This window comes from Phascolarctos cinereus, unplaced genomic scaffold (assembly GCF_003287225.1).
Source record: "Phascolarctos cinereus isolate Bilbo 61053 unplaced genomic scaffold, phaCin_HiC Scaffold_726;HRSCAF=1367, whole genome shotgun sequence".
Taxonomy (NCBI): Eukaryota; Metazoa; Chordata; class Mammalia; order Diprotodontia; family Phascolarctidae; genus Phascolarctos; species Phascolarctos cinereus.
The window spans coordinates 94,919,204-95,207,561 of record NW_027556098.1 but is presented as its reverse complement, the minus strand read 5'-3'; the positions used below and the strand labels follow the sequence as shown (position 1 = coordinate 95,207,561).

General features: G+C 37.7%; 1 pseudogene; it reads right to left on the bottom strand.

Annotated features, from left to right (window-relative positions):
* Positions 1–61,830: 61,830 nt before the first annotated feature.
* Positions 61,831–247,619, bottom strand: LOC110217520 (dihydrolipoyllysine-residue acetyltransferase component of pyruvate dehydrogenase complex, mitochondrial pseudogene; annotated as a pseudogene).
* Between the last annotated feature and the right edge of the window lie 40,739 nt (positions 247,620–288,358).

Sequence of the window (288,358 nt, the reverse complement as noted above, 5' to 3'; positions counted from 1 at the left end):
TCTTTAAACCTAGCAATAACATTACTAGTAATTTATCCCAAAAAAGTATTAAACAAAGGGAATGATTCGTATATGCAAAATATATTTATAGTATCACTTTTGTACTTCAAAGAATTGGAAACAAAATGAGCGCCCATCAATTAGGGAATGGCTGAACAAATTATAATGTGTAGATATAGTGAAATATTATTATGCCATATGAAATGATGAAAAAGACAGGTTTACAGAAACCTGAGAAGGAACTAATGCAGGCTGAAGTGAATAGAAGCAGAATGATTTATATAATGACCACAATAACGTAAAGGGAAACAACTTTGAAAAACTTAAGAATTCTGATCAAAGTAATGGCAATCATGAATCCAGAAGACTGATGACAAAGCATGCTTCCTGCCTCTTGGCAGAGAACTGATGATCTAGAGATGCAAAATAAGACACATTTTCAGACAGAGCTAATTTGTGAATTTGTTTTGCTTGACTACACTTATTTGTTACATGGTAGGGTTTTTGTTGCCAGAAAGGGGAGAGTTGGGGAGTAGTGATAATGCTGCCAAAAAAGAGAGAAAGAAATAAAAAGAAAAGAAAGATAGAATACTAATGAAACATCTTAAAAATATGGAAAAGAGCAGAGGGAAATTCGGAAGGGATCACACACAAGCAGGACAGTTTTGGACTATTGTATTCAATTTATATTTCAAATTCTGTATAATACATTACAAATCCATATGCATCCTTTGTTTTTATATATTTAAGTGATAATATTTGTTCATGTATATTGAGGAAATAAGTAAATTATTTTAAATGATATTAAAAGGTTAAAAATAAAACAATAAAAATTATGAATAACAGGTTAACATATGGCCTCTCCCTCTGTTTGTCCTCATTCTCACTAAGTAGACCACTTCCTTCTCTCTCTCTCTCTCTCTCTCTCTCTCTCTCTCTCTCTCTCTCTCTCTTTCTCTCTCTCTCTCTCTCTCTCTCTTTCCTTATTCTCTCCCTCTCCTTCTATCTCCTTTTTTTCTCTCTCCCTCCCTTCTTCTCTGTAAGCTGGTTGTACAGTAGCCACTTATGAACCCTGGCACAATCCTACTGAAGCTTTTACCTGCTCTTTTTCCTACCCATCCTTAGGTAACCTGGTGGCTCCCTACTCCTAGGAGCTCACCATGTTGGTGCCAGGCAGTGAGGACACCAGATTGGCTTTAGTCCTGCTGTAACTCAGACCTCAGAAAGTGAAGTGACCAGCCATCCCCCTCCCCAGGAGCACAGCCTGCTGGTATGCTGGACCAGACTTTGCTTCCTCTTCTATTCATACTTTTCCTGGATGACATTTCTTACAATACCTCCTTTATTCAAACAAGTGTCTCATTGGTAGTATTCTATAGTCCACCATGCATCTCTGCATTGTAACCAGATCATGAATAATTTGGATTCTTCTAAGATTACATACTCCATGATTCACAGACAAAGAGCATTATGAGGAACATATTGATGTTAAACAGATGGATTTTTATGCCAGGGAGAAGGTTGGGATCGTTAACAGTGAAAAAAGCTTTTCCAAATGAAAACCAATTATGTGTCCCGGTTATTGTCTTCAGGTAGTACCTGTAAAGGTATATGTACTAAAGATTGACTCTAGGGACTACCCATCCAACTATATGCTTTCAGTTTGGACAATAGTCAGTTTGCATCTGTTTGGCTTTAACCCTGTTGTTTATTATGCTGATCTCTTATTGGTGGCCAGGGATTTGGTTTGACGAGATCCTGTAGTATTCTAGGCTTTAGAGCAATCAGCATAATTTCATTTGAAAACCCAATGATCACAATATCATCAAATAATTATTGCTGCATTCATATCACATAAAGAATATTATATGATCAAGATGGCAGAAAAAGCCTGATAGTAGTCTGTCCTCTCCCCAGTTTCCCTCAGAAACAACATTAAATCAAGGCCCTAAACAGATTCTGGAGTGACAGGACCTACAAAAAGATGGAGTGGAACAATTTTCCAGCTTAAGATAACTTAGGATTTCAGAAAGTTCTGTCTCATTTGGATAAAAGGGGAGTGTAGTCCAACACAGACAGTGTGCAGGCAAGCCATCAGGAGGCTCTTAGCCAGCACAGATCAGGAACTGTGGCCTTTAGGTCCTGTCTCAGCAGGCCAGTGACACAGCAGGCCCACAGTGAGGACTCCAGCATTAGCACAGAAGGCACAATAGGCTGACTAGGCTGGGCCACCCTGGCACAGTGGACAAGCTGCAGGTACCCAAGGCTCTGGTATAGAAAGCCAGTGACCAGGTCCTTAGCCCCCAGCACGAGAAGCCTGGGACAATGGCCCCTGTGCCTAGGAGCAGAGTTCAACTTGGAAAGTCACAAAATACATCAAAAAATGGCAAAAATAAAAACCCCATACAAACAAAACAAAAACAATGGAAAAGAACTCTGACCATAGAAATCTACTATAGCAATAGAGAAGATTAAAACACAAACTCAAAAGAGAACAACAACCCACATGTGCAAAAATATTTATAGCAGCTCTTTTTGTGGTGGCAAAGAATTAGAAATTGGGGGGATGCCCATCAATTGGGGAATGGCTGAACAAGTTGTGGTATATGAATGTAATGGAATACCATTGTGCTATAAGAAATGATGAGCAGGCAAACTTCAGAAAAACCTGGAAAGACTTGTATGGACTGATGCTGATTGAAGTGAGCAGAACCAAGAAAACGTTGTACACAGTAACAGCCATGTTGTATGTGGACTAACTTTGATAGACTTAGCCCTTCTCAGCAAGGATCTAAGACATCTCCAAAAGTCTCCTGATAGAAAATGCTATCCACATCCAAAGAAAGAACTACAGAGTTTGAATGCAGATCAAAGCATATTGTTTGTTCTTTTTTTCTTCTGTTTTGTTTTGTTTCCTCTTTCTTGTGGTTCCTCCTATTGGTTCTAATTCTTCCTTACAACATGACTAATGTGAAAATATGTTTAATAAGAATGTATATGTAAAGCCTATAGCACTCTGACTTGGGGAGGGATGAGGGGAAGGAGGGAGAGAAAAAATTTTTTAATTCAAAAGCTTATAGAAGTGATTGTTGACAAATCAAAATATATTAATAAAAAAAAGAAGAGGACAACAATGTCAAAATACCTACATGTGAAGCCTGAAAAAGGAATATGAATTGGTCTCAAGCCCAAAAACCTTCTTGGAAGAGCTCAAAAAGGCTTATAAAAATCAAATAAGAGAGGTAGAAGAAAAATTGCAAGAAACAGTCAGTAGCTTGAAAGAGGAAGAAAAAAATTAACTGAAGAAAACAGTTCCTTAAAAAAAAACCAATTGGCCAAGTGAGTAAAAAAATCCATTGAAGAAAACAACTCCTTAAAAAGTAGAATTGGCAGTGCAGCTAGGTGGCACAGTGGGTAGAGCACTAGCCTTGAAGTCGGGAGGACCTCAGTTCAAATCTGGCTTCAGCCAAACACCTGACACTTACTAGATGTATGACCCTGGGCAAGTCACTTAACCCCAATTACCTTAAAAAAAGGTAGAATTGGCAAAATGTAAAAGGAGGTACAAAAGCCAACTGAATAAAACAATTCCTTAAAAATTAGAATTGGGCAAATAGAAGATAATGACTCTATGAGACATCAAGAATCAGTCAAACAAAATCAAAAGAACAAAAAGAAAAAGAAGGAAATGTAAAATACCTCACTGGAAAAAAAAAAACAACTGACCTGGAAAACAGATACAGGAGAGAAATTTAAGAATTATTGGACTGCCTGAAAGCCATGATCAAAAAAAGAGCCTGGACAGCATCTTTCAAGAAATTATCAAGGAAAACTGGCTTGATATACTGGAACCATGGAATAAAACAGTGATTGAAAGAATATACCAATCACCTCCTGAAAGAGATCCCAAAATGAAAACTCTGAGGAGTATTGTAGCTAAATTCCAGACTTCACAGGTCAAGAAGAAAACACTACGAGCAGCCACAAAAAAAAATTCAAATATCAATGAGCCACAGTCAGAATTACACAGGACTTAGCAGGTTCCACAGCAAAGGAGCAGAGGGCTTGGAATAGTATACTCTAGAAGGCAAAGGAGCTTAGATTACAACTGAGAATCAACAATCCAGCAAAACTGAGCATAATCTTTCAGGGTAAAAGATGGATATTCATTGAAATCAAGGACTTCCAAACTTTCCTGAGGTGAGAGCTGAACAGAAAATTTTATGTTCAAATACAAGACTCAAGAGAAGTATAAAAAGGTAAATGGGAAAAAAAGTTATTAAATAAGGCTAAACTGTTTACATCCCTACATGGGAAGATGATACTTGTAACTGTTGAGAACTGCATCTCTAGTACGGCAGTTAGAAGGAGTATACATAGACAGAGGGTGTGGGTATAAGTTGACTTTGATGTGAAGATACACAAAAAAATTAAGGTATGAAAAAGGTGTTGTACTGTGTGGAAAGGAAATGGGGATGCAGAATAAGGTAAATTACATGACACGAAAAGGCACAAAAGACCTATTATAGTAGAAGGAAAGAAGGGAGAGGATGAGCATTGTTTGAACCTTACTCTTATCAGATTTGGCTCAAAGAGGGAAGAACATACAGACTCATCTGGGTATAGAAATTAATCTTACCCTATAGGGAAGTAGGAGGGAAAAGGGGCACGAAAAGAGGGGGAGCAGATAGAAGGGAAGACAGAAGTAGGAAGCAAAAGAGGAAAATAAAGGGAGTAGGGCTGATAGAAGGGAGGGCAAACTGAGAGAGGCAGTAATCAGAAGCAAAACACTGGTGAGAAGGGACAGGGTAAAAGGAAAGAAAAAAACATAAGGGGGGTGGGGATAGGATGGAGTGGAATACGCAGTTAGCAATCATAACTGTGAATGTGAATGGGATAAAAATTCTCCCATGAAACAGAAGTGTATAAGAGTGGATTAAAAACCAGAATCCTACAATGAAACACATTTGAAGCTGATAGATATACACAAAGGTAAAAGACTGAGACAGAATATATTATTCTCCAGCTGAAGTTAAAAACAACAACAACAACAACAACCACCAAAAAAACAGCGGTGGCAATACTGATGTCAGACAAAGCAAAAGCAAAAATAGGTGTAATTAAAAGCGATAAAGAAGGAAACTACATCTTGCTAAAAGGTACCATAGATAATAAAGTTATAATGATACTAAAACAAAGCATATATGTACCAAGTGGTAGAGCATCCAAATTCTTAGAGGAGAAGTTGAGTGAGTTATAGGAAGAAATAGACAGCAAAACTCTACTTGTGGGGGACCTTGACCTGCCCCTCTCAGAACTAGATAAATCTAATCACAAAATAAACAAGACAGAAGTTAAGGAGATGAATAGAATTTTAGAAAAGTTAGATATCATAGACCTCTGGAGAAAATTGAATGGGGATAGAAAAGAATATACCTTTGTCTCTAAGATAATGCTTAAAAACCTCACAATCTAATGCAGGAAAGCAGAAGCATTAAAAACATCATTTTCAGATCATGATGCAATAAAAATTGCATGTAATAAAGGGCCATAGAAAGATAGGTGAAAAATTAATTGGAAACTAAGTAATCTAATCCTAAAGAATGAGTGGGTCAAACAGAAATCATAGAATCAATAATCTCATTAAAGAGAATGACAATAATGAGACAACATACCAAAACTTATGGGTTGTAGCCAAAGCAGTTCTTAGGGGAATTTTTATATCACTAAATGCTTACATAAATACAATAGAGAAAGAGGAGATCGATCGATTGGATATGCAACTAAAAAAATTCTGAAAATCAAAGGAGAGATTAATAAAAATGAAAGTAAGAAAACTATTGAACTAATAAATAAAACTAAAAGCTGGTTTAGTGGAAAAAAGACAATAAAATAGATAAAACTTTGGTAATTTCATTTAAAAAAGAAAGAAGAAAGCCAAATTACCACTATCAAAAATTAAAAAGGTGAATTCACCACCAATGAAGAGGTAACTAAAACAATAATTAGGAGCTATTTTGCCCACCTGTATGCCAATAAATCTAAGTGAAATGGATGAATATTTACAAAAAATATAAATTACCCAGATTAACAGAAGAGAAAATAATATACTTAAATTACCAGTCTTAGAAAAAGAAATTGAACAAGCCATCAAAGAACTCCCTATGAAAAAACCTCCAGGGCCAGATAGATTTACAAGTGAATACTACCAAACATTTAAAGAACAATTAATTCCAATGCTATGTAAACTAGTTGGGAAAATAGGCAAAGAAGAAGTCCTATCAAATTTCTTTTATGACACAAATATCAGGCTAAATAAGGAAGAGCCAAAACAGAGAAAGAAAATTATAGACCAATTTCCTTAATGAATATTGATGCAAAAATTTTAAATGAAATATTAGCAAAGAGTTTACAGCAATTTATCACCAGGATAATACACTATGACCAGCTGCAATTTATACCAAGAATTGAAGGCTGGTTTAATAATAGGAATATCAGCATAATTGACTATATCAATAACAAAACTAATAGAAATCATATGATTATCTCAACTGATGCAGAAAAAGCTTTTGATAAAACACAGCACCCATTCTTATTAAAAATACCAAAGAGCATAAAAATAAATGGAGTTTTCCTCAAAATGGTATGTAGTATCTATCTAAAACCATCAGCAAACTTTAATATGTAGTGGGGATATGCTAGAAGCTTTCTTAATAAGATTGGGGTCAAATGAGGACGTCTACTATCACCACTACTATTTAATATTATACTAGAAATGTTAGTTTTAGCAACAAGAGAAGAAAAAGAAATTGAAGGAATTAGAATATACAGTAAGGAAACAAAACTCTTTGCAGATGGTATGATGGTATACTTCAAGAATACTAGGACCTAAAGAAGCAACTTTTGAAAAAAACCTACTTGAAATAATTAACAAATTTAGCAAAGTTGCAAGACATAAAATAAACCTACATAAATCACCTGCCTTTCTGAGAAATTCCACTTAAAGTAACTGTAGACAATACAAAATATTTGGGAATCTACCTGCCAAGATAAACTTAGGAACTATGTGAACACAAATACAAAATGCTTTTCACACAAATAAAGTCAGGTCTAAACAATTGGAAAAATATAAATTGCTCATGAGTAGGCTAAGCTAATATAATAACAATGGCAATTCTACCTAAATTAATTTACTTCTTCAGTGCCGTACCAAACTACCAAAATATTTTACAGAGCTAGAAAAAAATAATAACAAAATTCATCTGGAAGAACAAAAGGTCAATATCAAGGGAATTTATGGAAAAAAAATGCAAAGGAAGGTGGCCTAGACATACTAGATATAGAACTATATTTTAAAGCAGTAATCAACAAAAGTATTTGGTACTGGATAAGAATGAGTTATTGCCTCAGTCAAACTGAGACTTGCTACAGACCTTAGCTTTAAAGGACCAAGGTCTTCTACCATCTCTGGGTCTACCTCCAGTAGGCATGATGTGTTTATGGCCACCAGACCAAGATGCCTCTGGAACAGAAAGAGAGGCTGGTGACTTTGCACAGCCCTCTCTCACTTAAATCCAATTCACTTGCATCTCATGGCATCACCTCCATGATATCATGGTCCTCTTCGAGAATGAAAGAAAAACAACAACAAGAAGAATGGTGAATCAGTGGAATAGGTTAGGTACACAAGATACAGTAGTAAATGACCGTAGTAATCTATAGAAGACTCCAGCTTCTGGGATAAGAACTCACTATTTGACAAAAACTGCTGGGAAAACTGGAAAATAGTATGGCAGAAGCTAGGTATAGACCAACATCTCACACCACATACTGAAGGTAAGGTCAAAATGAGTACATGATTTAGACATTAAGGGTGATGCCATAAGTAAATTAGGAGAACAAGATATAGTTTACCTGTCAGATCTATGGAGAAGGGAAAAATTTATGACCAAACAAGAGATAGATAACATTATTATATGCAAAATGGATAATTTTGATTACATTAAATTAAAAGGGTTTTGCACAAAGAAAACCACTGCAACCAAGATTAGAAGGCAAGCAGAAAACTGGGAAACATTTTTTTCAGCCAGTGTTTCTGATAATGGGCTCATTTCTCAAATATATAAAGAACTAAGTCAAATTTATAAGAATACAAGTCATTCCCCAATCAATAAATGGTCAAAGGAGGCAGTTTTCAGATGAAGAAATCAAAGTTATCTAGTCATATGAAAAAATGCTTTAAATCACTATTGATTAAAGAAATGCAAGTTAAAATAACTCTGAGGTACCACATCACACATATCAGATTAGCTAATATGACTGAAAAGGAAAATGATAAATGTTGGAGATGATATGAGAAAATTGGAATACTAATGCATTGTTGGTAAAGTTGTGAACTGTTCCACATTCTGCTAGCAAATTTGGAACTTTGCCCAAACAGCAATCATACGGTGCATATCCTTTGATCTAGCAATAGCACTACTGGGTCTGTATCCCAAATAGATCATAAAAATGGGAAAAGGACCCACATGTACAAAAATATTTATAGCAGCTCTTTTTGTGGTGGCAAAGAATTGGAAATTGAGGGGATAGCCATCAACTAGGAAATTGCTGAATAAGTTGTGGTGTATGAATGTAATGTAATACCATCGTTCCATGAGAAATGGTGAGCAGACAGATTTCAGAAAAATAATGGAAAGACTTGCACGAACTAATGCTGAGTGAAGTGAGAAGAACCAGGAGAACACCATATATAGTAACAGCAACATTGTACAAGGACTGACCTTGTTAGACTTAGCTCTTCTCAACAATGCAATGGTCTAAGACAATTCCAAAAGACTCATGATGGAAAATGCTATCCACATCCAGAGAAAGAACTATAAAGTCTGAATACTGATCAAACCATACCACTTTCTCTCTCTCTCTCTCTCTCTCTCTCTCTCTCTCTCTCTCTCTCTCTCTTTGTGTTTTTCCCTTTTGTTCTGATTCTTCTTTCACAACATGACCAATGTGGAAATATGTTTAATGTGGCTATAAATGTATAGCCTATATCAGATTGCACACTGTCTTGGAGAGGGGAGACCCAAGAGAGGGAAGGAGAAAAATTTGGAACTCAAAATCTTAAAAAAATGAATGTCGACAACTATCTTTACATGTAATTGGAAAAATTAAGAGAGGGAAAAAAAGAATATTATATCATCTTCTCATACTTCTTTTTGGAAGAAAACCTTTAATACCATACTTTGCTCTCTCTACTCAATCACTCAATCCTTCCTTCTTTCATTTGTTCCTTCCTTTTTTCTTTCTTGCTTTTTTTCCTTCCTTCCTTCTTTTGTTTCCTCCTCCTTTTCTTTTTCCTCCTTTTTTCTCCTTCTTCCTTTTAGACAATAAAAGAAATAGTAGGATCTTATACTCTATGCATTTCAGTCAGTCATTTTACTTTGAAATACACTGTGCAATTTTCTTAATATCAGAAAATAACTTCAAGATTTACTTATGTAGATTAACAGTTGTAGGTGCTACTACATGTCCAGCACTGTATTGACCTTAATGGGGACTTATAAAAGAGAATCAAAACAAAATCCTTGTCTTCAAAGTACAAAATCTAATTGGGCACAAAATTATGAAATAATTGAAGAATAATACAGTTTAATAAAAGTAACTTTAAACAAAATATTCTCAGATAACACTCTCAATGTGCTGGAACATCTTTCAAAATATAATTTTTTTTTTTTGCCTCTGGCTTTGTTGACAAGATGTAGTTTCTTATCTCCTCAAATTGGGATGATATCACACCTAATTAAAACAGCCAAACAGTTGAAAATATTTATGTTTTCTTCCTTAAATCACCATCTTTTCCTTAAAAAGAGTTGTGGGAAACTTAAATATACTTCCTAACTTTTTAAAGGGGGTTTGTGATATTATACTGCCTTTTAATGTTATTATTCCCAAGTTACATTTTTACATTTAGCTGAAACTCTCTGGAAACAATACCTAAATTCTAAAGGAATGGTTGGGAATTTAAGACATGAAGCTAAAATTTAGAAATGAATGACCTTAAACACAGAATTTAAATTTATTAAATTTTATCATATTAGCTTCAACTCATCGTTTCTATCCAGATTTTTTTAATTCTTGGCTCTGCCATCCAAAATAATAGCTCCTAGCTTTAAATCAACCACAAACCTGGCAATACCTTCTTTATTTTTATACAAGTCACTGGTATAAGTAGGTGACTATTTAAATTTACTAGATAAATTTACTACATGAATTTACTAGAATAAGACTTTGGCACATGATTAGAAATTTTGAATCAATCAACCAATAAATTGTTATTAAGCACTACTATGTTCCAGGTCCTATGCTAAGAGCTGGGAATACAACATCAGGCAAAAGGTAGTCCCTGCCCACAAGGAGTTTACAGTATAACAGTAAGAGTTTACAGGAGACAATAAGCAAGCTAACATATACAAATAAAGCCACAGACAGGACAAATAGGAAATAATTAACATAGGGAAGACGCTGCAATGAAAAGGAGTTGGGAATGGCTCAATGTAGAAGGTGGGATTTTAGTTGGAACTTAAAAGAAGTGGGAGGTCAGCAGTTGGAATGGAAGAGGGAGAACGTTCTAAGCATGGGGGAAGCTAGAGAGAATGCTGGGGAAACTGAGGATAGAGTGTCAGGAATAAGGCATGACTAGAAAGATAGGAGTACAGCTGGATTATTAAAGGCTTTGAATACTAAAGAGAGCATTTTGTAATTGCTCCTGAAGACTATAAGAAGCTCCTGGAGTTTATTGAATACGGGGTGACATGAGTGGACCTATGTTTTAGGAAAATCACTTCAGTGACTAAATGGAGAGTAGATTGGAGTGGAGTTAATCACAGAATTTTAGAGCTGAAAAAAAATTGAGAGATCACTTGTTCCCATTTATTTTGAGTTTCAGAAAGCCAAATTCCAGAGAAGATAAATGCTATGCCAAAGGTCAAACAACTAGTTAATAGCAGGGCCAAGGCTACAGTTTTGATTTCCTGATACCAGACCAGATACCTTTCTACTATGTCATGCATCCATACCTAGCTCTCCAGGCTTATATGATTAATCAACATGCTTAGGTATGGTTTTTCCATTCGACTATGAATATATCTAACTGTACTATTACCTACCATACGTTTTCCCTCCATTTTTGTCTAAAAAGATATCAGACAGCCAAGTGTCTTGCTTAAATCCACTTATACAATGTCTATGACACTTTCCTGGTCTACCTGATTAATAGCTTCCCACTCCTCCCTAAATATTTAAATTAGTTTGACATGACTTACAAATTCATGTTAGCTCCTGGTGATCACTGCTTTCTTTTTTAAATACTCATAAATAATCCTTTTAAAAACTAATTCTAGAATTTTACCAGATAGCAGCCTTGGGATTACTGAGATATAGTTTCTAGGAGTTGCGTTTTCCTCTATTTAAAAAAAGAAAAAAACTAAAGCAGCACAATATTTTATTGCATCTCGTTTTAAGGTACCTCCACTATTTTCTGATTTTTCAAAGGTTCCTGATATACCTACAAGGGGATTCAGTGCTTGAACTGTAATTCATCTGGGCCTAAAAAACTTGAATCTATATTAGATTATGTGTTCCCTAACTAGCTTCTTACCTATCTTATACTCTAGTATCCTCTTAAAGATGAATATCTATCTTTCCAAGGTTTTTTTTCTGTTGTTTTTTGTTTTTTTTGTTTTTGTTTCTGGCTAGGCAATGGGGTTAAGTGACTTGCCCAGGGTCACACAGCTAGTAAGTGTTATGTATCTGAGACCAGATTTGAACTCAGGTCCTCCTGAATCCAGAGCTGGTGCTCTATCCACTGCACCACTTAGCTGCCCCTCTATCTTTCCAAGTTTGAAAATCATTCCCTTCTGTGAAATAAATGGAAGCAAAATAGAAATTGTATATTTTTGCTTTCTTTGTGTAATAATAATAATTAACATTTATATAGAACTTATTATGTGCCAAGTACTGAGTTAAATCCTTTACAATTATTATTTCATTTGACCCCCATAGTAACTCTAGGTAGGTGCTATTATTATCATCATTTTCTAGATGAGGAAATTGAGACAAACACAGGTTAAGTGACTTGTCTAGGATCACACAGCTAGGAAATGTCTGAGGCCAGATTTGAACTCAGGTCTTTTTGACTCCAGGTCTCACTGTACCACCCACCTTCTCCATAAGTTAATGATGCAGCATCTTCCCAAAGCAGAGATTTTAACCCTTCTTTGTTCATTTCTGTTCTCTTTAGTTAGCTTTAAAAATTGATATGATGCTACTTTTGCTTATTATCCTTTATTCCTATCTGGATTTTAGTAGTCTATTCCAGATTGTCTACCACTTTTGCCTGAGAGGCAAGATGGTATGTAGTGCAAACCCCGGTGGATTAAGCCCTCTGGGTTTAAGTCCTGGCTTTATCTCATACCAGCTACGTGATTTGGGGCAAATAATTAGGATGCTTTTAAAAATTTTTTGTATTGGAGAAAAGGGAAGGTTCAAAGAGGGGTTGGGACTATTATTTAAGGTAAATGAAATAATGATAATGAACTATGAAGAATAAGTGAAACTGTCCAACTCTCATTTTGCTTCAGTTTTCTCTACCAAAGCAAATAATTACTTATTCTTCCTAGTCTGAACAAAAATGGTGAAAGAGTAGCCAGGTTGCCTGGAATAAATCAAAGTGAGGTTACATGGGAGGAAGCCTTGTTTCCTCAAGGAGATCAGTATTCAATAGCACTTGCCTAATATCAAAGATTTAAGGTTGGAAAGGACCTGGAGGGGGTCTAACTCTTTCTTGTTAAAGATGAGTTCCAGGGAAATTGCAACTATCTATCTATCTATCTGTGTATCTATCTATCTATTTATCTATCTATGTGCATATGTAATATATGTAAATATACACATATATACATGCACACACACATACACACACATATGAGAGGCAGAGAGAAAGACAGAGGCACACAGAGACAGACACACACATACACACACAGAGACAGAGAGAGACAGAGAGACAGGCAGAGACAGAGAAAGAGGGAAACCCAACAATTTGTCATTCAAACCTATGGTTTTCTGACTCCAAGTCCATCATTCTTTTCCACTGCATCACAGAACCAGAGTGAAAGATGAAACTAAGTGCAGAGGAAATTAGAGCATTGAATTACTTCAGGCTGTTCATTGAATTTTCCAGCAAAAGTTTAGATTTCCTCAAATATTTGTTTTTGAACATGTAAGCTATATGATACAGATCAATCAGCAAGCATTTATTAGACATATATTATGTACTAAGAACTATGTACTTATAATATTAAGAAAAAAATGAAAATATATGCCTTCAAAGGGCTTACAAGCCACTGATAAAGATAACATGCATGTACATGTATTTGTGTATATATGTGCAATGCACACATTACATATATGTATATGCATATACATATGCAGTACACATGTGTTGTACACATACATGCGTACATACATACTAGATGAAAGGCAATTTTGATGGGGAAGGTGCCAGCTGCTTAGAGGACTAGGAAAGGCTGAATTGGGTCCTGAAAGAAATTATAAATTCCAAGAGGAGGAGGTGAGAAGTGATCAAGAAGGATGAGAATTGAGAAAAGGCTTTAGAAGAGTCAGTTAAGAGATCATTGATCATTTTGGAGAGAGAAGTTTGAGTTGAATGATGAGGTTAAATATTCTATTAGAGTGGGGGTTTAGAAGAGAATGAGGGGAGAGGATATACTGTCAATGAATGTAGACAGCTTTTTTTCCCCTTACTAGTTTGTCTGAGGGAGACAAGAGAGATATAAGATGATAGCTGGAGGGAATAGGAAGAGTTTAATGAGGTGTGTGTGTGTGTGTGTGTGTGTGTGTGTGTGTGTGTGTGTGTGTGTGCACGCGTGCATTTTAAGATGAAGGCGATGAGGGTGCCACTTTATCAAAGATGGGAGTAAAGGAGGAGATAGTAGGGAGTGCTATCGTGATAGCAAGTAGTTGTGAGATGAGGAAATGGGGTCCGCAGCTGAGAAAGCAGGGGGAGGGGAAGCATTATAAAAAATGCACTGGATTTGGAGTCAAAGGACCTCAATCAAAGTCTCAAGTTTATCACTTACCCACCTGGTAATTTCAGTCAAGTTTAAAAAGAGAAGGATAATTCTTGTGCTTCGTGGAGTTCTTGTGGGAAAATGCCTTGTAAACTAGGGAAGTTTGAATGCCCTGAGCAGAGCACTCTGTATTATTGTGTTTACTTCTGAGCACCCACTTTTAGGAAGAAGATCAATAAGCTGGATAATATCTTCTAGAGCAGGAAGGAAAGCATCCTCTACATTTTTCGTAGGCCACCCTTTCTCTGCCGCCAGCGTGTGGCAGGTTGTGTGGGCCTGTTCTAGAGGATGGTGAAGGGTCTCAAAATCATACTCTTTCAATTAATTGATCAACAAGCATTTATTAAGTGACTATTGTCTGCCAGGCATTGTAACAGTACATAGACAAAAATGAGAGTCTCTGCCCTTGAGGAAGTAATGCTTTATTAAGAGAGGTGAGAAAGGGGCAGAGAGAGACAGAGACAGAGAGAGACAGAGACAGAGAGACAGATACAGAGACCAATAGTGACAGAGATGGACAGACATAGATTGAGACAAAGAGGGTCAGAGAGAAACAAAGAGACATGAAGACAGAGAGGCATATACAAAACAGGTACAAGCTGTTTTTGGTTAATTGATTGTTTTGCAGGTTGACTGGAAGAACTTAGAATGTCTAACTTTAGAAGAAAAGACTCAGGGGAGACATGACAGGTATATTCTAGTATCTGAAGGTCAGCTTTGTGGAAGAATAATGAATCTTGTTATGCCTGAGAAGTGACTGAGAGACAAATTTAGACATTACTTAAGCACAAACTACCTAACAATGAATCAATCATCCAAGAGTGGAGTGGGCTGCTTCAGGATGTAGAGTTCTCTCTCCCTGCAGATCTTTGAGGAAAGGTTGGATGAATAGTCTTGTTCAGGGACAGGGTAGGCTGACAGTACTCTGATGTCCTTTCCAGATTTGAGATTCTCTGAGGAACTGAAATCATGTTTGCAAACCCTTTTTTAGAAATATAAACTTTCATATTTTCTAATGTCATTCATGAGTAGCTAGGTGGCACAGTGGATAGAGCACCAGGCCTGGAGTCAGGAAGACCTGAATTCAAATCCAGCCTCAGACACTTGCTAGCTATGTGACCCTGGGCAAGTTACTTAATCCTGTTTGCCTCAGTTTCCTCATCTGTAAAATAAGTTGAAGAAGGAAATGGCAAACCTTGTTATTGCTGATTGTCTTTCATTTTTGAAGAGGATCAATGACATCATGGAAAATGTCTTAACATGCTCGTAAACAGGATTTAAGTGAGGCAGAATTGCAAGAAGTCATTGGTCTCACTCTCTCTTCCTGAGTCATTAAAGTCCAGTGGCAAGACAAAAGTCAGGACATCTGGTCGTGGCCTGGGATACAGTGGATGACCTTGGCGTCTTCAATGTCTGACCAAACTCTAAGACAGGGGCGGAGGGGAACTGCAGCCTCAAGGCCATATGTGGCCCTCTAGGTCCTCAAGGGTGGCCCTTTGAATCCAAATCAGTCAAAGGGCCGCCCTTGAGGACTGAGAGGATGACATGTGGCCTCAGGAGGCTATCGTTCCCTAACTCTAAACACCCCAGTTCCTTCTTCAGCCAGCAGTTTGTGGCCATTGGAACAAATTGTTCCCCATTCTGCTAGGGAAAGTCTTCACACATTTGGAGTAAACATCCCCCTAACTCATGGATGGATTTGAGACCTATCAGTTACCTCCACCTGGTTTATGCTATCTACCTAGATGGTTTTATGGGATTATGGCCACTGAGCATGCTACAACTTCTTGGAGCTCCAGGTGAGAGGTGAGTGCCAGGTAGACACCAAAAGTGGTTGAACAAACCTAAAAAGGGCTCAGAAGCCCTCATACCAGCAGTGCTAGTCCTCCCTGAACACACCATACACTTGGTAATTACTAGGATTAGAGTCAGGAAGACTAATTTTCCTGAGTTCAAATCTGGCCTCAGATACTTTTTAGCTGTATGACCCTGGGCAAGTCACTTCATCTTGTTTGCCTCAGTTTCCTCACCTGTCAAACAAGCTGGAGAAGGAAATGGCAAACCACTCCAGTAGCTTTGCCAAGAAAACCACAAACAAGGTCACAAAAAGTTGGACATGACTGAAATGACTGAACAACAACAGCAAAAACACTATTAGCAGAATGATTTATCTGGATTCTGCAGAAAAGTAGTAGGGATGATTAATCAACAAGCATTAAGCAGCTACTTTGTACCAGGCATTGTGCAAGATGCTAAGATTACAAACGTAAAAGAGAAACAGACCTTACTTTCAATAAGCTTGTATTCTGTTGGGAGAGACAATTACATATGGGTATATAGAAAATACATACCAGGTAATGTTTGAGGAGAGTTCACTAGTAGCTGTGAGAATTAGGAAAGGCTTCATGTAGAATGTGACATGAGCTGAAATTTGAAGGAAATTATGGATTCTAATGCTTGAGAGTAAAGGAGAAATATATTCTATGTTTGGGGGACAGCCAGTACAAAAGCACATAGATGAAAAATAGTGCCATAGGTGAAGATCAATGGACCAAAGAATGTATTGTTGGGAGTAATACGTAATAAATAATTACAGAAATTTCTTACATCTATTGGGATTTCCAGGTCCTACACTCCTATTTCTTAAAATTCAACTTGATTCCTCCTTTGGTTTGAGTAATAAAGCTGAGTTATTATAATAGCTTATACTTTGTCACTGCACAAAGTTGTTTTCTATACAACTCGACCTACCACCTCTACTCCTGTGCACCTCCACTCCACTTAGTCAAGACTCTTTAAAGCCTAGGCTTCAGACAGAATGAATGAATGACTTTGTCAGTTGTCAATTTTTTTATATGGAAATTGTGTAAAAACAACTTAACTTAAAATTAGGGACATTTCCTAGCAGAATATATGGATTTCTATTTATTCCATTGTTTAACCACACATTGAGGCTAAGTCCTTTCATAGTCTTTTTAATATAAAAAAGGAAAACCAAGTGAATCTGAAACTCTTTTCAATTTTGTGGCTACCAGTAGTAATTATATGTGAAGGACAGAGATGAACCTATTGGTAGGCAAATAAATCAATCCCAAAGTTCAGCAATAGGATCTGTAACCATTAACTCTGACAACTCATTGCCATTAGTGCTAACTCAGCATGATGATTTATGTGATAAATATAGCTACCAGGGAGGCATTCCTGCACCTTATTCATCTCTAAAACTATTTGCCTGCCTTTTTCCCCCTTTTGGGTAGGCAAAGTATAGAGGAAGAAAGTGGGAGAAGAAAGTGGGAGAAGTAAATAGAAGAGAAAGCAAAGACAAGTTTTACATTAAATACCAGATGATTTACCCCAACTCTCATTTTAGGCCAACTTGGGAAGTTTCAATTTATTTAGAATCAATTAAGTACCCACTATGTGAAGGAACTATGCTAGGCATTAGAGATACCAAAAAAAAAAAAAAAAGGGAACATGACACATACATATCAGCTCATAGTCTCTTAGATTTACAGTTGGAATGGGCCTCTGAGGTCATCTAGTCCAACTCTTCTACTTTACAACTGAGAAAAATGAGACCCAGAGAGGTTAAGTGATGGGCCAAAGGTCATATAGGTCATAAGTAGCAGAGCCAGGACTTGAATTCAGGTACTTCAAATTCTACATCCCATGTTCTAATCATTGTGCCAAACTGTCTTTCTTAGCTCACCCCCAGAGCTCTATCAATAGGCTTAGGCATGGAACAAGGGAAGACTGAGGAGGATGGGCTCTTTGCTGGTGGGTGGTCTTCTTAGAGTTCCCTATGTTCCAAGGGGTTTTTGGACATGACTTAGGGCAAACTACCCAAAGTTCAACTGGATCGCCTTGGTGGTATGAGATTCAGAAGCCAAAGAAAGGAGACATAGAGTATAGAGCAGGAAGGAGGAGGAAGTGGATGGCAAAGACAGGATAGTAGATGGAGTGCTGGAATTACATTCAGAAAATCTTCCTTCAAATCCTGCCTCAGACAGTTACTTGGTGTGATCCTGCACAAGTCATTTAACTCTTTTTCAGCCTCAGTTTCCATATTTGTAAAATGAGGAAATTATTCTCATTAGCCTCAAGATTTCTTCCAACTCCAGATTTGTGATCCTGTGATATTGTGGGGATGGATGGGAGGTTAAAAGTCACTTTGAGGAGTATTGAATCAATCTGTTGAGAATACAACTACAGACTATGTCTAGAGCACATCTTCTACTGCTGATCCGGTTTTGTGCAGTAGACCATTTATTCTTTTTAAACATACCTCTGCTGTCCTCTGGATTTGGAAGGCACTTACATTTGTGTTAAAAATTATTCTTTGTTTCTTAAATTGGGAAATGTGATAAAGCTGTTGATCAACAGAAATAATCATCTCTGTGTGTATCCTAGTTAATACTTGGAAATAGGGGGAAGATAAACATTCCTTATTCTATCAGGGCATTTTTGGATCAAAAGGAATATGGGGGCTTGGAATTTATTTTAATTTAGAACAGATGTCAGAATAAGAAAGCGGTGTTGAGCTGTTATAAGCCTAACAATGAATTCAGTATTCATATGACTCTAGAAATAAAATAATATGCTGATAAGACTATGGAAGTAATAAATTAGGGGCATTTTTCTTTTACTCTCTGTTCCCTTGGCTGTGGCCACTTGCTGCTTTTAAAAGCAAGCCACACCTAATATATGGAGGGGGAGTGGGTTGCTAGGGCAAGAAAGCAACATCCCTGAAGAGAGTGAACTTCCAGGGAATTTCTGCCCTCAGGAATGGAGGAAGACAGAAAGGAGGGAGAGAGAATTGTGGGAGAATACTTAATGGGTCTTCTGGCTCAGTAGATGATTGAGAGCTTGGTTTGCCTAGCTTCCCAAAGCCACCTAGTACCTATATATCTAGAAAGATAGAGCTAATTATAAGACTGATAATTTCATTAGTATTTGGAGCTCTCCAAAGAGGAAACTCATCTCTACCAATGTATGTCAACATCTTCTCTGCAACTTACAGTCTTAGAGATTTGCTCAGAGCGCTGAAAAATTAAATGACTAGTCCAAGGTAACGTAGTCAATAGGTGTCAGAGGCAGGAATTGAACCTAGCTTTTGCTGGCCCTCAGGCCAACTCTCTATCCACTATGCTTCTTTTACATATAAACAGCTATGTATAAATGTCATGAAATGGCTAATGCTAAAATAGAGTAGATCAGCTAGTCAACCCTCTTGATGAAATTGTGGTCCAGAAATATGTTCATCTTGTCCAATACAACATAGTGAGTTAATAGAAGAGCCAGGACTAGAACCCAGATTTCTTTATTCCATATCAATTTTCTTTCTGGTCCACATGCCATGATTTGTGAATGGCCTCAGATCTTCCTTCTCTCTATAATTTTTTTTTTTGTTGGGGAAGAGGGAGACAATTGGGGTTAAGTGACTTGCCCAGGATCACACAGCTAGTAAATGTCTGAGGCCGAATTTGAACTCAGGTCCTCCCAACTCCAGGGCCTGTGCTCTATTCACTGTGTCACCTAGCTGCCCCTATCCTCTCCACAGTTTTAACCCCACCTCCTTCTATTATGGTTTACTCTAGAGAGATGTCTACTACAATGATGTGAAGACTTCCCCCAGTTGGAATGGGCATATGAGAGCAATTTGTTCCAACAGTCCTTGAAAGCAGCTGAAGCAGGTGCTGTGCTTAGAGCTTGGTCAGACATCAAAGACTCCAAGGTCATCCACTACGTCCTGGGCCATTGCCAGGTGTCTTGAATTTTGTTCCACCACTGGACATCAATGACTCTGGAAGAGAGAGTGAGGCTGACAACTTTGTGCAGGTCTGTCTCACTTAAATCCAATTCACACATAAGTCAAGACATCACCCCATGAGCTCCTTATGAGCTCTAAGTAATGGACAGGGGGAAAAAAAGATGAAATGGCCTCTAGGGGAATTCTAAATTATACTACTCTGTACTGTACCAATTGCTTTCTGAATAGTCACTCTCTGTGCTTGGTTTTATAGAGCAAACATTCCAGGGCTTAATTTATCATCATCATCATCAAGTTAAAAATACTGGGCAACAAGATTGAGTTCAATTCTTAAACACACTCTCTGGTGACGCAAAACAAGAAGCAAGCAAACAAGCAAAACGGACAATAACAACAACAAACATTCAAAAGAGTTTACGTTCTGTTCTAGTTGGGGTGGGGGGAAATTTTTGTTGTTACTGATGACTTTTTTTTTCAGTTTTGTCCTGTTCTTCATGACCCCACTTGCAGTTTTCTTGGCAAAGATACTAGAGTGGTTTTCCATTTTCTTTTCCAGCTCATTTTTAAGATGAGGAGACTGAGACAAACAGGATTAAGTGACTTTCCCAGGGTCACACAGCTAGTAAGTGTCTGAGGCTGGATTTGAACTCAGGAAGATGAGTCTTCCCGACTCCAGGGCTGGTGTGTTCTATCTATTGCACCACCTACTGTTCCCTGGGGAAAGAGGAGGCGAGTCCTATCCAAAAATTCTTCCTAAGAAGTTTAAATGTTCTTTCTTCCTTTTCATGAAGGAACATTCAACATTCATTATGGGAATAAAATGTATAAGAGATGGAAAAGCTGCAAGCATCTTAGAGAATGAAATTATGTGGCCAGATTCTCTGCATAAGCCAATGAATGAGCAAAATGTGGAGATCTCAGCTCTCTAAAGAAGTTCTCAAACTTTTTCTTGTCAGAATTCTTTTACACTCTTAAAAAGTATTGTGGAACCCCTGAAAGCTTTTGTTATGTGGGCTATATCTTCTAATATTTACCATATTGGGAAGTGTCTTGTTATTATTGTGAAAAGAACTGTGACCTCACAGATTCCCCTAAAAGGATTTTGGAGACCTCCAGGCATCCCCACACTATACTTTGAGAACCACTGCTCTAAAAATTCTCTTCTTACATTCATAGAACTATTATGTTACTTGGAACTGCTAACTTTTTCATGTAGAGCTGAGTCTCTGAAATTCGAGACAATAGAATGACGGAGAAACTTCAGATTATCCCTGCAACTAAATCAATTTTAGTAAAATTATTGTTATTAGTATTATCCTTGTCATTTATCTTGGAAATTGTGAAATAGCAATACTGACTTATAGAACTAGGTTTTGAAAACCCCAAACTAAACTGGGTCGTTGGTCTTCCCTATTAGGCATCTATGCTTCCTCTTTCTCTGTCCCACTCCTTCACCAGTCTACTGTAATTCTACCACAAATATTCAATTTCCTGTACTAATTCCATTGACACTATTTCTCACCTAATCCCATCAAAATTAATTACTAAGATTGGATCTTGTGGTTCCTTCACATTGAAGCGTATGCACACATATTTTAATGTTATTTCAACCAAGGACATTTCCATTTCAAAATCCCTTTCTACTTAGACCAAAGGGATACAGTTCTTCTCTGGAATTTCAAGTTAGTATAACACAGAGTACCTTGACCCTCACTGACTGAAAGCTATGTATGTTAGATTTTACCACACCTCCCCCAGAATTCTCAGGTATTCTTAAGGGGGTTAAAGGTAACTAGGTTCTCTGAAGATGGTGTTCCCCCAATTATAGGGGTTGGTCCACTGGCACAGTGGAAGGAGTGCCGGGCATGGAGTCAGGAAGACTAACCTTGCTTAGTTCAAATCTGACCTCAGATACTTACCAACTGTGTGACCCTGGTTAAGTTATTTAACCCTGTTTGCTTAAGTTTCTTCATCTGTAAAATGAGCTGGAGAAGGAAATGGCAAACCATTCCAGCATCTTCACCAAGAAAACCCCCAAAATAGGGTCACAAAGAATTGGACAACTGAAACAACTGACCAACAACCCTTGTACTCCAATTCCATTTTGCTAGTAACAATCAGATTAGCTTTTACACAGAAATATTTACTTAAGAAGATATAATCACAAATACATAAACTCACTTCCCCAACACAAGAGAGGTACAATTCCTTCTCCACTTTGTACCACCTCAATTTCTGGGGAGAGGAAGGCGATTAAGTTTATAGATAAGTTCAGTTCCCATGAAGCACAGCTCCAGTTTCAAGCCTAAAACCCTTCTTAGGTCAAGTTCTAGGTACCCTGGCTTCTCAGGGTTTCCATGCCAGCCTGTATAGCTATATTCTATGAATCAGCCATCCTAACTCCAAGGTTGCCATGACTTAAACTCCTAGGTCCCTGAAGGATCACCTCTACCATTTGAAACTAAGAACAAACAGCATAGAAAAGAAACAAAATACCTGCAGTCCATTTCTCAGAGCCAGGTGTAAAAGAGAAGGAGCAGGAGAAAGGAAGTCCTTCTCTTCTCACTGGTGCAGTTATGGTGCCCATGCCATGGATGAACTATGATCATATCCTCTGAATGAAGCAGACAAAAGTGAGTGAAAAAGAGAGAATGAACAGCTGTCTTGTCAGTTTTAAAATCACAGGCAGCCAACCAGAAGAGGTTACTCCTGTTGGGGTAGTTTCATATTAGGCAAGCTGGGCTGCTCCAAAGCCTCCCCAAGAGCACTTCCATGTTTGGCAAAGTGGGCGTGCCCCAGATATGCCTGGGTTACATTAGGAAGTTCTATTTGGGGGTGAAGGAACTTTTCCAAATTTCTTGAAACAGGAGATTGCTTACTTGGCAAACATAAAAGTCCTACCCAAGATGTGTTTTCACATCCTATCCATGCCTTTACTTAACCTCTTTTGGCTAGATACTCAAAAGGCAGATGGTAGCAGGAGATAAAAGGAAGAAAGGAAAACAGTGCAGAATTTTATTGTCAACCGCTGGCTGATTGAACTAAAAGGGATGAGCTACAACCAAGGACCAATTTTAGACCTAATCTCTTCTCAGGGGAAAGAATTTAAAAGGATCTAAATGGAGACTAGGGTTTGTTTGTTTTTTTTTTTTAGGTCAATAAGGTTTAAATAAATTCATGGCTCAAGCAGAGGGTGAAAAAGACATCTATATGTGTACTTTCACCACTTCTGAGGGAAGGCAGATGACAGCAGTCTCTATGTATACTAATTCAATCTTTCTCACCCCTATCTCAGTTCACCTCTCTCTTTTGTTCCTATCTAAAAATGAAATTGTTGAAAATTATTAATAACTATATGAAAATCTCTAGATCTTTAATAATCTTTAAATAATAAGAGAAATGCAAATTTAAGACTGCAAGGTTTCAATTCACACTCAGCAAATTTGCAAAGATAATAAAAAATGTAAACTCTAAATGTTGGAGGGTCTTTGGAAAGACATATACACTGTTGTTGTTCATCCTTCTTTTTCAAAGAGAACAAATGACATCATGATGTTAAGGTAAGATAGAGGATGATAGATGACGAATTGTGTTTAAGTAAGGCATTGTTGCACAAAGTCTTCAGTCTCACTCTCTCTTCTAGAGTCATTGAAGTCCAGTGGCAGGACAAAAGTAAGACAGCTGGCTATGGCCCAGGATGCAGTGGATGACCTGGGTGTCTTTGATGTCTGACCAAGCTCTAATTGATCCATTGTGCCTGCTTCAGTCACTTTCATGGCTGTTAGAACAAATCGATCTCATCTGCCCGTTCAGCCAGAAGTCTCCACATGATTGGGAATAGACATTCTCTAACTCACTGATCAGTCGGAGGCCTGTCAATTACCCTCCATCTGGTTTAGCCCACTTACCCACTGAGTTTGGTTTTACAAGGGTGTGGCCAATGCCCAAGCTATAGCTTCTACAGGTGAGAGTTGGATGAAAAGTGGACAGCAAAGGCAGATGAACAGCCCTGAGAAGATCTCAGCAAGCACTCACACCAGAGGTGCTAGTCTTCCCTGAATGCTCCATGTACCCCTGTACACTAATGCTGATGGAGCTGATAATTCCTACAACCATTCTGTAAAACAATTTGGAATTACGTGAGAGAAATAACTAAATTGTTCACTAAACTGTTGCCCCAGTATTCCCATTAATTTGCATGTAACAAAAGAAGGTCAAAGATTGGAGGAAAGGCACCACACATACTGAAATGCTCAGAGTATTACTCTATGTTGAAGAAAAAATATTAAGGCAAATTGTTCTCATCAAATGAAATATGGTTGAATAAATTAAAGTATATGAATGGAATATAATTGTTCCACATTAAAACAATCAATGTGAGGAATTAAAAAAAAACTTGGAATGGTTTGTGTGTGGATAATACATATATTTGTATTTATATATGTGTATATTTATATAATTTATGTATATGTATACACATGCATTCATAAATAAAATAGCAACAAAGTACAGCATGCAATAAAATATAAAAGAAAAGCAATGTTAAAGATACCAGAATCTGGATTAATGTAGTGACAAAGAATTATTCTGAAGGGTTGCTGATGAAACATACCTCCTCTCAAAAACAGATGGTGAAGTTTAGAGGTGGAATGACACGTGCTATCACACATTGGGTGATGTCCTACTTTGTTTGATTTAATTGCTTCTCTTTGTTCCAATGTGAGACTCTGTTGTAGGATGGAGGGAGTCTTGGGAAGTGAGGTGAAGTCAAAGAAAGTCAACAAGCAGTTTTAAGTGTCTACTATGTGCCAAGCACCATGCCTAAGCATTTGGGATCCAAAAAAGGCATAAAGCACACCCTTCCCTTGAGGAGCTCTCTATCTAATGGGGATGGAGGGCAGACAACATGCAGATAACTCCATTCAAACAAGACAACATGCAGATAACTCCATTCAAACAAGATGTATCTGCAATAAATTGGAAATTATCCCTTAGAGAAGGTACTAACATTAATGAGGACTGAGAAAGGCTTCTTGGAGAAACCAGGGAAGCCAAGAAGGAGGGATGAGGAAGGAGAGTATTCCAGGCATGAAACACAGCCAATGAAAATGTAGATTAGGGAGACCATATTATAGGAGGAACAGCTTAGGAGAGCAGTGTCACTGAATCATAGAATATATAAAAAGGAATAAAATGTAAGAATACTGGAAAGGTAAGAAGTGGGTATGTTAGGAGGGGCTTTAAAAGCCCAACAGAGGATTTTATATTTGATCCTAGATGCAATAGAGAGTCATCGGAATTTACTAGAAATGACATGGTCAGACCTCAGCATTTGGAAGATCACTTAGATAGCCAAGAAGAGAATGGATCAAGGCAAAAAAAAGCTATTTCTTAAAAAGCCTCAATAAAATATTTCCTAAAGGAGTTATTAACCACATTCTACTCTTTCGTATGTACTATGGATTAATTTGTGATGCTACTGACCCTAAGCTATGTTCCCAGAAATTTTGAAAATATAATCCTGATTTAAAATTTACAAAGCATTTGCTATCAAAGGCTGGCCAATTCACCATTCAGAAACCATACCTAAATTCTAATACTTTTGAAGTTTGCTCATTTTTCTTTTCTCCTTTATGGAAAAGGAGGCAAAGGTCTGGTGATAAAGCATTGTGCAGCTCAATTTTCATGCTTAGAAACCTGTTCCATGCAGCTCTTTAACTTGCTGTCATAATAGGCTTGATTGGAAACTGAAGTGTTGTAGCCAGAGCAATCGCATAATTGGAAGATAATCATTTTGCCTAAAGTATGTGCTCCAAAGAACAATTACAATGTGTGTGTGTGTGTGTGTGTGTGTGTGTGTTTGACTGGCATGGGTTCCTCCTGATTATCCATTTACACAAACCACTCCTTTTCATAAGGCTTTTCCAGGTAGTAGCTGAGTTACAGCAGATGGAGCAGGGGAAGGTAGGTGGCACCATAGTGCACAGAGGGCCAGACCCGGAGACAGGAAGACTCATCTTCTGAGTTCAAATCTGGCCTCAGACACTTACTAGCTGTGTGACCCTGGGCAAGTCACTTAACCCTGTTTACCTTAGTTTCCTCATTTGTAAAATGAACTGGAGAAGGAAATGCAAACCATTCCATTATCTTTGCCATGAAAACCCCAAACAAGGTCACAAAAAGTCAGGTATGACTGGAACAATTGAACAACAATAAGCAGACAGAGCATCGGATTTGGAGTCAAAAATCCTGGCTCTAGCAAGTCCTAGTCTAGAAAGTGTCATCTTGGACAAGTCACTTCAACTTTCTGAGCCCTCGTCCCCAACTAGTGAAATGTAGATTATATTTTAACTACCTGCTTCACAGTGTTCTGTGGATCCAATCAGTAGTTTGAAACTCAAATTTATTAAGCGTTTACTGTGTACAAGGAACTGTACTAGTGGGGCAAAAAATGGTCCCTGCTCTCAAAGAGCTTATGTTAATATATTCATAAATAAGTACATGTAGTTGTTTAGTGATTTCAGTCATATCCACCTCTTTGTGACCCCATTTGGGGTTTTCTAGGCAAAGATACTGGAGTGGGTTTGCCAATTCCCTCTCCAGCTCATTTCACAGATGAGGAAACTAAGGCAAACAGGGGGAAGTGATTTGTCCGGAATCACACAGCTAATAAGTGTTGGAGGGCAGATTTGAACTAAGAATGATGAGTCTTTCTGGCTCTAGGCCCGGCGCTCTATCCACTGCACTGCCTAGATGCCCAAATAAGGACACACAAGGAAGTTAATCTTAGAAGGAAAAGCACATAAGGTGTTATACATATGTCAATTCTTTTCAGGGAAAATTCCCAAAGAATTTTAATTACCATGTACTTCAAAATTTAGCCTGCTTTTGGAGGGGAGTGAGAAACCAGATCTATGATTTCATTGGTGAAGCTAAGAGAATGCTCTCTATCAACAAAGTCCAGCAGCTGCTCTAACTTAGAGGCCTAGAAAATTACCTTAAATATTGAGAGGTTATTACTTGTCTAGGATCATGCAGTCTTGGTAGAATCAGAGGCAGAATTTGAATGCAGATCTTTTCTACTTCAAGGCCAGATCTCTATTTACCATTCATTGACTTAGCTGAGTATAGAATATGTACGCCTTTGAATCTTTGCTTTACTGGATTTGTTAAAAAAAAAAAGTTTACCAACTTTGACAGACTTCACTCTTCTCAGCAATACAATGATTTAAGACAATTCTAAAAGACAGTATGGAAAATGTTATCCACATCCAGAGAAAGAACTATGGAGTATGAATGCAGGTTGAAGCATACTATTTTATCTCCTTTTTTTTTCTTTCTCATGGTTTTTCCCTTTTGTTCTGATTCTTCTTTCACAATACGACTAATGTGGAAATATGTTTAATATGATTGTATATGCATGGCCTATATCAATTTACATGCCATCTTGGGGAGGGGGGAAGTGAGGGAAAGGGGAAATTTTGAAACCCCAAATCTTATAAAAGTGAATATTAAAAACTATGAATAAACAAATAAATAAATAAGAAAAAAAGAAAAAAAACTTTTAAAAATTATATAATCAAGTCATCTGTGATCCTCACTGTCCCTTATTTGGTCATGAACTTTTCTCCTACCCATAGATCTGATAGGCAATTTCCCTCCATGTTTTTCTTTAGTATTTTTTATGATGTGACCTTTAATATCTAAGTCCTATACCCATTTGGAGCTTATCTTTGTAATAAGTGTGACATGTTGGTCTAAATCTAATTTCTTCTACACTGCTGTCCAATTTTCCCAGCAATTTTGTCAAAGAGTGAATCTTTATCTCAGTAACTGGCATCTTTGTGTTTATTGAATCCTAAGGTACTAGATCCATTTTCTTCTGTATGTTGTATAGCTGATCTATTCCACTGATCTCTCTCTCTCTCTCTCTCTCTCTCTCTCTCTCTCTCTCTCTCTCTCTCTCTCTCTCTCTCTCTCTCTCTCTCTTTCTGTCTGTCTGTCTGTCTCTCTCAACAGGTACCAAATCAAATAATGTTGAGATTACTGTCTTGTAGTATAGTTTGAGATGTAGTACTGCTTGGTTCATTTGCTCCCATTTCTTTTCATTATTTCTCTTGAGATTATCAACATTTTTTTCTTTCAGATTATTTTTATCATTTGTTTAAGTTCTATAAAGTAATAATTTATTAATTTTTTTAGTATATCACAGATTAAGTAAATTAATTTAGGTAGTATTGTTATTTTTATCATGTTGAGTTGGCCTTCCCATAAATAATTAGGTTTTTCCCTGTTGATTTAGGTCTTTATTTCTATAAAAAGTGGTTTTTAGTTATATTAACATAGTTCTTATATGTATCATGGAAGGTAGACTCACAAGTATTTTATATACTCTACAATAATTTACATGAAATTTCATTTTCTATTTCTTCCTGTTTTGTTTCATTGATAATACATAGAAATGCTGATTTGTGTGGATTTATTTTATATTCTGAAAGTTTACCAAAGTTACTAATTGTTTTGATTTTACTTGACTCTAGGTTCTTTAGGTACACCATCAAATAATCTACAAAGCCCAATAATTTTGTTTCTTCTTTGTTTATCCTTACTCCCTCAAGTTCTTTGCAGCAAGTTTCTCTGATAAAGATCTTAATTCCAAAATATATAAGGAACTGATTCGGATTGGTAAGAATAAGAGCCATTATCCCAAAGATAAGTAGTTCAAATATTTGAACAAGCAATTCTCAAGGGAAGAAACCCAAGCTATCTATAGTCATATCTAAAGAAAAAATGTTCCAAAACACCACTGTTTAGAGAAATACAAATTAAAGCAATTTTGAAACTCTACCTCATACCCATCAGACTGGCAAAGATGACAAAAAAGGAAAAATGATAAATGCTCAACAGGTTATGGGAAAATAGGCACACCAAAGACCTGTGATACAACCACTCCGGAATGCAATTTGGAATTGTACAAAAAAAAAATCGACAGTGCATCCCCTATCACCCAGCTATTCAGCTTCTAGGCCCATGTTAGAAAGAGATCAAGGAAATAAGAAAAGGTCTTATATGTACAAAAAACATTTATAGCCATCCTTTTTGTGGTGGCAGACAAACAAACAAACCTAGAATCGGAAGGAATATTCATCACTTGAGGAAGAATGTTTGAAGGAGTTGTGGTATACAAATATGATGGAATACTACTGTGTTTTAAGAAATGATGAAATAGACGATCTCGAGGAGACAACGAGAGACTTAAACAAACTGATACAGAGTGAAGTAAACAGAACCAGCAGACCAATGTATACTATGACATTGATATTATAAAAATGAACAATGTTAAGGAATTTTATAATCTGATGAAGAATAAAATGAGCAAAACCAGAACAATTTTTACAATAATAGCAACACTGTAAAAGCACACTACTTTGAAAGCTGTAAGAAGAATTATCAGTATAATGCCTATCCATCATTTCAGAGTCCAAGGATACAACCCACTATCCCCTTTCTACTCCAAATGTGATAGCTTTAGGGTATAAAATGAGACATAGATATAGATGTAGATATAGATATGAATATAGATATGCATGCCAAGGTCAACCACTACATTCTGATTCATCAGCCAGTCATCTTGACTCTTGTCTTGACACTGGACTTCGATATCTCTGGAGGAGAGAATGATGCTGATGACTTTGTGTAGCTCTGCCTCACTTAAATCCAATTCACAAACAAGTTAAGACATCATCCTTGTAATGTCATTGGTCCTCTTTAAGAACTAAAGACAAGCAAAGCATATTGTTACATGCTTTGAAGCACCTTGAAAGAAAGTCTATATGGTTCAGTGGGAAAACAAAAACAAAAATATTAGGCTTTGAATAAAAAGAGCTGGTGTAAATTAATGAACCTTTTGGAATTTCAGTTTCCCCATCAGAAAAATGAGAGTCAAAATACCCCCACTACCTATCTCAGAATGTTGTGGCAAAGATAATGCTTTGGAAACTTAAAAATTCTCTATAAATATGAGTTGTTATTATTACTTTATAGAATCAATGGTTCTAAAAATAGAGATTCAATAGAAGACTCAAGCACATAACAGTATATTGTTGTTCAATTCCCAGACTGTATATGTGACCCAGAATTTCTACCTCCCAGTTACCATATAAGAAAAGTGGATTCCCCCAGAGAGTTGTTAGTGCAATAGGAGGCTTGGTCAGTTGTGTTTCCAGAGGTGGGAGATACTTGCAGTAACTGACAGCATCAAAACTTTTGCTTAAGGAGTAACAGTTTAGGAAAGTTACCACTTTGACCAACTTGACCTGTTAATTGGCAGAAGTAAGAACAGTAAATCCTTTTGTGTCAGCCATGCTTGCTAAAAGGGATGTGTGGACTAACAATACATTGCTGGAAGCCTAAAACTTGGGCCCCAGTATTCCAATTCATTGCCTCATTTTCACATCCTATTCTGCTCCACTGAATTCATGGATATGGTAGAGAGGTGGGATTTAGCTGAGTATCCTTTACTAAAATTTGGGGAGACAAAATAGTGAGATATTTAAAGGATGAGGAAATCAGCTAACACAAAAGTGACATTCCTTTGAAAAATCACACAAAGAACCTATAGTAAGGTTTGCAGTTCCTGTATTTCTTATCCTAGTTTCTAAAGATTTAGAGAGAACTTTTCTGAAATTATCCTAAGTAGGCTTATATCTCAGATTTTCAATGGAAGATATGTTTAATAAATACATGAAAGAAGCTGAATTCCCATTTTTCAGACATATGTACCCAGTAAGTGCTCTTCAATGTGTTTTTGAATAGACAAGACTTGTAATTCTGTAGATTACATGTTAAAATTGTGAATGTTCATGATGATAAGAGTTTTTACACATCAATACAAATGGTCCTTGCCTCTAAGTAAATCAGGGCAGTAAGGGTGAGTTTGGAGAACACAAATAGAGTCACTTTTCAGAAAGAAGAAGCTTTGCCTAGAACATTAATATGTTAACAAGAAATCTGAGGAGGATGGAGATGAGATTTATTGGTAGCTGGAATGAGAAAATATGCAGGATTTAGAGAGCAGATGTAAATCTTTGAGCTCTCATTTAGAGAGTAACAAGGAAACCAGGGATGAAACAAAATGGAAAGTTGAGCCATGTTGTAAAGGGAAATCAAAGGAGTAGAAGCTGCTTTGGTTTCCCAACTATATTTCTCCTTCAAGGAGGAAAACTGTGGAGATAGAAATAAACAGTGCAGCGCTAGAACTTGGTAAAGTTCAAAGTCAGAAGGGGCAAAAGCAGAGTTGTTGGAATGTAGAAGGGAAAGTCCTTTTAGACTTTCAGGAAGCATGCCACACCTCAGAAAGAATGTTGGCCTTAAAGAGCCTGATATGAAAAGGCCAGCTAAGGATTTAAAAAAAAAGAAAAAGAAAAAAAAAACAACAAAAACCTTGCCCCAGTGCATAGACTACTTCTCTGCTTTAGCACCCTGTTACTCATCTAGTAAAACTGCAGAATAGCACTTCATCTGAAAAGGGGGCAATAGTATACCTCCAGTGCTGAGGCTGGAGGTGGTGTAGACTGAAGCTGCACAAGAGTGAGTCCAAGGGATCAACTCATGATCCACCCAACAGAAACTGGGAGCCTTCTGAAGAGCCCACCAGCAGTAGCTGGCTAGTGACAGAGAGACATACTGGACCCAGCCCAGCACCAGGCACTTGAAGAAAGATTCCATTCTCCCAATACCCCACCCCTGCCAAAAAAAAGACCTTTTTTGATAGTTGTGAGTTTCCTTGTAGATGAAGATGTAGATGTGTTCCCTATATATGTGCCTCAATACCATTCTAATTTAATTTTGTATTCACTATCTCACCCCCCAGAATGTATGTGTAGTCTAACAACTCAAACTATCTCTTGGGAATCTCAAACTTGGGCATATTCATGTTAAACATCATGTCCAAAACACTGAACTCATTATCTTTCTCCCCAAACTCTCCCCTCTTTATAGCTTCCCTATTACTGGCAATGTACTAACATCCTCTCGCTCACATTCTTGGGGTAGACACCAACCCTCCAAACTCTATGTTCTTCTCTTTTTCAAAAACTGCTCAACTTGCCCTACTCCAGTCCTAGAGTACCATTGCTGTGTTTCATGATTTTTCATCTGTCATTGGCCCTAGTTCAGCAATCACATCTGCCACGTCTTTCTATACCTGCAATGTAGTTTATCAGTGTTCAGAAGCTCATCAATGCCAGATAACTTGAATACATACGGTCAGCTAAGTGCTTTTACTATGTATTAACATTTCTTGTATATTAATTCCCTGTTATCCATTTTTGTTTTGTCCTTTTGGGTTCCAAAATCATTATCATTGGTAGAGACAACAGCAGCAAAGAAGAAATTAAACAGCTCTGCATTCTCTCTCTTGTTTGTTATCTTGTACAGAGACTGCAAGCCTTGACATCACAAACAACTGAGTTCACATCTTACCTAAAATACTTGCTAGCTTTGTGACACTGGACAAATCAGTTAACCTCCCTGACCTTCCTTTTTAAAATGAGTATAATTGCACGTATTTTGCAAGATTGGTGTGGGGTATCGAAGGAATGGAAGATAGGGTGTCTCAAAAGTCATATTGCAGTATTAAGCTTTAATAACTTAAAATTGCACTAAGAATTTTGAGACACCCTATACTTAAAGTCCTTTGGGAATCCCAAAACATTCATTATCAGCCCATCTATCCTGAGTCCTAGACTTATCATAACTGATCATCCTCTTTTCCCTTACATACTGCTAAGGCACATGAGTCACAAAATTGAGGAGGAAGCGTCACTACTCCCCTAAAATTCCCTTCATTTTTACCTACAGATCAAATCCCTACCTTTCAGTGTGAAACAGATACAGGCTGACATCCAAGATGTGGTAGGGGACTGAAACAAATATATAATAACACCTAGAGTCATTTTCCCATAGACAAGTAGTCAAATGAAAAAAAAAAAATCAGATCTCCAAAGAAGACAGCAAACCATAAATGGTCTTTTGAAAACATTTTTTTGAATCACAAGTAAGAGAAACGCAAATAAAAAAGCCTCCAAGGTTTCACCTCACAATTTGCAAAATGACAAAGATGACCAAAATATAAGAATAATAAACATCGGAGTTGCTATGGAAAAAGAGGGAAAGGGGTACACTGTTGGGAAAAACTGTGGATTGGTTCAACTATTCTGCATATCAGTTTGTAATTACGCAAGAAATGTTAATAAACTGCTTGACCCAGCAATCTCATTACTTGGAAAGTGCCACCAAGGAAGCTAAAAGAAAAAGAAAAGAAGCAAATGTCCAATATATGACAAAATATTTATAGCACCATTCTCTGATAGCAAAGACCAGAAAACAAGCGAATAACCACTGATTGAGGAATAGCTTAAAACTGTTGTACGTGAATGTAATGGAAGCTAATTGCATGGTGAGAAATGACAAATATGGCAGTGCTTCTAAGGTGCCTTTTTCTAGTATCTTTCCTGCCTATCCATGTGAAACACCAGAAGTAAACAGTAGTGATCTATTTTGACAAGTCTTTGGAGGTTTGGTGTTACGTGTTGGATGCCTGCCTGCAGATAAAGGAAAAAGAAGGGCTTCACCTTCCTGTTCCTGGTTAAGATGATGACACGAAAGGTCCTAGAGGAGGAAAAACACCCCAACAAGGCCTGGCATATAGTAATGATGATGATGATAAGGAGGAGAAGGAAGAGAAAGGGGGAAAAAAGGAAGAGGAAGAAGGAAGGAAAGAATGGAGGAAGGGAGGGAAGGAGATAGGAAGAGCAATGAAATTTTAAAAATATATACAGAAAAGAGCAGAAAGAAGTTTATAAAGAGCTACAGACAAGCAGAACAGTATTAGAGCTATCCTGCTACAGTTAATATACACATAAAAACAAGTTATTTATGATATAAATTCATAGTTTCATATGTGATATTCTTTTTCTTTTATTTATATATTGAAATATTTATATTTGTTGAGGTTTGGTTCATTTAAAATTTAATATTTTTTAAAAGAGGGCACCTAACTGACCTTTATGGCTTTGTCACTAAGATCAAAGTCTTAAAAGAGCTAATAGATGTTATTTCTGATGCACCATTGTTAATCTTTGGAAAACTAAGGAGACAAGAGTCACTACAGAATTAGTTACAGTCAAAAAGATGAATTTTCAAAAAAGATGAAGAGTGTGAATTCTCCAGACTATAAGCATGTGGGTTTAATTTTGATTCCTTCCCAAATTTTAAAGAATATAGGAAAGAGATGTTTTATGAGCACTTAGAAAGGACCACTAAACATCAGTATGGTGTTATTAAGCACAGATTACATCATATGAACTTCATTTCTTCTTTTGATAGACATTAGATGGGAAGATTGTGGGAAAGTCATCAATATAATATAACTAGACTTCTGCAAGACATTTGACAAAGAAGCTTACCACCTGTGTGACTTTGTACAAGTCAACTAAGGCTTTGGTCCTTGGTCTCCTCATCAGCAAAATGAGGAGAATTATACTAGATGTCTTCTGAGGACCCTTCAGCTCGAGATCTATGCTTCCAAAATGTCTTGGATATTCTTGGGGACAAGATGGAGACATGTAGGCTTAGATGATTATGTTGTGTGGGTCTGGAGTTGTTTGAATTCAACTGAACCAGATCTCAAAAGTAGTGAATAAAGTACTGATAGTCACTTGAGTGAGTCTCTAATGGAGTTTCTTAGGAACATGCCCTTGGCCATAATCCGTTTAACTTTTTTTATTAATGATTTAGATAAAGGCATATAGTAGTATAAGAGAAAAATAACATAAAATATCCTCTATCATAGGACAAAGCTCCACCCCTACTCCCTACCTGATTGGCCTCAGTTTTCCAGATAGTCATCTAGGCCCAACCCAAGGCAAAGCTGCCACCCCTGGGCCTGGTAAACCATGGCATCCCTTTTGGAGCATGAAAAATCCCAGCCACATGGAATCTGTGCCTCTCCAACTTAGTGAAAGCCTACAACCCATGATATCTGATGACCAGCTGACCAGATGCTTTCCAAAATCATATTTTCCCTAGCAAAATGATTTAATTTCCATGGTTGCCTGTGACACAGTTATTTTCACCTCCCTCACTCTCATCATGTTTCCACCCCACCTCTGGCCCTTCTGTCTGCCCTAAATATGAGAACAAGCGTTGGATATAGAAATATATCTTACTCTGCCAGAAAGTAGGAGGAGAAGGGGATAAGAGAAAGGGGGAGGGGGATGATAGAAGGGAGAGCAGATTGGGGGAGGGGGTAATCAGAAGCAAAATACTTTTGAGGAGGGATAGGGTAAAAGCAGAGAGAGAATAGAATAAATGGGGGGAGGAATAGGATGGAGGTAAATACAGTTAGCAATAGTAACTGTGAAAAAAAAACTGAAGCAAGTTTCTTTGATAAAAGCCTCATTTCTCAAGCATATAGAGAACAGTGTCAAATTTATAAAAGTAGGATCCATTCCCCAATTGATAAATTATCAAAAGACATGAATAGTCTTCAGATGAAGTAATCAAAGCTATTATTGCCATATAAAAAAAATACTCTAACTCACTATTGATTGGAGAAATGCAAATTAAAACAATTTTGAGATACTACCTCATACCTATTAGATTGGCTAATAGGACAGAAAAGAAAAATGACCAATTTTGGAGGGGATGGGGGAAAAATGAGACATTAATGCATTGTTAGTGGAGTTGTGAACTGATCCAATCATTTTATAGAGCAATTTGGAGCTATGCCCAAAGGGCTATAAAAACATGCATAATTTTTGACCTAGCAATACCACCACTATGTCTGTATCCCAAAAGAGATTTTGAAAAAGGGAAAAGGACCTACCTGTACAAAAATATTTATAGCAGCTCATTTCTGGAGGCAAAGAATTAGAAATTGAGGGGATGTCCATTAACTGGGGAATGGCTGAACAAATTGTCATATGTGATTATGATGGAATACTATTGTGCTATAAGAAATGATGAGCAGGATACTCTCAGAAAAACCTGGAAAGACATATGCGACCGACTAAGCCTACTCCATCTTGTAACATTTCAAATGCTTCCAGATTAAAATTCAATTTGCTTGATTCATCTCAAAATACATAAATGAAAGAATAAATAAATGAAAGAATGAATAAATGGATGAAGAAAGAAAAGAAAGAAAGAAAGAAAGAAAGAAAGAAAGAAAGAAAGAAAGAAAGAAAGAAAGAAAGAAAGAAGAAAAGAAGAAGAAAGAAAGAAGGAAGGAAGGAAGGAAGGAAGGAAGGAAGGAAGGAAGGAAGGAAGGAAGGAAGGAAAGGGGGGGTAGGGAGGTCAAGCAAGGGAAGATACTGGGATAGTGTCCTTGGCATTAGTTTCACATCTAAAAATTAACATATGGAAATTGATGGAAGAACCAAATCCAAACTCTTTGCCATCACCAACATTAGCTTCCGACCAGCTTCCACCAACAGGCAGATAGACCCAGAAACCCCATTAGTGGCAGCTCCATCAAGAACACTAGCCCTGTTTTTAGCCCAGACCCTGTATCCCTCCACCTCGGGAAGCAACCCCCATAGAGATGTGACCTAGTAATTTCTTTTGCAGATGCTGCAGCCTCCATTGTCTCAGTAACTATAGCTGCTGAAGACCTGGAAAAGAAGTTCTCCTCTTCAAAATCCTTTATATTCTCACATGATCCAACATCAAAAATGGATATGGTTTTACCAGTGGAAATGGCATGAAAGAAGTTGTGTTGCCATCTGCTTTGTTCCTGCACCCTCAGTACCATGAGCCTTTCCAACTGACTTGCAGGTGAAACCTCCTATATGTATTGTCTCCCTCCTTAGAATACGAGTTCTCTGAGAGCAGAGATTATCTTCTATTTTGTCCTCAGCACTTAACACAGTGCTTGCCACAGAGTAAGTGCATATTAAACTTTTTCATTCATTGCTTTCACTTCATTATTTCATTTCACATACCTTCACATATTGTGATTCCTTGCTCCAACAGTCTTAGAAATATGGAATGGGGGAAACCAAAATAGTTAGGAAACAAAATCTTTGAATATTTTGTTCAATTCTATATTTTCCCTTTAGTTACATTTGTTTACATATAAGATAGGAACATTAATATTCCCTAGTATTGTGCTAGTATATGTTTTTGTAATTGCTAATTTTTACTTTATTAATTTGGCTGCTATGCCATTTGGAGCAAATTGAACCAAAACTGCTATTGGTTCATTTTCCATGGTTCCTTTAAGCACAATGCAATTTCCTTGTTTATCTCTTTTTATCATGAATATTTACTTTTGCTTGGATCTCATAACTTCAACTGTTTTTTTCAATTCACCTGAATTTGTATTCACTATTTTCCTTATAGTCTATAGTAAATTGTGTTTCAGCATCTCACCATTATTTTAAGTATGCCTTTGATTTTTATGTGTGTTTCTTGTAAATGAGGTTTTATTTTCATATCCAGGCTGGATTTTATAAGATTGCTAAATACTTTCATATTTAAAGTTAGGAAAGTTAAGTATGCCATTTCCTTCATTTGTGTTTTTAATATTGTTGACAATGTTTTAATTAGTATTTTTCTTCTTTTCTTTCCTCAACTAAATCAGTATTTCCCCCCTACAATTATTTTTGCTTAATATACTCTCATGCATCCACATCAACATTCAGATTCTTTCCCCTATTATATCCCCTCCCATTTGTCAATCCTTCCCCTAATTTTAGAATGTTATCTAACTTTTTTAATCTGTTTTATTTAGTTTTCTAATTTCCCCTTCTTTTCTTCCCTTTTTCTGTTAACTAGATAATACAAAATCTCCCTTTCTCTCCTCCAACTTTTTTTTTAATTTCCCCCTTTTGTTCTTTTTTTTGTAAGAAGGATTTTTTTTTACCTTGTTTTCATGTTCATTTATCTTTATATCTATTCTAAATTTTCATTCTTTAACTTGTGGTCTACATACATGTTTTTCGTGGAACTACAGCTTTTAAAGGATCAAGAACTCCCTCTTGTAACAAATTATTGATTGTTAGCTTTGTAGATTTTATCCCCTTGCCCTTTTCTTTCACTTGTCCTTCACTATTAGAAGTAGAAACTCATGATGGAAGTAATGAGGATAAATTATTCTATCTCCCAATTCATGTTGTCCAATTCTACCTTTTGACCTCTATAATCATTCTCTGCCATGTGCCATACCAACTCTTCCCAACGTTTGTGTCCTTTTACCTTTCTGGGTCCAAGTTGCCTCCAGTAGTTCTGATTTCCCTTCTCTTATAGCATTCTCTTTTCCATGGAGTCACAACACTCTTTCAGAGAAAATTGTCTCCCAATGCACTAACTCTCCTGGATTAGACCAATTGTAAAGTCCCCATCTCCCATTATAGAAATAATACATCTTCCTTAATGGGAATATTCATTAATGGAACCTCCACACCATGGATTGAGAGCTCTCCTTTTTATTCCTTCTGTTTCAATCCCTCCCTTTGCCATCTCTCCCATTCCCTTATAGTTCTTCTTAAATCTTTGGGATCAGAGATAATTTTATAGACCATTCTCCTTGAAGTTGCTATGGCAGTCAATGGCACTTGTAACATACTCTACCATTGCTGAGACTTTTGCTAAGGAGATGTGAAGCTGTTTTCTGAACCAATCAATCAGGAAGCACTTATTAAGTCCTTTGTTGTTGTGGTCATTGTTATTTTTGTTGGGTCATGTCTGACTGTTCATGACCCCATTTGGGTACTGGAGTGGTTTGCCACTCATTTTACAGATGAGGAAACTGAGGCAAATACGGTGAAATGACTTGCCCAGAGTCACACAGCTAGCAAGTGTCTGAGGCTATTTGCCAATTATTCTGCTAATACTGGGGATGCAAAGAAAGGTAGGAACTGTCCTTGCCTCTTAAGGAACTCACATTCTTAATGGGGGCAGACCTCATGTAAATAGGTATATGCAAGATTCACAGAGAGTAGATAGAAGGTAAATAGGAGAAGTATGAGCAAAAACTGAACCAAATCTTTCCTCCTTTTAAGAAGTCTCAAGGGATTGTTCGTGTCCCTCCAGAGAAGACAGGGTCTCATTGTTTAATATCTTGTTTCAAAAGACACCCACAAAGAGCTGCAAGCAATTCAATTTATCTCAATGGCAGCATGAAAACTTAGGTCAGCTACACAGATATTACCCTGTGGTTATTGAGAGTTACTATATCTCAAAAACCTAATGTAACAATCAAAGACTACCATTTTTGTTACTGTTTCAATACATGTTCCTTAACATAGAATAATTTAAAATGAAATACATATAAACAAATATACATTTATTTCACCTTAAATTACTCCTTCTTTATATGTGTGTGTATACATACACATACATGGATAGATAGATCAATAGATCAATAGATAAATTTGTAGGGATTGGAGAACTGATATTGGGAGTCATCAATTGTACATGGAAATCCACTATACTTGGAGATGAGTGAAATGAATTCCAAAAAGGTAGGGTCTAGAACAATTGCAAGTTGGATGTGTGAGATATTCCTACATTTTTCTTAATTGTGAAATTTTTCACACTAAAGCTGTGGTGTTGGACTATTGAATAGTAGGTGAACTTTTTTACATGGGGCTAGCCAAGACCCAAAACACTCATGCTCAGCAACTTCGTGTGGCAAAAACAAATTAGTTGAGAATTATTTGACAGCTGAAGGGTGAGAATATCAATACACACACATTTATTTTCCTCACGTTCATATGGGTTCCTGTACCCTCAGAGACATCAGATTTCTCTCACTGGGTGGCCAGCTCTAATTGTTTGCCAGTTAATAAGTTTCTTCTGCCTTGACTGGGAGGGGCCCCTGGCTTAATTCCTTGTTCTTGCTCACTGACTTACTTCCCTAAGGGGCTTGAGCATTGTCATTAACATCTTTAAGGAGATTGATGCACTTTCTGAGATGTTCCAGGAAGCAGCCAAATCATAACGTAATCAGCAAAACAACAAGTCATAAACTTGGGGAGTGTGACATGATCTAAAGGTTCAGAAATGAATTAGGATATTGTCAGGGCAAGTGCTCAGTCACCATGCAGTCTATCGAGAATGTTAGAGTCAAACTCTGCCAATGTTTCGTGAATTGTCCGGAGAATAGGGTGCTGTGTTTGGCCCACATTGGTTTGTTGTAGAGAGCTGGCATTAGTTCTGAAGGGTGACTCACCAAGCCCTTATAGCTTGATAAGTGTCCCTTAAGACCATTAAACTCAATCTTCTCTGGTTCCATATTTTCTAAGCAATTTTCAGCTCTTAATTTGGTTTTCAGGTACTTTTCTGTGGGGAAAAGAGTGTGCTGACTGGCACACATGAACGATCTACTTGACAGTTATACTTTTCATTATAAATTAATAGATTGGCACTCTGCTTTTTAAACCAGCTGTGGTGAGTTAGTTTTAGTTTGAAGCAATTCACCAGAACCTGTGACCTGAGACCCTTGGTGAAATGATGCAATTGAATCTGACTCTGGACTCCTGCGGGTAAACCAGCACCTATAGGTAACCTGTAGAGAAAGGGAAAGCCATTACATTCAAATTTCAAGCACCATTTGCCTCTTTGGAGGAGAAAGCCATATCTCTTTAAGAAATGAGTTGGGAAATAACTATTTTCTGATTGAAAAAAAGCAACAATCCTGAGGATGCATGCTGTTTAGTGTTGAGGTCTAGCTATATGGCATGAATCTCACTTTTTTGTTTTTGTTTTGCTATGTATAGCTAAGCAAACAGGAGGACAGGTGGACCTTGTACTGTAATTTAGTCCAAAAAAAACCAACACAATGATGTGTGTATATTCCTCTTGTTCTTTACAGAGAAGGCAGGATCCTCTGGCACAGATTTAAGGGCCCCCTTCCTGCTATGCTCTGATTACATTTTTTTAAAGTAAAATCAAAGAACACTTTTCCTCTGGGAAATCTGGCATCATAAAATCCTTGATTTAGAACTCAAAAAAGACTTTGATGGCCATTGAGTCCAACCTCTCATTTCACACATGAGGAAACTGAGGTTTAAAGAGTTTAAGGGACTTGCCTGAGGTCATAAAGCTGGTTCCTGGGACCTGTCCTTCTGACTTGCAGTGGAAACCTGTGTGTTGTCCTCCCTGTTAGACTGTCAGCTACCTGAAAACAAGGATTGTCTTACTTTTATATTTGTATCCCCAGTGATTTGTCCATACCTGTTGCTTAATGAATACTTTCCTCCTCCCCAGGGATTCATTCACATATCTGGGCATGGGAGGTGGGGGTTTAATAGAGGTCTTCCTGGCTCCAAGTCTAGCACTCCATCAACTGTGCCACACTCAATTCTACAGTGGTCTCCACAGTGTAAAACAGTCTCATTGGCCCTTTTAGAGTTTAATCTTTTGCCTTGCTTGGTTCTCAAAGAATCTCTTTTTTGGGTCAAAATTTCACTTTTTTCATATATATATAAAATTAAACATAAATATATATAAATTTACATTTAAATTAAATTTATTATTATATTATGTTACATATATTATATTATATTAAATATAATTATAATTATATAGAAAATATATATAATATAAATGTATATAAAATTTAAATGTTCTTGACTTATTTTCTTATTACTTGTTACTTCTTGTTCCCCATATTAAACTGTCAACTATAAGGAGGTGTCAACAGGGAGGCAACCTTGGACCTGTGCCCCAAATAAGAGGAGCCTCTCCAAAGCCTTCTTAAGATTCCCTCTGCCCCAGATTCCCAGAGACCTACTACTGGGCCATCACCACTCATCTTGACTCTTGTCTTGCCACTGGACCCTGGAGGAGAGAGTGAGACTGATGACTTTACAAAGTTCTGCCTCACTTAAACCAATTCATGCACAAGTTAAGACATCACCCTCCTGATGTCATTGGTCCTCTTCGAGAATGAAGGACGCACAACAATCTGTGACCTGCCACTCTAGGTCCAATTGGTCCTTTGAGTCTAAAGTACGTTATTCTGAGGGAGATCGAAAACCCCACTCTTAAAGACAATCCCTGAAGAAAAAGTAGGGATTTCATGTTAAACTTGCTTCTCAAGAAGTAACTCATAATTCATACACAGGACTATGCAGCCCTGTATGACATTTGGGGTGGGGGGAAAGCTAGCATTTATATAGAGCTGTAAGGTTTGCAAACTATTTATAAATATTATCTCATTCAATCCTCAAAACCCTGAGTTGTAGGTACAATTATTATCCTCATTTTACTGATGAGGAAACTGAGACAAAATCTGAGTGACTTGCTCAGGGTTACACAGTTAATCACCATGTCTAATTTATATTATTTCTCTAGTTCATTGCAGCTCTTTCTTATATGAAGACTGGCCACCATAACGACCCCCTTTCTCCATCCTGTCAAGATCCTGATTGATAGAGTTATAAACAGAAAGGGATAAGTGGAGCTATGCTGTGTGAGTGGCTAACCTTACAAGGTGCCTGTAGGTATTACCTTGCAACTATTGGTTGGTGCCTATGGGAGAGGTTGGACTGCTAATGTCAGCAAATGTGGCTTGACAGCTACCACCTTGTTGAATGAGGGTCTGTGGAATTCTGAACCAGGCATCCATCTCCTCTTCCTGAAGGCCACTGGGACTCTAACACCGTGAATACCTGCTATCGAAGTTGGAGAGGAGGCAGGCGTTTGGTATGGAAGTGGGAGCATCAGGGAACACCTGATATTTAAAATCTGCAAGAGAATGATCTAGGTATCAATCAGTCAGTTAAACAGTCAGGCCCTAATGTGGGCAAGCAACTATGCACTAGAGATACAAAGAAAGTCAAAAGACAGTAAGGTTTAAAAAGACTGGAAAATTGTATGTCTGAGAGTTTGGTTTTAATGACTTTAAAAAACAAGCAAGATTTTATATTTGATCCTGGAGGTGATAGGGAGTCACTGGAGTTTACCTATCATGAGATGAGAAGATGGATATCTCAGGGTTTTCATTTGAACCTCACAACAACCTTTCTAGGTAGATTATCTGATTTGTAGCATTGGTAATAAGTGGTAAAGAAAAAAAATTGGTCAAAAATGGTAAAAAAAATTTGGAAAAAAAAATGACGATTGGTTGAGCTAGTTTGAGTTGCGTCTCAGAGAAACAAAGTGACAGAGGTAATGAGTAACATACAGGATCTGAATGCACATCCCTGGGCCCCCAAAGCCATGTGTTTTTCCACTGTACCAACTGCTGCTTCTTAAATTAACTACATTTCAGGCTTGCTGCCTCCTCTGACATTGGAGAGACCCATACTAGCCACTGTCCCAATTATTTTATTTTTCTTCATCTCTCTTCTTCTTCTTCTTCTTGTTTTTGGCAGTTGGGGTTAAGTGACTTGCCCAGGGTCACACAGCTAGTAAGTGTCACATGTTTAGTCTTAGGCCGAATTTGAACTCGGGTCCTCCTGACTTCAGGGCTGGTGCTCTATCCACTGTGCCACCTAGCTGCTCCCATCTCCATTCTTCTTGAATGAGTAGCATATGTTAACATTTTCTCATATGAATTCTTCATTTTAGAATTTTAGTCCAAGATGTGATATGCAGGTTTAGAATTTTAGAAATTCCTTTTATTTTTTCTTTTCCCAGAAGTATCAGATTGGGAGTGGGAAGTGGGTTGTGATTCAAGCTAACCAACTCTGAAGACTGATTTATGCATGAGATTTCTCTTTTATAGGACTTACAACAGGGACACACTTACCAAGACAGTTGGTACCTTTCATTTGCATGAAAGACACTCCTTTTCCGTTAGGTCAGCTCAGAAGGTGAAAATGTTTTTGCAAAATTTTCTTGGGGGTTTTCAGTTCTTTGGGCCTAGTATCCCATTTGTAAGTAGTGTGTATCAAAATCCCCTCACATCTTCTTATCCTTCAAAACCCTTGCCCCAGTTCTTCCAAAAATCTTCTATAGGGATCTAGTACAAAGGAAAGAACATTGGCTACAGTCAGAAAAACCAAGTTCAGATCCTTCATCTGACACTGCTTGTGATACCGAGGGGAAGTCAATTAACTTATCTGTACCTCAGTTTCCTCATCTGTAAAATGAGGGGGTGGGATTAGATGGCCTCTCAGATCCTTTCTAGTTCTATCATCTCCTGACCCAGCCGGTGCATTGGATTCCTTTTGTTAGGTCTTTTGACATCACCTGGGTATCAGTACAACAGACAGTCTACTACTTTCTCTCGCCTACACAGTAGGCCCACTTGGTGAACTTATAATTAGAAAAAAAAGGAATTAGGTGTTACCAAATGATATTCACATCATGCTAACTAATATAGCATGGTATCTTATATATTTTTTTCTGTTGCAGAGAGTTGATACTTCATCTTTTCTCTGCCATGGAGAAATGATCTCTCTAAATATCTTGTCATCATACTTTAAAATGAGAATACCAGCTCTACTTGTCATTCTAGAATTGTCCTGATTCAGACTCTGTTCCTTTCCTTTAGGAATAACTTTTTTAGGTCTTCTGGAGCTAATACTGTTGCAGTATTACCTCCTACCATGGTCTAATTTGTAAAACTTCTACTTATTATGCAGCAGTAGTAATAAATATTGATTATGTACTGCAGAGTTCACCATGCTGAACAGAATATATTGTCCCTCCCTAGTTAAAAAGCAAAACAAGAGAAATAAAATATCAGAAAAAATGTCATAGACAAAGGATAGTTTTCTCTGGTGCAAATTACAAAGCACAAATACTTCCATTTTCTTTTTATACATCAGATGCTTATCATACTCTACCAAGCCACTTTTGTCCTAAGGGAATCTTCCCTGTTAGAAAGAAAGGAAAATATCTATGGAAGAAACGAACATAGAGGGGAAAAAAATGTAAAACTCTTGGCCAAGACCAACTGTTCCAAGTGTGAGAAGAATCAGGGACAATGTGGAGAGATGAGATGGAAATGGAAAACAGAAGATAAAAGGATGATCTCATGGAAAAAAATGGCAGCTTTCCTGTTAGAAGGCCTGTGTTTGAAACTTGGTTCCATATTCCTCATCTCTACCTCCTGGTTTCCTTGGCTTGTTTTAAGTCTTAGCCAAACTCCTACCTTCTACAAGTTTTTCCCTATCCCCTTTAATGCCAGTGCCTTCCTCTTTTGATTATGTCCAATTTATCCTATAGATAGCTTATCTGTTACATAATTGTTTGTACGTGGTCTCTCCCATTAGACCACGGACCATCATGGAGCATCAAGCACAAAGACTATCTGTGAACTTTCTTAGTGGAGTGCCTGGCCCATGACAGATACTTAATAAATGTTTGATGACTCGGCATGACTAAAGGGCCAAGGACACAGTAAGTGGACCTTTTTATTCCATTTAAGTGGCCTGAAAACTATATCCATTTGACAAGAGGCCAAATTTATCAGGGAAAGCTGCTAGAGTTGTGTTTCATTGGCCAGCAAAAGCATTTGGACAGCTTTATTATCTGATAAGGGAAAATTAGCCACACTTGTATTGATGTGGGAAAGGGGTGGGACCATGGTTGATATTGGTCCTATCACACTATCCGACTTTGGGTAAGTCCAAAACTGCATTGCATCTCTGCACCTTAGCTTCCTCACCTATAAAATAAAGGGGCTGGATAAGATGACCTGAGCTCCTTTCTAGCTCTAAATACAAGATCCTATGATAGATATTTTGTGGAATAAGAGAAAAGTTTTTTTTTAAGGTAAAAACAATCTGTATTTAGTTGAGCTTCTGCCAAAGGCTATTTGTCTTCAATATTTATTTCACTCCAGTTTGGAATATTTGACAATGGCCTTCTCTCTGCCCCATCTCCTTGGAGACATGTAATGATCAAGTCATTTTCAGGCCAGGAAGTATTTTCTGATGTTCACCCTACCCCTAATCATTCCCATTTCATCTTGTTACTTAGAACTGTTCTCCCTCACACCCTCCACATATTTGTAGACCATTATAATTCTCTTCCTTATTCCTTGCCTAGCCAAACTAAACAAATTTAATCTTTTAATATATCCTTCATGAGTCAGTCCTTCTCTGGATGTTTAATCATTCCTGGGCACTTAACCATTCCATTTATTTTTCTTGTCTTTGGAACCTCCAGGCTATATGCCCAGTTCTTCCATAATACTCTAGGTAACAGTGTCAAGACAGAACTCCAGGCTGTCTTGGGCCATGTGTGTGGTAATTTCTGGATTTCCTCAGGTCAGAGGAAGAAAATTTCCCCCTCCCCCCCAAAGTAGGCCTAAAATACTTTGGGGAGTCCTTGATGACTCTGCAACTCCATATACATTGTTTTCAAAATTGCAACCCAGTTTTTTTTGTTTGTTTGTTTGTTTAGTAGGCAACCAGATGGCACAGTGGATAGAGTGCTAGGCCTGGAGTCAAGAAGACCTGAGTTCAAATCCAGCTATGCAACTTTGGGGAAAGTCACTTGACCTCTGTTTGCCTAGGAGGCAGTTAGATGGCTCAGTGGATAAAACAATGGGCCTGGACTCAGGAAGACCTGAGTTCAAATTTGACCTTAGATACTTATTAGCTATATGACCCTGGGCAAATCATTTAACTTCTGTTTGCCTTAATCCACTAGAGAAGGAAATGGTAAACCACTCTAGTACCTCTTCTAAGAAAACTCCACAGATGGTGTGGTCCATGGAATCACAAAGAGTCAGGGATGGGTGGAAAAACAACACAAAAAAGCCAAACGGGGTCAGAGACGGTCTTCCTCACCCCTGTTCCAGTCTCTAGGAGCTGAGAGGATATTACTTTTTTAGTCTCCCTTTCAATTGTTTTCATAGCTAGCATCAGCAGCCAGAATTTCCTGTAAGCCTCAGAGCTACCAGCCTGGAAAGGCAGCAATGCTTCCAACCCTTGACTATAGAATTCCTCTCTCTGGTTTAAAAAAGAAAAAAAAAAGCTTTACTTGATTGTCTTCTAAGATATAGTTGAAGACTTGCGTTGCTCTTTGGGGATTCTTCAGTCTTTATTAATCACCCTATTAGTGAAAACATCCAGTATGTACTCAAAAGCTTTGGTGATCTAAACATTAAAAAAGAGAAAAAGACAGAAATAGAGCAATCTATGAGAACTCCTTGAGGTTACAATTCCTTAAATACAATGAAACCTGCTAAAATTGTTTTCTCTTATAAGAATTCCTATTTTTCAGTGCCTGCAAGTGATGAAATTGTTTTCCTTTTTTTTTGAGGTAACAAAGAAATAAACATCCCCTTCAGGGGAAAAATATACATATATGTATGTACATGTATGCATATATAACATACATGCACATATATACAAATATATGTATATATGTATGTTCATATATTTATGTGTATATGTATTTATACACAAATATATCTGTATCTATCTAGCTATATATTTATATCTTTGGTTTATAATCAGTACTTTTATGGATGAAGCAAAAAAAAATGTTAGTTATCAGGAAAAAGCTGAGATAAACTAAAATCCTTTAAAACAAACAAAAAGAGACTCAGACAGCTGCCAAAAGAAAGCCATTGCAATTAGAGGCTGTTCAGAATTTGGGAGCTCTTCTCAGCTGAGCACTAGGGGGCACTGATGATTTACACAATACTGCCCAGTTCGCCTTTTAAAAAATTCTGTGTGTTACCAGCAACTTTTCAGCTTTCCATGGGCAGGAATGGAGTGGAAAATAACCGTTCAAAACTCTGTGTATTGTGAGTCAGAGGTTAAAAATATGCTGCGCAGTATCCAGCAGGGGAAGGAGGAGAGGTGGGTTATGTTCATCCCCTCCCCAATCTCTGTCCCCTACCTGTGCATTCACGGAATTCAGATATAAAGCCTGTTAACCTAATTTCTAGCAATGAAATATGGGATCACTAAACTTAATGCTGTGTTTCATACCTTGCTTCTTTCTTTTTTAACCTATGCATTTAAAAAAAATCACAGTAATTGCCTAATTAATCATATCAATGGCCCTTCACTTATAATAAAGAAGGAATTAAGAATGGAGGTGTGGCAACATTCTGCACCATAGTCCCTACCCGCTCTACCGAAAGGAAGGATGTGTGTTTCTTCTCTTCTCTGGAATCAAGATTGCTTTTTGCAACTAATCTGAATTCAGCCGCCTTTTAATGTTATTTTCAATTACGTTATTTTAGTCATTGGCTATATTTTTCTCTTTTACAGTGTTCCCATGATCCTCTGAATTTCTCAGATTCATTGTTTCTTATGATGCAATAAATTCCATTCCTTTCATATGCTACAGTTTGTCCGGTCATTTTCTAATTGATAGACACCCACTTTGTTTTCAGGTTTTTACTCCCACAAAGAATGCAGCTACGAATATTTGTTTCTTTCACAGACATTATTTTTGTGGTGACAGTTCAGGAGAAGATGATACAGCATATTTGGAGCCCCTAACATTGATTTATAAATTTCTCTCATGGCCTCAGTTTCCTCATTTGTAAATTGAGGTGATTAGATTTGATTGTATCTTAGGTCCCTTTCAGTTCTAAAGTCTACAGTCCTATAAACCAAGGGTCCACAAATTATACCTTCAGGGCAAAATCCAGCAGCCTGTTGGTTTTTACATTTTTTAAGTCATTCTTAGACTGTTAGACAAAAACTGGCAATGTCCTTAGATTTGGCCCTTGTTGACGTGGACTTTGCTGACCTCTGCTATTAGTCTTTGGTCTAGTGTCAATTCTAATACATACCATTAGATTATATATACTTATGTTTTCATGTAATTAAATATAAATAAAAGGGTTAACACTGCACAGGAATTCTGACCATATCATAGGCTGCCCTCTAGTAAACTGACAGTTTTAGGTTTTAAAATAAAAGGGAAAACGTAGATAGTGATCTGCTTAATATATGCTACAAATTCAGTGGAATAGGACAGAGGTTAAGGAGGGAACACCTAAAATTGCAATAATTTGAAAAAATAAATACAGAGCAAGTATTATTTTTCAGTGAAGTATTGGAATAAAGGAGACTGAAAATTAAAAGCATAGAAGATAAATCAGTTAGGTGTGACCAGGATAATCAAAGCTACCACAATATGCAGAGACCCCATCAAATCTGCTAGGTTTGTAATTAGGGTCATCCTTTGGTGTCTGTGTTGTTGTTGTTAGGTTTTTTTTTTTCCTTTTTAATCCACTTCCTGTTTCCCTGAAGCTGAAAATGAAAGAAAATCAGGGTGGGAGGCACATTGTGCTTGGAACATCTCCTTTTTCATAGACAACTTATCTTTTTATTGTAAGGATGATCAGAAAGGATTGAGTGGGTGGAATAGACAATGCCCTTTTAGTGGGCAAAAGATGGCAGAATAGAATGGATTTAGTGCAATTTATGATTAGCTGACTGTTAGTTAACTTCTGATTGGCTCCCATCACCCTATACTACCTGAAGGGCAAAGTCTCCTTCCTGTGATTTCAGCCTTGGGGAAATAATCTGATTTTCCCACTCTCCCAGTCCTCCAGTAAACACTTATTAAGCAACTGCCACGTATCAGGTATTATACAGGTCTCTTGGGAAATAAAGACAAAGGTGAAACCATTTCTGCCCTCAGGGAACTTAGTTCTATCATGGAAAAATCTATAGATAAAAGTGTAATGAAAGAGAAAGGGTAATCAGGAGAGCCCCCAGTCACCTATACTGGGGGCAGGCACTAGGACCTTGGGAGAATCAGAAATCAATCAACCAATAAATATTTATTGAATGCCTTCTATATGCCAAGCACCATGCTAAGTTCTGGGGATACAAATATAAGCAAAAGTCTGAGCTGTCTTTCAAGGAGCTTACAATGTAAGGGAAAAGAACTCCTTTGACATGAATGGAGCTTTAAAAGAAACACCCAGAAAATCATTTACAACAGATTTTCAAGCCAATATTCTTTAAGGTCAACAAAAGCCCCTTTATTCTATCAATAATAATATGACTACAGACTATATTTATCAGGAGGCAATTGCATCAGAAACCAGCTTTATCAAACTTAGAAACTGTCTTAGAGGTTTTTGTTTTGAATACCTCTTTTTAACCACCTAATTTCAGTTTTTCAAGATCCCTCTACCCTGTTCCCAAAGAAGACTATGTTTTCCTTCTGTCAAGGGTGAGGTAACCTTGCTCCTGGAGACACTTGAGTCTCTGGAGTCTGCTGCTAATCTCAATGTTCTCTTCTTGTGTTGGGGAGTGAGGAGGAAGAAACAAGCGTGTATATAAAACCTACTATGTGATAGTCACAGTGCCAATGTTGAGGTTGAGTTACTGGCTTCCTGAGGAGTAAGTGTTTCTCATGAGTCCTTACTAGTCTCTTGGGTTCTAAAGCCTTTAAATTTTATTTTTCTAGTCAGTCTTTTTTTTTCCACATAGATGTTTGGATTCTCACCCGCCACACTCCCCAGTTCCCTAGTAAATGGCTCCCAGTCCTCCCCTAGTTATTGTCCTCCAAGACTTGCCTCCTTTGTTATATTTTTATTTTCATTTGGAGCTTTAAAAGGTCAAATAAAAATAATATTTCCACATACATTTGTGTATAGGAGATGATTGTGAAACTGAATCTCTATTATATAGAGTCTGATTGTCTTTCAAAGTGTATATAATAAATTCAACATGTTACTTTTCAAAGCTGTCTTACTTTCCTGTTTCCTTCCTTCCCTTTTCTTCTTTCCTTTCTTCCTTCCTCCATGCCTCCATCTCTCTTTTCTTCCTTCCTTCTTTTTCTTTCTTCCCTTCTTTCCCTATGCCTCCCTCCTACCCATACCCCTTCACTTGGAAATAAAAAAAAGTAAAACAAACCCTTATAACTAATATGTTTAGTCAAGGAAAACAAAGGGGAAGCTAGGTGACGCAGTGGATAGAGCACTGGCCCTGCATTCAGGAGGACCTGAGTTCAAATCCGGCCTCATACACATCACACTTACTAGCTGTGTGACCCTGGGCAAGTCACTTAACCCCATTGCCTAGCCAAAACCAAACCAAAACAAAACAAAACAAAAAAAACCCCAAGGAAAACAAATTCTCACATTGGCCATTTGTAAAGAGGCATGTGTCATGCCACATCTTGAGTCCGTCATCTCCCTGTCAGGAGTTAGGAAGTGGAGGTGGAGGACATACTTCCTCATTATTTTTCTGGAATCCTAACTGGTAATTGAATTGTTGAGAATTATTAAGTCTTCCACAGTTGTCTTTAGAGCATTATATAAATTGTTCTCCTGGTTCTGCTCACTTCACTCTGTACTAATTCATATCAATCTTTCCAGGTTTCTCTGAATTCAACCCTTTTATCATTTCTTACAGCACAATAATATTCCATTACATTCATCTAGCAAAATTTATTCAACCATTCCCCAGAATTTTGTCCTCTTCTCTGTGTTGTCTATTGTGATTTATCAGAAAAAGCACTAGATTTAGCAGCAGAAGACCTGAGTTTGAATCCTGCTCTGCCACTTAATAATTGTGTAACCTTATGCAGATCACTTCCCCTCTCTGAGTCTCAGCTTCCTTTTAACAAAAGGAGAGGATTGGCTTAGATGGTAACAACAACATGTTTCATGTAATCTGAGATATTATCTTCTGAAATGAAGAAGGTAAACTGTCTTCAAGACATGGCCCCTCATTTTCAATTCAATGGATCAGTCAAGAAAGATCTATTAATTACTTCCAACGTGCTAGGCACTGTGCTTAGCACTGAGGATAGAAAGAAGCACGAAAACAAGGTCCCTTGCCCTCAGAGAGCACACATAAAATTGTGGGTACAAAATATATTACAGCATAAATGGAAGGTAATCTCGGAGGGATGTCACTTTCAGTTGGGGTAGTGGCAGGTAGGGATGTGGGGAGAAGAAGGGGACCAACCAGGAAAAGCCTAATTTCCTCTCTCTATGACATGTTGAAGCATTTTGTTAATTCCCCTCCACTATTCCCTATTTCAGAGATCAAATCCTTAAATGTCATTGCCTAGGACTGCAGCTTCATTTTCTGGAAATGAACTGATCAATTTGGCGGTGGAACATTTTCCCCCTGTAGATCTCCTGATCAAAATCATGCTGTGATACTTGATTTACTCTAAAGTAAAAATGGAGCAAGAGTATTTGCCAAGTAGCAATGTTCCTCTGTAAGAGCCCACACTTTCAACCACTATTCATCTGATTTTGGCCAGAGACAAATAAAGAGTTAAAAAAAAATTATCATCATTACAGCAGTCTTGTAGCTCTCTATCCCTTTCTACATAGGGCATTAACATTTTGTTTATAGGTACTAGCTATTTGTTGAGGGATAATTTTGGAAGACAGTGCCAAAATTGCAGATTGCATCAGGATACAAAGCTGTTGCAATTTTTCTTTTATGGAAATGGACATAGAGTGGGGAAGGAGTGCTATCCCATATTGAAATCAAACTGTACCATTTACTGTTCTCACTTGAACACAAGTTTGGACTAGGTGATCTCTATGATCTATGTTTAATCTTTAATCAATACTGTCCCTTTAAGTCCTCATCTAGCTTCTCTATGAGCTAAGCTACATTCTGTTCTGGTTTTCCTCTTTCTCTGTCCCATTAGGTTCAGACATTTGCTCTTGGAATTTTTCAGTTGTCTTGGCTGGATCTCCTAACTTTAGTTACACTCATGCCTGCCCCTCAGTTTTCCTTGGATTTGGGCCAAATGTCCCCATAATGGGGTCAACTAACAAACTCATCTCCTCTAGGGGCACTTCCCCAGCTGTTTATTCTCCTCTCTCAGCTTACTATTTTAAAGTCTGCTCATTCCAGATTCAGCTGCCTTCTATCAGCTCTGCAAGTGTTGCTAGCCAGTCTAACTCCATCTTTCCATGGTTGTCCTTTCTCCTGGCTCAGAGAACTTATCCATTGGCTCCACACAATCATGTTTTATTTACTCTCATGGAAACTCTGGTGACAGCAGGCACAGTTAAATTTGTGAGTGGATTTAAAACAAAATGCTTTTCAGTAACATCCAGACTAGTGCCTCCTCCCTCCTCACTCCCTTCTGTGGCTCCTCAATCAACTCTTAGCACCTACCTGTCTTTGTTAAGGCAGGGATCTGATGACATTAATTCCCTGCTCAAAAGCTTTCAATGGCTCCCTGATACCTTTAGGATAAAGTATAAGGGTTCAACTTACCTTTCCAGTCTTATTTCATACTACATTCCCTGTAGGACCTCTGCTACCTTCGGGCATTTGCTAAAGCCATCCCTTGTGCATGAAATGCACTTCTTCCTCAATTCTGCCTTGCAGAATTCTTATCTTCTTTCAAGGGAAAAGGAAGGGAATATACAATTATTAAGGTCTATTATGTACCAGGCCCTGTTCCAAGAGATTTACAAATAATATCTCATTTGATCCTCGCAACACCCCAGGGAGGTAGGTGCAATTAATATCTCCATTTTAAAGTTGAAGAAACTGAGGTTGACACAGGTTAAGTGACTTGTCCAGGGTCACCTAGCTACTCAGAGGCCAAATGGTCTTCCTGACCCCAGATCCTGTACTCTATCCATTGGGCTACCTAGCAGCCTCTAAACAAGACTCAGCTCCCTCCTCTCTAGAGCATTCCCTGAGCTCTCTAGTTGTTAGTGGTCTGTCTCTCTCTCTCATAAAATTATGTTGTATTTATTTTTCTGCGTGCCTGTAATATGGCCTCAAGAGAACATCAGCTAATTTAGGAAAAGCTGTAATTCAGAACTGGACTTATACGCCTGAACATTAAGACACTCATATTCCTACAAGACTGTGAATCCAGTAAATTATGTTGAATTCAGTGTGGAACTCAAACCCATCTGTCTGTTCCCCAGACACATTGCTGACTCGTCAGATTGCTGATCTGGGGCTGACTTCTCCATGTAATCCAAAAGCCATCCTCTCACAATCCCTGGCAGCTTCTCTCAGTGTGTCCCATGTCTGGTAACAGGCTCTAATCACTCTACATAAGCAATCACATAGGTATTAGGGGTATTCTAGTTAAGCCTTTCTCTGCTCCCCAGACCAAAAGGCCCTGATCTGTATGGTCTAAGACTTCAGCCCCAGCTTCGATGATATCCCCTAAAAGTGAGTTCAGGAGGGACAATGCATGTTATCATCTCCTAGATGGCATTTTAAAAAATACTTGATCTCCAGATTTGTTTCGGCTCGTTAACAAGAATCATGTATTTATCTTCTTGATGTGTATCCTTGGGGCATTTATTTCTTAGTGGAACAGCAACATCAATAAGCACTATGTTTTATTAGATTTTTTTTCCACAAAGCACAATTCTTTGATAAGAATTACAGTGGATAGAGCACTGAGTCTGGAGTCAGGAGGACCTGAATTCAAATCTGTCCTTGAACACTTAGTATCTATGTGACCCTGGACATAGTCACATAATCTGTTTGCCTCAGTTTCCTCATTTGTAAAATGAGCTGGAGAAAGAAATGGCAAACCACTCCAATATCTTTGTCAAGAAAACCTCAAATGGGCTCACAAAGAAGCAGACACAACTGAAACTACTGAACAATAACAATAGCAACAACAACAAATGTGGGACCTCTGTCCCATAACTATTTTAAAAAGCTTTCGTTCACAGCTATAATGAATAGATAATTCATGTACCTTCTAAGGTGTAATGATGTAATGGGTAGGAAATCAGACTCACAGTCAGAAAGACCTGTATTCCCATTCCTCCTACTAGAGCACATACTATAGTGTGTGACCCAGGATAGGTCACGTGACCTTAGTGCCTCAGTTTACTTGTATGTAAAATGAAGGGATTATACCACTTTAAGGCCTCTAGAACCCTTCTGATTCTAAATCTATGATCCTACTGCAAGGTTTGTTGTGAAGATCAAATGAGATCATGTATGTAAACAGCTTTACAGACCTCAAAGTACTCTATAAATGTCACCTATTACGATTATATACAATCTTGGCAATACCATTCTAAATGTTGATATTGTCCCCAAGAGGCAAGGAAGTGCATTTTCAAATTGTATATTGTCTCAACATCACACATAATATATGCCTATTTTCAAGGGTGTTTTTTTTTCTTTCATTATGTAATTGGGGAAATATTTTGTACTGATTATCCCCACATTATTACTTTCATTATTATTACTAATTAGGATAATAACTCAAGTGCAAATGGTATGCATTCATTATAAAAGTAGGAATGCTATTGGTTAAATACCTTATAATTATTTATGATTAGGATAGAAATCTCCCAGTGATATAAGATATTTCTTGTAGTACTAGTTTCTATATTATTTTCAAAACATGGCAGCTCACTGAATCCTCACTAAATTGTGAATTCAACAATCACAAACATTTCAGGACATGAAGAACAAGGAGAAGGATCATATAATAAACTGTGAACCTGTGCTATATACAGTACTTTGTTTTATGTATGTATTTGGATGTATATAGATGGATATATATGTATGTAAGATGTGTATACACACACACACACACACACACACACACACACACACACACACACACACCTAACAAGAACTAACAAATTGCTCTATTAGTGAAGTTGTGCAAGTAATCTAAATGAACCCATATTTTGATTACGGGGAAAACTGCTTTCCCTGATGAGGTTCCTTAGTTTTTACATTTACTTTTATTCCTTTACCACTACTGTTATAGACTTGATTATTTTCTCTGAAACTGTTTTTGCTGTTTCTTTTGGATCAGATAGCCATATCATTATGTCCTACTGCTTTGTTACTTTAATCAAATTGTAGAAATAATTTCTCTGTTGGCCAGAATTTTTCTGCATGCTATCATAGTGTTATTCTGCATATTTCAGCATCATTCCTTATTATGAGCAGTGGCTGTGCTTTGTTCTCAAATTCTGAATTCATGTATTTTGTTAAGCATCATTTATGGTCCACTCCAATCATCATCTATGCTTTCTTTTATTACATGAATATGATTGCTCTAATGGCAATGATATTTGGTCTTACCAAAATACTTACTTGCCTCACAGATCACTGAAAAAATTAGAGATGAAATGGACATTAGAGATCTTCTTGACTAAAAGTTCCCATTCCCACCATTTTACAGCTGATAAAATTGAAGTGTGGAGAGGAAGTAACTTTACTAAGGTACCTAGGTAAATAATTATATAGCTGGACTGGAACTCAGTTATCTTGACTCTCAGTCCAGTGCTCTTTATATCTCCCCTCAGACATAATGCTGCCTGTCTAGCTCAGTGGCTAGATGTCTATTCTTGGAGTTAGGAAGATGTGGTCCAATGGTCTCCCTCTGACACACACTAGCTGTATGATCATAGACATAGTCACTTAACTTCTCAATGCCCCAAGCAAATCTTTAAGAGTTTAAATTAAAGTTGTGTTCCCTATCTGATATTAGAAGGACTTTTCATGACTGTAGTTTCCCATATTACAAAAAAATCATAGCTCAAGAATCCCCCTTTTCAAATGGGACACAAAAATCCCAGAAATTCTCTTGGTTTCTTTGTCTAATTTATCATTGAACTATTTGTAGATATCTTTCTGCATTATAATTAATCTTTTTAAACTGCTATGGTGTGATATTGCAATCATTATCATTTTCCTGACCAGGTTATATATGGTAGTCAAGCTGTGATGGCAGCCCCACAATTTTCCAATTTGGAAGCAATGTAAATCACTGAAATTAATTACTCCTCTTTCTATGATCTACACAGTTGCAGCTTTCATGTGATATATCCTAATGTTTGTTACCTAGAATGACTTCAATCCATATTGGGCCATGTTACAGAACCAACAAAATATGTTAAAACTTTTACCAAAAAGCACCTTGATTTCTTTTACTTTGTTGCTTGAAGTAATAAAAGTTTTTAAGAAATATTTTCTCTGCATATGTATGAATGTTTTCATCATCCTTGTTAATTCCTCTTAACAGCAAGAAGTCCTGATATGTTTATTATTGTTATTTGTTATTGTTGATGAGACCTTTTAGTTGTGTCTGACTCCCCTTGACCCCATTTGGGGTTTTCTTGGCAAAGATAATGGAGTGGTTTGCCATTTCCTTCTCTGGCTCATTTTACAGATAAGGAAACTGAGGCAAACAGGGTTAAATGACTTGCCCAGGGTCACACATGTGTAAGTCTTTGAGGCCTTATTTGAACTTAGGTCCTCCTAACTCCTGAGCCAGCACTCTGTCCATTGTGCTACCTAGCTGCCCATTGTTGTTATGATATAGGATCAAAAGAGATGGAGATTTTTTTCTGAGGCAAATCCCATGTAAATACTAGTTAACAAGCACGCCTGAGACCTTCAGCTATAAAACACAATGGGTCCCATTTATAATCACTAACTTCATCCTTTATTCTAGTCACTTAGGGTCTTGGGTAATAAGCAAGGAAGTATGGCACCTATAAAGTGACATTGCCTAACAGATTTAGGAGGGAAAGCTGACCCTTCACAAGAACCGTGGCGTTAATAAGAAGTTAGTGTTTAATTGAATGTCCGTGGTTGCTGTCATATCTAGCTGGGGCCCAGCAACACTAGATGGTTTCGTTTTGTCTATCACTATCTCTCCTAGGAGACTAACAAATTGGACACAGATTTTGTTTTGAATACTGCTAGAATCTCTCGCAAGATTTAAGTGTCTCATGCAATATGTAATTGTAGCAGAAATGGTTTGGTTTACAGAATCCCTAGCTGTCCCTAAAAATTCAACCTGGTTCTGATGTTAAGAGAGATTATGATAATGCAATGTCCACAGAGTCCCTTTTCCCAGTACCCCCATACCCACTGCAAGAAGTTCAAAGCACTTTACAAATAGCATCCCATGATAGTCATATCATTCTCTTGGGCTTTTTAGGCTGGACGTCTGCACTGACAAATCATCCAATCTTTTTTACTTTAGGATCTATTTCAGAAAAGCAAGGATAGCAATGTTGTTGTTGTTCCTCCTCAGTGGGGTTGTAAGGCTGACCATTTAGAGAACACTTTCGAGGTGGACAGTAGGAGCAATAAGTGGCAGCAACATTGGAAGTGACGCCATGTTGCTTCTCCAAAGAGCTTGCACACAGTCCTTTGTAAATAAGTCTTATCTGAGAGTTTTCTCTTTAGATTCTATTTATTCCCACCCCCACTGATACACACACACACACACACACACACACACACACACATGCATATGTATGTATATTTATATATTTCCCCCAAATAGAGTTAACACTCTGAAAGGCTTCCAGCATTCTTTTTTTCCTTTAGTCTTCCTGATTCTTTCAGTGCCCCCTCCCTTATTTCTTTTTGTTTGTCTTGTATATATTTTTGCATTTATTTGTCTTTGTGCCTGTTATTTCTTCTCAATAGAACTTAAGCTCCTTGAGAGCAGGGATTATTTTGTCCTTGTTTACCTTGGATACATAGTGCCTGATGATCAAGTGAAAGGAGATTTTTTTGAACATTGTAAATGCTCACTGTTATTGTTATGTTGATGCCTAGTAAATACTTTATGACCCTGGATAAGTTACTTAATTCTCTGTCTACCTCAGTTTTCTCAACTGTAAAATGGGGATAATAATAGAATTTACTTCACAGGGTTCTTTGTAAGAACTAAATGAGATATTTGTAAAGAGCATAGCATAGTGCCTGGCAGAGTAAGCTCTAAATAAATGTTTCCTTCCTTCTTTCCTTGAGCATGGCTCCCACTTCTCTTTTTTCAAAAAAGCCAATATGTCCTCCTGATCATAAATTTTGATAAACCCTTTCATCGACTTCCCTTATCCTTTCCCTACAGTGGAGTGGAAAGAACACTGAGCTGGGATTCAAAAGACATCTTGTTCCAACCTTGCCTTTGCCACAAACTACCTATATGACCTTAAATAAGTTATTTCACCTCCCTGTGTTTTTTTTTAATTTTTTTTCCTTCATAAAATGAGTTGGTGGGACTCAATTATCTACAAGGCTCCTTTCAGCTCTAATGTTCCATGACTTTATGATTTCTGTGCCCACCTGACCTAGAAGCCTTAATGCCTTTATACTCAATAATACATCATTATTATGATCTCAATCTTATCTTCATAATGATGATAACATCCATATCTATGGTTTTATTGAGTAGAGATAGCTCCCAGTTCCCTTTTCTAAAGAAGTCCAGCAATTTATTTATAACTTAGAGTCTTAGAAAGTTTCCTGGGGTCCTCAGAGGGTAAGTAACTTGGATATGGTCGGACAGCTCCTGTGTGTCATAGGCAGCATTCTTAGCAAATTCTTGTTGAATTAATATACTCCTCCCCTCCTGAAACTGTAAGTTATTCCCCAAATCTTTCTATATTAATTGACTCAAGCCACAATAGTAACATCTCTAATATTTGTATTTCCCCATCAAATTGTCAGCTTTTTGAAGGGAGGGAGCATGTCCTGCGCCATTTTTATACCTCCTTACATCATCTAAGATGTTCCTTAGCATACTGGATTGCCTGGGCTTAGCCCAAGAAACACTGTGAAGTGGGGGAATATTTTCTTCCTGTTTGCCCTTTTCCCCTTCCTGCGCCCCTTCCGACCAGGGAGTACCCAATACCCTACCTGTGAAATGAATGGATTAACAGATACTGAAGGAAAGAACCATGTTGGGGAAAGAAAACATGGTTCAAATCGTGGTCCAAGAGAGTAAATAGGATGACATTCCCTAGCAAGCCCAGATTCCTGGAGTAACTACTTACAAGGCGCTTAGGTAAGAGGAAAGAAAAAGACTGTTCCAGTACCAATATCAAATAGTAGAGAAAACAGTGGCAAGGTCTGTGACAAGTCTTGGTGGTATGGCATATGTCTTATGCTACCTCATTGCAAGAAGCAGACTTTTTTTGACCAACCATACTCCATTCTTTCTCTGCTGCATTGGCATTGCTGAGAGAACCCTTTCCCTAGAGCATGGCTTCTGAGTCTTTTCCCTGGCTCTTTATGGCCTCTTACTACAGGGCCCTACATAGGTCTTCCGCTCCAGGCAATATACTAAGTAATCAGACCACTATTTCATGAGGGCTCCTAGTCATGTTTGCTTCTTGCCTAGTTTGTCTTAAGCTCCAGACTTCTCCAACTCCTCATCTGATGCCTACATTCCTGCAGTGACATGAGCCACCAATAGGCTTTCTGCAATTAAAAGGCTCTTTGAGGGTAAGGGCTGTTGTGTTTATGTTTGTATCCAAGGATTTAGTACAGTATCTAGCCTATAAGGTTTTTAAAATGCTCTCTATATTAGCTATCTGTCTATCTTTATCTATCCATCATATATTTAGCCATCTATCTATCTATCTTCTGTCATTTATTACCTATTTATCCTCTATCTTTATCATCTATCTATCTTTTTTCAGAATAAAGTAATTTTATTACTACACAACTTTCTGGGCTTTAGTTCATTTTACAAGGGAAATACAGAGCCTTAAGGAATAGTAACAGAATAAAATATCTTTAAGGAAGAGTTTGACAAACCTGCACCCAATCTGGCTCATTCTGACAATGGTCCCTTGTGATGAGTTATTTCCTCCTATATAACTTTCAGTTCAAGCTAAAATCACCTATTACAAGGAAGGTCAGGTTACTTTCCAGAATCACATTTTCATAACAGTACATTAGGGTGAATCATGAGGATGGAATGGAGTGTCAGTTTAACATGTGTACAAAAGGTTTAAACAATGAGAAAATGAACTTCAGTGACTCAAAGTAGCAGGGGCTAGGTCCACACGCTACACCCACACACACACACACACACACACACACACAATGATTCAACAGAAAGCCTAGAATAGAGATGTTTTCCAATTATTTTCAGTTACCCTGTTCATGACCCCAACCCTCCAAAATAAAGCAAACTATAGCCAAGAGGAGTAAACTGGGGTAAAATTTCATAAAATATTTACTTGCCCACCATAAGACACCCAGAGGACTTTTAGTGCATTCCTATTTTACATACAATGATTCAAAAAGGTACAAAATAACATTTTTTTAACACATTTAACATTTTCTCTTCCTAGTAGAATCAATGATCATTTAATGCATGACCCATCTTTTGTTCCCTTTTTAAAAACCATTCCCAATGGTTCCCTACTATCTCTCCCTCTTATTCTTTCAGGTTTGACATGACAATGAATGGATTTTGACAGATGTCCAGTATAAGTGACCGACATTTTACATATGTACATTAACAATATTATTTGGTGTAGTTTCCCAAAGATGCATGGGTATGGAATCCATATGGGAGTTTACTTACAAATAACGACCAATTACTCTTGCAATAGGAGGCCTCTACTGGTACAGCTGTAACAGTCTGATGAGTGCAATCATCAGCTGCAAGTGTGAAATTCTGACTTTTCACTTCAGTTCTGTAGAGAAGGTTACATACATTTCATGCTGTGTCTTCATTACAAGATGGGAAACAACTGTTTACATCAAATTTTGTGGAAAAGTGTAAAAGGAGACAGTCAACTAAATGGTCTGATTTTTTAGAAAATTAAAAAAGAAGTCATTGTTTTATGAGTATTTTTGATGAGGCTTTAACTCTTTCACATTGACAAGGATCATGTATCTAAAAAAAAACTAAATACAACTTAAATTGCAAAGAAATTGGAATTTTAATCCCCCCTCCACCCCCAAAAAAGTTACTTTACTGAATTTCCCAAAGGAAATGCTAATTACAAAGGCCATGTGTCTTTTGACTTGGGAGCACACAGAATTTCACTGTGTGTTTATTAAAAGTTTGTACAGTAGTTGTTTGTAATTGGCATTTAAAGTTCATGAAACTAAATAACGTCCATTACAAATAACTGTACAAAATGGATAATAAAAATAATTGGCTAACTTTAAAAAAGGAACCACCTTTCTTTAACTGACACATATAAATGTCTTACTAAGAATAACCAATGTGACTAGAGTAGAGAGTAGAAACTGCAGAAAGTAGTTATAACAACATGGTAATAGGCTTTTCGAGGTATTTTTTGAGCTCAGCAAGCCATTGAATTTTTACTGCTCCATCAACAACCTGATGGTCACACGTGAGCGTAACAGGCATCACAGTGGCTACGTCGAATCCTTTTTCATTATCTGCTGGAACCAGCCTATTCTCTGAAACACCAACTGCCCAAATACATGCTCAAGGTGGGTTAATAATAGCAGAGAAATTTTTAATCCCAAACATACCTAAACTGGAGGTGGTAAAAATATCACCCTGGAATTCATGTGGCTGAAGTTCACCCTCTCCTGCTTTAGTTGCTAAGGAAACTACATCATTATCAATGGATTCCAGTCCTTTCATATGTGCATTAAATACAATAGGTGTGATGAGTCCAGAAGGAGTACTGACTGCAATGCTGACATCAACAACAGGATTTTGCCCTATAACTGTGTTCATCCAAGAAGAATTAGCTTTAGGCACCTTCGATATGCCAAAGCCAAAGCTCTAATGACAAAGTCATTGACAGAAATCTTACTGTTTCCAGCCAATGTCATGCTGAGTTCTTTCTGAACTTCTAAAACTTATCCCATGTTTACATCAGTTGAAAGACAATAATGAGATATTGTTTGTTTGGATTGTGGTAAATGCTTGGAAATAACTCTACAAGTAGTACTGATGGGGATATCTGTGAAAGTGATAGGAGGATCTGCTGCCACTCCTGGAGCTGGTGTGAGCATGGCTGCTGTTGAAGTCTTTGAAGGCACAAAGGACTCAATATCTTTTTTGGTGATTCTGCCATCTGGCCCTGTTCCTTTCACTTATGTAAGATCAATTTCTTTCTCTGCTGCCAATTTATTTGCAAGAAGACTCACAAATATCTTTCCATTTATAATAGCTGGAAAAGCAGGACAGGTGGCTAAAGATGCAGTGGCTGTAGGTGGGAGAGTAGGAGGAACAGCAGCTTTTGGGGTTGGGGTGGGTGGTGGTGCTTGAAGTTTTTTATATCAGTTACTCTAGTTGGCCTATAATTGGCAAATGTAGCAATATCTACTTCTTTTTCTACAGTGACACAGAAGGGTGTTCCTAGAGGGACATCTCTTGTGCCTTCAGGGATAAGAGTTATTGCCAGGTATCTTCCTTTGTACTTCAAAACCTATTGTGTCTTTGTCAGTTTCTATCTCAGCCAACAAACCTCCTTCATTCAATTTCTCATTCACCTTCTTCTCCCACCTCTGAACTGTGCCCATAGTCATGGTGGGAGAGAGGGCAGGTAGCAGGACCTGCATATGAGTAGGATATGAACTCCCTGGAGCCTGGGCAGAAGGTTACGAAGCCATAGAAGCAGGGGAAGGTGCTGTGAAAGCCTGTGGGGTGGCAGCTGCTGTTGTAGAATCCAGGGTATAATTTTTAAATGTATTCACATCCTCTGCCTTTTCAACAGTGATACAGATGATTGTTCCCATTGGAACATCTCTGGTACCTTCTGGAACGATTATATTAGCCAGGTAACACTCTTCTAGGCTCTCAAATCCAACAATGGCTTTATCTATTTTCTTTTCTGCTATAAGGTCACCCTCATTGATCTTTTCATCTACTTTTTTCTCCCAGAGGATGTTGGTGCCTGGCTGCATTGTGTTGGAAAAAGAGAAGGCAAAGGAGGACAGTCATGAGGTGGGGCATGGGGAACATGAGGGAGAAAGGAGCAATGGAGAGGCCCAGGAGCTGGGATGGAGAGGCAGGGCTGGGATGGGAAAGAGGAGAGAGGCAGAGGAAAAGAAGGATAATGAAGGAGGGAAGAGTTGAGAGAAGGGGAGGGGGGAAAGGCTATCATCTTTCCATCTCTTTATCTAGCTAGCTATCTTTTTGTCTATCTCCATTATACTTCCTGCCAATCACTAGACTGATTTTTAGGGTAAAAATTTTTTGGTAAACTAATTCATATCAAGATGTTAATAGATTAGCTTAAAATAGTTTCCCTCTCCAAAGTATTTTCATTTTCACAGAAGACCAGTGCAGTGGAGCCAGTACTGAATGTGGATGAGCTGGGGGTTCCCATCCTAGTCTGTTACTCACTAATTGTGTAATTTCAAACAAGTCACTTAACTCTTCTAGGACTCCGTTTCCTTATTTTTAAAATAGGAAGGTTGGAATACATGACTGTAAGGTACCTTCTAGTACTAAATCTATGATACTATATTTCTAAAATCCCTTCACACAAAGTAAGAAATGTCTAAAGGGATGGGAGAGGAGAGGGCCAGAGAGCAGTGTTGAGGAACATGGTTTGACTGGTGAGGGATATGCTTGTGTTATAATATCACAGGACTAGAGCTGGAAGGAACCTCCAAGACAATTGAGGCTAATCTCCCCCAATTTTACAAGTGACGAAACTGAGGTGGATGGGGAGAAGGTGAGTGACTCCAAGATCAAACACACAGTAAACATCAAAGGCAGTATTTGAATCCAGGTCCTTCAACTGAAGACTCTTTCCACTGTACTATGATGTGTATGAAGAATGTGTCTTGGGGAATCTTTCACTTCAAATCATACCTTGAAGGCCTACTGGTAGGCCTAATTAGTTATTAAATAGTACTAGTAGCCTAGTATTTTCTACATGACTCAGATGCTCTATTTCTATGGTTTCCTCCCCTGTAAAATGAGCTGGAGAAGAAAATGACAAGTCACTCCAGTATCTTTGCTAAGAAAACCCCAAATGGGGTCACAAAGAGTCAGACATGACAGAAAATGACATAACAACAATACATGGAGCAAAAGACCTGATCCATCTGCCCAAATTACTTAAAATCCAGAAAAACAACATTTTTTTATTGCCAGGCTTATGTTTAGAGTAGAGAAATCAATGAGAACCTAGGATCAAATTCTGTGCTTGTTCCTTCCTGTCTGTATGACCTTGGACAAGTCAGTGAACCTCATTTCCCCCCTCATTTCTGAAATGAGGGGTTTGGACTATATGACTTCTAAGGTCCCTGCTAGGTCTAAATCTATGATCCTAGGATCCTTGTACTTTCCCCAAGGAAAATATACCTTTTCCTTGTAGTAGTCTCCAGTTCCATTTTGTAAGCAGCTTTCACTGCCACGGCTTCCCTAACCACAGCCCCAGAGCTGACACAACAGTCCAGGAGAACGAAACAATAATTTTCCTAAGTGTGCACTTCATTAGAGATCATTTCCCTTTCGCCCGTGGTACTTTGTTTGCCTCTGCCTCTCATCATGTGCAGTCACAATGACAGCAAATGCAAAGCAAAATAAACTCTCCCAATAACAATCCTTCAATTTCAGTGTCTGCTGGAGTGATGAGACAACACTGCCGGTCTATATGGTAACGTGCAGAGGACAACAGCTACCCCAGAGCTAAGAGGGCTTTAAGGCTCTCTTAGAGAAGGTACTGCTTCCCCGCGCTCCCTTCCCTTTCCTGTTCTTCATTACCTGGGACCTATCAAAGCCTGCGATGTACAAAAGTGGTATTTATATAGAAATAGAAACACAAGTGATTTATCAGTGATCTTAGGTGGTTATGGAATCATACATAAATTTACATCAGAGAGCATGGAGTCCAACCTGCTTATTTTATAGATGATAATAATAATGCTACTATTAGTAGTAAACATTTGTGTAACATGTCAATATATACTAAAATATACTATTTCATAACGACTCTGCTGTGTAGGGGCTATTATTACCCCCATTTTACAGATGAGGAGACTAAGACTGAGGGAGGTTAAGTGACTTTTCCGGGATTGTACATCTATCTACTTAGTTTCTGAGGCAAGATTCATACCCAACTGCTCCTGATTCCAAGTCCAAGTTCATTTATGAGACAAGGCCCTGAAAACTGTAAAGTATTACACAAACATAAATTGTCATCACTATCGTCATCTTCATTGTCATCTTCAGCAGCAGCAGCTGCAACAAATTTTTTTAAAGTTATCACTAGGTAAATGATTAGCTGCTAGAGGAAAACCAAAAAGAAAAAAGTACATAGTTCCTCCCTTCAAGGAGTTTATAGTCTAATAAGAGGCATTTAACAAATACATAAATATATGAAGTAGCATGCAATAAGGGCAGATAAGAGATGGTGCACACAGAATGCGCTAAGAAAATTTGAAAGAGAAACTAATAAGAAAAATACCAAGCATTTACATAAGGCCTTAACATTTGCAAAATACTTTGTACACATTGACTCATTTACTTCTCACAAACAAATCTGTGAGACAAATATTGTAGACAGTACAAATCTTACAAATGAGGATACTGAAAGTTATTAAATGACTTGTTGCCAGGTCAAAAGGCTGCCAAATGTCAGAGGCAGATTTTGAACTCGTTTCAATTAACTAAAAGTTGTGCAGAATTTGTGTCTGAGGGTATCCTTAAGATCTTTATTTTTGCTTGTAATTCATCGTACAAGACAACATGTTTGTGGAGCTTCTGTTGACCCAGGATATACCTAGTGCAGCAGACAGAAACATGGAATAATATAACTGAATGAGAATTTAGAGATTATTTAGTTCATCAGCCTTTCTTCTCTCCCCTCCTGCTCCTCCTTCCCCTCCCCTAAGAAACATTGCTTTCAGCTTGGGGGGGAAGTTGAGAGAGGGAGGGAAAGAATCATGGAAAGTTTGACAGAACAGGAACCCTCAAACCAAAGGAAAAAATTTCAAGAGGCAACTGAAATCCATTCCAGACATTTACAGAGATGGCTGAGGGCAGAACAAAAGAAGGAAACTGGATTTCTGGATGTAGTCCACTATGGGTGGAACACAAAGTAGGTGAAATATTGTTATTGTTCAATCTTCATTTTTGAAGAGGACCAATGATATCACGAGGTGATGTCTTGACTTGTTCATGAATTGGACTCAAGTGAGGCAGAGAAGAACAAAATTGTCAACCTCATTCTCTTTTCCATAGTCATTGAAGTCCAGAAGCAAGACAAAAGTCAAGATGATCCTGGTGATGGTCCAGGATATGGGGGGGTGACGTTGGCCTTTCTAAATCAAGGTTGTTTCCCAGGCCTCACCCACTCAAAGATGGCCTAATTTGCCATCACAAAAATATAGCCATTTTTATCAGTTTTGCCAAGAAACTTTGAGGGTCTTCTCCACCAGGTGAAATAAGGCTGAAAAGGTAGGATATCCTCACAACTTAGGTCTAGGAGAGACCTTAGAAGTCACCTAGTCCAACTCCATCATTTTACAGCTGCAGAAACTGAGTGACTAGATCAAGGTCACATAGTACATAGTAGAGCTGGGATTAGAATCCAGTTCTTCTGACTCCAAATCAATTACTTTTTTCCATCATACCATACTACAATATCTCAGAACCTTCTTGCAGAATGCCTTACATGCCAGACTGAGTAGTTTATACTTGATATTAAAGGCAAAGGGGAGTCACTGAAGATAGGTCATCATAATCCCCACTTCTATTATTCCACACAGCACAACACCAAAGTTTCTATTTCTTAAACTATAACTCTGCCTCTTTGGCTGTCTTACGTGCTTTCATTCATCTTTAATTTCAAGACATCAAGCTTCTTTGACCAGTACTATGGTTTCCTGGGAGCACACAACCTTATTAAATCCCTAACATGCATCTTCCACAGGGTCCTTAAAACTTTGTTTTTGCCTCCCTTGCTTAAAGTATTACATTACTCAGCTCACTGAGCAGCAGATAAATGGTCTAATGAAGGAAACTTAAAATTGTGGATAATAGAACTGGAAGGGACTTTGGACATCATTGATCCCCAATTTCTTGTATGAAATTAAGGCCCAGAGAACAGATCCAGAGAAATTGATGCATAAGGCAGTGGCAGAACTGGGAGTGGAACTCAGATCTCTGGCCTCCTGACCCTTCATCTGCACCCATCTGGCTCCCTCAGGACAACCACTTCAGTTCTATGAGTTCAAGTACAAGACTTCAAAGCCAATGATCCTACCTTTGCCATTTGTTGTCAGACAAGATTTAGAGGCAATACTGAGCACATTGTTTAATAAGCTAAAGTTGAAGTCCATTAGTTCATGAGATCATACATTTAGAGTTGAAAGGACTCTAGAAAACATCTGGGTCAACTCCATTGAACATGAGGAACTGAAACCTGGAGAGAGGAAGAGGCTTGCCCAAGGTACAGAGAAAATATCAGAGCCAAGATTTAAATCCAGCTTCTCATACTCCAAATCTAATGATCTTTCCATTCTGCCATAACACCTAATCAAAAAGAAAGGTGACCATGCTAATTGCTCTTTAAACCCCATAATAATATTTCTGAACATATGCTTATGTTCATTCTATAAGCATTCATTATGTACCCATTGTGTACAAAGAACTGTGCTGAGGGATGAGTTCTCTGAAGTTGTTCTAGGCTGGGGCTCATGCAGGCTGGTCTGGTGCTTTAGGCTAGAACTGGAATAATATTAAATACTCATAGAACATGTAGAAGTAAACAAAAAGAAATTTACTAAGTCATTACATGGAAAAGATATTCAACAAGTATACAACATTGATTCAATTGAACACAGCTTTCCTGTCTTGGTGTTGGCCATATTGATTTGCTGGTCAGAACTCAGAAGGACAGCCAAGATGGCAGAATAGAGGTAGGAACTCACCTGAAATCTTCTGGATTCTTCTCCCAAAAAATTTAAAATAAAGCTGCAAATTGAATTCTGGAGCAGCATGGCCAATAAAAGGACAGGGTGAAACAACTTTCCAGCCCAAGACAACTTAGGAGGTTGGCAAGAAAAGGTCTGTTTCATTGGGCTGGTGGCCAGGCATCAAGCCCAGCACAGGCCACACACCATGGCAATGCCAGCAGCAGGCCTTGCAGGTGGTTGCAACAGCAGTGGCAGCAGCTTTGGGAGGTCTCAGCCCCCTGATGGTAAGCAGTCGGACAACAGGACAGAAGGAGACTACCCTTTGCTGGTTCTGAGTTCAGGACCCTGTTACATTGCCAGATATAGTTCTGAGTTGCAGCTCAAAGGAGAAGAAGGGTGGCAGTATGGGAGCAAGGACTCTGATCTCAGCTCAAGGCAGAAAGGAGCACTGGTGCTTGAGTACTGCAAGAGAGCAGAGGACCTGGTCACAGTTCCAGGGCCAAGAGGAGGGCTAGTATTTGTATCTACAAGGGAACAAGGTCCTTTCCTAGGTAAAGACCAGAGCACAAGCCAGGAGAGAAGTGACCATACATATTCTTAGATCATACCATCTTGGAAGCACCAAAAACATATTGATTCCCAGAACTAGCCCTGAAAACAGAATGAGAAACTTGAGACAGTGCTCTCTCTACCCTAGGAGCAGAGCTCAAGTGGGAGAAAAAAAGTTCCTCTGATAAATAAACTTTACAGAAAGTTTCTCTGATAAAGGCTTCATTTCTCAAATATGTAGAAAACTGAGTCAAATTTTTAAGAATATGAGTCATTACCCAATTGATAAATGGTCAAAAGACATGAAAAGGTAGTTTTCTGAAGAAGAAATCAAAGCAATTTATACTCACATGACAAAATGCTTTAAATTACTATTGATTAGAGAAATGAAAATTAAATTAAAATAACTCTGAGGTACTACCTCACAACTATTATATAGGTTAATATGACAGAAAAGGAAAATGACAAATGTTGGAAGAGATGTGGAAAAATTGAGACTCCAATGCGCTGTTGGTAGAGTTGCAAACTGAGTCGACCATTCTAGAGAACAATTTGGAACTATGCCTAAAGAGATAGAAAACTATGCACACCTTCTGACCCAACAATGTCCCTACTAGGTTTCTATGCCAAAGAAATCAAAGAAAAAGGAAAGCATATATATGTAGACAAAAAATTTAGCAGCTCTTTATATGGTCATAAAGAATTGGAAATTGAAGGGCTATCCTTCCATTGGGGAATGGCTGAACAAGTTGTGGTATATGATTGTGATGGAATACTACTGTGTTATAAGAAATGATCAGCAGGATACTTTCAGGGAAACGTAGGAAAACTTACTTGAACTGATGCAGAGTGAAGTGAACAGAACCAGGAGAAACTTGACACAGTAATAGTAGTATTGTAACGATCAGCTATGAATAACCTCTGATAAATGCAATGATTCAAGACAATTCAAAATGACTTATGTTGAAAAATGCTATCCATGAGAAAGAACTGATGGAGTCTGAATACACTTCAAAGCATATTTTTTACTTTATTTTTTCTTGTGTTTATTTTTTGTCTGTGTTTTCTTTTGCAACATGGCTAATATGGAAATGTGTTTTGCATGACTACACACGTATAATCTGTATCAAATTGCTTGCCTTCTGAAAGAGGGGTAAGGGAGTGGAGGGAGAGAGATGATATGGAACAAAAAATATTTTTTTAAAAAGAATGTTTAAAAAAACTTTACATTTAATTGAGAAAAAATAAAATAAGAGGCATATAAAAAAGAAGTCTGAGGGAAAAGCTGGTCACTCCTTGTGTGTTGACTTCTGTACTTAGGCTACCATGAAACTTTGGCAACAGCTTTAGCATTAATCCCTTGAGTCAATTTAAAATTATACTTTTAATAATCATGGGGTCTACTGAATTATTTCCTTCCAGCTCCTTTCCTATGTCCCTGAACTTAAACAAATACAAAGAAAATAGATAAACTGAACTTATTAATCAATCAATCACTGAATATTAATTAAATGCCTAGTATATCTATAAATGGGGCAGATAGGTGATGCAGTAGATGGAGTTCTGGGCCTAGAATCAGGAAGACTCATCTTCCTGAGTTCAAGTTTAGCCACAGACACTTCCTGGATGTGTGGCCCTGGGCAAGTCACCTAACCTTGTTTACCTCAGTTCCTAATCTGTAAAATGAGCTGGACAAGGAAATGGCAGTATCTCTGCCAAGGAAACCCCAAGTGGGGTCACAGAGAATTGGACACAACTGAGAAATGACTTAGCACATGTCTACAAAGACAAAAACAAACAATCCCCCCCTCTTTGGATAGTGGTAATAGAGAGCAGATTTAGTAAAACATCATTTTGGAGTGAGCTCTGAATGTCAATTCTGTTAGCTTTACAGGAAATCCAAACTTTCTTAATAGCTGTCAGAATCTAACTGTCCTGGGTGATAACCAATAGTTAATCAAAGTTGTAAAGTAGGTTATTCATATCTGGACCACCTTTTCACTTCTCCTTTTGGCATATCCTCTCTTTTGAAGGTCCTCTTTATGTAGGACCAATCTTCTGTGGACATTCCCATGCTCCCACCCCCTCCACCCAATTGCCCCAAGATCTACCATATAAAGAGTATGGTCCAACCTGCACTTAAGTAGGATTCCCCTATCTAATATTTTCAGGAAGCAAATTTCAGTGATCTCTTGAAGTGATAGGGAACTAATTATTTCCAAAGACAGCATATTTCACTTCTGAACAGCTATAAATTCTAGAAAGCTTTACTTTGTACCAAATCCAAACCTCCCAGTTTATACTATCAATCCAATGTCCCTAACTGTGCCTTTAGAAGTCAAGTAAAAATTTAATACACCTTTTATGTGGTATCCTTTGGAACACTTGAAAATATTTACTTCCAGATCGCCTTCTTCCCATCGCCTGATTCCTACAATCAATCCTTTTATAAAATAATGTGGAGAACCTAAATCATCTTGTTCACATTCTATTACACATGCTCTATCTTGTCATTCTCCTTCCTAAAAGATAGTATCCAAAATAGGAACCAGTATTCCACGCGTAGCATAGCTGAGGCAATTTCAATTAATAGTATTATAGCATCCTTTGTCCTAAAAGGATAGGAATTGGGACTAGAGTGGAGATTTTATTAATATATGAAATGGTATGCTGGGGTCAGCTGATACTGACTCTCAAGAGAAGATTGTTGAATTTTCAGTGTGAACATTTTTACCTCAGAAATTGGCAAATGATACAAGTCAGGGCTTGGTTTATTATTTTACAAATTGTCTGGACTTCAGAAAGTGATGGAGAAAATATTAATAATTCAGATTAATCTTAAAAGTCTGTTACAATTTTTTGCTTGTGGTCCAGTTGTTAACTATTTGACGGAATACCACTGAATATATGGAATATGTGAATGAAAAAATGCCTCCTACCAATAATTGTTGGTATACTCTTTATAACTTCTAGTTTTATATACTTGCCCAGTTCACTGAGAAGTTAAGTGGCTTTTCCACATTTATATAACCAGGAAATATCAGACGCAGGGCTTGAATTCAGGTCTTCCTAGCTTCAAGACTCTATCTACCATTCCATGCTGCTTCTCATGTAGTTTGTTCTGAACACTATACTCATAGGCATGTGAACTCCTCAACTGAGTAGGTTATTTTTATTGTAATATCTTCCAAATAATCTTGAATAATTTTTATGTGTAAATGGGAGACATCTTAGTTTTACCAAATTATTTTTTTTCACAATCAGCAAACAATAAGCATCATGAGATTGTGGGTGGATTTTTCAATCAGGGAGGAGTTGGCCCTCTTGGGTGTGTTTCACCATGACTGGGTCCATAGACCTGAGCTATCAAAGCTAAAAAGAAAGGAGATTTCTCTGCTCTCTCAGGAAGACTGATCACTGGTTAACAGCTTCAACATCCTCAGGAAATGGCACTTGGTTAAGTACAGGACAGTACGGTAGGTTATATATAGTACAGAAGGCAGGGTTTAGATTATATATTCATTAAGCATCACTTGGCTACATTTAATTGGTTCAATGGGATACTGCTCTGCCATACAAGCAAAGATGTTCACTAGATTTGTCATCCACTTACGAGAGGTTCAATCGTGTGGTGCATCACCTCCTTGAAGGATGTTAATGCTTATGTCCTGATTTAGGGTTTTTAAACACAGATGGCTAGAAAGTCCCTCCCAGAAGAAGGAGCAGGGATAACAATTTAGTCATGCCATATATTTCTAAAACTGTGTGTCTTTTCTCCCTCCACAAGATGTTAAATTTTTTATAATCTTTCAATTAATTGTGAAACAATAGAGATATGGTCTACTGCTGAATTTTGCTTACAAAAATCTGCTTATTCTCTATGAACACCCTCATCAAACGTGCCCTCGATTCATCTATAGATGACTCTAATAAAGATTTTGAATGGAATTAAAAGTTGTTATTGATATTCTCTCCACCTTTTTCTATATTAATAAGCTCCAAGGTTCATTTGTTTTTTCATAAAGAATCATAGAGTTTGAGAATTGTAAAGAAACCCACCAGACATTATCTAATCCTTACACTAAAGGAATCTCCACAAAACAACCCAAGGGATTGTCTGGCCTCTGTTTGAAGACCTCCCAGGAGGGACAATCCACCACCTTTCAAGGCAACCTATAGCACTTTTGGGCAGCTCTAACAACCGGAAAGTTTTTCCTGACATCAAGCCTAAATTGGTTTCTTTACAAATTCTACCCACTTCTACTAATTCTGTCCTCGGAGGCCAAAGAGAACAAGTCCAAATACTGTTCCACAAGACAGCCCTTGAAATGTTTGAAGACAGCCCTCAATTCCCTCTGGGTCTTCTTTTCACCAGGCTAAACGTGCCCATTTCTTTCAGCCAGTCTTCATATGTCATGGACTCAAGCCCCTTCATTATATTCACTGCCTTCCTCTGGAAACTGTCCAGTCTATCAATGTCTTTTTTAAACCATGGCACCCAGAACTGAACACAATACTCCCAGATGAGGTCTGAAAAGGGCAGAGAATGGTGGGACTTTCACCTCCTTATTTCCAACTCTTTTCACACAGCCAAGATTGCATTAGCTATTTTGGCTACCATTTCACTCATATTTAGCTTGTAGTTCACTCAAAACCCCCTTTCTTTTTCAGAACAACTACTCCCTAGATGTGCCTCCTCATCTTACACTTACAAAATTGGTTATTTTGCACCCATGCAAGACTTTACAATTGTTCTTACTGAATTCCATCTTATTACCTTCAGCTCAATGCTCTAGCCTGGCAAGATGCCAGGCCTTTATTTACTTATGTTAGCCACATCTCCAAGCCTGGTGTTATCTGAAAATCTGATAAACATGCTATCTAAACTTTTAGTCAACCATTGATAAGAGCTGCTAAATAGCACACGGCCCTGTGTGGATCCCTACGGTCTTCTACCATTCTAGGAGTTCAGTCTTCCAGTTTTGAATTTATATTATTGTCTAATACAAGAGGCAGCTGGTGGCTCCATGAGCCCTGAGCCTTGAATCAGGAAGTTGTTGCTGAGTTATACTGGTCATTTCTGACTCTTTGTGACCCCATTTAGAGTTTTCTTGACAAAGATACTGGAGGGGTTTGTCATTTCCTTCTTTATCTCATTTTACAAATGAGGAAACTGAGGCAAACAGGGTTAAGTGACTTGCCAAGGTCACACAGGTAGTAAGTGTCTGAAGCCAGATTTAAACTCTGGTCTTCCTGACTCCAGGCCAGGCACTCTATCTGCTGTGCCACCTAGCTGCCTCTAGAATCAGGAAATTCAAATCCAGACTAATACACTTAACAGCTGTGTGACCCAGGGCAAGGCACTTCATCTCTGCCTAAATTTCCTCAACTGTTAAACAGGAATAATAATAAGTCTGAGGCAGAATTTGAACTCAGGGCTTCCTGACTCCAGGCTCAACACAGAAATACTTTACCAAAAGCTTTTATGAAATCTAGGTAAACTATAACTATAGTTTTATCTAGTCAGAAAAGGAAATGAGATTTGTTTGACCTGACATGACCAGTTTTTGATCAAGTCATGCCTGCTGTTTGTAAACACTGCTTTACTTTCTAGATTTTTATCAAACATGTCTTTAATGAGTAATTCAAGATATTTTCCAGGACCAAAATTAAGATTACTGTCCAGTTTGCAGACTGTGTTCTCTTCTGTTTTGAAAATCAGTATATTTTCTCTTTTCTAATCTCATGTAACTGCTCCCAATTTGTGTGACCATTTTTTTAAAAAAATACTCTATATTACTTTTTGAACATCAGTATTTTTTCTCTCTTCAATAAAATAAAAAAGAAAAACAAATAAAAACAAAACCGTTATCTCAAATATGTAAAATGAAGCAAACCAAATTCCCTAATTGGCTATATATATATATGTATATATGTATATGTATATATGTATGTGTATATACATACATATGCATATATGTGTATACACACACACACACACACACACACACACACACACACACACATCCTGAGTCCAACTCTACGTAAAATGTGACAAGCTTCATCATCAGTGGTCTAGAACTGTGGTTGTTCATGACATTGATCAGAGTTCTTAAATTTTTCAAACTTATTTATAGTATCTTTATTATTGAACAAATTATTTTTTTGGTTCTGTTCACTTCAGTCTGCATCATATCATACAAGTCTTCCCAGGTTTCTCTGTAACTTTCCCTTTTGTCTTTTATCATGACTCAACAACACTGATATTCAATAACTTGTTTGGCTATTCTCCAATTAGTGGGCATATTGTCTCCCTCCTTAGAATGTGAGTTCCCTGAGAATAGAGATTGTCTTTTTTATTGTATCCTCAGCATTTAGCATAGTGCTTGACACATAGCAAGTGCTTCTTAAACTTTGTTTTCATTCACTGTTTTCATTTCATTCCACATATCTTCATTTACAAAAGGATTTCTTGTTCTAGCAGTTTTAGAAATATAGAATGGAAAAACCAGAACAGTTAGGAAACTAAATCTTTGGACAATTTGTCCAATTCTATATTTTCCCTTTTCTTTCATTTGTTCAAATCTGAGATATGAACATTAAAGTTTCCTACTATTGTGTTAGTATATGTTTTCATAATTCAGTTAAATTTTACCTTATTAATTTGACTGCTCTGCCATTTGAGCATATTAAACCGAAACTGATACTGATTCATTTTCCATGGTTCCTTTAAACACAATTTAATTTCCTCATTTATCTCTGATACTAGTCTCATCTAGAAAATTAGAGTAACAATAATAAATATCTTATCTCCTTAACAGTATAGTGTAAAGATCAAGTGATGTAACACACATAAAGGGCTGTGTAGATTATTTTTATCATGTGTTGAAAATACTCATCAGTTAAATCTGGGACTGAGACTTCAGAAGAGAGTCCAACTGAAAAAGTTCCTGAGCAAAGTACTTTTCCTCTCTGGGCCTCAGTTTCCTCATCTGTATGATAGTATCTGAAGTTTTTCTAGCCCTAAATCCTTTGATGTATTGACCTGAGAGAAATATGGGACTTTCGTAAATTAATATGTTTGTAGGATCAAAGGGGTTAAAAGGTCTAAGGGAACAAATGCTTAAGTTTCATGAAGGAAAAGAAAGGGAAAAAAACATGAAGACAGCTGCTCTTCTGCCTCCTTCTCATGCTCCAGAGCACTTTGCATTGCAAAAGTGTCAGGGTCAGAAGGAGAATAGGATGTCAGTGGCTAGACAGTTCAGAATTATATGGCTCATCAACTACAGCAGATTATTTTCTAGGTGTCTTCATGATTTTTTGCTGATGTACTCATGTTGCAGTGGTTCCGCACCAGTGAAAAGGAGCTGGGGTGGGGAGAAGAGGGAGAAAAGAAAAGAAAACATCTTTTCTCCATTCACATTTTAGCCATATCTATGGCTTATTAAAGACCTTTAGTGAGCTGTGAAGGTTAGTGAGCAGCCCTTACTAATTCAGAAGACCTCCATCTTTATTTTAGGTGAAACGAAAGCAGAAGGATATTTGAGGCTATGTGTGCATGTTGAAGGAAAGGGCCGTATTTTAAGGCATTAACCATACAATGGAGAGGATTTTTTTTAAGGAATTAAAGAAAGGAGTTAGGAGTATTTATAAAAGGGGCAACAATATGCTACCATTATTTAGATGTGGTGCAGTTCCGACTTAGACCAACAATCATATAGTGAGAGGCATTCTGCTATAATCATCAGTGGTAATGGAAGGAAATCTCAGTCTGAAAGTTCTGGGTCTTGCTTTCTTTGTAGATCCTCCTGATACCTCCAGCCTTGGCAGCCTCGAGAACCATGTTTGTCTTTCCTGTCACCAAGTGATGACAGTAAATATACAAACCTGTTTGGAGGAAGGAGGAAAAAGGAACCTGGAAGCATCTATTGGTGAAGAGTAATTTAATTTCTGTCTGAGATTTTCCCATTTAACTGCTCAAGAATACTCCTTCTTCCTTCCTTCCTTTCATTCTTCCTTCTCCCTTTCGTTCTTCCTCCTTCCTTCCTTCCTGCCCTCCTTTCCTCCTTCCTTCCTTCTTTCCTCCTCTCCCCTTTCTCTTCCTTTCCCTTTCCTTTCTCTTCTCTTTCCCTCCCTCCCCTCTCCTTTCCTCCCCTCCTGTAAAAAAAAAAGGGTAGGGTTTTCTAATCTGCCATCAGGAAGATTAATTTATGAAATAATGCTTGGGAAAAGATGAATCACTTAAACATTATATAGTACTTTCAATAGCAGAATATGACAAAATTTAGAAGAAATAAGAAAATGGGATGAAACTTCAAGTTGCTCTTAAGGATCTTACAATCTAACAGGAAGTCAAGAAAATCATACAAATAACTGCAATACAAAGAAAAATGTCACAGGATTGTACCAAAAGGAAAGATAATAATAATAATAACTAACGTTTGTATAGCACTTTGCAATTTATGGAGGTTTTTACATATGCAAGCCCTGTTATCTCCATTTTACAATTGAGGAAACATTGTTATGTCCTTTTTTTAATTGAGTAGAGAGTTTGTTAGTGTGGGAACTGTCATAAACTAAGTCTTAAGCTAAGTTCCATGCTTCTTACCCTACATCATGTTGCCACAGCCAGTGGCAAATTTTAGAATCGAGAAAGATCACATTTGGTTATGGGAATCAGGAAAGTCTTCATTCATAAAAGAAGCAGCATTTGAAATGAGCATTAAAAGACTCTGAGATTATGACAGGTGCAGATTATGAAATAGTCTTCTCTGAGGGTCTTAAAATTATCTGTATTTTTATAACAGCCCTTAACATACACAAATGACTTAGGAAGGAGGGTTAAATTAAAACTGCAAAGATTTGAAGGATAATCATCATCAAGCAGCTTAGAGCAGTGCATCTGTACAACCATGGAATAAACACTTTGGGGCTTAAAAAAAGGTTGGAACTCAAATGCTTGGAGACTTCTGTGAAGTAGGTATGGGATGCTTCTAGTATAAGGGAGTGGGAAGCAGCAGTGGGGAAATTTTGGAGGATAACAAGGATGATTAAAGAAACAGAAATAGTCAGAAGGATTGTGAGAAGATAGGCACAATAATATTGGTGGACCTATGTGTTTATGTAGCTTCTCTAGAAAATAAGTTGGAACTGTGTGAGAAAGGTGTGTATATCCTTCGCCCTATGATATTTCTTTGATCAAGGAATTCAGAGACAGAGAGAAAGGTCTCAGGCATCAAATATTCATAGCAGCATTTTTTTGTGGTAGCGAAAAACTGAAGATAAAGTAGATAGATGTCTGTTGGTTGGGAAATGGCTGAACAAACTGGTATATAAACTGTGGTATAGAGCTCCAACCTTGGAGTCAGGAGGACCTGAGTTCAAATCTGGCTTCAGACATTTGACACTTAACTGGCTGTGTAACCCTGGGCAAGTCACTTAATCCTGATTGCCTCACCAAAAAGAAAAAAAAAAAGGAATGGAATGGATTATCGCTACTGTGTAAAAAGATAATGAATATTAGAAATTCAGAGAAATATGGGGAGGAATCTATGAACTGATACAGAAGTAGCAAAATCAAAGTAATATATATATATATATATATACACAATGCCTACAATAATACAAAGGAAATGGCATTAGAATTCAGATGAATGCAATGGCTAATCTTTATACAGAGAAGATGGATACAAGGAACATAAATAGCTAATTTTGAGAGAGAGCTGATGATGAAACATATCTCTTTCCCTCATTCCTGTTGGGGTATGTGTATGCATGTGTGCATGTGCATATGTGTGTGTGTGTGTGTGTGTGTGTGTAAATAATAAACTATAGAGACATGGACATGTAAAGTAACATTCTGACTTAAGTGTTGTTAAGCACTGAAAAAAAGGTCAAGAACATTATTTTCTAGATAAATCTGAATAATCTCCAGAAAAATTTAGGTGAGGCCTTGCCTAAAGACACAACAGTAACAACAACAAACTCCCACACAAGACTAGGGAATGTCTCCAACCTCTTTAGGTCCTTTCCAACTTTCTCTGGTCATGGATGTATTTAGTAACACCTGAACTGATTAGCAGCACCCCTAGGAAACTGCGTGAGGGAGTGAGAGTCAAGGTGATGATGCTGAACACGGAATATTTAGAGGAAGAACACTGCTTCTATTCTGCAGACGATCACTTTGTTCAACGTAGGCCTGATCCTACTTGACTAGGAAGGGTATGACCTGTTGTTCAGAGACTAGCACTACTACTTTGTATTTATTTGGAGAAGAGGAGGGCATGGAGGGGAAAGAAAAGAGAGAATGCGGGGATAATCTTTAATAATGCACTTTCTAAAATGTCTTCTTTATGAAGAAAATTAATGTAGTACTAATATTTAGCAACCAGATGTGGGCTCTTCTTTTTAATTAAACAATTTTTTAAAAAAACCAGTAGTAACTGGATTCTTATTATTTGAGGTATTTACTGAGTGCATGCCCTTTAGTATAAATCCAGGGGCAGACTTTCTTTGAATCAATAGCTGTGGTATTCATAGGTTTGATTTAATTTTTTTTTCCTTTTGAACCACTATATGGATTTGTTTTCAGGAGGAAACAATAGATAAGACTTCCTCTCTTCTATGATTTAATAAACTGAAACTTCCTATGCCTGATAACTAAAAAGTGAGTTGTTTATGGGAGAGTAATGCACAAATACCATTAAATTTGTGCTTGTATGAACACTATTAATGTCTTCCATGAATGCACTTTAAAATTTATTAAATCTTGCTATTTTTCTAAAGCAAGAAAACAAATGATATCTGATTCAAACATTTTTACTCCTTAATAAAAAGAAAATTGGATAAAAGTCAGTTTATCTGTAAAGATGGAATGCCTGTGAAGACAATTACAGTGGAAAAGGATTAGTTGGTTTCATTCCAGTTTGTATGAATGGCCTGTGAGGTGAAGAGATAGGATCTGACTATCCCAGAGGGCAATTTGGCATTTACTTCTAGCAGGGGAGGGAGAAGGATGGAACAGCTGGGAGGAAAGGAGTCTCTGTGCTCAGTGACCCCTCGAAACTCTGAGTAGTTGTAGTACTCTAGTACTTGGGGCCCTTTTCCTTATAAGCTTCAACTCTTCTACTTGTGCCCTTCATCTCACTGCCTCTAGTTGCCCCTTTGATCATCCTTTCTCCTCTCCTGATTTGTAATGTCTCCTGATCTCCTTGATTATTCCTCATACATTCTTAACATGACCTGATCTTATCTATCCTAAAAAACAAACAACAGAAAAAAATCCCTTCACTTAATCTTACCTTCCTATCTCTCTTCCCCTTTCCACAGCCAAAATCCTACTGTTACTTTACATGTCCATGTCTCTATATTTTGTTATTTACACACACACACACACACACACACACACACACACACACACACATACACATATGCACATGCACACATGCATACACATACCCCAACAGGAAGGAGGGAAAGAGATATGTTTCATCATCAGCCCTCTCTCAAAATTAGCTATTTATGTTCCTTGTATCCATCTTCTCACCACCCACTCATTTTTCCACTTCTTACAATTTGATTCAGACTTTATCATTGAAATGCAACTTTATACTTCAAAGGTCCCAAATATTAATTGCTACATCTTTTGACCTTTTCTCAGTCCTTATCTTTTTTGACCTCTCTATAGAATTTGATGCAGTCGACTGTCCCTCCTTCTAAATTCTTTCTCTTCACTGGATTTTCATGCTGCTTTTCTCTATTGATTCTCTTCCTATCTATATGAGTGTTCCTTTTCCAGTTCTGTACTGTCATCCTTATCCCACCTCCGGGTTTCTGTTTACATGGGCTGGTGTCCTGGAGCCAGCTCCTACCAATTGTTAAATGTTCAGCGCGACCATTTACTCCTCAGAAATTGTCAAACGCTGTAAATCAGGGCTTAATTTGCTGTTTCGCTAATTATCTAAATTTAAGAGAATGATAGAGAAAATGTTAATAATGCAGAACAAACTCAAAAGCCTATTGTGAGTACATTTTTTTTCAGAGAGCTGGTTGTTAAACATTTACCAGCATATCACTGGTTGTCCCCAAGAGTTCTATGCTGAGCCCTCTTCAGTTTTCACTTTCCCTTTTTCACCTTTATAAAGATGAGTCCCAGATTATACATACATACATATAGACATGCATGTATTATATACATATATACACAGACACACACATATATGTATATGTGTGTGTGTGTATGTATGTGTGTGTGTGTGTGTATGTGTGTGTGTGTGTGTGTGTGTGTGTGTGTGTATAATCTGTCTCCACACTCTGTTTCTCTCTTGAACTCTAGTCCCATATCATCAACTACCTATTTGACATCTCCAACAGGATATCTTGTAGACATATCAAGCTCAACATGTCTATATTGGAACTAGATATCTTTTCTCCAAAACCTTCCCCACTTCCTAACTTCCCTGTTTCTGATAAGATTATCCCCACACTTCTGGTCACCCAAGTTCACAGCCTGGGAATTATCTTCAATTCTTCTCTCTCCCTCAGTCCTTAAATCCAATGAGTTGCCTAGTCTTGTCAATTTAGCTCCGTGATTTAGTTCACATCTGTCCTCTTCTCCCCATTCACATAGCCCCAATCCTTGTCTAGACAATCACAGCGCTTTCACCGCTGCCATAATGATTTTGCTGAGACTCAGGGGTGATCCCATCCCTCTGCCTGCTCAGGATGTTCCTGTGGCTCCCTATGGCCCCAGGATCAAATACAAACTTCTTGGTTTGGTATCTAGAGCCCTTTACATCCTGGTTCCAACCTCCCCTTCTAGCCTTATTATTCATTACTATTCTTTAAGTCAAGAAGTCAACATTTAAGGGCCTTCTATGTGCCAGGTACTGTGCTCAGTGCCAGGGACACCGCAGAAGGCAACAGCAACATAACGACAGTAACATCAAGCTCCTCGAATAATGGAAAAGCAAAATGCAAATAACTATGTACTAATACATTATGTAAAGGATAAATTGGGGGCAGCGAGGTGGTGCAGTGGATAGAGCACTGCCCCTGAAGTCAGGAGGACCTGAGTTCAAATGTGACCTCAGACACTTGACATTTATCGCTGTGTGACCCTGGGCAAGTCACTTAACCGCAATTGCCTCACCAAAAAGAAAAAAAAAATAAATTGGAAATAAATAACAGAAGGAAGTCACTATCTTTAAGGGGGATGGGGAAAGGCTTTTTCTAGCTGTTGGAATTTTAGGTGGGACTTGAAGGAAGCTAAGAATTAGGATTAAGAGATTTTCCAGGCATAAGAGACAGCTGTTAAAAATCCATGGGATTGGGAAATGGATTATCATGTGCAAAGAGCAGGGACCAGCATGTGGTCTGGTCAAGCAGACCTTCCTGCTGTTCCGCACCCATGACATTCCATCTCTTCTCTGTGTGCTTTGTGTTCCATGACCCACAGACATCCTTCACCTCCCTCAAAGCTGCCTTGACGAATCCTTTGTTTTCATCAGCAGTAAGGTCAAATGCCAACATCTGTAGGAAGTCTATCCTGACCAATTACTGTGGGTATATTTTGTATGTAATTTTCTAGGCATGTGTTTTTCCTAGGTTGGAGAATAGAAGTTTCTTGAAGGCAGATATTGCTTTGTTTTTGTATCTCTATCTCCAGTGCCTCCACAGAGCTTTGCACGGGGGTTGTCTCCAGTCTTCCTGATCTACATCTTGCTACTGGACCCCATGGCTCTGGAGGAGAAAGTGAGGCTGATGACTTTGCACAGCTTGTTGAACTGAATTCAGTGAAAATCTTTCTGATTTCCTAGGAAGGATAGCTTGACTCTAGCAGACCCTACTCAAAACTGTGAAGCAAGTAACATGTACCTGTTCTTTCCTTCCCTTCTTCCTTCTTTGATAGCTTCCTCATCCTCATTTCAAGGTTCTGCCTCTCCTCCTTCTACACACCCTACTACCGCTCCTAGAAATGTGTGTGCTTTAGCATACCCTTACATCAAAAGCTTAAGTCTGTAGTGAGGTAAAAGTTCCAATTAGTATGCATTTAATAGATTCTAGACCTGGAACGGACCCTAGAGGCAACAGAATCAAACCCCCTCATTTTGCAGAGAAGGCACTACAGGCTCAGTGAAACCAGGTACCTTTCCCAAGATCACACCAATAGAAGGCACTTGAGCTGGGATGAGAACCCAGGCCCTCTGTCTCCACTCTTCTTTCCCTTATACAGTAGTGGTTCTTCTCACCCATCTCTGAAATCACACCAAGGAAATAGTTTTCTACTCTAACCACATTTTGCAATGACGTAGGACTCTGTGTCTAGAGGAAATAAATGATTAAATAGGCAAATTTTGACTTCTTGTGTCCCTAGTCTTTTCTTTCTTCATCTACTTCCTCAGTGGCACTGATCTACCAAGAAAGAATAGAAGGAAACAAGTATTTATTAAGTTTATGCTATATGCCAGGCACTATGTTAAATATTTTATAAATATTATTTATCTTTACAATAGCTCTAAGAGGTAGGTGCTATTATTATACTCTTTTTACAGTTGAAGAAACTGAGGCAGACAGAGGTTAAATGACTTGCCTAAGGTCACCCTCATAAGCTAGTAAATGAATGAGGCTGAATTTGAACCTAGATACTCCTGACTACAAGTCCAGCATCTTATCTGCTGTGCCATCTGGCTATCCCCTATCAATTCTCCTTTTGCCCTTTCTCTTCCTTTTTTATTTCCTCTGTTTTTTCTTTCCCTTCATCCTCTACCATTCAAAAACTGGTTTCAGAATTTAATCTGAAAAATTGTTTTATTAAGTGTGAATGAATGATAAAGTTTAAGGTAAGCAGACTGTCTAAGGATATTTGCATTTTGAAAGGTGATAAAACTAATAGATGAAAAAATGTATCTGTAATTGCAGAATCCTGGTCATTAGTAAAGTAGACCTTGTATTGTGGAGAGGAGCGTGTGGTTAGGGGTGGTGGAGTGGAGGAGTATGGAGGTGTTAGACACTTCTATTTTGTTTAATAAGGGAATCTTGTATTTCCCTGAAATGATAACACTTGGGAAGTAATTTACCCTACCAGTTTCTAAATTTGAGTGGATATTAACTTTTCCTTTCACTTGCTTTAATTCTTATATTTGCATGTATTCAGCTGAAGGACGGCTAGGTGGTACCATAGTGCACAGAGTGACAGTCCTGAAGTCAGGAAGACTCTTCTTTATGAGTTCAAATCTGGCCTCAGACATTTATTATCTGTGTGACTGTGGACAAGTCACTTAACCCTGTTGGCCTCTATAAAATAAACTGAAGAAGGAAATGGCAAACCACTCCAGTACATTTACTAAACACAACAACTCAACTGAAGCATTTATGGTGAAATAAATATGTTAGACTTAAAAATTGCTATATGCTTTTGTGCTGATCAACAAAATGTTGATCTGATATACTGCACTTTTATAAATAGGATAAGCTGTATAGCCTGTTGGCTTGGGGTGCTAATTGTGTTTAAAGGATATACACATTCATTTGCATTGACCTTACTTGTCTGTTCCTACTCATCCTACCCAGGATTTTAATTAGTTCAGTGTTCTGTGTAATTAAACAACTCTTTGAAAAGTGTTTTGTTTGCATAAGACTGGAGCATGTTTATGCCACTCATAATACATATGTACACATAGTATATGTATTATGTGTTGAAATACTTGTGTGTGCCAGTCAACAAGCATTTATTAAATACTCACTAAATGTATGTAATATGCCCACTGCTGGATAGAAGACTAGACGAAGATCTGGCCTTGAAATCAGGAAGACCTGGATTTAACTAGCTGTAGGAGAATAAGTAAATGAATTGAAAACTCAGTGACCTAGCTGGGGGGTCAAACACAGGACCACTAGTTACATGCCACTAGACTAAAATGTAATCAGGAAATAGTGTACAAAATAGATGGAAATACAACAAAGCTTAATGTTATTTTGTGGAATTCTAAGTCAATATGCAGTTCTCAAGGATCTCTATATATAGTTCAGTGGCCCCCATTTCTATTCACAGACCTAGGCAGCTCTATGAACCATTCACTAGGTGAGATGGGAAAGGAAGGAGGAAAGGAAGGGAATAAGCATTTATATAGCACCTACTATGTGCTAGGGATGGTACTAAGCATTTTACAAATATCTAATTTGGTTTCCAAAAGAGCCGTATGAGGCAGGTACTGTCATCTTTCCAGTTTGACAGTTAAGGAAACTGAAACAAACAGAGGTTGAATGACTTGCCCAGAGTCCACACACACACACACACACACACACACACACACACAGAGCTAGTAAGTGTCTGAGGTGGAATTTGAATTCAAGTCTTTTTGATGGAAGATGGTAATGAGAATCTCCATATCAGGAAGTAGTTCTCTATACTAATGAATTTGAGTATCAGTTGCATATGTGTGTAAAAATATATTTACATATATATGTACATAGATATATATGTATGTATGCACATGTGTGTGTGTGTAATCATGAGCACATGTATGCATAAATTAAGAGACTGAGAGGCACTGTCAGTGGTGAGGGCAATAGAGCTGAAATCAGGAAAACCTTTGTTGAAATCCTGGCTTTGATAGCTACAAGTTGTGCTATGAATGAAAAGCTTTCTAATTTCATCACAGATTAGAGGTAGAAGACACCTTACAGGTTATCTTATCCAACCACTTCATTTTACAAATGAAGAAACTCAAGCCCAATGTCACAGGGGTTCTAACCGTCCCAGATAAAATAGTGGGCAGAGACAGGATCTACAACTACAAATACAGCATACTTTCCTTCATACTGAACAGCACTTTATACTTCTTTTGAGTGATGGGCCTAGAGTATGGAAGACCTAAATTCAAATCTTACTAGTTGTATAACCCTGGGCAAGTCATAACCTCTTTCTGCCTCGATTTCTTCAATTGTAGAATAGGAATAATAATACCTACCTCCTAGGATCATTGTGCTCATAAAATAAGATTATATTTACAAATGGCTTAGCACAATGCCTGGAACATGTTGTCTAGCTGTTTGTGACCCCAATTTAGGATTTTCTTGGCAAAGTTACTGGAGTGGTTTGCCATTTCCTTCTCCAGCTCACTTTGCAGGTGAGGAAACTGAGTTAAACAGGGTTAAGTGACTTGCCCAGGGTTACACAGCTAGTAAGTGTCTAAAGTCAGATTTGAACTCAGGTCTTCTTGACTCCATGCTAGGCGCTCTATCCACTGCCCCACCTAGCTGCCCACATGTAACATAATAGTCACTAAATGCTTGTTCCTTTCCCTACTACCACCCCAACCTTATTCAATTTGAATATGTGTTGTATCTTCCTACCAGATTTCAAATGCTATAAATTCAAGGGCTATATCTTACTTAGTCATTGCCTTGTTCTCATTGCCTAAGAGAGTGTTCTGCATAAAACAGGAACTTAATAAATATTTGTTAAATTGGTAATGTGCATGTGAGTGCTGATTGACAAAAATTGATCAGGAAATGTAAAAGAGAAATGGCTTTGGGTAATGGAAAAATTGTGAAACTTAAGAATCAGGAGAACCTGGAATCTGTCACTTGCTTCTGAAACAGGCTGTGTGATCATGGGCAAATCAATCTCCTTGAGCCTCAGTTTTCTCAACTGAAAATGGGCCTTATACCTCTCAAACCATACAACATAGATAACTACCCTCTTCCCAAAGGCATTCCTTCATAATGCTTTCTTCTGTAAAACAAAACCTCAGAATACAGGCTTTCATTAAGTCCTTCTGTCCTCTTGATTTCAGCTCCTTGGATGTATCTGAATGTAGTTTACCAAACCAACAGGAAACTTGTCCTACCACCATTGTTTAAAACCTTGGGAAAAAGACATGTCAGTGTGATAGAGAAAGAAAAACTCAGTGAGGAAAATGATGAGAAAATACGAGCCAAAACAAGATCAGAAATGGAAATCCTCCTTTTGTCCCCTCAAATAAAGGGACTGAGTGTTGGTGTTAGAGGGAGAACCTGGAAATGGCCAAGGGGCAGGGAGAATGAGGGGAATGGGTGGAAATGCAGCTAGTGCTGGAAAGGGAGGCCAGGGAGGCTGTGTCCTCAGGAGAGTGCCAGGACTCTATGAGAGCCAGAGGAAGGAAGGAATGGGGAAAAAAAGATTTAAGATTAAAACAAGCTTGTGATCTATAGAATCTGTCTTAAATTTCTACCTGTTGCTCCTGGTTTTATCATTTGGGGCCAAGCAGAGCAAATCTAATGTTGTTTTCTTTTTTCACCCATGATAATTCTTTAAATGCTTAATAGCATGGCCCTCCTTTTCTGTATTTCTTTTTATATTTTTTTCCCTTTTCTTCCTTTATATAGGCTAAATGTCATCATTTCTTTCAACTGAATATGATTTGGTTACCAAGCCCCTCAATAACTTGGCCACCCTTGTTTGGATATGCTGCACCTTATCCAGGAGCTGCCTAGAATTAACTACCACACTCTCTCTATATACTCTAGCAACACTATGACCTCTCATTCTTGGTGCTATGCCCCTCATAGCAGCTTTGTGTCTATTTTGCTACTTCATTCTACATCTCATAACATGTCTTTTCATGTATCTCTGAATTCTCCATATTTGTCACTTTTATGGTACAGCAGTTCACCATTCCATTCCCACAAACAGTTCCCTAATCAATACACACCCTCTTTGTTTCCAGGTCTTTGCCCCTAAACATCTATTTCTCAACAATTAGCATAGCATCCATTTCCTTTTATCTCCAGTGCTGTTTGTTCATATTCATTTCTTCATATGTACCTATATTTGAAGGCTGGAATAGTTTGCGATCGTTGACTTTGGAGGTAGTTGTAGTTTAATTACCTTTGTCTTCCTAATGATTTTATTGACATGCCACTTTGGAGGTCTGTTCACTTCACTGAAGTTTTCATTGCCATGTTCACATGCCAACCTAATTCCTTTTAAGATCAACTTTTAACATTTCCATCACTAGGATTGCATTACCTCTAAAAACAAGGTGAAAAAGATTCCCAAGATTTTAACCAGAATTTTCAGAGATCATAAATCACTGTTGTTCTCTCCCTAGTTTGCTGAAAGTTCAGGTTTTCCCAATGACCTACTTGCCTTCTGCTTTCTGAAATAAACATTTACTGCTCTTAAGCTCCATGGGGCTATTTTTGTTCTTTAGACTGGGCAGCAGAAGAAAAATGACTTGTCTACTTTAAACGGCACCTGTTTGGGCAGAGGTTTACAAATTATTTAGCTGTTTATATAAGCCAGAAGACCTAGGCTTTATTCCTAACTATGGCATCAAATGTCTGTGTGGCCATAGGAAAATCATCTAACCTTTCTGGTTTTCAGTTTTCTCATGTGTAAAATGAGAACTTAACCACACGATCTCCCTTCCAGCTCTAAATCTGTGGTTCTTTGATCTTGAATGGGATATTCTTTCACTTATCAGTATAATTTCATTGAGGTCACCTCTATCTCCCTGCATTTTTCTAAGTAGCATTATTCTTCTAAAATATATGATTATATCACTCCAAAAATAGAGGATAATAGAAGGTGATATCTTTCACAATTATAGATGGGGGAAAATTGTAACTGGAAAAGGGATAGAACAGATGATAAAAGATGAAATTTGTAGATATGAAATATAAAAATCAATATACAGATAATCAGAAAATATAGATTGAGAAAATATTTGCATGAAATATTTCTGATGAAATTCTGACATCCAAACTCTATAGGGAATTGATGCAAACCCATAGGAAATGAAGTGTTATATGGTAGGAACAGCAGGTAGGCCAGTATAACTACTAGACTGTAAATTGTACGGACGGACTAAAATATAAAAAGATTGAGAAGGTAGGAAGGGTTCATATGGGAAAGAGCTTTAAATGCCAGACAGAGTGCTTTTTATTTTGCCCTGCAAGTAATAGGGAGCTATGGGAATCAATTTAGTAGAGAGATCATGGGATTAGTCCTATGCTTTGGGAAGCACTTTGCCAGGTGAGTGGAGGAAGGACTGGAGTGAAGAGAGAGTTGAGATAGGGAGATAATTAGAAGACTATTGTAACAGTCTGGAAGAGAGATGATGTAGGCTTGCACTGGAGGGTAGCTCTGTGAGTATACGGAAGGAACATACAAAAGACATGTGATGGTAGAAACAAGATTTGGCAACGAATTGTATGTATGGGGCAACTGTGAGATAAAAGTTAACCGTAAGACCACGGTTATGAATTTGAGTGACTGGAAGGATGGTGGTGTCTTCAAATATAATAGGAAAGTTCAGAAGAGGAGCAGGTTTCTGGGAAAATATAATGAGATCTCTCTCGGATATGTTGAATTTGAGATGTCTTTGGGCTATCCAATTTGAAAAACAGTTGGAGATGCAAAATTGAAGGTGAGCAGAGAGTTTGGGGCAAGATAGGTAGATTTGAGAATCATCAGCCTAGAGATAGTAATTAAATCTATAGGAGCTGATGAGATCACCAAGTGTAGTTGTATAGAGGGAGAAGTTCTGCCCAGGACAGAACTGTGAGGGATACCCACAGTTAGAGGGCATGTTCTACAAGATGATCCGCCAAAGAAGACAGAGAAGGAATAATCAGATAGGTAGCATAGGATAGGGAGGAATTCTGAAAATCTGGAGACAAGGGGAGATCAAGGAGGTGAGAGTAATCAACAGTTTCAGAAGAGATGTCAAATAGAATGAGGATTGAGAATAGGCCACTGGATTTAGCAATAAAGAGATCATTAGTAACTTTGGAGAGAGCACTTTTGGTGGAATGATAAGGTCAGAAGCCAGATTATGAGGGGCTAAAAAGAAAGTGGGAGGAGAGAAAGTAGAGGCATCTATTGTAGATAGCCTTTTCAAGGAGTTTAGTTACAGAGGGCTGAAGAGATACAGGATAATAGTTAGCAGAAGTGGAAGGATCAAATGAGAGTTTGTTTGTTTTTTTTCAGGATAGTGGAGACATGGACATGTTTGTAGGCAGTAGGAAATAAGCCAGTAGAGAGGGACAGACTGAAAATAAGTGAAAGAGTGGTGATGACTGAGGGAGCATTCTGTTGGAGACGAGATGGAATTGGATCATTTGTACAAGTAAAGGAGTTTGCTTGGGTAAGAATAAGATCACTTAATCATGAGTTTGGGGCAGAGGAGGAAATGGTGGCAGAAGGTATATGAGTGATAGGAGATGAGGAAGAGGAAAGAAGTGGAAGCTTATGGGGAATGACCTCATTTCTCCCCCCTCCCATAAAACAAAAGGCAACATTCTCAGCTGAGAGAGTGGGAAGAGCAGGAGCCATGGGAGTTTTGAGGAGGGATGAAAAGGTTTGGAAAGGCCATTGTGGAGAGTGGGATAGTGAGTTGTTAAGGGAGACATAGTAGGATTGCCTAGCGTCTGTGAGGGCCCAGGTGACTTTGTGTAACGTAAATTTGTAGTGGACCCAGTCAGAGTCATTGTGTAATTTTCTCTATTCTCATTCAACAGCAGGTGTATAGGAGAGAAGGTGGCAAATGGTGGGAGTGATCTAAGGCTGAGACTTGGCTGGGCATAATTGGTCATAAGTGGAGCAGGGATTCAAGAGAGAAGGACAGTACAGAGTCCAATTGGTTCACAAAGGGGCCAAGATGCTTAAAAGAGAGCAAAGTTGTTAGTGAAGAGGAGATTGCCTAGGGTAGAATTAAGGGGTCAAGGGACTGGAGGTCATAACATGGACAAAGAGTAAGCTTTTGTAAGGTATGTCCAAGGGAGAGGTGAAAAGCCAATACATTATGGTTGAATAACGTTATTTCAGAATTATTGAAACTAGAAGTGGTATAGAAAGTTCAAGGGTATGACTATCTTTGTATATGGCTGAGGTGGGGGTGGAGTAGTAGCACATGGAAAATGAGTAGGTTTAGTAACTAATTGTTTAGGATGTTTGAGGGAGAGTCAATATGTATTGACCAGTGTAAGGGCAAGAACTGGGGAGAACAGAAAAATTATGAGCCAAGTACCAAACTCATTGAGGAAGAAAGGGAGTGACACGTCAGCTATCAGGATTTTGGTTGGGTGGTAGATAAGAATAGCATGAACTTTGCAGGAAGAGAAGTTACTAAGTGCTAAAAGTAAGGGGAGACCTAGAAGTTGCATTGGGGAACAAGGAATATTCCAACTCTCACCCCTTGACCAGTGGGCCAAGGAGAATGAGTGAATATTCAGCCAGTACTGGAAAGGGTGGCCAGGAAAGCTGCGTCATCTTGGAGGGTGGGAGTGGGGAACTAGGTTTCAGCAATAACTAGATGGAAAGAATGGAAGAGGAAAAGTTTTAAGGTGAAAAAAAGATTGTTGCCTATGGAACAGGCATTCCAGAGTGCATAGTGGAAGGGCTGGGTGGTGTTTGATTGAAACTTTGCAATAGGAGGATTGAAAGAGATGGGACTAAGGAATTGGGTGGTGGAGGGTGGGAAATGGGGTTTGAATGATAACCTATAGGAGTTCAGAGTCACTGAGATTTGAAAGCTATGCCCAATTGTGAGAATACTCATCACTTCGTGGAGGGTACCACTCTTCCCAAAAGAGGCTGGATATTGGGCTGAAGGAAAGTGCAGAATGAAATAGGAAGAAGACAGTCAGATGGTGATCTACAGTGTCAAATGCTGCAAATAATGGAGTGCTGTATGTGAAAAATATCTCATAATCCACTGTAAAGAGTGCATGGATGAGAATAAAATATAAAAAGGAAGTGTACTTGAAAGACATTAGACTTGACAATTATCTTTGGAGAGAGTTGAATCCTGAGGTCAGAATTCAGATTTGGGAAGGTTTAGGAGAGGGTGAGAGCAGAGGAAATGGAAACACAATGTGGACAGGTGTTTCAATTGATTAAGTGCTTACTATGTGCTAGGTGGCGCTAAGTGCTAGGGATATGAATACAAGCAAAAGAAGGATATTCTCTGCCTTCAAGGAGCTCACATTCTCATGGGGGAAGACAATACACAAAAGGAGCTGAAAAGGTTGATCATAGAGGGGTTGAATAGTGGCAAATTCCAGAGAATCACAAGACAGGTCAATGGCCATTGTTAGTGGTATGGAATCAGAGTTAAAGGACACTACCCTCCTTTGTGTAAACAATAGAAGTTGATTTAGGGTGGTGGTGATGGAAAATGTCCTTTATGGTGGGAAGTGTTCATTGGGTCAATAAAATTTCAAAAACAAGATAAGATGTTTGTGTATCTACTTTTAGTGACTTTCAGAAAACCCAATATTTGCAAGGGAATATCTGCAGATGTCTACCTATCTGGGCACAGGTGTGCCTCAGAGACTGGAGAACCACAGTGTAACTATTTCTGCTCCCACACATAAGTCTGTTGAACACATTGCTATGCCTTCTGTTTCTACACAGTGGGGTGCTAAGTACTACATGGTAAAAGTTTGCAATAAGGCACGTGCTGTGTTCAATTGTACAATAAACTCAGAAAATTCTGGCTTCATTCCACATTTTTTTGCATTTGTTCTCTCAAAGCCATTTCCAATGTGCAATTATTGTATTAAAAGATGAGCTTTTAAGTGAACATACATTATGTGGAAACAATCAGTCCTAACTTCACTTAGCTTTTTTTTCAAGCTGAAAATCATTTTTCTTAGCATTGTCATTTTGTTTAACGTTAGAAGGACATATATACATAAATCTATATTTTTAGAGATGTGATAAAGCCTTTCCCCCCCCATAATTCATCCATGAGGTTAAAAATATAACAGCTATAGGGAATTTGAGCACTAAAAATTCAGGACATAACATTTACTACTTTTGTTTTAAATGATAGCATATGGATCCTAATCTTCATGTTTTCTACTCATTTTTTACTTTAACAGTTAATTGTAGATTAACAACTTTTAACAGAATATGGAATTTATGTTTATAATGTTGTCAGATGATTTCTAGTGGTTGAGAATCATAAGAAGATTAGAAAGGAAAATTCAAATCCCAAATGACCCAGAATCGAAACAAAATGGAAGAATAATTGATATTAAGCATGATCAAATTCAGCAAGGTTAAAAGTAAGGTAATGCATTTAATGAATTCCCATAAATGTAAATTAGAAAATGATTAGCCAGGAAGGCAATAGAATGATATAAAAAAAGATTTTAGGATTCAGAATAGAATACAAATTAAAAATAAGTGAACAGGAAGAGTATGACTGTGAAATTTAAATATATCTCAAAAGCTGATGCAGCATCAGAAGTGTGTGTAAAATAAATGCAATAATTATATCACATGGTTCGTTCAAATTCAAATTAAACACACAGTAATTAAGTGCCTATTATGTTGTTATTCAGTTATGTCTGACTCTCCATGACCCCATGCACCATAAAACTCTAGGCCTGTCTATACTCCATTATCTCCCAAATTTTTTCCAAGCCCATGTTTGTTGCTTTCATTTTATAATCTATCCATCTCATTGTCTGCCATTCCGTTCTCCTTTTCCCCTCAATCTTTCCCAACATCAGGGTCTTTTCCGATGAGTCCAGTCTTCTCATTATGTGGCCAAAGTATTTCAGCATCAGTTTCAAGTATTTGTCCTTCCAAATAATGTTATTTTTCAAAAATATTCTAAATAAAATAAATTAATTATTTTAAATATTGACTGATTTGATCTCCTTGCTGTCCAAGGTACTCTCAAAGGTCTTTTCCAACACCAAAAGTCGAAAGCATTGATTCTGTGATGCTCAGCTTTCCTTATAGTCCAACTGTCACAGTCATATATTGCCACTCGAAAAACCATAGCTTTGACTATATGGATCTTTGTTGACAAAGTGATTTGTCTCCTTTTTAGTCTGTTTTCCTGATTTGCCACAGCGTTCTTTCTAAGAAGCAAGCATCTTTTAATTTCGTGGCTGCAGGCACTGTCTGCAGTGATCTTTGAGCCCAAGAATATACAATCTGACACTGCTTCCATTTCTTCTCCTTCTGTTTGCCAGGAAGTGATAGGCCAGCTGCTATGATCTTAGTTTTTTTTTTTAATATCAAGCTTCAAGCCAGCTTTTATACTCTCTTCTTTCACCTTTAAGAGGCACAAATTTATGCCACTCTTAAATAAATTGAGTCTCCAAAGACAAAACAGAGCATCCCATGTGTTTAAGGAGGTTATACTCCACTAGAGTAAAGGAATAAATATTCTCTGACTTGTTCTTCCCAGAATCAGGCCAGTTACATAACCCCAGGGCTTCAAAAGTACCCTGAGGGGTTTTGGGGAGGGGTGTATCTTCTCTAATGCCATTGTCTATTGAGCACTGCACACCAGATCTGCTTAATCATTTAACATCAATTAGCTTTTACAAAGGAATATTACTTTGTTGATATGGAAAAGAAAACAAAATAAAAACAAAAGTACAAAGTTTTCTCCCAATACTTTATGGGAACATTCTCCCTTAATGCAATTTGATCTTTGGGGAGAGTGGGCTCAAACTTAGCACAGTTTCTACACAGCATTGGTCTCACCAGGTTCATGTCTACATACAGCTTCTCTTCATGATTATTCCTTGTCTTAGCTACCACTGGTTTACGTCCTGAAGGCTACTCTTTACTTCTCAGGGAATCAATGTTGTACTAGCTCTAGGGCATGAGGATGCCAGGACACAGGAATGCTAGAGGATCATTCTCCTGGTCTTTTGAAACCCACAAGATGAAAGCCTCTAGATAAATCTTCTTTACCTGAAGTGAAAAAGAACAAATGGAAAGGTAAAAAGATTGAGTTTCATTTTCACGGGGTCACGTGTTAGCCTTAAAAGCAAGAAAGTCTAGGCCATGGGTGGGGAACTTGGCCTTGAGGCCACATGTGGCCTTCTAGGTCCTTGGGTGCAGCTTTTTGACTGAGTCCAAGTTTTACAGAACAAATCTTTTTATTAGGGGGATTTGTTCTGTGAAATTTGGATTCAGTTAAAGGGCTGCACTTGAGGACCTAGAGGACCACATGTGACCTTGAGGCCACAGGTTCCCCAACCCTGGCTGGGCCTTTTCCCTTAGAGCATTGCTACTCACCAGATGCTATCAGTGAAAGAGTCATACCAAGAGAACTTGGCTGAAGAAAATGAAACTGAGGCTTTGGTCATTAAAGCTTTCTGACCACAACTGCAGCTCCAGCTAGCCAGCCAATGGCAAAGGCTCCTTCTAAACATGTGGTTAGCAGACAGGAACCAGTTAAAGATGTCTTTAGACATGGCTATCTCTCCAATGCACTGACATTACATGTCATCACAATTCTCTCAGAAGAAGACTTCCCAGGCTTCTTACACATGGGTAGATATAGTTAGAGGCACTCTGTACATGTTCCAGTCTCTATTACAAGGATGCTATGTATACATATGTAACATGAGTCCCCCAACCCATTGGTAGAGGACTCTCCTCATTGGTGGAGATCAGTGCCTCATGCCTGTGCTAGAGGTGGGAGGGAGTTGGAGAGAGGAGAAATTGAGCCTCTTCACTTCCTTTGGGTCCTTTTAGCCTCTTTAGGCTCTTACGGCTTCTAGCCCCAAGAGAGAAGATGTCCAATGCCACCGTCTCTCTTCAAATCATGAAGGCAGAAAAAGACTAGGAAGAAGTTGACAAGAAAGGAGCTAGCACCTCAACAGTGCTTTAAAAGAACCAAGGAAATCTAAGGGACGAAAGTAAAATCAGACAGCAATTATAATGAAAGCTAGCACTTACACTGCACTTTAAAGTTTGCAAAGTGCTTTAGAAATATTATCTTAATTGATCTTCACTACAATCTTGGAAGGTAGGTGCTATTATTATCCCTGATTTTATAAATGAGGAAGGTTATCTAGCAGATAGAGGTTAAGTGAGTTGAGAAGGGTCACACAGCAGGTAAGTGTCTGAGTCTGAATTTGAACTGAAGTCTTATTGACTCCAGGTACAGAACTTTATCCGCTGTACCACCCAACTACCTTGGAGTTAATTTTCTACAACACAAAGTCATGGAAGTGAGAGATGGAATGTTGTGTATATGGAACAATCAATTTGACTCATCTGTGTTCATTCAACAAATATTTATTGTGCACTAGAAATGAATTAGCTGTTCAGGAAAGACTAGCATCTCTGGTATGAGATCTTGCCTAGTCCTTTTCAGGGCTGCTCATCTCTACCTCTCACTCAGTTATCATCAGTGGCTCCAAGAAGCTACAATATGTACAGCAGTAAGACCATCTCAGCAGATGGGCTAAACCAGGTTGAGGGTAACTGAGGAACTCAAACCCTCTGGTGAGTTAGGGTGGTGTCTACCCCAATCATGTGAAGACCTCCCCCCTCAGAATGGATGAATGAAAACAATTTGTTCCAGTGGCCATGAAGGCAGCTAAAACAGGTGCTGTGGAGTGCTTAGAGCTTGATCAGATATCAAAGATGCCAAGGTCATCCACTGCATGCCTAGCCGTCACCAGTGGTCTTGACTTTTGTCCTGACTTTGATGACTCTGGAAGAGAGAGTGAAGCTGATGACTTGGTACAACTTGGCCTCACTTAAATCCAATTAATTCATGAATCAAGATATCACTCTGTGATGTTATTGGTCCTTTTCAAAAAATGAAGGATGGGGGCAGCTAGGTGGTACAGTGGATACAGCACCAGCCCTGAAGACAGGAGGATCTGAGTTCAAATCTGGCCTCAGACCAAACACTTGACACTTACTAGCTGTGTGACCCTGGGCAAGTCACTTAACCCCAATTACCTAAAAAAAAAAGTGAAGGATGAACAACAACAACAATTATGCCCCAACTGTATTTAGTGCACTAAACTGAACACTGAATGAGATGTGAAGATAACCATGACTTGGTCACCAAGTTTAAAGAGTTTACTACCTAGTAAAAGATAATAAGAAAGAAAGACAAGGGCAGCTAGGTGGTGCAGTGGATACAGCACCAGCTCTGGATTCAGGAGGACCTGAGTTCAAATCCAGCCTCAGACACATAAAAACACTTACTAGCTGTGTGACCCTGGGTCAAGTCACTTAACCCCATTGCCTAGACAAAGAAAGAAAGAAAGAAAGAAAGAAAGAAAGAAAGAAAGAAAGAAAGAAAGAAAGAAAGAAAGAAAGAAAGAAAGAAAGAAAGAAAGAAAAAAAAGAAAGAAAAGACAAACAGAAAAAACACAAACACATAAATTACAAAGTAGAATCTGAGATGTGAAAGAGGAGGCAAATATATCCTGATCCTATTAATCTTTCATATCCTAGTTTGGGTAAAGACATTTTAATAACAACAACAACAACAACAGCTAGCATTTATATATCACTTTAAGGTTTCCAGAGCACTTTACCTATTATCTCATTTTATCCTCACAACCACCCTGTGAAGCAGGTGTTGTTAGGTTTCTAATTTTACAGGTGAAGAAACTGAACCTAGAAGAAACTGAGGCTGAAAAAGGTTTAGTAACATGCCCAGGGTAACACAGCTAGTAAATGTCTAAGGCAGGATTTGAACTCACATCTTTCCTGACTCTAGTCTCACGCTCTAACTACTGTGTCACCTAGCTACCCTATTTTTTGTCTATATTTTACTTATGTACCCCAGAATAATTAATCAATAGCATTTATGTATATTATTAATATGATATTCTATTTCCTATAGACACAACTCTGCCAATAGAGAATTCTGTTCAGATGAAGAGAAACCTTTGATGTTCTCCAAGTGATTAGGACTATTACCTCTGAAGCTAAGTAGGATAAATAAATCTGTGAGTATAGGAGTTAGTTATGCTGCCTTTCTCTTTATGTTCAAAGTCATCAAAAGTGCTCTAACACCAAATGCTTCACAAATTACCGTGTAATGGCTTAACTGTTTTGCTTATTTCAGTTTCCCCTAAATTAGTGATAACTTGCTAATAGCCTTTCTTTGAAAAAGGCATTGACACCTTCAGTTGATTTTGAATAGTCCTACATCTGGGATTTATTTTTTTTTTAAAAAGAGCATAGGAAAAGGTCCAAGGGAGAAAATCAACACAGGGCCATATAAATGAGCAAACTAATTTTATTTATTCCTTGTTTCTTAGGAATACAAAATAGCTAACTCATATGCTATTAAAATTAAGAAGAGACATAAAATTTTATAAAGCAAATCATAAAAATATGTGTGTTTCAGTTATATTTTGTGAACAAAGAGAGAAGGGAGGGAAAATAGGAAGAAACAAAGCTAATAAGGAAAAGACAGATACAGAAGGAAGGGGGAAAGAGTCATGGCAAATAATAGAGTGGCAAACATGAAAAGATGGAAAAAATATTGTTTGGGAAGTGAATGGCATATTTGGCACACCAAGAAGAAGCAAAAAGAAACAAAGAAGAGTAAAGAAGAGATAGAAAAATCAACAAAAAATAGAGAGAGGGAAAGGTAGAGAGACAGGAGGAGGGAGGATCATAGCTTTTTGCTTTGCAGCTTTCCTAGTCTTTTATGACAATCTATTATTTTATTTATGTACATGTCTCATCATTCCTTTTGGAGCATATGGTACTACAGGATAACGATATAGTCATTCAAAAAGGCAAAACTACATAAAGAAAAGAGCACTAGGCTTTAAAGTAGAAGATATGTTTCAATTCCAGTTCTGCCTATTAACTTCTAGAGGTCTCTGATTCCTCAAGTTAAAAATGAGTGAGTTTTGAATACTTGGTTTCTAAGGCTTCTTCTACCTCTGACTTTTTGGGATCCTCAGATAACAAAATCACAAAGAAAGATAATTCCAATGAGAAGGGAAGAGACTAATATGGATTTGCTGGGAGCTAACCAACTGCTCTAGATTTTTGAAAGGCACGTACAAATATCTCCTCAAAATCCTACTCCAATGCCTCATCATGGTCTTGAGATTGCCTGGGATTCTTGAAGGCTTTAGAAGAGGAGTACAAGCTTTGACAAGTTCTTCTCCCTGGCTAGAGTCTTCTGAGCCATATAAAAGAAAGCCATATAGATTGTTATATATATTTTTTTTAATTTAAAAAAATTATTTTCAGTTCACATAACAAAACAAGCATTTCCATAGCATAGTATAATTGAAAATAAATGATTGCACATAAAACTGCAAATCAATTATGTATAACTTGCTATTCCTTTCAAATATGTAATAAAGTCATCATGTAAATTTTTTCCTTACTGCCACCCTAGAGATGGCTACCATTAGACACAAATAGGCACGTGTGTGTGTATACACACATACCTACACAAACGTAAAATTATTCTATACATACTTCTATTATCAGTTCTTTTTCTAAATTCAGATATAGTCTTTCTTCATATGTCCTTTATTTTTAATTTGTGGATTTATGATAGTCTTACTTCATAAACAGTGGGTAGCTGTTAAGGGAAAAACAAATTTAGAGAAAATTTGGAGAGAAACCCAATTATGAAAGTCTCTCTCTCTCTCTCTCTCTCTCTCTCTCTCTGTCTCCTCTCCTCTCCTCTTCTCTTCTCTTCTTGTTTCTCTCTCTTTCTTAGCTTCAATCTATCCATTGAACTAATTTGTTCCTTTTTTTCTTCAAATACATTCAAGTCACTTCATCCTTAAAACAAACAAATAAACAAACAACAAAAACACAAGCAAAAAGCCCTTTCCTTAGACCTTGTCATCTCCTAGAGTTGATCTATGAGTTCATTGGTTCAGGAAAGTTCCAGTTGAGGGAACTCTCTCTACCAATGCAGGTTAGTACCTTCTCTGAAACATAATCTTCCAGAGATACCTGGAGCACTGAGGTGCTAGCCCTGGATCATGTAGTCAGCGTGTGTCAGAGTCAAGACTTCCTGACTCTGAAGCCAGTTCTCTGTACACTCTGCCATATTTCCTTTCTGTTGTGAGGAAAATAATTTATAAACCATGAAGTACTCTAATGTTATTTATTGTTATCATTCAAGGACAGATAACTAATTAGTTCCAGTCTAAACCTAGGTCTGCAAACTATTTACAGTTTCCATATTGCTACTCATGTGCAATTGGTCAAGTTTCTCTATGTAGGCTAAAATATTTACATAAATAAGTACATATTTTCATATCATGAAGGTGATGGATGTTATTTTTGGGGGGAGGTAACTCCCTTTCACTTGAAAATGTAGAATGCCACCCCTCCAAACTTTATTATTCTAATTATCATAGCTATAGCTAGATGCTAGATGAGGAAGTGTGTTTTGTGGGGGCTAGTATGTTTTCAGAAAAAGATGAGTATGTTGCCATGGAGAATGGAGATGGAAAGAAGTAAAAATAATGATAGGAGGTTTGTAAACTATCGTTTATAAATAGTCATGTGAATAGAAAAAGAAATCTGTTTGTTTAGTATTTAGGATTAGAGGAGAGAGGCATATGCATGTGTGTGTATCCATATACAATTTTTCTCCCCCCCTTCTCTCTCTTTTTTTTTTTGGCAATTGGGGTTAAGTGACTTGCCCAGGGTCACACAGCTAGTAAGTGTCCAAGTGTTTGGTCTGAGGCCAGATTTGAACTCAGGTACCCCTGACTTCAGGGCCGGTGCTCTATCCATTGCACCACCTAGCTGCCCCGCCTTCTCATTTACACACACACACACACACACACACACACACACACACACACACACGTTAGGAACATGAAGTAGGCTAGGGTAGCTTGTCTAGATAGTGAGCTAGTGGAGGGCAGAAACTGTCTATTACCTTTATTTGTAATTCCAGTGCTTACCACATAGTGCCCAGCACATGGCAGACACTTAATGATTATTGACTGACATTGGCTGGTCAAAGAATGTATTCAATAGAATCAAGTATAAGAAGAGTACAAAGATTCTATTTTATGTTCACAACTATGTTATGAAGGTAGAAATGACATGATTTGACAACATATATATATATGGGGTAAGGCAGGATGAGGAATAGAGGAGTACAATGAGGCTGAGGTCCTGGGTGATTGGGAGGGTGGTGGTGCCCTCAACTATAATAAGGATGTTCAGGACAGAGGAAGGTGTGGGAGAAAAGTTAATGAGTTCACTTTTGGACAGGTTGAGTTTAAGATCCTTATATGATATCCAATTTTAGATTTCCAGAAATAGATCAATGTTGTCTTTAACTCAGGTGACAGACTAGGTTTATATTTGTAGAACTTGGAATCACTTGCATAAAGGAAATGACACATGTATATTGACATTCTTGGTATAAATGAAGCCACAAGATATATAGAAGCTACAGCTCAGAGGATAGCAAACAGGCCCTCTTCGAAGGGATGAATAAAGGGATTGTTTTGGTTTTTTGCAAGGCAACTGGGGTTAAGTGACTTGTCCAGGTTCATACAGCTAGTAAGTGTCAAGTGCTGACTTGGTATGGGACTGAATTTGAACTCAGGTCCTCCTGACTCCAGGGCTGGTGCTCTATCCACTGTGCCACCTAGCTGCTCCAAATAAAGTGATTACTACCATGGGTTTCATTGTGCACCCAAGGGAGACAAATAATCATTTCAACTTTCCAACCCCATGATGAGTGTAAAAGACTGTAGCTTTTGTATCAACTACTGCTATAAAGAAATCAAGAAATTCTAAGGAGTACTGTACAAGATCCTTCAAATTAAATGAACATATACTTTCATGTTCAGTAACTAGGTCACTTCCAAGGTCCCTTTCAGCTCTTAACCCTATGGCCCTATGAATTTCTATATAGAGATTTCGTAGTGGAAAGATATAATTAGGTAAGGAAACATGGAAATAGCAATAATTAGATATAAAATAACATAAAATAGTGTCTATCTATTCAATTGTACTATGTTCTGGCATATCGAATTTATCTCTAAAATATTAGAATCACATGCATATAGAAAAAATTCCCAGTATGTAGAAGACTGGGCTACAGTCCCTGATTTTCCATTTACTAGCTAAGTGACATTGGGTAAATTATTTAATTCCTCTAGGCCTTAATGTTTTTGTTTATAAATGAGAGGGATGAATTAGATCACTTCCAATAAGATTTTTTTCTTTCTTTTTAATTGGTATGGTTCTATATTTTCATTGTCATTAGCGGTAGCTTTCTAATCTGTTAGATTATGTTGGAGGACCTTGCAGTTTCCATGTAATGACCTTCAGGATCAACTAATCTAACACCCTCATTTTACAAATAAGGAAGACAAAACTGAAAAGTTAGGGTGTCATTACATGGTAGAATGCCTTGAATGCCTGGTAAAGGATTCTGAATTTTACTTGGTAAACAAAGGAAATTGTTGAAGGTAACCCAGTTCAAGTTAAGAACAGATCAAAAGCCAAGAAAATATGAAATTCATCAATTAGACGCTTGAAATGAGCTAACAGGGCAATCAATAAGCAGCCTTATACAGAGACGCAAATGGTTCAGGGTACGAACTGCTGAGTTTACATCATGGGAGTAGTAGCCTTGATCACATATGGGCTTCTCCCCACAAGCCCTTGTCTCAGGTTGAGGTCTGAACAAGTTATGTTCCAAAAGTTTACTTATTCAGGTCCGACAGTGCATTTTCAATATTTTAAATAGGAATTACTTTTTTCCTCCAAAAAAGAAAAAAAACCCAAATTTCATTTAACTCATATGTGTGTACATATATTTGTATGCATGTACATATGTATGTACATGTATATGCATGCATATAAAATACCTGGAGATATATTAAGGTGATAAAAATATAATTATATATTATTTGATAATGAATATGAGCATATATGACTAATATATAATGGCTAATCTACAACTAGATAAGTGGCCTATTATATTATAATATTACATATGTAATATGTACAATAACTATGCTTCTTAATTATAGTTTTAGTAGGACTTCTGAGTCATATGGTCAACAAGATAGAGGAATTGTCACTTTCTCCAAACTTCTGACCTCTTGAACCTCTACAAAATAGTGATTATGTGTAAGAGATAAAACAATTTCAGGTGTCTCCATGTTCTAAAATAACAAAAACCCTAAGCAGGTATAAAACTGATGAACTGACAGTAGAGAAGGCAAATTCATAACCCCTGAAGTGATGACTTGGCTCTCCATCCCCCACTTACTACTATGCTCTAGTAGGGCTGTAGGAGCCACAGCTGATCCAAAGTGTTGAACTCAACCCTGACACCTGCTCCCTGTGCCACAGAAAACCAAAAGACATGATTGTTCTGGCTGAGACTGTAGCCTGGCAGCACATTGTCTTTTAATAGTACTTGGCCAAAGAATTGAGGAACAGAAGGAATTGGGCAGGATATCAACATGTTTGTAGACCTATGAAGCCTAAAGCCAAGCATCTACCTGGGGTCAGTTCTGTCCCCTTAGATGCTGTTTGGGGCAGAAATTGAGGCAGGTAAAGCATGAACTACCTAGTATGGCAGGAGGCTGAAACAGGTTCATTGTAGAACCCCAGGGTAACCACCATTAAAGGTGAAGCTGCTGTCAGAAAGTGAGTGATGGGATTATATAAGGGGGTAGGGGAAAGCTGAAATTATCAAAGATTGAGGGAGAAAGAAAACTCAGACTTTGAGCATAAGCAACAGGGAAGATATTAAGAAGAGAAGGGAACATTTATTCCAGATCAGATAAATGAGTTCAGACATCTATGTGTGTAGTTCTGGTAAATTATTTCAGCTACAACCAAACACCTTTGTGAATGCCCAAATTTCACGTGATGAAGCCAGGAAGACATATTTTCCTCATACCAACTGCGGCAGCAAAAGTTTCTCTAATTCTCCTATTATCTTTGGTGGTCCCACTGAATTCCATTTCTTTTTTCAGTTGTTCATTTGTGTCCAACTCTTTGTGACCCTGTATGGGTATTTTTTTTTAGTACTGGAGTAGTTTGCCATTTCCTTCTCCAGTGGATTAAGGTGTTGGACTATAAGTCTGGCGACAGAAGCTGCAGTCCTAGCATCGACACTTACTAGCTTTGTAATCATAGACAAAATGGAATCATATTTGTGCTACCTATTTATAGGTTCATTGCATTTTGTAAACCTCAAAGCACTATATAAATGTAGGGTTATTCTTGCTGCTGTTTGCCTAAGGGAAGGCGGTCAATTACTAGGAAGGTATTTTGGATTGTAGAAGCCCAGACACTTAGGAGAGGTCAGAATTTCAGAATCGAACTTTTATGCTATCCATTAAGCTTTTTAAAGGTGACTATTCATAAATTGGCAAATTCCTATATTTTTATGCCTGTGAAGTAGAAGATAAAAATGTCATCTTTGACCGGATCATGAGACAGAGAAGCAATTTTAATATCAGTGGCATACAAATTCTGAAGATAGATAGGTGAACATTTTGTTCTTTGTATCAGTCCTGCTATAAAATCTCAAATATCATCAGATAATAATAATACCTTACATTTATTTCAAAAGGGCTTTTTGAAGTGTTCACATATGTTACCTTATTTGATTCCCACAACTAAATGCACTTGAAATGGGAAAGTGATTATCACACACAGTTCTTTATCCATAAAAAGAACACTATTTCAAGCATCCATTATTAACAGGTCCCAGTATTGGCCATATAAAAAGTGCAGTATGAGCAGCTTATCTCATCAAATACATCTGAAACACAGATTGCTTAATGTGGATGCTGTTGTTTTGTAAAGTGGTAAGACTGCTTTTGGGCATATATCCCAAGGAGGTCAATGTCTGCAAGGTCTAATATATAGCAAAAAAATATATACCACTTCTTTGTGGTAGCAAAGAACTGGAAACAAAGGAAATGCCCACCAAATGGGAATGGTTAAACACTTCGGTACTTGAATATATTGGAAGATTACTATGTCCTAAGAAACAACGCCTATGAAGAATTTAGAGAAGCTTAGAAAGATTTTTATGAAGTAATGCAGTGAAATAAGTAGATCACCAATACAATAAACACAAGGACTAAGACTATGTAAATGGAAAGAATAACCACAACAAAAGAAACAGCTCTGAATAACTATAATGAGCAGACTTGTTGTTCAGTTGTGTTCAGTTCTTCATGATCCCATTTGGGGTTTTCTTGCTAAAGATACTAAAGTGGTTTGCCCTTCCCTTCTTTTTTTTTTTAATTTTATTTTAATTTTTTAAATTTTATTAATTTATTTTGATTTATCAACAATCACTTCCATATGCCTTTGAGTTGAATATTTTTCTCCCCCTTCCTCCCCCCCACCAAGACGGCACACAGTCTGATACAGGCTTTACATTTACATACCCATTAAACATATTTTCACATTAGTGAAGTTGTAAGTAAAAATTAAAACTAATAGGAGGAACCATCAGAAAGATGAAACAAAACTCAACAGAAGGTAAAAATAAGTGATAGCAATTCAACTCCCCATAGTTCTTTCTTTGGATGTAGACAGCATTTTCCATCCCAAGTCCTCTGGAGATGTCTTAGATCCTTGTAATGCTGAGAAGGGTTCAGTTTAACAATATTAGTCATTGCATAACGTGGCTCTTATTGTGTACAGAGTCCTCTTGGTTCTGCTCACTTCACTCAGCATTAGACCATATAAGTCTTTCCAGGTTTTTCTGAAGTCAGCCTGTTCGTCATTTCTTATAGCACGATAGTATTCCACTACATTCATATACCACAACTTGCTTAGCCATTCCCCAATTGATGGGCATCCTCTCAATTTCCAATTCTTTGCCACCACAAAAGGAGCTGCTATGAATATTTTTGTACATGTGGGTCCTTTTCCTATTTGTTTGATCTCTTTGGCATATAGCCCTAGAAGTGCTATTGCTGGATCAAAGGGTATACACATTTTTGTAGCCCTTTGGGCATAGTTCCAAATTATTCTCCAAAATGGTTGGATCATTTCACAACTCCACCAACAATGTATTAGTGTTCCAATTTTCCCACATCTTCTCCAACATTTATCATTTTCCTGTTTTGTCATGTTGACCAATCTGATATGTGTGATGTGGTACCTCAGAGTTGTTTTGATTTGCATTTCTCTAATCAATAAAGATTTAGAGCATTTTTTGATGTGACTATAGATGGCTTTAATTTCTTCGTCTGAGAACTATATGTTTGTATCCTTTGACCATTTATCAATTGGGGAATTTGCCCTTCCCTTCTACAGTTCATTTTATAGGTGAGGTGACTGAGGCAAACAGGTTTAAGTGACTTGCCCAGGGTCACATAGCTAGTCACTATCTGAGGTCAGATTTGAACTCAAGTCCTCCTGACTCCAGGACCAGCAGTCTACCCACTGAGCCACCTACCTGCCCTTCCTTTTTAGTAATAGTTCAATGTTTATTTAATGTGAATAAAAGTAAAGGCCACTGAGGTCTTAGAATGCGGAAGCATGATCTAATGAAAGAGTATTGTTCAGTCATTTCAGTTGCCTACAACTCTTGAGACCCCATTTGGGGTTTTCTTGTAAAGATACTAGAGTGCTTTGCTATTTCCTTCTAGAGCTCATTTATAGATAAGGAAAGTGAGGCAGTTAAGTGACTTGCCCAGGGTCACATAGCCAGTAAGTATCTTAAGCCAGATTTGAATTCAGGGAGATGAGTCTTCCTGACTCCAGGCCCAGCACTCTATCCACTGTGCCACCTCTACCCTATAAATCAAATGATCTAGGCTCTATCCCTACTCTGCTGCTGACTCAATACATGACTTTGATCAAATTACTTACCTTTCAGGGGCCTCAATTTCCAATCAAATCTAATAAACATTTATCAAGTGTCTACTATGTGCCAGCCACTGTGATAAGAGCTCAGGAGACAATAAAAAGAAAGATAGTGGCAGCCCCTTGGGAGAAACACCAGGGGGACCTTGGAATGGGGGCATTTTGTTCCATGGGGTTGAAATCAGGTGGGGCAACAGATGCCAAGTAGAGTAGCTGCAAGGCCAGTTTCTGCCCTCTATAAAGGAAGGCATTGGGAGGAGTTTAGTGCTCTACCCTCCAGCCTTCAGATCAGAGGGGAGAGGAGGCTGAGGGAGCTGATCTCAGTCAAGGCTTGAGTTAGCAGCATGATGGTGAATTTAGAAGTGAGAAGGGCTTCTTGTTCCCTGGAGTTGAAACCAGGAATCATCCATAAAAGGAAGGGGTTAGACTCAGTGGTCTATGTGAAAGATCCCCTTCAACTCTAATATTTTGTGATTAAAAATGATATTATCCCCATTCTAATTCATCTAACCAACTGTGTACAAGATACTGTGCTGAGTTCCAGGAATCAAAGGTGAAACATGCATTCTAAACATTTACAACATAATAGGGATATACGATATGTACACCAACAGTTATAATAATGGCAAAAATAAAAGCCATCAAAGTGTTATTTAAAAAGTACAGAGGAGGGAAGAATCTACTTTAGGTGAGTTACAAGTAAGGGAGGAATAAGAGAATTGTTCATGGAGTAACTATCATCAGAACCCTAGACCTTAAAGGAAGTGAAAGTTTTCAACATGTAGCAATGTGGAGGGAGTATGATGTTACAGATACTGCTGTTTTCTTTCAAAATGTGCCAAAACTGTTAAACACACTGCTCAATATCTGGTACAATGGAAAGCTCATTAGAGTCAGAGGATCCAAGTTCAAAACCTATTTCTGTGGGATCTTGAGTAAGCCACTTAACCTCTCTGAGCCTCAGTTTCCCCATTTGCAAAATGGGGATTTTAGACAGGAAGGCTTCTCAAGTCCCCTCTATCTCCTAATCTGTGATCTTGGGATCTGTGTGATCCCAAATCTGCTAAAGGCAATCTTCCTTGTAATACTTTGACCAATAGATAGTAAGATACCTGGAGGATTGAACTTTACTAAATAATTGTACAATTTTGCTGGAGAAAGGGAAAAATATTTAAGGATGAATATCAAGGACCTTCACTTGAAATAGTTCTGTAACAAACATACAAATTTGTAAAAATAAAAAACTCATCTCAATAGAGATAATAATCCCTAAGAAAAGTCCTTTTAAATATACAAGACATACTTCCATTTCTGCAAATAGAATGGAATCAGATTACCTCTGCTGGGCCTACCTAGGTTGATTTCTGCCTCCCAATGGAGTACAGTTGGAGGTTGCTGTATCACCTGCCAAGGAGGACCCAGACAAGGAGCGTAAAAAGAGAGGGAGAAAGTACCAGCTTAGTGGGTCTGTATGTCTTTAAAGGGGGCAGATGGTGCAGTGGATAGATCACAGGGCCTGGTGTCAGGAAGACTTATCTTCTTGAGTTCAAATCTGACCTCAGACACTTACTAGCTGTGTGATCCTGGGCAATTCACTTACCCTGGTTTGCCTCAGTTTCCTTATCTGTAAAATGAGCTGGAGAAGGAAATGGAAACCTCAACTGGGGTCATGAAGAATCAGACAGGACTGAAAAATGACAATAAATAAGTGTCTTTAAGAACATGGCCACTCCTAATTTAATGAGGTCCTTTTTTTTTTCCTGTTAGAGCCTAGTCTAACATCATACCATCTGTGTTACAGTCTCCCTGCTGGAGGTGAAAGGGAGTGAATAAGCACTCTCCCACTTTCCCCTCCCCATACCAGACTTTTCAAGGCCTAAATTTAAGGATAAGAAGAAGCTTCCTTCTCAATCAACGTACATGACTCATTGAAGGTGAATTTTCAAGAAATTTCTTTTTCTGGTAGGAACAGAGGAGATTAGCGATGAGTTATTACAGCCCCAATTTCAAATATCTAGATTCTAGAAAGTACCTCATTGTCATTTGATAATTGTGACATTGCCTAACAGGCAGGTTACAAACAGTATTCTCAGAGTAGAAGTAGTAGTAACAGTAGTGGTGGTAGTAGTAGTAGTAGTAGTAGTAGTAGTAGTAGTAGTAGTAGTAGTAGTAGTAGTAGTAGCAGCAACAATAGTAGTAGCAGTAAAGGACAAAATCAGAAAGCTGCTACTAACGCAGTCTAAGGGGAATATTCAGTGTGTGAAGGATATTGTGTGAAATAAGACCGGAAAGGTAGGTAGGAGGCAAATTATAGACAGCCTTAAATGTCAGACTAAGTAATTTTTATCTTGTCCTAGGTCTAATAGGGAGACATTGAAACCATTTGAGTAAGGGAATGATGCAGTCGAACTCATTCATTGAGAAGATGAATTTTTGGCTGCTGCATAAAAGTCGGATTAGAGTAAAGAGAAACCAGAGGCAGAGAGATAGTTGGAAACTATTACAGCTGTTTCTCAGTCACTAATGGAATGAAACAGGGTTGTGTGTTTGCTCCCATGCTTTTTGGCATGATGTTTTCAGTGATGTTGTCAGATGCCTTCAAAGGATGAAAACAACATCAAGGTCAGCTACCTCACTGAAGATAAATTATTTAACTTGTAAAGGCTGTAAGCCAAACTAAAGTAGTACATGACTTTTTGTTCACAGATGATTATACATTCAATGTAGCCTCTGAGCCTGAGATGCAACAGAGTATGGACTGATTCTCTGCTTCTTGTGCTAATTTTGGCCTAACAATTAACTTCGAGAAAATGGAGGCTCTCTACCAGCCAGCACCACACCATCCATATGTGGAACAATCGTTTACAGCAAATGGAGAAATTCTGAATGTTGTGAATAAGTTCACTTACCTTGGCAACATACTTTCCAAGGATGTACCCATCGACGATGAGGTTGGTGCACACATTGCCAGAGCTAGCTCAGTGTTTGGGAGGCTCCAAGGCAAAGTGTGGGAGAGAAGAGGTATTAGTCTACCTACCTACCACACTGAAGTTCTATGGATCCATTGTGCTGACCTCATTGTTGAATACCTATAAAACCTGGAGAGTTTACCAGCACCAGGAAACTGAATTGCTTCCATTTGAATTATCTTAGGAAGATTCTGAAGATCACCTGGCAAGATAAGATACCAGACACTGAGATCCTTTCTTGTACTTAACTGGCATGCATTCAAATTCAGAGTGCAAATGCAACGGGCTGGCCATGTGATTTGAATGTCAAATGTATGTTGGTCTAAAAGACTATTTTATGGAGAACTCACACAAGGCAAGTACACACATGAAGGCTAGAGGAAGTAATACAAAGACCCTCTCAAAGTCTCTCCAAAGAACTTTGGAATCCGTTGTGAGACATGGGAAATACTGGCACGGGACTGCCCAGTATGTCCTGCCTGCTTCAAAGAAGGTGTTGTGTTCTACGAACAAAGCAGAACTGCAGTAGCTCAAAAGAAATGTGAGATATGCAGATTTAAAGACATCACCACTCCAAATATTTATATGAATTATTTGTACCTGACCTGTGTTAGACCCTTCCAAGCTCTTACTGCTCTCATCAGCCACATCTACTCTGCCATAGTAAATCTTAATTTTGGTTCTCTTCCAGCACAAAAAACAACAAAGATGACCTAAGAGGAAAGGTTGGAGCTTTTCAAAGTACAAAATATAAAAATAGCAATATGCAAATGACACCTTTTATTCCACTCCAACATATTCATCATATCAATTCTTTCAAGTGAATTTTATGTAGATCCATTCTATTTGATGCCTGCAAGTTGAACCTTAACCATTGGCCTGTGTATGTAGATACATAACTTTGTATCATAAGTCCAATGAGAAATGAGACAAGGGTATAAGTGAAACTGTTGATCCTATCACTGCTTCTGGGCTATTCTAATCAAATGTTTAATTTATCGATTATTTGAGTTCCTATCACGTGCCCAGCACTGAGTTAGGTATTGTGGAAGATTCAAAAGAAATATGAGCTACCCTCTGAGAGCTTATAATCTATTTTAAGTTAAGACATATAGCTCCTGAACAAAACAATAAAAATTCCAAAGAAATCAAGAATATTCCAGGCTGAGCAATTTGAGTTTTATACTATGGATCCAAGGGGTTAAATACACTGCCTGGCAACACTGCCAAGTGGGACTTGAGCCAGATTACGTTGTATTTGGGAAATACTGAGCAAAATAAATAAAAATACAACAAAACATAGATAAAACATTTTACAATGAAGTCAATAGGCAGCCTGCAGGGATCTTTATGTATGGTTTAGTGGCCCGCATTTCTCTCTGAGATTAATACAACCTCCCTAGACAGTGGAAACAGTTGAAGCAGGCTTGGATTTGGAGTCTCTCTGGATTTGAATCCCAGCTCTGCTACTGACCATTTGTGTGACCTGGGAAAACTTATTTAAATGCCTTGGAGCCCAGGTCTCCTCATCTGTAAAATGAACTGGTATCTTTGCCAAGAAAACCCCAAATAGGGTCACGAAGAGTTGTTCGTGACTGAAAGGACTGAATAACAGCAAATGACAGTTGGATCAGATGATGTCTGAGGTCTCTTCTAGCTCTAAATCTGTTATCTTGTTATCCTCCATTAATTAACTGAAAACCTTAACCCTCATCCAATTTAGCTTTAGGAACTGGGTTATTGAGTTTTTCTTCCCCCTCAAACCCAACTTCCTTAGTGTTTCCTTCCTCCATTGTACGTATTTGCTCATTTATTTTCTTTTCCAGTATTTTTTTGTTTGCACGTGCACTCTATTTTCAACAGATGTTATTTACCACCCTTTCACAGCTTTTAAAAGAGGGTTTGTTGTCTAGATGCCTTTTTTTTCTTCTTCTGACTGTGATACATAAGCCCAGTAAACCCGAGCCAGAAACCTGACCTAACAGCTGGAGAACAACGCTGAAATGAAGGTCATAGTTTTGGCTCTTAATTCTGCTGAGCAGTTTCTACATAAATACTGTTTAAATAGAATGAATCTGCAAATAGACACGCTTAAATATATTAAAACCCAGCTTTCTAACTGATGGGCAAGCTAGAGCAAACCACAGTCATGTATAAGCCCTCTCCCTCTTCGCCCCACCCCCAACCTTCTCTTTTGTGTAAAAAGGTTATCCAGCCATGCAAACCTCTTAGGGTAAGCTTAATTAAAGTCAACGGAGGGAGAAGTATAAGCCCTTAAAAAGCGCAACTTCAAAAACATTGACTGAGAAATGGCAGCATTGGGTGCATTTAGTTGTTGTTTAGGGTAGAAGGGTGATAGGGCGAAGGGAAGAATAGATCTTTCTAGCTTAGAAAGAATGGGCAAATGAAATGGAGAGATGATTCTTGAAAGAGACCAAGAGACAAATGCCTCTTCCTGGTAAAATTTGGTGCCGCCAACCCAGAGCAAAGCCTGGTAAGAGCCCCACTGAGAACAAAGCAGGGCTAAATTTGCTTGGTAGGCTTTTACTGTGATTTGCAGTTTTCTGCATAGTAATTCAGGGTGTTTAATAAAACATTGATTTACAAGCTGTTCCAAAAGTACATCATCTTCTGGGCTTTAAATTAAACATTTTTGTAGGGGGGGGGACGGGACAAATGAACTTGATTCTTTGCCCTAGGGGGACCGTCTTTTCTGCCCCATCTGTCCTCTTTAAGTGCAAAGACTTAGTTGGCTGCTTTTGTTTGTGAGTAGTTCCTCAATCTCTAATTTCTGTTTAATTTCATAAGACTTCCCACATTTGCATTTACAGGGCTATTAGATAATGCTGAATGCTTTTCATCTTCAAAGCGCTTTATAAATATTCACTAATGAATGCTCCCAGCACTCTTTTGAGGTTAGGCATTTTAATTTACCAAAAAAAAAATTCTGATTTCCTTATGGGTGTTTCAATTCAATTCAGTTTAACGGACATTTAGCGTTACTGACTTTGTGGCCTAAGGACTGCATTTGAATCTTGGCCCTGCCACTTACGAATTTTGTGACCTTCTGAAAGGCAATTAACTTCTCTGGATTTTGTCTGTAAAATGAAGGCATTGGACCAGATGGTCATTAAGGTCTTTTCTAGGTCTAAATCCTATGATCCCTATGACTTACTATGTGCATAGCACTGTGATAGGCACAAAGTTTAGATAAGATGCAAAGTTTAGGGAAAGTACATTCCTTGCCTTTCTATGGCTATAGGTTAGGAGAGGAAAAAGTTTAAAAAAGTTTGTGAGAGCAAAATGTTACTGATTAAAATTTTAAAAACCAACCCTTTCACCCACTTTTACCCTAAAATTTTATGCCCTTATATATACTCCATTACAGCCAAGAGTGCTTCTCCTACTCTGTGAAATACAACTTACTCTGGCAGTATAACAAGTTGGAAACTTCATAAACTGTAACAAAGATTGGTAGAGGAGAACATTGGGATCCTGAACCCCAATTTTCTGAGAAGAGTTTGTAAAAGAAAGAGAGCTGCTGCCTATAGTGGGGATCTTGCCACTCAGGGGATGCCAGGCTTCAGAAATGAAACCGGTAGGGAGGAGGGATGGAACCAGGAAGGTTGACCCGAATCCTAGGATCCTAGGATGAATATTCTGGTTATTTCTTTAAAAGTCTAGCAGGGCCAGGGATTTCACCTGAAGTCCAGGAAGATGATGGCTAATTGGCAGAACAAAGTGCTTAGTGGAGAGCAGGCACATTGAATTCAGTGAATCAGTGTACTACAAAGAGGAGATCCCAACGAGGAGCCTAGCCAGGACATCTCACTCATAGGGAACAAGTCAGGAAGCATCACAAGAGAACATTAGGGGCAGGATAGCACCGAAGGCATAAAATACCCCCCTTACATGTGTTTCTGATCTGTAGGGTGTTCATTGAGAAATCTCTGTATTTAATCCCTCTCCCCTTTGGTGGTACACATGTTTGCAGGAGAATAAGCCCTAAGCTTATGGATTGGTGAGAAGGAATCTTCTATTGTAAATCTTCTTAATATGTTATAATGGTAAACGACTTTTCTTTGAGCTGACTGCTGAAAAGCAGACACGTTAGGGAAGGTTGATGAGCAATAATTTTAGGAGTTAGGGCCCAGGGCCCACAGAGCATCTTGAATTTATAGTAGTTGTCCCCTCGGAAACCCAGCCTGTGAGTATCAAAGAAGGAGTAAAAAGGGCATTTCATTAAAATGGGAGATGAGAGATGAGAATCTAGGCCTTCTCGCTGTCAGTCCAGCAGCATTTCAGCTTTACTACCCAATTGCCCCCAAGCTGCTCCAATGTGTGCTAAACCGAGCTGAGCAGCACTAACAGTAACACTCTACTAATAGGCACATGTGTTATTAAGTTAGAGAGGATCATCTGGAAAAAAGGAAAATCCTACTAACTTCAAAGAGTTAAGTATTTCCCCTACCTTAAAATCCCCTCCAATAGCTAAGAATTCATTTTGCAGAAGAAAGAGAAATGGACATATAAGCCTTGGAGAGAAGGTCAAAGTCCACATTGTCTTGGGTATGTCTATGATTTAAGATCATAGACCTAGGCTCTTGGTTCCTTTTTATGCAAATAATCTGAGCAGGGGTTTGTTAATGATTAAATCCAATAATCATAAACTAAACACCTACTACATGCATGACACACTGTGTTAGGCACTGAGGATCCAAAGATTAAAAACGTGGAGAACATCCCAAACTGTAATAGTCAGTAATCCCTCTTGGTAGGGTAAAGGGCAGTCAAAAAGTATTTGGACCAGTGACAGCATCCAGATCATATCCCACAGACAGTGTGGCAGTGTGAGTATACTAGATCTGATACCAACCAACACATATATCTCATGAAGGTTCTGGAGCCTTTGGAACTGTCCTTGGCTTAGAGCTTTCCACAGGATCTGCTCAACCTTGAAGTTACTTGTTCTTGTTATCCTAAGCTGAGCTGGACCTGACCTCTGAGAGCCAAAGAATGCCTAAAAAAGTGGCTAATTCTAGATTCTTCTCGCTTTCATTCTAGGAACCCTTGTCACATCACAGAAGTTCAGCAAATACCTTGTATTGCCAAATATACTAGTTTCTGAGTGTATAAAAATATACATAGTAACCAAGCATAGTACTGCATGCCTTTAATCCCTGCTTCTGGGGAGACTGAAGCTAATGGATCACTTGAAATCAAGAGTTCTGAGCTGCAGTAACGCTGAAGCCAATCAAAGACAGCAGATAGGGTGCTGGCCTTGGGGTCCAGAGGATCTGAGTTCAAATCTGGCTTCAGACACTAGCTGTATGATCCTGGGCAAGTCACTTAACCCTGTTTCCTTCAGTTTTCTCATCTGTAAAATGAGCTGGAGAAGGAAATGGCAAACCACTCTAGTATCTCTGCCAAGAAAACCCCAAATGGGTTTAAAGAATCAGATGTGACTGAAAATGACATGGCAAAGCCAATCAAGTGTGATCTAAGTCCAGCAAACAATATGGTGAGCCACCAGGAGTCAGGTGACGCATCCTGGCTAAGCAGGGGTGAACTTGTCCAGGTCAGAAATAGAACAAGTCAAGCTATTTCATGCTGATCAATGGTATGGATCAGCAGTGGGATCTGGCCCATGAGTGTCTACACTTCCAAACCGGTGCCTCAAAAACAAATAAATAAATAGATGTATATATACCTCCAATCATTTTTGTGAATATAATTCAAGGTTATGTCAATAGCTCCTTTCGCTACATTGTTTCCTTTAACGCCCTCATTTGTTCCCATAGATATAGTCATCAGAAATATACGAAGATAATTGCCAAACTTTTTATTTCCATGTACAGTTTTTTTCCTAGATTTCTAGTCCAACGTTTCAACTTCTTGCTGAATGAATATCTTTACCTGTATGGCCGCTGGAACCTGAAACTGAGTCTGTACCAAATTATATTTCTCTCTAAAATTCCCCTCCTAGGTGAAATTAGGGAATTTCTTTCCCTTATTTCTCTATCTCTGTTAGTAGTACCATCATCCTGCCAGTAACCTCAGCTTCAACTCTTCCCTAGCCCTCACCCCTCCTCATCCAAATACTTGATATCTGTTTAGTCAATGCTTATCTCTGAAATCTCTTGAACCTCTACCCTTTTTTGCATTCCTACTGCAACCCTACCTTTCTTCCCACTTAAACCATCTTTTCATTTAAAATAGCCTCCTAGCAAACTTTTTATCTATCCCCTGTTCAGTGCATCCTTCACATTGTTACTAAAGTATCTTCCTAAAGCAGTCTGGCCAATCTTATCATTTCACTAAAAAAAAATGAAAAAAAAAACTTCCGGTGGCTTTTTACTACCTATTGAATAAAGTATAAGTTCCTGATCCAGGTATTCAAATCTCCCCACACAATCTGAACCCATCTCTATTTTTTCAGTTTTATCTTTTACAACTAATTCCCCATTCCAGCCAAATCACTATCCTCTCATTAGACCTTCTTCCATCCTGTCTTTGTTGATTCTATTCCCTTTACCCGAAATAGATTCCATCCCCACTCCAGCCCATCTCTATCTGTTGACAACCCCCTCCTCCTTTAAGATGTCCCTATGAATCTTCCTTTGACCTTTCTCTCCCAAATATCTCCCACCCTGACAGGTAAAATAGATCTCTTTCCCTAGTGTTTCGTTGCACTTTGCCTAAAATTTTCCTTTACCTCTCTCTCTTTCTCTCTATCTCTCTCTCTCTCCATCCCTCTCCTTGTTTCTCTCCTTCCACTTTGTTATTTATGTATGTCCCATGGTACCTCTCTCTAACAAGGAAAAATGCATGCTAGGGATGAAGTTCTTACTGCTGGAATACAAATTCTTTTGCTCTTTATGATCCATGGACTGTGTTTCTTAAAAAAAAAAATGTTGATTTTCCTTTGTCCTAGAGCTAACTCTTGTGAGTGTCAGAGGATGATTGGTGAAACTCTGGCACCAAGTTTTCAGAAGGAAAAGGAATTCAGGCAAGTGGGTATGAAAAGAGAAAACACCTGAGAAGCTGCTGTGACTGCTACAACTTTTGATGCCAGCATTTGATGGGGATAGGGGGTGTAAACCATCATCAGGGGCTAAAAAAAGGGAAACACTTTAGCTGCTTGATTTTGTTTATAATGAAGATGGTAATGTCCCACTCTTTCCTCTTCTCAACAAGGAGAGTAAGTTCCTACTCTAAAGCTTATTTCTGGTCTTTTAAATTACATTTCTATTTTTTATGTGTAATTAGTAGTGATGTTGTCTTACATAAAAATTTGATTGATCATAACTACTCTGAGCTGTGTGCATCATTATTGAAATGGGAAGTCTGAAAGAAGGGGGCAGTGAGGCATATTAAGTGAAAAGAAAGAGAGAGAATAGACTCTTTCTCAAATGGAGTTTTCTCTCCAGCTGGGGGCTCTAGTGCTATGTGAAAGAGAAGCTTACACCAAAAATGTTTCTTCTAGGCAAGATGCAAGCTTTAAAAAAAATACCAGGAGTTCTCTGGTGAAGAATTGGTCTGCTTTGGCCATATACCCCTTTCCTTCCCATAATTCTCTCAGTACACAGACACAGAGATTCCTCCCTACCAAAGTAGGGCAATATGTCAGAAAAATGATTTTGAAAAATATTTCTCAGATTTTCTCCTCATTTCTAAAGCACTTCTCTTTTTCCCTTCTTTGGATGTTTGCATAGGAGATCATGAGGACCAATCAGTTGTCCAAATATGTCAAAATATTATGAGGTAATGACTGAAACATAAAGTTAGGTCTGGTAGAAGGAGAATGGAAGCGGCTAGTTAAAACTGGTGATTCCTACATTCCAAAGGTGGGGGCCAGAGGTAAAAGAATGAAACCCCCATTTTCCTGTAATAATCCAGAAAAAAAATTTGTCTTAACCTTTATAGACACATTGTTAAGTATACATCCCACCCCCCTACACACAAATACTTTAGATTGTGATTTCCTTGAATGCCACAGCTATTTCATTGCTATCTTTGTATATGTATTTCCTTATAATGCCTTGCATGTACCAGACACTGTATTAACATTTTAAAAAATTAATTTAATTTCACTAGCTAAGGACCATTCCAGTCTAAGATACCTCAGTTAGGAGTTGGTTGGTTTATATTTCACAGGGACAAACACTGGTTATATAATTGTTCACTCTACTTGTTTATGGCTCTTTCTTCTTGTTCTTTCCTTAAACTTTATTATATTATATATGTAGAATAAAAATAGATTCAATTAGCAAGAAATTAAGTTGGCTACAACTAGTAAGTCCTAATATATTTAATAGTAGATTGCATTTTGCATTTAGAACAGACTCTAGAATTTTATTTTCTTTAAAATCCAATCTGTTTTAACTAAAAGAACTATGTTATTATGTGAGAATAGATTTGTTATAGGTAATAATAAATTTCTAAGAGAACTTAGATGTCCTTTAGTATCATTCACTTCTATTAAAAACTACTAGTAACTTGTTTTTATATCACCTTTGCTTTTGAATATGCCAATTCCCCATTCCAGTTAGGGAGCCATCACTGTTAACAAAGATTAAAAAAGAAAGATAGAGTTTAGCAGAACTTAACAATATATCAGCAGAGAATAAGTGTATATGCAGTATCCCAGAACCATAGTCTACCAACCTGCAAAAAATGGAGCACAGTGCATTTTTCTCTTTGAGGGAATATATGGGGTCAGAAACCTGGCCATTGTAATTACGCATCATTTTGTTGTTGTCATTCTTTCCACTTATGTCATTGTAGTCATATTGCATTTTATTTTCCTGGTTCTACTTTTACTTCACTCTGTTTCTGTTTATGACTTCCCATAGTTCTCTGAATCCTTCTTAATCATTATTTCTTATGGTGCTGTAATTGTGTTCATATGCCACAGTTTGTTTTAAGCATTCCTGAATGGATGGGCATCTGTTTTGTTTCCAGTGTGTTGCTATCCCAAAAAGTGAAACTATGGACATTTTGGAGACTTATGAGATCTTTTTTTTCCTCTTTAGTCTCCTAGGGACATATGACTCTCAGTGGGATTTTGGACTAGGTCAAAAGGTACAAACATTTTAGTTATACTTTTTGTGATAATTCCAAACTGATTTCTAGAATGGTTAAAACAATTCACAGTAACACCAGTAGTTAATTAGTGTTCCTTGTCTTGCTGCAGCCACTTCAACAATGACTGTTTCAATCTTTTGTCATCTTTGTTAATTTGCTGGGTATATGATAAAACCAAAAATTGATGTTTCTTTTATTATTAATGATTTAGTCCAATCTTTCAAATAATTGTTAATAGTTTACAATACTTATTTTGAGAAGTTTGTTCTTTGGCCACTTGTCCAGGGAATGAATAGCTTTTTGTAACATAGATAGATATATTCATATATGTAGATATATACATGCACATATATACATACTCATTCATACATATATACACTTAGAACATATAATGTATATAACATCTAAAATATGTATATACTTACAGTAAACCACTGAAGTCCTACTCCAATGCTTCATTGTTGTGAGGAACTGACTGGATTATCAAATCTATGGCAGCAGGGCACAAGAACAAGTGTAAAGGTGGATTGTTTACCATCTAAAAACTGCCTAGCCAAGTTCAATACACACATGTCATATTATCTGTGTGTGTGTATATAATATATGTATATATGTATATGTCATTGAATCCTTATCAGATATGTTTCATACAAAGTATTTTCTCCAACTGACAATTTCTCTGATTTTCCTAAACTTATTGATTTTGTTAGTGAAAAGCTTTTTGGTTTCATGTAATCAAAAGTCTTTGTTTTATCTTTTGCAATCACCTGTATGCCCTGTTTGTTTGAGGACTCTCTTTCAAGACATAACTGTTGAATGTATCAGATCTTGTTCGCTTTTCATTTTTTCATCATGTGATCTTTAATATTCAGATCACAGATCCATTTTGAACTTATTGTGGCATATAGATTCTTCATTTAGAAAGAATGAAAGAGAGAAAGAGAAAGAAAAAGAAAGAATGAAAGATAGAAAGAAAGAAAAGAAAGTAAAAAAAAGAAAGAGAAGCACAAAAGAATGAAGTGATTTGTATGTGATGAAGTATTGCTGTAGGTATTCCTCCTACCAATAGAGCCTGTCACCCCTTCAAAACTTAGTAGATAGTGTTCAAGGGTTGCTGTTGACAAAGTATTTGTCATCTGTAGCCCATCTAATGATCAGCTTCTCTGAACTTGGCTAGGCAGTTCTTAGATGATAAACAATCCACCTTTTCACTTGTTCTTGTGCACTGCTGCCATAGCTTTTGATAACCCAGAGTCAGTTCCCACAACAATGAAGCATTGGAGTAAGATTAGTGGTTTACGATACATAGATACGAGAAATGAAGTGTACCTAGTTGTTTTGCATTTAAAATTGTTAAAGCCATTGGTCTCTATATTTCTGTGTTTTGTATGATACAGAAACCATGTTGACTATTCATTGAGGGTCTAAGCATCCATTTCTTTCCATAGATTGCTGACAAATATTTTGTTCATTTTTCCCTATTAGAGCAATATGTCAGAAAAATGATTTCGAAAAATATTCTCGCAGATTGCCCTTCTCCTCATTTCTAAAGTCATTTTTCTTTTTTCCCTCCTTTGGATGTTTGCGCAGGAGACTGTGAGGACCAATCAGTTGTCCAAATGCCTGGCCACAAAGTGAAGCAAAAAAGGACAGATCTGCCCTCCTAGTGTGCCACTTACACAACAGTCTATTTCACTGATTTCCCAAATTCTTTTTTTTAGGTATGTTTTTATGTGTTTTAATTTTTTAAATTTTTATTTTTAATTTATGGAATAAAATAATCATTTCCTTAACATAGTACCATAAAAAAAATTGCACATGAAAATGCAAATCTACTATGCACAACTTGCTATTCTTTTCAAATATACAACAAATTGTCATGTAAATGTTTTCTTCCTCCCTCCCCCACCCCCTGCCCATGATCCATGTACTATTTCTGAGCTTTTCTTTTCTGTTAGCAAGAAGCTGTTTTGCAAAATGAGTATTATTCTTTAAACTATTCACCTTGATGTGAACAATGTTATTCCTCATCTTTGGTTTCTTTTTAAAAAAAAATCACATCATTATGTGAATTCAGATTTGTTTCTTTTCTTCTGTCTTTTATCTTTCTTTCATCTTTTCTGGCTCATTTTCCTTCCTTCCTTCCTTCCTTCCTTCCTTCCTTCCTTCCTTCCTTCCTTCCTTCCTCTTCCTTCCTTCCTTTCTTCTTCTTCTTTCTTTCTTCCTTTCTTTCTTTCTTCCTTTCTTTCTTTCTTCCTTCCTTCCTTCCTTTCTTTCTTCTTTCTTTCTTTCTTTCTTTCTTTCTTTCTTTCTTTCTTTCTTTCTTTCTTTCTTTCTTTCTTTCTTTCTTTCTTGTGCTTAAGGCAGAGAGGATCACAGAATAATAGATCTACAGCTAAAAAGAAAAATATTGGTCATTTGAAGCACCTAGAAGAAGTCATAGGTAAGCACTTCAGATGATACATTTGCAATTAATATGAGGGAATGTTGGCTCTTAATGGGCAGAAGAAAGTTTGGGTGTGCAAAGAAGTTTGACTGATATAATACAGCTAGTTTAAATTTTAAAAGGTCATTTCCATTAGGAGTACTATTTGAAACCAAATACATGTTTGTTTGGAGCTCTTAGGTATCAGCAGCTGTTTTTAAATCCTTTTACTGTTAGAATTGTTTGATGCTAGTGGGCTATCCAGGCAGAGGAGTTAAATCATGAGTCCCATCAGATTATACAGTCTATAAGCTTTGAAAAATGCAGATATTCAAGACCCAGCCTAACAAGGTGTGAAATATCCTGTCACATTTCAATAGTAGTAGATCATAGAATTTAAAGGGAACTTAAAACACCATTGTGTAAAATATTTCCAGAAGTAATCTATACCACCTCAGGGTTGGATGAACTGAATTGTAACTCTAGTTAATGCTGAAGGTTGCCAGTCTTTTGAATGATGTCTTTTCCATATCTTATATAGCTGTACCTATTGCTTAATCCACTCCCTTTCCCACACATTCATATTTGTTTTCTTATTAAGAACTCCTCAATAAGGAAAAATATCCTTTGGGAGTCAAGAGCTCAATTGTGTGAATCAATTAACTTTTCTAGTGTGCCTAAATGGCATTAAAGTAGCAACTGAATAAAGAAATTATTAACTAGGCATCTAGTGCCTTTGAAATCAACCTGGTTAAGAGACTGGTGATGTCCTACTTTTTGGGACTAGTGAGGGCATCCTTATTGGTGTGGTGCTTGAGAAACAAATAAAATAGCTAACATTTCCATAATGTTTGCTATGTGTCAGGCACTATCCTAAGCATTTTAAAATTATTATCTAATTTGATCCTCACACTCCTGGGAGGGAGGTGCTATTATTATCCCCATTTTACAGATGAGTAAACTGAGATACAGACAGCTAGATGACAGAGTTGATAGTGTAGGGCCTGGCACAGTAGAGAGAGTATTGGGCCCGGAGTCAAAAAGACTCATCTTCCTGAGTTCAAATTTGGCCTCATACACTTACTAGCTGTGTGACCCTGGGCAAGTCAGTTATCCCAGTTTGCCTCAGTTTTCTCATCTGTAAAATGAGCTGGAGAAGGAAATGGCAAACCACTCCAGTATCTCTGCCAAGACACCCCAAATGAGGTCACGAAGACTCAGATGTGACTGAAAAAGAAGCTAAATGGCATTCCCAGGGTCATAGAGCTTGTAAGTATCTGGAGTCAGATTTGAACTCAGGCCTTCCTGACTCCTGGCCTGGTGCCCTATGCCCTATACCACCTAGCTGCCCATATGATGCCAAATAAAAGAAATCTGCCTGGAGGGCAAATCTTTCTCCCAGGACATTTATTCATAGGACAGATAAGTCAGTTCCTAGGGGGAGTTAAGCCTCTATTGTGATAGGCGTGGTACAGTTAGCAGGCTCTTTGTACAGTTTGAGGTGAGTCCTTTCGGCCCACACCCTTCAAATTCTCCTTAAAATTGTTCCATTCCAGAAGCATTACTTCTCTTAAAAGAGCAAGTCATTTGTTAAGCACAGAATCCGGCCTACAAATCTTCTCATGGTGGTGGTTTCTGTATATCTGACAGTTTATTGTCCAATTCCCCTAACCATTTGTGATTTTTAGGATCATTAGAGATCATTTTCTTGGATATCTAGAAAGGAAACATTAGAGAGCAAACCAATCTTTGCAATACGGTTTCCCCAAGATTATGATTACTCTTTTTTAAGAAACCTAACTAGCAATGAGATCTTCGCTTTCGATAATTAATATTTTGCAATTTAGTTTCTTTGTTAAAGATTCAATCTAGTAGTTGCCAAAAGAATAGCTAACAAGAAGGCATTTCCCCTTAGATAATAAAGTTAGTTTCAAATCTTGAAACCTTATCCAAAGTGATTGCATTTCAGAAATTACATCAGGCTCCCCTGCAGCAGGTTAATTGAATAGCTGGACACTGTTTTGTTGAGATTTATCCCCTTGTATAAATCTACTTGTGTCAGGCCTGTAGCACTGTTGAAAAAAAAAAATCCCTCCAAACCTAAACAAGACTTACTAATTAAATAGAATGGAGAGGATAATTAAGGCAATATACCAGTATGAGAGAGAAAGTGCCATTCTGTGGTTAGAGGCCTCAGCTTTGTAAGTGAATGACTATGAATTTGGGGAAGCCTCTCCCCCACATGCTTTCTCCTACTCATCACACTATAATCTTAATGACTGGACATTTTGGGAGATACTAAAAACCAGTTCTGCATGTAGGCAGAGATATTCTTTTATTCATCAGTACCATTCCCCTAGTGAAAGTGCTAGGCACAATTCCACAATATGGAAAGACATTGGAAGACAGAGATATGAGTACCTACCCTCAAGGTTCTTTTAGTCTGAGAGATAAATTCACGTTGCCATTTGCAGAGAGCCAGGAAGTTTAAACAAACATTTCTCCCACTTGCAGGGGGAAACACTGCCACTAAGAATCCTGCTTTTGGTTAAGCATTTCCTTCCCCAGGAGCTTTTAAAATGCAAATACTACAGGGAAGTACAACTCTTTAAAGGACTCCACCTTAGTAGAAATGTATTTATCCCACCACAGAGAATTGTTGCTTGATTCAATTGAGATAATATGTATGAAGGCTTCACTTACCAGAAAGCCTTCTAGACCTCAGTTATCAGCTCCATCTTTATATCACTTTCTTCCTTAATTGGAATTGTGGGAGAGCTTAAAGGTTTTGAAGACTGAAAAGGGATTATTCACTGAACACCTATGTATAAAGCAATCTGGGAGAATACCAAAAAAGAAAAAAAAAAGATAAAACAGTCCCTGATCCCAAGGAGAGTCAGAGAAAAAGGATAAAACCACATAAAAACTTAAATAATGCAAGAGTTGAATAACAATTCAGTGCAACACACAAACACAGTTTCAAAGCAGCACATGGTTGATTGCCAAATTAGGCAAAGGTACAAAATTGTAGAATAAAAGAGACAAAGAGGCAGTATGGTACAGTGGAGGGAGCCGGGGGGGGGGGGTGAAGATTAGAATCCCACTCTTATGATGATTGTATGACCATGGGCAAGCCCCTTAGCCTCTCTTTGCTTTCTTTTCTTTACCTGTAAATTGAGTGGTTTGGAATAGATGACCTTAGAGATCTCTTCCAGCTCCAAACCCTATGATCATTATAACATTTCAGAGGAAAAAGATAAAGAAATATCATAGAACCACATACTTACAGATCATCTGGTCCCAATGATTCTTAACTTGGAATCTATGAAACATATATATATATATATACACACATATATATATACACATATATACATATACATATACATATATATACATACACATACATATGCATATATACATAGATATATTTATGTATATGTGTATGTATACATACACACATATATTCCATATATAATATGTATTCCATATATATATATTCCAATATAATTAGTTTTCTTTGTAATCTTGTATAGTTTATTTTTTGCATTTAAAAACAGTATTCTGAAGAGTTCACAGACTTTACCAGATTGCCAAAGTCTGTGCCGTGACTCACAAAAAGGTTAAGAATTCTGATCTAGTCTAAACTACCTAATTGACAGATAAGGAAACTAAAGTCCAGGAGAGTTAACATAGACAAGTAGGAGAGTTATGATGTGATCCCAGGACTTTTAATTCTAAACCCAGAGCCTTTCTATGATACCGCTGTGGCTCCCATCATAGCGAACTGATTTGAACTGAGAAGGCTCCACAGAATATAGGGGCCTTAGGCAGGATTTGTATAGGGAAAGAGAAGAGTAAAAAGCTGGGAGGTAGGAATCCACAAAATGTGTCTGCAAGACCATGCTCCTCGGCCTGAGGTAGCACTGACATTGTGATATAGCAGATAGAATAGTGGTCCTGCATCTAGAAGACCTGGGTTCAGATCCTCAGCTCTTTACTTACTACCTGCATGACCTTGGTCAGGTCACTTCATCTCTTTAGTACTTGGAAGCTGGACTTCAGCTTCTTTATTTATGAGATGATGGAGTTGGAGCAGAAGACCTTTAAGGTCTTTTATTTCTACATCTATGAGCCTACAGAGCAAGGTATCAGCTTCACTTAAGATTTTGGTTTGCATGGAGGGACGACACGTGTATGCAAGAGGAATGTAGCTATCTCTGGCCCCCAAATCCCATCTGCATAGCAGAGCATCTGCTTCTCAGAAGAACTATCCATCTCCCTTGAGGTGCTTGAACTCTTGGTAGAGTAGCTAGCAGACAACTTGATGAATGTATGCGTTCTCTCTCCATTTCACCAAAAATGGAGATTCTTCTCTGTCTCTCTGTCTCACTCCTCCACCCCTTACCCCCATTTAATTAGTTGTCAAGTCTTGTTTCAACTACTTCCATAATGCTTCCAACCATAGGGCCACCAACCACCATTAATGGCACAGCATTGGGCTTTAAGCAAGAGCCTGCTGAAGCCAGCTGGAACCATCTTTCAAGTCATTGTTAAAATTTTAGTCAAATCAGCAATCAGCACAAATCAGGGCTTGACTGACTACTTTGTTGGTTGTCCAGACTTAAGAGTGTCAGTAATTTGGTTTAAACTTAAAAGAATGTGCATTATCCCACCCCCATCCCCAGAATCTGGTTGTTAAACATTTATAACTATGGCTCTATTGCTCTGTACACACTGCTTGAGCTTAGCAGGACTACAGTAGTAGGCATCACCAGACAGGAGAATAATGACTGTAGGTTAATAATAAAACTAATAATAATGGGCATTTATATATCACTTTTAAGTTTGCCAAGTATTTTTATATCCATTGTCTCATTTGAGCCTCACAATACACCTGGCTTGGTCAGAAAGACTTGTCTCAGATACTTACTAGTTATTTGAACTTGGAAAAATCCCTTAACCTCTCTGCCTCAGTTTCCTTATTTATAAAATGAAGTGGTTGGATTTGATGGCTTCCAAGGTCCCTTCCAGCTATCAATCTATGATCCTAGCCTCTTGCCTCATTACTTCTCACCTGGACTATAGCAATGGCTTTCCAATTGGTTAACCTAGTTCTAATCTCTTCTTCTATCCAATTCATTTGCCATATCACAGCTGCCAAAATAGTCTTCCTAAACTGGGGATCTCTCACTATTACTGTATTTCACCACATAATCATCACACCTTTTTATTTTTTTTTTTCAGTCCAAAAATTGGTTTATAACCTTTCATTGCATAATTGTCTCATGGTATAATTCTGTTCATCACACCATTTAGGAGGTAAACAGAGCACAATATATTCACCAGTGGCCTATAGATACTCATTTATTTCTTGCACATGAGCCATGACCCTAGAATTCTCAGCACACCCACATTATTGTTGAGGTTTAGGGTTGATGGGACCCCAAGATCAGACACATGGGTCCTGCCTGAAAGAATTAGACCCAAGCCTTATTTCAGCCAAAGAGAAGGTTTATTAGAACATCTACCCTATAGGCCAGACTCTTAAGGAATCTGAACATTACTGAGCTATTGGCTCAGATTTTAAAAATATGAGCAGTGGCTAGGTTTTAAGAATTTGAGCACCTTATTGGAGACAAGATGGACCTTATATGCAGAAAGACTACCGGAAAGATATAGGAGGGGCCAAGCAGTCTGCAGGGACTGTGAGGTAATAGAATGCCAGGGACCTGCATCTCCCTATGTGGGCTCTAGCTCTGAGCCTTCATTTGTTCCCCAGATTACACCCTGGCTCAATCCAATATATTGGTCTTTGGATCATAACCCACCCACTTTACCAAGCCCTTGTTCAAGCCTCATTATTTCTGGTCACTTGCCTGCCTGACCTAGCTTGGGTCCACTCCCCTCCCCTTTCCCTGATGATTACTTCTGCCTAATCCCATCTACCTTGTTTACCAAGCAGGTAGGCTTGACACATATAAGGAAGGGACATAGAAACTATACCATGAACTTTAGTCATTGAATCTAACTTCTTCATTTTAGAGATAGGGAAATGGAGGCCTTCAGAGGATGACTTGCCTGTAGTCAGGCAAAAAAAAAAGTAGAGGGAAGGTTCTAACCCAAATCTCTCTGACACCCAGTCCAGAGCTCTTCTCATTGTTCTTTGAGGACACTGACTGATTTCATTTTTATATTCCCAGCACCTAGAATAGTGTCTCCCACATGGGAGGTGTTGGATAAATGCTTTTTTTAATTGAATGAAATTGAATGGAATTAAATAGAAACATGTGGCTGTGGCATTATTTTGAATAAATGCAGTGACTGAAGTTACAAAAATTGTTTTTAATGAAAGAAAGGCCCTCTTCCTATTTCTTTACCTCTTTAATTTGTCCACATGGTTCTAACAAGGAACAAGGTATTATGGTGTTGTATAAATAAGTAGATATGGTGGTGGAGTGTATTTTTTTTAATCATTTTGTTGCTGTCTCAGCATTCAAGGTGTTAGACAGAAAAAAAAAAAACTTCTTTGAGTGTGGTTATGCAGTACCATTGGTAATTTATGTATCTCTACACTGCATCCAATGCTATCATAAAAAGCAAAGTATTTGCTGCTTCATCTCTGCATGCAATCTCACCAATTTCCATTACCAGTCTGCTTCCTGAGCTATAAATTGGTCCCATGTATGTCTGGATCACGAACTGCACAAAGTCATTTCAGCCACCTAGTGCCATTGATAAAGTCTTCCCTTGGCTTCAGAAACTAATCTCATCTGCTAAAGGAGTTCTCAGAGACTGAGCTTTGCTGATAAAAAAGGCTTGCACACAGCTTTGAGGGTGTGTCAAGACTAGCTGTCTTCTCCTTGGATTACATATGTATGCATGGTTGGGGAAAAGTGGGAGGTGGAGAGAGCCAAACTGTTCTTCTGTAAATTTGATTAAATTTACATGTGTCTCATTTTTAATGAGTCCTCAAGAACTTTTGTCTTTTTCTGGAGGGGACAATGGCTCTCCTGGAGGGCAGTGCTGGTTCAGTATATTTGAAGGGCAGGTTGTTGCTGCTTTGGCAATTGAGGCTATTTGTGAATAATTCAGCTGTTCATTTGGCTTTTTTTGACAAACCTTCAGAAACTGTCGACTTTTCTGACTGTGCCAAGGTTGAATTTTTATGACACACTATTTAATCAGAGGCCAGTGGATTTAGAGTCAAACAATATAGGTTTCACCCTTTGTTAGCTGTTTGACCTTGGTTAAGTGACATCCCAGCTCTGGCCCTCAGTTTCCTTTTCTGTAAAATATTGATTTCTAGTGCCTCTTCCAGCTCTAATTCTTATGACTTAGCCCATTGTCCTGAGCTCCAGTTTTGTGTTTCTAACAGCTACCAAGCAAATAAGTACTTAATAGCTACTATTGTTGGGTTATTAGTGGGTTAATAGAAAGTAGAGGTAGACTTGGGGTCAATAGAGGCATAGGTTTGAATCCCTTTTCTTACACTTATTAGCTGTGTAACTTGGGGGCAAGAAATCAGTTTCCTTTTCTTTAAAATGACGGCTACCTCACAAAATTGTTGTGAGAAAAGTATTTGGGAAACTTAAGAGCACCATATAAGGGTTTGTTATTACCATGTGCACATAAGAAGTATAACAAATGGTGCCTACCCTCAAGAAGCTTAAAATCTATTTCCAACATATACATATATACACAAAAAGAGAAAAAAATACAATGCACATTTTGTAACTATAATTATGCATGCACATCAATGGGGCAGCTGGAGGGGGGGGTGGTACAGTGGAAAGAAAGCTGGACCTGGAGTCAGGAAAACCTGAGTTCAAATCCAGCCTCAAACATTGAGCTGCAGCGTGACCCATGGGCAAGTCATTTAACCATGATTGCCTCAGTCTCCTCATCTGTAAAATAAGCTGGAGAAAAAAATGGCAAACAAATCCAATATCTTTGCCAAGAAAACCCCAAATGGGTTCATGAAGAATTAGACATGACTGAAAAGACTGAACAATCACAAACACATGTCAAAAATGTATACGTATATATCCTTCTCAAAGAAGTACTCATACCTCTGTATCTCTTTCCTTGACCCCTACTCACATTACATCTGCTGAAAGTTGATTTCTACTTGTAAACTATCTTTCAAATAAGTGACCCTATTCTACTCTGCCTTTTTGTATTTTTTGGTAACTTAATCATGCTCACCTTAAAAAGCAACATAAAACAAAACCTCTCTTCTTCCTGGGATTCCTTGGGTTACATTACTCTGGGTCTCCTCCTCCCTCTCTGACTAGTCCTCTTCCTCATAGGCTTGACTCCCTTTTACAGAAGGGCAGCATGGAGTGGATGTAGTTAGTACTTAACCTAGTATCTAAAAGGTTGGGGTTTGAATCCCACCTCTGATCCTTAGAAAACCAGGGCTAATCAATTAACCTCTCTGAGGCTCAATTTCTTCATCTACAAAACTGGGCTAATTATACTTGCGATGCCCACCTCACAGAGGAAAATACTGTATTTAAAGTGCTTTGTAGAATTTAAAGTTATATGCAAATGTCAGATATTATTACTGCCTGCTAAATACAGGCACATCTCAAACTTCAGTTTGTTACTATGTCTTCTTTCCTTTTGTTGCTTCAACTGTCATGGCTAAATGAGTGGTTCCCAAATATGCATCATTAACCTTTTCCCCAAGTTCCAGAACTGTATTCCTAACTGCCATTGAATATCTCCACTTGCATGTTCTGCTAGTGGATCCAACTCAACAAATTTAAAAAAAAATCAGCATCATTTCTGTTATAGCAGCCGTCCCTAAAGACTTCTCTGTTTCTGCTAATGATGTCATCATTGACTCCCTCTGGAATAAAGGCTTGAAATGTTTTCTCTTTTTTCTCACTCATCTCCCACATTAACCACCAAGTTTTGGAGATTCTTATTTGTTAACATAACCATTTCTTCCTTTACTATGACCCTCATCAAAGCCCTTGTCATGCCATGCCTAAATTATTGGAATAGTCTCTTGGCTTTTCTCTTCATGTCCAGACTCTCCCTTTTGTAATTCACCTTACACATGACTGTCCTATCAATCTTCCTAAAACATTGCTTTACAGAGATTGACCTCCTGCTCAGAAATCTTTAGCTAAAGGAAGATTATTTTGGCAACTATGCTAAAGAAATGATGGCAAGGGGGGCAACTGAGAGTAGGGGGCCACTTTAGAGAATAATGCCAATTTCCCACCCAGTTTCACCCATTAGGGTCTTCTTTGACTTCTCCACCATGGCCCCAGGGACCTCATCTTTGGGAATTCTTATCATCCTGCAAGATGCCACCAGCCTTGGTACTCCCACCTCAGTAGCATCTTATTGCCCCTCTGATTAGAGGAGTAGAGCCATGAACCCCTATTTAAGGAGGGAATACAAGACAAACTTCTCCCTATTTTCTGCCCAGCTGAATTAATTTTCAACTCCTTTGACTTCTCAACCATGCCCAATGCAAGGTACCTCCCCATACCCCCATGCTCTTTAGCTGTATTTTGTACATCATCTTCTTCCATTAGATTGTAATCTCTTTGAGGGCTGGTGCTCTCTGTTCTCTATTTGTATTCCCAGTGCTTGCATCAGTGGCTGGTACATAGTAGACATTTAATAAGTGTTATTGACCATTGCCATAGTCCAGGGAAGAGGAGGTAGACTAGATGGTTACTGGAGGAAGAGATGTGGATAACGAATAGGTTATAGAGAGAGTAATGTAGAGGGAAAGATAGTTTACGAGGTAATGGTTATAGAGAAGAATTTCAGATTTTTGAATAATAGACATAGAATAGACATAGAAAGGATATGACCAGCCGTATAGGTAGTTGAGGTAGAATAAAGGGATAGATTATGGGATTTCAGAAAAGATGATCAATGGGGAAAACAGGATTATTAAGGGGAAATCATTATGTATGTTGAAATTTCCAAATAGTAGGGCAAGGGTTGGGATAAAGAGGAAGACGGTGGCCAGGTTCTGAACTCCTTGAGAAGACAGAATGTCTATAAGGGTGATATGTAAACACAGAGCAATCTTAATTTAGAGCTAAAAAGAACCTGAAAGATCATTTAACCCATACTCATTAAAAAAAAAAAACTTGTGGACCAAAGAGGTCACAAAGTCACTGCAACCATAATGAGATAAAATAGATAGATAAAGTGAACCTAAAATATGAAAATGATGGCAACAGAGGGTGGGTCTGAAAGTGACAATGAGGAGCAATGATCCTGTCTGTTCTTTCTCTTTGCCCAGTTTGTCAGAGACATGCAAGCAAACCTGCCCAGTGCTAAGAAGGATGGCCGAGGAACCAGTGGCCTTCTACAAGGAAACAAGTTCCTATGAGCACAAGGAGATGGAAGGAGTGTTAGAGGAAGACATCTAAAATGAGAAGAAGCAGGATTCAGAGGGCACAAAAGAACAGGGTAAGGACTCAGGAGGGATAGGTCATAAGAGAATAAAACTTAATATAAGGGAAGGACCATTTACCTAGGCAGCCCAATGACTCTGAATCACAGAGGGCAGAAGTGGAGGAAGTAGGATTTTACTAGTCCTAGGACAAAGTAACATTTGACCAGGCCTCTCAAGGATTCAGGAATGACAAAAGCCATAAGTTTATTCTTTGTAAAATATCAGTGAAGATGGAATGGGAGATCTACCTCGTGGTTGTGCTACTAGAGGCACTTAAACTACTACCAAGATTGTTGTTGTTGTTCAGTTTAGTTTTTTTTTTCCAATGATGTCCAGCTCTTTGTGCCCCCTTTGGGAGAGTTTCTCTTGGCAGCTCATTTTACAGATGAGTAAACTGAAGCAAACAGCGTTCAGTGACTTGGCCAGGGTCACACAGCTAGTAAGTGTCTGAGCCTGGATTTGAACTCACATATTCCTGATGCCAGGCTGAGCACTCTGTCCACTGTACCACCTAGCCGTCCTGGGATTAATCTCTATCAATTTTGAATATATCTTTTATGTACCTAATTGTTTACAGGTTGTCTTCATCCTTCTTAAGGGTAGGGATTGTGTTTTTGAATTTCTTCATATTGTAAGTGCTAAGCACGGTGCCTAGAACAGAGTAAGTATTTAATAAATGCTTGTTGACTAACTGTTGAGTTATTGGCTGACTGACTAGACATATTCAGAATCATTTTCTTCACTTCATCCCACGATATAAGGGATGGTGCCCAAGTCAGAAAATGGTCTTCGTGTGGAACCTGTGCATGGCTCTTGATTGGGACTGATGTCTGAGGCTTGAGTCTTAGCAAAGGTCTTGGTGGCAACAGTCCTGTGGTCTGGCTGCTAGATAAGCTATGGAAAGCTTGTACGTGGCTGAATGGCATTTGTTTCAAAAATATCTGGGGATCTTAGTGACCCACAAGCTCAATAATGGGATCAACAATGTGACATAGAAGTCACAAGAGCTAATGCGTTCTTAGGCTACATTGAAAGAAATAAATTGTATCCAATATTATCAGACAACATTTGGACTATTTGCTTCAGTTCTGAGGTCCGTGTTTTAGGAAGGACAGTGATAAGCTGTAGATCATCCAGAAGAGGGATGCTAGGATGATGAGGAAAATCAGAATTATACCATATGAGATTCAGTTGTAGAAAATAGGGATTTTTAGCCTGGAAAAGAGAAGACTTGGATGAGACATAGCTATCTTCAAGTAGTTGAAGGATTAGCATGTGGAAGAGAGCCCTTCAGATAAGGAAGGAAGGAAAGAAGGAAAAGGAAATCAACTAGTAGTTATTAAATACCTCCTATATGTCAGGCAGGCACTGTACCAAGCACTTTACAAAGAATATTTCATTTGATCTTCACAACAAACCTGCAAGGTAGGTGCTATTTACTAACCTCATTTAACAGTGGAGGAAACTGAGGCAGACAGAGGTCAGATAATTTGCCCAGAGTCATACAGGCAGAAAGCGTTTGAGGCAGATTTGAATTCTTCCTGACACCAGGCCCAGCTTTTTATCCACTATACCATCTAGCTGCCTCTATGTTGAAAATACAGTTGCAAATTACAAAGACGCAGATTTCGATACCTTCTAAGGGTGGTACATATGGGGTGGGCGGGAGTGGGAAGGACTTCCTAACACTAGAGTTGCCCCAAAGTAAAATGAGTTTGAAGTTAGTGGGCTCTCCTATACAATAGGTCTTCAGGTAAAGGCTGATTGATCACTTCATGGAGTTGTTGTAAACAGAATTACTGTTTGGATATGTGTTGGACTAATTGACTTTGAAAGTCCCTTTTAACTCTGAAATTCTGTGAGTCCAACAAAGCTTCATTAAGGTAGTGGAAGTGGAGTAGGACCCAGAAGAACTGATGGGAGTTCTATAAACAGAGTCACTAGAGAAAAGCATTGTAGGCTAGGGAAGGAGTGGATGAGGTCGTCAAGGAAGCATGAACAAAGTTGCAGAGACAGGAAAGTGGTATATTCTGAGGAATGGGAGTAGGTTAGTATGATCAGAGTTAAGGGGTCATGGAGGGAAATAGAGATATAAGCCTGGAAAGGCAGATCAAGACCATATTTTGTCATGCTAGGCTAAGGAATTCATACTTGATTCTTTAGGCAATGGGAGGCCATCGAAGGTTTGTAAGAAGTGTGATAGTACTTTAGTCTGAAAGACAACCAAACAATCTGAAAGATAGCCAGCAGGCCGGCTCTTCTTTGAAACTTGGAATAGTATTAAAACACAAACATTTCTAAGGGTTGATTTAGAATCTCCTTACTCTGTTCTACTCATTTTCAAGTTTAATGTCTCAAATTTAATGGAACTGGTTTAGGATTTTAGCAAGACCCGATGAAAGAAAACTTTGTGTTCACAGGGTCCCACAAATTTAGTGCCCAATTTCAGAAAGGACAGTCATATAGCAAAATGCATTTGGAGTGGGCAGCATTTCCTTATTTATAGTTTCTTAGAGAATTTCTCTCCTTTTCAGGATTGGATTAAGCAGCACAATAGTTCTCCCTTTGCCAGCATTTCCCCCCTAGATATTAGGTCAGTTTAACTTAGCAGTATAGTGAATTCATGGGGTCTTTATACAGTTTATCTAAATGTTCAAGAATACATGAGAACTGGAAGCTGCCACAGATATGTAGCTAGGCTTTCAGTTTTGTGTTGAAATACAGCCTTTAAACTTAAACAGTTTCCAAAAATATTCTTCATAATGTATCTTACTTCCAGTAACTATCATAATCATAACTTCTTAGGTTTGCATTTCAATCAATCGTATGTCTCTATATCAAAAGCAGGAAGCGACCTCAGAGTCCATTTAATCTTAGCCTTTCATTTTATAGATGAAGTAATCCAGCCCAGGGAGTGGCTCTCTGGTGCTTTTCCAAAGGTCATACAATTAGAAAGTATCAAAAGTGGGATTTGAACCCAGATCTTGTGACTACAGGGTCAGTACTCTTTGATGAGAAAATCCATTCTTGGCTCCCTGCTCAAACAAGAAATTGACTATTTCAAATGACTGCATTCTCATTACCTGAAATAATGAAAAACAGAACTCTCAAGTTTGACATAACCATTTTAGTTCTTGAAATGAGCTCTTACAATTGCTGTCTTTTTTTCTATTTTTCTCACCAGAGAGATTAGGTAAGAATTTGACCTCTTAGAAATATCCCATGAGAGAGAGTGACATTTAAATTGATTTCCATGGCACTGCCTGACCTGAAATGCCCTCCCTTTTACTACTCTGTTCTTCCAACCCAGGGGCAACTCACTGTGTAGCTACCTTAGTGTCATCGTATAGCTACTTTAGTGGTGGGTTCAATAACAAGTAGAACCATGTGTGACTGCGCTTGAATAATCATTATGTCCGTTAAATTGAGGTGTCCAGAAACATGATAACCATGCACAATTTGCATCTGCCTTCTTGGCACACTGGTTGGTGGATGAACAATAATCTGTAATACAAGCATAGGGTTCAATAACCAAACAGGAAATTGCATAAAAAAAAATTATAGAGTCCAGAGGACTGGATCATGAGAAATACTGTAAATTATGCTGATACTTCTTATTAAAACAAATTACTTTTCTCCTTGAAGAATAAAACAAAGTCAGCATGGGGGGAGGGAGTATTACATAGCTAGATGGAATTCCAACATCCAGTTAGCAATTTCTGACATTGTCTTAATAAAATAGATGTGTATGTATGTATGTATGTATCTATGTAAGTATGTACATGTGTATGTATGTATGTATCTAGAATCTATATCTACAGATAAGAATTCAATTGATTATATAAACATCTTCCATACAGACCTCACCCTTCTGCCTATATTTCTATAATACACATTACCAAGTTTGGAGGGCATAATAGATGGAACGCTAAATTTAAAGGCAACAGGTGGAACAGTGGTTAGAGCTCTGGGCTGTGAGTCAAGAAGACCTGAATTCAAATCCTACCTCAGACACTTACTAGCTATGTGACCTTGGGCAAAGGACAACCTCTGTTTGCCTCTGTCTCCTCAAACTATAAAATGGGAATTTTAATAACATCTATCTCACAGGGTTGTTGTGAGGATCAAATGAGATAATATTTGTAAAAGTAAAAGTTATAGTAAAAATGGAAGGTATTTCAGGTTGGGCAGTGCCATGGGAATCAATTTAAAATGCATTCTTGCTCATGGGATATTTCTATAGAGGTCAAATTCTTACCTAATCTCTTATTCCCATTCCACTTACTAGTCAGAAAGACCTGGGTTCAGATCCCACTTCAAATACTTGTTAGCTTTGTGACCCTAGACCTTAGACAAGTCACTTAGCCTTGTTTGGTCTCAGTTACTTCATCTGTGTTGGACTTAGTCTAATTTTCCTCCCAGCTCTATATCTATAATCTTAAAATCTAAGTTCAATTCCCATCACTGACACTTAATAGCTATGTGGCCATGGGTAAGTCATTTAATCTCTCTGAGTCTCAGGTAGCTCTTTAATAATTACCCAAGTTATAGGCACTGTGGAAATCATAATCTTTAATTATTGACTGACGTTTGTCTACCATTGTCAAACAAGCAGCCCAGAGTTCTAAATTTCTCTCCAAGGCATCCTTCCAATTTCTACTCTACTGCTGCAAAAAAAAAAAAAAATGAAATAAAACAAACAACAACAACAAAAACAATAAAAGCAGTGATTTAAGTAATTGTTCATTTTATCCAAATTTATTCTCCTCCTTGTTTTTCTTAGAATATGAAAGCAATATAATTACGTCAAAAGTGAAGGGAGGCAGGCTGGTATAGGAAGAAGAATATAGTGTAGAGAAGAAGCAGGGTCTAGACAAAAGATCTCTGGACCTGAATTTTGGAATTGTGCACTCACATTCTGAGTTTAATAATCATTAAGTGACGAGGCACAAAGTCACTTGATCTTTCTAACACTCAATTTCCTTATCTGAAAAAGGGGTGTGTTAATACTTGTGCTATCTGCTTGATCCAGTTGTTGTGAGGTTTATTCTTTGTTGTAAACCTTAAAGTACTATGTAATTGTGAGATTATTATTATTGCATTCCCCAAGGCTTGGTCCAGGGCCTTATGCTCTTCCCTTGCATGCCTTCTCTTTTAATAATCTCATCAACTCTTAAGGGTTTAATTATTATATATATGCAGATGACTCCCAGATCTGTTTAGCAAACCCTAGTCTCCCTATTAAGCTATAATTCTGCATTGCTTCCTGTTGGATAACTATAATTAGATGTGGTATAGATAGCTGAAACTCAACATGTCCAAAACAAAACTTATTATCTCCCCTTCCCCCCTAAAAAAATTGAGCCCTCTTCCAGACTTCCCTACTAAGCTATCATCCTACTTTTCTTTCTCTATATTCCTATAAAAATCCATCTGCATTTGATACCTCCAATTTCTCTCCTCTTATTCATTACTTAACTTCTCATCTACCTTCTAAGTTCATTACTTTGCTGATATTGCTATTTTCAAGGTTATCAACCATCTTTTAACTGTTAAACACCTTTTCTTATTCCTTCTTCCTAATCCTCACCTCCTTACAGCAGTTGACACCATTAATCAGCATCTCCTATTAGGGGTAAGGACCCTGCAGCCTCCAGGCATGGCCTTCTCAGTCCTGTTATAGGGCCGCACTTGAGGACCTAGAGGGCCACATGTGGTCTGAAGGCTGCAGGTTCCTCACCCCTGTTCTAGATACTTTCTTCTCTGTGGGCATTTGTAACACTGATTTGTCCAACTTCTCCCACTTGGCTGGCTGTTCCTCCTCAGAACATCCATCATCCACATCCTTCCCTCTAACCATATGTATTCTACAAAACTCTGCCTTGTGCCCTCTTCTCTTCTCTCTGCATGCTTATGGTCTTATCAGGGCCTATGAGTCCAACTGCCCTATCTTTACATAGAATTCCCCGATCCTTACAGCCAGCCTTAGTCTCTCTGCTCAGCTCCAATCCATCCTCACAAATTGCCTATTGAATATCTCTAATTATACTCTTGGGGTATCTCAGACTCCAAACACCCAAAACAGAATTCATTATTTTTCTCTTTAAAGCCACCTTTTCCTTAAATTCCTTATTTCTGTTAGGAGTACCACTATACTTTCAGTCACTGAGGATGACAATCTCAGAGTCATTCTTGACTCTTATTCTCCCTTGATACACACCCCACCTTACCATATCCAATAAGTTGCTAAATCTTGTTGATATTACCTCCATGAAATATCTTGAATTTCTTCCTTTTCCTCAACTCATATGATCACTATCTTAGGCCCTCATCACTTATTATATAGTCTATTACATAATTATATACTATATACTTACTTTATATAATTATATAATATATGACTATTATGTAGTCTATTATATAGCTTTCAAAGTGTAGTCTGAAAACATCTGGGGGTCCTTGAGACTCTTTCAGGAAGTCAAAACTATTTTCATAATAATTCTAAGGCATTTTTTATTTCTAATATGGAAAATATCAATGGATATAACTCATAAACAAAAGCTCTTTCATGTTCTTAATGAATTTTAGTAGTATAAAGAGGTCATGACATCAAAAGTTTGAGAACCACTGGTCTACACTATTGTAATAGCCTCCTAATTGGTCCCTTCTCCTTAAGTTCTCCCTCTCCCCCATCATCTTGATCAGTCAATCTATCCTCTCCCCAGCTGCCAAACTGACTACAAGTCTGACCACATAACTCCTCTGTTTAAGAAACTTCAGTAAATGTCTATTGCTATTTGGCATTTAAAATTCTTTATTGTCTCATTCCAACATATCTTCACAGATTGATTTTGCCCTATTCCTCCTAATATGTGCTATATTCCTAACAAACTAGCCTGCTTGCTCTGTTAGTTATATTCTATGCAACCATCAGATTTGTTTCTTAACACAGGATTTCTTCTATAGCTGAAATGCTCCCAGGCATCCTCCTTGCATCTTAGAATCCCTGGCTTCCTCCTAGGCTTATCTCATGTCATCTTCTACATGACCTTTCCAGTTGTTAGTATCTCCTGTACCCTGAAATTATACTGAATCTTAGCACAATACTTTTTATATTGATATATCTAGGTAAATGTTTTGAATTTATGAAATATCTTGAATCTCTTCCCTTCCCTCACTTTCACTCACATGATCACTGTCTTAGGCCCTCACCACTTATTATATAGTCTATTATATAATTATATACTATATATTTACTACATATAATTATATAATACATGACTATGCATTATCTTACTTATAGACTATAAGCTCAATGGAGTCAAGGACTGTTTTTGCCTTTATATTACTAATGCCCTTCATAATGCTTTGTACAGAGTATGTACTTTATAAATAACGGTTTAATTGTTGAATAAATAAATTCTTTTTGTGGATATTACTATTGTCCCAGTCACTCAGGTGACTCCAGGTCCATAATTTTGGGTCATTCTCTACTCTTCATTCTCTTGCCCCTAAACCCATTTCTTTTTTTTAAATTTATTTTATTAATTTATTTTGATTTATCAACAGTTATTTCCATATGCTTTTGAGTTTAAAATTTTTCTCCCCCCTCCTCCACAGCACCCTCCCCAAGACAGTGTACAATCTGATATAGGCTATACATTTACATTCCTATTAAACATATTTTCACATTAGTGAAGCTGTAAGTAAAAATTAAAATCAATGGGAGGAACCATCAGAAAGAGGAAACAAAACTCAACAGAAGAGAAAAAAAAAGATAGTGATTCAACTTTCACAGTTATGATTACTATCTGTGTCTTTTTCTCCATCCTTTCCCCCCCATTTATGCTTTTCTTTCTCCTTTCTCCTTCCCCCCCAACTAGTGCTTTGCTTTTGACCACTGCCTCCTTCAGTCTCTCCTCCTTCCTATTATCCCTTTCCCTTTTCTTCCCCTTTACCCTTACTGCTTCTTCCCTCCCTTCTATCCTCCCTCCCTTTTCCTTCCCCTTTTCCCTCTTTCTGCCTATAGGGCAAGTTAGATTTCTATACCTAACTGATTATGTTATTCCCTTCTTGAGGAAAATCTGATGAGAGTAGGGTTCAAACAATGCTCACCCCTCTCCTTTCTTTCCCTCTGTTGTAATAGGATTTTCTGCCTTTTCCTGTAATGTAATTTACCCTTGTCTGCCTCCTCCTTTCTCGGTACATTTTCTAAGATCAGACTAATCCACTTACTTGGATCCATTTAATCCACTTGATTAGATTTTGTTTTATCATTACATCAAAGTCAACTAATATCCACCCCCTTTATGTATACTCTTTTAACATGGTGTAATAACAATACAGTTCTCAAGAGTTGCAAGTATCATCTTCCCTTGTAGGGATGTAAACAGTCCACCCTCATTAACAACTTTTTGTATTTTTCTGTCCCATTTACCATTTTATGTCTTTTTTGAATCTTGTACTTGAAGATCAAATTTTTTGTTGAGCTCTGGTCTTTTTATCAGGAAGGTTTGGAAGTCCCCTATTTCATTGAATATCCAGTTCTTCCCCTGAAAAATCATGCTCATTTTTCAGGGTAGTTGATCCTTGGCTGCAATCCAAGCTCCTTTGCTTTACAGAATATCATGTTCCATGCCCTGTGGTCTTTTAATGTAGAAGCTGCAAGGCCTTGTGTAATCCTGACTGTGGTTCCATGATATTTAAATTGTTTCTTTCTGGCTGCTTGCAGCACCTTCTCTTTCATCTGGTAATTTTGGAATTTTGCTCTTATAGTCCTTGGTGTGGTCAATTTGGGATTTCTTTCAGGTGATAAGTGGTGTATTCTTTCTATGGTTATTTTACCTTCTGGTTCTAGGACTTCAGGGCAGTTTTCCTTTATGATTTCCTGAAAGATACTGTCCAGGCTCTTTTTTGCATCATGATTTTCAGGTAGTCCAATGATTTTTAAATTGTCTCTCCTGGATCGATTTTTCAGGTTGGTTGTTTTACCAATGAGGTATTTTATGTTTTTATCTATTTTTTCCATTTTTTTTGTTTCTGTTTGACTGATTCTTGCTCTCTCATAGAGTCATTAGTTCCCATTTGTCCAATTCTAGTTTTTAACAGATTGTTTTCTTCTGTTAGTTTTTGTACTTCCTTATTCAATTGGCCAATTGTATTTTTAAGGGATTTGTTTTCTTCAGTGTACTTTTTTCCCAGTTTGCCAATTGTGTTTTCTAGGGACTTATTTTCCTCAGTGTACTTACTTTTTTTTCCAATTGGCCAATTGTATTTTTAAGGACTCTTCTACCTCTCTCACTGGACTTTTAAAATCCTTCTTGAGCTCTTCTAAGAAGGCTTTTTGGGCTTCAGACCAGTTCATATTGCCTTTTGATGTTGCAGATGTGGGTTTGTTGACAATGTTGTCCTCTTCATAATTTCTGTCTTGATCTTCACTCTTCTCATAATATGTCTCTATGGTATGTTTCTTTTTACTCATGGTGTTTCTTTATTCCCTGGCCTTTAAAGAGATTGAGCTCTCCTGCTGGAGAACAGAGGACACTGACCCAAGCTTCTTGTGTTGGGAGCCTAGGTGTGCTGGGGCCTCTTATGTTGGCAATTGGAGGCTGTAGGGTTTTGGCAGCTTACCTGGTGTTGGGCTGGAATCAGCAAGGCTGGAACTTTCAGGCAATTCTAGGTTGCCTGCTTTTCCTTTCCTTTAGCTTCCTTCAGTTCCTTTTAGATGGGTGCTGCCAGGTGTTTATCTGCCTGGGGCCCTTTGTAGTGTTGTTTCCCTTATTCTTGCTGAGGCACTGGGAGATCCATTTGCTGGGCTTCTGTACTGCTGTTCCCCATCTTTCTTCTAGTTCAGCTGTTCCAGGTTTTATTTATTCCTGGGGTGATATTTTCTGGGTTTTCAGAGGTTGATAGGGGACAGTGAGAATGACTACTCTTTTGCTCTGCCACCTTGGCTTCTGGAAGTGGAAGCCCCCCCTAAACCCATTTCTAATCACTTGCCAAGTCATGTGGATTCCACCTTCACATCATTTATTGCATCCATCCTTTTCCATAAACTCATGTCATTCCAAGAGTGTTTAAATAACTAATTCAATCTCCTAATTTTGTGTAGGTATTCTGTTTCATTTAACATGTTCAGTTTTAATTCATGGTCACTTAAAACTTGGTTAAGCAAAAGAAACCTGGGCAGGGGATGAGTAGGTAAAGAGCTATGGATTTAAATAAAGAGTTATTCCAACAGTAGCATGGATCAACACGTAGCTGACAGGGCCATGTCCAGAAGCCCCGGAAATTTGAGTAAGAAATGTTAAATCAATTTGTAGGTTGGAAGGTAGGCTTCAGAATCTTGGAAATGTGGTCTAATAATGCTAGATAGCATTTCTTTCAGTTTGTTCAAAAGATAGTGCCATAGAGCCAGGTAGCTCATGACCTACTGTAAGGCTCTCTAGGCTCTCTAACCTCACTTCTAGATGAATTGAGAATTTGTAAAACAGAATGGTGTTCATCCCTAAATAGCCAAAATGAACTCTGTTTTTTGTCCAGTGAATGAAGAAATTCTTTATCCATGATCCAAAATAACATAAAAAGTAATCAATCAAAAGCACAGATGTTTCAGTTCTACAAAACACTGACCAGATATGAAATGTAGGCACTCTTACTTTGCAACTCAAAAATAAAAACAGAAAAAAGACAAGAAAATCATAGCTCTTAATCAAGTCCTACATGCATTATAGGCACTCTTACTTTGCAACTAAAAAATGAAAACAAAAAAAGACAAGAAAAATATAGCTCTTAATCAAGTCCTACATGCATTATAAGGGGAGCCTGACAGTGTGAGTTCAAGCTGTGGCTGGTGGGTCAGAAAGGAAGTGATGGCATATGTGCTTTTTAGAAAATTAGAGCCATGAACAAATGGGGTCAGGAGAGAAATTCCCCAGAATTCTAAGGGAGGTCAGAAGGGAGTTACTCTTTCATCTAATCAGCCCTGGTCCCAGAGAGCAGTCACTAACATGGAGAAGAAGGGCAATCTTTTTAAAAGGGATCAGCTCTTGATCACTGGGCTTCCTAGGAGATGGAATATTTATCTTCCCCAGAGCCTAACACTGTGTGGAGTGAATAGAAAGAAGGCCTTGAAGTCAGGAAGATGTGGTTCATGTGTGACTCTGGCAGTCACTTAGCTTCTCAGGGCCACCTAGACAACTCTTCAAGTCTATAAGTTACAGAGAAGGTCTAACTGTATTAGAAAAAGTTCAATCACTGGGAATTCCCTGCACAGATGAAATTAGATGTTCCATCCCAAAATGGCAACAGCAGCAATCATAACACCCTGCTAAATACAGTGACCTACTTAAATAATGTCTTCATAAATATTTGATGTATTGATGAATGGAATAAAACTAGAGCAAATATTCTAAAATCACACATAATTAAGGGTGAGGCAATATGATATAGTCTATTACAGCTTAGAAATTTGGAGGTCTCAACTAGGTGTAGAAGGCTTGATGACAGAAGGTGAGACTTGAACTGGTCCTTGAAGGATGGACAGGATGTAAATAATCAGATGAGAGACAAGAACAGCCCAAGAGAGTGAAACATCATGAAGGCAGGAATGAGTTCATGAAAAAAAAAATAGGAGATCAAACAGGGTGGAGTATATGCAAAAACACTTGTATGCATGTGAATGTATATGTGTATATGTTGGAAGTCTGAATAGGGTCAAGTTAGTTTATTGAAATTTAGATAAACAAGTTAGTCTTTATTCAATAGGCAGTAGGAACCATTGCTGGGTTTGATTAGGGTAACAATGCAAATTCTGGTTTAGGAAAACAATGGTATACCTGCTGTATTGAAGTAGAGAAATACTGAAGTCAGGAAGGTCCACTAAGAAACAATTGAAATCTTCCAGTCATGAGGTGATGAGGCATTAAAGTGGTAGTGATAGTAAAAATTTCAAAGGGAAAGGTTAGTAAGATGATGTGACGAGATATGGCAAGGGAAAGGAAAACAATAAGAAGTAGATAACTTCAAGGTTTCAAGCCCATTTGGGAGATCCAATTAAAAAAAATAATTCTCTGGTATTAATCATCTAGGAAGTTGAAAAGTAGCCCTAAATTGTATTTCACTCAATTAAATGGACATTAAGTGAATATTATGTTCTAAGTACTAGGCTATCCAGAATAGGCAGCATGGTACAGTAGGTAGCACTCCAGACCTGGAGTCAGGAAGACCTGAATTTCAGTTTTGTCTCTTACATTTACTAGCTCTGTGACCCCAGGTAAATTATTTAAACTTTTTGTGGCTCAGTTTTCTTATCTCTCAATAGGGATAGTAATATCTGCAGAACTTTCTTCACAGAGCTATGAAGAGAACCAAATGAGGAAATATGTCTAAAGTGACTTGCAAATATTAAAGCATTATATAAATATAATAATAATAGCTAACAAATGTTAACTATCATAGAGCATTTAGGTCGTGTCAGACACTGTGCTTAGTATTTTACAAATGTTATCTTATTTGAGCCTCACGACAACCGTGGGAAGCAGGTGCTATTACTATCCCCATTTTACAATTGAGGAAGCTGAAGCAAGCAGAGGTTAAGTGACTTGCTTGGGGTGACACAACCAGTAAGTATCTGAAGCCAGATTTGAACTCAGGTTTTCCTGACACCAGGCCCAGTGCTCTATCCACTGTACCATCTAGCTACTCTATCTGTTGTTATGAAACTAAGACTGGAGATTTAAAGGTGAAAAATGACAGTCCTTGACTTCAAGAAACTTACCAGGAGCTATGACATACACATATATGCTACAAGGTAGAGTGTGGAAATGTTGGGGGTACAGTGGAAAGAGCCCTAGCTCTGTAACCACAGGAATCAGACCTAAATTGAAATCCTTTTTCTGACACTTACTATCTGCATGACTTTGGGAAAACCCTTAACAACCTTGGCCTCAGTTTCTCCCTCTATAATATGAGAGGGTTTTGCTAGATAGCTTCAAGATCTCTTCCTGTGAACCTCTGACCTCTTTCATGATTTTATGATAAAAACAGAAGAGGAATCCAGAGTAAGTTATCTAAAAAAATCCAAGAGGGGAGAAGGTTTCAGCTAGAATGGAGGTGGGAGGGGGAAATCTGGAAATTTTTCATGGAGGAGGTGACACCAGAGATTAACATTGAAAGCAGAGAAGAATGTGAATAGGCAGTGCTATAACTGATGGGGTGATGGGACCTGGATCCCTAAAAGGAAAAAGACCATGTCTTTGAAAGCAACCCAGTCCCTGACTTTTCCCATACACTTCAGTAGCCCAGATCACTGACACCTCCACCCACTCCAGCCCACCTAGATCTCTTAATTAGCTTATTGGACAGTCCTTTTACTGTCCCTCTTGGCCCACCCCAGACTACTTAATATTTCTTTCAGTATTACACCTAACTCACCCTGGACTACTTTACTGCCACTTTGACTAGAAGAAGGTTTGAGTGTGTGAATTCTTTCTAGGCAGATACCATCCTGTACCTTGATATTTGGGGGTTCCTAGCAACCCTAAGCTTCATCATAACCACACATACACCATGGAAGATTCAGGGAGCCATATTTCAAGTAGAAACTTAAAGTCTCTCTAGTTTGTGACTGTGGCCAACCCATGCAGACAGTGAACTATAGAAATGTCTAATTTAAGAACAAGCAGACATCACATAAATACATTGTGAAGCCAGGTTCAACCACTTAACTGTACAATTGTAGTCTATTATTGTTCCATATATTTACTCTGTTCAAAAGAAGATGGAGTCTCTGCTAGCTGTGTCTCTTATGAACCACCTCAAGATATTTCCCTAGGGAATGAAAGCAGCATGTATTTGGAGGGCAGACACTTCTCCCCCTTTCAACTAGGTTGACCCATGATCTTGCTATAGATGTCTGTATTATGAAACTCTGATCAGTTACACCATGGTGAATTCTTACTCTCTTCCCAATCAGTGGTAGAAAAAGAGGTCAGATTTGGAAAAAATGAAATTGATTTACACTGAGAACAATGCCCATTTTATTTCTTTTCAGCTGCAGTTTCTCTCTATCAATAAATTCCAAGTAAATACTAAGTGGGCTGGACTCCTTCTAGTCTATCTATTTACTGCCCCACCTGCCCTTTATCTGCCACCCTGTCTGGCAGACCAAGGTTTCTACCCTGCTACTTATCTCATATGGGAGCTGATAATTAAACTGATTAGTACAAGTGATCTATCAGGCTGCCTCAGCTGTATCACCCATTGGTGATTTTGGTACCCTTTGGAGGCCCCTTTCTGCCTTGGAGAATGCCAATGCAACATCACAATCTAGCACAGTACAAATTGTGTCAGTTTCAAAGGTCCAGAGAAAAGTAGAAGATAGGCTGGTCAATATTTTTGCTAATTCTTCTAGAAGACTCAGAGATAATCAGATCTACCTGTATCTTTAAAGGTCATCTAGGCTATTTCCCCATACTACAGATGAGGAAAATAAAAAGACTCAGCTAGGTAGTTACTTGCCCAAGGATCCAAGTTGATTAGTGGCACAGTCAGAATTAAGATCCATTTGTATTATATTATATTATATTATACTATACCAATCATATCATATCATATATATCATATCATATGATACTATACTATACTACATTAAATTATAGTATATTATATTACATTACATTATATTGTTATGTTATATTACATATTATGTTATGTTGTATTATGTTATATTGTGTTATATTATGTTGTTATATGTTGTATGTTATGTCATGTTATATCAATGTAACATATGTTATTATATTATAATATATAAATAAAGTAGAAGATAGGCTGGTCAATATTTTTGCTAATTCTGCTAGAAGGCTCAGAGATAATCAGATCTACCTGTATCCTTAAAGGTCATCTAGGCTATAGATGACCATAATAACTTCTTTTCGGTAGGTTTTTAACCAATATTCACTTTTAAAGACTGTTAAACTTTTTAAAAAATCTTGTTTTCCCATTTCTGTGCCCAGTGATTTTAATGCTCTTCCCTTTCCTCTCTGCTGGTGGAATTCTCCCTACCTCTCTTTGCTTGGTAGATATGATAGTAGGAACTCAGGATACAAAATAAAAAATGAAACTGTACCAGACATCTAGGATGTCTTTCTGTTGGGGGGGTGGATAGAAAATAACATGGACAGCAATATGAGTTAATGTAAAATCTTTACCCAAAAATACAAAGGAATATCTGAGGAAGTAGCAAGCACTAAGTATTATTGAAATTCAAAACAAAACATAACTCTTATAGGAGTGGCATTTGAACTGATGCTTAGGGGGGTATAGAGATTCTAGGAGACAGGGGTGAGAAGGTAGAGAGCATTCTGGGCACAGTGGAGAGCACATATAGATAGAACATATTAGATGGAACAGGTATCAAACTGACTACCAAACTGAAGATCTACGGAGAAGTGGTTCCCAGTGAGCAGCACACCCTCCGTACATGGAACTATTTGGTCCACAGCAAATGGAGAAGTTTTGAATACTGTGGATAAGTTCACTTACCTTGGCAATATACTTTCCAGGGATGCACACATTGATAAGGAGGTTGGTGCATGCATTGCTAGTGCTAGCTCAGTGTTTGGAAGGCTCTAAAAGAAAGTGTAGAAGAGAAGAGAACCTTATGTACAGAAAACCAAAAGAGGGACTGCTTGATTGGAATGCAAAGTGTGTAAGGGGAAGTGATGGGAAATCTATTTGAAAAGTTGGGTTGAAGTCAGATTGTGAAGAACTTTAAATTTCAAACAGAGAACTGAGAATTTTATCCTAGAGGAAGTAGGAAGTTATTTAAACTCTCCTTGAACAGGGGAAAGACGTGGTCAGGCCTGTGATTTTCTAATATTCTGGTTATTCATATATTTTATATGTCCCTTTATTAGATGCAAAGCATCTTGAAGGTAATTACTAAGTCATACCTAAAATGTGCATCTCCCTAGTATCTACATGCATGTACACAGTAGACATTTAAAAGATGTTTGTACAATTGAATTGAACTGAATGATTACATAAAGTTAAATCAAAGCTTTAGAAAAATATACCAAGTGCATTTTTGATGACAAGAGGTACCCTTTGAGCCTGAAATAGTAAAATATTTTGAAAACATCCCTTCTTTGCCTTTATTACACAAAACATTTTGTTTTTGTTGTTGTTCAGATGTTTCAGTTGTGTCCAACTCTTTGTGACCCTGTTGGGGTTCTCTTGGCAATGATACTGGTACTAGTTTTTCATGTCTTTCTCCAGTTTAGGAAACTGAGGCAAACAGGGTTAAGTTATTTGCCCAGAGTCACATAGCTAGTAAGCTCCTGAAGCTGGATCATAAAGCATTTTACATTCCTATTTCAGATGGCAGGTCATGTTAGGTGCTGGAAGAATGTAGAGACAGAAGTCCTTGTAGTGGTAATGTGTATGACTGTTAATGGAAATTTACAGGGGCTTAAAGTCTCTCCAGATAATAAGCTATTTTCATTCAAATTCGTATTTGGGCCTAGAGACATCTAATCCATATGTAAACTTGCTGTCCGACTAAGTTTGTACATCTATATGGGTACATGTAGAAAGATCCTGACATCATTTCAGGTGTAGGCACTTCATTAAGGTATATTGATTCCTTATTGAAATGTTGTTCTTTTTCAGTCTGAGTGTTTGTAATTGATTTTAAGTTAATGCAATAAAAGATCAAGTGTTTAACCTTTGGAAAATGGCTATTCTTAGTTTTCATTATCTTGCTAAATGTCATTAAAATTGTATTATGGTTTTTTTTGTCTCTGAGGCAAAACAAGAACAACATGGAATTAAAATAATGAACAGAAATGTGTTTTTCCAATGTCAGTTTCACTTTCCTAGTGGTTAGAATTTATATTCAAAGAAAGAATAGATATATACGTGTTGGACAGAAATGATGATAATAAATGCAGTTCCTTTCTTTTAAAAATGAAGTTAAACATTTTATTAGAAATAGCTGTGAATGACAATGTATACAATTAATTTTACTTAGGAGCCATTTACACTGAAATTTATTTCAATGCCTAAAGTATCATATTACTTTTTCAATCCATTCTCCTCAGTTTAATTTTGGAATTTTTTTTTTACATTCTTACTTCCTTTTTATCATATGATCATAGTTAGTATGTACTCAATTCTTCTGGTTCTGTAATATTCTCTTCACATTATTTCATAAGGATCATTCCAAATATCTCTGTATGGTTTAAACTTGTCCATCTTAATTGCATTATTAGCATTTGATTATAGTTGCTAATAATAATTTCATTTGTTGGGAATATATCCTGGCAGTGTTATCAAAAACAAAACAACTTAACCCCATTGCCTAACCAAAAAAACCCCAAACCAAAAACAAAACCAAAAAAGAGCTATTCAAAGATTTTCATAGCAAAATGTAGTTTATTTTCAACATAGTGATGATGTCTATAGGAATTGAAATATAGATAAATAGATAAATAAATAAACAAACAAACAAATATATATATACAAAAATTTTCTTTGGAATAGAATGGTCACATAATATGAGCTTGTAATATGATCATAATTTATGCTTAGGACCGCTCACTTTTGAGAAAGCCTTGATTTTTCTTTGCTTTGAGATGATATCAGAAGCCCTCTTCTTCCTAACTTTATTCCTAGAAAGAAGGGCTCAGCAGGCAACAGTTTAAATTTTATACTTGGACTATATGAAGAGACAAGTTTTTTGGCTTTAATCGTATTTGTCATTGTGATTTATTATCAAGAGAAAAAACATCACCAATTACGTCTTCTTTGAATGTCTGATATGAAGGTAGAATGCAACTAGCAAAATTGTTTCATTACCAGGTTATGCTGTGTAGCAACAAATATGCCTGGGGATTAAGGAAATGATTCCCTGCAAAAACTTAACCAGGGGTGGGGAACCCACAGCCTCAAGGCCACATAAGGCCTTCTAGGTCCTTGGGTTTAGCCTTTTGACTGAGTCCAAGTTCTACATAACAAATCCTTTTGTTAAGGGGATTTGTTCTGTGAAGTTTGGATTCAGTCAAAGGGCTGCACTTGAGGACCTAGAGGGCCACATGTGGTCTTGAGGCTGCGGGTTCCCCACCCCTGGTTTAAGTCACCACTGTCATAGATTGTATTCACATAGTAACAATGGTACACACATGTATATATCCATATATTTATAGGGATTGATGCCCACAACACAATTACTATGTACACTCAGACATATATTGTGGATCCAAGCTTGCAATTAAAGGAAAACTGTTGTATCACACAGGTTAAAAAAACTAAAGCATTCTGGGAGTAGTTCAAGGAGAGGTTAAGGATTTCAGCATAACCGTGAGGGTTTTTTTTTTAATACAGCTGGAGGTATGATTAAAGTAGCTTTGTTTCTTGAAAAGATTTATGCATGTGAGGAAATCTCGAAACCACATGAAAGAATTATGGTGGAAAGTTTAAGTGAACATCAATGGAGGCAGAAACAATATGGTAAATGGAGTTCACTACAGGCCACCTAGATAAAAAGAGAAAATTCATGAGGACTTGGGGACATAGATTACAAGTTTGGCATGAAGTCATGATGTAGTAGTGTTTGGAGGTGGCAGTTTTCTAGACACATGCTGGAGTGTTCTTTCTATCACTAGCAAAGCAGCTGATAATTTCTTGGTTTGCCTTAATGGTGATTTCATCCTTCAAAAGGCTGAGGAATCAATAAGGGGGACTTCTTATTATGAGTTGGTTCCTACTTTCAAGAAGGAATTGGTTGTTGGCATGTAAATGATGAGGAAAAGTAATCATTCCGTCTTAGAAGGTTTGATATGAAGGAACTTATATATAGGCATAGCCTAAGATGCAACCCAGCTTTGAAGAGAACATATTTTTAAAAGTTCAGAGAATACATATGTAGGTAGCATGGAGCGAGCTAAAATTCATCAAGGAAAGGCAGCTTAGAAAGAATGTGAAATTGTTTAAACTTTTCAACATACAAATAAAAACAATTCTGATCAGGAGGAAAAGAGGAAGTTATTTTAAGAAACTAGTGTGTATGACAGGTAACTCATCAACTGGCATACATTTTAAAGCAAAATCTATGGAAGTTGGAAGCTAGGGCCCATAATACATGATAAATACAAGAATGTGACATAGTCCTGCAAGAATAGTGTTAGGCAAACTAAAGTTCCTAATGAGATGATAGACTTCTGACAAGATAATGGAGTAAAAGTTTCTGTACAAACCCAACTCTCTCCCCTCACCATCATAAAATGAGTAAGGAATGCTTCAAATGAAGTAATATAGCAATTAAAAGAAGAGGAAGAAAGGAAATATTCAGGAGATAACCTTATAGAAAATTTTAAAGAAAGGGTTGCATTATTTGCTTAGCATCATTCTGCTGACCCCGCTCCCACTCTCCTCATGTGCTGTACATACATAGTGGTTGCTTCAGTGGCAACTGAGTCAAAGAAAATTTGGTACTAGCTGCAAATTGGGTGCACAATCACTGAGAGCTTTTACTGGCAAACCTGTAGTTTATCATAGCTACCAATTTTCTCTTCCATCCCATGCCCTTCCTTGAGATCTACACTCTAGACTCCATGTTGTGGTGACAGCATCATTCTATTAATAATGTTTGTTGTTGTTTTTCAATCATGTCTGACTCTTCATGACCCTATTTGGGGTTTTCTTGGCAGATACTGGAGTGGTTTGTCATTTCCTCCTCCAGTTCATTTTATAGATCAGGAAACTGAGGCAAACAAGGTTGACTTGCACAGGTCACCCAGCTAGGAAGTGTCTAAGGCCAAATTTGAATTGAAGAAGATGAGTCTTCCTGACTTCAGACCTGGTACTCTATCCAGTGTGCCACCTACCTGTGTGGTGAGTGGTATTTGCTTTAATTGGCTAAAATTATGTGATTGGAAATGGGGAAACCTCCCAAAGGCTTCAGCTCTTTTGGTTTGACTGCTTCCCTGATCGAAATCTTCCTGCTGGATGGCATCTGGTGAGCAAATGTTATAAGGGAAGAAGCCTTGGGCCTTTTCCCCTCCTTGACAAATGTGAAGAAGTCCAGACAGTCAGAAGCACAGCCAGGAAAAGAATGAAGCATAGTTATCATGGGCCCATCCCAAAATCGGATGTTCCCAGCAGGAACTCACCAATGGGAAAAGGGGAACAGTATGGCAGAGAGATATTACACTAGGGTTAGGGAAATTACAGGATGAAAAGGCTGCTGTGTCATGCTGGCAAAATCTAAGCATTAGAAACACTGCCAGGATGGGATATTAGACAAGGACCTCACATTTAGAGCACTAATATCTATATTATTGCTTATAGACCTTATAAAACTTATGTGTTTCTTAGCATCCTTCCCCCCCCCAACACCTGTTATGCCATTGTCCCACACTCAAAGAAGCAAAAGAGTGCGTGCAGAACCTTGGAGGACAGCAAAAAAGGTATTTTCAATAAATTTTCGGGAGGGAAAAATGATAGGCTAAAAACTAATAGACTATTCAGATGACTCACACTACTAAATCATAAGTATTTTGGGGGGGGGGTAGAGGTGAGATTCATTAATTGCTGTGGCCAAAGAATTAATCACTATGTGGCTAGTCTACTGGTAACAATTCTTTCTTACTTATAGAAGCTAGTCTGGTCCTTGGAAAACAGTCAGTCACATGAACTGTACTGGGGGCTTTTTCAGCAAAATGGAATGTGTCAGAACTTTGATTATACTGGCTTAGCCTTTCAGAATCATGGAGCATTTCAACACCAAGATGTAAAATCATAGATTTGGTGAACTAAATGACTTTTTTTTTTTGGAGGCAATTGGAGGTAATTACTTGCCTAGGGTCACACAGCTAATAAGTGTCTGAGGCAGGATTTGAACTTATATCCTCCTGACTCTAGGACTGCTGCTGTAGCTACTGTACCACCTAGCTGCCCCAACTAAATGACTTCTTGAATCACTGTATTTTATTCTTTAACTTCCAATAAAGGGACTCCAACTTCTTTCCTTCACTAAAAATAGAAACACAGTATAAATTCCCTAAGAACCTCCTTGACTAACCAAAATACCCAGTGTGGCCAATATGTAATTAGACTTGAGAGCTGGTATAGCTATATAGCCCTTGAACATTATGCTTCTGTCATGTGTCCCTGCTTACTAAATTTAGTAACTCAAGGTGCACTTTTATTTGTACAGGATAGAATTATCAGTGGAGAGGTAAAATTGTCCTGCACCCTAGGGCACTTGAAATGAGAAGCTTTTTCATGCTTACAGGGTTACATTTTTAAGTTCTTAATTCTTGCGAGATGATGTGTATATTAATGAAGGATTAACTTGATTCTCTGAGGAAACCATTGTATGGACAACACACAGTAATAAGAAATCTTTCCTCACTGGAAAGTGACAGGCTAATGTGGTATTGTTGGCTACATCTTTTTTTTAAACTCTTAACTCAAATGTAGAGCTCAATAGGCACAGAATCCTTCTTTCCCTGCCTCATTTGTAAGGACCCTTTCTGAATGCTACATCAGGTTTGAAATGAATTATGCATGTAGGCTAGGCTCATGACAAATCATAGCTCAGAAGCCCCCACTAATGTGTTTCTCTTAGTGGTCAACCGAAGGAAACATTCTTTCAAAGCAATAGAACTTTAATTGGACAGCATTGCAAGGAGATGACAAAAAAGATTCTCTCCATACACACAGGGGTAGACTTTTCCATAGGTTATCATATGACCAGTGGGGTAGAGGATATCCGCAGGGAATATACATGACCAAGAAACCTATATTTCATCTGATTACCATGCAAAACAATTTATGTGGCTTGGGGCAAGACCGAAAAGCCCAGTTGGTACCAATGGAGCAGGTGAAGTTCACCCTAATTCCTTTGTTTTTAATTCTTTTCCTTTGTTATACATTTCTTCCATAACAAAATCACTTGTCTCTCCACATAAAGAATATACTTTTCTTTTAAAAACTTTAATTCTTTCATTTCTTGTTGTTTTTATTTAAAGCTCCACTCAAAATAAAAACAATATCACACCAGTAAGAGACCTTAGAAACCCTTTTATCCAATCCCTTTATTTTATACTTATATACCATCTTTTCCAGGGAATTTTCACTGATCCCACCAGTTGCTAATGATTCAAACTTCATTACCCTGAGATAGCTTGTAGCACTTTGTTTTATAAGTCTCTATTGAATTTGCCATTTAATATTGTATGTTACAGCTGTCTGTGCTGGTTCCCTATCCTCCTAAAAGATCCTTCCACTAGGGAGGAAACAGGTCTTCTCTCTTCCTCCCTGACCTTATTCCCCGAAACTAGGTTTGTAACACAGAATGAAGAGTACTGAATGTTGAAGTCAGAGTACCTGTCCTCAAATTCGGATCCTTGTACTACCTATCTGTGTGACTTCGGAAAAGTCATTTAATTTCTCTGGGCCTTAGTTCCTCATTGCTTATTAGTTCCGTGATGCTGGGCATTCCTGCACTTCGGTTTCCTCAGCTGTTAAGTGAGGGGACTAGACTAGTGACCTCTGGGTTCCTTTCCATCTTTAGGTCTATGATCCTATTATTTTATATTCTATAAAATAAAGAGATAGGAGTGGACAACCTTGCAGGTTGTTTCCATGTCTAAATTCACGATTCTACTTCCTACCCCCATTCCCTAGTGCTTAGCACAGTGATCTCGTATTGTAAGCAGTTAACAAAGGTTTATTGTTTTTAGTGTGATAAAAGGTTCCCTCGAGGAATGAAGGGAATGAAAGAAATAGAGAAAAAGTGGATGCATTATACATTTAGACCCAACATTCTTGTAAAAAATTAGACATGGTAGTTAAATTCCCAGAAGTCTGTACAGGATTTTAATCATACAGTATAAGCATATTTTTTATTACTCATAGAATTTAATTCTGAGATGGAACAATGAGGCAGCTTGAAGGAAGTTGTTGCGAAAAGGCTAGCTACCTAGAACTGGCTCACCTAGGAGAGTAATCAATAAGCAATTAGTTTAATGCAAATATCAATGACAGCTTATCTTATAGTACTTGAAGCCTCTCTCCCTATGGTGTATCACCAAAAGAAGGGCTTAATGACAAATTGAAAAGGAACTTGAGAAAATTAAAGTTTTCTTCAAAAAAGGAAGTGGGAAAGATGAAACAGGGAAAGGAAAAAAAAGTTATAAAACTACATGACAGAATGAAACAGGAAGGCAAAAAAAAAATTCAAATGCTTTTTTTGTTTGTTGGAAATATCATCCTGGTCCAGGAAATTAATCTATACCTGCAACTTCAATGCTTCTAAAAGTCAACAGAGAAGTGACAATATACCCCTGACAATCATTGCTTTGAAAATAAAATGAAAACTGTTAGGCAACATTATTGTAGAGCGTGAAATAAATGAACATTTGTAGATAGAAAATAATCCACCAGAAACTGCAGGAAATGAACAGCAACTCTTTTCTTGGCTAGACCCAACTCAGGCCAGTCTCTTGGTAATTTATATTTGATACTGGAGTAGAATGAGACATTTGTAGGTCACCCAACAGTTAAAAGGAAATGTCTTAAGTCATAACTGGAGAAGGATATTCAACAAAGAGATACATTGAGGATACCTTGAGTTAATATAGCTCAGCAAAGCTGCCTTGCTTGAATTGTGGTCCACCAGTCAAACATCAGAGCACATCTGGAGTGCTTTATGGACTTTTTATTCTTAAGAGACAAGTATCTGGAATCAATAGCCATAATCTTTAGTCACCCCCTTAGCCAACTTAATCTTAAGGATGGTCTCCATACATTTTAAAGAAAATCTAGCCTGACTTGTATAGGTGCAAGAGGTAGATTATTGTTCCCACCATGAAGGCTGCCAATCCATCCTGTTGGTAGACTGGGGAGTGCTCTAGGTAGAGAATAGAAGTAGAGGCAAAAGAAGCAATCACTGAACTCTGTCCCTGACCCTATTCCTAGGATCACTTTCCAAGTGAAATCCCAGGTGCCTTATTTATCCCCCCCCCACTTCCCCACACCCCTCTTGGGAACTGACAGATGCACAAGCTTGTGGAGCAATTTCTGAAGAATTCAGAAGTTAAGTAAACAGTAGGCTAGTCAAGCCATAGTGATGCAGTCTAGGGGTGCTAGGAACCATGAAACGCAAGGGTACAGGGCATGTCTGCCTTGAAAGAATTCAACCACTCAAGCCTTCCTTCAGTCTAAGTAGCAAGTTTATTATGACACCAGTTGAATGGTCAAGATTCCTAGTGAGTCTGCAGTTTTTGTGACAACAATACAAGCAGGTCAGATTCTAAGAATCTGTGCAATTTAATGGGGGTGAGATTTTATACAGAAAAAGACAGAAAATCTGGAAGGGATCAAGATGTGGTAAGTAGCCTGCAGTAGTCCTGAGGTACCAGAGAAGGGTAGGTGAGATAAAGGTGTGTCAAGTAAACTAAATAATCAAGGTGGGCTGGAGTGGGCCAGATGCCTTGGGCAGAGGCACTAATGATCCGGGCTACTGAAATGTGTGGGAAAATTCAGGGACTGGGTTGCTTTCAAAGACGTGGTCTTTTCCTTTTAGGGGTCCAGACAAAAAAAGACAGTCTCAGTCCTAAAGGAAATTGTTGGGGAAGGATTAAGAATGGACATAACATACACACAGATAAATACAAGATAATTTGAGGACAAAAGAGAGTCCTAACAATTGCAGGTAGGGGAAGCCTTAAAATAGGATCTGGTATTTGAATTGAAAATTGAAGAAATAGAAAAATTTTGAGACACAGGTTGAAGAAGTGGTATACTGTAGTATGAGGGATAGCTTGTATAAATACAGGAAGTGGAAAGCTAGAGTTAGAATCTGGGGAAGAGCAAGGATTCATAGGTTTATGAATCTCAAATTTATCTCAGAGGCCATAATGCAACCCATTCATTTTACAGATAAGGAAATTCATGCCTAGGGCAGTTAAGTAACTTGCTACAAGTCACTCAGGAAGTAAAGGTGAGAAGTGGTATTTGAATGGTCCTCCAAAGTCAATGCTCTTTCCCTTGGACCTCGGGACATATTGAAGACATTAATATGCATTTGTGAATGAATTGCTCTCTTATGATAAGTAATATCAGATTCTTTTCTGTATATGAACCCAATATTACTAACCCTACACCACTAGGGCATTTAAGGAGATCGATTGTTAAAGATGGAATTAAATCTGGGAATAGTGGCTCACCTTTGCAGTCCTGATTATTGAGGAGGCTGAGGCTGGTGGAGTGATTAAGTTCAGGACTTCTGAGATGAGGTAGGCCTAAAGCCAACTGAGGGTCTACACTAACTCTAGAACCAATATAGCAAAACTGTGGAATTGTTTTCTACTGGGGTGATAGATGTACTCTTATTCATATCCACTCTTCTGGGTCTGTTTGTGAAGAGAGATTGCTATCAGAAGCTACTAAGTACAGTTTTAGACCCTGATGGATGCATTTTGCTTTGAAGAAAACACAATAAATTCTTTGTTATACATTGTGGTCAGTGAATAGCATATTCTGATAAATAAAATTACCACGTATATCATACTTGGATTACTTTTGGCTAGAATAAAAGCACACTTCAATAAGGCTACATAATTCAATATATTTCTTTCACAAAGTAATTCATTAGAAACAACATCTTCTTTTCACAATTATTGCAGGCTCAAGACCCATTCTCTAGTTTTCTTTGTTCTAAAGATAGAATTGGTCAATGACCTTGCCAAACATACCTTTAAGCTATTATCCTATACGTTTCTTTCCTTTGAATGACTCTTTGAAAAAGCGTTTATTAAGAGTTTATTATGTGTCAGGCACTGTGGTATATGCTGAGGATAAAAATACAAAAAGTAAGATATTCCCCACCTTTAAGAGGCTGACATTTTAATAGGAAAAGACAACACATGCAATGGTAACCAGGGAGGGATATATTGCTCTAGGAAGCCAAAGGAATGGTAAATGGAGCCATAGGCAATTGATTACCATATCTTTTCCAATTTAAAAAAAATGTTTATTGTTTTCAGAGCAAAAGTGGAAAAGGCAGGAGGGGAAATGTTGGAGTGGGGTATACACAGTGCAGTATGGCATGATCCTCAACTAGGATAATCAGGTAGGTAACCTTCAGATACCCCCTAGTCAATTTAAAGTGAATAAATTCTAGAGCTGAGCGTGCATAAGCACATAAAAAATAAAGTAAGGAGATTGTTAGTGAACAGTTTGAATCGTTCTAATTTTTGAAAGTAGTATTCACTTTCATATCATGTTCATATCATGAACATATCATGTTCAACCGCCAGTTTGTTCTTTGCATTGGGTTGGTTTGAGAACGGGATTGAGAAGCCTGTTTCACAGAGATTGATTATTAAAAATGGAATTAAATCTGGGCATAGTGGCTCACACTTACAGTACTGGCTATTGAGGAGTCTGAGGTTAGTGGATTGATTAAGTTCAGGATTTACTGAGCTGAGGTAGGCCCAAAGCCAATCAAAGGTCCACACTAACTCTAGAACCAATATAGTGAAGCCATGGGAACAGAGGGCCACCAAGCTATTTAAAGATGGTAGAAGCCACCCAGGGTGAAAAGGAGTAGGTCAGGGCTTGCCTGCAGATCAGTAGTAAGAACTGGTAGTGAATTGTGACCATACTTCCATCCGGAGTGAGACAGAGAGATTGTGTCTCACATAGATTTACATACACACACACACACACACACACACACACACACACACACACACACACACACACACACGTGTGTGTGTGTTTGTCTATCCCTCTGAGTAGGTTTAATAAGAACAGGAAATGTTTCTCCAATAGTATACTAAATATTTAAAAATTTCATTGATTGGAAATCAAAAGAAAATATTCCTATTCCCCCTTGGTAAGCTCTCACTCCTCTTGATTATATATGTATATTCCCCCAGGTTGTAGATATATAATATAGGAGCAGGAAAAAAAAACCTTTCAAATGATAAACTCCTTGGTGGCATTTCAAATCCCAATATCACAAATGCTAAGTCTGTCCAGGCTCTTTTATTACAATGGAATTCAGTTATATTAAATATTATTAGAGATAGGCAGGGCTTAGCAATATTATTGTTGCACAATATCCTGTGGCTTTGGTTTCTGTCATAAGAGGATTTGAACCACATTACATCAAAAAAGAATACACTTAATCTTGTTGTAACACAGCTCATTTTTACATATACCAATGCTAAAAGACATATCCGGAAAATGCCTGATATCCCATAGATAACTTTTAAGGTGTGGAAGCTTGTCTCTAAATACCAGAACTAGAAGGATGGTCTACTGTCTTTGGTGTGAACAAGGCAGGGTCTGAAGAGAGTTTTCAGAAAGATGTTTTTGGTCATAAATAGACATCTAGTTCATTATTTCTAACACTAACAGAAGCTTTTAATTCCCTGTGGAAATAAGTATTTCACTTGCTAAGTGCAAGGTTCTAAGCCTGGTTAGCTGAAAATACGGCTATCATAACAGAATGAATTGAAGACTTCAAGCTAAATTTCCCTGAAATCTATTCTCTTACAAAATGAAACACAATAGGTCTTCCACAAAGGTAGCCTTCTATTCCAACACAGTCATTTAGATGACCTTATTAAGATCAGACTATCTATCCATTCCAATTCTCTAACTGTTACAGAGAGAAAAACTGGTTAAGAATAGAAGAGTGAGAGGGTTGAAAGAATTGATTAGAGGATGACAGGATTTAGAGCTAAAAGGAACCCTAAAGATAATTTGGTCCCACCATTTCATTTTACTTATGAGGAAACTGAGGCCCATAGAAATAAATTGTCTTGCCCATAGTTACATAGGTAGTGACAATCAAGATCAGAATCCAGATATTCTGATGCCCATGTTTTTTCCATTATGCCATAGTAATTTTAGAATCATCTACACACCTTAGCTTCAAGTCTACAATCAGTTCAATTACCATCCCAGGAAGCATCCTAATTGAGGCAACTATTTCCAGAAATAGATACTATAAATCCTAGGGAATCAACTGAGGCATATAAACATTAGATGACTTGCCCAAGGTCAGACAACTAGTTTAGAGGGCAGAATTAGAACCCAGAATTAGAAGCCAGAATTAGAGGGTATTCTGCCTCAAAGACCAGCACCTTCTCAAGGACCACATTGTTTTTCAATGACACTATTGACAATTTAATTCTATTCAGGAAATTGTAAGAAATAAATAACAAAAATAAAACCTCTGGAGAACCCAACTACCAAACTATTCCACCCCCCCCATCCTTACTCTGAGGTATACTCTGCCCTATATCTCCTCAGTCCCTAGGGTGAAGCAATCATCCCAACAAAGTCACCTCAGAGTTAAACATACCTGTTGGACAGGTTGTAACCTTGCTTCAGGACACAGTGCCTCCATTGCCAAGTGGATTCGGCAGTGCATAAAGTAAGTCACTATCTGAAAGTTGATTTGGGTTACAGTTCCTCGACCCCTGGTGGATCTCTCAGTCTTTCAAAGCTCACTCCACATTTCCTTCTTCAATATTCCTTCACTTACAAGCAAGAAAGAATAGCCACAACAGAGAAAGAAGCAATAATAGCAGCATGCACTCATGGTTTCATAATGGTCTGGAATCAGAGAAGGCCTGAGACTGCTCTTTCACTTAGAGACCTCCAGCAGCTCATTTTCTTCACAAAAATTAAACCAGAGAGAAAAGGCACTAATGTGCTCATTTTATAGGTAAGGAACCTGAAGCTTATAGAAGTCAAGTGACTGGCCCATGGTTACAAAAGTAGCAGATATCAGAGGCAGGACCTGAATCTGGGTCTTCAATACTCCATTACCTACACCAAGCATCTGGTGGTGCAGTGGATAGAGAAATGAGCCTCGAATCAAGAGGACCTCAGTTCAAATCTGGTCTCAAATACTTAATAGCTGTGTAACCCTGAGCAAATCATTTAATCTCTGTTTGCCTCAGTTTTCTCAACTGTAAAATGGGGGTAATAATAATACCTATCTCTCAGGGTTATTGTGAGGACCAAATGAGACATTTTTTAAAAGCACTTACTACAGTACCTGCCTCCTAAGGAGCTTTATGAAAATGTTTATTTTTGCCCCTCCTCCTCCAGCTTTCATTCTGCCTCACACTTTTTAAAATGAAGGGGCCTAACTGGATGATGATAATGATGATGGTGACAATAATAATAGTTCACTTTTATAGCCCTTTTAGATTTACAATTACATGCTTATAACCCTGTGAAGTGTACAATGCAAATACCATTATGCTCATTTTAGAGTTGGGGAAACCCAGGCTGAGAGTTAAATGATTTGCCCAGATTACATGCCTCCCAAGCGACATAATTAAACCTTGAACTCAGATCTCCTGACTCAAGGACTCATCTTCTTAACACTTCACTGCTTTGCTGGTTCTATCATTTGTGATTCTATCCCCAGGTTGTACTAGATACTAATAGAATGGGAACAGGCTGTTAATTGTTAAATCAGATTGATATCATTGAAAGTTCTTAAAATGTTAGATTCACTTACATTCTAGCAATAGAAGCCTTTGTTTGAAAAGAGAAAGATTCAAGAAAAACAATGTCATAGACTGTTTTTCTCCTTTAGAGAATTATGAATCCTCATTCTTGAAGCACACAGCCAGAAATGTAATCTTCTAGGCTAAAATTAATTAGCGTAAGTTGCTCAGAGGATCTTCTGAGAGTGGGAAAAAGCTGCCTGCAGGGCTTTAATAATCGAGCGTCCTTTAAAGGAGGGCTTTAGCATTAATATGCTTTACAGAGAAAATATACCTACTGTTGTGATTATTAATGGCTGGTTGGGGCTGGGAGGGGGCTAAAGATTCAGGAAGGAGAGAGACTTTAGGTAACCTCAGTGCCTGATGAAGGCAAGTGTAAATTGAAGAATTCAGGGAGGGAAATGAGTTTGTGTAAATGACTGTGAAGGGAGAATGTTTGTCACTGATGCTTGGGGTCATGGGTTCATTGTTTTTCTTTTGAAAATTATAATTGATGTTTCATATGTTATAGACTAAAAAGTATAGCAATGGGCTCAGTTAGACTCTGAGAAATAAATTGATCTGTCTGGAATGTGATTGGAGGTCCTCCTTGTGTTATGAGTTAGCCCATAGGCCATAGAGAAAACCTATCCAGGCTATGGAAATTTCATGATAGAGAGCCCACGGGGCAAATATCTCTGTCTTATGAACCAATCCATTTTCCTGCCTGCACATACCTTTTATTTCCTCAACAGCTCTGTCTCTTAGAATTCCTAATTTCCTTCTGAATCAACTCAAGAACTGCTAGCTACCAGCTTCCCGGCCCCCAACCTCATATTTATTTTATATGCATTTTTGTATGAGAAGCTATGTTACAGAGTTGATGGAGAGCTGACCTCAAAGCCAAGAAGGGAGGGTCTATTATGTACCAGGCGCTGTGATAAGTGCTTTTTTTTTCCTTCTTCTTATAAATAATACCACATTTGATGCTGACAACACTGCTATGCGGTACATGTAATCATTATCAGGCAGCTATGTGTAGTGCCTAGAGCCACCTGCCTAGAGTCAAGAAGATGAGTTCAAATTTGACCTCAGACACTTACAGACTATAAGACCCTGGGGAAGTCACTTAACTCTATCTCAATTTCCTCATTTTTAAAATGAGCTAGAGAAGGCAATGGCAAATTGCCTCAGTATTTTTACCAAGAAAACCCCAAATGGGGTCATGAAGAGTTTGAAATGACCAAAGGACAACAGGTATTATCATTATCCTGATTTTTCAATTGAGGAAACTGAGGCAAACAGAGATTAAGGGACTTGCCCAGGGTCACATAGCTAGTAAGTGTCTGTGGTCAAATTTGAACTTAGGTCTTCCTGATTCTAAGCCCAGTGCTCTATCCACTACACTAACTGCTGCATGCTAGGAACACTTAACTCAGGTCCTGCCTCAAACATATTAGCTGTGTGAACCTAAGGAAGTCATTTAACTTCTCTGTGCTGTAGGCAACTCTCTAAGACTGCAAGTTGCAGAGAAGTTACAGAGAATGCCAACCTGCACTGATAGAGGGAGTGTCATCATGCAGGAGTTCCCTATATCAATGAAATCAAGATCTAATCTATTCCTGCATTTTTATATACTTAAAAATGTATATGTTATCTCCTCTGATAGATCATAGAACTTCTTAATGCAAGACCATTTTTATTTTTATCTTTGTATCCCCTGTAACCTAGCACAATACCTCAAAAGTAGTAGTAGTAGTAGTAGTAGTAGTAGTAGCAGCAGCAGCAGCAGCAGCAGCAGCAGCAGCAGCAGCAGTAGCAGTAGTAGTAGTAGTGGTAGTAGTAGTAGTAGTAGTAGTAGTAGTAACAATTATTATTATAGCTAACACTTACATAGTGACTACTATGTGCCAGGAACTCTGTAAAGAGCTATACAAATATCATTTCATTAAATTCTCATAACAATCTTGGGAGGCAGGTGCTATTATTACCCTCATTTTACAGATAAGGAAAGTGAGGCAAACAGAGGTTAAGTTACTTGCTCAAAGTCATACAGCTAGAAAGTGTCTAAATCTGGATTTTAACTCATTTTTCCTAATCTTACCTACTGTGACACCTAGCTGCCTCTTAAATATGGAGTATATCTTTAACTAATGTTTGCAGAGCCAGTGATCTTAACTTTAGGTTCATGACATTGTTTTTTTTAAAAAATATTTTGATAACTGTCTTTCCTCTTAATTGGTTTCATTTATGAGACTAAGTATTTTATTTTATGCATTTGAAATATTATTCTAAGAGGTCTACAGTTTTCATCAGACTGCCAAAGATATCCACAACACATAACAAGTTAAGAATCCCTGTTATAGAATGATTGATTGATTCCCATTGACCTTTTAAATATTTAATCAATTTAAGTGATATCATTTAGAGGAATAAGAAAAAGTCTTTTAGCATAAAAAGGAAAAAATAAAATAGCAAGAGTAGAAATATTAGGTATATGACACATGATAAAGATAGACAGACACATCTTGATTTTAGATTTCAATCTTTCATTGATACATTTTTCATCCTGGAGTTTCTGTTTCCTTCTTCCATCTCTCTCCACAAATCCCCCACTCCTTACCTCCCACTCAGTGCCATTCTTTCTCAACAAGAGACTTAACTTAGTCGCTGACTGAAAAAGAATTGTTAGCTATATAGCCACGAGTGAATTGCTTAATCACTCTAAATGTCAGTTTCTTCATCTGCAAAATGGGAATAATGGATCTGATATTCTATACCTCAGAAGATTGTTGTGAGAAAACTATTTTACAAACCTTAAGTCACTTTATAACTATTACTTAGCATTATTTTTATATTCCTTTACATGAGTCTTCATCAGAAGACTTTCTCACCAAGAAGAAAACCTTGGGTTCTCAAAGACCATTCAACTGAACACATGCTCTGGCAGGTTTTATCAAGATGGAAAGGCTTTGAGTATCCATTGATGATGGACTGTTGGAAGTCTCTGAGACCTTCCTAAGTAGTGAGAAGCTAGTTATTAGTATGTTGATCAATACCTGATGAGTTATTTGGCCATGATAGTGACCACAAAAGCAGGATGAGGTAAATCATGCCTATTATCCCAGGTTCTGGGAGGCTGGGATCCCTAGTACTTAAGAATTCTCAGCTGCAGTGGGCTATACTAAATTCAGTATCAGTAAGGTAAGTCCCTCCAGGAGTGTGGAGTCAGAAGACTAAGAAGGAGTGAACTGGCCAGGTTGGAAACAGAGCTGGTCAAAGTTTCTGTGCTGATCAGTAGTGGAACTGCGCCCTTGATTAACTCATGCACTACCAGCACTCTTTCCACTGCATCTACTATCAGTGCAGCTGGTTCTAGTGAAAAGAAGTTTCTAGGCAAAAAAAAAAAGTATAATAACCATGAAACAAGTAAAAAGGTCTTCAATCCCATGTAGACTCCTACAAAACTGTAGTCTATGAGATCCTACCTATTCATGTTCTAATCTCTTTGAAATGTCTTATCCTAAAATCTAGGGTGAATGTTAAACTATGATGAGTTTTCCTCTATAGCTCTTCAGAACGACTATTTTTTTCTCACGCTTCCATTATTTCCACACCAACAAATGGATCTCTGTTGACAATATTCAGAATAGCAGTTTCTCTGGCCAATTTCTGTACTTTTTAAAGGATGACATTACAATTATTACAAATAAATAAATTATTCACTGCTCTGCTTTTTGGAGGAAGAGGGATCTTTAGAAGATATCTAAATAACTTAAACCTGCATCAGTACTATATTATGTCTTGGTGCCAGGTTTATGATATTTTCTAAACTCTTCATCTATATCCTCTTTCTGACCAGGTGGTCTATGTTATAGAAACAGTAATAGCTGCCTCCATGGAACTTCACCTAGATTCTTCCCATCATGCTTCCCACCCATTTTCTGTATTTCCTTACATGAACACAATAATACTCTTCCCTTCCTTCCAATACATTTTTCCCTATTCCTGTTTCTTTTAATTAAGATTTATCCCTTCAGGGCTGGAGCAGAATCTATTATGCTTCAGCTGAAGTAAAAAAAAAAAAATAAAGAAATGGGTAGCAATCCTGATCTCAGACAAAGCAAAAGTAAAAATAGACCTAATTAAAAGAAATAAGGAAGGGCACCATATCTTGCTGAAGTAATATCAATACTAAACATATATGCACCAAGTAGGAAGGCCTTCAGATTCTTAAAGAAGTTAATTGAGTTACAGGTTCATGACCAAACAAGAGATAGAGAGCATTATGAAATGTAAAATAGATAATTTTGATTATATTAAATTAAAAATGTTTTGTACAAATAAAACCAATGCAACCAAGATTAAAAGGAAAGCAGAAAGCTGGGAAACAATCTTTACAGCAAGTGTCTTTGGTAAAGACCTCATTTCTCAAATATATAGAGAACAAAGTCAAATTTATAAGAATACAAGCCATTCCCCAGTTGGTAAATGGCCAAAGGATATGAACAAGCTGTTTTCAGATGAAGAAATCAAATTTATCTATAGGTATATGAAGAAGTGCTCTAAATCATTTTTTGATTAGAGAAATGCAAATTAAAACAACTCTGAGGTACCCCCTCATACCTATCAGATTGGCTAATATGATAAAACAGGAAAATTATAAATGTGGGAGAGGATATGGGAAAATCAGGACACTAATGTGCTGCTGGTTAAGTTGTGAGCTGATCCAACAATTCTGGAGAGCAATTTGGAACTATGCTCAATGGGTAACCAAACTATGCATACTCTCTGATCCAGCAATACCACTACTACTAAGTCTGCATCCCAAAGAGATCATAAAAGAGGGAAAAAGACTCACATGTACAAAAATATTTATAGCAGCTCTTTTTGTGGTGGCAAAATATTAGAAATTGAAAGGATGCCCATCAATTGGGGAATGGCTGAACAAGCTATAGCATTTGAATGTAATGGAATACTATTGTTCTGCAAGAAATGAACAGGCAGATTTCAGAAAAACCTGGAAACACTTGTACAAATGATGCAAAGTGAAATGAGCAGAACCAGGAAAAGTTTTTATACAGTATCAACAACATCATGTGATGATCAACTATGAATGACTCAGCTCTTCTTAGCAACACAACGATCCAAGACAAGTACAAAGGATTCACTAAGGAAAATGCTATCCACATCCAGATAAAGAACTGATGGACTCTTAATACAGATCAAAGCATACTTTTTTTAAAATGTACTTTATTCTTTTTGTTTTTTTTTTTCCCTCTTGATCATCTTTCACATCTCTGACTAATTTGGAAATATGTTGTACATGATAGCACATGTATATATCAAATTGCCTACCATTCTAGGAAGAGAGGAGTGGAAGGAGGGGGTGAGAAAAATTTGGAACTCAAAATTTTGTAAAAGTGAATGCTAAAAATTGTCTTGACATATAATTGGGAAAATATAAAATACTATTTAAATAAAAGAGATTGACAAGTCTGAAGAGAAAAAGAAAAAGATATACCCCTTCAGAGCCATATTCTAGTCTCATCCCGTTAAGTCTTCATTAACTTTGAAGCTTTGCTCCAAATTTGCCTTTTTGCTTCAGAATCCCTAATTCACTTTGCTTGTCATACACACGTGTTGCATTGTGTACGGACATCTAAGGTCATAAATTTTATTGCTGTCTCTTTTTGTGGATTTTTGTCTTCCTGAATTTTTAGGTATTTCTACCATTTTTCTTCTTCTTGCATTGTAGATACTTTGTATGTTATCTAGCTTGGTAAAGATACACAGTTTTCTCCTCTCACCCTTTCTCTTTACTTTAAAACTGATTTGATTACATTTGTAAAATCACAGTAATACTTCTTCTTGGGGGCAGAACCAGGATGGCAGAGTAAAAGCAGTGATTTGCTTGAGCTCTCCCTCAAACCCCTCCAAATACCTATAAAAAAAAGTCTCTAAACAAACTCTAGAGTAGCAGAACCCACAAAAAGACAGAGTGAAACAAACTTCCAGCCCAAGATAACCTGGATGGTTATGAGAAAGGTCTGTTGCACCTGGCTGAGCCAGGAGCACAGTTCAGTATGGGCTGCACAGGCAAAGACAGGGCCCCAGTAAACCTGAAGCAGGCCTCAACGAACTGAATCACTGGTAGCTGTGTTGGTTTCCAGACTTCTCAACCCACAAATGCTAAAGACAACTTAGAAGATCAGTGGGAAAGGTTTGTCAGACCTGGGTGAGAGAGGAGCGTGGTCTGGCCCCAGCCCCAGGATGGTGGCTGTGGCAGCAGGCCCACAGATGGTAAGGGGATCAAGCAGCTGAGCAGAGGAGGATTGCAGGGATCTCTTTGCTGGTGCTGAGGCAGGATTCTCTTTCTTAGACCCTGCTTGGATCTGGGTCACTGTCCTGGGTGGCAGTTCTGGGACCAGAAGGACTGCTGCCCTGGTGGAGCTTGTGGTGGCAGAGGAGAGGGAATCCTCCTCACAGTTCCAAGCCAGAAAAGAGTGCTTGTGACTTATAGACTTATAGACCAGAGCACAGGCCAGGAAAGGAGTAAACACCTCACCTTTGATTGTACCATCTCTGTAGTATCTCTGAAAACAGCTGCACAAAACCCCTGAAGCATGGGACAGTACATTCTCCACACTGGAAGCAGATCCCTACCTTAACAGAGAGTTTATAACTCAAGTAATTGGTTGGGATCATGAGAAAACTGTGCAAAAAAAAAACCCCTCAAACCATAGACTCTTACTTTGGTGACAAAGCAGATCAAAATATACAACCAGAAGAAGACAACAAAGTCAAAGCTCCTACATCCAAAGCCTCTAAGAAAAATGTCAATTATTCTCAGGCCATGGAAGAGCTCAAAAAGGATTTTGAAAAGCAAGTAAGAGAAATAGAGGAAAAACTAGGAAGAGAAATAAGAGTGATGCAAGAAAATCATGAAAAACAAGTCAACAGCTTGCTAAAGCAGACCAAAAAAAATACTGAAGAAAATAACACCTTAAAAAATAGCCTAACCCAAATGGCAAAAGAAGTTCAAAAAGGCAATGAGGAGAAGAATACCTTAAAAAGCAGATTTGGCCAAATGGAAGAGGAAGTCTAAAAGCTCACTAAAGAAAATACTTCCTTAAAAATTAGAATGAAGTAAATGGAAGCTAATGACTTCATGAGAAATCAAGACATTGTAAAACAAAACCAAAAGAATGGAAAAAAAAAATAGAAGACAATGTGAAATATCTCATTGGAAAAACAACTGACCTGACAAAATAGATCCAGGAGAGATAATTTAAAAATTATTGGACTACCTGAAAGCCATGATCAAAAAAAGAGCCTAGACATCATCTTTCAAGAAATTATCAAAGAAAACTGTCCTGATATTCTAGAACCAGAGGGTCAAATAAAAATGGAAAGAATCTACCAATCACCTCCTGAAAGAGATCCCAAAGGGAAAGCTCCTAGAAATATTGTAGCCAAATTCCAGAGTTCCCAGGTCAAGGGGAAAATACTGCAAGCAGCCAGAAAGAAACAATTTAAGTATTTTGGGAGCACAATCAGGATAACACAAGATTTAACAGCTTCTACATTAAGGGATAAGAGAGTTTGGAATATAATATTCTAGAGGTCAAAGGAGCCAGGATTAATACCAAGAATCCCCTACCCAGCAAAATTCAGTATAATCCTTCAGGGGGAAAAAATGTATATTCAGTGAAATAGAGAACTTTCAAGCATTCTTTATGAAAAGACCAGAGCTGAATAGAAAATTTGTCTTTCAAATACAAGACTCAAGAGAAGCGTGAAAAGGTAAACAGGAAAGAGAAATCATAAAGGACTTATTAACATACCTATATGGAGAGATAACATTTGTAACTTGTGAGACCTTTCTTAGTATTAGGGTAGTTGGAGGGAATATATATACACACACACACACACACACACACAAAACACACACACACATATATATATATACACACACATATATATACACACATATATATATGTATGTGTATTATATATTACAGAGATAGATGTATTTATATAGCTACAGATATCTATATATCTACATATATATCTATAGAGAGAGAGTGACAGAGACAGAGACAGAGGGCAAAGGGTGAGTTGAATATGAAGGGATGATATCTAAAAAATAAAATTAAAGTGTGAGAGTGGATTGTACTGGGAGAAGTATAAAGGGAGAGATCCAATGGGGTAAATTATCTCACATAAAAGAGGCAAGAAAAAGCTTTTACAGTGGAGGGGAAGAGGGGGGAGGTGAGAGGGAATAAGTGAATCTTACTCTCATTGGATTTGGCTTAAGTAGGGAATAACATACATAATTAATTGGGTATGGAAATATATCTTACCCTACAAGAAAGTAGGGGGAAAGGAATTAAAGAGAAGGGGATGATAGAAGGGAGGGGTAACAGAAGCAAACATTTTTGAGGAGAGACAGGGTCAAAGGAGAGAATAAAGTAATTGAAGGGTGGGATAGGATAGAGGGAAATATAGTTAGTCTTTCACAAAATGACTATTTCGGAAGTGTTTTGTATGACTTCACATGTGTAACCTATATCGAATTGCTTGCTTTCTCAATGAGGGTAAGTGGGGAGGGAGGAAAAAAGAGAATTTGGAACTCAAAGTCTTAAAAATGAATGTTGAAGATCGTTTTTACATCCAACTGGGAAATATGATATACTGGCAATGAGGTATAGAGATCTATCCTGCCCTACAGAATAATAGAAGGGAAAAGGGATAAAAGAAAGTAGAGTGATAGAAGGCAGGGCAGATTGGGGAAAGGAGTATTCAGAGTGCATGCTGTCTTGGGGTGGGAGGAGATGGGGAAAAATTTGGAACTTGAAATCTTGTGGAAGTGAATGTTGAAAACTAGAAATTAATTCATTAATAAAAAATAAATTAAAACATACTAATCCTCATTAAATATATGCCACCTCTGGCCTGAAGTATATTATTCACACATTTTAACTTCATAGGCCAGATATCTAAATCCTCTTTTCAGATACATTCTATCACAGACATCTTCTGAATCTATCACTTTCTCTTCATCTTGTTTGTACATCTTAAAAGCCACACCTAACTTCCTCTCCTTACTCTTGTTTTTTCCTACCTTGTCTTCCCAGTTTTTCTTACTAAATCGACCAACTTCCTTTTCTTTCAGCTCAAGACCTTCCCCTTCTGGGGCTCCTTTTCCTCCTCTTTCTCCTACTAAGGACCTTATTTTTGAGTCTTTTTCCTTCAAATTAAGTCTTTTCCTCCCCTTGTACCAGTTGTCTGTTTCCTTATCTTCCATCTCTTTTTCCCCTTTCTCTGCCATCTCCACAAATCCTAAATTTCACATAATCACAGAATTTTAGAATTGGAAGTGACCTCAGTGATCATCTTGTCCAACCCATACACCAAAGGAACCCCCACTATGACATGCCCAACATGTGGTCATTCAACCTTCTCTTGAAGTCTTCCAAGCAGGAGGAACTCATTCTCTTGAGGAAGTCTACACCATTTTTGGAAAGCTCCTGATTGTTTGACATGAGTTTGAATTAAGCCTGATCATTCCAAGAGCATTTAGAGATGAAGATGGAAGAAAAACAAAGAAAATAGAAATGGAATGAAATGGATTTACAGATCTGCCAATGTTTTTATAGTAGTGAATTCTTATCATGGTTGCAAGCACAACTACTGCATTTCCTAGTACCCAAAATACTATAGAAGGAGGAAGTGATGTTGAAAATTAAATTGGATTAAAAAGTCACAGTGACCACTCCCATTCCATAAAGTGGGAATGATTAAAGACTTATAGAAGCATCAGAGTATCATTACTACATATTTACTATCACCTTTATGTTTCCATTGGATCTACTTTTTAAGGAAATTTTATTACTGTTCCATTTCTCTCCTGAATGACCTATCATCTGATTATATACATTTCTTCTCTGATTCTATCTATATTTCTGAGGACTGACTCCACTTTCAATTCCCACCTAATTCCTAATACTGCTGGTAAAAACTCAGATCAATTTCCCAACCACTCTCCCCTACCTTCACACAAGTTATCTAAAAAAAAAAAAAGGTAGAGAATATAAAATCAATCGTGCTTATTATTTGTTGATTGAAAAAAAAATTTGATTCAGTAAGCCAACACATTATCTTACAACTCTTTTGACAGTACTGTATATCTCATCTATACATCAAGCCCATTCCACATTTTTTGTAAAATATAGCAACAAAATTTTATTTTTAATCTGACTACCACATAATAAGAATTAACATAAGAAAATTTCCCAGAACTTTTAATAAAGTCAAGGAACTTGGAACAGAGGAGATAAACAGGAGCAGGGAAACACCCTGTAGAAATAGGCTAAGATCAAAGTAGTGTAGGCAAAACTAAATGGAGGAAAACACAAGGCTAAAAAAGTTTAACCCTAAAAGTGAATGGATTAAATAATCCAATAAAACAAGAATAGCAGAATGTTTAAGAAAAAGAAATCCAACAATTTGCTATATACGAGTGTTCTGGGCCTGGCCTGTGCCAAAGGAGAAAAAATATTTATGATGCCCTTGGCAATTTAAGCTTGAATTTGCTATAAATAATTTCATTTAATATATACCCAAACAATTCCAGGTAACATTTATAAGAATATTGAACAAGGAAAATATTATAATATGTTAAAATAGAGTTAGAAATTAACATTACAGCCACCCTTCAATTCCTTCATAGATGGCATCCACTTATAAGTTCCTTCCTGGGATTAGTATCTTAAGTTTGATTTTCATGAAGATATTGTCCCCATGTCGGTTATGGTACCAATCAATTTAGGGGATGAGGAAGCAATGTCCCATTCAGACAAAAGTTAAGTTTTGTTATCATCCTTAATCCATTTCAAAGAAAGAACCTAGCCTTTGATGTTTCCACTTTCCTAAAGGAAAAATTCTGGAAAGCATTTTAAGTTAGAGGAATAGTATTTCTTAATATTTCTAGAGAAACTAAAAAGGAAGTCTTTTAATGTTTTAAACTTGATCTGAGCTCCTAGGGTAAGACCTGAGTTTAAATTAGCCTCAAACACTTACTAGTTATAAGGGGGCAAGTCACTTAATCCTGTTTGCTTCAGTTTCTTCATCTGTAAAATAAGCTGAAGAAGGAAAGGGCAAACCACTGCAGTATCATTGCCAAGAAAACCCCAAAAGGGGTTACGAAGAGTTGGACATGACTGAAAAATTACTAAACAGCAAAACTTGATCTAGGCCAGTCTAGTGGTTCAGATTCAGGATTATTGTGAGCTAAAATAAAATATATTTATCTTCCAGGTAAATACACATTACCAATAGTTATGCAAAGACAATTTCACTTCTTCCACATAATTAGAAAGCATGGTACCTCTAATAAATTCCACCTTTTAGTTTCTCAAACCCTTTCTTAGAAGGAGTTGTCTGAATCATTCTGAGAGTGATAAAAGATATCATTTAAAGAGGCCCCTAGTCACTCCTCCAGGATTTATGGAACTCTCTAAGCAAGCAAGAACTTCAAGTCCAGGTGACTTTGTATGAAATAAGGAAGGACTGGAGAGGGTCAGCTAGGACCATGCCAAAAAGTAATTCATCTTTATTAGGAAAGTCTTCCTGAAAGCCAAATTCAAGAAACTGTTGGATCAGAGGGCTCTCCTTCTCCTTAAGGTAGTGTCTGTACAACCTAGATGTGGCAGTAGCCAGGGATGAAGATCTTGTTTATTAGGAACAAACCTCTTGCCTCAGGTTTGAGGAAAGGAGCTAATTACCAGTCAGAGGAAGGAGGACCAGGAGGGATAAATTTGCACTTGGATTTGCATGAAGAGCATTACTGTTTTCCTAGGGAGGCTATCATATGGTCCCAGGGCTCATCTCAGTATGGTGTCACAATCTCCATGTTTGGAGAAGGAGTCACTCTTCAATTTCTACTGTCCTCACAAGGACGCTAGGCTGGTTGTTCTTAGCAGAGTGTACGTATCAGATGGCATACCCCACAGATAACTTATGTAAGGGAAATATTAACAAACTGCCTGCATTGGTCCTGACACCAAAAGGGGAAGCTTTTCCCCCCCTTTTTTTCTTTCTTTCTTTAATATGAAACATTTATTCATGTGTTAATTTTTAGTTTCCAACATTCACTTCCACAAGATTTTGAGTTCCAAATTTTCTCCTCATCTTGCCCCTCCCCAACCCCAAGATCGCGTGCATTCTGACTACCCCTTCCCCTAATCTGCCCTCCCTTTTATTTCCCTCACCTGTTCTTTTATCCACTTCCCCTTCTACTTTCCTGTAGGGCGGGATAGATTTCTATACCCCATTCTCTGTGTATCTTATTTACCAGTTGCATGTGAAAACAATTTTTAACATTTGTTTTTAAAACTCTGGGTTCCAAATTTTCTCCCTTCCTCCCTCTCCACCTACTGTCATTGAGAAGGCAAGGAACTGGATACACATTATACATGTGTAGTCATGCAATACACTTCCATAGTAGTCATGTGAAAAACTAACTATATTTCTCTTCATCTTATCCTACCCCCGTTACTTATATTCTCTCTTTTAACCCTCCCCCTCCTCAGAAGTGCTTGCTTCTGATTACCTCTACCCCAATCTGCCCTCCCTTCACTCTCTTATCCCCTTCCCCCCTTTTTCTCTGTAGGGTATGACAGATTTCCGTACCCAATTGAGTGCATGTTATTCCCTCCTTAAGCCAAATCCTATGAGAATAAGATTCACTCATTCCCTCTCACCTTCCCCTGTTTCCCCTCCGTTGTAAGAGCCTTTTCTTGTCTGTTTCATGTGAGATAATTTATCCCATTCTACCTCTTCCTTTCTCCTTCTCCCAGTATAATCCTCTCTCACCTCTTAATTTTATTCTCCAGATATGACCCCTTAATCTTCAACTCACCCTGTGCCATCTATCTATTTATCTATCTATCTATCTACATACATATAATTTTTTCCCTCCAACTACCCTAATACTGACAAAGGTCTCATAAGTCTCTTATGATTTCTTTTTCCTGTTTACTTCTTCATGTTCCACTTGAGTCTTGTATTTGAAAGTCAAATTTTCTATTCAGCTCTGGTCTTTTCATCAAGAATGCTTGAAAGTCCTCTATTTCACTGTGACCATTTTTTCCCCTGAAGGATTATACTCGGTTTTGCTGGGTAGGTGATTCTTGGTTTTAGTTCTAGCTCCTTTGATCTCCAGAATATCATATTCCAAGCCCTCTGATCTCTTAATGTAGAAGCTGCTAAATTCTGTGTTGTCCTGATTATGTTTCCATAATACTTGAGTTATTTCTTTCTGGATGCTTGCAATATTTTCTCCTTGACCAGGGAACTCTGGAATTTGGCTATAATATTCCTAGGAGTTTTCCTTTGGGGATACCTTTGGTGGATTCTTTCTATTTTTATTTGACCCTCTGATTCTAGAATATCAGGGCAGTTTTCACTGGTAATTTTTTTAAAGATGATTTCTAGGCTCTTTTTTTGATCATGGCTTTCCATGAAATGGAAATTGGACATCAAATGTCCAATAATTTTAAATTATCTCTCCTGGATCTATTTTCCAGGTCAGTTGTTTTTCCAATGAGATATTTCACATTGTATTCTATTTTTTTTTCTTTTGGCTTTGTTTTTCAATTTCTCGATTTCTCATGAAGTCACTAGTTTCCATTTTAGACTTCCTTTTCAATTTGGCCAATTCTGCTTTTTTAAGGCATTCTTCTCCTCATTGACTTTTTGGTCCCCATTTGCCATTTGGGTTAGGATATTTTTAAGTTATTATTTTCTTCAGTATTTTTTTGGGCCTCCTTTAGTAAGCTGTTAACTTGTTTTTCATGATTTTCTTGCATGATTCTCATTTCTCTTCCCAGTTTTTCCTCTGCTTCTCTTATTTGCTTTCCAAAATCCTTTTTGAGTTCTTCCATAGCCTGGGATTGATTCATATTTTCCTTGGAGGCTTTGGCTGTAGGGCTTTGACTTTGTGGTCTTCTTCTGGTTGTATGGTTTGATCTTCTTTGTCACCAAAATAAGATTCTATAGTCTGAGTTTGTTTGTTTGTTTGTTTGTTTGTTTTTTGCACAGTTTTCTCATGATCCCAACCAATTGCTTGAGTTTTAAACTCTTTGTTAAGGTGGGGGTCTGCTTCCAGTGTGGAGAATGTACTGCTCCAAGCTTCAGGGGTTTTGTGCAGCTGTTTTCAGAGATACTTCTAGGGACCTGTAAATTTTTAGTTATTCCAAGGTGGTACAATCAAAGATGAGGTGTTTACTCCTTTTCTGGCCTGTGCTCTGGTCTATAAGTGACCACAAGCACTTTTTTCTGGCTTGGAACTGTGAGGAGGATTCTCTCCTCACCACCACCACAAGCTTCATCAAGGCAGTATTCCTCCTGGTCCCAGGACAACCACATAGGACAGCGACTCTGATCTAAACATGGGCAAAGTAAGAGAATCCTGCCTCAGTACCGACAAAGAGATCCCTGCAATCCCCCTCTAATCAGCCACTTGATTTCCCCTCCATCTGTAGGCTGAGAGGTCTGGAAGCAGCCACTGCCTTGGAGCTATTCTGGGACTGGGGCTAGACTGAGCTCCTCTCTCACCCTGGTCCAACAGGCCTTTCTTACTGATTTTCTAAGTTTTCTTTGGCATTTGTGGGTGAGAAGTCTGGAAACTGCCACTGCTGCACATGATTTAGTCCCCTGAGTCCAACTCCAGGTTTGCTGAAGCCTAGTCTTTGCCTGCCGGGTTCATGTCGAACTTTGCTCCTGTTCTAGCCCAGCGCTAGAAATCTTTCCAATCAAACATCCAGGTTGTCTTGTGCTGGAAATTTGTTTCACTCTGTCTTTTTGTGGCTTTTGATGTTCTAGAATTTGTTTAGAGCCATTTTTTACCGGTATTTGGAGGGTTTTGGGAGAGAGCTCAAGCAAATAACTGCTTTTGCTCTGCCATCTTGGCTCTGCCCCTGGGGAAAGTCTTTAATTTTCTAGACCTGTTTCCTAGAGGTCATTGACCGCTCAACTAACTCCATGATCACCACCCAGGAATTAGTGTAGATGAAGATCTTTCTTCCTCATTCCTCAGTGCACTCTCACAAGCCAGTCTTATAGTTCGTAGGTTAGCCCAGTGGTATGACTTGTCAGTACTTCTATCCTCTGAGGGCTCTCCCACCACCAGACTGATAGTCATTTAGGTCCATCTACACAATTGCTTCTCCAAAAGTAGGAGGTGAACTAGGCAAAACAGATCCTCAGGAGTCAAGTCTTCATTAGCAAGGGTCCACTGGGCTAGCAAAGGAGGAAGATATTGGGGACTAAAAGCCTCAGTCTTTGGTAGAGCCACAACCTGTTCAAAATTAATCCAACCATGTTGTCTACCATTGATGTCCACAGTGCTATCACTATGCTGGAGCCATCTTTGCTATTAGAACCTCTTAAGAATGTCCATAATACTACCCACAATGTTCTATGTTGCTCCTGGTGCCCACAGCAGGTGAATGCTGTGCTGATAAGCATAAATAACTCACTCTGGATGAGGAAATAAAGGCATAGCTTTTTGTAGGTATCACAATTCAGAGAACCTTAGAATGTCAACTAAAACACTGAGCAGAAATGAAGATGAGTAAAATGAGCAGAATGAAGAGACTGTTGCATATAGTTAACAGCAATGTTGTTTTAAGAAAAATTCTGAGCAACTAAGTCATTTTGACTATATAAATACCAAAATTAACTCCAAACACATATGAAGGAAGATACTATCTGCATCCATAGAAAGAACTGATAAATAGAAGTATGTATAGAATGATTTTACATATGTATATATATGCACATATATATGATCAATATATATGCACACAGATATTTATATAATGGTATTTATAATATTTATAATGGTAGCCATCTCTAGGGTGAGGAGGAGATGAGAAAAGGGAAAAAATAAATTTACATGATAACTTGTTGTATATTTAAAAAGAATAACAAGTTGTACATAATAGATTCACTGTTTCATGTACAATCATTTATTTTTAATTATACTATGTTATGAAAATAACTTTTATTCCAAAAGTTAAAGATAAATGTTTTTTTAAAAAGAATTTTAAAAAATTTAGTAAGATAGGAGGATACAAAATAAATCCATATAAATCATCATCCTTTCTATATATTGCCAACTAAACCCAGCAGGAAGAAACAGAAAAAAAAATTCATTTTGAAATAAGTAGAGGATGTATAAAATATTGGGGAGTCTGTCTAGCAAGACAAACACAAGAACTGAATGAGTACAACCAGCAATACCAGATCTCAAACTATATTACAAAGTAGTAGTCATCAAAACTATTTGGTACTGGTTAAAAGATAGAAAAGTTTTTAGCAGAATAGGTTAAGTACATAAAATTCTGAAGCCATCAAACATAGCAATATGATGTTCGATAAACCCAAAAAAGAAGGGAAGTTTTTTTTGACAGAAATTAGGTTTAGACTAAACTTGCATGCCACATACCAAAATAATCTCCAGATGCGTACATGACCTAAATATAAACGAATTAGAAGAAAGGAAAAGGTTATGTCCTTCACAACTATCAATAAGGAAAGTGTGTTTTTTGTTTGTTTGTTTGTTTGTTTTTTTACGAAATAAGGAATAAAGAGAATAGCTGGAAAGAAAATGAATATTTCAATGCATAAAATTGAAAAGTCATATAGAAAGAAAATGAAATCAGTTAAAATTTGACAGTTAAATACAGAAAAATACTCTCAGAACAATTTTCTGAAATAAAGTCTGATATCTAAGCTATTTATTTGTGTATACAAATGTATAAGAAAAAGATGCATGCCCCAATAAGTAAATTATGAAAGGATATGAACAAACAGTTCTCAAAAGAAGAAAGGCAAGCCATCAAAAACCTATTTAAAAAATCTCCAGAATCATCATTAAGGGAAATACAAATTAAAGAAACTGTGTAGTTTTACCTCGTACCCTTTGGACTGACAAAGATTACCCAAAGAGAAAAAAATGACAATTGTTAGAAGGGCTACGGGGTGACAGGCTCAGTATAATACACTGCTTATGAATTGTGAAGTGGTCCAATCATTCTGGAAGGCAACTGAAGCTATAGTCATGGAGTCAAAACTGAATTCCAGGCAATTATACTGATCAAGCTTGACCTTCTCCCTTCACCCTCTACCTTCCATGGAGCATTGGGAAAATGTCTCTCCCTCCCTTCACTGTACTGATAGCACCTACTAGTATGGAATATTCAGGCATGGTTGATACATTAATTGGTTTTTGTTGAACTCTTTTTTTCTCTCTTTTAACATTTTTATTACAAGGAATAACTCCTTGCATAAGAGAGAGGGAGATAGGTATATTTAGAACTGAATGTGATATATAAAGAAAAAGCATCTGTAAAATATAATGATAAAAAAGAAAAAAGTAAAAAAAGGTGATTGATTGCTATTGAGAAAAAAAGGGGTGAGAATGGGAAAAGGAAAAGGCTTTTCTTGGTCTGAAGGAGGTCCAGCTTCCACAGAGACCCATTAGGGGTAACTTCTTCTCTTGCTTCAGGTCCACATCATATTATACATTGTCAGTCTTTAGTATTTGTTCAATTGCTCTTTAGTTTAATTGGTTGGTTGGTTGTTAGTTGTCCTTCATTCTTGAAGAGGACCAAAATGACATTACTATGTTAGAGTGTACAGTACAGTGTGTCTGATCACACCAGGGCAAGCTCAGAACACTCTATCTCAGTTTGTGCACAAATAGTCCATATGAACATTTGGAGTTGGAGGTGTCTCCAAATTTGTGCATTTTGTGTTTCTTTTGAGCTACTGCAATTCTGCTTCACTCGTAGAGCATAGAGCCTTCTCTGATGTGGGCATACCATGCTGTGGGATCCTTTGCCAGTGTCATTCAATTGATTCCAAAGTTTTTCAGAAAGACTCTGAGAGCGTCCTTATATCACTTCTTCTGACCACCATGTGAGCTCTTGCCCTGTGTGAGCTCTCTGTAAAATTGTCTTTGGCATTCGAACAAAATGTCTCACTTGTAGGAATTGTGCTCTCTGCAGTGTAGGACTTAGCAGAAATGAGAGTAAATCTGCTGTCATCATTTATACTTTTTGAATCGATCTATTGACCTTTTAATAGCATAAATTTCATGCAGTGTGTTACTTCAACCAGTCATTTATATTTTAAATATCGTATTTAATTGTTGAAGGACAGGTATTCATTCCTCTCTGTCAGAGAAACTTGGGATATTAAGAAGGCAGGGATAAATTCTAGAGGTGGGAACCATGTGGTGTAAGGCTAACTCTGAAGTAAAGCTATTTTATTCACAGAATCACTAAATTTCTGACTTGGAAAGGACCTCAGCAGTCATCTTTTTGAGACGATATTTTTTAGGGTTATTGTGTTGGGAATGGACTAAGCTGCTGGGAAAGTTTAGACTCCCATATGGGCACCTTATTTCCCTGGGGAACATGATCTGGGTAGTGTTCCAACTAAAACTGCTCATTCTATAGGCAAAATTTTTCTATACTCAAACAGTATCACAGATTGGTTGTCCCTACACTCTCATTAGTTCTTCCCATACTCTCTCTGGCCAAGTGCAGCTCAGATTGCTACTGTCTTCTCCTAACTTTAATCCTTCCTTACTCCCCAAGAATCCCAGATGCATATCTTGTGCTTTCTGGCACATATTATTTTAATTACTATTTACTTATCACTTCATACCACAGCTTCTTGCTTCAGACATCTTGGTATGCTCTCCTATGTCACCAACATTATTTTTACCTCTGACAATCAAACTTCAGAAAACTGTGTCATTGAAATGCATCCTTTTAATTCATGTGAATATATCTTCAAGCTATAAGAGGAGATGTCTAATGGTTACTAATATGGAATGTAGTCAATCATCTGTTTCTTAGGATTTCTGGCAAGATTAGTTCTCCTTGAAATATCACTATTTGCAAGTCATCTTCTAGGCTACAGGCCAGGTAAAATATTTCTGTCCTCCAGACTACCCTAGTTGAAATATCATACAGCCCCAGCTGATACAAGTTAGGACTCTCAAGGACAATGCCTAGAATACCTGCATTTCCTGAGGCTTCAGTGGTAAAATTTCCATCTTTACTCCAAACTAACTGAAAAGGTATCAAAACTTTTATGGTTTAGAGAAGCAATTGGTAATCTTGTGACTGAGGTAATAGAGTATTTCTCACACTTATCATATAGCACAGTGCTGAACTCATGACAGATTTCGGAAGGAGTTTGACAAGATGGAGAATGCCCAGACGAAGGCAAGAAGAAGGATGAAGGACATTAAATCCATACCTTCTGAGGATGAATGAGAAGAGCTGGAGATGTTTGGCCCAGAAAATAGAAAACTTAGAGAGGGGGTAGGGTTAAGAAGGAGGTTAGCTGTCATGTGTAAGAGGGATCAGATTTGTTTTGTTTTGTTTTGTTTTTGCCACAGAGGACAGAATCATCAATTGGTAGAAGCTGAAAGAGGCAATTTTACTCTTAATGTCAGGAGAAAGTTCCTAAAATTTAGTTGTTATATAGTGGAATGGGCTACTGCACAGGGTAAATGGGTTCCTCACTCTTGGAACTCTCTATGCAGAGGTACCTGAATATTTTTTTTTAAAATTATCAATTTATTTTGATTTATCAACAATCACTTCCATATGCTTTTGAGTTTAAAAATTTTCTCCCCCTTCCTCCCCCACCCTCCCCAAGATGGCACACAATCTGATATAGGCTTTACATTTACATTCCATTAAACATATTTTCACATTAGTGAAGTTGTAAAAAATTAAAACCAATAGGAGGAACCATCAGAAAGATGAAACAAAACTCAACAGAAGGTAAAAATAAGTGATAGCAATTCAACTTCCATAGTTCTTTCTTGGATGTGGATAGCATTTTCCACCACAAGGCCTCTGGGATGTCTTAGATCTTGTATTGCTGAGAAGGGTTCAGTTTATAAATATTAGTCATGTACAACATGGCTGTTATTGTGTACAAAGTCCTCTTGGTTCTGCTCACTTCACTCAGCATCAGACCATAAGTCTTTCCAGGTTTTTCTGAAGTCAGCCTGTTCATCATTTCTTATAGCACAATAGTATTCCATTACATTCATATACCACAACTTGCTCAGCCATTCCCCAATTGATGGGCATCCTCTCAATTTCCAATTCTTTGCCACCACAAAAAGAGCTGCTATGAATATTTTTGTACATGTGGGTCCTTTTCCCATTTGTTTGATCTCTTTGGGATATAGCCCTAGAAGTGCTATTGCTGGATCAAAGGGTATGCACATTTTTGTAGCCCTTTGGGCATAGTTCCAAATTGTTCTCCAAAATGGTTGGATCATTTCACAACTCCACCAACAATACATTAGTGTTCCAATTTTCCCACATCTCCAACATTTATCATTTTCCTGTTTTGTCATGTTGGCCAATCTGATAGGTGTGATGTGGTACCTCAGAGTTGTTTTGATTTGCATTTCTCTAATCAATAATGATTTAGAGCATTTTTTTCATATGACTATAGATGGCTTTAATTTCTTCATCTGAGAACTGTCTGTTCATATCCTTTGACCATTTATCAATTGGGGAATGGCTTGTGTTCTTATAAATTTGTCTTAATTCTCTATATATTTTAGAAATGAGGCCTTTATCAGAGAGACTGGTTGTAAAAATTCTTTCCCAATTTTCTACCTTCCTTCTAATCTTAGTTGCATTGGCTTTGTTTGTGCAAAAACTTTTCAATTTAATGTAATCAAAATTATCCATTTTGCTTTTCATAATGTTCTCTATCTCCTGTTTGGTCATGAATTCTTCTGTTCTCCATAGATCTGATAGGTAAACTATTCCTTGTTCTCCCAGTTTACTTATGGTATCAGCCTTTATATCTAAGTCATGAACCCATTTTGACTTTATTTTGGTATATGGTGTGAGATTTGGGTCTATGCCTAGTTTCTGCCATACTCTTTTCCAGTTTTCCCAGCAGTTTTTTTCAAAGAGTGGGTTCTTATCCCAGAAGCTGGGGTCTTTGGGTTTATCAAATAATAGATTACTATAGTCATTGACTACTGTGTCTTGCATATTTAACCTATTCCACTGATCCACCTCCCTATTTCTTAGCCAGTACCAAGCAGTTTTGATGATTGCTGCTTTATAATACAATTTAAGATCTGGAATTGCTAGGCCACCTTCCCCTGCATTTCTTTTCATTAGTTCCTTTGATATTCTGGACCTTTTGTTTTTCCAAATGAATCTTGTTATTATTTTTTCTAACTCTATAAAATAATTTTTTGGTAGTTTGATTGGTATGGCACTGAATAAGTAAATTAGCTTAGGTAGGATTGTCATTTTTATTATATTAGCTCGGCCTACCCATGAGCAACTGATGTTTTTCCAATTATTTAGATCTGATTTTATTTGTGTGAAAAGTGTTTTGTAATTGTGTTCATAGAGTTCCTGGGTTTGTTTCAGGAGGTAGACTCCTAAATATTTTATAATGTCTACAGTAAGTTTAAATGGGATTTCTCTTTCTATCTCTTGCTGTTGGGCTTTGTTGGTAATATATAGAAATGCTGATGATTTATGTGGGTTTATTTTATAGCCTGCAACTTTGCTAAAGTTTTTATTATTTCAAGTAGTTTTTTACTTGATTCTCTAGGATTCTCTAAGTATATCATCATGTCATCTGCAAAGAGTGATAGCTTTGTTTCTTCTTTGCCTATTCTAATGCCTTCAATTTCTTTCTTCTCTTATTTAAAGCTAAGGTTTCCAGTACAATATTGAATAACAGTGGTGATAATGGACATCCTTGTTTCACCCCGATCTTATTGGAAATGCTTCTAGCCTGTCCCCATTACATATAATGCTTGCTGAAGGTTTTAGATAATGCTATTTATTATTTTAAGGAAGACTCCATTTATACCTATGCTTTCTAGTGTTTTTAATAGGAATGGGTGTTGTATTTTATCAAAAGCTTTTTCTGCATCTATTGAGATGATCATGTGGTTTTGGTTTTGTGTTGATATGCTCAATGATGCTGATAGTTTTCCTAATATTGAACCAACCCTGCATTCCTGGTATAAATCCTACCTGGTATAGTGTATTATTCTTGTGATAAGTTGCTGTAATCTACTTGCTAGTATTTTGTTTAAAATTTTTGCATCTATATTCATTAGAGAAATTGGTCTATAATTTTCTTTCTCTATTTTGACTCTTCCTGGTTTAGGTATCAACACCATATTTGTATCATAAAAAGAATTTGGTAAGACTCCTTCTTCACCTATTTTCCCAAATAGTCTATATAGTATTGGAATTAATTGTTCTTTAAATGTTTGATAGAATTGCATGTAAATCCATCTGGCCCTGGAGATTTTTTCCTAGGGAGTTCATCAATGGCTTGTTCAATTTCTTTTTCTGAGATGGGGTTATTTAAGTATTTTACTTCCTCTTCGGTTAATCTGGGCAATTTATATTTTTGTAAATATGTATCCATTTCACTAAGATTGTCAAATTTGTTGGCATATAGTTGGGCAAAATAATTCCTAATTATTGTTTTAATTTCCTCTTCCTTGGTGGTAGCTTCACCCTTTTCATTCTTGATACTAGTAATTTGGTTTTCTTTTTTTTTTAATTAAATTAACCAAAGGTTTATCTATTTTATTGTTTTTTTCATAAAACCAGCTCTTAGTTTTATTTATTAGTTCAATAGTTTTCTTAATTTCAATTTTATTAATTTTTCCTTTGGTTTTCAATATTTCTAATTTGGTGTTTGTTGAGGATTTTTAATTTGTTCTTTTTCTAGTTTTTTTAGTTGTATGCCCAATTCATTAATCTCCTCTTTTTCTATTTTATTTATGTAAGCATTTAGAGATATAAAACTTCCCCTAAGAACTGCTTTTGCTGCATCCCATAGGTTTTGGTATGTTGTCTCATTATTGTCATTCTCTTGAATGAAATTATTGATTGTTTCTATGATTTGTTGTTTGACCCAATCATTTTTTAGGATTAGATTATTTAGTTTCCAATTATTTTTTAGTCTATCTTTCCATGGCCCTTTATTACATATAATTTTTATTGCATCATGATCTGAAAAGGATGCATTTAATATTTCTGCCTTTCTGCATTGGATTGTGAGGTTTTTATGCCCTAGTACATGGTCAATTTTTGTGTATGTGCCATGTACTGCCGAGAAAAAAGTATATTCCTTTCTATCCCCATTCAGTTTTCTCCAGAGGTCTATCATACCTAACTTTTCTAATGTTCTATTCACCTCCTTAACTTCTTTCTTGTTTATTTTGTGGTTAGACTTATCTAGTACCAAGAGGGGGAGGTTCAGGTCCCCCACTAGTATAGTTTTGCTGTCTATTTCTTCCTGTAACTCCCTGAACTTCTCCTCTAAGAATTTGGATGCTATACCATTTGGTGCATATATGTTTAGTAATGATATTACTTCATTGTCTATGGTGCCTTTTAGCAGGATGTAGTTTCCTTCCTTATCTCTTTTGATTAGATCTATTTTTGCTTTTGCTTTGTCTGAGATCAGGATTGCTACCCCTGCTTTTTTTACTTCAGCTGAAGCATAATATATTCTGCTCCAGCCTTTTACCTTTACCCTGTATGTGTCACTCTTTTTCAAATGTGTTTCCTGTAAACAACATATTGTAGGATTATGGTTTTTAATCCATTCTGCAATCTGTTCCATTTTATGGGAGAGTTCATCCCATTCACACTCACAGTTATGATTACTATCTGTGTCTTTTTCTCCATCCTTTTTTCCCCCATTTATGCTTTTCTTTCTCCTTTTTCCTTTCCCCCCTTCACTAGTGTTTTGCTTTTGACCACCCTCCTTCAGTCCCTTCCTCCCTTTATTATCCCTTTTTTTCTTCCCCTTTAGTCTTACTGCTTTTCCCTCCCTTCTTCCCCCCTCCCTTTTCTTTCCCCTTTTCCCTCCTACTGCCTATAGGGCAAGTTAGATTTCTATACCTAACTGATTATGTTATGCCCTTCTTGAGCCAAATCTGATGAGAGTAAGGTTCAAACAATGTTCCCCCCCTTTCTTTCCCTCTGCTGTAATAGAATTTTGTGTCTTTTCCTGTGATGTAATTTACCCTTGTCTGCCTCCTCCTTTCTCAGTACATTTTCTAAGATCAGATTGATCCACTTATTTGGATCCATTTAACCCACTTGATTAGATTTTTTTTATCATTACATCAAAGTCAACTAATATCCACCCTCTTTATGTATACTCCTTTAACATGTAATAACAATACAGTTCTCAAGGGTTGCAAGTCTCATATTCCCTTGTAGGGGTTTAAACAGCCCCCCTTATTAACAACATATTGTATCTTTCTGTCCCATTTACCTTTTTAAGTCCTTCTTGAGTCCTGTACTTGAAGATCAAATTTTTTGTTGAGCTCTGGTCTTTTTATCAGGAAAGTTTGGAAGTCTCCTATTTCATTGAATATCCATCTCCTCCCTTGAAAAATGATGCTCATTTTTGCTGGGTAATTGATCCTTGGCTGCATTCCAAGCTCCTTTGCTTTAAATATCATGTTCCATGCCCTGTGGTCTTTTAATGTAGAAGATGCAAGGTCCTGTGTAATCCTGACTGTGGTTCCATGATATTTAAATTGTTTCTTTCTGGCTGCTTGCAGCACCTTCTCTTTCATCTGGTAATTTTGGAATTTTGCTATTATATTCCTTGGTGTGTCAATTTGGGATCTCTTTCAGGTGGTATGGTGGATTCTTTCTATGGTTATTTTCCCTTCTGGTTCTAGGACTTCAGGGCAGTTTTCCTTTATGATTTCCTGAAAGATACTGTCCAGGCTCTTTTTTTCATCATGATTTTCAGGTAGTCCAATAATTTTTAAATTGTCTCTCCTGAGTCAATTTTCCAGGTCAGTTGTTTTACTGATGAGGTATTTTTTTTCATCTATTTTTTCATTTTTTGTTTCTGTTTGACTGATTCTTGCTCTCTCATAGAGACATTAGTTTCCATTTGTCCAATTCTAGTTTTTAACAGATTGTTTTCTTCTGTTAGTTTTTGTGCTTCCTTCTTCAATGGGCCAATTGTGTTTTTTGGGACTTGTTTCTTCAGTGTACTCTTCTGTTAGTTTTTGTACTTCCTTCTTCAATTGGCCAATTGTGTTTTTTAGGGACTTGTTTTCTTCAGTGTATTTTTTTCCAATTGGCCAATTGTATTTTTGAAGGACTCTTCTACCTCTCTCATTTGACTATTAAAATCCTTCTTGAGCTCTTCTAAGAAGGCTTTTTGGGCTTCAGACCAGTTCATATTCTCTTTTGATGTTGCAGATGTGGGTTTGTTGACAATGTTGTCCTCTTCAGAATTTCTGTCTTGATTGTCACTCTTCTCATAATATGAATCTATGGTACGTTTTTTTTTTTTTTACTCATGGCTATTTCTTTATTCTCTGGCCTTTAAAGAGATTGAGCTCTCCTGCTGGGGAACAGAGAGCACTGACCCAAGCTTCTTGTGTTGGGAGCCTAGGTCTTGGTCACTGGCTTTGTGTGCTGGGGCCTCTTATGCTGGAATTGGAGGCTGTAGGTTTGGCAGCTTACCTCGTGTTGTGCTGGGATCAGCAAGACTGGAACTTTCAGGCAATTCTAGGTTGCCTGCTTTTCCTTTCCTTTAGCTTTCTTCAGCTCCTTTTAGATAGGTACTGCAGGGTGTTTATCTGCCTGGGGCCCCCTGCAATGCGGCCTCCCTTTGCACTGGGAGATTCCTTTGAGGTAGAGTGCTGAGGCACCTGGTGGTTTTCTGAGCTGGCCTCCATTGGTTCCCCTGACTTTATGGAGGCAATCAGAGGTCCAGGTGTTGGTGTTTGCCTGCTCTACCACCTGGCCTTCAGGATTTCTTCCTGGTTAACAATTGGAGGCTGTAGGGTTCTGACAGCTCACCTGGTGTTGGGCTGGAACCAGTAAGGCCTGGCCTTTAGGAAGCTTTTAGGTTGCTTTCTTCAGCTCCTTTCAGATAAATGCTGCAGAGTGCTTATCTGCCTGGGGCCCTTTGTAGTGTTGTTTCCCTTATTTTTGCTGAGGCACTGGGAGACCCGTTTGCTAGGCTGCCGCACCGCTGTTCCCTATCTTTCTTCTAGGTCAGCTGTTCCAGGGTGATATTTTCTGGGTTTTCAGAGGTTGATAGGGGAGAGTGAGAGTGACTACCTTTTTACTCCGCCATCTTGGCTCCCCCTGAGGGGAAGATTCCTATTCTAGTATGCTTTGGGCTCTTTCCCCTTTTTCTTGGTACCAGGTAAAATAGCACTATTGCAGGCCCTCTAGGTCCTCAAGTGCAGCCCTTTTTACTGAATCCAAACTTCATAGAACAAATCTACTTAATAAAAGGATTTGTTCTGTAAAACCTGTACTCAGTCAAAAGGCCACACCCGAGGACCTAGAAGGCTACATGTGGCCTTGAGGCCTCAGGTTCCCTATCCCTGTATTAGAGCCTAGTCATTTAGGCTTGGCCAATGGAATTAGACAAAAAAGAAACATCAGAACTAATGAAATAACCGTGTTTGTGTGTGTGCCTTTGTACACATTTATGAATTTGTACTTATTTTCTTTTTCTTTTTTCTTTTTTTTTGATGAGGCAATTGGGGTTAAGTGACTTGTCCAGGGTCACACAGCTAGTAAGTGTCATGTGTCTGAGGCTAGATTTGAACTCAGGTCCTCCTGACTCCAAGGCCAGAGCTCTATCTACTCTGCCACCTGGCTGCCAACATATTTTCAAGAATAAAATATAAAATAGTTATCTTCCTTTACTAATCATAAAATATATCAAGCAATACCTGAATAAAAAAGAAAACAGAATCAAAAGTAAGGACAAGGAGAGTTTGCTCTCGTTTTTATTTGACCGGTAATAATTTTTATTGTACCTTACTCTCTTTTATGCAGTTTATTCTCAGTTGTATTTAAATAGTAATAGTTCCATATATAAGGTAGCATTGTTTTAGGTCTTTCATGCTCCTAGTCTGTTTCTTCCATAGTTTTTTTTTGTTTCTTCTTTCTCGAGTGGTCTGAAGTAAGCCTTCTGAAATCAAACCTTATTTTTCAGTTAGTTTTTTTTTCCCTGTCAAAGCAGAATCTCCTTCTGAACCTCCCTCTGAAGTTTCTTCTTTTCTTCTGTAGCCAGTCTCCTTTCAAACTTAAAAAAAAGAAATCTCTCCTCTTCTGACTTGCAACAAATTTTCCTGCTGAGCTTTTGAGGTGAACTTACTGTCATATTTCGTCATTCTAATCAACTTTCTTAGGCAGCCGCTGGGTGGATGATTTAGCTTTCCTATAGATTGTATTTAATTTATGGTCATCTGCTTCTCCTCTGTCAAACTGAACACAGATATTGTATTAGGTACTTCCTGTGTCTTTACCATCTGAATCATATGCACTGGTCTTCATCTTTTTAAACTATACATTCATCTTCCTATTTCTTGCTTATGTTCTTAGCATATAAATTGCTGTGAGATTTGCAATCACTTTTTAAGTCTGTATTTACAAAACTAACTCATTAGATAGCTGATTTCCTCTTAGGTTACGAACTTATAATTAGGGAAAGCTGTTACCAAGTGTATAATTAATGTGCCTTTGGTTCAAACTGTAGGTTCTGTTCACTGAGACAAGTAGATTATGGCTATTTTCACTTAATTATTCATTTTTAACATGAAATAGAACTATTTATTTGACTATCTCAACATAATCACAGCTAAGGATCTGAGAATGCAATATAAGCATAAACAGAAATATATTTAAAATGTATAGAAAGAACAAGATTTAAAGAAATAAAATAATGAGATATCTTATTCACAAATTAATAAACAGTTAATCTTACAACTTCCTCTCTCTTTCCTTCACAGCTTTAAAGAAATAAACTTTTAACTCTTTCTTTCACTCACTTTCTTCAAGAATAAAAATTTCCAAAATTTATTCACAGCTTCTCCATTCTTAGAATCTCTGTAACTTGTTTCACAGTGGTAGATAACCGATACAACAGCCTCTCTTTTGCTTAGCTCCAGAAGTGATACTCCAGAGATTTTTTGCACCCTTACTTCAAAGCTCTATTTTTCCCTTCCATGTATGTTGGCAGAAGCTATAAGAAAGGGAAGATTTATAGATATGCAATGCATTAACACAACAGCAGCATGGATCCCTTAATATCTTTTCTTTAATCAGGAATAATTTTTCCATCTCAAAGGGAGGTATTATTATTGTTGAGTATATGTTTGCAGTTTTTCCAATTAGAAAGGAGTAATTTTTTTCATCTTAAAGAAAAGGCTATTCCCACTCATTAGGGATTTCCTTGCTTTTTTTTTTTTCAATTAGAAGGGGATATTTTTTTTCTCAAAGGAAAAGACTGTATACCCACTTTCATTTGATATTTCTAACAATTTATATCTGATCTTCATTAGAAGTAATTAAATACTGAGCTCTATTAAAGTAATTTTTACAAATTTTTGACTCAAGCTATTTTAGCAGAGAGCTTTTTCTTACAATCCAACTTTAGCAGAAAACATCTTTTTTCTAAATATATATATCCATGTCTATACACTTTTACATATGTATATTAGCAATGAATATTGCTTTTAACACAAATAAGCAATTGTGTTTTTTTTTAATTATATGGTTCCATAGCCTGTCCTTTTTTAGAATATCACATTCTGCTTTTATCATGCATTTTTTCTCCTGCTTACATATGTTCCTCTTGTTCCCTCTGCCCCTAAAAGAGTCTGTCTCCTTTAATTCTTGTTGCTCCAGAACCTAGCAGGGAGGCCTGCATAGAGAATGCCCTCAATAAAAATTGGTTTGGTTGAATTGAACTGAATTATCTCAATGAGGATTGCTTGTTGTTTTAAACTACCCAATTTCCCCTTTATGCACAAAAAGAATAGAAAAGAGAAAATTGCCCATAGTTGACACTTATCAATGCCTGCTGATGATGAGAATCAGGTGATAATGTTGCTAGGACAGCATGAATCTGGGCAGCTGCCATGTTATCTCTGCTCCTCCCCCTGGGGAGCAATGGGGAGAAACTTAATGTCTATCAGTGTCACTTTGGCTAATCAAAATTTCAAGGATCACTGATAGCCATTTAAATGTCAACAGAAGTAGTATCACATAAAAACACTGATACAAGTGAGGTGATTTCCAGTGCTTCAAACTATTTTGCAGGGGGAAAAAAATAGTGGCGAACCCTATTCATTCACAAAAGAACACTTAAAACTGTTGTTTACAGTATACTTTTAAGCATATTTTGAATTCTCAGAGTTATGAGTTCATTTACAAAGCTATGCCTGAAAGTCTCCTGACATTCAAAAATTGTCTAATTGCCTTATATTTGGCTTTTTGAGAAATCAAGTGTGACTTCTTTTACAATATCCAAAGGTTACATTTAAAATCAGCTCAATGAGTTCCAGCTTCTAAAAGTTGTCTCTTTAGGAATCAACAAGACAGTTTGCATACCACAGTAGAAAGAGCAATGACTGTGGACTAAAGAACCAGGTTTCAAATCTCATCTCTGGCCTTCCTTATACGACCTTGGGCAAGTCATTTTGCTACTTAATTTCATCCTATGTAAAATGAAAAGATTGGATTAGATGACCTCTATGATCCCCTCTAACTCTGAGTCTATGATATGCTATCCTGACAACACGATGGTTTTATCTCATTTTTTAAGGAATGCTGAGCTGGATCTGGCATTTGATCAGGATTTGGGGGCACCAAGCCATCTTTCATTTTTTAGGTCTGAGCTCTTTTTTTGATCCTGCTTCTCTACTCTTTTCTAACCTTGATAACCAACTTTTCTATTTATCCTGACTTCTGCCCCTATCCACACACTGTTGGCCATTATTGACTCAATCTGAATTCAACAACTTTCTCTTCTACTAACCCCATTCACATGGTGACTCTTTCTCTCTCTAGGTTGGATTGAAGCCTCATACTTTGGCCATTGTTTTTCTTATTCCTTTTCCTGGTTCCAAAGTTAGTTCCCAAGCTTTCTGTGATGAATAGCTGCTCTTAATGGTTAAGTATCATCTGACCATTAAGCGTTGTCTTACCAATATCAGGCTGAGTCAACCACCCAACAAGTATTTTTAAGGACCTACCATGTACCAGGCATGGTGTTAGACACTAGTGATACAAATAAAATGAATGAAGCAGTCACTACTTTCAGGGAGCTTACATTCTAAGAAAGAGTCAGTTGGCAACCCTTTATTAAGTGCTGACTATGTGCCAGTCACTGTTCTAAGCACTGGGAACAAAAAGAAAGTCGCTTAAAAAAAAAAGTACCTGCTCCCAAGAATCGCACAGTGTAATATGAGACAAGAACATATACAAATAAATACCACGTGGTTAAATACAAGATAGTTTGAAACAGGGCTAGTGGTTGAAGAGATTGGGAAAGGCCTCATGTAGGAGGTGATGTTTAAGTTGTGTCTTAAAGAAAGGGATTCTATGAGATGTAAGTGAGGAGGAAGCGAAAGTACAGGAGAGAGTTGGGGCAAAGGCAGAGATGGTAGATTGAGCGTCATCTGAGGAATAGAGAGGACAGTTTCTGGATTAGAGTTTGGGAGAGGATTTAATGGTGGGGCTAGAAGATAGGTTAGACTCAAGTTGAGAAGGGCTTTAAAAGCTAAACTAAGAAACTTAAATTTGCTTCTTTTGAATCCCTAGCATAGTGGTTAGTATATAGAAGGTGCTTAATAAATGTTTATTTGATTGATCCTAAGATCTCTTTGCTTCGAAAGGTAGTCACTAGAGTTTAACATGGTCAGATCTGCACTTGTAGAAAGTCACTGACAGCAATGTGGAAAATAGCTTGGTAGAAAGAGGCTTGAGGAAGGGAGATGAATTAGAAGGTAATTACAGTAATGAAAGGGAGAGGTGATAAGAGCCTGAACTTAGGTAACAACCATGTCCCTAGAGATGAGGTCAGATGTATGAGATGTTAAAGGAGTAACAGCAAGATTTAAGTTGGATATAGATTGGTAATAGATTGGATATGGAGGGTGATCGAGAACAAAGAATAAAGAAAAAGACCAAAGTTACAAATCTGGGAGACTGGAAGAATGGTACCATACATCAACATTGAACCTTGAACATAACATAACATAACAATGCTTTTAGGATTAGATTGCTTTGGGGAAGCTACTGTGGTGCAGTGGATAGAACACCTGCCCTGGAGTCAGGAGGACCTGAGTTCAAATCTTGCTCAGACACTTACTAGCTAGCTGTGTGACCCTGGGCAAGTCACTTAAACCCCCATTGCCTGCAAAATAAAAACAAAACAAACAAACCAGATTTGATTGTTTCAATCCTTTACCAATTTGAGTGTATGCTTCAAAAGATCTTGGGGGCACCAGTGATACTACTGATATACCTAAAAGAGCCCTTGTCTTTGGAAAGACCTTGGCATCATATGAGGAAAAGAATAATGAAAGTGATAGACCCACTAGAATTAGCTGGTCTGAAACTGCCAATCTTCCATTAAGTTATGTGGGTTGTATAGAGTCACAAGAGGGAGCAAGCACTGAGTCAGTGAAGAAAGAAGAGCTGACAGTTGGTCACATCCAAGGAACCTCAGTTATCAAAAACCCATGAAGAAGTATGCTGCTATTGCTAAGTCATTCAATGATCTCACTCATGAATGCATGGTTCAGAAGTAGAAGGATAAAATAAGTCACCCTAGTTTGACTTCTTTGACACTATTTGGAAATCTTTGGGATAAGAAGTGGATGAACAAAAGATTTGGTCAACTGCCTCATTGATTCACAAGTGCTGGACTATACAGATTCTCCTGAGAAAAATGTTAACTTAGGTCTATGGTTCCACTGTGATCACATATTATACTATGTGGAAGCCCATTAATATTTGTAGCTATTAGTGTTTCAAATGCCTTTTTTTCCCAAATTAATTCTAATGATCTATCTTTAAATATTCCCTTATTCATTAACATAATTTTTAACACTAGTATTTTCTCTTCCTTAGTGATTGGTATTATATTCCACTCATTTCCTGGAATCTTTATCCTATTTAGAATTTTGAAATGACCTAAATCCTCTGGTAATTTGCAGTCAATGGATAATGTTTCTTTTTTCTCTTTTTTTAAATCTCTGTTATTACTTCACATTTCCCAGAATTCTCAATGGCATCTTGTAAAATATTTTCAACATCTTTATCATCTGGTCAGGTTGTAGTCACTTCAATCATCTCTATATAATTCTATCTGAATTGCTGAATACCAATGTTCTGAACATTCTATATCTGAATTAATCATATTAATATCTGGATTTAAACATAGTTATATTAAATAACAAACAGTAATTCTTATATATTCAAATAATCACAAATATATCACAAAAATGTTATGGATGGTTTAAAAAGATACCAAGAAAATATTTTTAAAATAATTTTTTCTTTCTGTAAGTACTACTTATGTCTCTCAGCATCCAATAACTCCCATATAAAAGAAACTCTCTAATAGGTTGCTACCAATGCAAGAGTCCCTCAAAAAATGAACACTTGATAAATGTAGAGCATGAGGGAGAGGGAGAAATGTCCCAGAGGATATACTCCCAAAATATAACAAGCATCCATGGTAATAGCTGCCAAGTGCAATGAAGCAAAACCTGTCATATAGGGCATGTTAACCCCTATTCACTTTCTGGGTTGGCACACTCACTACATCTGGCTTCTTGTGCTAGCAGTCCTAGGTTCTCAGAGACAAAACATCACTATATGGTTACAAACAATTCTTTCTTAATGAAAGAAGAGAACATTTTTTGAAGGGAAATGTACTCTCCTTATTCTCCATTCTCATTTTTCAGCTCTTACAGATATGCTCTTTATGTTTTCAACAACTTGTAATGCTGCACACTGAAATGGTGTATGTCTGTAAACACAAACCAATCACTCATAATGATGACACTTTTAGATCTGAAACATCACCATTTACTTAGCAATATGGCAAAAGAAATAATACTAACACCATATTGTTGTTCAGTTGTTTTAGTCATGTCTGAATCTTTGTGACCCAATTTGGGATTTTCTTGGCAAAAACAGTGGAGTGATTTACTATTTCCTTCTGTAATTCATTTGTAGATAAGGAAACTGGCAAACAGGGTTAAGTGACTTGCCCTGTGTCACATGACTAGTAAGTGTTTGAGGCTGGATTTGAACTCAGGAAGATTAGTCTTCCTGACTCCATGTTGGGCATTCTATCCATTGTACCACCTACCTGTCCCCATCTAATATTATAGATCCTCATATATTAAAGTAAATAAATAAATTTCTAAAAATACACATGATAATCCCTATCTATCCATCCATCTATCCATCCATCTATCTATCTATCTATCTATCTATCTATCTATCTATCTATCTATCTATAAACTCATGTTACACTCTTTCACCTATGCATTCAAGTCTCTATAGGGCCTTAAAAGAATCCAGCAAGGAAGGAAATAAGGGAGTAAAATCCATATACTTAGAGTAACTTGCATGAAGTAATTCACAACTCTGGATTACAGGCTTTGATGGTTTTGGTCCACCCAACATATGTGCTCCATGGAACTGTTGCCCCATATACTGTAAATCTGTTGGGCAGATTCTTCTTGGGCAGATACTCTTGTTTTCCAGAAGTGGTGTTGTCTCATCAGAACAGACCCTTCTCTTCTAGATGCTATGTTGTTTGATAAGAGCAGAGTTCAGATCACCATAGATCAAGTAGACCCTTTAAGCCAGGCAAACAAACCCAGCCAGATCACCAGGATACAGAGCAACTGTCTTCTCCTCTGCTTTTCCATCTTAAACCAGAAGTGGCAGCAGAAAGTGACAGGTACATGAGAAAGTTCACCTTACTCCACCTCTAGCTTGTGCTGAAGGGTAATAGGGGTCACTGAAGCACTTGGCTAATGAAAGTAAGTCTCTCTCCTACCAATCAGAAATCATTCAGCTGAAGTCTTTTGTCAGATAACTGATTTTAACTGCCGTAATCAGAACAATTTTATTTTCCTAGAGCAGGCATGGGAAACCTGTGGCCTTGAGGCTGTTCAAAGGAACAAATCCCCTTAATAAAAGGATTTGTTCTGTAAAGTTTGGATTCAGTCAAAAGGCCCCACTTGGGGACCTAGAGGGTCACAGTTTCCCCACCCTGGCCTAAAGGAATACCTGGTGTATATCACAATTCACAGAGACTCTCAATTCCCTTTGGACTTTTCACAATGCCTCTTTCAAAATAGCGGTAAAGAGAAGGAATTTTGTTTTGTTTTTTGGAGGTAATCAGGGCTAAGTGACTTACCCAGGATCACACAGCTAGTAAGTATCTGAAGCCAGATTTGAACTCAGGTCCTCCTGACTCTAGAGCTGGTATGCTATGCACTGTGCCACCTAGCTACCCCTGTTTTTTTTTCACATTTATCCTTATAGTAATTCTTCAATAGATTAAAAAAATGACAATAAAGCTCATACTTTCACAAATGTTAGTAAGCAATCTAATTACAACAAAAATCTTTAGAGAAATAAATCTGATATGTTATCTATATAAGCACAGGTGCCTCGTATGATACCAAAAGGACTGTTTTAAAATCAGCAAATAAACTTTAGCTAAACAAAAATCCCCCATTTCTACATATCTTATTTATAAAACAAAAAGGCCATAATCAAATTATCTTTCGTAAATATGTCTCCTTATTATATAACTTCATTCATATTGATAATCCTGAATATACTCATCTCTAGACTTTCATCAAAGACTTTCATCTTTCAAGGATTCTTGCATTAGCTTAACATATGCATTTGAATGCCTTCTTGTATGAGAACTCCTAACACCTAATTTTGCTTAAACAAATCAGATGCTTTTTTGTAATCGAGAAACAACAAATACAGTTGCATCTTGTTTTCTTTGTACCTTTCAGTCAGTTGTGTAATTGCAAAGATGTTATTTGCTGCAGAGAATTATATGCAAAAGCCTATCTATGCTTATTTCACATTTTTATTGAGGATAGCCTTGATAGATGCATAGACCATTCTCATGAAAATTTTAAGCATGTGAAAAAACAAATATATTCCCAACCTCTGGATAACCTTTTTTCCCCTTGTGGTAAGTATCATACATGATCTTGTCCTTCTCTATTAGAATTATCTCATCTTTGAGATACCTAAAAAGTTGATTAACTTGTGCTTTCCGACTGTGTCAAGTCAAGAAATATTTATTAAGCATTTACTGTGTGCCAGGAACTGTACTAAGTGCTGGAGATACAAAGAAAGGCAACAAAAAAGCCTTGCTTTCAGGGACCTCATAGCCTAATGGGGACAATAACACGCTTGCAATTATGGCAAACAAGATATATACGGGATACAGGAAATAATCAATGGGAGCAAGTCACCACCATTAAGAGGGATTAAAAAAGACTTCCTATAGAAGGTGAGATACTATGGGACTTGAAGAAAACCAGGAGGTAGAGGTGATGAGAGGAAGAATTCCACAGATGAGAAACAGCCATTGAAAAAGCACAGGAGTGGGAGACTGAAGGCATCAAAGTCAGTGTCACTATATCACAGAATACATTGCCAGGAGGGAAGTAGAAGTCTGAAAAGATAAGAAGGGCCAAATTACAAAAACCTTAAATGTCAGAGGATATTGTATTTGAGGTAATGGCAGCCACCTGAGTTTGTTTAATAGGGGAAGATCTTTTGGGAAATCAAACTACGCCATTTTTTGCCTCAATTCTTACCTAGCCCTTAATCATTGAATGGGTGTTGCCTCAGACAAACTGAGACCTGGAAAGACCATAGCTTAAAAAGGCCAAGGTCTCCCACTGCATCCAGGGCCATCACTAATAATCCTAACCTATGTCTTGCCACTGGACTCTGATGACTCTGGAGAAGAGAGTAAAGCTGATGATTTTGCACAACTCTGATGCACTTAAACCCAATTCACTTGCAAGTCAAAGCATCACCCTCCCAATGTCATTGGTCCTTTTCAAGAAAAAAGGACAAACAACAATGGAGAAGAAGGGTAACATTATCAGACTTGTCCAATTTTACAGTTGAGTGGAGGATGGAATGGAATGGGTAGAGACTTGAAGCTTGGAGATAAACCAGAAAAACCAACTAGTTGTGAGATGATGAGGGCTTGAACCAGAGTGGTGGCAATGTCAGAGGGAGAAAAAAAGGGGCATATACAAGAGATGTTACAAAGGGGAAAACAGAAGGAGTTGGCAATTAATTGGATATGGGGCATGAGAGAGAGTGAGGAATTGAGGAAGATACCTAGGTCGTGAATGTGGATTACTGGGATGATGGTGGTACCCTTGACAGCAATCGGAAATGCTGGGAGATTAGAGGGATAAAAAGTGGAGGAAAGGATAATGAGTTCAATCTGGACATTTTTAGTTTGAAATGCTTAATAAGTGGTTAGAGATGCATGACTAGAGATCAGGAGAAAGGTTAGGTTCTGATAAGTAGCTCTGAGAATCATCAGCATAGAGATGATAATAGAATCCATGAGATCTAATGAGTTCATCAAGAAAAATAAGATAAATATGGAAAAGAGAAGAAAGCTCATCGTAGAGACTTGAAGGACACCCACAGTTAGTAAGCATCATCTAGATGATAATCTAGATCATCCAACAAAAGTGACCAAGAAAGAGTGATTACATAGGTAGGAAGAGAATCTGGAGAGAGTAGTGGCATGAAAATCTACAGAGGAGAGTATCAAAGAGAAAAAAGTTATCAAGCTTATGGACCACATGCCAATAATCATGCCCTTTTTCCTATGTGAATCTCAGCTCCACTGACTCTTTCCTATCTTCCTAAAAACTTGCTTAGCTGGTTTCAATCAAAATAAAAACAAAAAGCTTTGCATTCATGGCAACATCTAGCAATGATATTATTTCTTACCCATCATCAACAATTTTTTTTTTTAGTGAGGCAATCAGGGTTGAGTGACTTGCCCAAGGTCACACAGCTAGTATGGGTCAAGTGTTTGGTCTGAGGCTGGATTCAAACTCAGGTCCTCCTGACTTCAGGGCCAGTGCTCTATCCGCTGCACCACCTAGCTGCCCCATATCAACAAAATTCTTGAAAAGATGTCTACATCTAGTGCCTCCACATGCTTATCACCTATGATCTCCCCATCCTCTTTCACTATGTCTGCTCCCTACCGCTCTACTGAAACATCCCAAATAATGGGCATGAATTATTTAATAATTGTCAAATCCAATTGCAATTGTCAGTCCCCATTCTCCTTAGCCTCTTTCTAGCATTTGATGTCATTGTTCTTTGTGGTGAATCCTCTTACCCCTTTACTTCACCTATTTCTAGAACACAATCCTTTGAATGTCCTATAAGCCCATCCAAACCCAAACTTTCTAAAATGAACTTATTATTCTCTCCCAAATCTCTTCATCCTTCTAATTAGCAGAGAAGTTCGGTAATTTGCTTTGGGTAACAAAGCTAGTGAAACGCATCCAAAATGGAATTTGAACTTATTTCTTCCTTATTCCAAGACCAATGCTCTATTCATTGCACCATGTTATCTCTTTTTCAAGGAAGAAAAAAGAGGAGTGACCACTGGGTTCAGACATTAACCAAAGTATTTAATTAATGGATACATACCCTTAGACCAGTCAGTCAGTCAACAATAGTTTGTTGAGCAGCCACTATGTGCCAGACGTTACACAAAGCATTGGGGAATACAAAGAAAGACAAAAGAGGATCCTTGTCTCAAGGAGCTCACAATCCAATGGACAGACAATATGAAAACAACTATACACAAACAAGTTGTATAGGATAAGCTGGAGATGTCAGAACCCTCTGTAAGCTAAATCAAAGGGTGGAACCAATGGGTGATAGACAACCAGTTGTCCTGAGGAATCTGACTGAGAGGAAAACATAACTAGGTTAAAATGCAGGCCTCCCCTAGTGGTTACATGAGGATTTTATTGGAATTCAGTGGTAAGCTAGTAAATGTTTAACAACTGGCTCTCTGCAGGGAAATTATATACAAAACACACTTTTAAGTTTAATCTGCCATTAACATTTTCTCCATCACTTTCTTAAGTCTAGACAATTAACGAAATGATAACTTAAGCCCCAGTTTGTGGTTTGGTGATTTCTGAGGTATAAATGCTCACACTGAAAATTTAACAATCAGCTTCCATCACATCCCTGCCTTAGATGTAGACAGAGTGAGAGAGTGGAAGACAAGGGGAATGTAGATAGTAGAAAAACTAAAGTAGGAAAATAAGGACACAAGTAGAATGATAATTTAATAGCATTACTTTGGGAAAAGAGTTAAAGAGGCACAGGTTAAAATTATTTTGAGTATTGTTTCTAGGTTTGGGTTCTTTTTCATTACAAATTTTCTTCTAATACTTCTCTTCTCAGACTTAGTCCTTTTCAGTTCCTATTCCTTATATATATTGTTATTCTCCAAAATTACTAATTCACAGAAAGAACATTGGTAACTGCATATAATCATTTCTTGGCCACCAGCATCTACATATTCTCTTCTACCTATCACAAGGAAGGTTCTCTCCCCTCCCTTTGCTTTGGAGTCTCTTCTGTTTCTGAATGTGGAAGTGAAATAATTGTTAAAGTTCTTTCCAGGCTTGGTTTTCTTTCTTATACCAAATATAATAGACAAATCAAAATTGAGTTTCTTTAAAAGATTTTCTTTTTTGGTTTTGGGGGTTAACAAAATACTACTGACTAAAATCTTGGAACCCACCAGCTCCAATGACACAAGTAATGTAAATGTGTCAGCAGAATCAAATAGGTCTCATATGTATAAATTGAAAATAACTCCATATCCTGTTGACAAATGACCTTTTTTCTTCATGAACCAAAATGTGTTATTTTTTCCATAACTGGCTTTTGATTATAATTTTAAGAATATATAACAGATTCATAAATTGAAAGTTTTCTAAAGATTTTTTTTTATCTGGAAGGACACTAAGGATTATACATATTAGTTACGACTACAGGGTTTTTTTCTTTGCAATTTATGTAAAAAGAGAAGCTAATGATAAATTAATGATTGGACACTATTTCACTTACTCTACCATCAGAATAAGAGCCTGACATAGTCAATAGGTAGCTGGCCTTGAAGTGAGAAGGATCTGAATTCAAGGTCATTCTCTGACACAGTGGCTCTGTGACCTTGGACAAATCATTTAATTTTCCAGAGCTTTAGACAGTTCTCTAAGACTGTAAGTTGCAGAGAAAGCATCGACTTTCATGGACAGGTGGAAATTTATTTTCACCTGATGGGTTCTCTATTTCCTATACAAAGGAAATCTCAGGTCTAATGCCTTACACCAGAATAACATGTATGAAATACTTTCAACTAATAGTATTTGTCATAATCATTCCTTTACTCAGACATAGTTTATCAAATCTTGTATACACACACACACACACACACACACACACATACGTAGATAGATAGATAGTAGATAGATAGATATAGGTGTTCAGGATAGAAACTACCTATCTCTATGTTGATATCTATATATAGAAAAAAAGATAGATAGATATCTCCTATCATGAATAGGCAAAAATTGCTTAAATGCAAAAAATCCAGGGATGTTGTGAGGGAAAGGTTAGATAGGAAAAAACAAATGATGGGTTGGTCACATGATGAGAGAACAATGTTTAACACATAGAGAGCCAGAGTGTTCCATTGGTACCTTATATGCCAGGTAGCCCCTTGTGAACTTAGGATCACAGATTTAGAGCTGTAAGGGACTTCACAGACCATTGAGTATAGCCCTTTCATATTATAAATGAGGAAACTAAGGCAAGTGACTTGTACAGGGTCAGAGAGATATTTCTGAGTATCACTGGTGTCTGGTTCAGGATTTGGCCCCCAAACTTCCAAGACCAGCAGCCTATTTATTCTACAACACACTACATTTATAGGAAGACATGAACAAGACCTTCACAGGATGGGCAGGAATGGAAAGATTTTGATCTGCAATTATATGCCAACAAAACTGAGATTTTTGAGTGCAAGGGTAATTGCAATCATGTGAAATGCCAAAATTAACAGAATAAGAAATAAGAGATTTTAGAATTCAACCTCAGAAAGAAAAGTTAAGCCAAAACAAACTGGGGAAAAAAGGCCCTGAGCCAGGAAGTTTTACAAATGAATTCTATCACATGCTTAAAAAAGTAACATCTTTGAAGCATATATTCTGGTCAACTTAAAATGTATCTTTGACCTGCATATAAAAGGTAGCTTTATGAAAAAGTAATAAAAGGATGGAGGAGGCAGAGATTCCTTTGCAATGGGGATACTCATTAACAAAATAATAGATAGAAGAGATTAGAAAAGACAGAAGAGATGATTTTGATAACATGAAATTAAAAAGCTTTTCCTGTCAATGAAGACAGGAAAAGATGAGTAACTGTTAACAGTTTATTGTAGAGAAAAAAATTTTTTGCATCAGACATCACTAATAAAAATTTGATACCCAAGAGATATATGGAACTGATTCAAATAAAGAATATTATGAGCCATTTAAATTTCTGTGCTCTTGATAGGATGCTCTATCTCTTGCCTCTTTTCCTTTCCACAGACTGTCCTCTCTTGCCTGGAATGCTCTGCCTCCTGGAATGCCTAGCTCACTCATGTCCCACTGCATATATCAGTTCTTTCAAAAGACATTTCTTTTACAATTACCATGTATCATGTAATTACTATGTATTAATTTATTTTATGTAGGTGTGTGTTACATATATACACATGTGTATGTATGTAAAAATGTGTATTTCTTTATCTGTGAACATGTTGCATCTATCCCAGAAGAATTTAAGCTTCATGGATGCAAGGACTGTCTACTGTATTTATTTCTCCAGTTCCTAGCATGAGGCCTGGTGTAACTATCTACTTTCAATGATTGAATCATTGAAAGGAACAACCAAATTTATGAGATTTTAAATTCATTTGAGTATTTCTATATTTTGAATATAAAACATTGACCAGATCATAGAATGCTAAAAAAAAATTGGAAGGGTCCCCAGAGGTCAATGGATATTGTCAGTTTAGACACTGAATGAATAGCAAGAGGGAAAGAATCAAAATGAATGAAAAAGAAGTGCTTGTCTTGAACTCCTCTGCTTTTTGTTAACCCGAGGTAAGCTTTTCCAAACACGATGAACTGTTTGGCCTAAATGTTCATTTCCCTTCTGTTTTACCCCTCTTCGTGAAGGGATCATATTGTGTCTTGTACATAACAGTTAGTCAAGGTATATTTGTTGAATAAATGAATGAAAAATAAGACTGCATGAGAGCCATATTGATTGTGAATAGATCAAATTAGATGATATTATCTTTTAGGGTAGTTCTGAATGGTCAAACCTTTATTTTTTTTTAATCTTCATCATGAAATAAAATGGGAAGCTTTAGTCTTTTAAAAGGAGAAAGAACATAGGGAGGTATGCAGTAGTAGATTACCTCCAATCTCCCCATTCTTGTAGGGATAGAAGTTGAGGAGTTAGTGGAATCATATTTTCTAGCCCATCCTTAGTATTTCCTCACAGTGAACTTACCAACAGAGAGCAAAAGAATGAGCATCAAAATATGATAGTTGAGGCGGAGCCAAGATGATGGAGTACAGGAGTCATGAAAGCTAAACTCTCCCTTTATTCCCCTCTAAAAACATTAACATAATTATCAAATCAATTTCTAGAACAGCATAGTCAACAGGATGAGACAATTTTCCAGATCAAGCCAACTTAGGAAGTCAGAAAGAGAGATCTGTGACGCTAGGATTGCAGATGGCTGGGAGTGCAGTATGGTTAGCATCAGGTATGGCCCTTAAAGGCATTGATTTACAACCTAATTCTACCAAACATTTTAAAAACAATGAATTCTAATACTATACAAACAATTTGAAAAAATATGTAAAGAAAGAGTCCTACCAGATTCCTTCCATGACACAAATATAGTTTTGATGCCTAAACCATGGAGAGCAAAAACAGAGAAAGAAATCTAGACCAATTTCCCTAATGAATATTGAGATGCAAACAACTGAACAACATGGCAAAAAATGTATCCACCTGCAGAGAGAGAAAAAATGGACTCTGAGTGCAGATTGAAACATATTTTTATGCTTTATTTTTCTAACTTTTTTTGCATGTCCAATTTGGAAATATACTTTGCATGATAAAATATATAATGCATATCATAATGCTAGCCTTCTCAATAAGTGAGAGAGGAGGTATAGGAGGTAGAGAATTTGGAACTCAAATTTTTAAAAGAGTGTTAAAAATTAACAAACAAGAAAGAAAGTAGAATCTTAAAAAAAATATGACATGATGGTCAAAGCACCTGTGTTACAGACCCAGCTCTGATAACAATTCAACATTTGGACTTAGGCAAATCATTACATCTCTTGGCCATACGGAAGCCTTTCTAGGGCTGAAGAGTTTATGAATCTAAATGCTTAATCTACATAGTGAAGGGTTTTCTTAATTAGTGACTCATAATTAAACAGCTTGGGTCAACCTGTTTTTAATAGAGATCAAATTTTTTTTCTCTGATAGAAGGCAGTCAGCAAGCATTTATTAAGCCTTTACTGTGTGCCATTTCATATTACCTATGAACATAATAGCTAGCATTAATGTAGCACTTGAAGGACTGCAGTGTCCTTTACCTGTATTATCTCAGTTGATTCTTACCATAACCCCTTGTTACTGTCCCTATTTTAGACAGGAAGAAATTGAGGCTGAAAGAGGTTAAGTAACTTGCCCACGGTCATATAGTAAGTGTCTGAGGTAGAATTTGAACTTGTCTTCTTGACTCAATCCAGTGCTTTGTCCAACACTATTAAGACATAATTGCAGGGGACAGCTAGGTGGCGCAGTGGATAGAGCACCGGCTCTGAAGTCAGGAGGACAAGTTCAAATCTAGCCTCAGACCAAACACTTGACACTTACTAGCTGTGTGACCCTGGGCAAGTCACTTAAACTCAATTGCTAAAATAAAACAAACAAACAAACAAAAAGACATAGCTGCACAGTAGCTTTCTCACATTTTTATGCATGAATTTTAAACTGTCCTCCACCCTCACCCCCCATCACAGTTAACTGCTCTTATCTTCTGCGACAACTTGGACAAGTCCAGTCTTCTCCATTCTAACTATGCTAATCTATTTGTCATCTCCCATGGGCACTTCACATTTTTCTATCTCAGAGCTATTGTACATGCCATTCATCTGTCCAGAGGATCCACCCTGCTCCCTGCAACTAATAACATCCTTGTCATCCTTCTCTGTTGAAGGCTTTCCTCCTCTATCAACCTGTTACAGGGTAATGTCTCCAGATTACTGGTATCCCAAAATATCTTATTTCTTGCTCCTTCAGATAACTTGTACTTTATATTCCTATAGTTGACTGTGCATATAGTTCTGCAAAAGTGAACTCAAAGATTTTTCAGGCCTTTCTGATCACATCTGTGTAAAAAAGACCAAGAAGGTAGCTGGGAAGGTAAAGGAGACCATGACCTTGCCCCCTAGATTAAGCTTTGTTTCTCTCTTTTTCCGTTCCCAATCATAAACACAGGAGAATAGAAAAGATGTGGAGTTGGAAAACAGAGGACCATTCAATGGTTTGGTAGTTATTGAGTTGCCAGAAGTAATCTAGACATCAAACATTGCATGTAAATTGATAGGAGACTATGGCTTAGGTTTAGAGGGACATGTATTATTGATACTTTTCTTAGTATATTAGGGGCATATTCGACATTTTGAAGTGAATGTTCTGTATTCATCTCAAAGCCGACATTTCAAAATGGAACTCAAAACCTTTCACCCCAAACCCACTCCTCTTCCAACTTCCCTGTTGCTTTCAAGAGCACTCCTGTCCTTCCACAGTCACCTTCCAGGTTCACCACCTTAGTCATCTTCAAGTCCTCATCCTTCCTTACCCACATATACAAACAGTTGCTAAATCTTATTTGTTCTGTCTCTACAAATATTCTCACATCTACACCATTCTCTTCACTTGCAAGACCACCACCTTAATCCAAGTTGTCTCACCTCTCAGCTGAACTATTCTAATAGCCTCTTAAGTGGTCTCCCTGACAAGTCTCTCTTCTCTCCAATCCATTCTCAATAGAGTAGCTGAAGTAATATTCCTAAAGCACAGATGTAAACATACCATTCTCCAACTCAGCAAATTCTAATAGCTGCCTATTACCTCTAGGATCAAACACAAATTTCTTTGAGTGTGGCATTTAATGTCTATTAAAGCCTACTTTTTCAGCTTCATCATACATTATTTCCTTTTGTGCGTACTTTGGTCCAGCCAAACTAGCTTTGTTGCTCTTTCTCACATACAACATTCCATTTCCCATCTCTTTGCCTTTGCTTTAGCTGTGCCCCTTCACCCCAATTCCTGAAATGTATTCCATTCTCACCTTCATCCCTGAGAATCCTGTTTCCTTCAAAACTGAACTCAAATGCCAGCCTCTGCGTAGGATCATTCTTGATCACCCCAGATGTCTAGTGCCTTCCTCCCCCCAAAAAGGTTGTTTTTTACTTTGAATATTTTTATTTTAAAATATTATTTGTTTTTTAATAGATTTTTGTATATACTTATATGAGAATATATCCCAGCACCACCACAACACTGCCCCCCCACCACAATGAAAATTTCTTGGGAGCAAGGACTTTAACTTTTTATATTTGTATCCAGAGTGCCTTGCACAGTACTTACCAAGTAACAGGCAGTTTTTCAATGTTTATTGATTAATATGTAGTTTCATTAAATGATTTTTCTTCCAACTGATTATTTCCTCTGGCTGTTAAACTTAAATATATCAATGAGGGCTCATGCCTTATGTTTCTGAGTGGATGAGGACCCATTATAGTACCTTAATCTGGAGTAACTGTCTCTGAGGGATTCACCCTAAAAGTTGGGAAATGCCCCAAGGTACTACATATCCATTATTTATGCCCATACACTGTGCAAACTAAAACATACATCTAAAAGCTAATAAATATCTGAAAGTGAGAAGAGCAATCGGCAAATTAAGTAATGATTGACACTATTACTCTTAGGACAGAACATTTGTTGGTTTTAAAATCTATTCTCCTTCCTTCCTTCCCTCCCTCCCTCCCATTCTTCTTTCTCTCCCTCATTCCCTTTCTTCAGCCTTTCCTCCCCACCTTCCTTCTTTCCTCTCTCCATTTTTCCTTCCTTCCTTCCTTCCTTCCTTCCTTCCTTCCTTCCTTCCTTCCTTCCTTCCTTCCTTCCTTCCTTCCTTCTTTCCTTCCTTCCTTCCTTCCTTCCTTCCTTCCTTCCTTCCTTCCTTCCTTCCTTCCTTCCTTCCTTCCTTCCTTCCTTCCTTCCTTCTTTCCTTCCTTCCTGTCTTCTAATAAAAATTTCAACCTGCATGCACTTCATTTTGTCTGTGCTCTTATTCCTCCATTTTAGCATTATTTTTCGAATTATAGAATGTGAAGAAGCAGGAAAGGCATTTTACAGGCAGTATGTTGGACTTACAGTAGGCTCTCTGATGTTTTCCTGAATGATAAAGGACATTGAAAATTATGCTGCGAGTCGTGAGAGCAAGCTATGCCACTCCAGCACATTCTCCTGACAATCATCATGTCTCTCAGAGCAGGAGAAATGATGTATAATGATCTGATCACCTTCCTGAATAGGGATGAAATTGTGAGGCCCAGCACCACCACAGTGAGTGACACCTCACATGACCTTGTTAAGCTCAGCTGCACATCCCATATGTAGAACGACACCTGCAATGTCTGATAGTCATTGGCTCTCTCCCCAGGAATAAAGCATTACCAGCATGGTTCCACAGAGCTGGCTGGCAGATGGGGCTATGTATGCCATTAGGCAGCTCCCATGCTGGTTGTGTTGGTAATAGACAGTTCCCAGGAGGGATGAAGATCTCTACTCCTACTACGTTTAAAATTGTGTTAAGACTTTTGGGACACTGCATATAATTATAAGTGTTTATGTTGGTCACTTTTTGCTTGTCAGCTTCTCAATAAGGTCAATAAAGTGGTCATTATAATTCATACTTCTAAGGAGCTGGACTGATTAATAATCTATATCCAAAGACACAGCAACATCTTGGATTTCAGGAAGACTCATATTATGGGCAAAGAAAACAACATACTATATAGATTTGGACTCAAGGTAAAGATAGAGGATTAGCTTAATATGAAAATAAGTATATAAATTTATAAAAATATGAAAATAAAAAACCCTCAACAATAACAACAACAACTCACATCTACATGTTACTTTAAAATTTGCAAATATTTTATGTATATCATCTTACGGGATTCTCAAAACAATCCTATGAATTATACTATTATTATCCCTATTTCATAGATGAAGACACTGAGGCTCAGAGAGGTTAAATACCTTACCCATTGTCACATAGTAAACAAGCATTTATTAAGCACTTACTGTATGCCAAGCACCATGTTAAGCGCTGAGGATAGAAAGGCAAAAATATTTCCTACACTTAAGTAGTTTACCTTTTAATTAGAAAGACAACCTGTAAATAACTAGAAATATATGAGATATATACTAGGTAAATTAAGGCATCACAGGCAATATTTAAATCTAGGTTTTCACAGTTGGAAATCGTGTGTGATATTTACTAAGCCATGTTACCTTCTCCAGAAAGCATACATTTCAAAAACAGACTTAATAAGACAATTAGATGCATATATACTTTTTTTCAGGATAGTTTTGTAGAATTGTGTTTTCAAACTTTACAATGACTATAACCATAATAGTTTTAAATAAATATATGAAAAATAGATAACCCTGTAACTTAGTAATAGGTAGGGCTGGCATTATTATGTAGTAATTATAAACATTCTCACTCATTTTCATTTGGCAATGAGCATGCCAAACTTTGACAAACATGAATTTAACTAGAAGCTAGTGAAAAAGCCCCAGGCATTGTACCAAACAGGTAACCAAGGCCAGGAGAACCACAATAAAGAATAAAACTAAGGCCTGGTACATGAGACCCCAGAGTAAACAAGTTAGAAAGGCTAAGTTTGGGAAAAGTAAATAAGAAAAGTTACTGAACAAGGGATATCTGGGGATTGACTGCATTTTTAAGTTAATCAATGATGCATATATATGCATATACAGAAACATATTGTGTATGAAAATAATTCATAGAATGTATGAGTGTCTAAGTTTGAGTGAGATGAGATGGCTAGTCCTCATTCTCCTCACAAAGGTGGACAAGAGAAATATAGTCATGTTGATCTGCAAACACTGAAGGACTTAGACATAGAGTTAGGAGGGAACTAGTGTTAAATTTTGCCTTCAGCATTTATTAGCCCATGGAACAGGCTAATAGCCAATAGACATTTATTAGGCACTGACTATATACCAGGCAATCTGCTAAGTGTTGGGGATACATATCCAAAAAAAAAAAAAAAGATATTTTTGCCTTCAAGGAGCTTAGAATCTAACAAAAAAAGATAATACAAAAAAAAAGAGAAGAAAACTGAAAGGGACAGTGAGCTGGGAAGGGACTATGGTGAAGAAGTGCCAGGCTTGGGGGCATGGTGGAGAAGGCTAAGAAACCCCAAATGGGTGCAGTTAGGTAGGGAATGAGGTGATAGTCCTGCTCCCCTCCTTGAAGAGAGAATTTTGTAGCTCTACCTTCCAAACAGAGGAGCAGAGGATCCTGATGACATGTGAGGAACAGGACTTACTGAATCTCGCAAGATGATAGGATTTCCTAACAATGAGTACTGAAGACATCTTGGAGAAGGCGAAGAAGTCCAAAGTAAGTGCAGCCAGGTGGGAAATGAGGACAGTATTCTCTAAACTCTCATTAGTGAAGTGACAAATCATAGCCCAAAGGAAGTGGAAGCTTGAAACCCACTTCTTGCCAGAGGTCTTAAGAATTGCCATGGTTTTAAAATGCAGAAGGAGAAATATTAGTTTCAATCTTGGTCAATGTAGTAATTTATTTTACTGGACTCTGCGAGTTTGTTTCAAAGAATTTATTTTTCAACCAATAAATTTTTGTAAATATGAATGATTTTTTTAAAAAGTGCTGATTAAGCCTCAAATTCACCATCTTTAAAACAACTATATTTAGCTTATATTCAGAATTGTGAGCATCAATTGAATAAAGTAAAGTGCTTTGTAAATCTTGGAAAGCTTTATAATAAGGTATCTGATATAGTTACAAGGTATCCAAAAAGTCATAGTACAGTTTTAAGCATTAATAGCTTAAATAATGTACTTAATACCTTAAATCTTAATAACTTAAAACAGCTGGAAGATTTTTGGAACATCCTATATAGAATTCTAAGTGATTTTCCTGATCCCATGATATATGTAATTGTCCCTAGCCTAATCCCCTCTGAGAAGTCACTAACACTGTGACTGTGTGGACATACTGCCTCAATTCAACTCCACAAAAATGTTTTAAGTACTTACAATAGCATTTTCCAGGTGCTCTCCTGGGCATTGGGGGGGAAAAATTAGTACACACCCTTTAAGTATCCCATTAGAATAAACAAATCAGTTTTGAACCACAGAGGGCTAAACCTTGGAAGGGATTTTAGAGATCCACCTAATCTAAGCCATTCATTTTATTACTTAGGACACTATTGCCCAGAGGGGCTAAAACAATTACTCAAGAGCACACTTGACCTTGTAAGTAATAGAGCCAGGAATTAACCCCAGCTCCTTGACACCAATTCTAGATTTCTTCTCAATCTATCCTATACTGCCTTCCATAGGTTAGATTCATGAATTATCACATAGTAGCTTCTGATGGCCCAAGTTTCATCTTACCAGCCAGTCAATAAGCATTTGCTATATGCCTGCTATGTGCCAGGTGCTGTGCTAAGAGCTTTTATCTAACTTTTAAAGCATAGCTTTTATTTATATTATAATGGCTAATTAATATAGAGCTGATACAATCAGAGGTCATTGCTTCTATACCTTTACTTTTCTTCTGATATCCCAAACAACCATTAGAACCAACTCTTCATGAGTCTAATAAGATCTAGTCTGTCACTTCTCAGAGAATACAGATTGAAGTCACATTGGGCTCAACCTCAAAATAATAAATCATATGACAATATGAATATAATTTATCCTTTTCAAATGAAAGATGTGATTTATAATGCCATATTTCGAATGTATGAGCAGGACACCTACAATCAATCACCCAAATAAGGCAGATTATTTAGGCACTATTTGGAGGCAGACAGACTGAAAGCATTTGGCTATTGTGGAGTTTTGTGTGTATGTGTGTGCAATGACAGAAAATGGTCATTCTCTATCTTGACCAGTGACACAAGGTTGTTTCTGTACAGCTCCAAAGTTTTGAATGGTGATTGTTCTTTACATTTTCCCTCATAAGATGCCTCAATGCAACAGATAGTTTGCAGAATTCTAAGGAGAGGCCAGCATTGGGGCTGATGAGGGAAGAAATAATGTATGGCTGCCGTGTGGTGGTAATGTCTCTGTCTTCATTATGCTAAAATATAAAACTACATTTAGAGCCTTCTTGGAGCTGAACCACTTATTATTTGGGCTTCTGGAAAGTTCTTTCTAAATCTCAGAGAGGAAGGAGGATAGAGGACATTATCTCAGTTCTAGTGCTAGAAGTTTTCATAATTTCAGGCCTTCGGTTGAGTAGTACAGTACTCACTCGTCTTCTTCCATGTGTACAAAATAGCAGTACAGTACATAGAATGACTAAAGCTGTTGTGGCAGTGTTGGGTCCCTCATCCCACTTCTCTTGCATAAAATACAGCTGTGGTAGAATGAACCATCTGTGAGACTCAGTGGGGCAGGGACTAGACCGGTAATAACATTGTCTGAGTGAGTGGCTGACTGATAAAGCAATATGTTCCATCCTTGCTGTGGTAATAAAAAGCCTGAAATGGTCCGTAAAGCTCAGGAGCTGAGGGAAAAGATGTGGAAGAGCCTTGTGGAGCTGCAGACAGTGAAGGCATCCAGGAGAGGAGCAGGGGCTAAGTAAGTCAGAGCTGGACATATGGTAAGGAGAAACTGTTGAGAGGACAAAAGGTTTAAAAATAGCTGTTGCATGGTGGAATTCATGAATATTGTAAAGCCAGATATAAGCTCTGTTACCGACATGCTGTTATCATACTCTTCATGAAATATTAAGGAGGAGGCCAGGTGGCTGCAGAGCTTATAGAGTGAATAATTTTTTTCCCCTTTCACAATTGGCAAAACATGTTTCCATTCCATGAACAAAATAAAGATTTGGCCTTCAAAAAGATGAAGTTATGGGTGGGAAGGTGGATGAGACAAGGGTGTATACATGAGTAAAGGCAATCTGTTAAGCAGGGATACTCAATTCTACTCAATCCTATCTCATCCTATCTCATCCTATCTTTTTATCCTAGCCTAGCCTCACCTACCCTAGCTTAGCCCAGCCTCACCTAGCCTATCCAATCATCCTATCCTAAACAAATACTATTAGCAGTGTATTCTAGGTGAGGTAAGCTGCTATGTTGCGGGTTTACCAAGAAAACAAAAAGAAAATCCCGTCCTATAGAAGCTTGCATTATATTGACAGGAAACTACATACATACATACATACATACACATATATGTATATTATATATGTATATATGTATGTATATTTATACATTTATACACACATATATGCATATATACACATATGTGTGTGTATATATGTAAGTATATATATATATATATATATAGATGTGAAAGTTCTAGTAAGTTCTCTCTCTCCTTTCTTCTCTCTCTCCCCTCTTTTCTCTCTTCTCTTTCTCTCTTCTCTTTTTCTCTTCTCTCTCTTTTTCTCTCCTCTCTCTCTCTCTAACATACATACATACATACATACATACATACATACATACATACACACATGATACCTGGACAGTACTAACAACTGGGGGAATAAGGAAAGATCATTTGTAGGTGACACTTGAATTGAACTTTGACAGACTTCCAAAATGAATGCTATTGAGTTCTCCTGAAGGATGGACAGATCTCTTCCCCACTTTTCCTGGTACTCTATAAAGAGTTCTGAAAGGACCTGGGAAGCTCAGAATAATGTCTGGACTAATGATAACACTGTTAAACCTAAAGGGAAGACAAGTCTAGAAATCTGTGACTTTTACTATTTTCTCATTGAAAACAAGTCTGTAAGGTTACCTCAGCAACAAGTCCTCTCTAGAACAAAGCTTCATAGATATTGTCCCCTAATAGTTGTGTCCGCTAATACAATGGAAATGTCTTGATGGCAGGACTATCTCACTTGTGTATTTTAATCCCTATGTCCTAGCACAGTGCCTGGTGCATAACAAGAACTTAATGTATTCTTGTTGATGATATCTAAACGTTCAGGTGATGTGAACTAAAGAACCATACCTATATAGTACTTGAAGAGACAAAAAGGAAGTGTTTGCAGCAGATGAAGGATAATTCAGAGCAATCAGACAACATATGACGATTCTCATCTCTTGGCTGCTGCATCGATATGTACTCCACAGCCCTCTGTATGATTTAGGGTAGCAGAAGGAGAAGCAATATCTTGAAGAAAATGGTTTGGCAAAGATTTAATAGCTGAAGCTTCTGCCTTATTCCCAAGTATTCCTCCCCAGAGACGTAGACCCTCATCTGTATGACACCCTTTGTGTGCTTTTGGGGAAAGAGGGAAGGAAAAATGGTACAGTGAAGGCAAATTATTAGATTTAAAGGAATAAATATCCACTCCTTTGGTTGTTATATAGGACTATGTAATGAATAGTTCTGTATTTTTAAAATATTCTTGATTTTTTATTATGAACAATAACATTTTCAATGAATAGAAATAAATCATGAATTTTATGAAAGGTGGTAGCAAAAAAGGACTCCTACTTGCAAATTATTATCTTGGATGTATTCAGTCAAGCAGAATTTATTAAGTACCTACTATGTGCCAGGCACTATGCTAACCACTGGTGATACAAAGAAAAGCAAAACAAACAAAAACATTCCCTGCTATCAAGGAACACATAGTCCTTTTAACTTTATATTCAATTAGATTTTATTTTCAGGTCTGAATTCTCACCCTCTGACCTTACTTCCCCTCCCCACCACTAATTCTCTTCATTAAGAAATAAAGAAAAACAAAATCTATTGCAAACACTTATGGTTAAGCAAAACAAAGTCCCACATTGGCTATGTCCAAAACAAATACACAGACAAACGACAAATAAACCCATAAGCCTTAATCTGTGCTTTAAATCCATTATCTATCTATATAGAGGTGGATTGTATGTTTCATCATTAATCTGGAATTTCCATTGGCCATTGTGTTGATCAGTTTTCCAAAGTTTTTCCAATGTATTTTTCTTTACAATATTGTTCTTTTTCTGCTCATTTCATTTTACAGGCATTCATAAAAATCTTCCCACTTTTCTCTGAAACCACCCCATCATCATTTCTTATAGTACAAAGGCATTCCATCACATGCATATATCATAACTTGCTTAGCTATTCACTAGTTGATGGATACCCCTTCAATCTCCCCTTATTTGTCATCACAAAAAGAGCTGCTATAAATATTTTTAAACAAATGTGTCATTTTCCTCTTTCTTTGATCCCTTTGGTGTATAGACCTAGTTGCAGTTTCATTGAGTCAAACGATATGCAAAGTGTAGTAGCTTTTGGAGCATAGCTGCAAATTCCTTTCTAGAATATCTGGACAAGTTCACAGCTCCATCAACAGTACATTAATGTACCTATTCCTCACAGACTATCCAGCATTTATCGTTTTTCTTCTTTATCAAATTTGCCCATCAGTAATCTCAAAATTATTTTAATTTTCATTTTTCTAATCATTAGTGGTTTAGAGAATTTTTTTTTCATATGGCTACTGATGGCTTAGATTTCTTCCTCTAAAAACCATTTATTCATATCTCCTGATCATTAATAATTGAGGAATGGATGTGCACACAGTCTAATGAGAAATACAAAATGCAAACAGCTATGTACAAATGAGATACGTACAGAACAAATCGTAGTAATCTCTGAGGCAAGGCACAAAGATTATGGAGGTCTGGGAAATTCTTCTTGCAAAAGACAAGACTTTAACTGAGTTTTGAAGAAAGGCAGGGGAGCCAGGAAGTGGAAATGAGAAGGGAGAGAGTTCCAGACATGAAGGAATAGGCAGTTAAAATGTTTGGAGTCCTGAGATGGAGTATCATTTATAAGGAAGAACAAGGAGACCAGTTGTCACTGCACTGTAGAGTAGATGGAAGTGTGTAAGGTATAAAAAGACTTGAAAGGTAAGAAGAGACCAGATTATGGAGAGATTTAAAAGGCAAACAGAGGGTTTTATATTTGATCCTGGAGTTAATAGACAATCACTTCAATTTATTGAATAGGGGAATGATATTGTCAGACCTGCATTTTATGAAGATCATTTTAATGCCTTAGTGAAAGATGAATTAGAGTAGGAAGAGACTTGCAACCAGTAGACTATTGCAATAATCCATGTGTGATAGGAGGATGATATGCACCAGAGTGGTAGCAATACTAGAGGAGAGAAGGGGAAGCATAAAATACATGTATTATACACACACACACACACACACACACACACACACACACATGTATATGTATATATGTATATACACACATACATATACATATACACATACACACATACATATACATATACATATACACACATACATATACATGCATACATACATACACACATATACATATATATATATTGCAAAGATAGATTCAACACAACTTGGCAACTGATTGAATATAATTGTCAAGAGACATTGAGGAGTTGAGGATGAGGTCTAAGTTTTAAACCTGGGTATCTGGGAATATGGTGGTGCCTTCAACAGAAATAGGTAACTTAGGAAGAGGGAGGATTTGAGGTAGAGAGAAAAGAATAAGATTTGAGATTTCTGATAGGGACTTGGAGATGTGAAACCATAAACTGGGAGAGAAGTTAGGATTGGACAAGTAGATCTGAGAATCATCTGCATATTGATATTAATTGAAAAGACGACAGCTGATGAAACAAGAGAGATAAAAGAAAAGAGCCCAGGATTCGATTCTGGGGCATTCCCATAGTTAGTGGACATGACCTAGATGAAAACAAAGCAAAGGATTTCAAGGAGTGAAATTTAGTAGTAGACATTTAGTAGGACAGCTAGTGAAGGTCCATGCCATGAAAACTTAGAAAGAATAGAGTATCAATAAGAGGGTGATACTAATGTCAAAGGTTGTAGAGAAAGGTCAAGAAGGATTAAGACTGAAATTTGTTGCCATTGAATTAGACAATAAAGAGATCATTAGTAACTTTGGAGAGGGTAATTCATTTTTTAAAAATTTGAGTTCCAAATTCTCTTTCTCCCTCACTGCTCCTTGAGACAGTAAACAATTTGATATAGGTTATACATATGCAAAACATATTTCCATATTAGTCATGTAGTAAAAGAAAACACAGACCTCCCCCTCCACCAAATAATGAAAAAATAAAGCAAAAATTATGCTTTCATCTGAATTCAGACTTCATCAGTGCTGTCTCTAGAGATGTATAACTTTTTTTTTTATCATAAGTCCCTTGATTCTTTGAAATTATCTTGGATCAGGGGCACCTAGGTGGTACAGTGGATAGAGCACCAGCCCTGGAGTCAGGAGGACCTGAGTTCAAATCCGGCCTGAGACACTTGACATTTACTAGCTGTGTGACAAGTTACTTAACCCATTGCCTACAAAAAAAAAAAAGAAAGAAATTATCTTCGATCATTCTATTGATCAGAAAAGCTGTCATTCACAGTTGATCATCATATTATCATTACAACATTACCGTTACTGTGCATAGTGATCTTCCAGTTCTTCTCATTTCACTTCACATCAGTTCATATGTCTTCCCAGGTTTTTTCTGAAACCATCCCACTCATCATTTCTTATAGCACAATAATATGCCATCATAATAATCCTATAACATAACTTGTCCAGCCATTCTTCAGAAATGATGGCCATTCTCACAATTTCCAATTCTTTGCTACCACAAAAAGAGCTGCTACAAATGTTTTTGGTTTTTGGGGTTTTTTTACATATAGGTCCTTTTCCTTTTTCTTAAAAATCTTTGGGAAACAGACCTACTAGTAGTATTGCTGGGTCAAAGGGTATACACAGTTTTATAGTCTGTTGGGCAAAATTCCAAATCTCTCTACATAAAGGATGAATCAGTTTACAACTCCACCAACAGTGCAGTGGTGTCTCAATTTTTCCATATCTCCTCCAACATTTGTTTTTTTCCTTTTCTGTTATGTTAGCAACTTTTTTGGGTATGAGGTGGTACTTTAGAGTTGTTTTCATTTGCATTTCTTTCATCAAAAGTGATTTTGATATTTTCATTATACAACTATAGATAGCTTTGATTTCCTCTTCTGAAAACTGCTATTCATATCCTTTGACCATTTATCAATTGGCGAATAACTCATATTTTTATAAATTTGACTCAGTTCCCTATGTATTTAAGAAATGAGGCCTGTATCACAAAAACTAACTGTAAATAAGATTTCCCCACTTTTCTGCTTTCTTTCTAACCTTGGCTATATTGAATTTGTTTGTTTAAAACCTTTTTTTAATTTCATGCAATAAAAATTATTCAATTTATTTCCCATGATTCTCTTTCTCTTGTTTATTGATAAATTCTGAGGTAAATTTTTTCATGCTCTCCTAATTTTCTTATGATATCATCTTTTATGTCTAAATCACATACTCATTTTGACCTTTGGTATATGATGTGACATACTGGTTCATACCTAGTTTCTGTCAAACTGCTTTGCAGTTTTCCCAGAAATTTTGGTCAAATAGTGAGTTCTTGTCCAAAAGTTTGTATTTTTGTGATTACTATGGTCATTTACTACTATGTATTGTGTACCTAATCTATTCCTCTGATCCACCATTTCTTAGCCAATACTAGATTGTTTTAAGCATTACCAATTTTAATACATTTTGAGATATGGTACTGGTAAGCCACCTTCCTTCACATTTCTTTTCATTGATTCCCTTGATATTCTTGACCTTTTGTTCTTCCAGATGGTTCTTTTATTTTTTCTAGCTCTATAAAATAATTTTGGTGGTTTGATTGGTATGACACTGCATAAATAAATTAGGTTAGGTAGAATTGTCATTTTTATTATATTGGCTCAGCCTACCATGAGCAAATAGTTCTTCAATTATTTAAATCTGTCTTTATTTGTATGAAAATTGTTATGTAATTTTGTTCACATAGTTCCTAGGTTTGTCTTGACAGGTAGACTCACAGGTATTTTATACTGTCTGCAATTATTTTAAATGGAATTTCTCTTTCTATCTATTCCTGCTGAACTTTGTTAACAATATAGAGACATGCTGATGATTTACTTGGGTTTACTTTATATCTTTCAACTTTGCTAAAGTTGCTAATTTTTCACCTAGTTTTTAGTTGATTCTCTAGGATTCTCTAGGATACCATCATACTGTCTGCAAAGAATGATAGTTTTGTTTCCTCATTCCCTATTCTAATTTCTTCAATTTCTTTTTCTTGTCTTTTTGCTATAGCTAGCATTTCCAGTATAATATTGAATAGTGGTGATAATGGACATACTTGCTTCACTCCATATCTTATTGGACATGCTAACAGAATGGTTTCTTGAGAGAACAAGGGATACCTTTAAGGGAAGGTGGGACAAAGAAAAGAAAAAAGAAAAAATATTTTACTTGGACAGTCTTGGAACCAACAAATCTGTGTTAAGGTTCAGATATTTGAAGCATTTCACACTTACCCAGAAATACCTGAGCTTCTGTTTTCAAATCTGAAGGGGGAAAAAATAAAAAGATTGTACTTTGTAGGGCAGAGGGTATTTTATGATGTTTCTCCCTTTATGGATTACCTACTCTCCAGTACAGCATCTAAGAGAGGCCGCAAGGTTACCAGGAGCATATGTGTAAAGGGAGTGTTCACATTTCCTGAATTCTGCCTGTGTCCTGCTATTTTGATACATGACTGTGCTATACAAAGCCAATTAATTCAGTATGAGGCTCCATGCTGAGTGGAATATGCAATTTGTGTGATTAGAGTTATCATTATTATATCAAACTGAACAACATTTTCAGCTTTGTGAACTACAGAACAGGAGGACATTGGATTCAGGCTGAGGCAGGGAGAATCATTTTCATAAAGAGTAAGAAGCCCCTCCTTTTCCCTCCTATGCACAAACTAATCTGTTGGTAGTGGTGAGGAGGAAGGTAGAAAAAACTGATGAATAGAATAGGTGTCATTGACTTTGAGAGTTCTGCATTTATTGCTGGCAAACCATCTGTATATTAGTAAAAAAAAAAAATCACTTCATCCACATACCACTGAAACCATTATCAAGATTAAAAATTCTCATAGGTTCTACCCAATGGGATCTTAGAGTCAGAATCATCTCTGTGCCCATCCCTCCCATTTCACTCCCCATCCCCACTCATTTTTAGGGTTAATATAATATAAGGCAAGAATCATCATGGCATAGTGGATAGAAGACCAGCATTGGAGTCAGGATGATCTAAATTCAATTTCGGTCTCTGATACATACAGACCATGATCTCTGCAATTCCCTTAACCTCTCAGTGCTACCTGGCAACTATCTCCCTTTCTCTTTTACCTGCCCACCTCACCACCCTGCCACTTCCTCTCTCTCTCCCAAAATTTTATTAATGTTTTGTTCTTCGAGCACATACTTTGACAGATTGTTCTTACTTTGTGGAAGATCTCTTGTAACCAAATAAGGCAATTAAGAAAAACTAATGATTTAGTAATCTCATTTGAAAGTATATGCAACATACAATATCTGTAGCATCCTCCCCAAATCTCTATTTTTTAATTAACCAAAATCTTTATTTATCCCTTCCCACTCCTTTACCCCATTGGAAAAGATAAAAAGGGGAAAAATCCTTATAATAAATATGCACAGTCAAGCAAAACCAATTTCCTAAATGACTATAAGCAAAATTATATATGTTTTATTCTGTAACCTACATCTATCACCTCTATGTCAGGAAGAGGATAGAATATTTCATCATCAGACTTCTGGAGTCATAGATGGTCATTAAATTTCATCTAACTGCTTTCAGAGTAGCTTGTCTTTAACATAGTTGTTATTATTGTATACACTATTCTTCAGGTTTTGCTTATTTCATTCTTTGTCAGTTTATACAAGTCTTTGAGACTTTTCATATAGTCTCTAAGACTATAATTTATGGATGAATTGATGGCTTATATTTGTATAAGTAGTTTCTACACTGAATTTCTCCAACCTGGTAATATCAAAGGTCTGGATGTGCCTCCTTCCCCCATCCAAAAAATAAAAAACCACCACACCTTAGAAACAGGTTCATAAGGTCTGTGCTATATATTACAAAGTTGAAAAAGGCTTGGGCTATTGACTGAAATTGGGAAATTGGGATTCCATTTTTTCCGCGATCTTGGATAGTGGTAGAAACCCTTAGTGGACAGGCATATAAGATCAGCTCTGTTGAAACTAAAGTAGGGCCCCCAGTTTTTCTTGGACAGTGAGTATCTTGCCTCAATTCACAGCTACTTCAGATTAAACTCTTTGTGCCCATTATAGACAGAGCCATAACTAAAAATTCTTATTCCTATGATAAATTCAATTAAATATGTTGGGGGGCTGTGTGTGACAGCAGCACAGGAGACAGAGTGGAACACTATAGGACTAGGTCCTTTAGGAAGGAGGAGAGCAGTGGTTTGTACTCTATGGCAGAATGAGATGATGGAGGGTCATAAGGTAATGTACAAGATGGTGCTTTCTGTGGACAGGAAGTATTCTTCCCCATTGTTCCCAGCATAGGTACCTTGGGGCCAAATTCTGTTGGTCCCATGTTAATTATGAGTCAGCTCCTAAGTAGTGGGGTCAACATTATAGCAAAGTAGCAATGATTTCTTTACTGTAGTTTTGGTTCTATGTACTGGGATTGGTTGGATATTTTTACTTTTGGATTTAAAAATAGTTGACAGTTGTAAAGTATGGAGAGGCAGTATGGTATAATGGATATGAGAGCTGAGCCAAAACAACCTGTGCTTAGGTCCTCCCCTAGACAAGTCGCTTAATCTCTCTCTATGCTCTAGGCAACTCTCTAAGACTCTAAGTTGCAGAGAAGGTACCAATCTACATTGATAGAAGGACTTTCCATACTTGAGAGCTCCCTATATCAAGAAATCACAGGTCTGTCCAATCTCTATTCCTAACCCCAATTCTGTAGAGGATAAGCAGTAGGCTCCTAAAATGATGAGCCTTAGCATAGATGACCTATCCTACTAAACCTATTAGCTCCGCTCCATTTCCTCCTAAGCTTGAGGGCACTATTACCCTGACCACTGGCACAAACCTATTTTGCTACTTCCAGGGAACCCTACTGAAATATAAAGCAACCCGATTAGATGAGAAACTAAGTTAGCTTTTTGTGGCAGTGAAGTTTGAAACTCTAAGGTTGCTTTATATCCTGAGAGACTAGGAGCCAATCATACCTTGCTTTGAAACTCTTTTGTAGAACATTCCATTGAAGGTAGTAAATGGCCTGTGGCCACTGGGTATCCTGACAATTCTGCAGCAGCTTTGTATTCATTGAGTTATTTCATGAATGGGTGGGTTTTATTTCACAAGGTCTAACTTGAGTACTATTGTGGATGGAACTATGCACCCAAAAAGTAATGCAAGAATTAGCAAAGTAGGTCAATACAGCTTAAGGCCAAATTGTCTTGATGACCTTCAAGGACTTCAAAATGACTGTATTGGAGCCAAACCTCATCAAATTGGAAGCATATTACTAAAATGCTCAGAAGGGGTACAACGGACTGTGTATTGACCCTTCAAAAATTTGTTGACATAAAGCAAATGATTGGTGCTCATTGTTGTTACAAATATGCAGAGGAAGTAAATGGGATGAAAAGTAGCATAGGTAATAGTCGATGGAAGCAAAAGTTCTACTCAGTGGCACCTGAAAGGGTAAATACTATTTTCCTCTATGCAAGGACTATATTTGACTGCATATATAATAGTTTTAATAAAAAGTAAACTCATTTCCCAAAACCTTTTGTAAGTAATTTATGGTTTCACAATTTGTGTAGCCATTGTCCTTAGAGGCTGATCTTAGCAATTAGGTCTTATGGTTATATTAACTAAAATAGGAAAATACTCTAGTCAGTTCACAGTGAAGGCAAACTACAGTGTGCATGAGGTTGCTTTGTAATGTCCATTTCAAAAAAAAATCAAGTTAAACAAGTAATACAATACCTCTTCAAAAATAAAATGAACAGCTAAATTCTGCACAAGGCCCAAGATTTCCATAAATCAGTGTTGATAAGGGCATGAAAATAAGTGCATTATATAGACCTGGACAATCAAAAAGAATTCTTTAAAAGGGGATTCTGTCTTCATTCTTTGTGTGCTTTTGCCAGCTTCTTCAGAAATAAAATTGTCATCCATCAGGTTGATGTTTCTGTTAGTGGGCCAGGAATTTTAGGTGTCCTTGGCCCCTCAGAGTGCTCTTTGTCCTAGAAGCACTCTCATGCTATATAAATGATGTGAAAAAACTTCCCCACCAGCACTACCCAGAGCAAACAAGATGAATGCCAGCAGATATACGCTGAAATGAACTTCTTGTTATATCCAACGTGTTGAAAAGGCATTATGGAATAAGGACAAAAATTAATCCCTCAATTTTATTTCCATTATTTTATATAGAATTCATCCCTATTGTAGAGATGTTTAGAAAGTCAGAGTATTAGCATTTAAATGATTTGCATTAAAGTCTATTGTTGAATATTTAGGAACAAGATTAAATTTTCTTCTAACAGAATGGGGTGGAGGAAGGAAATTGAGCTTAGATTACATAACTGAAATCGTCAAGTCTAGTCTTAGTAGGATGCACTACTTCTAGCATGCAGGGGTCAAGTGGGTCGGAGAGTCAATGCTGAGAGATGGAGCTTAACCTCCAGGAAAATTTATATCTAATTTTAAATCTTTCACAACAATGTTAAAAAGAGAAATGAACAGAGAAAGGAGAGAAAGGGAAATCAGATATTAGAGGTAGATTGTTTATGTCTTTCCCTTCTTTTTTCTTTTCATCCATTTCCTTTATCTCCACAGGCTTGAGGAATTATTAACACCCATTTCATTTGTCTTTCCCTGAGTTTAAAATTGAGGTGATGGGATGGAATATTACCTGTGCACTTCGGAACATCTGTGAGTGACATGTGATAGTTGCCAGGGAAACTAGAGTTCAATTCTATAGGCCTTTAAGGTACTTTACATCTGGGAGAGGCAGCACAGCTGAGGTTGAAACAGGCACTTAAAGGTTATGTTGATCCCATGCAGAATGAGAGGAGAGGCCTTTTCTAGTGGAAGGAAAGTCCTTAGATTTGAGAGGAAGCTTTCAAAAGAAGGAGCTTGTGGCCTCTATTTCATTGGCCCTTCTTGAATAGTCATAAGAAGAAAAACCTATCACCAGAATTTGGGGAAAATATTAAGAGACAGGAGAATAAGTCTGGGGTTCTTTGAAACTGTACAATAAGGGGTATGAAAGTAGAAACAGCAATAGATAAGCTATTTTCCTTCTCAGTGTTTCATTGATAGCTCATTTAGAGCTAAAGATGAGTAAAATATGATGATACTCATTGATTTATAGTTTCCTGTATATTGAATTCCTTATTTATCAGTCTTTAGAGTTAACAATTGCCAGTTTATAAGTTCATAACTTGTAGACTAGTATTATGGTAAAGAATTTAGTTAGATATATCTGTGTGTTTCTTTCCTTTTTTCTTTAGATTCATAATATTTCCTCTTTGTTATAAATACCCTTTTTTTAGCCAGGGAACTCTTGACTGAATAGCAAACCATGTATAACATAGTTTTGGAAATTTATCTGAGGCTACATTTTATAATTTCTGTCTTACTCAGTTCATACAAACTAGTACTAATTGGTTAGGAGTGTGGCTTGGAACTCATCAAGCATAATGACCTTGTGATGCCCTAGTGCCTTTGGGACTCTTGGTTGCAAGATGCCTAGGGTTCAGGCAATGGAAGCTAAATATATTCCAGAGCTCCTGCCTCCTAACCCTGGGGTCCTACTGTTCCCCAAATGAAGCACCTCAGAATATTTTCTCCCCAGCAGCAAGATGGGGAGTAAGGCAAAGATCAATAGACTGGAGTGGAAGAAGATAGGATAGGTAGGCGAGCCAAGATGGCGGAGTGAAAGCAGTGACTTGCTTGAGCTCTCCTCCAAACCCCTCCAAATACTCATAAAAAATGGATCTAAACAAATTCTGAAGCAGCAGAACCCACAAAAAGAAAGAGTGGAACAAATTTCCAGCCCAAGACAACCTGGATGATTGACCAGAAAGTATATCGTGCGGGCTGAGAGCAGCACAGGCAGCAGGCAGCTGGGGCGCAGGCTGCAGCAAACCTGGAGCAGGCCTCAAAGGACTGAATCTCGGGCAGCTGTGTAGGTTTCCAGGCTCCTCAATCCACCAATGCCAAAGACAACTTAGAAGGTCAGTGGGAAAAGTCTGTTTCTGTCGGTGCTGAGGAAGGAAGGCGGGGTTTCAGCTCCATTCCCCAAGAGCATGGCCCTGGGGGGGCAGCTGCTTCCCGAGCTTCCGGCCCACAGACTGAGGGGGAATCCAGTGGCTGATCAGAGAGGGATTGCAGGGATCTCTTTGCCAGTGCTGAGGCAGGAATCTCTTGCTTTGCCCTGTTTGGATCTGGGCCACAGTTCTGGGCAGCGGTGCTGGGGTGAGGAGACTGGCTGGTGGAGCTTGTAGTGCTGTGAGAGGAACCCCTCCTCACAGTTACAGGACAGAAAGGAGTACTTGTAGTCACAGGCCAGGAAAGGAGTAAACACCTGCCCCTTATCATACCACCTTGGAAGAACTGAAAATTTACAGGTCCCTACAAGTATCTCTGAAAACAGCTGTACAAACCCCCGAAGCTTGGGACAGTACATTCTCCACATTGGAAGCAGATTCGTACCTTAACAAAGAGTTTAAAACTCAAGTAATTGGCCGGGATCATGAGCAAGCAGGCAAAAAGAGTCAGACTATATTATCTTACTTTGGTGAAAAAGAAGACCAAAATATACAACCAGAAGAAGACAACAAAGTCAAAGCCCCTACATCCAAAGCCTCCAAGAAAAATATGAATTGGTCCCAGGCCATGGAAGAGCTCAAAAAGATTTTGAGAAGCAAGTAGGAAGTAGAGGAAAAACTGAGAGTGATGCTAAAGGAGACCCAAAAAAATACTGAAGAAAATAACACCTTAAAAAATAGCCTAACCCAAATGGCAAAAGAGGTCCAAAAAGCCAATGAGGAGAAAAATGCCCTAAAAAGCAAAATTGGCCAGATGGAAAAGGAAGTCCAAAAGCTTACTGAAGAAAATACTTCCTTAAAAATTAGAATAGAGCAATTGGAAGATAGTGACTTTATGAGAAATCAGACACAGTAGAACAAATCCAAAAGAATGAAAAATTAGAAAACAATGTGAAATATCTCATTGGAAAAACAACTGACCTGGAAAATAGATCCAGGAGAGAGAATTTAAAAATTATTGGACTATCTGAAAGCCATGATCAAAAAAAGAGCCTAGACATCATCTTTCAAGAAATTATCAAGGAAAACTGCCCTGATATTAGAACCAGAGGGCAAAATAGAAATTGAAAGAATCCACAGATCTCCTCCTGAAAGAGATCCCCAAAGGAAAACTCCTAGGAATATTGTAGCCAAATTCCAGAGTTCCCAGGTCAAGGAGAAAATATTACAAGCTGCCAGAAGGAAACAGTTCAAGTACTGTGGAAACACAATCAGGATAACACAAGATTTAGCAGCTTCTACATTAAAGGACCGGGCATGGAATATAATATTCCGGAGGGCAAAGGAGATAGGATTACAACCAAGAATCACCTACCCAGCAAAACTGAGTATAATCCTTCAGGGGAAAAAATGGTCATTCAGTGAAATAGAGGACTTTCAAGCATTCTTGATGAAAAGACCAGAGCTGAATAGAAAATTTGACTTTCAAATACAGGACTCAAGTGGAACATGAAGAGGTAAACAGGAAAGAGAAATCATAAGAGACTTATTAAGATTGAACTGTTTACATTCCTGCATGGAAAGATGATATTTATAACTCATGAGACCTTTGTCAGTATCAGGGTAGTTGGAGGAAAAAAATTATATGTATGTATATGTAGATAGATAGATAGAGGGCACAGGGTGAGTTGAAGATTAAGGGGTCATATCTGGAGAATAAAATTAAGGGATGAGAGAGGATTATACTGGAGAAGAAGAAAGGGAGAGGTAGAATGGGGTAAATTATCTCACAAAAAAAACAGAAAAGAAAAGTCTCTTACAGTGGAAGGGGAAACAGGGGAAGGTGAGAGGGAATGAGTGAATCTTATTCTCATAGGATTTGGCTTAAGGAGGGAATAACATACACATTCAATTGGGTATGGAAATCTGTCTTACCCTACAGGAAAATAGGGGGAAAGGGGACAAGAGAGCAGGGGGATGATAGAGAGGAGGGCAGATTGGGAAAGGGGTTAATCAGAAGTAAATACTTCTGAGGAGGACAGGGTCAAAAGAAAGAATAGAATAAATGGGAGGGCAGGAAAGGATTAAGGGAAACAGAGTTAGTTTTTCACAACACGTCTACTATGGATGTGTTTTGCATAACTGCAGATGTACAACTTATATTGAGTTGCCTGCCTTTTCAATGATGGTGGGTAGGGAGGGAGGAAGAGAGAAAATTTGAAACCTAAAGTTTTAAAAACATATGTTTAAAAAAATGTTTTCACATTCTACTGGGAAATAATATAGGAAATGGGGTGCAGAAGTCTATCCTGCCCTACAGGAAAACAGAAGGGGAAGGGGATAAGAGAAGGGGAGAGAGATAGAAGAGAGGACAGAGTAGGGGAAGGGATAGTCAGAATGCATGACATCTTGGGGTGGGGGAGGGGGAAGATGGGGTGAAAATATGGAACTCAAAAACTTGTGGAAGTGAATGTTGAAAACTAAAAATAAATAAATATATATTTTAAAAAAATAAATAATTATATTAAAAAAAAGATATGAGAAATGTAATGAAAGATGAAGAAAAAGGGAAAGTAGATAGAATGAGGTGAAGAAGTTGAACATTCAAGAAGATAAAGATTACACTTGTGATTTTGTTGACACAGGGAACTCTCAGGTAAGGAAACTTACCTGAGAACCTTGACCTCTACCAATGTAGGTCAGCAACATATATACAACTTATACCTTTAGAGAATTGCCTAGAACAGTGATGTCATATTAAAGTACAAATGAGAGTCAATAAACCATCCATAAGGATCCCTTCAGGAATGTTTTGACTTAGAAAACCACATGTTAAGATTATGTTTTATTTTCTTTATTTTTAGTTTTGTTAAATATTTCCCAATTATATTTTAATCTGATTCCAGTGGTGCTCAGGAGTGCTGTGGACTTTACATGATCTGTGGTAGCATGTTTGATATCTCTGGCCTAAAATATTGAAGGATATTACTTATACAGGGTCTCCCAGTCAGTATATATCAGATGCAGGATCTGAACCCAGATATACTTAGCTTCAAGTCAATCTATCTATCTAGTGTGCCATGTTCCCTCTAAAAAGATTCAGGGATTTAAATATAGGATAGAAAACATAAAAGTTTCCTCTTTTAGGTCAGAATGGGTGACAAAGAGATGAGGGGATTTTAGTAACAACAAACAGAGTTAGATGCAAGAGGGGCAACTCAAAAGACTGGAAGAATAGGGGAAACAAGGAAGAAAAGAAAGAACAATCTCAAAAATGACTACTCATGGCTGCAGGTTTCCAGTTCCTTTAAAATGGGCTAACCTCTTCTGCCCTAAATAACTTACTGATGTAAAGAAAGGCTGATGGCAGCACATATTTGTGTGCATATCTTGATCTTGTTAATAGTATTTCTCAACACTCACTTTGTTATGGTCTGGATTTTGCTTGGAGGAGCCAGGCAGAAAAGATAATATTACATTTAATAAAAACATATGAAGACCCAAAGCCCACAAAAACTCAGAACTACAAACAAAAGAAATAAAAAATAGCCCAAGGTAGCACTTCATATCATCTCCTTAGTATAACCATTTGGACAGGAAGGTGGGAATCTGTACAGCTCTTTTTTTTTCTTCTTTCCAATATGCTAACAGAACAGAACATAATTTTAAAACAACTTCATAAATTCATTTCCCCAGAGTGCCATAACATCAAGAAGTATTGCATATGGGCACCAACTGGTTCCTAAGTTACTAAATCTGGAATGATCAAATGAAGTTAATGACACGGAGTTGGCTAAGTTGAGGCTTTCAGTAGCATATACAAAAAAACCAGTACAAACACACATGCCCCAAATAGCTATCTTTTAAACAGACTATCATTTTTCTTTATTTATTTATTTAAAAAATAATGAACTCAGAGAGATTTCAAAAGCATTCTCTTTGGGAGGGAATGAAAATAGCAAAGAAACATAAAGCAGCTTAGATATAGAGGTATTAGCTTCTGGTCCCTGTATTCATCCAGCTCTCTGCCTTCAGTTTCCTAATTCCTTAAAAGAACAACATCAGATTAATCTGAGGCACATGCCACATAATGACACCCATCTGTCAGCTGTGGACGAGGTCTGCATATATGCCCTGGCAGCTCTTCCCATATTCCAGAAGGATTATGTTTTTCCTCTTCAGTTTCCAATGCTGCTGACCATGAGGTGCTGCTGTTGACTTAGTTTCATTTTCCTACGGGTGTTCAGGGGAAAGCTGTCAAGCAAGTAAAAGAAGAGAGATGAGGAATCCCCTTCTCATCTCCTACCAAAGGTATTATATTTAGGAAAGGATTTTGGATTTCTACTTTTTCTTTTGCGATAAAATTTTGCATTTGGGGGTGTTAGGATTTGTGGAGGTCACCTTTCTGTGAGATTATCTATGTTATAGTAGAAAAGTGACACTCATAATAAACCTCTCAAATTTCATCTGTCTCTCTCATGATTAACCAGCAGGCCTAGTCAAGGTTTCTTAAAGATGGAATGGTAAATTTTGAGAATAAAATCCTGACAACAAAAAAATGAAACAAATTCTAATGGGAAGGCAAAAGTGAAGCTGTCCAAAGATACCAGTGTGTGTATACAGAGAACTCATCAAACAATTTAGTTTAAATGTAGCCTGGGCATCTCAATATGACTATAAAAACTTCATTCAGGATCATGGTTCTTAAAGTCTCATTACTTATTTGTATTCATAGCTCCAAGCCCCCATTTCCACTAAATCTTAACAAAGACAAATGACCCATGAATTCAAAACAAAATAAATTTATTTAAAACAGAATTTTTTAAGGTAAATAGCAAAGAATTGAACTAGGTAGAAGCTACATTGTCATATACTCAGCTTGCTCTGCCTGTAAGGGAGATTGTTGCACTCTCAATGTAGTAGAAGGACACATATCCTTTAAACTTACAGCAGAGAACTCCAGGGTATTATCTGTAAGCAGCCCTATTGCTTTTCATCTTGATGCTACAGCTAGTGTCAACTCCAGCATCATAGTGAACAAGATGGGGATATATGGGCTAGAGCAGAGGTGTTAAACATCAGCTTATGGCCACATGTAGCTTATAAAACTCCCAAATGTGACTCAAATTAGACTAAAATGTATTTGGGATATATTAAGAAAATCAAAAAGAATGCAATAAAACATAGATAACATTACATTTTAAAACGAAGTCAATATGCTGCCCACAGAGAGCCTTATGAACCGGTTTAGTAGCCCCCATTTACATTTGTGTTTGACATTGCTAAGCTAGAGAAGAGCAAAATTATATGGATTTGGAATTCATCAAGTAAAAGGATACAAAGAATAGTAACTAATGGTTCCATGTCTACTTGTAAAGTCTTTTTCAGAGTGCCCCAGGGATCTGTACTTACTTCTTTTCAGTTTAACATTTTTATCAATACATGAATGAAGGTATGAAAGGCAAGCTTGTAAAAATTTTAGATGATATCATGTTTGGAGGGTGTGCTAACACAGTAGTTGACAGAGTCAGGATCCTGAAATAGCTTAACACGGAAAGTTGGGCTGATTAATTTAAGCTTTGCAAAGTGCTCTACATGAGTTTTATTATTTGTTTCTCACAACAACCCTGTGAGGTAGGTGCTCTTATTAACCCTATTTTTACAAATGAGGACCCTGAGTCTGGAAGAGGTTGTGTCCTGCCCAGGGTCACATAGCTAGTAAGTATCTGAGGCTGGAATTGAGCTCAGGTTTTCATGACTCCATGTTCAATGCTCTCATGCACTGCTCCACCTAACTGCTGGTTCTAATAAGCTGAGAGAATTGGGATAAATGTGAAGTTCTGCGCTTCTACTGAACAATCAACCTCACAAACAGAATATGATGGAAATTTGTTTGGATGTCAATTTGTCATCAAAAGATCTGGAGGAGATCATTCAACAAAAGCAAATGCAATTGTAGGCTGTTTTTAACTGAAGAAGTGAAAAAGTCATTTTTAAGTGCTTACTATGTGTGAAGACCTGTAGACCTAAAGAGAAAAGTAAGACAATTCCTGTTCTCAAGATTTCATATTCTAATTTATATTCATAAACATAGATAGGTTAGAGCATAGGGACAGATGGAATGATATGCAATCTGCTAGGGAAGATATGCTGGAAGAAACCAGTGGAGGATTTTAAGAGCCAGAGAAACTTGCATTTTATTCTGAAGGCAAGAGGAAGCCACTGGAGCTTCTTGAATAGAGGAATGCATGGTCATCTCTGTGCTTTAAGAATATTGACAGCTGTATGAAAAAGAGACAAGGCAGGAGGACCAATTTGGAGGCTGTTATAATATTCTTAGAGAGAGGTGATAAGAGAATGATCTTTGGACTGGGAAGCCTAAATAAAGGGGGGAGATTACCCAAAATAAATATGGAGATAATAAGAAAGCACCCAGCTGTCCTTGAATTAAAGGTGATAGTTTCACTCCACTCAGCTTGTTAAACCACATATGGAGAATTATATATAATTCTGGGTACCACATTTTAGAATAGACATTGATACACTGGAAAGTGTCCAAAGGAGGCTGACAAAAGCAAAAAAAAAAAAAGCATTGACTTCCTGTCATATGAGGATTGGTTGAAAGAATCGGGAATGTTTAGCCTGGAGAAGTGAAGACTTATGAAAGACCCAATGGCCCTGTTAAAGGAATTGAAAGTCTGTCATTTGTAAGAGCCAATCCATTTCTGCTGACTCACCCCTGAAGGCAGAACCAGGAACAATCAGTGTATATTTTAGATTGAAAGATTTGGGTCTCTATAAGAAACTTTCCCTAGCAATTAGAATTACCCAAAATTGTCATGGGCTGCTGTGAAAGGTAGCAGGTTCATTGCCTTGCTAGAGATTTTTTTTTTTGGAGGCAATCGGTGTTAAGTGGCTTGCCAAGGGTCACACAGCTAGTAAGAGTCTGATTCTGGACTTGAACTCATGTCCCCCTGACTGCAGGGCCAGATATGCCTGAGATTTTTAAAGCAAAGAATGGACACCCATTTGTTTCAGTCTTGCTCTCCTTACAGTTCTCCCCCCTTACCTCGTCTTTGGTCCAGCCAAACTGACCTAGTCGCTTTCCTCATGCACAACCTTTCCTCTCTTGTCTCTAAACCTTTGTAGTGGTTGTCCCCCATGCCCGGAATGTGCTTCTTTCCCACTTCTGTCTCTTCGAATTCTTAGTTACTGTCAAAACTCAGCTTCGAGAATGCATATTCTATGAGACCTTTTCTCCTCCCCCAATTATTAATGCCTCCCCCACTAAATTACTTTGTGTTCATTGTATTCTTCTTTGTAACTTAGATACCTGCCAGTTGTTTCCACCTAAAGAATGGAAGCCTTCTGAGGACAGCAACTGTTTCACTTTTTACTTTGTATCCCCAGAACCTAGTACAATTCTTGGCGGTAGTGAGCGCTTAATCACCGCTTGTCGATTTGTTGATTGGTGTCGTAGAGGAGATTCTCAGGCACAGATGGGAACTGATGGCTGCTGAGTTCCCAGCTACGAAACCATTTGATTAAAATTTCTGATTATCATGTCAGAGCATGACTCTACAGGATATACAGCAGTTGTATAGCTCCTTTGGTTAATGGTCATTACAAATTGGGTTACTGAGTCATCCAACTGTGAGTGCGTAGAAGACAAATATTTATAGAGCTTACCCTCCTTGTGTATTTCCTTCTATGACTAAGTTAAGGCTGGACCTAGTTTTAGACTAAATGCTAAGGAGGCACAGGTGGTTCTGGTTCTCATTCTGCTAATTCTGTGCAGCCCCTCTCACAACATACTCCCTTCCAAAAAGTGATGATCATGAAAATGAAAGGTAATGATTTCAATTATTCCCTCTTTCTGTTATTGCCCTATTCTCTCTGCTTCCACTTTCCAATCTACCAGAGTTCCCCTCCAAACCCACTACTGAATGTGACAGGGATACAGTGTTGAGACCTGCCAGTAAGCAGAATGTTGGCCCTTGACTCTTAGGAGAATGCCTTTTCTGATCTGAGGTGCATTTACCATCTGTTCAGGGCTCATATTAGAGTGAACAGGAATATTCCAGAGAGTTAGTGGCATTTGAAAAAAATGGGGATTTAAACATTGACATTATCCTGTAATCCATAACAGAGGTCACCACTGGCACCTTTAGCTCTTTTCTCAGAGATTTCTCCTCAGAAGAAAGGACCTTTAGAAGTGCAAAATAATAATAATGCCATCATTATGCCTTCTGCTTTTCTGAAGCCTCTAACTATGAATTATTGGCTCATGTTTTTCGAAGCTGTAACCAGAGAAGTCTTCTGGGTGAAGCTTTTGCTCATCCATGTCTCATTTGAGAAGACATATCTATACATCCGGACTAAAGGGTTAATGTGATCTTTTCATTACTAAGGGCATTTGGAACCAGCCTGAGGAATTTATTGGATGACAGAAATACCTATATTAAAGTATTTCTGGGTTGGCTATCCTTCTGATACTTAGGTAATCACACCAAATCGCAGTAATATAATGGATGCCATATTAGACTGAATCAGGCTTTAATGGAATTATTCCATTCATTTTGTCAGAAATCTGTATAAAAGGCTCCAGACATTTTATAAAGCATTAACATGGTCAAGGAAGCTAATGCCCTGTGGGTGTCTTTGGGCACTGGCAAGGTGTCCACAGTTAAGGGATAAGACAAAGGGTACTGAAGATTATCTGATTAGGTACTGAAATGTTCAAAGCTTTTCAGTTACTAATTGGCATGAAAATCATGTCATCTGATTTGTCTCTATCAACCTTTGTCATTTGTTTTGGAAGGGTTGCATTGAGCTGAAGGAACTTTTCCTACAGTGATGCTTGGGATAAGGATGTATGCTTTCATTGGTATAAGGGATCTGTAGCTGAGGAAACACCTTCCACCGAAGAAGCAGGTCAGCACCTTCTCTACAACTTGTTTTCAGAAAGCTGCTTAGAACAATGAGAGGTTAAGTGACTTCCCCAGGGTCACACAGCCAGTGTGTATAAGAGGTAGAATTTAAACGTAGGTCTTCTTGGTTCCCAGGCTTATTCTATCCACTAAGTCATGCTTCTTCTTCTTGTCTTTTGATTAGTTACTTAAAATAATGTAAATGGAGAAGATTTTAATTAATGAATGGGTGTTGTCTCAGACAAACTGAGAGCTGGGAAAGACCTTAGCTTAAAAAGGCCAAGGTCTCCCACTGCATCCAGGGCCATGACTTTGCACAGCCTTGTTTCACTTAAATCTATTTCACTTGCAGGTCAAGACATCACTCTTCTGATGCCACTGGTCCTCTTCAAGAATGAAGGATGAACAACAAAATAAGGGAGCCAGCTACTTGCTGAGGTAGGAAGATTTATTTTTTGATTGGAGGTATAATTTGGAAGGCAGCTATGTTAACCACTATACTACCAATGCTGAAGGCGTGATTTGAAAATCACACCTTCATTTGTTTAGTCTTAACTCAACAATTCAATTAATTTTTTGAAAAAGATTTGTTGTTACTATTATGGGCAAAGCATTGTGCTAGGTTCTGGGAACATAAAGGTTGAAAACGACATGGTCTTTGACCTAAGGGAGCAAATGTGACAGACCCTAAAGGATTCTAGTACAGTTTGAGGAGGCAGAGATCTCACTTCATGAAGGACTTTGAGAAATTGTAGAATGTCCAGATGAAGGTGATCAAGATCACCGAAGAAGGACTTTGAACTCATGACCTATGAGGCTCAGTTAAAGGGTCTGGAGAATTCTAACTTAAAGAAAACATTTAGGCAGGGTCAGGGAAAAAGAGGCTATCTCTCTTAGAGTAATTGAAGGACTCTTGCAGAAGGCTGACCTAAAAGTATCAGGTAGATGTTTCAGAGAGACTGGCTTTATGTTTGATCTAAGAAAAACTTTCCTATCAGGACAAATTAGAACATTGCACAATGGGAGTAGGACTCACACAGGAGATAGTTTGATCCCCCTTACTGAAAGTCTTCAAGCAAAAATTGGTTGACCATTTTTGGTGAATAAGGAAAGTGAATACTTGAATAAGGTATAGGTTAGATGAAATAGCCTCTGAGGTCCCTTCCAAATCCAAAGCTTCTTGTCAATGACACTTAAGCAGAGCCAGAAGCTCTCTATTATCTCTAAAACTATAAATGCTTATTGGCTGACCGACTGACTAGAATCCCTGGTTTTCTTCAAGTGCCACTTACTATGTGGATCCTTTCTTGAACCTTCTAGCTGCTAGTGCCCTCCTTTGTGTGTGTGTGTGTGTGTGTGTGTCTAGCTGGTACAGTGGATAGAATGCTGGGTCTGGATCAGGAAGACTCATCTTCCCAAGTTCAAATCTGGCCTCAGATACCTACTAGCTGTATGATCCTCAGCAAGTCACTTAGCCCTTTTTACCTGTTTCCTCATCTAAAACGAGCTGGAAAAGGAAGTGTTAAACCACTCCTGTATCTTTATTAAGAAAACCCCAAACGGGATCAGGAAGAGATACCCATAATGCATTAGCCTTCTTGGTCATGTTAAAGTTCTATAAAACATAGATGTATATATACGTACAAGTGTGGGTGTTATATAAACATTTATAAATGTACTTTATACTATTTTTTTTTGCTGTTCCTTTTGTTCTGTTTTATGGAAAATGGGGAATATCCAAATACATTAAAAAGAAACTGACCACAAATTTCCATGACAACACCCTATAGCCTGACAGATCCTACTTCTGACCCCAGAGACTGTAAGGTCCTTGATATCAGGAAATGTTTCATTTTTGTCTTTGTCTACCCACTGCCTCCCACAATGCCTGGCACATAGTGCTTAATAAGCACAATGATGATTGACTGATTGAATGGGTGGGGATGAGGAAGGGGTGTGTTCCAAGGATCATAATGGGGAAGGGGAACAAGAGTTACTAAGTGTTTATTATGAGCCAGGCATTGTGCCATTGTCTCATTTGATTCTCACATCAACCCTGTAATGTAGGTACCATTATTATCTCCATTTTACAAGTTGAGATAACTGAGGTAGACAGAGTTTTAGTGACTTGTCCGGGGTCATACATCTAGTAAGTGTCTAAAACCAGATTTGAATTCAAGTATTCTTGAGTCCAGACTCAGTACTCTATCCATTATACCACCTGAAAAGGACCTTTGAGGCAATCTAGACACACCCTTTCAAATTTACGGAGAAACTATAACTAGCTTATTGTCACACTGGTAGTTAAGTGGCAAAGGTGCAATTTAAACCCAGGTCCTCTGCATCCCAATCCATTGCTCCTGTGATTATACCCACATTGCCTCTTACCAGGGACGAGATGCCATCAAGAACAATAAAACGTCTAGTCTGGCTTGAATGTAGAGTGGATGAAAAGGAGTAATGTGAAACAAGGCTACAAAGGTACCTGCATACCTTCATAGGTTTTTGTATGATCTGAGCTGTGGAATCATTTCATAACTTGGCATCATAGCCATATTTTCTACCTGTCTCTGTAGATGAATTAATATTCTTCTTGCCAGTACTGCTGATGAAAGCACATCTCCAATTTTTTCTCAAGGTGATGCCTATCACTCAAAAGCTGGCTTGTATGGTATAATTGACAAGCCCTAAAGAAACTGTTTCACTCAATTATGAAGTACATTGGAGTAGTTGTTGTAAATTAATTATCCCTTTCTCTGAAAGAAGGCAGCAATTCTGTGCCCTTTATTTTCTCCTACAGCCTGAGAGGAGAATGGTCTTCAGTGTGGAAAGTGTCAGAAGCCCTGATTGAGACATTTGACTATGGCTCAGGAAACCTGACTCACCCAAAGTATCCGAGGAGATTAAGGATATTGGAGGTAGGTAAGCAATGAAACAATGATCATAGATGGGGAAGGGGAGAAGGAATGTGGCCTCATGCCAGGCTCCTTGCCTTTCCTGGCACCACTTCGGGGCCTGGGGAAATCCTTCTATGAACATTGCTCTTCTATTTACCCTCTTCCCATCTTCATAGCAAACTGTCATTAGCAGTACACTCTAATCAGTTGTCTCAAGAGCAAGGATAACAACACAAAGGTGTGAGCACGAGGATTAATTTGAGTGTGCACCAAGTGAGTCTGAACAAAGGTAGGGGCTGCAGGACTTTTGTCCTCGGGCAAGAAGTTGAAATTTGTGTAACTTTCCAAGGAAAGGGGTGGAGATAGGGCCTAGTGGTGAGATTAATTTGTTTCTAGGAAAAGTCTCCTAACAAGATGGTGTGGTAGGGTGGAGCAGTTGAAGTATGAGCAAAATGCATCACCCCCTCAAGGGTTACTTCCCCAACTCCCAGCTGGTACCTGGGCCCCAGATGGACTGTGGTTGCTACATCCTCATGCTTTTAGGAACAACCTTGAGGGTTAGGGTTCCGTTACCATTGCTCATGAGCTTCCGCTGGAGTAGTTCTTATTAACAATTTGCCAGCTAGGTAATTAGTCTTTACAAAGGAAGCATCATAAGAATTTTGGTTTGAAACATCCCCTTCCCATCCCAACCCTCCCCCCCCCAAAAAAAAAAGAAAAAGAGAAACTACTTCCCTACACAGAAAATGTGCTTGGGGAATGGAGGCTCAAACTTAAAATATAACAATATAAAGGGATGTGTGTGTGCATGTGTACATACACACGCATGTACAAGTTCATAATACATGTGTGTATATGTGTGTATTTGTACACACATATATACATGTATATACATGCATATTCATGTTACACACACACACACACACGAGAGAGAGAGAGAGAGAGAGAGAGAGAGAGAGAGAGAGACAGAGAGAGAGACAGAGAGAGAGAGAGAGAACTAGCAAAGTGGTCCCTTATAGCTATTGTGAATGAAAGTTCTTTTCTTTCCTTTTCAGAGGTCTTATGAAGTTGCCCTTAGATGTAGTTCTCTGTTGAGCCATGAGAGTCAGTGCTTCTGGTGAGACATAGCTGGTACTTCTCTCTGATGTGAAGGGTGTATCTCCTTGAAGCTTTCACCATCTTTGGGTTACTATCTTTCCACATCAATCTGAAGGTATTTCCTCTGTCTTCACAACTATCATTCTAGTGGTTACTGGTACCTCCTTCATGTAATAGTTGTGTTTCTGCATGTCCCAAACGCACCAGATCACCCGGGTCCTCCCATCTTACAGTTCTGTACTCATTCACCAATGATCAGGAAAGAATAAATACAAAGGAAACAAAAGCATCACATGTTCATGGACACATGACAACAGGCTGGGCACATGGTGTCAATCCTAACAGTCAAACCTTTCAGACTAACAGTGAAAAAACAGGGGTATAGCCTCTTCTTTTCTCAGGAAACCATCTATTTTGTTGTTCAGTCATTTTCTGTCGTGCCCAACTCTGTGTGACCCCATTCAGGGTTTTCTTGGCAAAGACACTGGAATGCTTTCCCATTTCCTTCTCCAGTTTATTTTACAGATGAGAAAACTGAGACAAAACAGGGTTAAGTGACTTAGCCTGAGTCACACAGAGTGTAAGTTTCTGAGGCCTGATTTGAACTCAAGTCTTCCAGACTACAGACCCAGCACTCTGTCCACCTAGTTATCTAACCATCTGTTTGGTCCCACTATACCTCTCTCTGCTCCTGGCTGGATGTATTATTTCCACTGGTCCTATTTCTCCAATTACATGGTCAATGGGAACAAAGGAGAAGGAAAAATAAAACTCCTTCTTCTCCTCCTTACCCCATCACCCAAGAAGTATTCCCTTTGAACCTGAAATCTGCAAAACTACTCCACTACTTTTCTCACTTGCTGCTAAAAAGACTTGTTCTCCTATGAATTCCAAGAGGTCTGACTTGATCTTTTCAACCAATCACAAGATGTTTTCATTGTGGAATCATTTGCTTTTTTTTGGTTTTGTTTTCATTTTTGTTTTGGCTAGGCAATGGGGTTAAGTGACTTGCCCAGACAGCTAGTAAGTGTTATGGGTCTGAGGCCAAATTTGAACTCTGAGGCCTCCTGAATCCAGGGCCGGTCCTCTATCCACTGCACCACCTAGCTGCCACATTGTGGAATCATTTGCCTTTTACCCTAGAGTTCTTTCAAATTTGCCTTTTACCCTAGAGTTCTTTCAAATTGATTGAAAGCTCATCTACATATTGTGTTGAAATTAGAGGAAAATTCCTTAATACAGAGTTTGTTTGCTCAGTTGAATGGTTGATTGATCCAATCTCTCACTTATTTGTTCCATTACAATCTAGCTTCAAAGTTCATCACTGAACTGAAACTGTTCTTTCCGAAATCACCAGAGATCTGTTAATTGGCAGATCTGACGTCTTTTATCAATTCTTCCCCTCCTTGACTTTTCAGCTGCATTTGATACTATGACATAATGTGGCATACCTCATAGTGTCTCCCCTCTGGGTTTTCCTCCTACTTATCTGATCTTGCCTTCTTAGCCTACTCATCATCCACATAATGCTTCCTAATTGTGAATGTTCCCAAGTTTCTGTCCCAGATCCTCTTCTCTTCTCTTTCTCTTGGTATTCTCATGAACTCATGTTATCACTATATACAGTCCCATATAACCAGTTGCCTATTAGACACTTAAAACTGGCTATCACAGAGTCACCTCAAACTCAGTATCTGAAACTGAACTCATTATCTTCTCCCCAAAACTTCCCCTTCTCTGACTTTACTATTTCTGCCAAAGACACCACCAACTTTCTAGTTTCCAGGGTCGTAACCTTGGCCTTCATAACCTTTGACTGCTCACTCTTCCCCAGCAGTATTCAGTATTGCTGTTTTGCTTCCTCACCATCTTGGACATTTGATTCCTTCTCTCTCTTGACACAGCTACCACTTTACTTCAGGTCTTTATCACATCTCACCTAGATTGCTGTAACAGCCTCCTGACTGGTTTCTTATAACTCCAGTCTAAATTGCATGCAGCTACCAAAGTAATTTTCCTAAATGCATATTTGATCACATGACTCTCCTCGATCAACTCTAGTGGCTTCCTTTTGCTTCCAGGATAAAATAAAAACTCTTCTTTTTAGCTTTTAAAGCCCTATACAACCTGGCCCCTACTTATCTTTCCAACCTTATTGAAGATTACTTTCCCCCTTCTTGCACTTGTATCCAGCAAAATTGGCCTTCTTCACACATAACACTATCTTCCACCTCCACATTTTGCACAGGGTATTTCCTCCTGTCCCTGAAATGGATTCTTTCCTCACTGCCACTTTAGAGTTCCACTCTTGAAGACTTGCTTTTCAAGCATTATCTTCAACATGAGGCCTTTCCTTATCCCCCAAGCACTAGTGCCCTCTATTCCAAACCACCCTGTATTTAACCACTTTGTATTTATTTATATTTATTCCCCTTATATTTATGCTGAATATACTTATATATGTAATCATTGTCTCCTCTATTAGAATTTAAGCCACTTATAAGAAGAGATTGCTTCATTCTTTGTATTTGCATACTCAGCACCAAGCACATGACCTAGTGCATGGTATGCATTTAATAAATACTTGTTGATTGATTGAGATGTTTGCCCATAAAGGTTGGCGTTCTGGCTTCTCTGTTTTTTCCCATGAAGTTTTGTCCCTGGAATCCACACAAAAGGTTATTTTCCTGCCTTTGCCTCAGAGTAATCTCTGGTCCCAGTCCCAGGTATAATAATCCCTAAGTATGGCTCTAAGGATATATACCAAAAACACATGTAGAGTATACACAGAAACCAATTCTTGTCTAATTAGGGAGACATCTTGCCTAGAGGTCTCTTCATTGTAGATACTATCATTGAGTTAACCAATCTAGCTCCAGTCTAATTCAGATCCTTGACTTCCACAAAGGTTTCTTTTGCTTTCCTAGTACCCAGTGTTCTTACCGCAGTTTTCTCTATACCCTTTTTGCCAAGACAGGGAACAGTAGCTCTATTCTGGTCCTTTGGTCCTTGTCCCAACATAGACTGAATTTTGGTCTTGTCTGATTCCTATGACTTCACTTTCAGAGGTTTATTTGTCCATTCAGCTGACTGAAAATTTCTGTCTCCATTAGGATGCCTAGGAATCACATTTGCTCTGTTATTCAAACTAAGTTGGCCTGAAGCACCAGGGACTTTCCTTGCTTACTCAATTACCATAGAAACATAGAATGTTAGAGTTGGATAGGACATTAGAGGTCATCTTATCTAAGCACCCTTCATTTTACAATTGAGAAAAATGAGCTCCAAAGACATTAAGACCTGCTGGAAGTTACAAAGGTAACTCTTCCACAGGTCTCCTGATTTCCAACTTACACCTCTTTGTACCATGCTCAGCTGCATCCCCTTTAAAAATTTTCTCTAGTTATTGACACAACGATTTAAAATTAATCAAACAATAAACACTTATGAAGTACTTACTATGAGCCAGGCAACTGTTCTTAAGTGGGCTGTGGATACAGAGACAATAAATGAAACAATCTCTACACAAAAGTAGCTTACATTCTAACAGGAAAGACAATAAGGGGATAAATAAATTGGTAGATAGAGAAACAGAGAGGTAGAGATTGAATAAAAACATATGGAGATACACATATAAGCATATATCTACATAGATATGTTGATATGTACAGAATAAATATAAAAAAGAATAAACACAAAGTAGTTAACTTGAAGGTGGTTTCAGAGGAAAAACAATAGTGGAGGGGATTGGGACAGAGTTTTATACAAAGTACATAATGTTTAATGTTAATTATGTTTAAAAATGTTTATTGAATATAAAAAAAAAAGCTTATGGAGAGAAAGAACTGTGTCTTCTTTATCTTGACAGCCCTAGGGCATATCAGAGTGCCTTGCACACAGTAGGTACTTAGTGTTTATTGAAAAGAAAACACAGATCATAGCCAAGTAATTATCAAATATAGGCCCAAAGGATGGGAACAATTTGTCATAAAGAAGGATAACTCTGGTACTGCAGCCAGAGGAACAAGGTAGTTGAAGAAAGAAGGGGAGATAATTAGATTTAAATAAATAAAGGTAATTAGATTTAAATAAATGAAGACTTGCTGATAATTGGATTTCTGATTGAAGCCCTCTCACTGATTATATTTAAGGACAACTTCTGTTTGCATTAGGGCTTGGCAGGAATCTGCTGATTGCCGAGAGCTATAAATATGGGCTATAAATAAAGTCTTTATCAAGTCCGCAGAGATCCCAGGGGCAGGGAAAACAGAGATTTTGCCATGAGTTGGTCACTAGAGAAGCTAACTGAAATGACAGTGTGCTAGGGATGATGCAGCTGTGGAGGGCAAAGGACATTTTACAATGCAAGTTAGAAAGTATAGCAGTTCGTGTTTCTGCCAAGGCTAATGACAGCTAAACGAGCACAATGCAGGTTAGTCTTGCTGCTAAAAGAGATTAAAAGAGAGGAGAAAAGACATGCCAGTACTTCAGGAAGAATAAATGAAGTGTTGGGGTTTTTTTTTTTTGGAAGTTGGAAGAAGAACTCTCAAGAAAAAAATAAAGAATCTGAAAAGGCACAGAAGGCATCCTAACCAATTCAGGAGGATGGAGGATAAAAGAAGGTGACACAAGCGGCAAGATCTCCTGATCACGTAGTACAATTAAATAAGAATGGATCTCTTCCCCTAAAGTAGAGAAGCTGGATCTTCTAGGAAGAAAGCAACATCTTGGTCCAAGGAATGGGGATGTCCATTTACAGGTGCTACAAGAAGAAAGGTCATTGGTACCACATCACACATATCAGATTGGCTCACTTGACAAAACAGGAAAATGATAAATGTTGGAGAAGATGTGGGAAAATTGGAATTATAATGCATCATTGATGGAGTTGTGAACTGATCCAACCATTCTGGAGAACAATTTGGAACTATGCCCAAAGGGATATAAAACTGCATATCCTTTGATCCAGCAATACTGCTACTACATCTGTATCCCAAAGAGATCATAAAAAAAGAGAAAAGGACCCATATGTACAAAAATATTTATAACAGCTCTCTTTGTGGTAACAAAGAATTGGAACTTGAGGGATACCCATCAACTGGGGAATGGCTGAACAAGTTGTGGTATGTGAATGCAATGGAATACTACTATTCTATAAGAAATAGTGAGCAGGACTTCAGAAAAACCTGTAGAGACTTACATGAACTGATGCTGGGTGAAGTGAGCAGAACCAGGAGAACAGCAAACTTGTATGATGACCAACTTTGTTAGACTTAGCTCTTCAGAGCAATGCAATGATCTAGGACAATTCCAAAAGACTCATGATGAAAAATGCTATCCACATCCCAAGAAATGGAGTCTGAGTGCAGATTGAAACATACTATTTTATCTTTCTTTCTTTTTTTTTTTTTGCTTTTTTCTTTCTCATGGTTTTTCCCTTCTGTTCTGATTTCTTCTTTTACAATATGACTAATGTGGAAATATGTTTAATATCATCATACAAGTATAGCATAAATCAGATTGCATGCCATCTTGGGAAGGGGGGAGTTAAGGAGGGAGGAAATTTAGAATTCAAAATCTTATAAAAGCGAATGTTGAAAACTAAAAATAAATTAATTAATTTTAAAAAAAAAGAAAGGTCATCCAGCAACATTGAGAGGAAGCAGAGATGAATAGCAGTGCTAAATGAGACCCCTTGTTGAATGGTACTGTTCCAGCTATTTATCAGCCTGACAAATAATAGAAAGAGGTCTGCTGTCTTCCCAAGGCATAGATCTGGAACATGACAGGGAACCATTAGGGAGTTGTCAAACCTGACAATCACTATCCACTCCCATGTGGGTACAAACTATGCTATAATACCAGAAGAAACCTAGAAAGTACTGTGAGAGATTATATAGTTTGGGACAAGACTTTGGAGATAGCAGTGGTATTCCCATCATGCCTGCAGATTGAAGGCAGTTCCAATAAGAGACAGATTTGCAAAGGGAACAAGTGGCTAAGAAGATATTTTCTGGAAGACAGGATTAGGATTCCTAGACCAAAGTTTAAAATGTAAGAATGATGGGTTATTTGACAAGTGTACCTAATGAGAGCTGATAAAATATATATTTGCCTGGAGTCTTGTGAATATGATCAAGAAAGTTTTTCACAGAAAAAGTTAGAGGGAAGGCATAAACTGCCCATGTGTAACTGACAAATTAGATACCATAGGGACTAGTAGGTGCAGAAAAGGCAGACAAGTATCAGTAGAGATGAATAATAATTTACAGGAGACAGTATCCAAAGAGAGAACCAGCATACAATCTATGCTTCAGCTGTCTATACACAAAAGTGCAAAAATGTTGGCAGTAAGAAATGGAACGAGGTACTCTAATTGAAGAAGGCAAATCTGACCTCATGGGCGTCAATGAGACCTGGAATTATTGGACTAATGATCAGAATATGGCTATAAAAGGATGCCTCATTTAAAAGGAAAAGAAGAGATAAACCGAGTGGTGGAATAGTAGCTTTGTATATTAAGAAGACCTACACATGTGACAAATAAAGCCCAGGAACCAGAGGGTAAAGACATAATGGAAAACATACCGTTTAGGATGACCATAAGGAGAAACAGAAGGATATTGTTGTAGGAGTATGTCAAAAACTTCCTAGACCAAAGAAGAAATAGACTAGGAGTTCATTAAACAGATCACAAAATGAAAATATGATATTGTAGTAATGAAGGATTTCAATTCTCTCTCCTGCTCTCTTCTCTCCCTCTCTCTCTTGGTCTCTCTGTCTCTCACTCTCTCCCTGTCAAAATGAGAGCAGTTCACTTGCTCAGTAGAATATAAGCCCATTGAGGAAGAAGTAAAATTGACATGCATTTATTTTTTGGTCTTTGAATTAACAGTAAAGCAATTGGTATATAAATTGAACTAACAATAATTTCATTCTCAAAAAGTTGAGAGAAGTGATAAGGGAAATTACTGTTTTGACCATTAAAGAGACACTGATGAATATTATATCTCAGAATTCATGAGAGAGGAGAGGAAAGCTGAGCATGTTTGACATGTAAATTGTGGGAGAATAGAATTGAGGGATGAAGCACTTCACATAATTAAAAGAAAGGATAAATAAGGATCTATGCCCCAAAAATCTATCAGGAAAGTCAGCCCAAAAGGGATGAGAAGTCCTTCAGGATGAAATTTTAATGATACAAATGCAAATGACTTTGATGGGTAAGAAAAAGGAGAGCTACCCAAAGAAAATGATATGAATATGCGGGATACTAATCAAACAACAATTAATATTTTAAGATTTTATATATATATATATATATATAATATATACATATACATACATACAGAAAGGAAGCAAAAGAAGGTAACTGAGAATAAACACAAAACAAAGGCCTTTCTTTTCCAAAAGAAGGACATTGACAAAAATGAGAAGACAGTGTTACGTGTAACGTCATTAAAGTCAAGGTTTGAAGGAATAACGGGCATACAAATGCATTGTTGATGGAATTGTAAATGTTGGTACAGCCATTCTGGATAATATCCTGCTACAATCCAAGAAAATTAACTAAATTGTTCATACCTTGGTCCAATAAATTAAAAGACAGAAGCAAAATTTTAAGTGTATACCAATACAGTCATAGAAGTATTTGTGACAGCAAGTAACTGGGAATAAATGGATGCCCATTAATTGGGAATGACTGAACAAATTATGACATATTAATAAGAGAAATTCAGAGAAACGTAGGATGATTTGTATGGATCAATAAAATAAGCAGAACCAAAAGAACAGTGACTACAAGTTACAAATAGTACTAAAAGAAGCAAAACCAATAATGGTTCTGGAGATTACATAATAACTTCCATTATTTTTTCTTATATTTCCCAACCACCCCCTCTGTCCTGGAGGAATTCCATATTGTATATCATGTTCTCACAAGACCAGACTTTCTGGATCCTAGCAATATATTTCTGCATCAAGGTGACACAGTGGATAGAGTGGAGTCATGAAGACTCATCTTCCTGAGTTCAAATCTGGCCTCAGACACTTACTAGCTGTCTGACCTTGTACAAGTCACTTAACCCTGTTTACCTCAGTTTCCTCACCTGTAAAATGAGCTGGAGAAGGAAATGGTAAACTACTCCAGTACCTTTGCCAAGAAAATCTCAAAGGGGGTCACAGAGTCAGACAAGACTAAAAATGACTGAATGACAAAAGTAATCTATTTTAAACTCTGTGATGTTCTATGACCAAAACAGCTTGAGAAATGTTCGTGTAGAGCATGTGACATTCTAACACATTGTCCGGGCCTCTGTGGAACACATGAGGGCATTGAATAAATCTATAGGGAGGTATTGCTGAAAGAGTAACCTCAGAAGTCTACTATTTTAACTCACACTTGAACTGGATTCCCAGCTTCAGCATAACTCATAAGAGGTCATTCTCCATATCCTCTACCTGAAGACTTCTAGAGATTAGGATGATTATAGTATCTCTACTCTGCCTTGGTTAGATCAAATCTATGCCCTTTCACTCAGTTCTATGTGCCACTGTTTAGGAAGGGGCTGATCAGCTGAAAAAAAAAATATAGAAATGGAACCAGGATAATGAAGGGCCTCAAATTCATGACATTAGAGAATTCATTGAAAGAATTAGAGATCTGTTGAAAGACATAGAAAGCAGAAGACTTGGTGGAGACAGGGGATAGTATCTGTGTTCAAGTATTTGAAGAACTATTCTGTGGAAGAAAGAGTTGGGGGTGGAGCCAAGATGACGGAGTGAAAGCAGCAACTTGCTTGAGCTCTCCCCCAAATCCCTCCAAATGTCTATAAAAAATGGCTCTAAACAAATTATAAGGCAGCAGAACCCACAAAAAGACAGAGTGAAACAAATTTCCAGCCCAAGACAACCTGGATGATTGATCAGAAAGGTATACCGTACCGGGCTGGGAACACAGCACAGCCTGGCATGGGGCGCAGGCCGCAGCAAACCTAGAGCAGGCCTCAGAGGACTGAATTTCAGGCAACTGTGGCAGTTTCCAGACTCCTCAATCCAGGAATGCCAAAGACAACTTAGAAGGTCAGTGGGAAAAGTCTGTTTCTGCGGTGCTGAGAGAGGAAGGTGGGGTCTCAACTCCAATTCCCTGAGAGTGATGTCCGGGGGGCAGGGCAGATGCCTCCTGAGCTTCCGACCCAGGAATCCAATAGCTGATCAGAGAGGGATTGCAGGGATCTCTCTGCCAGTGCTGAGGCAGGAATCTCTTGCTTTGCTCATGCTTGGATCTAGGTCATAGTTCTGGACGGGGGGTCGTGGGGTGAGGAGGATGCTGGCATGGTGGAGCTTGTAGTTGCTGTGGAGAAAAAACCTTCCTCACAGTTCCAGGACAGAAAGGAGTGCTTGTGGTCACTAATAGACCATAGCACAGGCCAGGGAAGGAATAAACACCTCATAAACCCTTACCATACCACCTTGCAAGAACGGAAAATTTACAGGTCTCTACAACTATCTCTGAAAACAGCTATATAAACCCCCAAAGCTTGGGACAGCACATTCTCCACATTGGAAGCAGACTCTTACCATAAAAAAGAGTTTAAAACTCAAGTAATTGGCTGGGATCATGAGCAAGCAGCGCAAAAAAGAGTCAGACTATATTATCTTACTTTGGTGACGAAGAAGATCAAAATATATAACCAGAAGAAGACAACAAAATCAGAGCTCCTACATCCAAAGCCTCCAAGAAAAATATGAATCAGTCCCAGGCCTTGGAAGAGCTCAAAAGGGATTTTGAGAAGCAAGTAAGGGAAGTAGAGGAAAAACTGGAAAGAGAAATGAGAGTGACCCAAGAAAATCACAAAAAACAAGTCAACAGCTTGCTAAAGGAGACCCAAAAAAATACTGAAGAAAATAACACCTCAAGAAATAGCCTAACCCAAATGGCAAAAGAGGTCCAAAAAGCCAATGAGGAGAAAAATGCCCTAAAAAGAAAAATTGGCCAAATGGAAAAGGAAGTCCAAAAGATTACTGAAGAAAATACTTCCTTAAAAATTAGAATAGAGCAATTGGAGGCTAGTTACTTTATGGGAAGAAAGAATAGTACTCACTTCTTGGCCCAAAAGGAAGAAGTAAAGTTGACATGCATTTATTAAGCACTGACTACATCCCAGGTAGTTTGCAAAGCACTAGGAATACCCCAAAAATGTGTGTATGTGTGTTTGTGTATGTGAAAAAAAGCCTGTGCCCTCAAGAAGCTCATAATCTGATGGGCAAAACAACATGCAAACAATTATATAAAGATATATTCAGGAGGATAAATTTGAGGTCAGCTCATATGGAAGGCATTAATATTAAGAAGGAATGCAAAAAGTTTGTGTATTTTTTTTTTTGCAGAAGGTTATATTTTAGTTGAGATTTGAAGGAAACCAAGGAAGCCAGGAGGTATAAGTGAGGGCAGAGAAAATTCCATGCATAGGGGACAGTCATGTACTTTTATTCACTGAAAATAAATGGAGTTGGGACATACAGTGTCTGCTTTATTTGCCATCTGTTTCTTGACTGACTTTGCTACAGTTGAGCTCTACTCCCTGGGTGGGGAATAGGATGGCTGGCCTAAGCTTCTGTAGCTTGATCTGGTTTTTGGTGCCTTCAAAGTGATGTGATCCAAGGAGAGGTCTGTTGATTAGCACTCTGGTCCTTACCCAGGTAGGGTCCTTGCTCCCTCACAACTGCAACTACTCCTGTCCACCCTTGAATTGCAACCCAGAATTAGATAATAGGTTATGGAGCTGCCCAACAGCACCCAGTCTTGTACCCAGTGCAAGTTCAAGGATACGCTGGAATCTCCTTCTGAGCAGGTATAAATTCCCCTTACCATCCTTGTGCATCGGGCACACTTGGTGCCAATGCCACTGCTACTGCTGCCACCATAGCTGCAGCTGCTTCTGCTACTGCTGCTGCTGCAACTGTCACCTCTAAGGCCCACACCTCTTGTTACTTCTTCCATGTCCCATGAGCCACGATGCCAGTCAGTCCAGTGTCTGCAGACATCTATTTCTGTCTTTCTAAGCTGTCCTGGGCTAGAAAAATAACTCACTGTGATTTTGTATTAGCTTTTCTGCAAACAATTTGGTTTGGTGTTTTCTGTGATTATTTGGAGGAAAGGTTTTGGAGGAAGTCTGGCAGTTGTGACCCTTGTCTCCACCATCTTGACTCAGACTTTACAGGGAGTGTCTTTTGTGAAGAATAGCAAGGCCAGAGTCACTCCTTGAAAAGTACATAGAGGAAAGTAAGGCATAAGAAGACTGGAAAGGTAGGAGAGGTCAGGTTATGAAAGGCTTTAAAAGCTAAACTGGGGATTTTATATTCGATTCTGGTGGCAATAGGGAGTTGTGATGGTTTATTGAACAGAATGATATGGTGATACCTGTGCTTTAGAAAGATTACTTTGATAGCTATAGCAGAGTAATGGGTAGAAGACACAAAGAGAAAACATTAGGATTGAAGCAAACAAAAAGTTCCTAATGAATAGAGCTGCCCAAAAATAGAATGGGCTGCCTTATGAGGTTGTGGGGTCCTCCTTACTTGCAGTCTTCAAGCAAAAGCTGGATGACTACTTGTTTGATGCATTATTAAGAAGATTCTTGTTCATTTATGGGATGAACTTGACCTTAAGAAACTCAAATTCTAAGATTATTTGCAAGTTTCCCCTTATGGTAAAATCTCTCTTTTTTCAGCTTTTCTCCATTGCTACTAAATTTTCCCTGTATAAATAAGAATAAGTCTCATTTTATTTTTCCTACAAGACAATTTTTAAGCTCCTGAAGACAGTTGTCATTCTCCTGTACTGCAGTCTTCTCTTCTCCTATTAAAAACATCCCTAGTTCTTTCAAAAGACCCTTTCCTGGCTTGGTTTCATGCCCCTAACATCTCGCTCACTTTCCTCTGGACACATTCCAGCTTATCAACATCCTTCCTAAACTAAACATAAAACTCCAGCTGTGGTCTGACTGGGACAGAATATAACAAGACTGACCCTTCTATTATTCTGGACATTATTCTTTTATTAATACAGCTCAATGTTTCATTTACATTTTTGGCTGCCAAGTCACACTGTTCATTTTTTAAGCAAGTAATCTACTAAAATAAACCATCAGTTTCCCCCCATTATGACTCGCCTTGAACAGAACCTACATAACTATATCATGAACTTTAATCGTAATAGTTATAATAATTTTCATAGATCCTTTTTCTCAAAGTACTCAAAATATATCCCATCTTAATATGGTCCATTTCATTTTTACAAAGGCTCTGGGAATAAGGTGGCAGGCAGATTTCTATTCATCTAACTGTTGGGGAAAAGTCTCAAGAGAAATGGCTTAATTCATTTTCTGCCATTGTACCATTTGGAAAATGCCTTTTCATTCACTTAACATTTTGTGTAATTTACTGCATAAAGGACATGTTAAAATGAGTTTTGGTATAAAGTGAGTTAAATGCCTTTCCCAAAGTTACAAAATTAACCAACGGAAAAATTACAAAACTAACCAGTCAAAGGTATTTTGGCCACCAAGTTCTTCATCCTAATGAAATCTGAGATCCAGGCCAAAAAACAAAAAAAAAGTAATGTGAGAAAACATAATTTACCATTAAGGTAGTCAAAAGGTAACTAAAAATTAAATATATTACTAATAACTGTAGGAATTATGTAGGCAAATCACTTAATCTTAGTTCAGTTTTTTTCATCTATAAAGTAAAATAGCTGAACTATACAATCCCCTAGGTGCTTTCCATTTCTTTTTTTATTATTAAATTTATTTATTTTTAGCTTTTAACATTCACTTTTATAAGATTTTGAATTCTAAATTTTTACCCTCCTGCATATTCCCCTTCCCCAAGATGGCATGCAACCTGATGTAGGCTACACTTGTATAATCATATTAAACATATTTCCACATTAGTCATGTTGTGAAAGAAGAATCAGAACAAAAGGGAAAAAGCATGAGAAAGAAAAAAGCAAACAACAAAAAACAAAAGAAAGAGAAAATAGTATGCTTTGATCTGCATTCAGACTCCATAGATCTTTCTCTGATTGTGGATAACATTTTCTACTATGAGGCTTTTGGGATTATATTAGATCATTGTGTTGCTGAGAAGAGCTAAGTCTATTAAAGTTGGTCGTGGCACATTGTTACTGTCACTGTATATACTGTTCTTCTGGCTGCTCACCTCACTCACCATCGGTTCATGTAAGTCTTTCAGGTTTTTCTGAAATCCGTCTACTCCTCATTTCTTATGGAACAGTAGTATTCTATTATATTCATATACCACAACTTATTCAGCTATTTCCCAATTGCTGGGCATCCCCTCGATTTCCAATTCTTGGCCACCACAAAAAGAGCCACCATAAATATTTTTGTACATGTGGGTCCTTTTCCTGTTTTTATGATCTCTTTGGGATACAGACCTAGTAGTGATATTGCTGGATCACATGGTATGAACAGTTGTATAGCCCTTTGGGCACAGTTCCAAATTGCTCCCCAGAATGGTTAGGTTGCTTCACAACTCCACCAACAATGCATTAATGTCTTAATTTCCCCACATCTTCTCCAACATTTGTCATTTTCCTGATTTGTCATATTAGCCAATCTGATAGGTGTGATGTGGTACCTCAAAGTTGTTTTGATTTTGCCTAAAAAAAAAATTTAAATGGGGCAGCAAGGTGGTACAGTGGATAGAGCACTGGCCCTGAAGTCAGGAGGACCTGAGTTCAAATCCAGCCTCAGACCAAACACTTGACACTTACTAGCTGTGTGACCCTGGGCAAGTCACTTATCCCCAATTGCTTAAAAAAAAGTTGTTTTGATTTGCATGTCTCTAATCAATAGTGATTTAGAGCATTTTTTCACATGACTACGTATAGATTTAATTTTTTCCTCTCAGACCTGCCTGTTTATATCCTTTGACCATTTATCAGTTGGGAAATGACTTGTATTCTTATAAATTTGACTCAGTTCCCTATACATTTTGGAAATGAGGCCTTTATCAGACACTGGTTGTAAGATTGTTTCCTAGCTTTCTGCTTCCCTTCTAATCTTGGTTGCTTGGCTTTGTTTGGGCAAAAACTTTTTAATTTAACGTAATCAAAATTATCTAATTTGCATTTCATATGTTCTCTGTCTCTTGTTTGGTCATAAATTCTTCCATTCTCCACAGATCTAACTGGTAAACTATTCCTCATTGTCCTAATTTGCTTATGGTATCACCCTTTATGTCTAAATCATTTGCCCATTTTGACCTTATCTTGGTATACGGTGTAAGATATTGATCTATGCCTAGTTTCTGCCACACCATTTTTCAGTTTTCCCAACAGTTTTTGTTAAATAATGTGTTCTTATCCCAGAAGCTGGAGTCTTTGAGATTATTGAACAGTAGATTACTAGAGTGATTGACAACTGTGTCTTGTGTACCTAACCTATTCCACTGATCTACCACTACATTTCTTAGCCAGTGCTAAGTAGTTTTGTTGATTGCTACAGTTTTTGATCTGGTATAGCTAGGCCACCTTCCCTTGAATTTCTTTTCATTAATTTCCTTGATATTCTGGACCTTTTTGTTCTTGCAGATGAATTTTGTTATTATTTTTTCTAGCTCTGTAAGATAATTTTTGGTAGTTTGATTGATATGTCACTAAATCAGTAAACTAATTTTGGTAGAATTGTCATTGGTCATTTCCATTTCTAATAATCAACAGATTTATGAATCTACGAATTATACAGATATATAGAGATAATTCAGAAGTAAAATTTGAAATACTGAATACCTTAAGCATTGGGCTCCTATAAATACCAGGGGAAATAGAATTAACTCTTTTTTTGGTGACACAGTAAGTTAAGCACAAAAGTGAAAGTGAACAATAGTGTGGGGTTGTATGGGGTTGTGTAGGGGTGGAGAGAGTGGAAGGAAGGGGGAGAGCACCATACCAATCTACTATGGAAATTCAACAAGAGAAAACAAGGTTTCTTCAGAAACCTTTCATTATCTCTGTTCATGATAATAATCTTCCACATTTATGTGTAAAGCGTTTTTTCCAAACATAGAGGTGTCCTGAGGGGCTTGCAGGGCATCTTCATGTTCTGTAATCTGAACATACTCCAAAGGAAAGCCCCCATTACATATGTAATGCTTCTTCATTTAGGGAACACTCTCACCTACATTATCTCATTTAGCTCTTACAGCTGCTCTGTGAGGTAGGTAGGGCAGACCTTATTATTATCATCCCCATTTTATAGTTAAAAATAAAACAACCAAGAGACTAAGAGATTAAATTACCTACACAAGGTCACATGACTAATAAGTAGTACAGTGGGACTAGAATCTAGGCCTTTAGTTGTGTCCAACTCTTCATGACCCTGTTTGGGTATTTTGTGGCAGATACTAGAGTGATTTACCATTTCCTTCTCTAGCTCATTTTGAAGATGAGGAGCTGAGTCAAATAGGGTTAAGTGACTCGCCTAAGGTCACACAGTTAGGGAGTGTCTGAGGCCAGATTTAAATCAGGAAGATGAGAATTCATTACTTCAAGCCTGGCACTCTATTCACTGTGCCACCTAGCACCCAATGTTTTCTAGCATATTTCACTGCCTCTCTCTAGTCATGAAATTTGGCATCAAATATTAGAGATCTGATACTTATCAGAATACTTACAATCTTTCAGATTAGAGAGACATTTAAATCCTTGACAAATATAGCTTTGTTAATAAAAACTACTCTTCTAAATCAGCCACTCCTCAAAAATGTCACTTTAAATCCATCAAGTTTCCTAAATTTAAAACTTTCTCTGGTATTGGTTGACTCTATCTCAATAAATAACTTCACAGCTCAATTTGGCATTTGAGTTAAAAGGGGGAAATGGTTCTTTCACTTTTGTAAAATAAAATAAAATAAACTGGCCTATAACTTATTATGTATCACTCAAGTTGTTTATGGACTTAGGACAGTGCTGAACACACCCAGTCACTCTGTAAATAATATATGAAAGGAATGGTGATCTTTTTTTCAAAGATATATAACCATGTAGGGAGAGATGCCTGAAGTCTCCCTAAGAACCCTGGCTCTAGAAACCATTGTTGCTTTTCCCAAGTTCAGTGTGAGGTGGTTTGGGTTATCAGTTATGTAAATCAAGTCTCTGCCTCACCACTTGTCAAGCAGATTGCATGGACCTTGCAAGTAGAAAAAGTCATTAAGGGATGATTGTAGAGGAATTGTGTGAAAGTGGCGATGGGGAGCAAGAAAATGTGCCTACCTCTCTTTAGCTCTATGAGTAAGGGAAAGAGTAGTCTCCAGAGGAGAATGTGGTTAATGATTTGAGGGAAGATCCAGTTTTGATTAAAGGAAGAAAAGGGAAAGAATGTTGGATGACAATTTTGAGCAAGAGTTTGGTGATGATAGGTGTCATCCTCAACTCTTTACTCTCTCTCTCACACTCTATATCCAATCAGTTGCAAGTCTTATTAATTTCACCTCCATGACATCACTCATAAATCCTCCCTTCTGTCCTCTGATACTGTCACCATCCTCATACAGGCCCTCATCACCTGTTGCCTGGACTATTGCAGTTGTCTGCTGGGTGATCTCCCTGCAATTTACCCTATATATAGCCTTTTTGTGCACAGTTATTTGTTTATTACATCCTCCATTATTCTGTGAACTCCATCAGAGCAGGGACTGTGTTCACCTTTTTCTGTGTCCCCAGGGCTTAGTATATAGTAAATCCCTAATAAATGCTAGTCTATTTGAAAATAAAGTAGAGATTCCAAAGAACACAATAGAATGGTTCAAGTGATGGGTGAACCATGTAGTGGGTGAAACTAGGTGATAAAAATAAGATTGGGAACTTGGGAGAAGGTAGTATGGTCATGTTGTTTGAGTTGAAGAAATGATACTAGATTATAAAGCAGTTTGGTGGAACAATATCTACATATTATTTTATAAAGTAATATGGGGTAGTAGAGAAAGGCCTGTACCTCAAAAGAGGAGAGACTGAGGCTCAAATTCTGCCTGTACCAGTTCCTAGTTGTGCAACTATGAGAATATAATTTAAACTCTCTGAGTCTCAGTGTGTTAATTTCTAAAATGGGAATGATAGTGCCTCCCTCACAGAGCTTTCATGAAGATCAAATGAGATGATAGAGACACTGAAAAAAAATAAAAGCTACATAAATGGCAGCTATTGTTGTTATTAGGGCACATAGTAGATAGTAAGCTGCATTCCAGTCCTATCTCTCTCCAGAGGACAAGATCTGGGTTCAAGTCCTACTTTTAACACATGCATGCTGCATGACCCTGAGAAAATCACTTAGCCACTCAGTTCTCTAGGCACCTCTCTTAAGACTCTAAGTTGCAGAGAACGTGTTGACCTGAATTTATAGAGGGAGTTTTCTCTTATAAGAATTCCCTATATCAATAAAATTACATCTCCAATCCCTTTCTCTAGCAGCAGAAATTAACTAACTTACAGAGTTAATCTGCCTTTGATCTTGAAATATGTGTCAAAGGGCACTTAGTTTCTCATTTCACTAAAAAAGATTAAAGTCATCACTCAGCTTCTCCCTCTTTTCATTGTTTTAGCAATGGGCAGTAGGGTCTAGCAATAGAACATACATCATTATAATGGGGGCTCCTTGAGGACAGGGGTTGTTTTTAATCTTTGTACATTTCCTGGCATAAGATGTATCTCATAAACCCTTATTGACTGACACTGGAAAGGGCTTGGACTACAATCCTAGCTTTGTCACTAATAATCTATATTGCTTTGGACACACCATTTAACTTCCCTGTGGCTCCATTTCCTCATTGGTCAGATGAAGTTGTTGGACCAGATTACCTCTGAGGTATGTTCTATGATTCTATAATCTGATTGGAATAGAGAGAAACTACAGGAAAATTATAAGAAGAAATTAAAGAGGTGAAATCTAATAGCTTGCAGAAACAGATGTCCATGTACACCAGGTTAAGAAATCTAAAATTTATCATTTAAGTGTGTGTGGGGGGTGGTCATTGAAGGTTTTTGATCAGGAAAGTGATGTGATGAAATTGGTGTTTGAGATATTAATAATGCTTCAGGGACTATGCAAGATGAATCATATAGAGGAGAAACTGCAAATAAAAAGTCTAGTTAGAAGACTATTGAATAACCTAAGAATGAAATTATAAGTACCTGGACTAGAATGATGGCAGTGATAATAGAGGGAAGGGACAGATATGAGAGACACACTGAAGAATCAGTAGGACAAGGCTACTGATGGCATATAGGTGATGGATTGAACAAGAGGGATAAGGTAAAAGGTACCTCTGATATTTTGAGACTGAATAATTGGGAAAATGATGATATCATTGACGGAAATAGAAAAACCAAGAAGGGACACATCTAAGAAGCCTCGTATATAGTCACAGATAGTTTAGTAGCGTTATAGATGAGAGGTGGGAACTAAAGAGATTTGTTTAAATAACTAACCTATAGGTGATAGTGAAATCTTTCGAGAGCAGGTCACTGGGTGACAGAGTATACATGCATCTGAGCATAGGTCTTAGAAAAGGACAACAGTAAAAAGGTTACTTGAGGATAAGAAGCCAGGGAATGAGATAGAGAAGAATCCTTCAGCAAGGAAAAAAGAGAACTAAAAAAGTAAAGCATCATGGAAGCTAAGGGGGGAGAGAATTCAAGGAAGGTTTAAACAATGCAAAATGCTACAGAGGGAAAAAATGCCATAAGATTTGGTAATTAGGTTACCTCTAATGATATTTGGGAGTACAATTATTTGAGAATAGAAGAGTGAATGGAGAATATATTACAAGGATTAAGAAATGAATGGATTGGGAAGAAATAGAGGTGTTAAGAGTAAATTATATATTTATTCAAGAACTTTTCCAGTCGAAGAAACAAAAGAAATGGGCTGGTAATAGTAGATGTCTTCAATGTAGTGAAATCTTGTGTATGTTTGAAGGCAGAGGAAAAAGAAATTGTTGGGGAGGTGGAAGGGATTAAACATGCTAAAAAGAAGCTTATATGTATGGAACTTTCAGGTATTGGGAAAAATAAGATCTAGGGCATAGGTGGCAGTGTCAGTCATGTAGAGGAAGGGAAAGGGAAAGGCTGGTAGAAGGATACTGGCGATTAAGAGAAGGGAATATAAGATGTATGGTGGTGGCAAGGGAATTTGGAGACCTGAGAATTGTGGGAAAAGTTTCAAATGACCAATGCTGGAATTATGCTGCAGAATTAACAGATGATAATTTAAAAGATTAAAATGCTCCAAAATGAAGATAAGGCACAATTTTGTGACCAGCTATGTATGGCTTACCTCTCTGTCAGTCAAGAAGTATTTATTAAGCATTGATTATGTGCTAGGCACTGTGCTAAGTTCTGGGGATATAAAGAAAGGCAAAAATGTAGGCTCTACCCTTAGGGAGCTCACATTTTAATGGAGGAGACAACATGCTAACAACCATGCACATATGAGATATATACAGTGCAAATGGGAGGTATTTTCAGAAAAAAAAAATTTATCCAAGGGTTTTCTATATCTCAAGCCCAAGAGGGAAAAAAAGCAGACCATGGGGCTGATATAAAGTTGGGAATTGGTACCACAGATGATCAAATCACGGAGAGATTAAGGGTTGGGGGATGTTGGTAAAGATAGCGGTGATGTAGCTGACCATGTAGCAAAGTCAGAGGTATCCTGAATTAACCTTTCAAGTAATATGACTTCTTTTTTAAAAAAGAAACAAATAATACCCCAGTGTAGAGTTAGTACATTTTCAATAATGGAAACACAGTAGGTTTGTTTTCACTGTTGTTGTTATTTCTTAATATTGGATTTAACCAGAAAAGAGTGCATTTGAATTCTAATGGGAAAAGTAACAAAAGAGCCCGGGCAAATAAGACAAGACTCAGCTCCATTCTGATCCCTATAGCTCCTCCCAACCCATCAATCTCAGATCTGGCTAGTAAGGGAGTTGGTCCTGTTTTGGCTTTGGCAAGGCAGCCATCTGACCAATTGCACCTGCTTCCTAGAGCTCTACTGCTCCCACGAGCACTATGTTAGTTTAAATTAGGTGGGAGCTAATGGGACATGAATTACACGTGGGATGGGAATGCGTGATGGGGGGTGCTAAAGAAAGCCAATCAAACCACCAGGCACGGATCGGGCCTGCCAAGCAATAAGGAAATTCTGGCAGGACAAGGTTAAGCACCAAATAGTAGCAAGGATGATGAATGTACTGGAGGAAAAGAAGCAGACAAGTTTATGGGTCTGGAAAAAAACCTCCATCTGCCTTTTCAAGTGGTTCCAGCTTCTCATTCATATTAAAGATAATTTTGAACTGTGCTCCAGCAGCATTGCTAAAACAAATTGCTCCAGGGAGTAGGCATCCATCCGCTAACCTCTGCTTGATGACTTGCAGTGCATAATGAGTGGTTTCTTACTGTCAGAAGAACAGAATTTGGGCTTCAGAACTAGAGGGGCAAAAGAAATCAGTCTGGGAGTGAAGAACTTCCAAAACCATGTGTGCCTCCCTACTCCTACCACAACCCCAACTAGAGTTTTGAATAACAACGGCTGGAATGATCTAAATCCAATTTTCCTTTGCTTTTCTTTATCAATTTTGCTCATTTTCTAGGTGTCTTATCCATTAGATTTGGTTCTATGAATAACTACAGTCCCAAAATACGTTTCTATTAGGTCATGTCAGCAACATCATGACAATTTTGTTTGTGCCACTGAAATATTTCACCATTCCTATGGAAGCAGTGGGGGAAATGTGTAGGTATGTGGCTTATATATAAGCATGTATCTTCTGATAAATTTCAACAAAGAAAGGAATAAAAACAATTGGTATGTGTATAGTTCTTTATTTTTTATTTTTTGGCAGTTGGGATTAAGTGACTTGCCCAGGGTCACACAGCTGATAAGCATCAAGTGTTGGTCTGAGGCCAGATTTGAACTCAGGTCCTCCTGACTTCAGGGCCGTTGCTCTATCCACTGCACCACCTAGCTGCCCCCTTTACTTTTTTTTACAGAGAGTTTTTATATATATTATAAGGCAGCATGGTATCTTGGAAAGAGAGCTAGACTGGCATTCAGGAAGACCTAGATTTAAATTACATTTCAGACTCTTACTATCTGCATGACCTTGGGCAAGTCACCTAACATCTCTGGGCTTCAGTTCCTTTATGTGTAAAATGCTGATAATAATATTATTTACCTCACAAGGTTGTTTTGATCATTGAATGAAGAAATGCAGGTAAAGTACTTTGCAAATCTTCCAGGGCCACCTACATGTAAACTGCAATCTTATTTGATCCTAACAACCATCCTATGAGGTAGCTAGTACAGTTATTATTTTTAAAATAGTTTTATTGATTTGGGGTAAAATCATGATTTTACAAATCATGGATTTCTTCCTCTTGTCTCTCCCTCTTCTGCTCCCAGAGAACAATCTTTTATAACAAATAATTTTTTAAAAGAAAAAAAGTTAAGAGGAATAAGAGAACAAAATATTCATCAAGATAGATCAATATGTTGAAAAAATCTTACATAATGTGGAAAGCTCCAAACCTGTGGACCCCCTCCCACTTCTGCAAAGGAATGGGAGGAGGTATCTTTCATATCTCTTCTTTGGAGCCAAGCTTGATTTTAATAATTTTGTGTCATTTTTTTTTTTAATGTTTTTTTTTTTTGTAATTTACCATGCTGTAGTCATTGGGACTATTGTTTTCTTGGTTCTACTTATTTCACTTGCCTTCCTTCATGTAAGTCTTCCAGTTCTTCTCTACCTTTATCATGTTTGTTGTGTCTTACAGCATAATAATATTCCTTTATATTCATATTCCACACTTTGTTTAGCCATTCCTCTAGTTGATGAGCATCTGTGTATTTCACCACATCACCGCATAATTGTAGCATCCTGGGTTTTTTTTTTTGGTTCAAAAATTTGTTTATGACCTTTCATCTTGTAATTGTTGCATGGTATAATCCTGTTGGTTGGGCTGCTTAAAAGGTAAACAGCAATGTATTCACCAGTGAGTGACATATGAATAAGCATTTATCTCTTGTGCATTGAGAGCCTAGAATTCTCACTGTACATACATTGTCAGTATTCAATTTTAATGTGTATTCATGAGTATTCCATGCATCCTAATCTTGTACCAAAGACAGTTTGGTAATAAATGATTTTTAAATAATACCAGCACAATTTTTTTAAAAGCTTTACATAATGTCTCATCCCACTTTTTTGCAAAAAAAAAAAAAAACTGGCATGAAATCTGCAATGATTATGCAGTGAAAAATGATACTTTATTTCCAGTTCTTTGCTAACACATATCCATGCGAGCGAGCTCGCGCGCGCGCACACACACACACACAGTGTAATCATTGTTATGTAAGATTTGCAGATGAATAAAAATACTACTCAAAGAGGGTATGATTTAGATTATAGAATTTTAAATTTAGAAGGACCTCAAAATTCACATAATCCAACCTCGTCATTTTTCAGATAAGGAAAAGAGAGTTAAGATTTAAACCTAGGTTTTCTAAATCTAAAGCAAGTGATCTTTTCACTGTATCACATTATACTTGCCCAAGGTTGCCCAAATAACTTGTGGTGTAGCTGGAAATGGAACCCAGGCCTTTCTGGCTACCAGTCTTTCCAGGACCTCATGCTGCTTTTCATGTAATATAAGGCGAAAGCTATGAGTTGTTTACCCTAAAAGTTGGTCATGAAAACTAATAAAATAGAGGGTTATAGCACTAAATGACTTCCCCAAAATTTCAGTCCCATGATGTCAATGTATGCACGTGCTTCATGACTGAACAAGTCACTGAAAGCTGCTGCCTGTGCCTCTCAGAGTGATGTCTGAAAATTATTATTAATAAGAATGCCACTGAGATAGGGACGGGTGAACCTTACAAATAAACTGAGGAGGCCTCATTATTGACAACCTTAGTATCTCATGTTCCTTGACACTGACTGATTCTGCTATCTGTGGCTGTCGAGGAAGCACATGGAAATCTAGAAAATCTGTAAACAGATTCTAAGAGGAGGAGCTCAGACTCAGCTAAGACTCAGAATTTTCAGGGGAATAAAAAAAAACCTATACTGAAACATTTATTCAGAAATAATTTATACATTTGGGTACTGATCAAAATTGAATCTTCCAGAACGTGAGAAACGCTTTGAACTCTGTAAAGGAAAGTTGTCTTTTAAAAATAAATGCCAAGGACTGAAGTGGGATGTGGATGATTGTGCGCCCATCTTCACATCACTTTATGGCACTTCCCATCCTCAGCCTTAACAAAAGCTATTTGTCTGTCACCCTTGTTTATGATAAAGCACAGGCAGGGAAACCCACTAATAGGCACACAATGGTTTTCTCAGCATGATATATAGAAATTTTTACTTCTATCTGAGTTACTACATTTTGCCCATTAGAGGGAAAAACAGAGACTGATAAAAGAAATAAGAACCACTAACAATTTTTTTCTTCTGTCTTCATGTGTCTTGAATCTAGCCTCTTTGAAATTCTTCATACATATACACTCAATTGGGCATGGAAATCTATCTTACCTTACAAGAAAGTAGGAGGGGAAGGGGATAAGAGAAGGAGGAAGGATGCTAAGGGAAGGTGGATTGGGGGAGGTGGTTTGAGGAGGTATAGGGTGATAGCAGAGAGAGAGACAGAGAGAGAAGAGAATAAAATAAATGGGGGAAATAGGATGGAAAGAAATGCAGTTAGAAATCAAAAAAAATTTTAAAGCAAGTTTCTCTGATAAAGGCCTCATTTCTCAGATATATGGAGATATACATATATATGCAGAATCGAATTTATAAAAATAAGAGCCATTTCCCAATTGATAAATGGTCAAAAGATATGAACAGTTTTCAGATGAAGTAATCAAAACTATCTATAGACATATGAAAAAATGCTCTAAATCACTATCAATTGGAGAAAAGCAAATTAAAACATTTTTTAGGTGCTACCTCATACGTATTAGATTGGCTAATAAGACAAAAAAGGAAAATGTTGGCAGAAATGTGGGAAAATTGGGACACTAATGTGCTGTTGGTGGACTTGTGAACTGATCCAACTGTTCTGTAGAGCCATTTGGAACTATGCCCAAAGGGCCATAAAACCATGCATACCTTTTGTTCCAGCCACCACCACCAGGTGTGTATCCCAAAAAGAGATTAAAAAGGAAAAGGATCTATTTGTACAAAATGTTTATAGCAGTTCTTTTCTGGTGGCAAAGAATTGGAAATTGCCCATCAGTTTGGGGAATGGCTGAACAAGCTGTGTTTTATGATTGTGATGGAATACTATTGTGGTATAGGAAATGATGAGCAGGATGCTCTCAGAAAAAGCTGGAAAGATTTACATGAACTGATGAAAAGAAATGAGTAGAACCAGGAGAACGTTTTACACAGTAACAGTAATATTGTAAGATGTTCAACTGTGAACGACTTAGCTATTCTCAGCAATACAATGATCCAAAACAATCCTAAAGGACTTATGATGAAAAATGCTATCCATTCCTAGAGACAGAACTGATGGAGTCTGAATACAGATTGAAGCATACTTTTTTTTTTACTTTTTAAAATTTTCTTTTTTTTTTGCCTATGTCTTTTACATGACTAATAAGGAATATATTTTGTATGACTACACGTGTATAGCATAGATCAAATTGTTTGCCTTCTCAATGAGGGGGATAGAGAGGAAGGGAGAGAATTTGGAACTCAAAATTTCAAAAATGAATGCTAAAAATTATTTTAACTTATAATTGGGAGAAAACAAAACACTAAATAAATAATTTTCAAAAAAGAAATTCTTTGTATAAAGAGATTCTTTTCTTCTTTCTCTCTTTGTTTGTTTGTTTCTTTCTTTCTTTCTTTCTTTGTTCATATGAGCCTAATATGGTTCCTGGTTTCAATGAGTTGTGAAATGGGAGTTTTTCATTTAGAACTGATTACAGATACTTAAATATTTGTATAATAAAAACATTTATTTATGGTAAAAGTACTATCTTTTAAAAAAAAACTCTCATTCTAATTGGGCCACTCTGCAGAATCAAGTAAAATGAAAAATGTCTGATTCTCTCACAAATATTTGAATTCACCCATGTGGGTACTCCTCCCATCAATGGTATTCCCAACCCAGTACACTGAAGGTAGCCAAGTGGCTCAGGGAATAGTGTGCTGGGCCTGGAGTCAGGAAGATCTGAATTCAAATTCTGCCTTAGACACTTAGTAGCTGTGTGACCCTGGGCAAGTCAGTTAATCTCTGTTTGCCTTGATCCACTAGAGAAGGAAATGACAAAACACTCTAGAATCTTTGCCTAGAGAGCCCAACTGATAGCACTGGCATGCTATGGTCTACAGAGTCACAAACAATTAGACATGACTGAAAAACAATGCCACACTGGAGAACTTCCCATGTACCAGTGAAAAATAGGAGTTACACATCAATTGTTCCTCATTCTTACTGCATAACTAGGCTGCCTTCTTTGCTGAGAATATAGATGCTTAATGATGTATTTTATCACATTTTACATCACCATTAGTAATATTCTGTGACCTACTTTTCTGTCTACCAGGTATCTTTCCATTACCCTTTTGGGTTACTTATAAAAATTTGATTCTTCCATGATGATAGTGTCCTATAGTCATAGAAAAAAAGCTGGGAAGGGTAGTCAAACCGTACCAAATGCACAGAAAATAATTCCATGCTGGAAGCAATCATAGAGTATCATCAGAAGACTGTTGGAGTTAAAGATAGACAGAGATCTTTGCAATTGTTTGGGGATCATTGAAAGTGCTGCATAATTTACCAAATGCAAATTGGTTTGATCTCTTATGCAATTAACTTCATGTAATTCTGAGTCTGGCTCATTTTCCATCTGCAGCATCTGTTCAAATTATATTTGTATACATCCTATATGCAATTAATGGACTAACCTGATAGGATTGTGATGCCATGGAGCTATGTGTCACAGTCTGGTAATACATGGGTTTCATCCACTTTTACAATGAAGTCGAAAGTCTAAAAATACACATCGACAACTTAGAGCATCTTTTAAGTTCTCCTCAGGTCTTTCCCTACTTCATTGTCTGTAACAGATGCTAGCGCATTTGCAGCAATTATCTTCATGTCGGTCTATTTCCTTACACACATCAGGAACACTGTAAGATAAGACAACCAATTGACCCATGAATTATTGTTCTTTTTACACCTGATAAAATCAATTATCATATTTGCATCTCTTAGAAGAATCCCTGAGTTTACCATACCTTTATGTTTCCTGATTTCATTTTCAGTAAGAATATCAGTGACATTACTGCAGTCGATGGCCTATGGATTCGTCACTGAACAAAGATCTCACATTAGCCATACCAATATTTAAATGAATGTTTTAGATAGTTAATAAACAGTGTGATTCTTGGCACACTCTGTTCTTTTTTTCCCCTACCATCATTTTGAAAGTAGATAGGAGTTCACAAAGAAGAGAGAGCAATTTAGTGTTTTTTGTATATTTCATGGGTTGCTCTGGCCAAAACTAGAATAAACTAGGCTAAATGCCCAGAGAAACAAGTCAAGTCAAAATGAGCTGGCAAGATGCCCAAAAGCCCATCAAAAAGAACTGAAAAGAAGAGCTGAAAAAGCCACTGAATCTTACCTAATCTTCATTAGACATTAGCGTATTCAGAACACTCAGCATGTGCAAGGGTTATACAATAGATTGTACCTGAATAGAAATCTCATTCTGAATCCTGAAAAAAACACAGAGATTTCAGCAAAGACAGTCCAGGGAAGTAGTTTAAGGTGGCAGCAGGCCTCATATCGAATCCATATAGACTTCTCTTTGTGTCCTTAGATAATATAATTCATATCTCTGCACCTCAATTTCTCATGTGTGCAATGTGGATCTCCATACCATCTCAAGTAAATTTTATGGGCATTAGTGAGATCACATATTTTAAAAATATATTTAAGATCCTTAAAAAAAAGGAATTGATTCCTCACTCTCTTCATACCAGGTGGTGGTAAGTGGAAAGAGCCCTGGGTCTGGAGTAAAAAGACCTGAGTTCAGATTCTACCTCTGATACTCATACTCTTTGCATGGCATTAGGTAAGACACAATCTCTTTTGGACTTTGTCACTAATCTCTAAAACAAGAAGGTTGGACAAAGCTTCTACTGTTCTTTGTAGTTCTAGATCCAAGATCCCCATGATAATGCACAAAGCTGTGCTAGAAATAGGGCCTATGCTGTGATGGTGTCTTACTTTTGGCCAGTGTTATATAGAACTTTAAAATGGAGAGAAAGAAACAACTGACTCACATTTCAAAGAGCTTGAGAAGTAGAACAGGAGAGTGATTCCTCTGTCACTGATGATTACATCACAAGCATGAGACTTTACATTTTAAAAAGAAATTTTTAAAAAAATCATAATAACCCAGAAACACTCCAAAACTAAAGTCAATCCAACAATAACAACCACCACAACAAAACATACACATATTACGATCTATTTTAAAACTTGGATTGCGTATCATAAAAATAATGGTCACAGGAGAGACTTTACCGACTATCTCTTCAATCCCATCGTTTTATAAATGAGTAAACTGGAACCAAGAGAAGTTAAATGACTTGCCCAAGGTCACACAGATGGCATCAAAAGTGAGATTTGAACTGAGGTCCCCTGATAACAGAACAAGCGTGCTTTATTAGTACTATATGGTATTATTACCTATGTTCCTGACAGTGGTAGGCCTAAAAAAGAGAGGTCAGCAATGTAGCCTTCAGGTCACATGTAGCCAACAGCACTCCTGAGTGCTGCCTGAACCAGATTAAAATGTAATTGGGAAAAGTTTAAGAAAATAAATAAAAATGAAATAAAATATATATAATGTTAATATGTGGTTTTCTAAGGCAGGCTGTATCTCAGGGAACTTATGTATGGTTAAGTGGTCCCCATTTCTATTTGAGCTTTATACCATTGGTCAAGAAAACCATTGGCAGTTATCAGTGACTCTCTAGTCCTACCATTTTGCGTGAAAGTCTATTATCCAGCAGTTGGTCCAACAGAGGAGGTGCCAGAATCCAAGCAGTCTCTGAAGAGATGCTGGGAGAGGAAGAGTGATTGTGCATTGTGGTGTTGATAGACACAGCTGCAACTGTATTAACATTTCCCAATCCCCTTAACCACTGGAGATATTTCCCATAATCAAATCCGAAACTGTCTTCCTAGGCTAGATCCTTTTTAAATATGACCAATGGACTAGTAAATAAATAAAAGCTCTCATTGTTTAGAAAATAGTGTTTGTCATGAAACCTGCATTTGGCAAGCCTTCCCTTTGGAGGGTCACATTGATCAGGCCATGTCAGGTTGCATTACTCAGTCTCATTAAGACTACCTCATAGACAGGACCACCACATCCCAGCTAGAGTAGCCTGATGGGAGAGTTCTCCCTGCATCTCTTGCTAAGGGGAGGTTGGAGAAATGCCTTATTGAGAGCAGTGGAGGAGGCAATAGTAGCTTAACAAAGGCATGCATCAGAGCATAATTAACTGCCTCCCTAGCCCCATTGCTATTTCTCTCAGTAGTTTCATCGATTTGTCACCTGTGAGGGTCTCTGCTAACCTCTATTTAACTAAAAACTCTGGTGTCGGGAGATGTTATTAAGGTAAAATGGAAGAGGCCAGGAGAGAGAGGGAATTTCAAAAGCTGCTTTAATGAAAACATCTTCTATTCTCTTTACTTAAATGTGACCCAGCCTGTGATCTTGCCATTAACTTAGCTATATTCTGACTGGATTAAAGGAAACACGCTCCAGAGAACAGACAGCAATGTCAGAAAAAAGGGCAAAGATTGCCAAGAAACTCATTTAGCACCAATGGTGAATATTTATTTGGACTGTGGCAAATGTGTTAGAAGCATATCAAGATGCAATCAGTTTAAGCTCCTTGTCACATCAAACACCTCATACGCTGAAGGGGAGTGGAGTATTATCTTGGTCATGACAAAGACTGTGCAACTCATCCTTGGAATTCAAATGGATGGAAGTGAAAACCAGAACTTGTGGCAAATATGTTCTTTAAAGAGCTCTTTCCTCTTCTTACCTCCTGCTCACTTTTCTTGACTGGTTACTTGTTAAAAAGAATTAAAATAAATCATTTGACTTCTTATGCCTTCCTATTTAGGTGTGTAGTTCATTTTTAAGAAAGTAAGATCTCAGAACTGTTTTTGAAGTTGTTTCATTGAATGACTATGATGAATAATTCAATCATTTTATAGAGTATTTATTATTTATTTGTGCTAGACTCAAATACAAAGATGGGCAGTAATATGGTTCAATGGAAAGATCTTGGTACTCTTGGAGGCATAAGACCTTCACTGAAGCTCTACTCCTTGCTAGCTTTATTTTAGGCTCCTATGTCCTCAGACAGGCCCACCTAAGACAACAGGGAAAGGTAAAGATTTTGTCAAGAACATAGTAATGATCTTATGACAAAGATCCATCACCATTTGAATACTTCTAGGTCCTCTGTGCATACAAGTATATATACCTCTGTATAAATATGTTCACATATACTTATACATGTGTACATATACATATATGTATATATACATATGTGTATACATATATGTATATATACATATGTGTATATATAGAGAATATGTATATATGTATGTATATATACATACAGAGAGAGACACAGAGACAGAGAGACACAGAGAGAGAGAGAAACAGAGAGAGAGGAAGCAGTTAGATAGCTCAGGGGTACAGTGGATAGATAGCACACTGGACCTGGAGTCAGGAAGACCTGAGTTCAAATTCGGCCTCAGATACTCAGTTCTGTGACTGTGGGCAAATCACATAACCTCTTTTTGCCTTAATCCACTGGAGAAGGAAATGGCAAATCACTCCAGTATCTTTGCCAAAAAAAACCCATGGACAGTATTGGCATGCTATGGTCTTGGGGTCACAAAGAGTTGGACAAAACTGAACAACATATAGAAGGTGACAGGTTCTATTTTATGCTAATGTTTTGGTCAGAAGTCTATTTCTCTTGAATGGAATTCCTCTAGCTTCATGTCTTAGAATCACATCTTACTTTTTCCTTCTAATTATGTCATTTTTCTAATCATTCAGATAGGCATAGCTTCCAATGAAGTAAGTCTTCAGAAATGGCAGAATAAACTGAGGGTTTGAGAGTCTGTAAAATAGACTCTCTGTTGGAGGGAGTAAATTAGAGACCTAGTTTAAAAAAATTAAAGACATAGCCCATAAAGAGACAGCTTAGTAGAGTCAAAAAAAGAACAAGACTTGGCAAACAAGAGACAAAGGTTCCAGGCCCAGCTTTACTGCATGTTACCTCTCTGATCTTGGCCAATTAACTGGTCATCAATAGACTCCTTTTCTACAAAATGAGGTTAGGTGAATTATATTTAGGCCCCTTTTATCTCTTTTAAATGGTAATAATAACATAGGGTCCAGGGCATGACCAAGACTCTGGATTCACACACACTGGTTCTGACCTGGAGGGCCTGCCCTGTGGTGGAGGCATCTCTTTGCCTCAATTTACTCATCTACTGTACTCCAAAAAAAACCTCTGAATATATTCATGGTATAGTTCATGGCTTCCCCAAGTTGGCAACAGGATCACTCAGTGTATACTGGTGTATAGGATAGCCTTTGTTACACAGCCATAGAAAAGGCAAGAGATGCAAAGGACTCATTCAAACCCCTAAACAGATATAGAAACATGAAAAGTACTTGAATAACCAATCTGACTCAAGGCAAAAAGTAAACACGCTTTTGGGAGCTATGGACAAAGCAATCCTTCCCAACCATAACTGCACTGTCTGAGCAACTCTTGGCAATAAATAGCAGGGATGAGTGGTAAGATCTTGGTGGCCTCCTCCTCGTTCCCTTATGATAAAGCTCCAGTTTTCAGGCCTCAGGGTTCACATTAGCAATCTGCTTCCTTTCCTAAGAAGTACACTATTAAAGAAAATTTCTCCCTCTCAAAGAACAGTGCCTGAACACTCACCTGGGTAATGCTTGACCTTGGAAACTCTTTTTTTCTTCAAATAATTAATTTATTTACTTTTAGTTTTCAACATTCACTTCCATAAGATTTTGAGTTTTAAATTTTTTCCTCCTTCCTTCCCCCTCCCCAAGAAGGTGTCCAATATGACATAAGCTCTACTCATACATTCATATTAAGCATATTTTCACATTAGTCATGATGTAAAGAAGAATTATAACTAATGGGAGGAACCATGAAAAAGGAGAAATAAAACAAAACAACAAAAGAAAAGGCAAGTAAATAGTATACTTCCTTCTGCATTCAGACCCCATAGTTCTTCTCTGGATATAGATAGCATTTTCCAAGTGAGTCTTTTGGAGTTGTCTTAGATCCTTGCCCTGTTGAGGAGAGCTAAGTCCATCAAAGTCAGTCATCCCACAATGTGGCTATTATTGTGTACAATGTTCTCCCGGTTCTGCTCACTTCACTCAGCATCAGTCTTTACAGGTTTTTCTGAAGTCGGCCTGCTCATCATTTCTTATAGCACAATAGTATTCCATTTTAATCATATACCACGACTTGTTCAGCCATTCCCCAATTGATGAACATCCCCTCGATTTCCACTTCTTTGCCACCACAAAAAGAGCTGCTATATTTTTGTACATGGGAGTCCTTTTCCCATTTTTATGATCTCTTTGGGACTCAGCCCTAGAAGGGCCTTGGAAACTCTTAAACTTGTGACCACCCAAGAGGTGAATCTCAAGGCTGAGAAAGTCCTCTCTAAGGACCTCTCTTCTCAGGCCACTCATGAGCACATATGTACCTCTGCCTTGCACTTCTGAAAGAACTGTATGAATGCCCTGGTTTCTGTCATATGATGGGCATGAAAAGTTCATTCACAAAATTTCTAGTGTCTAACCTGTGTTCTGAAAAGGAAAAAGGCAGCCAAGAACTTGAGATCCATGAATTACTCTATCAGGCCACCTGAGTAAGCATGTGTAGCTAACCACGTGCGTCTTCTGCAAGTCACCCCTAAGTGTTCCTGGGAGTGGGAGAAGGAGGGAGAAATCCATTTCTACCTCTTCCCCCATAATTAACTCCATTTTTTTTTGAGAGGCAATTGGGGTTAAGTGACTTGCCCAGAGTCACATGGCTAGTGAGTATTATGTGTCTGAGTCTGGATTTGAACTCAGGTCCTCCTGACTCCAGGGCCAGTGCTCTACCCACTGTACCACTTAGCTGCCCCTCCATACTACACTCTAGAAGAAGGTACAAAAGGGAAAAGGCACAATATTGCCAACAAGCTGATTGGGAGAACTCATCATATTGGTCAGGGGCTTCCAGATCAATTGTTTCATTACATCACTTTTCCCTGTCATCCATTTTCCCTTTATGTTTCTCCTAAAACACACCAAAGTAAGAGAAATGATCCGTAAGTGTCATATCAGAGTACTATGAATGAGTTTTAAAAGAATAATTATAAGAGGAAAACTGCCGTGCACTTGATTTTCTTCAGAAATGTAATTACAACTGAATCTGGTATTCTACTAGAAAATTCTTTTTTAACTGAATTTGTTTGACTCCCACTATGATATGCAAAAAGAAAATGTTCAACTGAATTATCATCAAAAAGCATTTATTAAGCACCTAATTGCATGCAGGGCTTAGATACTTTCCTGATCCTCTAGACATGTGTAATTTAATCCCTTCATTTGAATATATCTTAGGGCTTATCAGAATAACCTGTTAAAAATACCTGTCCTCTACTCACTGAAACTCTTACAAAAGGAAAGGTCTGAAAGCAATTAATGATCTCTATTTATAAAGGAAAAAATAGTTCTGGTCTTATAATTTGTATGTAAGACATGGTAGCTGGCTTTCAAGTTCTCTCCATAAGTGATGCCATAAAAGACATATACACACAAAAACATACCCCTCTCACGAACATCTACACATAAAAATATAGTATGTATAAATACAGATATATGTACATATGTATAGGTGCACTTCCTATAGATATGTACATAAAAGTGTGTACAGTGAGAAATATACATACACATGTAGCAGACAGCTGCACGAATCTTTCCTATCTTTTTTTTTTAATTCCCATACCTTTGTTGAGGCAGGTATTGGAAGAAAAAGGCAGGAGGAACTCATGGAGTATGCTGCAGTAAATTGCCACCCTAGAATGATGGGATGGCTTTAAGAGGAATGACAGAGACCACTGAATGAGTATCATTGCTAAGCAGAGAAGGAAGAAGGGAGATGGAAATAGAAGAACCATAAAGAAAGGTTAGAGGACTTCCATATGATGTCATCTTGTTAGGAATGAAGAGAACTTGCTGAGGGCATTGTTATAGAGTGGAAGGATAACAGTAACAGCACACGGCAGCTGTGGAAACAGCAACTGCTATAAACAGACAGAACAGCTGACATGGGGATTCAAAATCTGCATTTGCCATGGGACCAGTGATTGGGATCACAGACCACAATATAATAAAAGCTATTGGTTCTTCCTCTAGCTTTCCCTTATGGATGATATGTGTTGTCAGGAAATTAGACCAAGACTTTCTGGAAGGAAGGGAGAAATCTAAGTAACAACACTCATTCAGACTTGATAGTTCATTACCAATTCCTAATGCTTGTAAATATATATTTTGCCCAAGATGTTACAAAGTTTGTTTGTTTTTTTTCTATTTTTATATGGAGAAGGATTGAGTAGCAATAGTAATCTCCAAAAAAAAAAAAAAGATGACAATGGAAACATTTTTAAATGCACAGAAGAAAATAGTAGTTCAGAAGGAAGTACAGTCAAGAACTACAATTTTGAAAATAATTTGTTGAATTTATAATGCATTTTTTCTTTTAAAAGGCAAGCAGGGTGAAATAGAGCTTCACTGTTTCATACATAGCATTTTTTGTGTTCTGCAGTGTGTATGTAAAAGCTAATATTGTTTTTATGTTCAGAATAAGAAATCAATTTATTTAAAAGAAAAAGTAACTACATTATAAATAAACATCCTATATTTAATACCTATAGCAGCTTTGCGTTGTTTTAGAAATGAAATCTAATTCTCTTAGGGCAAGTTAAAATGAGACAAATTAGGATCATTTTTCCCAGTGAGAGATTATGCATGAGTGGGGACATAAGTCAAAGCAATATTTTTTTTTGTTTTTTGTTTTTAATACAAATTTATTCATTTTTTGTTTTCAATATTTACTTCCGCAAGATTTTGAGTTCCAAATTTTCACCCCATCTAGCCCCTACCCCCACCCCAAGATGGCATGCATTCTGAATATCCCTTCCCTAGTCTGCCCCCTCTTCTATCTCTCCCTGCTCTTCACTTATCCCCTTCCCCTTCTATTTTCCTGTAGGGCAGGACAGACTTCTGTAACCCATTTCCTGTATTTCTTATTTCCCAGTTGCATGTGAAAACATCTTTTTTAAAATACATGTTTTTAAAACTTTGGGTTTCAAATTTGCTCCCTTCCTCCCTCCCCACCCACCCTCACTGAAAAGGCAAGCAACTCAATTTAGGTTATACATGTGCAGTAATGCAAAACACCTCCATAGTAGACATGTTGTGAAAAACTAACTCTATTTCACTCAATCCTATCCTGCCCTCTCATTTATTCTGTTTTTTCTTTTGACCCTGTATCTCCTCAGAAGTATTTGCTTCTGATTACTGCCTTTCCCAATCTGCCCTCCTCTCTATCATTCCCTTGCTTTCTTGATCCCTTCTCCCCCTATATTCCTGTAGGGTAAGACATATTTCCATTCCCAATTGAATGTATATGTTATTCCCTCTGTAAGTCAAATCCTATGAGAATAAGATTCACTCATTTCCTCTCACCTTCCCCTGTTTCCCCTCCACTGTAAAAGCCTTTTCTTATGTGTTTCATGTAAGATAATTTATCCCATTCTACTTCTCCCTTTCTCTTCTCCAGTATAATCCTCTCTCATCCCTTAATTTTATTCTCCAGATATGACCCCTTAATCTTCAACTCGCCCTGTGCCATCTATCTATTTATCTATCTATATATCTACATACATATAATTTTTTCCCTCCAACTACCCCAATACTGACAAAGGTCTCATGACAAATATCATCTTTCCATGCAGGAATGTAAACAGTTCAACCTTTATAAGTCTCTTATGATTTCTTCTTCCTGTTTACTTCTTCATGTTCCACTTGAGACTTGTATTTGAAAGTCAAATTTTCTATTCAGCTCTGGTCTTTTCATCAAGAATGCTTGAAAGTCCTCTATTTCACTGAATGACCATTTTTTCTCCTGAACGATTATACTCGGTTTTGCTGGTTAGGTGATTCTTGGTTGTAATCCTATCTCCTTTGCCCTCTGGAATATTATATTGCCCTGCGGTCCTTTAATGTAGAAGCTGCTAAATCTTGTGTTATCCTGATTGTGTTTCCACAGTACTTGAATTGTTTCTTCTGGCAGCTTGTAATATTTTCTCCTTGACCTGGGAACTCTGGAATTTGGCTACAATATTCCTAGGAGTTTTCCTTTGGGGATCTCTTTCAGGAGGAGATCTGTGGATTCTTTCAATTTCTATTTTGCCCTCTGGTTCTAAAATATCAGGGCAGTTTTCCTTGATAATTTCTTGAAAGATGATGTCTAGGCTCTTTTTTTGATCATGGCTTTCAGATAGTCCAATAATTTTTAAATTCTCTCTCCTGGATCTATTTTCCAGGTCAGTTGTTTTTCCAATGAGATATTTCACATTGTTTTCTATTTTTCATTCTTTTGGATTTGTTTTACAGTGTCTTGATTTCTCATAAAGTCACTAGCTTCCAATTGCTCTATTCTAATTTTTAAGGAAGTATTTTCTTCAGTAAGCTTTTGGACTTCCTTTTCCATTTGGCCAATTTTTCTTTTTAGGGCATTCTTCTCCTCATTGGCTTTTTGGACCTCTTTTGCCATTTGGGTTAGGCTATTTTTTAAGGTGTTATTTTCTTCAGTATTTGTGTCGTCTCCTTTAGCAAGCTGTTGACTTGTTTTTCATGATTTTCTTGTGTCACTCTCATTTCTTACCAGTTTTTCCTCTACTTCTCTTGCTTCTCAAAATCCCTTTTGAGCTCTTCCAAGGCCTCAGACTGATTCATATCTTTCTTGGAGGCTTTGGATGTAGGAGCTTTGACTCTGTTGTCTTCTTCTGGTTGTATATTTTGATCTTCTTCGTCACCAAAGTAAGATAATATAGTCTGACTCTTTTTGCACTACTTGCTCATGATCCCAGCCAATTACTTGAGTTTTAAACTCTTTGTTAAGGTAGAGGTCTTCTTCCAATGTGGATAATGTACTGTCCCAAGCTTCAGGGGTTTCTACAACTGTTTTCAGATTTTCTAGGGACCTGCAAATTTTCAGTTCTTGCAAGGTGGCATAATAAGGGGTAAGGTATTTACTCTTTTCCTGGACTGTGCTCTGCTCTATTAGTGACCACAAGCACTACTTTCTGTCCTGGAACTGTGAGGAAGGCTTCCTCTCCACAGTAACTACAAGCTCTACCATGCCAGCGCTCCTCCTACCCCACAACCCCCGTCCAGAACTGTGACTCAGATCCAAGCACTGGCAAAGCAAGAGATTCCTGCCTCAGCACTGGCAGAGAGATCCCTGCAATCCCTCTCTGATCAGCCATTGGATTCCTGCTCAGTCTGCAGGTCAGAAGCTCAGGAGGCATCTGCCCCCCCAGGACATCACTCTCAGGGAACTGGAGTTGAGATCCCACCTTCCTCTCTCAGCACCGCAGAAACAGACTTTTCCCACTGACCTTCTAGATTGTCTTTGGTATTCCTGGATTGAGAAGTCTGGAAACTGCCACAGTTGCCCACAATTCAGTCCCCTGGGAACTCTGTTCCCAGCCCAGCACAGTATACCTTTCTAATCAATCATCCAGGCTGTCTTGGGCTGGAAATTTGTTTCACTCTGTCTTTTTGTGGATTCTGCTGCTTTAGAATTTGTTTAGAGCCATTTTTTATAGGTATTTGGAGGGATTTGGGGGAGAGCTCAAGCAAGTCACTGCTTTCACTCTGCCATCTTGGCTCTGCCCCCCCCAAAGCAATAATTTATTGAAAATGATCTAGACAAAATCTAGTCTAAGTGTATGTCTTGCTGGGTGACAGAAAGAACATATAAGTAGAGATGAACATTTCACTGTCAGCCTCTTGCAACAGTCTAAGAGTAAGTTGAATTCTCTATTCTTTCCTGGTTTTCATCCTGTTCAATTCATTATTCCTTTTTAGGCATCTTTGCTGTCATTGTCATGAGCATGAGTTTTCTCCAAGCTTTTGTCCTGGTCTTCTATTATTAAACTTTATACTCCAGTGACATTATCTATTTCCATAGTTCAGTTATCATCTCTTTCCAAAAAACTCTTAAATCTCTCTTTTCTCTCAATCCCCAACATCTCTACTGAATTTCATCCCACTTGTATTCCCACTTGTACTCTTTATTTATCACACCTATCTTCTTTAACTGCATCCCACTCCAAACACTTGTTTGATATCTCTATCTAGATGCCTCATTGGCACCTTGGCCATAATACATCCCTGAATAAGCTGATTGATCATCTTCTACTTTAAAGTCAACTCTCCTCCAACTCTTCCTATTTCTGTTGAAGGGACCCTCATCCTCCAAATCACTCAGGTTTGTACCCTTCAAGTCATCTTGAACCAATTACCTCTCCCTCATCCCTTAAAACCAGTTAGCGACCAAGTCCTGGATTCTACTCTATTTTTCTCATCTGTCATCTTGTGTCCATTTACATGACCACAAAAGCTCTCATCACCTCTCCCCAGGAATATTGTAGCAGCTCCCAAATTAGTCTCTTTACATCTTGTATCTCCTTACTTCAGCCAATTCTTAGCATAGTTGTCAAAACAATCTTCCTAAGACCCAAGTCTGACATTGGCATTGCCCTGATCAAAAACTTTCTGGGGCTGCATATTACCTCTAGGAAAAAAATCCAAATTCCTTAGGTTGGAATGATCTGCCTCCAACCTGTTGTCTTTCTAATCTGATCATACAGACTAGATTCCTTTAGTTAATTCACAGTTCCAGTCAAGCCAGATTGATAGTACCCAGAACTGGATATTTTACATATCCTTGACCAAAATGGTTGACCTCTCAGGGTATCAGTTTCCTCAGCTGTAAAATGAGAAGGGTTAGCCTCTGAAGTCACTTCCAACCCATCGTCTTATGACCCTGTCCCTTTGCAAGAACAGTCCCCCATGCCTTCTGATCTCTACTCCTTCCTCATTTCCTAATGATGACAAGAAGAATGTCTTCCTCCCCTTAGAAGCTGTGTTCTCTCCCTTCTCAAAATTTCCTACAGCCCCCTTTTTTGTCCTATCTCTTCCTTCCTTCTTCTATTGGCTCTACCTGTTTGTATCTTTCCTATGACATTTCCATGAGATCAAGCACTGTTTCATTTTTATCTCTTTATCCCCAGTATCTAGGAAAGTGTCATACACATGGTAGATCCTTAATAAAAAAAAATTGTTGAATTTTGTTTAAATGAATTCTCATGTTTTTTAATGAAATATTTCATTTCTCCTTAGGTTTGGCTTTTTGGTTTTTTATTCAAAAAGGCACTTAAATATCTCAAGGAGGGGGACATTTTTCACAGTAAAGATGTTTTTCATTTCTTTAATTAACATAAATATAATAGACTAGGATGAATGGAGACTATAGGGTAAAAAATAAAAAAAACTGCAAGGACTCGTTTGCAATATTCCAAAAATTATAAAGAATACGATTCTTCCATCAGAAAGTTGACATTTTGTTCTTCCTAATAGTATTTTTGATCAAAACCCACAGAAAACAGAAATCATTATCTGAAATTATGGGAAAAACGAGGAAATTCTTGAGCCAGTTAATTTATGTGTTTGTGTATATACACACATACATGTATATCTAAATTATGATCACCCGAAAGGCAGGTTCCTGTTTGCTTCTTAATTACAGTGCTCATTTTTGTATTATATAGCTCTTAAAATATTTTTGTAAAGATTTACTTTCCTTTGTAATTCTTTCTAGTGATTTTTATATCCCACTGAAGTTTCACATTAAGCATTTGAAGAATAAATAAGGAACTATGGTGGGTGGATGTGGATTAAGAAACTGAATGTTCCTAAAACAAACCTTACAACCACAAATAACTGAACATTTTCTAATTTGACTCAATCAGGCTTTTTTAAATACTAGAATTGAAATTTGAAGTTATTATTTTCCCCTTCTCTGCTGTCTTTAATTAGAGCAAACCTGTAACAGCCTGCAATTTAGGGAAATTAGTTCTTGAAAAGCAAGATTATTTACCACATGGGTGTTCTCTAGATTTCAGATTTTCAGTAGATAGCACATCCACTGATCATACTGGGGGAGAATGATGTAGGTCTCAAAAAATAACTAACTGAAACCTGATGTTAGCAAAACCTGAAATGTACAAGCCCTTTATGATTCCAAAGAATTGTCTATAAAAAAATTCTATAGTAAAATCTCCTCTTATTCCCTCTGGCCAGGAAATATGTAGAAATAAATCAGTCATTTTATTTTTACAATTGACTTCACTTTCTAAGTCATAGACCTTTTGTAATCTATATCAATGGATGGAGTTCTCACATGCATAGTTAACTAAAAAAATAATAACAGATCCTTCACGTGGCCTTTTTTAATGCCAATGACTGACCCAGTACATGCCTACAATTTGGCTTGGCAGACAAGAAAGAGATTCTAAGTAAAAAGGAATGGCATACAGGTAAACAGGAATATCAGTATTATTTCTAGAGGGAATAAGAAGACTGTTTTTGACTTAAGTGGAGAGTTCATGGAGAGGGGGAAGTGATGATTATTTCAGAAAAGCTTGGATGAGGAGGAAAAGACCACTTGATGGAGAGACTATAATGCCAGGCTAAATGAAGAATTTGTACTTGAACTTGAAAGGGAAGAAGTCATTGTAATAGGAAAGAAATATGATAATGAAAACTGTTTTAGCTTGATTAAGCTGAAGGTGATAGGATTGAAGGGAGAAAAGGCCAATTAGATGGAAAGATTAATTAAGGAGGTCATAAAAGTTTTATGAATAGGAAAAACCTAGACTAAGATGAGGATAGGTAGAGGTAAATCTGATAGAGTAAATGAAAAATTGCTAAGATTTGATGACCAGATATGAGGACAAAGAAGAAGGAAGAGTTAGAGAATGTTAGTGTTATTGTCAGAAATGAGAATTTTGCAAGAGAAGCTGGCTTGGGGGCAAGAAAAGGGTGTGTGTGGGGGGGTGGGGGGGTGTAAGTTTGCAGCAAGACATCCAAATGACCTTAAGGAGAGTTGGAAATGTATGAGTACATATCAAATCAGAGCTCTGACATGAAGGCATACATTTTGGTATCAGTATAGAGGTGGTGGAGCCCTCCGAAAAAGTTGGCATAATGGGAAAAGAAAAGAACAGAGGCAGAACACTGAGCCTGGAGGAAAATTCTCCAGTATGATGTGGGATGAGAAAGGAGACAGGAGGAGTGGTAAGAAATAGGAATCAAAAGAGAGTCTTTTCAAGTAACAAAGAAAGACAATAGAAAGGAGTACTTTAGTTTGTTAGTCAGATTGTGGGGAATAAGCATGAATGGACCAGGGAGAAACAGGAAATGATGATGCTCTATCTATTCACATTCTCCTATGGGATTTGAATATCATAGTCAATCCTTGGGTTCAGGTGGATGAGGCACAATGTATGCTCTGTTCTTCTCTGCCTTTGTTTTGTTGTTTTGTTTTACAGATGAAATTTGGTCAAAATAAGCATCAAAGGCAGCCAGGGAAGGCAAATGAGGTTACCAAGGGTTACCCAAAAGGTGCATAGTGTGGTGGAATGTGGGATGAGCCATGAACTCTGCTCATTTTTTTGCCTTGATGGTGGTGAGCAGGTTAATGGGCTGCTTTTATAGATAAGAGCTACACTTAGTCAATGAGCCTTTATTAAGCACTTACTATATGAGAGGCATCGTGCTAAGCACTGGAGGGATGGAGAAGTACAGAGAAGGATAGTCTGGCCAGAAATGAAGAAATGGTTAGCTAAGGTGCCTTTCTTAAATGGAGGTTCTGGGAGATGCACTTCACTCTCCAGTCAAGAAGAAGGGCCCCAAGGTCAGAGGGTAGTTTCAGAACGTGAGTTCCAGGGCTGAAGTGATTTTCCAAGACGAAGAGGTGCTCTTAAACTCCAGTATTTGAAAAGAATCCTTACATGCATCCTCTACTTCCTCAAGCTGCTCATACTCTGTCACCAGTAGCACAGGGATACTCATTTCCATCCCAAATGCAGGATAATTATTAGAAACATAACTAAAAATCTTTACACGTGGGACAAACAGTCTTAAAAAAAAGCTAGGGAAAGGAGCATAGCAAGCACACTCAATTCATTTGGTGGAGTGGTGATAGTGAGACCACAGACAGCAGAACACAAACCATGTCTGAAAGTGAGGACCAGAGTGGGTTGGGCCAGATAAAGGTTCACCTAGAGTACACCTATTGAAGAATGGAAGCTGCTGTCTAATTTAACTAATTATTCTTGTGAACTAGATGCTAAACGAGTTGGCTCTGAGTTTCTGGAGGACTCAAAGTGCTATCATTGACCCTCTAATTGCTGTTGCTCTCAGACAACGCCCTGGTCATCTCACCATCGTTATTATTGTGATTGTTAAATATATAATGAACTTAGAATAGTTCTTATAATGGCAATATGGTGTTAGACTCAATTCTCTCAACATCCAGACCAAATCCACCTCTGTGTTAGTTGTCTCTCTCTGTGTTCTATTCTCTGTACTGTGCTTTCTTCCCCAGTGCAACTATTTTTAACCCAGGTGAAATAATCCCTTGTTAAAAATCTGCATTATTGACCATGTTTCTGGGAGAAGTGTTTAATCATTAAAAATCTGAGAGTTATAGATAAGACAAAATATGAAATTTGGTCTCTCTGTCTCTCTCTACAATGACTCCTGCCTCTGGAGAGTAACACACCACCTCTGAGGCAGGGTTTTGCATACCTATCTCTAAACAGCTATTTCCTGGGAGGGTCACAAGCTGGCTCAACCTGTTGTTGTTTTTGTGGTTGTTGTTGTTGTTGTTTGTTCTTTGCTCTCAGAGAGGACTGATGACATCAAGAGAGTTGCATGGACTGAATATAAGTGGAGCAGAGCTGTGTGAAGTAGTCAGCCTCACTCAAGTCCAGTGGCAAGACAAAAGTCAAGATGATTGGCTATGGCCCAAGATGCAGTGGATGATCTTGGCCTTTCACATTAAGGTTTTTCCCAGGTCTTAATTTGTCTGAGGCCGTGCCCATTCAATGATTGAGAGCCAAGTAAGAGTTGAGGCAAAAGATGGCTTAATTATTGGCACAATTTGCACATAGTAGATGATTCATATGTTAATGATGATGCCAGTGATAACCTTCATTGCATATGAGAACATATACAGCATGCTGACCTACTGAAACTCAAAGTTTTGAGAGACATCTTCAAATACAACAGGATGTCTAATCATTTGTTGTTTGTTGTTTTGGAGAGTTTTCTCCCTTGCTTAGCAGTGCCATATTATTTTTCTTCTCTTATTTCAGGATAGGTAAAAAAAACTCCATTTGTGGGGAGGTGTCTTCCATTAATTATAAGAAAGAAGCAGATACTTTTTTTGGTGAATGAGAATATTTGTAAAAATAGGGAGGACTCCAGCTTTATTTAAAGTTAGCTTTAATTTCACTCGTTCATAAAAATCAAAACAAAGAGTTTTGACACTAAAGATAGACAGGGAACAAATCTTTGTGGCCCTAAGAGTAACAACTTTTCCATTATAAGTAGAGATAAGGAAATCTGCCTATGTGTTTTCAAACATCTCTCTATTACTTTTGTGAAAAGTTTTGGCTTTCATAAAATATTGAGTTTCCCTAAAAAGCTCCTCTTTATTGAATCCATTGTATGTGAGATTTCTTTCAAGCACTTAAATTAAAAGTGGTAGATTGTTTGTTGTTTTTTCTTCCACATATAAATGGAAACCTACATGATGTCTGTTAATGAATTTAGGTTTGAAGTGATTCTTACTCCTTTTTCTGAGACTATCAAGGGAATTAGATAAAATAAAAACTGAGAGTCTGCTGTTTTGCCAAAAACAAACTGAAAGGAAAGTTTAGATGAATTTAGAATTATGTTCTAAAATGATTTTTGAATAGATTCCATATTTGCCTAATTGAAGTTTTCCCTCAATCAACAAAAGGCTTTCTTTTTTTCCTGACTCCTTTACTGATGCATTTAAAAACAATTTAGTTTCTTTAGTCCTCTGAAAACTAGACCACACCATTCCTTGTAGCTACCACTCCATCTTTTGGCTTTCCTGAGCACCAGAGTTCTTACAGCATACTGAAAATTCTTTAGGACTACATTTGGTCTCGTTCAACTCTGTTCTTTGAACCCTGGAATCTGTTTTTCCATTCCAGATTTTCCAAAGGAATAGTCACCTTTTCTATATTATAAGCTCCATAGGGCAGGGGCCACATTTTATTAATTCATGTTTTTCCCCTAAGAATAGCATAATGTGTTGTACATAGCAGGTGATTCACAAACATCTCCTGAACCTCCCTCCCTCCCTTCCTTCATTGAAGAGGTAAGGGAATATAGGCATGAAAAATTGCATATCCTGTCAGATAGAGTAGATACATTAGTTGGTTTGTGGAAGTGTTTCTTCTTTCTTCTTCTTCTTCTTCTTCTTCTTCTTCTTCTTCTTCTTCTTCTTCTTCTTCTTCTTCTTCTTCCTCTTCTTCCTCTTCTTCCTCTTCTTCTTCTTCTTCTTCTTCTTCTTCTTCTTCTTCTTCTTCTTCTTCTTCTCTTCTTCACAGTGAATTTGCATCTTATCTTGCTGGGAACCACTCTCCACTTCACTTTTCAGCTATTTCTAAACCATTTTGACTACACTGCAGCCATCTTCTTTATTTCCCAAACTCAACAATTTCCCCTCTCCCACCAAAATGGTGGGAGACCTGGGATCCTAGGTTCTGATAGGTGAGCTTTTGCCTTATTTTTCTTGGAGCCAGAATTCCACACCTCAACCCAGTCATTTCCAACCAATTATGCCATGAATCCTTTGTCCCCTTTCTAGTTCCCTTTTTTTGTGTTGCCTTTCCGAATTAGAATATTAGCTCTTTGAGATTAGGGACTATTATGTTTACTTCTACTTTGATTCCCAGCACTTAGAACAGTGGTTGGCAAAGAGTAGTCATTTAATAAATGCTTCTTCATCTATTCATTCTTTGTTAAAATGAAAGATCACTGGATAAGAAAAGATGGAAGAGCTATATTCAGAAATGATTATCTGAATGTGAAATAAAGGAGAGGAAAGAATAATAAACACAAAAGTCATTAATAAAAACATAAGAATATTTGTTGAATTCTGTTTAACGTAACAACAGTGACCCAATGGCACGCACATACATATGTCTCCTATTTTGTCTTATCTGTAACTCTCAGCTTTTTTAATGACCAAACACTTCTCCCAGAAATACGGACAATTATCCAGATTTTTAACAAGAGATTATTTCACCTGGATTAAAAATAGTTGCATTGGGGAAGAAAGCACAGTACAGAGACAGTTTGATTTTCAGGTAGGGGAAGTAAGGAGTGTCAACAGTGCAGAGGGTAAGATGGGTGAAGCAGAAAGTTCGTGCTTTATGTGAATGCTGTTAAAAACTGTGAAACATCCCCACTCCCAGTGCAAGCACAACTATATTCAGACTTATCTCTGGGCTATCTCTACCAACCATCCCCCCACCAGGTTGTTGTCTGTATTAGTAGGGTTGGGGTAGTGGTATGCTGATAATTGTTTAATCATCAACTCTCCATGAGAAAAATGTATACATGACACACTTTAAAAATGTATTTTATTTTCTTTTTCTCCAATTACATATTAACACAATTTTTAACCTTTGGATTTTTAAAAAAATTTTGAGTTCCAAATTCTATCTTTCTACCCTCTCTGAGATGGTAAGCAATATGATGTAGATTATACATGTAAATTATGTAAAACATGTTAGTCATTTGGTGCAAAAAGACTTGAACAAAAAAAAAGAATGAAAGAACAGAAAAGCAAAGAAACACAGAAAGTGAAAAATAGCATGTTTCAGTCTGTATTCAGACATTATCAGTTCTTTCTCTGGAGGCAGATAGCATGGTTCACCACGAGTCCTTTTAGGACTCTCCTGAGCCTACTTGAGCTGGCTGTAGGACTCTTCTGCCTTAGGGGCAAAATGGCATTAGGGAAAGGGCATTAGAGTTTGGGACTATTGAGAATTCAAGATATGTGCTAGATATGGTAGCAAGTTCATGTCACAAATACAGGCCAATGAATACCTATGTGGTGTAAGATTGAGCTGTTAGTTTCAGGGTCATCATCAGATGAAGGACTCTTCTCCAGATATTGACACTCGAGGTCAGAGACCTAGTTATAGTTCCATTTAATCATGACTTGAAAGACTTATATTGCCTTTTTGAGTAAAAGAAAAAGTAGAGAGGAAGTGATATTCAAGAAGATAGCACAGTCTAGATCATGCATAGAAGTTGGGTTGAATTTGAAACAATTAAATTCAGAAGAGGTTAGATTTGGAAGAATAGACAAAGTTTTCAACAGACAAGGGGAATATCTGACCCATTTTTATGAAATTGTTCATTTTTATTTAATCCTTTATCTATACAGAATCTATACCCTTATTCCCATACCCACTAAATCCCTACCCATCCTTTCAAGTCCAAATTAAATATCACCCCTGGCATAAAATTTTCCCTGATTTACCAAGTTAATGACTAGTTTATACCTCTCATGGCCACTGATTATATATTAATGTTACATGGTTGTTGATGTTAGGTCATAAGCCCCTACTTGATATAGATGGTAAGCTCCAAGATAGAAGAGATCACATTTTCTACATGCTTTGTATCTTTCTCAGAGTTAACACAATACCATACACATGGTTGTTGTCCTTCACAGTTAAAGAGGACCAAAATGACATCACTACATGAGGGCCAATGTACAATGTGTCCGACTGTGGCTGATCAAACAAATAAGAACTTGAAAGGCTCTACCACAGATAGGGCAAAAATAGCCTATATGATACATTTGGAATGCAGATGTCTCCATTTGTGCATCTCACATTTCTTCTGCAATTTTGCTTTGCTCATAGAGCCCATCTTCTTTAATGCAGGCACACCATGCTGGAGGGCTCTGTGCCATTCCCTTTCATGTCTCATAATCAATAACAAAGTTCTTCAGAGAGACCTTTAGAGTATTCTTTTATCTCTTCTTCTGACCTCCATGTGAGCTCTTGCCTTGTGTGAGTTTTTTGTAAAATAGGCTTTTAGGCAAATGAGCATTTGACATTCAAACAACATGGCTAGCCCATCAAAGTTGTACTCTCTGCAGTAGAGTTTGAATGTTTGGCAGTTCAGCTTGAGAAAGGACCTCAGAATCTGGTACCTTTTCTTGCTGGGTGATCTTCAGAATCTTCCTAAGACAATTCAGATGGAAGAAATTTAATTTCTTGGTGTAGCACTGATATATTGTCCAGGTTTCATAGGCATACACAATGAGGTCAGCACAATGGATCTATAGACCTTCAGTTTGGTAGGCAGCCTAATACCTTTTATTTTCCATGCTCTCCTTCAGAGCCTCCAAAATACTAAGCCAGCTCTGGCAATGCATGTATCAATGTTGTCATTTATGTGGACATCCCTGGAAAGTATACTGCCAAGGTAAATGAACTTATCCATGGCACTCATAATCTTTCTATTTGCTATAACCAATGGCTCCATGTATGGATGATGCAGTGCTGTCTGGTGGAGAACCTCTGTTTTCTTGGTATTAATTGTCAGACCAAAATTAGCACAAGCAGCAGAGAATCAATCCACATTCTGTTGCATCTCAGCCTCAGAGGCTACATTGAAAGCACAATCACAATCATCTGCAAGCAAAAAGTTGCACAGAAACTTTCCTTCCACTTTAGTCTCGGCATGTAGCCTTTGCAAGGTAAATAATTTACCATCACTGTGGTAGCTGACCATGATGATATTTATATCCTCATTGCAGACATCCAACAAAATTGCTGAAAAAAAACAATGTTAAAAAGCATGGGATCAAGCACATAGCCCTGCTTCATTCCATTGGTTACTGGGTAAGTGTAAGAGCATTGTTCATTATTCAGAACCCATGCAAACATGCCATCTGGTGCATAATATTGATGAACTTCTCTAGGCAACCAAATTTTGCCATGATCTTCCATAAGCACTCATGGCTAATAGTATGAAAGGCCTTGGTCAGATTATTGTGTACAGACATCTGTTCTGCTCCTGGCATTTCTCCTGGAGTTGTTGGGCAGCAAACACACATTGACCATTCCTCAGACCTTTCTGAAGCCACACTGGCATTCAGGTAAACAACCATCGTCTAGGTAAAGGATAGGTCTGTTAATTATCAGTCTCTAGCAAGAATCTTGCTGGCATTTTTAAAGAGAGATTCCCTTGTGATTGTCACAGGACAACCTATTTCCTTTTTCTTTTTAAAGATGGATAATGGAGGTATCCTTGAACTCTTGCAGGTTCACCTCCTCTTGCCATATAACCCAGAAGATTTTAGTCAGCTTTTGAATGAGCAGTGGATCCTCTGTCTTGTAAATCTCAGCAGAAAGAATCAGCACCAGCTACTTTGCCAACACAAGAAGAGCCTAATGGCATTCACAAACTTTTCTTCAGTTGGAAGTTTGGCTAGAAAGAGATTGACTTCAACCTGAGATATATGGTCAATGGCTTCAGCATTGATTACAATATATTGAGAATATTATGGAAGTGTTCACCCATCTCTCCAGGATCATGTGCTTATCACTAATCAATGTGGCTCCATCAGCTGAGAACTGAGATGTACCATAGGTCTTTGGCCCATAAATAGCCTTCAAGGCTATATAGAAATGTTTTGGGTTGTTATTATCAGTGTAAAGCTGAATTTCATCTGCCTTCTTACTGACCCAAGAATACTGCATCTCACTTTGTGTTTATTGGAGTTGAACACTGCATTCTTGGAGACAGTAAACTATCCTGCTAGTAAACCCTGTGGAGTTCTTGTTTTTCACTTAGTAGCTTCTGAATTTCCCCATTATTTTCATCAAACCAGTCCTGATGTTTGCAGGTTTTCTGGCCCAGATAAGTAAATATACCCAGTCCTATAATGGTCCACTATTGTCAACTATGTGTTAGCTCAGCTTTCCCTCTAAGTCAACAAGGAACTGTGCATAAAGAAGCACTCTAATCTGTTGATATTAAGTCTTTGTCTTTCCTTGGGTCCTTGCTTTTGTAGAATGCAAATGTTTAGCTTGGAGAGGATAAGTCTGTGATCAATTCAGCATTTTGTACCATGCATTGCCTCTGTCACTCTCACATCTTGTCTATCTTTTCTCCTTATAATGGCATGGTCTATTAAATGCCAATTTTTGTTGTGAGGGTGCATCCATGAAGTTGTATTGCATTTAAGTGAATGGAAGACAGTGTTGGTGATAAGAAGGTCATCAGAGGCATAAGTCTTCAGTACTAAGTGCTGTTACTATTGGTGTTTCTTACTCCATTCCTCCCAAGGACTCCTTACCATCTCTGTTCCTGCTCTGTCCTTAAAGTCACCCAGAATTGCAAGCTTGTCCTCTTTCAGTACATTGATGATGAGGCTCTCCAGATCTTCATAAAATTATTCTTTGACCTCATCAGGGTTTGTCATAGTGGGAGCATATGCACTGATGATAGTGGCATGGTGTTTTCCTGCAAGGGGTAATCACATTGTAATGAGCCTGTCATTCACTCTTTAAGGGAGGCATCCAAGCTTGTTGACTAGATTAGTTTAATTGCAAAACCTATGCCAGCTTCACAATACTTTCCATCACCGAGGCCACTCCAGAAAAAAATATGTATCCAGCTCCAACTTTGGTGACTGGCCTTTCCTTGTCAGCCTTGTTTCCCTCACAGATGCTATTTAGATGAGACACCTACTGAGTTCTTTTGCAACAAGAGCTGTTTGTCTTTCAGGTCTACTAGGCTACATGTTGTCCATAAGTATGAGCACATTCTGTGTACTAATGATGGAATTATCTTCATAAAAGTTTTTGTACAATTTTTTTGCATGTTTTGACTGCCAGGTAGGATCTCTACCTACTGTGGTAAGTGAGCAGGCGAGGGTTAGGTTAGGTGAAACAGACAATTTTTAGGGCACCTTTTCTAGCCCCTTACGCATGCCAGAAGGTGAGCAGTGTGGTCCTTAAAAATGCTATTAAGAGACCTAGGCAGCTGCTGAATTGCATTGCTACTTTAGTCCAGTGAGAAGATGACCCTATGCCCCGGGCGGCCTGTGTGCACAGTTGTGACCATAGCTCCTAGTATATCCATACTGCTGCTTTGTCACTTGCCCATCACGTAGTACTTTCAGTAGGAGTAAAATAATAAAACAACGAAGTTGTAAATAATAAAATGTAAAATGGTAAAATCATACAAGTGATGTCTTTTGACTTGCACATAAATTGGATTTAAGTGAGGCAAAGTTGTGTGAAGTTGTCAGCCTCTCTCTCTCTCTCTCTTCCTCTCTCTTTCTCTCTCTCTTTCTCTCTCTCTCTCTCTCTCTCTCTCTCTCTCTCTCTCTCTCTTCCTCTCTCTCTCTTCCTCTCTCTTTCTCTCTCTCTCGCTCTTTCTCTCTCTCTTCCTCTCTCTCTCTTCTTCTCTTTCTCTCTTTCTCTTTCTCTCTCTCTTCCTTTCTCTCTTGCTTCCTCTCTCTTCCTCCCTCTTCCTCTCTCTCTATCTTCCTCTTTCTTTCTCTCTCTCTTGCTTCCTCTCTCTCTCTCTCTCTCTCTCTCTCTCTCTCTCTCTCTCTCTCTCTCTCTCCGTCTTTGTCACTGAAGTCCAGCAGCAAGACAAAAGTCAAGATGACTGGCAATGGCTCAGGATGCAGTGGTTGATCTTGGCATCTTTGATGTCCATCTAAGCTCTAAGCACTCCACAGCACCTGTTCCTCTGCCTTCATGGCCTGTTGAAACAAATTGTTCACATCTGCCTATTTCCCTGAGGAAGTCTTTACATGCTTGGGGTAGACAGGTCCAGAGGGTTAAGTGTTCACACAATTAGTTGGTTGAGTCAGAACTAAAACCAAGATCTTTAGACTTCTAGTCAGTTCTTTCAATTCACATGGCCTGTTGGTTATCTTCAACCTGGTTTAGCTGTCTACTGAGATGCTTCTACTGGGGTGTGGTTACTGTGCATACTACAGCAGACACCAAAGGTGGAAAGCAGCCCTGAAAAAAGGACTCAACAGCCTTTACACCAGAGGTACTAATCGTTCCTGAAAACCTTCTATGCCCCTTGCACATAGTAGGAACCCAGTAAATGTTGTTTAGTTGAATTTTTGTTCCAGTAAATATAACTGACCTGAGAGTGAGGTAATAACAACTTAATTAGGAGAAGAGTCATGTGATAAGAGGAAAACTAAGTTCTCAAGACCATTAAGCATAGGGAGCCTTTAGTGATGGTACCAAAGTTACCATTGTTTTGTCATAGGACTGATTACATATATATTTGTGTGTTGTTGTATGTATGTATATATACATACATACATACACACACACACACACACACATTATGTCAGCTGGGTTTCAGATCTAGAGAAAATTTTAGTCTAGCTGAAAAGTCCACATTCTCTGAGATCAGGAAGAAGATCTCACAGAAATTTAGTGGTAGAGTTGCATATTTTTTAGTGTATAGGGAAGAAATCCTTAGAAGTAGGATCTCACTGCGTCTTTGGTAAATTGCTGGCAGCCAGCTCCACCCTAAGCCTTCTCCCAACCTCCACTATGCTTTGATCTACTTTTCTTTAAGTGAATTTTTTTTAAACAGCTTCTATTTTAGATTCAGGTAAGCTCAGCTGTCCTGATATTAATTCTTGAACTAACCCTTCTTCCTCTCTTTGTTGCATTTTTCATGTTTTATTCATGCACCAAATTAACCAAACAGAGCTGGTGCTTACACTTAAGTTACATGAGGCAAACAGGTATTTGAGCCTATCTCTTCCGAGCTCATCTGTTTCAGTGTGGGGATGCCGGCTACATGAAGTAGTTTTCTATATTCATTGAGCTTTCAGGTTATACAGTCATTAATTAATACCATGCATTTGGCGCTATTGGGTATTAGAGCATGCCTTTCTCCTCATTTTATTGTTAGGAGATAAATAATTGTAGAATGCCATGTCAGTACAGCATACGTGATGAACTTTTAAATACCCAAGCTGGAAATTTTACTACATTATTCCCTTCATGCCATTATATTTGCTGAAACTCACATTTAAAAACTAGCTCTGAGCCACTAAGTTGAAAAGTAATGCCTGAAAGTATGGGAGAACTTTACTGGAGAGGGTGTGATTTGGTGTTTAAGCATTTGTATATATTCAAGTTATTAAGAAAATTGACTATTGATATGCATGTGCACAAAATGTGCTAGTGAATAAAAGATGTGTGATTGTATAAAATTCCATCAGTGGTTATTTGGGTTACAATCTTTGAATATTCACAAGCTCACTGAATAACAGCAGACAAACCTTGGT